A 207472-nucleotide genomic window follows, 5' to 3' on the forward strand; every position below is an offset into this window, starting at 1 on the left:
AGTGTCCTCCTCCCCACAGTCACATCATGTCTCTGTACAGAGGAGCTTACACTCTAATGTCCCCCCCCCCCACAGTCACATCAGTCTCTGTACAGAGGAGCTTACACCTAAATGTCCCCGCCCCCACAGTCACATCAGTCTCTGTACAGAGGAGCTTACACTCTAATGTCCCCTCCCCCCCACAGTCACATCAGTCTCTGTACAGAGGAGCTTACACTCTAATGTCCCCTCCCCCCCACAGTCACATCAGTCTCTGTACAGAGGAGCTTACACTCTAATGTCCCCTCCCCCCACAGTCACATCAGTCTCTGTACAGAGGAGCTTACACTCTAATGTCCCCTCCCCCCACAGTCACATCAGTCTCTGTACAGAGGAGCTTACACTCTAATGTCCCCTCCCCCCACAGTCACATCAGTCTCTGTACAGAGGAGCTTACACTCTAATGTCCCCTCCCACCCACAGTCACATCAGTCTCTGTACAGAGGAGCTTACACTCTAATGTCCCCTCCCCCACAGTCACATCAGTCTCTGTACAGAGGAGCTTACACTCTAATGCCCCTTCCCCCACAGTCACATCAGTCTCTGTACAGAGGAGCTTACACTCTAATGTCCCCTCCCCCCACAGTCACATCAGTCTCTGTACAGAGGAGCTTACACTCTAATGTCTCCTCCCCCCACAGTCACATCAGTCTCTGTACAGAGGGAGCTTACACTCTAATGTCTCCTCCCCCCACAGTCACATCAGTCTCTGTACAGAGCAGCTTACACTTTAATGCCCCTACCCCCACAGTCACATCAGTCTCTGTACAGAGCAGCTTACACTTTAATGCCCCCTACCCCTAGGGTTGCCACCCATACCAGGAATGACCCGGACAGTACAGGTTTGGCATCTTCCATCCATCTGATGGAGCCTCCGCCTCTTCCTGCTTCACCACAGCTGGGGCACGCGGGAGAACAAGAGGTGACCAGGGAGCCCGACCCCTTGTCAGCACAGTGGGATGCAGGAACCCAAAGGTATGATCACAGTGGCAGCCGCCCACCTCTCTGTCAGCCCCCCGCCTCTCTGTCAGCCCCTCTACTCTCTGTCAGCCCCCCTCTCCTCTCTGTCAACCCCCTCTCCTCTCTGTTAGCCCCTCTCCTCTCTGTCAGCCCCCCTCTCCTCTCTGTTAGCCCCTCTCCTCTCTGTCAACCCCCTCTCCTCTCTGTCAACCCCCTCTCCTCTCTGTTAGCCCCTCTCCTCTCTGTCAGCCCCCCTCTCCTCTCTGTTAGCCCCTCTCCTATCTGTCAGCCCCCCTCTCCTCTCTGTCAACCCCCCTCTCCTCTCTGTTAGCCCCTCTCCTCTCTGTCAGCCCCCCTCTCCTCTCTGTCAGCCCCCCTCTCCTCTCTGTTAGCCCCTCTCCTCTCTGTCAGCCCCCCTCTCCTCTCGGTCAGCTCCCCCTCCCTCTCTGTCTGTCAGCCCCCCTCTCCTATCTGTCAGCCCCCTCTCCTCTCTGTCAGCCCCCCTCTCCCCTCTGTTTCCTCTCTTCCCCGGGCCCCCCTGTTTCCTCTCTTCCCCGGCCCCCCTGTTTTCTCTCTTCCTCGGCCTGCTGTTTCCTCTCTTCCCTGGCCCCCCTATTTCCTCTCTTCCCCGCCCCGCTGTTTCCTCTCTACCAGCCCCGCTGTTTCCTCTCTACCAGCCCCGCTGTTTCCTCTCTACCAGCCCCCCTGTTTCCTCTCTTCCCCGGCCCCCCTGTTTCCTCTCTTCCCCGGCCCCGCTGTTTCCCCTCTTCCCCGGCCCCTGTTTCCTCTCTTCCCCGGCCCCGCTGTTTCCTCTCTTCCCCGGCCCCCTGTTTCCTCTCTTTTCCCCGGCCCCCTGTTTCCTCTCTTCCCCGGCCCCCTGTTTCCTCTCTTCCCCGGCCCCCTGTTTCCTCTCTTCCCCCGGCCCCCCTGTTTCCTCTCTTCCCCGGCCCCGCTGTTTCCTCTCTTCCCCGGCCCCCCTTTTCCTCTCTTCCTCGGCCCCCCTGTTTCCTCTCTTCATTATTTGTAATTTTTTTTTATTTATTTTTTTAAAAAGGGGCTGCTCAGTCTAAAACACCCCGGCCTATTTTTTTGTGCCAGTCTGGGCCTCCTCCCCCTGCCGCCGATGTTCCGCATACAGGATAGGATGATATCAGCTGGAGAAATGTAGCAGTTTCGTGTTTTTGTTGTTTTAATATCTTCTACTGCAGTAAATGTCAGAGCTACAAAATATATAACAAGGAAATGTTTAAAATAATTTTCCTGGTCACACCTGTCATTTCCTGTGGTGATGATGTAAGTGGAGATGTGACCATTTCTGCTGACCCGTCCACTGCGCTGTCAGGAATGAACTCCCCCCCCATAGCTGAGCCTCACCGCTGCGTCCCTCATGTGATGACATGGGCGGGGCGGAGATTGGAGCCGCGTTGTGTCCACTATGATGATATTCGAAGGAAAACTGTGACAGTGAAATATTTCATATAACTGTCCCTTCCCCCATTGTGTCACACAAGGGGTGACAAGTAATGATGTCCTACAAGAGGTGGAGAAATCACTCCTTATGGTGTGTCTATGTAGCATCATCCTTTCTCTTGCCCCAACTAACCGCGGGGGGAAGAGGAAACAGTGGGGCCCGGAGAGAGAAAACAGCGGGGGCCTGGAGAGAGGAAACAGTGGGGCCCGGAGAGAGGAAACAGCGGGGCCCGGAGAGAGGAAACAGCAGGGCCCGGAGAGAGGAAACAGCGGGGCCTGGAGAGAGGAAACAGCGGGGCCGGGAGAGAACAAACAGCTGGGCCCGAAGAGAGGAAACAGTGGGGCCCGGAGAGAGGAAACAGCGGGGCCCGAAGAGAGGAAACAGCGGGGCCTGGAGAGAGGAAACAGTGGGGCCCGGAGAGAGGAAACAGCGGGGCCCGGAGAGAGGAAACAGCAGGGCCCGAAGAGAGGAAACAGCGTGGCCAGGAGAGAGGAAACAGCGGGGCCCGGAGAGAGGAAACAGCGGGGCCGGGGAAGAGAGGAAACAGCGGGGTTGAGAGAGAGGAAACAACGGGGCTAGGAGAGAGGAAACAGGGGGCTGGGAGAGAGGAAACAGCAGGGCTGGGGAGAGAAGAAACAGCGGGGCCGGAGAGAGGAAACAGCGGGACCGGGAGAGAGGAAACAGCGGGGCCGGGGAAGAGAGGAAACAGTGGGGCCGGGGAGAGAAGGAAACAGCGGGGCCGGGAGAGAGGAAACAGCGGGACCGGGAGAGAGGAAACAGCGGGGCCGGGGAAGAGAGGAAACAGTGGGGCCGGGGAGAGAGGAAACAGCGGGGCCGGGGAAGAAAGGAAACAGCGGGGCTAGGAGAGAGGAAACAGCGGGGCTGCGAGAGAGGAAACAGCAGGGCCGGGAGAGAGGAAACAGTGGGGCCCGGAGAGAGGAAACAGCGGGGCCCCGGAGAGAGGAAACCAGCAGGGCCCGGAGAGAGAGGAAACAGCGGGGCCTGGAGAGAGGAAACAGCGGGGCCGGGAGAGAGGAAACAGCGGGGCCGGGGAAGAGAGGAAAAAGTGGGGCCGGGAGAGAGGAAACAGCGGGGCCGGGAAGAGAGGAAACAGTGGGGCCGGGAGAGAGGAAACAGCGGGGCCGGGGGAAGAAAGGAAACAGCGGGGCTAGGAGAGAGGAAACAGCGGGCTGCGAGAGAGGAAACAGCGGGGCCGGGAGAGAGGAAACAGGGGGGCCGGGGAAGAAAGGAAACAGCGGGGCTAGGAGAGAGGAAACAGCGGGGCTGCGAGAGAGGAAACAGCGGGGTCGGGAGAGAGGAAACAGCGGGGCCGGGAAGAGAGGAAACAGTGGGGCCGGGAGAGAGGAAACAGCGGGGCCGGGGAAGAAAGGAAACAGCGGGGCTAGGAGAGAGGAAACAGCGGGCTGCGAGAGAGGAAACAGCGGGGCCGGGAGAGAGGAAACAGGGGGCTGGGAGAGAGGAAACAGCGGGGTGGGAGAGAAAACAGCGGGGCGGGGAGAGAGAAACAGCGGGACCGGGAGAGAGGAAACAGCGGGGCCGGGGAAGAGAGGAAACAGCGGGGCCGGAGAGAGGAAACAGCGGGGCCGGGGAAGAAAGGAAACAGCGGGGCTAGGAGAGAGGAAACAGCGGGGCTGCGAGAGAGGAAACAGCGGGGCCGAGGAGAGAGGGAAACAGGGGGCTGGAGAGAGGAAACAGCGGGGCCGGGAGAGAGGAAACAGGGGGCTGGGAGAGAGGAAACAGTGGGGCCGGGAGAGAGGAAACAGCGGGGCCGGGAGAGAGGAAACAGCCGGGCCGGGAGAGAGGAAACAGCGGGGTCGGGGAAGAGAGGAAACAGTGGGGCCGGGAGAGAGGAAACAGCGGGGCTGGGGAAGAGAAGAAACAGCAGGGCTAGGAGAGAGGAAACAGCGGGGCCGCGAGAGAGGAAACAGGGGGGCCGCGAGAGAGGAAACAGTGGGGCCGCGAGAGAGGAAACAGCGGGGCTGGGAGAGAGGAAACAGCGGGGCCTGGAGAGAGGAAACAGCGGGGCCAGGGAGTGAGGAAACAGCGGGGTCGGGAGAGAGGAAACAGCAGGGGCCTGGGAAGAGAGGGAAACGGGGGGCCGGGAGAGAGGAAACAGCGGGGCCAGGAGAGAGGAAACAGCGGGGCTAGGAGAGAGGAAACAGGGGGGCCGGGGAGTGGGAAACAGCGGGGCTAGGAGAGAGGAAACAGGGGGCCGGGAGAGAGGAAACAAGCGGGGTCGGGAGAGAGAAAACAGCGGGGCCTGGAGAGAGGAAACAGCGGGGCCAGGGAGTGAGGAAACAGCGGGGTCGGGAGAGAGGAAACAGCGGGGCTGGGAGAGAGAAACAGCGGGGCCAGGGAGTGAGGAAACAGCGGGGCCTGGAGAGAGGAAACAGCGGGCCCGGAGAGAGGAAACAGCAGGGCCCGGAGAGAGGAAACAGCGGGGCCTGGAGAGAGGAAACAGCGGGGCCGGGAGAGAACAAACAGCTGGGCCCGAAGAGAGGAAACAGCGTGGCCAGGAGAGAGGAAACAGCGGGGCCCGGAGAGAGGAAACAGCGGGGCCGGGAGAGAGGAAACAGCGGGGCCGGGGAAGAGAGAGGAAACAGCGGGGTTGAGAGAGAGGAAACAACGGGGCTAGGAGAGAGGAAACAGGGGGCTGGGAGAGAGGAAACAGCAGGGCTGGGAGAGAAGAAACAGCGGGGCCGGGAGAGAGGAAACAGCGGGACCAGGAGAGAGGAAACAGCGGGGCCGGGAAGAGAGGAAACAGTGGGGCCGGGAGAGAGGAAACAGCGGGGCCGGGGAAGAAAGGAAACAGCGGCGCTAGGAGAGAGGAAACAGCGGGGGCTGCGAGAGAGGAAACAGCGGGGCCGGGAGAGGGAACAGTGGGGCCCGGAGAGAGGAAACAGCGGGGCCCGGAGAGAGGAAACAGCAGGGCCCGGAGAGAGGAAACAGCGGGGCCTGGGAAGAGGAAACAGCGGGAGCCGGGAGAGAGGAAACAGCGGGGCCGGGGAAGAGAGGAAAAAGTGGGGCCGGGAGAGAGGAAACAGCGGGGCCGGGAAGAGAGGAAACAGTGGGGCCGGGAGAGAGGAAACAGCGGGGCCGGGGAAGAAAGGAAACAGCGGGGCTAGGAGAGAGGAAACAGCGGGGCTGCGAGAGAGGAAACAGCGGGGCCGGGAGAGAGGAAACAGGGGGCCGGGGAAGAAAGGAAACAGCGGGGCTAGGAGAGAGGAAACAGCGGGGCTGCGAGAGAGGAAACAGCGGGGCCGGAGAGAGGAAACAGCGGGGCCGGGGAAGAGAGGAAACAGTGGGGCCAGGAGAGAGGAAACAGCGGGCCGGGGAAGAAAGGAAACAGCGGGGCTAGGAGAGAGGAAACAGCGGGGCTGCGAGAGAGGAAACAGCGGGGCCGGGAGAGAGGAAACAGGGGCTGGGAGAGAGGAAACAGCAGGGCTGGGAGAGAAGAAACAGCGGGGGCGGGGAGAGAGGAAACAGCGGGACCGGGAGAGAGGAAACAGCGGGGCCGGGGAAGAGAGGAAACAGCGGGGCCGGGAGAGAGGAAACAGCGGGGCCAGGGAAGAAAGGAAACAGCGGGGCTAGGAGAGAGGAAACAGCGGGCTGCGAGAGAGGAAACAGCGGGGCCGGGAGAGAGGAAACAGGGGGCTGGGAGAGAGGAAACAGTGGGGCCGGGAGAGAGGAAACAGCCGAGCCGGGAGAGAGGAAACAGCGGGCCGGGGAAGAGAGGAAACAGTGGGGCTGGGAGAGAGGAAACAGCGGGGCCGGGAGAGAAAACAGCCGGGCCGGGGAGAGAGGAAACAGCGGGGTCGGGGAAGAGAGGAAACAGTGGGGGCCGCGAGAGAGGAAACAGTGGGGCCGCGAGAGAGGAAACAGCGGGCTGGGAGAGAGGGAAACAGCGGGGCCTGGAGAGAGGAAACAGCGGGGCCAGGAAGTGAGGAAACAGCGGGGTCGGGAGAGAGGAAACAGCAGGGGCCTGGGAAGAGAGGAAACGGGGGGCCGGGGAGAGAGGAAACAGCGGGGCCGGGAGAGAGGAAACAGCGGGGCTAGGAGAGAGGAAATAGGGGGGCCGGGAGAGTGGAAACAGCGGGGCTAGGAGAGAGGAAACAGGGGGCCGGGAGAGAGGAAACAGCGGGGTCGGGAGAGAGAAAACAGCGGGGCCTGGAGAGAGGAAACAGCGGGGCCAGGAGTGAGGAAACAGCGGGGTCGGGAGAGAGGAAACAGCGGGGCTGGGAGAGAGGAAACAGCGGGGCTGGGAGAGAGGGAACAGCGGGGCTGGGAGAGAGGGAAACAGCGGGGCCGGGAGAGAGAAAACAGCGGGGCCTGGAGAGAGGAAACAGCGGGGCCAGGGAGTGAGGAAACAGCGGGGTCGGGAGAGAGGAAAAAGCGGGGGCTGGAGAGAGGAAACAGCGGGGCTGGGAGAGAGGAAACAGCGGGGCTGAGAGAGAGGAAACAGCGGGGATGGAGAGAGGAAACAGCGGGGCCGGGAGAGAGGAAACAGCGGGGTCTGGAGAGGAAACGGCGGGGCCGGGAGAGAGGAAACAGCGGGGCCTGGGAAGAGAGGAAACGGGGGGCCGGAAGAGAGGAAACAGCGGGGCCGTGAGAGAGGAAACAGCGGGGGCTAGGAGAGAGGAAACAGGGGGGCCGGGAGAGAGGAAACAGCGGGGCCAGGAGAGAGGAAACAGCGGTGCTGGGAGAGAGGAAACAGCGGGGCCGGGGGAAGAGAGGAAACGGGGGCCGGGAGAGAGGAAACAGCGGGGCTGTGAGAGAGGAAACAGCGGGGCTAGGAGAGAGGAAACAGGGGGGCCGGGAGAGAGGAAACAGCGGGGCCAGGAGAGAGGAAACAGCGGGGCTAGGAGAGAGGAAACAGGGGGGCCGGGAGAGAAGAAACAGCGGGGCCGGTAGAGAGGAAATAGCGCGGTCGGGAGAGAGGAAACAGCGGGGCAGGGAAGAGAGGAAACAGGGGGGCTAGGAGAGAGGAAACAGCCAACCTAACCTCTGGGGGTCCCTAATATTCTTTGGGGGGGGGGGGCTGCAATATGAACAAATCAGAGGCTACTTTTGCCTTAGGCTTAGGACACGCAGGCTTAAAATAGAATTATGGGAATCAAATTTTTTCTTTTCAAAATCATACTTACTGAGAACCAAATGATCAAACACTGCTGATTGCTCAGTTCTCGGGCTCTCTGTTTGGCCCCACCCCCTCCCCCACGCTCACTGGAGCACTGGGCTGCTCAGGCTCTCAGCAGCTCACTGGGAGGCCGAGCCGGGTGCCAGTCCAGGCATGTGGTTTGGATCTTGACCATATGGTCGTGATTTTTTCCCGAGCCTGGACCGGCTCCGTGTCGTCAGTTGAAGTGCACAGAATGAACTCGATCACCTACATCTACATTCACATTTCATGTCTGAGAATAACATTGCTCTGGGGTAGATTTTGCCGCCTCATCGCTTTGAATTACACAAGTTCTAAAGCTAATTAATGTAAATGCAGATGAGGCACCAAGCGAGTTTAATTACAACCTTAATCAGCCACAGAACCCGTGTAATTACTATGTTGTTCGGGGTTTGGAGGGATGATGTGGCCACCCTACACTCTGGTCACCAATCTCCAGATACAGTAAGTCTTGTAGCGCGTCCCGTTGCATCCAATGTATGAATTTGTATCATCAGACCAGTTTGTGGTTTCCTGCGCCATCGTTGTGTCACTTAGTTCTGTGAAAGCGGCAAACATTTTCTTAACCAACTACAACGTGGCTTGGCCAACTTCTTGTGTAAACTTGTGGATTCCACCTTCACACATTCGGTTCCTCATTCTGTTGAGTTAGGCAGAAAACGTTATATACTAGAAATCAGACAGCGATATGCCAATTATCGGTCAGGCAGTTTGTGAAAATCCTGATTGGAGGGGGTGGTGAAGGGTAACGCAGGACTGCTGGGCTCACTGACCAGGCTGGAGGTCCAGGAGAACGTTAGAGAAGAGCCAGGCAGCAGAACCGAGAGGAAAAAAACACGACTCTTCTCTCTCTATTTTTGGATCTGCCCTTCTCCCCCCACCAAAGTGACGTTGGATCTGCCCCTTCTCACCCCAAAGTGATGTTGATCTGCCCTTCTCACCCCCAAAGTAACATTGGATCTGCCCTTCTCCCCCCCAAAGTAACATTGGATCTGCCCTTCCCCCCCCCAAAGTGACATTGGATCTGCCCCTTCTCCCCCCACCAAAGTGACGTTGGATCTGCCTTCTCCCCCCCCAAAGTGACGTTGGCTCTGCCCTTCTCCCCCCCCCCCAAAGTGACATTGGATCTGCCCTTCTCCCCCCCCCCAAAGTGACATTGGATCTGCCTTCTCTGCCCACAAAGTGACATTGGATTGCCCTTCTCTCCCCCAAAGTAACATTGGATTTGCCCCTTCTCCCCCCCCAAAGTGACATTGGCTCTGCCCCTTCTCCCCCCCCCCAAAGTGACATTGGATCTGCCCCTTCTCCCCCCCCAAAGTGACATTGGATTTGCCCTTCTCTCCCCCAAAGTTGACGCTGGATCTGCCCTTTTCCCCCCCAAAGCTGATGTTGGATCTGCCCTTCTCACCCCCAAGTGATGTTGGATCTGCCCCTTCTCACCCCCAAAGTAACGTTGGATATGCCCTTCTCACCCCCAAAGTAACATTGGATCTGCCCTTCTCCCCCAAAGTAACATTGGATCTGCCATTCTCCCCCCCAAAGTGACGTTGGATCTGCCCTTCTCACCCCCAAAAGTAACATGGGATCTGCCCTTCTCCCCCCCCCAAAGTGACATTGGATCTGCCCTGCTCTCCCCCAAAGTGACATTAGATCTGCCCTTCTCTCCCCCAAAGTGACATTGGATCTGCCCTTCTCCCCCCAAAGTGACATTGGAATCTGCCCTTCTCATCCCCAAAGTGATGTTGGATCTGTCCTTCTCACCCCCAAAGTGACGTTGGATCTGCCCTTCTCCCCCCTAAAGTAACATTGGATCTGCCCTTCTCACCCCCAAAGTGACGTTGGATCTGCCCTTCTCACCGAGCAAAAGTGATGTTGGATCCGCCCTTTTCTCCCCCCAAAGTAACATTGGATCTGCCCTTCTCCCCCCCAAAGTGACATTGGATCTGCCCTTCTCATCCCCAAAGTGATGTTGGATCTGTCCTTCTCACCCCAAAGTGACGTTGGATCTGCCTTCTCCCCCCTAAAGTAACATTGGATCTGCCCTTCTCACCCCCAAAGTGACGTTGGATCTGCCCTTCTCCCCCCAAAGTAACATTGGATCTGCCCTTCTCCCCCCCAAACTGACGTTGGATCTGCCCTTCTCACCCCAAAAGTGATGTTGGATCTGCCCTTCTCACCCCCAAAGGGATGTTGGATCTGCCCTTCTCACCCCCAAAGTGACGTTGGATCTGCCCTTCTCACCCCCAAAGTGACGTTGGATCTGCCCTTCTCCCCCCCAAAGTGACGTTGGATCTGCCCCTCTCACCACCAGAGTGACGTTCGATCTGCCCTTCTCACCCCCCAAAAGTGACGTTGGATCTGCCCTTCTCCCCCCCAAAGTGACGTTGGATCTGCCCTTCTCCCCCCCAAAAGTGACGTTGGATCTGCCCTTCTCACCCCAAAGTGACGTTGGATCTGCCCTTCTCACCCTCAGAGTGACGTTGGATCTGCCCTTCTCACCCCCCAAAAGTGACGTTGGATCTGCCCTTCTCCCCCCCCAAAGTGACGTTGGATCTGCCCTTCTCACCCCCCAAAAGTGACGTTGGATCTGCCCTTCTCAACCCCCAAAATGATGTTGGATCTGCCCTTCTCAGCCCAAAGTGACGTTGGATCTGCCCTTCTCACCCCCAAAGTGACGTTGGATCTGCCCTTCTCCCCCCCAAAGTGACGCTTGGATCTGCCCTTTCACCCCCAGAGTGACGTTGGATCTGCCCTTCTCACCCCCCGAAAGTGACGTTGGATCTGCCCTTCTCACCCCAAAGTGACGTTGGACCTGCCCTTCTCCCCCCCAAAGTGACGTTGGATCTGCCCCTTCTCACCCCCAAAGTGACGTTGGATCTGCCCTTCTCACCCCCAGAGTGACGTTTGGATCTGCCCTTCTCACCCCCCAAAGTGACGTTGGATATGCCCTTCTCCCCACCAAAGTGATGTTGAATCTGCCCTTCTCACCCCCAAAGTGACGTTGGATCTGCCCTTCTCCCCCACAAAGTGATGTTGGATCTGCCCTTCTCACCCCCAGAGTGACGTTGGATCTGCCCTTCTCACCCCCCCAAAGTGACGTTGGATCTGCCCTTCTCCCCCCCCAAAGTGACGTTGGATCTGCCCTTCTCCCCCCCAAAGTGGACGTTGGATCTGCCCTTCTCCCCCCAAAGTGACGTTGGATCTGCCCTTCTCCCCCCCCAAAGCTGACGTTGGATCTGCCCTTCTCCCCCCCAAAGTGACGTTGGATCTGCCCTTCTCCCCCCTAAGTGACATTGGATCTGCCCTTCTCCCCCCCCAAAGCGACATTGGATCTGCCCTTCTCCCCCCCAAAGTGATGTTGGATCTGCCCTTCTCTCCCCCCAAAGTGACGTTGGATCTGCCCTTCTCCCCCCCAAAGTGACGTTGGATCTGCCCTTCTCCCCCCCCCAAAGTGACGTTGGATCTGCCCTTCTCCCCCCCCAAAGTGACATTGGACCTGCCCTTCTCTCCCCCCAAGTGACGTTGGATCTGCCCTTCTCCCCCCCAAAGTGACATTGGACCTGCCCTTCTCTCCCCCCAAAGTGACGTTGGATCTGCCCTTCTCTCCCCCCAAAGTGACGTTGGATCTGCCCTTCTCTCCCCCCAAAGTGACGTTGGATCTGCCCTTCTCCCCCCCAAAGTGACGTTGGATCTGCCCTTCTGCCCCCCCAAAGTGACGTTGGACCTGCCCTTCTCTCCCCCCAAAGTGATGTTGGATCCGCCCTTCTCACCCCCAAAGTGACATTGGACCTGCCCTTCTCTCCCCCCAAAGTGACATTGGACCTGCCCTTCTCTCCCCCCAAAGTGACGTTGGATCTGCCCTTCTCCCCCCCAAAGTGACATTGGACCTGCCCTTCTCTCCCCCAAAGTGACGTTGGACCTGCCCTTCTCTCCCCCCAAAGTGACGTTGGATCTGCCCTTCTCCCCCCCCAAAGTGACGTTGGATCTGCCCTTCTCCCCCCCCCCAAAGTGACGTTGGACCTGCCCTTCTCTCCCCCCAAAGTGACATTGGATCTGCCCTTCTCTCCCCGCTGAACTTTGCAAACAAAAAAAAAATGAAAATTTGTCTAATTTTATACACAAGTTATTTTTGAGAATGTCAGTGGGTCGGATTCTCCTCATTCGGGTGTCATGTGACTTTCTGGATCCTCCTCCATGTTGATGTTTTCGGGACTTTCCAGCATCTCTTTATATTGGCGCCTGAAGAAGCCCATCTGAGAGGAGCACATAAGGGGAACATTAGAGAGAACCAGTCATTTTTTTTACATACTTTTAAAGTACACAGAATATACATGTTCTAGGACAGTCCAATCCCCATCGGCTGATATCAGGGCTGCTAGTCTGATTCCAGATAGAGAGGTGACCCACATAACTAGACTGGACTGCACTAAAGTAGAGATACTGTAACAAAGGGCAAATTTCATGGTATCCCAAAACAACCAATCAAAATTGTGTCTCCACTTAACCTACATTACTAATATTTCCCTGCAATAGTTTGTGTCTCCGCCCCTCCCACAATGAGAATTCCTGAAATAGTTTGTGTCTCTGCCCCTCCCACAATGGGGAGATTTCCTGCAGTAGTTTGTGTCTCTGCCCCTCCCACAATGGGGAGATTTCCTGTAATAGTTTGTGTCTCTGCCCCTCCCACAATGGGGAGATTTCCTGCAGTAGTTTGTGTCTCTGCCCCTCCCACAATGGGGAGATTTCCTGCAGTAGTTTGTGTCTCTGCCCCTCCCACAATGGGGAGATTTCCTGCAGTAGTTTGTGTCTCTGCCCCTCCCACAATGGGGAGATTTCCTGCAGTAGTTTGTGTCTCTGCCCCTCCCACAATGGGGAGATTTCCTGCAGTAGTTTGTGTCTCTGCTCCTCCCACAATGAGGAGATTTCCCTGCAGTAGTTTCTGTCTCTGCCCCTCCCACAATGGGGTGAGTTCCCTGCAGTAGATTGTGTCTCTGCCCCTCCCACAATGGGGTGAGTTCCCTGCAGTAGATTGTGTCTCTGCCCCTCCCACAATGGGGTGAGTTCCCTGCAGTAGATTGTGTCTCTGCCCCTCCCACAATGGGGTGAGTTCCCTGCAGTAGATTGTGTCTCTGGGTGTGTACTATGGGGGTTGGGTGGCGCTGGTCTCAGGTTGTTTTTTTATTTTTGTTTTGCTTAGTTGCAATGACTGTGAGTCACCAGCCGGACACGTTGTGGTTTTCAGTCCTTCCTCTTATGGTTTGTCCCTGGGGACGGAGCCGCTCTCCTTCCTCTTATGGTTCGTCCCTGGGGACGGAGCCGCGCTCCTTCCTCTTATGGTTTGTCCCTGGGGACGGAGCCGCGCTCCTTCCTCTTATGGTTTGTCCCTGGGGACGGAGCCGCGCTCCTTCCTCTTATGGTTTGTCCCTGGGGACGGAGCCGCGCTCCTTCCTCTTATGGTTCGTCCCTGGGGACGGAGCCGCGCTCCTTCCTCTTATGGTTCGTCCCTGGGGACGGAGCCGCGCTCCTTCCTCTTATGGTTTGTCCCTGGGGACGGAGCCGCTCTCCTTTCTCTTATGGTTCGTCCCTGGGGACGGAGCCGCTCTCCTTTCTCTTATGGTTGGTCCCTGGGGACGGAGCCGCGCTCCTTCCTCTTATGGTTCGTCCCTGGGGACGGAGCCGCTCTCCTTCCTCTTATGGTTTGTCCCTGGGGACGGAGCCGCGCTCCTTCCTCTTATGGTTGGTCCCTGGGGACGGAGCCGCTCTCCTTCCTCTTATGGTTTGTCCCTGGGGACGGAGCCGCTCTCCTTCCTCTTATGGTTCGTCCCTGGGGACGGAGCCGCGCTCCTTCCTCTTATGGTTGGTCCCTGGGGACGGAGCCGCGCTCCTTCCTCTTATGGTTCGTCCCTGGGGACGGAGCCGCTCTCCTTCCTCTTATGGTTCATCCCTGGGGACAGAGCCGCGCTCCTTCCTCTTATGGTTCGTCCCTGGGGACGGAGCCGCGCTCCTTCCTCTTATGGTTCGTCCCTGGGGACGGAGCCGCTCTCCTTCCTCTTATGGTTCGTCCCTGGGGACGGAGCCGCGCTCCTTCCTCTTATGGTTGGTCCCTGGGGACGGAGCCGCTCTCCTTCCTCTTATGGTTCGTCCCTGGGGACGGAGCCGCGCTCCTTCCTCTTATGGTTCGTCCCTGGGGACGGAGCCGCACTCCTTCCTCTTATGGTTCGTCCCTGGGGACGGAGCCGCGCTCCTTCCTCTTATGGTTCGTCCCTGGGGACGGAGCCGCTCTCCTTCCTCTTATGGTTTGTCCCTGGGGACGGAGCCGCGCTCCTTCCTCTTATGGTTGGTCCCTGGGGACGGAGCCGCTCTCCTTCCTCTTATGGTTTGTCCCTGGGGACGGAGCCGCTCTCCTTCCTCTTATGGTTCGTCCCTGGGGACGGAGCCGCGCTCCTTCCTCTTATGGTTGGTCCCTGGGGACGGAGCCGCGCTCCTTCCTCTTATGGTTCGTCCCTGGGGACGGAGCCGCTCTCCTTCCTCTTATGGTTCATCCCTGGGGACAGAGCCGCGCTCCTTCCTCTTATGGTTCGTCCCTGGGGACGGAGCCGCGCTCCTTCCTCTTATGGTTCGTCCCTGGGGACGGAGCCGCGCTCCTTCCTCTTATGGTTCGTCCCTGGGGACGGAGCCGCGCTCCTTCCTCTTATGGTTCGTCCCTGGGGACGGAGCCGCACTCCTTCCTCTTATGGTTCGTCCCTGGGGACGGAGCCGCTCTCCTTCCTCTTATGGTTCGTCCCTGGGGACGGAGCCGCGCTCCTTCCTCTTATGGTTTGTCCCTGGGGACGGAGCCGCGCTCCTTCCTCTTATGGTTTGTCCCTGGGGACGGAGCCACGCTCCTTCCTCTTATGGTTCGTCCCTGGGGACGGAGCCGCTCTCCTTCCTCTTATGGTTGGTCCCTGGGGACGGAGCCGCGCTCCTTCCTCTTATGGTTCGTCCCTGGGGACGGAGCCGCTCTCCTTCCTCTTATGGTTCGTCCCTGGGGACGGAGCCGCGCTCCTTCCTCTTATGGTTTGTCCCTGGGGACGGAGCCGCGCTCCTTCCTCTTATGGTTGGTCCCTGGGGACGGAGCCGCTCTCCTTCCTCTTATGGTTGGTCCCTGGGGACGGAGCCGCTCTCCTTCCTCTTATGGTTCGTCCCTGGGGACGGAGCCGCTCTCCTTCCTCTTATGGTTCGTCCCTGGGGACGGAGCCGCTCTCCTTCCTCTTATGGTTCGACCCTGGGGACGGAGCCGCGCTCCTTCCTCTTATGGTTCGTCCCTGGGGACGGAGCCGCTCTCCTTCCTCTTATGGTTCGTCCCTGAGGACAGAGCCGCGCTCCTTCCTCTTATGGTTCGTCCCTGGGGACGGAGCCGCACTCCTTCCTCTTATGGTTCGTCCCTGGGGACGGAGCCGCTCTCCTTCCTCTTATGGTTGGTCCCTGGGGACGGAGTCGCGCTCCTTCCTCTTATGGTTCGTCCCTGGGGACGGAGCCGCTCTCCTTCGTCTTATGGTTCGTCCCTGGGGACGGAGCCGCACTCCTTCCTCTTATGGTTCGTCCCTGGGGACGGAGCCGCGCTCCTTCCTCTTATGGTTCGTCCCTGGGGACGGAGCCGCGCTCCTTCCTCTTATGGTTCGTCCCTGGGGACGGAGCCGCTCTCCTTCCTCTTATGGTTCGTCCCTGGGGACGGAGCCGCGCTCCTTCCTCTTATGGTTCGTCCCTGGGGACGGAGCCGCTCTCCTTCGTCTTATGGTTCGTCCCTGGGGACGGAGCCGCGCTCCTTCCTCTTATGGTTCGTCCCTGGGGACAGAGCCGCGCTCCTTCCTCTTATGGTTCGTCCCTGGGGACGGAGCCGCACTCCTTCCTCTTATGGTTCGTCCCTGGGGACGGAGCCGCTCTCCTTCCTCTTATGGTTGGTCCCTGGGGACGGAGCCGCGCTCCTTCCTCTTATGGTTCGTCCCTGGGGACGGAGCCGCTCTCCTTCGTCTTATGGTTCGTCCCTGGGGACGGAGCCACGCTCCTTCCTCTTATGGTTTGTCCCTGGGGACAGAGCCGCGCTCCTTCCTCTTATGGTTCGTCCCTGGGGACGGAGCCGCGCTCCTTCCTCTTATGGTTCGTCCCTGGGGACGGAGCCGCTCTCCTTCCTCTTATGGTTCGTCCCTGGGGACAGAGCCGCGCTCCTTCCTCTTATGGTTCGTCCCTGGGGACGGAGCCACACTCCTTCCTCTTATGGTTCGACCCTGGGGACGGAGCCGCTCTCCTTCCTCTTATGGTTGGTCCCTGGGACGGAGCCGCGCTCCTTCCTCTTATGGTTCGTCCCTGGGGACGGAGCCGCGCTCCTTCCCCTTATGGTTCGTCCCTGGGGACGGAGCCGCTCTCCTTCCTCTTATGGTTCGTCCCTGGGGACGGAGCCGCGCTCCTTCCTCTTATGGTTCGTCCCTGGGGACGGAGCCGCTCTCCTTCCTCTTATGGTTCGTCCCTGGGGACAGAGCCGCGCTCCTTCCTCTTATGGTTCGTCCCTGGGGACGGAGCCACACTCCTTCCTCTTATGGTTCGTCCCTGGGGACGGAGCCGCTCTCCTTCCTCTTATGGTTGGTCCCTGGGGACGGAGCCGCGCTCCTTCCTCTTATGGTTCGTCCCTGGGGACGGAGCCGCTCTCCTTCGTCTTATGGTTGGTCCCTGGGGACGGAGCCGCGCTCCTTCCTCTTATGGTTCGTCCCTGGGGACGGAGCCGCGCTCCTTCCTCTTATGGTTCGTCCCTGGGGACGGAGCCGCGCTCCTTCCTCTTATGGTTTGTCCCTGGGGATGGAGCCGCTCTCCTTTCTCTCATGGTTCGTCCCTGGGGACGGAGCCGCTCTCCTTTCTCTTATGGTTGGTCCCTGGGGACGGAGCCGCGCTCCTTCCTCTTATGGTTCGTCCCTGGGGACGGAGCCGCTCTCCTTCCTCTTATGGTTTGTCCCTGGGGACGGAGCCGCGCTCCTTCCTCTTATGGTTGGTCCCTGGGGACGGAGCCGCTCTCCTTCCTCTTATGGTTTGTCCCTGGGGACGGAGCCGCTCTCCTTCCTCTTATGGTTCGTCCCTGGGGACGGAGCCGCGCTCCTTCCTCTTATGGTTGGTCCCTGGGGATGGAGCCGCGCTCCTTCCTCTTATGGTTCATCCCTGGGGACGGAGCCGCTCTCCTTCCTCTTATGGTTCATCCCTGGGGACAGAGCCGCGCTCCTTCCTCTTATGGTTCGTCCCTGGGGACGGAGCCGCGCTCCTTCCTCTTATGGTTCGTCCCTGGGGACGGAGCCGCTCTCCTTCCTCTTATGGTTCGTCCCTGGGGACGGAGCCGCGCTCCTTCCTCTTATGGTTGGTCCCTGGGGACGGAGCCGCTCTCCTTCCTCTTATGGTTCGTCCCTGGGGACGGAGCCGCGCTCCTTCCTCTTATGGTTCGTCCCTGGGGACGGAGCCGCACTCCTTCCTCTTATGGTTCGTCCCTGGGGACGGAGCCGCTCTCCTTCCTCTTATGGTTCGTCCCTGGGGACGGAGCCGCTCTCCTTCCTCTTATGGTTGGTCCCTGGGGACGGAGCCGCGCTCCTTCCTCTTATGGTTCGTCCCTGGGGACGGAGCCGCGCTCCTTCCTCTTATGGTTCGTCCCTGGGGACGGAGCCGCTCTCCTTCCTCTTATGGTTCGTCCCTGGGGACGGAGCCGCGCTCCTTCCTCTTATGGTTCGTCCCTGGGGACGGAGCCGCTCTCCATCCTCTTATGGTTCGTCCCTGGGGACGGAGCCGCGCTCCTTCCTCTTATGGTTCGTCCCTGGGGACGGAGCCGCGCTCCTTCCTCTTATGGTTCGTCCCTGGGGACGGAGCCGCACTCCTTCCTCTTATGGTTCGTCCCTGGGGACGGAGCCGCTCTCCTTCCTCTTATGGTTCGTCCCTGGGGACGGAGCCGCGCTCCTTCCTCTTATGGTTTGTCCCTGGGGACGGAGCCGCGCTCCTTCCTCTTATGGTTTGTCCCTGGGGACGGAGCCGCGCTCCTTCCTCTTATGGTTCGTCCCTGGGGACGGAGCCGCTCTCCTTCCTCTTATGGTTGGTCCCTGGGGACGGAGCCGCGCACCTTCCTCTTATGGTTTGTCCCTGGGGACGGAGCCGCTCTCCTTCCTCTTATGGTTCGTCCCTGGGGACGGAGCCGCGCTCCTTCCTCTTATGGTTGGTCCCTGGGGACGGAGCCGCGCTCCTTCCTCTTATGGTTCGTCCCTGGGGACGGAGCCGCTCTCCTTCCTCTTATGGTTCATCCCTGGGGACGGAGCCGCGCTCCTTCCTCTTATGGTTCGTCCCTGGGGACGGAGCCGCGCTCCTTCCTCTTATGGTTCGTCCCTGGGGACGGAGCCGCACTCCTTCCTCTTATGGTTCGTCCCTGGGGACGGAGCCGCGCTCCTTCCCCTTATGGTTCGTCCCTGGGGACGGAGCCGCTCTCCTTCCTCTTATGGTTCGTCCCTGGGGACGGAGCCGCGCTCCTTCCTCTTATGGTTCGTCCCTGGGGACGGAGCCGCTCTCCTTCCTCTTATGGTTCGTCCCTGGGGACGGAGCCGCGCTCCTTCCTCTTATGGTTCGTCCCTGGGGACGGAGCCGCTCTCCTTCGTCTTATGGTTCGTCCCTGGGGACGGAGCCGCGCTCCTTCCTCTTATGGTTCGTCCCTGGGGACAGAGCCGCGCTCCTTCCTCTTATGGTTCGTCCCTGGGGACGGAGCCGCACTCCTTCCTCTTATGGTTCGTCCCTGGGGACGGAGCCGCTCTCCTTCCTCTTATGGTTGGTCCCTGGGGACGGAGCCGCGCTCCTTCCTCTTATGGTTCGTCCCTGGGGACGGAGCCGCTCTCCTTCGTCTTATGGTTCGTCCCTGGGGACGGAGCCGCGCTCCTTCCTCTTATGGTTTGTCCCTGGGGACAGAGCCGCGCTCCTTCCTCTTATGGTTCGTCCCTGGGGACGGAGCCGCGCTCCTTCCTCTTATGGTTCGTCCCTGGGGACGGAGCCGCGCTCCTTCCTCTTATGGTTCGTCCCTGGGGACGGAGCCGCTCTCCTTCCTCTTATGGTTCGTCCCTGGGGACAGAGCCGCGCTCCTTCCTCTTATGGTTCGTCCCTGGGGACGGAGCCGCTCTCCTTCCTCTTATGGTTTGTCCCTGGGGACGGAGCCGCGCTCCTTCCTCTTATGGTGGTCCCTGGGGACGGAGCCGCTCTCCTTCCTCTTATGGTTTGTCCCTGGGGACGGAGCCGCTCTCCTTCCTCTTATGGTTTGTCCCTGGGGACGGAGCCGCGCTCCTTCCTCTTATGGTGGTCCCTGGGGACGGAGCCGCTCTCCTTCCTCTTATGGTTTGTCCCTGGGGACGGAGCCGCTCTCCTTCCTCTTATGGTTCGTCCCTGGGGACGGAGCCGCGCTCCTTCCTCTTATGGTTGGTCCCTGGGGACGGAGCCGCGCTCCTTCCTCTTATGGTTCGTCCCTGGGGACGGAGCCGCTCTCCTTCCTCTTATGGTTCATCCCTGGGGACAGAGCCGCTCTCCTTCCTCTTATGGTTCATCCCTGGGGACAGAGCCGCGCTCCTTCCTCTTATGGTTCGTCCCTGGGGACGGAGCCGCTCTCCTTCCTCTTATGGTTCGTCCCTGGGGACGGAGCCGCGCTCCTTCCTCTTATGGTTGGTCCCTGGGGACGGAGCCGCTCTCCTTCCTCTTATGGTTCGTCCCTGGGGACGGAGCCGCGCTCCTTCCTCTTATGGTTCGTCCCTGGGGACGGAGCCGCACTCCTTCCTCTTATGGTTCGTCCCTGGGGACGGAGCCGCTCTCCTTCCTCTTATGGTTGGTCCCTGGGGACGGAGCCGCGCTCCTTCCTCTTATGGTTCGTCCCTGGGGACGGAGCCCCGCTCCTTCCTCTTATGGTTCGTCCCTGGGGACGGAGCCGCTCTCCTTCCTCTTATGGTTCATCCCTGGGGACGGAGCCGCGCTCCTTCCTCTTATGGTTCGTCCCTGGGGACGGAGCCGCTCTCCTTCCTCTTATGGTTCGTCCCTGGGGACGGAGCCGCGCTCCTTCCTCTTATGGTTCGTCCCTGGGGACGGAGCCGCGCTCCTTCCTCTTATGGTTCATCCCTGGGGACGGAGCCGCACTCCTTCCTCTTATGGTTCGTCCCTGGGGACGGAGCCGCTCTCCTTCCTCTTATGGTTCGTCCCTGGGGACGGAGCCGCGCTCCTTCCTCTTATGGTTCGTCCCTGGGGACGGAGCCGCTCTCCTTCCTCTTATGGTTTGTCCCTGGGGACGGAGCCGCGCTCCTTCCTCTTATGGTTTGTCCCTGGGGACGGAGCCACGCTCCTTCCTCTTATGGTTCGTCCCTGGGGACGGAGCCGCTCTCCTTCCTCTTATGGTTGGTCCCTGGGGACGGAGCCGCGCTCCTTCCTCTTATGGTTCGTCCCTGGGGACGGAGCCGCTCTCCTTCCTCTTATGGTTCGTCCCTGGGGACGGAGCCGCGCTCCTTCCTCTTATGGTTTGTCCCTGGGGACGGAGCCGCGCTCCTTCCTCTTATGGTTGGTCCCTGGGGACGGAGCCGCTCTCCTTCCTCTTATGGTTGGTCCCTGGGGACGGAGCCGCGCACCTTCCTCTTATGGTTTGTCCCTGGGGACGGAGCCGCTCTCCTTCCTCTTATGGTTCGTCCCTGGGGACGGAGCCGCTCTCCTTCCTCTTATGGTTGGTCCCTGGGGACGGAGCCGCGCACCTTCCTCTTATGGTTTGTCCCTGGGGACGGAGCCGCTCTCCTTCCTCTTATGGTTCGTCCCTGGGGACGGAGCCGCGCTCCTTCCTCTTATGGTTGGTCCCTGGGGACGGAGCCGCGCTCCTTCCTCTTATGGTTCGTCCCTGGGGACGGAGCCGCTCTCCTTCCTCTTATGGTTCATCCCTGGGGACGGAGCCGCGCTCCTTCCTCTTATGGTTCGTCCCTGGGGACGGAGCCGCGCTCCTTCCTCTTATGGTTCGTCCCTGGGGACGGAGCCGCACTCCTTCCTCTTATGGTTCGTCCCTGGGGACGGAGCCGCGCTCCTTCCTCTTATGGTTCGTCCCTGGGGACAGAGCCGCGCTCCTTCCTCTTATGGTTCGTCCCTGGGGACGGAGCCGCACTCCTTCCTCTTATGGTTCGTCCCTGGGGACGGAGCCGCTCTCCTTCCTCTTATGGTTGGTCCCTGGGGACGGAGCCGCGCTCCTTCCTCTTATGGTTTGTCCCTGGGGACGGAGCCGCTCTCCTTCCTCTTATGGTTCGTCCCTGGGGACGGAGCCGCTCTCCTTCCTCTTATGGTTCGTCCCTGGGGACGGAGCGGCGCTCCTTCCTCTTATGGTTGGTCCCTGGGGACGGAGCCGCTCTCCTTCCTCTTATGGTTCGTCCCTGGGGACGGAGCCGCTCTCCTTCCTCTTATGGTTCGTCCCTGGGGACAGAGCCGCGCTCCTTCCTCTTATGGTTCGTCCCTGGGGACGGAGCCACACTCCTTCCTCTTATGGTTCGTCCCTGGGGACGGAGCCGCTCTCCTTCCTCTTATGGTTGGTCCCTGGGGACGGAGCCGCGCTCCTTCCTCTTATGGTTCGTCCCTGGGGACGGAGCCACGCTCCTTCCTCTTATGGTTTGTCCCTGGGGACAGAGCCGCGCTCCTTCCTCTTATGGTTCGTCCCTGGGGACGGAGCCGCGCTCCTTCCCCTCATGGTTCGTCCCTGGGGACGGAGCCGCTCTCCTTCCTCTTATGGTTCGTCCCTGGGGACGGAGCCGCGCTCCTTCCTCTTATGGTTCGTCCCTGGGGACGGAGCCGCTCTCCTTCCTCTTATGGTTCGTCCCTGGGGACAGAGCCGCGCTCCTTCCTCTTATGGTTCGTCCCTGGGGACGGAGCCACACTCCTTCCTCTTATGGTTCGTCCCTGGGGACGGAGCCGCTCTCCTTCCTCTTATGGTTGGTCCCTGGGGACGGAGCCGCGCTCCTTCCTCTTATGGTTCGTCCCTGGGGACGGAGCCGCTCTCCTTCGTCTTATGGTTGGTCCCTGGGGACGGAGCCGCGCTCCTTCCTCTTATGGTTCGTCCCTGGGGACGGAGCCGCTCTCCTTCCTCTTATGGTTTGTCCCTGGGGACGGAGCCGCGCTCCTTCCTCTTATGGTGGTCCCTGGGGACGGAGCCGCTCTCCTTCCTCTTATGGTTTGTCCCTGGGGACGGAGCCGCTCTCCTTCCTCTTATGGTTTGTCCCTGGGGACGGAGCCGCGCTCCTTCCTCTTATGGTGGTCCCTGGGGACGGAGCCGCTCTCCTTCCTCTTATGGTTTGTCCCTGGGGACGGAGCCGCTCTCCTTCCTCTTATGGTTCGTCCCTGGGGACGGAGCCGCGCTCCTTCCTCTTATGGTTGGTCCCTGGGGACGGAGCCGCGCTCCTTCCTCTTATGGTTCGTCCCTGGGGACGGAGCCGCTCTCCTTCCTCTTATGGTTCATCCCTGGGGACAGAGCCGCTCTCCTTCCTCTTATGGTTCATCCCTGGGGACGGAGCCGCTCTCCTTCCTCTTATGGTTCGTCCCTGGGGACGGAGCCGCGCTCCTTCCTCTTATGGTTGGTCCCTGGGGACGGAGCCGCTCTCCTTCCTCTTATGGTTCGTCCCTGGGGACGGAGCCGCGCTCCTTCCTCTTATGGTTCATCCCTGGGGACGGAGCCGCACTCCTTCCTCTTATGGTTCGTCCCTGGGGACGGAGCCGCTCTCCTTCCTCTTATGGTTCGTCCCTGGGGACGGAGCCACGCTCCTTCCTCTTATGGTTCGTCCCTGGGGACGGAGCCGCTCTCCTTCCTCTTATGGTTCGTCCCTGGGGACGGAGCCGCGCTCCTTCCTCTTATGGTTCGTCCCTGGGGACGGAGCCGCGCTCCTTCCTCTTATGGTTCATCCCTGGGGACGGAGCCGCACTCCTTCCTCTTATGGTTCGTCCCTGGGGACGGAGCCGCTCTCCTTCCTCTTATGGTTCGTCCCTGGGGACGGAGCCGCGCTCCTTCCTCTTATGGTTTGTCCCTGGGGACGGAGCCGCGCTCCTTCCTCTTATGGTTTGTCCCTGGGGACGGAGCCACGCTCCTTCCTCTTATGGTTCGTCCCTGGGGACGGAGCCGCTCTCCTTCCTCTTATGGTTGGTCCCTGGGGACGGAGCCGCGCTCCTTCCTCTTATGGTTCGTCCCTGGGGACGGAGCCGCTCTCCTTCCTCTTATGGTTCGTCCCTGGGGACGGAGCCGCGCTCCTTCCTCTTATGGTTTTTCCCTGGGGACGGAGCCGCGCTCCTTCCTCTTATGGTTGGTCCCTGGGGACGGAGCCGCTCTCCTTCCTCTTATGGTTGGTCCCTGGGGACGGAGCCGCGCACCTTCCTCTTATGGTTTGTCCCTGGGGACGGAGCCGCTCTCCTTCCTCTTATGGTTCGTCCCTGGGGACGGAGCCGCGCTCCTTCCTCTTATGGTTGGTCCCTGGGGACGGAGCCGCGCTCCTTCCTCTTATGGTTCGTCCCTGGGGACGGAGCCGCTCTCCTTCCTCTTATGGTTCATCCCTGGGGACGGAGCCGCGCTCCTTCCTCTTATGGTTCGTCCCTGGGGACGGAGCCGCGCTCCTTCCTCTTATGGTTTGTCCCTGGGGACGGAGCCGCTCTCCTTCCTCTTATGGTTCGTCCCTGGGGACGGAGCCGCTCTCCTTCCTCTTATGGTTCGTCCCTGGGGACGGAGCCGCTCTCCTTCGTCTTATGGTTCGTCCCTGGGGACGGAGCCGCGCTCCTTCCTCTTATGGTTCGTCCCTGGGGACGGAGCCGCGCTCCTTCCTCTTATGGTTCGTCCCTGGGGACGGAGCCGCGCTCCTTCCCCTTATGGTTCGTCCCTGGGGACGGAGCCGCTCTCCTTCCTCTTATGGTTCGTCCCTGGGGACGGAGCCGCGCTCCTTCCTCTTATGGTTCGTCCCTGGGGACGGAGCCGCTCTCCTTCCTCTTATGGTTCGTCCCTGGGGACAGAGCCGCGCTCCTTCCTCTTATGGTTCGTCCCTGGGGACGGAGCCACACTCCTTCCTCTTATGGTTCGTCCCTGGGGACGGAGCCGCTCTCCTTCCTCTTATGGTTGGTCCCTGGGGACGGAGCCGCGCTCCTTCCTCTTATGGTTCGTCCCTGGGGACGGAGCCGCTCTCCTTCGTCTTATGGTTGGTCCCTGGGGACGGAGCCGCGCTCCTTCCTCTTATGGTTCGTCCCTGGGGACGGAGCCGCTCTCCTTCCTCTTATGGTTTGTCCCTGGGAACGGACCCGCGCTCCTTCCTCTTATGGTGGTCCCTGGGGACGGAGCCGCTCTCCTTCCTCTTATGGTTTGTCCCTGGGGACGGAGCCGCTCTCCTTCCTCTTATGGTTCGTCCCTGGGGACGGAGCCGCGCTCCTTCCTCTTATGGTTGGTCCCTGGGGACGGAGCCGCGCTCCTTCCTCTTATGGTTCGTCCCTGGGGACGGAGCCGCTCTCCTTCCTCTTATGGTTCATCCCTGGGGACAGAGCCGCGCTCCTTCCTCTTATGGTTCGTCCCTGGGGACGGAGCCGCGCTCCTTCCTCTTATGGTTCGTCCCTGGGGACGGAGCCGCTCTCCTTCCTCTTATGGTTCGTCCCTGGGGACGGAGCGGCGCTCCTTCCTCTTATGGTTGGTCCCTGGGGACGGAGCCGCTCTCCTTCCTCTTATGGTTCGTCCCTGGGGACGGAGCCGCGCTCCTTCCTCTTATGGTTCGTCCCTGGGGACGGAGCCGCACTCCTTCCTCTTATGGTTCGTCCCTGGGGACGGAGCCGCTCTCCTTCCTCTTATGGTTGGTCCCTGGGGACGGAGCCGCGCTCCTTCCTCTTATGGTTCGTCCCTGGGGACGGAGCCGCGCTCCTTCCTCTTATGGTTCGTCCCTGGGGACGGAGCCGCTCTCCTTCCTCTTATGGTTCGTCCCTGGGGACGGAGCCGCGCTCCTTCCTCTTATGGTTCGTCCCTGGGGACGGAGCCGCTCTCCTTCCTCTTATGGTTCGTCCCTGGGGACGGAGCCGCGCTCCTTCCTCTTATGGTTCGTCCCTGGGAACGGAGCCGCGCTCCTTCCTCTTATGGTTCGTCCCTGGGGACGGAGCCGCACTCCTTCCTCTTATGGTTCGTCCCTGGGGACGGAGCCGCTCTCCTTCCTCTTATGGTTCGTCCCTGGGGACGGAGCCGCGCTCCTTCCTCTTATGGTTTGTCCCTGGGGACGGAGCCGCGCTCCTTCCTCTTATGGTTTGTCCCTGGGGACGGAGCCACGCTCCTTCCTCTTATGGTTCGTCCCTGGGGACGGAGCCGCTCTCCTTCCTCTTATGGTTGGTCCCTGGGGACGGAGCCGCGCTCCTTCCTCTTATGGTTCGTCCCTGGGGACGGAGCCGCTCTCCTTCCTCTTATGGTTCGTCCCTGGGGACGGAGCCGCGCTCCTTCCTCTTATGGTTTGTCCCTGGGGACGGAGCCGCGCTCCTTCCTCTTATGGTTGGTCCCTGGGGACGGAGCCGCTCTCCTTCCTCTTATGGTTGGTCCCTGGGGACGGAGCCGCGCACCTTCCTCTTATGGTTTGTCCCTGGGGACGGAGCCGCTCTCCTTCCTCTTATGGTTCGTCCCTGGGGACGGAGCCGCGCTCCTTCCTCTTATGGTTGGTCCCTGGGGACGGAGCCGCGCTCCTTCCTCTTATGGTTCGTCCCTGGGGACGGAGCCGCTCTCCTTCCTCTTATGGTTTGTCCCTGGGGACGGAGCCGCGCTCCTTCCTCTTATGGTTCGTCCCTGGGGACGGAGCCGCGCTCCTTCCTCTTATGGTTTGTCCCTGGGGACGGAGCCGCTCTCCTTCCTCTTATGGTTCGTCCCTGGGGACGGAGCCGCTCTCCTTCCTCTTATGGTTCGTCCCTGGGGACGGAGCCGCTCTCCTTCCTCTTATGGTTCGACCCTGGGGACGGAGCCGCGCTCCTTCCTCTTATGGTTCGTCCCTGGGGACGGAGCCGCTCTCCTTTCTCTTATGGTTCGTCCCTGGGGACAGAGCCGCGCTCCTTCCTCTTATGGTTCGTCCCTGGGGACGGAGCCGCACTCCTTCCTCTTATGGTTCGTCCCTGGGGACGGAGCCGCTCTCCTTCCTCTTATGGTTGGTCCCTGGGGACGGAGCCGCGCTCCTTCCTCTTATGGTTCGTCCCTGGGGACGGAGCCGCTCTCCTTCGTCTTATGGTTCGTCCCTGGGGACGGAGCCGCGCTCCTTCCTCTTATGGTTCGTCCCTGGGGACGGAGCCGCGCTCCTTCCTCTTATGGTTCGTCCCTGGGGACGGAGCCGCGCTCCTTCCTTTTATGGTTCGTCCCTGGGGACGGAGCCGCTCTCCTTCCTCTTATGGTTCGTCCCTGGGGACGGAGCCGCGCTCCTTCCTCTTATGGTTCGTCCCTGGGGACGGAGCCGCTCTCCTTCCTCTTATGGTTCGTCCCTGGGGACGGAGCCGCGCTCCTTCCTCTTATGGTTCGTCCCTGGGGACAGAGCCGCGCTCCTTCCTCTTATGGTTCGTCCCTGGGGACGGAGCCGCACTCCTTCCTCTTATGGTTCGTCCCTGGGGACGGAGCCGCTCTCCTTCCTCTTATGGTTGGTCCCTGGGGACGGAGCTGCGCTCCTTCCTCTTATGGTTCGTCCCTGGGGACGGAGCCGCTCTCCTTCGTCTTATGGTTCGTCCCTGGGGACGGAGCCGCGCTCCTTCCTCTTATGGTTCGTCCCTGGGGACGGAGCCGCGCTCCTTCCTCTTATGGTTCGTCCCTGGGGACGGAGCCGCGCTCCTTCCCCTTATGGTTCGTCCCTGGGGACGGAGCCGCTCTCCTTCCTCTTATGGTTCGTCCCTGGGGACGGAGCCGCGCTCCTTCCTCTTATGGTTCGTCCCTGGGGACGGAGCCGCTCTCCTTCCTCTTATGGTTCGTCCCTGGGGACGGAGCCGCGCTCCTTCCTCTTATGGTTCGTCCCTGGGGACGGAGCCGCGCTCCTTCCTCTTATGGTTCGTCCCTGGGGACGGAGCCGCACTCCTTCCTCTTATGGTTCGTCCCTGGGGACGGAGCCGCTCTCCTTCCTCTTATGGTTGGTCCCTGGGGACGGAGCCGCGCTCATTCCTTTTATGGTTCATCCCTGGGGACGGAGCCGCTCTCCTTCGTCTTATGGTTCGTCCCTGGGGACGGAGCCGCGCTCCTTCCTCTTATGGTTCGTCCCTGGGGATGGAGCCGCGCTCCTTCGTCTTATGGTTTGTCCCTGGGGACAGAGCCGCGCTCCTTCCTCTTATGGTTCGTCCCTGGGGACGGAGCCGCTCTCCTTCCTCTTATGGTTCGTCCCTGGGGACGGAGCCGTGCTCCTTCCTCTTATGGTTCGTCCCTGGGGACGGAGCCGCTCTCCTTCCTCTTATGGTTCGTCCCTGGGGACGGAGCCGCGCTCCTTCCTCTTATGGTTCGTCCCTGGGGACGGAGCCGCGCTCCTTCCTCTTATGGTTCGTCCCTGGGGATGGAGCCGCTCTCCTTCCTCTATCTATAGTGCTGACTCCTCCGTCATCTAATCCCTTCATGGTAACGATGGAGACATTCTGCTTTTTTCCAGACTGGATTCCACTGCCGTGTTTTCCTCCTATCAAAGCCCAACTCCAGTGAAGGCTTCAGGATGGAGTGAGGAAAGCTAGGACCCCTGTCAGGTCTTTATTACTATATGTGACTCCATTGGGGAGATTTCCTCTGACTTCCTGTCCCAGTGACAGCCGGACAAGAAATTAGTAGAGTGCATTGGGAAGACACAGAGGGTCTCGGTCTTCTCTGCTTTACTCTAATGTTAAAGCTTTGGCAGGAGATCCCTTTATTGATCCTGGAGGTGGAGCCCTGACCTCCTATATGAGCCTCCTGGTCTCCTTCTTAGGCTGGCTTTGTCCCCCTAGTGACCTTCATGGAGCACTGCAGTCTTATCCTGATGGTTCCTCTTAACCACTTGCCGCCCGCCCTATAACAAATAGACGGCGGCAAAGTGGTTGCATAATCCTGACCGGACGTCATATGTCGTGATCAGGATTATGAGCCGCTGCGCGCCCCCGGGGGCGCGCATCGCGGCGATCGTTGTTGCGGGGTGTCAGTCTGACACCCGGCAACTACGATCTCGGTAAAGAGTCTCCAACGGAGACTCTTTACCACGTGATCAGCAGTGTCCAATCACGGCTGATCACAGTGTAAATAGGAAAAGCCGGCGATCGGCTTTTCCTCACTCGCGTCTGTCAGACGCGAGTAGAGGAGAGCCGATCAGCTGCTCCTCTGACAGGGGGGGTCTGTGCTGATCAATTATCAGCACAGCCCCCCTGAGGATGCCCACACTGGACCACCAGGGACACCACTAGACCACCAGGGATGCCCAGGACAAGGTATGCCACCCTAGACCACCAGGGATGCCAGTCAGTGCCACAATGGATGCCAATCAGTGCCCATAATGGATGCCAATCAGTGCCCACAATGGGCATCACTGATTGGCATGCATTATTGATTGGCACTGATTGGCATCCATTAGTACAATATATTATAATACAATGCCGCCTATCAGTTCCCATCTGTGCCGCCTATCAGTGCCCATCCATGCCGCCTATCAGTGCCCATCCATGCCCACCTGTGCCACCTACCCATGCCCACCTGTGCCGACTAACCCATGCCCACCTGTGCCACCTATCCATGCCCATCCATGCCAATCCGTGCCAGCTATCAGTGCCAATTTGTGCCACCTATCAGTGCCCATCCGTGTCGCCCATCAGTGCCACCCATCAGTGCCGCCTATCAGTGCCCATCCGTGTCGCCCATCAGTGCCACCCATCAGTGCCGCCTATCAGTGCCCATCCGTGTCGCCCATCAGTGCCGCCTATCAGTGCCACATATCGGTGTCCATCAATGCCACCTCATCAGTGCCACTTCATTGGTGCCACCTCATCGGTGCCCATCAGTGAAGGAGAAAACGTACTTATTTGCAAAGTTTTAAAACTGAAACAAAAAAAAACATTTTTTTTTTCAAAATTTTCGGTATTTTTTTATTTGTTTAGCAAAAAATAAAAACCGGAGAGGTGATCAAATACCACCAAAAGAAAGCTCTATTTGTGGGAAAAAAATGATAAAAATTTCATTTGGGTACAGTGTAGCATGACCGCGCAATTGTCATTCAAAGTGCGACAGCGCTGAAAGCTCAAAATTGGTCTGGGCAGGAAGGTGTTTAAGTGCCCCCGGTATTGAAGTGGTTAAACGTCCAAAGATAATCAGGATTGCTCGCCCCCCCCCACGCCACGTTCCCCTTTACCTCCAGCCCTGCAGGAACTCTGGAGGTCAACCTCTAATGGCAGAACTGCTGGAACTCCTTCCTACACAAGACAAGGGACAGACTAGGGGGACCTCCAACACTTATGCCGCGTACATGCGATCGGAATTCTCGTCGGAAAAAGTTCTGATGATTTTCTCGACGGAATTCCAATGGAATTCAGCTCAAGCTGTCAAGAGGAACATGGTTCCTCTATGGTTTCCTGGGTCACTGGGGGGGATATCCAATTGGATGCTGGTGCCCTATGTGACTTTGGTGGCCATCTTGGGTCAGGCTGAATCTATTTAAGACCCTGGCTCCCATGCGCGGCGTGTGTGGTCAGTGTGGGGACAGGTCACCTGTCTGTCAGGAACAGTAATTAGCAGTATAAATCGGATCCAGACAAGTACGGAAAGAGCAGTAACACGCCATCCTTCCTAGGAGCCTCGCTGTTTAGGGCGGGGGGGGCAGGCCAAGGCCGCATTCCGCCCCTCAAGACAAATGCTGTTGGTGCCCCCGGGACCTACAGCTTTACTCTTCGCTGCAACAATTTGTGAGTGCCACCAGTCGGTTTGTCTCCCCGCCGGGTAGTTGTACTTTGTTGAACTTTAATACCGTGTGATCAGTGGCGCCGCACCATGCTGCACCGCTCCACAAGTCAAGGAATCATTTGACATAATACTATAATCTTCTGACGTCGGTACAATTCTATAACCCTCCCCCGGTATTCTCACCCAATGTAAGAATCCTTCATGTTCCTACGATCCTTCGTAACAGTTATCCAGGTGCCGTTCTGCCGACCGCCAAGTACAAGGATATCCCTCCAGACCAATCACAAGCACCTACTGCCCTAGGGGTGCGCCCTCTCTCTGTGGAGGAGAAGGTATTAAAGGGGTATTACAGCTTTAGTTTGGGGTCTATTACCACTTGTAAGCAAGGTGATCGGGGCTGCACTGCGTTACCTTGCTTGCTGCACCCGCCCAAAGCTACCGCTCTTACCATGACAGCTCAGATTCTGCCGGCTAGACTTTGAGGTGAAGCAAGGTCCCAGGTACAGGAAAGCCATAGGGATGTCCCTGTGCGTCAGAGGGGGGCAGGGTGACCAGGCGACGTCACCGTGTGGCCCCGCCCTCTACCTCCAACCACAACTGGTTCCCCGTCCGGCTGAACCCTCACAACTCGATTGGACTCCAATCCTGCAGTCCCAACCCTGAGCTGCTTCTCCTGCTCCTGGATAGGCCTCAGGCAGCCTAGCAGCCAGGTGTCCCCGGGATAGGCCTCAGGCTTCCGGCCTAGCAGCCAGGTGTCCCCGGGATAGGCCTCAGGCTTCCGGCCTAGCAGCCAGTTGTCCCCGGGATAGGCCTCAGGCAGCCTAGCAGCCAGGTGTCCCCGGGATAGGCCTCAGGCTTCCGGCCTAGCAGCCAGTTGTCCCCGGGATAGGCCTCAGGCTTCCGGCCTAGCAGCCAGGTGTCCCCCGGGATAGGCCTCAGGCAGCCTAGCAGCCAGGTGTCCCCGGGATAGGCCTCAGGCTTCCGGCCTAGCAGCCAGGTGTCCCCCGGGATAGGCCTCAGGCTTCCGGCCTAGCAGCCAGGTGTCCCCCGGGATAGGCCTCAGGCTTCCGGCCTAGCAGCCAGGTGTCCCCGGGATAGGCCTCAGGCTTCCGGCCTAGCAGCCAGGTGTCCCCGGGATAGGCCTCAGGCTTCCGGCCTAGCAGCCAGGTGTCCCCGGGATAGGCCTCAGGCTTCTGGCCTAGCAGCCAGGTGTCCCCGGGATAGGCCTCAGGCAGCCTAGCAGCCAGGTGTCCCCGGGATAGGCCTCAGGCTTCCGGCCTAGCAGCCAGGTGTCCCCGGGATAGGCCTCAGGCTTCCGGCCTAGCAGCCAGGTGTCCCCGGGATAGGCCTCAGGCTTCCGGCCTAGCAGCCAGGTGTCCCCGGGATAAGCCTCAGGCTTCCGGCCTAGCAGCCAGGTGTCCCCAGGAAAGGCCTGAGGCTTCCGGCCTAGCAGCCAGGTGTCCCCGGGATTGACCTCAGGCTTCTGGCCTAGCAGCCAGGTGTCCCTGGGATAGACCTCAGGCTTCCGGCCTAGCAGCCAGGTGTCCCCGGGATAAGCCTCAGGCTTCCGGCCTAGCAGCCAGGTGTCCCCGGGATAGGCCTCAGGCTTCCGGCCTAGCAGCCAGGTGTCCCCGGGATAGGCCTCAGGCTTCCGGCCTAACAGCCAGGTGTCCCTGGGATAAGCCTCAGGCTTCCGGCCTAACAGCCAGGTGTCCCCGGGATAGGCCTCAGGCTTCCGGCCTAGCAGCCAGGTGTCCCGGGGATAAGCCTTAGGCTTCCGGCCTAGCAGCCAGGTGTCTCCGGGATTGGCCTCAGGCCAAGGGACTAAAGAAAACCCCACCCATTGGCTGAGAAACCCCATCCATTCATAATCTGTCCTTGCTCTACCCTTGTCTATCTGATGTCACCAGCTACAACGCCACCTAGCGCCAATTAGGGTGAAATCAGTGGGTCTCCTACCAATTAGCCAGGACAATTACTACCTGGCAAACTAAATTGGTTAGCAACTGTTCCTAAACACCAGGGTGCTACGGAGGTAAAATTTATTTTTTAACCCCTCCCCGACCCGCAGTGATACTGGCTCCCCTGGGCGAACCGTCATAGCTGCAGTTCGGTTTGCCTTTTAACTACTAGGGGGTGCGCGCGATGCCGGAGCCGATGCGCGTGCCTGGCAGTCACGATGACCACAAGGCAACCGCCATAGCTCCATGCCGAGACAAAACGGAGATCTGTCAATGTAAACAGACAGATCTGCGCGCTGTCAGGGGTGGGGAGAGTGATCTGCTGTTCATACTAAGTACTAAGTATGAACAACGATCGCTCTCCTCACCCAGGCAGTCCCCCCACAGTTAGAATCACTCCCTAGGACACACTTAACCCCTTGATCACCCCCTAATTTTAACCCCCTCCCTGGCCAGTGACATTTATACAGTAATCAGTGCATTTTTATAGCACTGATCGCTGTATTAATGACAATGGTCCCAAAATAATGTCAAAAGTGTCCGATGTGTCCGCCATAATGTTGCATAAAATGTTGGTAAAAATCGCAGATCGCTGCCATTAGTAGTAAAAAAAATAATAATAATTCCTTATTTTATAGATGCTATAACATTTGCGCAAACCAATCAATATACGCTTATTGCGATTTTTATTACCAAAAATATGTAGAAGAATACGTATCGGTCTAAACTGAGGAAAAAATTCTCTTTTTTAAAAAAATTGGGGATATTTATTATAGCAAAAAGAACAAAATATTAAATTTTTTTCAAAAATTTGAAATGCCGGAGTTCTGCCAAAAACTGTCCCCCCCATCGGATGGTGTCCCGCCCCGTACTGCGCAGGCGGAGCGCTTGCGCAGTACAGAGGACAAGGAGACTCCGAAAGTCTCAGAAGAAGAAGGTTGAAGGTCCAGGTTGAAGCCCCACCATCCAAGTGGACATACTTGGTAGCACTTAGTAACAGGGCCCCTCGTGGGCTTGCTTGGCTCGCCGTGCTTCGCTGGGCAATTTTTTATCATAACTCTATGTCCACTTGGATGGTGCCCCCCATCGGATAGTGTCCGCCCCGTATTGCGCAGGCGCAGCGCTTGCGCAGTACAGAGGACAAGGAGACTCCGAAAGTCTCAGAAGAAGAAGGTTGAAGGTCCAGGTTGAAGCCCCACCATCCAAGTGGACATACTTGGTAGCACTTAGTAACAGGGCCCCTCGTGGGCTTGCTTGGCTCGCCGTGCTTCGCTGGGCAATTTTTTATCATAAATCTATGTCCACTTGGATGGTGGGGCTTGAACCTGGACTCAGTGTGCAGGCGCGGTTCTTCTTCTGAGACTTTCGGCATCTCCTACGCACTACAGGGCGGACACTATCCGACGGGGGGGCAGTATTCGGCACAACACCAGTACACTACAGTCCTGAATGCGATTTTTCTGCCAGTAAACTCAACTGCCTCTAAACACCTATAAACGGCTGAGTGTACATCAGACAACATAGAGGAGGGTTCGGGGGGCTGCTGGGAAAAAAACGCCCAACTGCTCCTAAACTTCAGGCCTAATCTTGTGACGGTTTGTCGCCACACAACCCCACCCCCGTTCCTCCAAATACAAAGTCAGAAGTCATCAGATGGCCAGACCTCGATGTCCGGAGATCCTCTCTCCTCACACACAGGGCGGGGGCCGGACCAGCTCACCACAGGAAGAAGTTGGGAAGACCAATTTTCGGATTGGAAAGGTTTATTGGTGAATGGATTCCACCGTCACACATTCGGTTCCTCACTTTTATTTCGTCAGGCAGAAAATGTTATATATACAAGAAATCAAACAGCGATGTGCCAATGATTGGACAGGCAGTTAGTGGAAATCATGATTGGAGGGGGTGGTGAAGGGTAACGCCGAGGACCGATGGGCTCGCTGACCAGGCTGGAGATCCAGGAGAACCTTAGAGAAGAACCAGGCAGCAGAACCGAGAGGAAAGGATGGGCAACGCCAAGACTCGCTCTTCCATCGCCATCTTCAGTATAAGCTCAGAACTTACTGTACACGCTGTATGTTGGGTCAAACTCGAAACCCAACGACTCGAAACAAAGTCTATATTTTTTACTGGGTGGAGTGTGGAGGTCTGTGGAGCATTTTTAATGCTGTACCCAATTAGGGGGATTTCCTCTCAGTTCCCGTCTGGTGAGGAGAAATCTCCCCACCATTTGCCTGAACTTGTACTGGAGACTGCGCATCAAAACACAGATAACAGAAGACGCTTTATTTTCTGGATGTCTTTGAGGAAGGTCCATATAATGGTTGTCCTTGACAAATAAGTCTTGGATACGCAGCCTCCGACTCGGATGAGGGAAAATCTGCTTGTTTGAATATCACTAAGCAGCTGACAACTATCTGTGGACTTAAATAAAAAGATATACTTTACAGGGGGGGGGGGGGGGGGTGTTTAATTTATGAGAAACACTTCCATTTTTCTTCTTTGGTATAAGCTCCAGCTTTTCTGCCAATAGCTTCTACAAAGTGGACTTGATATGTGCGCTGTGCTCTGTAGAAGGGCAAAGTGACATTAGATCTGCCCCTCTGTCCCTGCAAAGTGACGTTGGATCTGCTCCTCTGTCCCTGCAAAGTGATGTTGGATCTGCTCCTCTGTCCCTGCAAAGTGATGTTGGATCTGCCCCTCTGTCCCTGCAAAGTGACGTTGGATCTGCTCCTCTGTCCCTGCAAAGTGACGTTGGATCTGCCCCTCTGTCCCTGCAAAGTGACGTTGGATCTGCCCCTCTGTCCTTGCGAAGTGACGTTGGATCTGCCCCTCTGTCCCTGCAAAGTGACGTTGGATCTGCCCCTCTGTCCCTGCAAAGTGACGTTGGATCTGCCCCTCTGTCCTTGCAAAGTGACGTTGGATCTGCCCCTCTGTCTCTGCAAAGTGACGTTGGATCTGCCCCTCTGTCCCTGCAAAGTGACGTTGGATCTGCTCCTCTGTCCCTGCAAAGTGACGTTGGATCTGCCCCTCTGTCCCTGCAAAGTGACGTTGGATCTGCCCCTCTGTCCTTGCGAAGTGACGTTGGATCTGCCCCTCTGTCCCTGCAAAGTGACGTTGGATCTGCCCCTCTGTCCCTGCAAAGTGACGTTGGATCTGCCCCTCTGTCCTTGCAAAGTGACGTTGGATCTGCCCCTCTGTCTCTGCAAAGTGACGTTGGATCTGCCCCTCTGTCCCTGCAAAGTGACGTTGGATCTGCCCCTGAAAAGTGACATTGGATCTGCCCCTGAAAAGTGACGTTGGATCTTCCCCTCTGTCCCTGCAAAGTGATGTTGGATCTGCCCCTCTGTTCCTGCAAAATGACGTTGGATCTGCCCCTCTGTCCCTGCAAAGTGATGTTGGATCTGCCCCTCTGTCCCTGCAAAGTGACGTTGGATCTGCCCCTCTGTCCCTGCAAAGTGACGTTGGATCTGCCCCTCTGTCCCTGCAAAGTGATGTTGGATCTGCCCCTCTGTCCCTGCAAAGTGACGTTGGATCTGCCCCTCTCTCCCTGCAAAGTGACGTCGGATCTGCCCCTCTCTCCCTGCAAAGTGACGTCGGATCTGCCCCTCTCTCCCTGCAAAGTGACGTTGGATCTGCCCCTCTCTCCCTGCAAAGTGACTTTGGATCTGCCCCTCTGTCCCTGCAAAGTGATGTTGGATCTGCCCCTCTGTCCCTGCAAAGTGAAGTTGGATCTGCCCCTCTCTCCCTGCAAAGTGACGTCGGATCTGCCCCTCTCTCCCTGCAAAATGACGTTGGATCTGCCCCTCTCTCCCTGCAAAGTGACGTTGGATCTGCCCCTCTCTCCCTGCAAAGTGACGTTGGATCTGCCCCTCTGTCCCTGCAAAGTGATGTTGGATCTGCCCCTCTCTCCCTGCAAAGTGACGTCGGATCTGCCCCTCTCTCCCTGCAAAGTGACGTTGGATCTGCCCCTCTCTCCCTGCAAAGTGACGTTGGATCTGCCCCTCTGTCCCTGCAAAGTGATGTTGGATCTGCCCCTCTGTCCCTGAAAAATGACGTTGGATCTGCCCCTCTGTCCCTGCAAAAGTGACGTTGGATCTGCCCCTCTGTCCCTGCAAAGTGAAGTTGGATCTGCCCCTCTGTCCCTGCAAAGTGAAGTTGGATCTGCCCCTCTGTCCCTGCAAAGTGATGTTGGATCTGCCCTTTAGACTTGTGCAATTTGTTTAGTTCCAAATTAGTTTTTTAACTAATTTCCGAAATTTCCGAATTTCGAAATTTCCGATTTTCGGATTTCCGAATTTCCGAATTTCCAATTTTCGGAAATTCGAAAATCAGAAAAAAAAATAAAGAAAATCTGTTTAATTCTAAATAATAAGGCCCCTTTCACATGGGCCGCTGTTCTGCCGCTGTTAAAAGCACGTTTTGTTATTTTGAAATTCAGAGAATCCTGGCACAGCGTTCACTTGCAGTTGTAGATTGTGATTAGCTGCGTTTAGCTGCGTTTACATGCGGCTGCGTTTGGAAGATTCTTGCCATTTCTGATGTGCTTCCTATTGTTTTTCTTTCCTTAATGCCGCTGCCACCTGCAGGAGAAATAGTACACTGCGACTACCTGCAGTTATGTGCAGATAGCTGCAGTAAATCCTTCCTGGACGCAGTCAACTTTATTTTTTCTATCTGCACAAAACCGCATGTAACAAAACCGTCGCTAAACGCAGTGTGTGAATGGGGCCATAGGAAAGCATTGTGTGCATTTAGCTGCGGTAGATAACGTCAGGCCTGTGTGAATGGGGCCTAACTTACTATTAAATGATAGGTATTGGAATTCCCTTTCAAATTTGTCTGTTAGTGAATGTAACGAGTACGAATTTATCCGAAGTTACGAATTAAATTATCTGAAATAACGAATGCCGCATCTAACCAAATGGAACGAAACAATCTAATAACAATAATAAAACCTTTTTTATTATTATTAATTATTTATTATTAATTATTAATTTGTTCCATTCCATTTGTTTAGATGAGGCATTTGTTATTTCCAATAATTCGTAACTTCGGATAAATTCATACTCGTTAATTTAATAGTTAAGTTATTAATTAAACTGATTTTCTTTCTTTTTTTTTTTAAAGATTTTCAAATTTTTGGACTTTCAAATCTTTGAATTCCCGAATTCAGAAAATCCGAAAAAATTGGGAGTTCCATAAATCCAAAAATTGGGAGTTACGGAAATCCAAAAATTGGTACTTCCATAAATCCGAAAAATTGGGAGTTACGAAAATCCGACATTCCGAAATTCGGAAATTTCAAAATTAAAAAATTCGGAAATTTGTAAATCTGAAAATTCGAAATTCGGAAATCCGGAAATCCGAAAATTCGAAATTCAAAATTCGGAATTCCGAAAAATCAAAATGTGAAAATTCCCGAAATTTCAGAACTTTCGAATTTCCGAAAAAATAAAAAATAAACGAATGAAACGAAAATGAACAAATTTTTTGTCAGTGCACGTGTCTACTGCCCTTCTCACCCCCAAAGTGACATTGAATCTGCCACTCTGTCCCCGCAAAGTCATGTTGGAACTGCCCTTCTCACCCCCCTGAATATTGAAAAAAATGAAAATTTGTCTAATTTTATACACAAGTTATTTTTCAAAAAATGTCAGTGGGTCGGATTCTCCTCATTCGGGTGTCATGTGACTTTCTGGATCCTCCTCCATGTTGATGTTTTCGGGACTTTCCAGCATCTCTTTATATTGGCGCCTGAAGAAGCCCATCTGAGAGGAGCACATAAGGGGAACATTAGAGAGAACCAGTCATTTTTTTTACATACTTTTAAAGTACACAACATATACATGTTCTAGGACAGTCCAATCCCCATCGGCTGATATCAGGGCTGCTAGTCTGATTCCAGATAGAGAGGTGACCCACATAACTAAACTGGACTGCACTAAAGTAGAGATACTGTAACAAAGGGCAAATTTCATGGTATCCGAAAACTACAAATTAAAGATTTATCTCCACTTAACCTACATTACTAATATTTCCCAGTAGAATATTGTGTCTCTGCCCCTCCGACAATGATGAGATTTCCCTCCAGTATTTTGTGTCTCTGCCCCTCCCACAATGGGGAGATTTCCCTCCAGTAGTTTGTGTCTCTGCCCCTCCCACAATGATGAGATTTCCCTCCAGTATTTTGTGTCTCTGCCCCTCCCACAATGATGAGATTTCCCTCCAGTATTTTGTGTCTCTGCCCCTCCCACGATGGGGAGATTTCCCTCCAGTAGTTTGTGTCTCTGCCCCTCCCACAATGATGAGATTTCCCTCCAGTATTTTGTGTCTCTGCCCCTCCCACAATGATGAGATTTCCCTCCAGTATTTTGTGTCTCTGCCCCTCCCACAATGATGAGATTTCCCTCCAGTATTTTGTGTCTCTGCCCCTCCCACAATGATGAGATTTCCCTCCAGTATTTTGTGTCTCTGCCCCTCCCACAATGATGAGATTTCCCTCCAGTATTTTGTGTCTCTGCCCCTCCCACAATGATGAGATTTCCCTCCAGTATTTTGTGTCTCTGCCCCTCCCACAATGATGAGATTTCCCTCCAGTATTTTGTGTCTCTGCCCCTCCCACGATGGGGAGATTTCCCTCCAGTAGTTTGTGTCTCTGCCCCTCCCACAATGATGAGATTTCCCTCCAGTATTTTGTGTCTCTGCCCCTCCCACAATGATGAGATTTCCCTCCAGTATTTTGTGTCTCTGCCCCTCCCACAATGATGAGATTTCCCTCCAGTATTTTGTGTCTCTGCCCCTCCCACAATGATGAGATTTCCCTCCAGTATTTTGTGTCTCTGCCCCTCCCACAATGATGAGATTTCCCTCCAGTATTTTGTGTCTCTGCCCCTCCCACAATGATGAGATTTCCCTCCAGTATTTTGTGTCTCTGCCCCTCCCACAATGGGGAGATTTCCCTCCAGTATTTTGTGTCTCTGCCTCTCCCACAATGAGGAGATTTCCCCCAGTAGTTTGTGTCTCTGCCCCTCCCACAATGATGAGATTTCCCTCCAGTAGTTTGTGTCTCTGCCCCTCCCACAATGATGAGATTTCCTGCAGTAGTTTGTGTCACTGCCCCTCCCACAATGGGGAGATTTCCCTCCAGTATTTTGTGTCTCTGCCCCTCCCACAATGATGAGATTTCCCTCCAGTATTTTGTGTCTCTGCCCCTCCCACAATGATGAGATTTCCCTCCAGTATTTTGTGTCTCTGCCCCTCCCACAATGATGAGATTTCCCTCCAGTATTTTGTGTCTCTGCCCCTCCCACAATGGGGAGATTTCCCTCCAATATTTTGTGTCTCTGCCCCTCCCACAATGGGGAGATTTCCCTCCAGTATTTTGTGTCTCTGCCCCTCCCACAATGGGGAGACTCCAGTAGTTTGTGTCTCTGCCCCTCCCACAATGGGGAGATTTCCCTCCAGTATTTTGTGTCTCTGCCTCTCCCACAATGATGAGATTTCCCTCCAGTAGTTTGTGTCTCTGCCCCTCCCACAATGATGAGATTTCCCTCCAGTATTTTGTGTCTCTGCCCCTCCCACAATGGGGAGATTTCCCTCCAGTATTTTGTGTCTCTGCCTCTCCCACAATGAGGAGATTTCCCCCAGTAGTTTGTGTCTCTGCCCCTCCCACAATGAGGAGATTTCCTGCAGTAGTTTGTGTCACTGCCCCTCCCACAATGGGGAGATTTCCCTCCAGTATTTTGTGTCTCTGCCCCTCCCACAATGATGAGATTTCCCTCCAGTATTTTGTGTCTCTGCCCCTCCCACAATGATGAGATTTCCCTCCAGTATTTTGTGTCTCTGCCCCTCCCACAATGGGGAGATTTCCCTCCAATATTTTGTGTCTCTCCCCTCCCACAATGGGGAGATTTCCCTCCAGTATTTTGTGTCTCTGCCCCTCCCACAATGGGGAGACTCCAGTAGTTTGTGTCTCTGCCCCTCCCACAATGGGGAGATTTCCCTCCAGTATTTTGTGTCTCTGCCTCTCCCACAATGATAAGATTTCCCTCCAGTATTTTGTGTCTCCGCCCCTCCCACAATGATGAGATTTCCCTCCAGTAGTTTGTGTCTCTGCCCCTCCCACAATGATGAGATTTCCCTCCAGTATTTTGTGTCTCTGCCCCTCCCACAATGATGAGATTTCCCTCCAGTATTTTGTGTCTCTGCCCCTCCCACAATGAGGAGATTTCCTGCAGTAGTTTGTGTCACTGCCCCTCCCACAATGATGAGATTTCCCTCCAGTATTTTGTGTCTCTGCCACTCCCACAATGATGAGATTTCCCTCCAGTATTTTGTGTCTCTGCCCCTCCCACAATGGGGAGATTTCCCTCCAGTAGTTTGTGTCTCTGCCCCTCCCACAATGGGGAGATTTCCCTCCAGTATTTTGTGTCTCTGCCCCTCCCACAATGAGGAGATTTCCCTGCAGTAGTTTGTGTCTTTGCCCTTCCCACAATGATGAGATTTCCCTCCAGTATTTTGTGTCTCCGCCCCTCCCACAATGATGAGATTTCCCTCCAGTATTTTGTGTCTCTGCCCCTCCCACAATGATGAGATTTCCCTCCAGTATTTTGTGTCTCTGCCCCTCCCACAATGGGGAGATTTCCCTCCAGTAGTTTGTGTCTCTGCCCCTCCCACAATGGGGAGATTTCCCTCCGGTAGTTTGTGTCTCTGCCCCTCCCACAATGGGGAGATTTCCCTCCAGTATTTTGTGCTTCTGCCCCTCCCACAATGAGGAGATTTCCCTGCAGTAGTTTGTGTCTTTGCCCCTCCCACAATGATGAGATTTCCCTCCAGTATTTTGTGTCTCTGCCCCTCCCACAATGATGAGATTTCCCTCCAGTATTTTGTGTCTCTGCCCCTCCCACAATGATGAGATTTCCCTCCAGTATTTTGTGTCTCTGCCCCTCCCACAATGGGGAGATTTCCCTCCAGTATTTTTTGTCTCTGCCCCTCCCACAATGAGGAGATTTCCCCCCAGTATTTTGTGTCTCTGCCCCTCCAAAAATGATGAGATTTCCCTCCAGTAGTTTGTGTCTCTGCCCCTCCCACAATGATGAGATTTCCCTCCAGTATTTTGTGTCTCTGCCCCTCCCACAATGAGGAGATTTCCTGCAGTAGTTTGTGTCACTGCCCCTCCCACAATGATGAGATTTCCCTCCAGTATTTTGTGTCTCTGCCCCTCCCACAATGATGAGATTTCCCTCCAGTATTTTGTGTCTCTGCCCCTCCCACAATGGGGAGATTTCCCTCCAGTAGTTTGTGTCTCTGCCCCTCCCACAATGGGGAGATTTCCCTCCAGTATTTTGTGTCTCTGCCCCTCCCACAATGAGGAGATTTCCCTGCAGTAGTTTGTGTCTCTGCCCCTCCCACAATGAGGAGATTTCCCTGCAGTAGTTTGTGTCTTTGCCCTTCCCACAATGATGAGATTTCCCTCCAGTATTTTGTGTCTCCGCCCCTCCCACAATGATGAGATTTCCCTCCAGTATTTTGTGTCTCTGCCCCTCCCACAATGATGAGATTTCCCTCCAGTATTTTGTGTCTCTGCCCCTCCCACAATGGGGAGATTTCCCTCCAGTAGTTTGTGTCTCTGCCCCTCCCACAATGGGGAGATTTCCCTCCGGTAGTTTGTGTCTCTGCCCCTCCCACAATGGGGAGATTTCCCTCCAGTATTTTGTGCTTCTGCCCCTCCCACAATGAGGAGATTTCCCTGCAGTAGTTTGTGTCTTTGCCCCTCCCACAATGATGAGATTTCCCTCCAGTATTTTGTGTCTCTGCCCCTCCCACAATGATGAGATTTCCCTCCAGTATTTTGTGTCTCTGCCCCTCCCACAATGATGAGATTTCCCTCCAGTATTTTGTGTCTCTGCCCCTCCAACAATGGGGAGATTTCCCTCCAGTAGTTTGTGTCTCTGCTTCTCCCACAATGATGAGATTTCCCTCCAGTATTTTGTGTCTCTGCCCCTCCCACAATGGGGAGATTTCCCTCCAGTATTTTGTGTCTCTGCCCCTCCCACAATGATGAGATTTCCCTCCAGTATTTTGTGTCTCTGCCCCTCCCACAATGGGGAGATTTCCCTCCAGTAGTTTGTGTCTCTGCCCCTCCCACAATGGGGAGATTTCCCTCCAGTAGTTTGTGTCTCTGCCCCTCCCACAATGGGGAGATTTCCCTCCAGTATTTTGTGTCTCTGCCCCTCCCACAATGATGAGATTTCCCTCCAGTATTTTGTGTCTCTGCCCCTCCCACAATGATGAGATTTCCCTCCAGTATTTTGTGTCTCTGCTCCTCCCACAATGATGAGATTTCCCTCCAGTAGTTTGTGTCTCTGCCCCTCCCACAATGGGGAGATTTCCCTCCAGTATTTTGTGTCTCTGCCCCTCCCACAATGGGGAGATTTCCCTCCAGTATTTTGTGTCTCTGCCCCTCCGACAATGATGAGATTTCCCTCCAGTATTTTGTGTCTCTGCCCCTCCCACAATGATGAGATTTCCCTCCAGTATTTTGTGTCTCTGCCCCTCCCACAATGATGAGATTTCCCTCCAGTATTTTGTGTCTCTGCCCCTCCCACAATGATGAGATTTCCCTCCAGTATTTTGTGTCTCTGCCCCTCCCACAATGATGAGATTTCCCTCCAGTATTTTGTGTCTCTGCCCCTCCCACAATGATGAGATTTCCCTCCAGTATTTTGTGTCTCTGCCCCTCCCACAATGGGGAGATTTCCCTCCAGTATTTTGTGTCTCTGCCCCTCCCACAATGAGGAGATTTCCCTCCAGTATTTTGTGTCTCTGCCCCTCCAAAAATGATGAGATTTCCCTCCAGTATTTTGTGTCTCTGCCCCTCCCACAATGGGGAGATTTCCCTCCAGTAGTTTGTGTCTCTGCTTCTCCCACAATGATGAGATTTCCCTCCAGTATTTTGTGTCTCTGCCCCTCCCACAATGGGGAGATTTCCCTCCAGTATTTTGTGTCTCTGCCCCTCCCACAATGATGAGATTTCCCTCCAGTATTTTGTGTCTCTGCCCCTCCCACAATGGGGAGATTTCCCTCCAGTAGTTTGTGTCTCTGCCCCTCCCACAATGGGGAGATTTCCCTCCAGTATTTTGTGTCTCTGCCCCTCCCACAATGATGAGATTTCCCTCCAGTAGTTTGTGTCTCTGCTTCTCCCACAATGATGAGATTTCCCTCCAGTATTTTGTGTCTCTGCCCCTCCCACAATGGGGAGATTTCCCTCCAGTATTTTGTGTCTCTGCCCCTCCCACAATGATGAGATTTCCCTCCAGTATTTTGTGTCTCTGCCCCTCCCACAATGGGGAGATTTCCCTCCAGTATTTTGTGTCTCTGCCCCTCCCACAATGGGGAGATTTCCCTCCAGTATTTTGTGTCTCTGCCCCTCCGACAATGATGAGATTTCCCTCCAGTATTTTGTGTCTCTGCCCCTCCCACAATGATGAGATTTCCCTCCAGTATTTTGTGTCTCTGCCCCTCCCACAATGATGAGATTTCCCTCCAGTATTTTGTGTCTCTGCCCCTCCCACAATGATGAGATTTCCCTCCAGTATTTTGTGTCTCTGCCCCTCCCACAATGATGAGATTTCCCTCCAGTATTTTGTGTCTCTGCCCCTCCCACAATGGGGAGATTTCCCTCCAGTAGTTTGTGTCTCTGCCCCTCCCACAATGATGAGATTTCCCTCCAGTATTTTGTGTCTCTGCCCCTCCCACAATGATGAGATTTCCCTCCAGTATTTTGTGTCTCTGCCCCTCCCACAATGGGGAGATTTCCCTCCAGTATTTTGTGTCTCTGCCTCTCCCACAATGAGGAGATTTCCCCCAGTAGTTTGTGTCTCTGCCCCTCCCACAATGAGGAGATTTCCTGCAGTAGTTTGTGTCACTTCCCCTCCCACAATGGGGAGATTTCCCTCCAGTATTTTGTGTCTCTGCCCCTCCCACAATGATGAGATTTCCCTCCAGTATTTTGTGTCTCTGCCCCTCCCACAATGATGAGATTTCCCTCCAGTATTTTGTGTCTCTGCCCCTCCCACAATGGGGAGATTTCCCTCCAGTATTTTGTGTCTCTGCCCCTCCCACAATGGGGAGATTTCCCTCCAGTATTTTGTGTCTCTGCCCCTCCCACAATGGGGAGATTTCCGTCCAGTAGTTTGTGTCTCTGCCCCTCCCACAATGGGGAGATTTCCCTCCAGTATTTTGTGTCTCTGCCCCTCCCACAATGATGAGATTTCCCTCCAGTATTTTGTGTCTCTGCCCCTCCCACAATGATGAGATTTCCCTCCAGTAGTTTGTGTCTCTGCCCCTCCCACAATGATGAGATTTCCCTCCAGTATTTTGTGTCTCTGCCCCTCCCACAATGATGAGATTTCCCTCCAGTATTTTGTGTCTCTGCCCCTCCCACAATGATGAGATTTCCCTCCAGTATTTTGTGTCTCTGCCCCTCCCACAATGATGAGATTTCCCTCCAGTATTTTGTGTCTCTGCCCCTCCCACAATGATGAGATTTCCCTCCAGTATTTTGTGTCTCTGCCCCTCCCACAATGATGAGATTTCCCTCCAGTATTTTGTGTCTCTGCCCCTCCCACAATGGGGAGATTTCCCTCCAGTATTTTGTGTCTCTGCCCCTCCCACAATGATGAGATTTCCCTCCAGTATTTTGTGTCTCTGCCCCTCCCACAATGAGGAGATTTCCCTGCAGTATTTTGTGTCTCTGCCCCTCCCACAATGGGGAGATTTCCCTCCAGTATTTTGTGTCTCCGCCCCTCCCACAATGAGGAGATTTCCCTGCAGTATTTTGTGTCTCCGCCCCTCCCACAATGGGGAGATTTCCCTCCAGTATTTTGTGTCTCTGCCTCTCCCACAATGAGGAGATTTCCCTGCAGTAGTTTGTGTCTTTGCCCCTCCCACAATGATGAGATTTCCCTCCAGTAGTTTGTGTCTCTGCCCCTCCCACAATGATGAGATTTCCCTCCAGTATTTTGTGTCTCTGCCCCTCCCACAATGATGAGATTTCCCTCCAGTATTTTGTGTCTCTGCCCCTCCCACAATGATGAGATTTCCCTCCAGTATTTTGTGTCTCTGCCCCTCCCACAATGGGGAGATTTCCCTCCAGTAGTTTGTGTCTCTGCCCCTCCCACAATGGGGAGATTTCCCTCCAGTATTTTGTGTCTCTGCCCCTCCCACAATGGGGAGATTTCCCTCCAGTAGTTTGTGTCTCTGCCCCTCCCACAATGGGGAGATTTCCCTCCAGTATTTTGTGTCTCTGCCCCTCCCACAAGGATGAGAACTCCCCGAGGTAGTTGTGTCTCTAATGCCGCATACACACAATCGAATTGTCCGGCGTACTTAGTCCGACATACAATCCGACGGATAATCCGGCGGACTTTCTACCGAACGGACTTGGACACACAGAAAGTCCGGCGTTGGCTAGCGCGATGACGTACAGCCAGTAGCCAATAGCTTCCTTTTTCGTACTTGCTTCTGAGCATGCGTCATTCTTAGTCCGCCGGACTAGCATACTGACGAACGTATTGTCCGCTGAAACCCAAGTCTGGCGGAAAGATTGGAGTGCAAAAATACTTTCTTAGTCCACCGGACTTCACGCTGGAAAAGTCCGCTGAAGCCCACAAATGATCGAATTGTCCGCTGAAATGCGTTTCGGCGGACTAAGTACGCCGGACAATCTGATCGTGTGTACGCGGCATAACCCTCCCACAATGGGGAGATTTCCCTGCGGTAGGTTGTGTCTCTGCCCCTCCCACAATGATGACATTTCCTGCAGTAGTTTGTATCTCTGCCCCTCCCACAATGGGGAGTCGTTTGTTTGAGGCTTTGCCCTGGAGGTATGGAGACCCCATACCACACCTAGCAGGTGTTCAAGTATTGTGCTGGAGCATCAGGACTTTAGCCAACCCACACCACATTCCCATTTACCTTCAGCCCCACAGGGATCGCCCTCTACTGGTAGCACTGCTGGAACTCCTTCATACACAATAACAAGTCATGGAGCAGACAAGGGATAGGGGGGGCCCCAAGCATTTGAGGTCTTTCCCAGGAGGTATGGAGACCCCATACCACACCTAGCAGGTGTTTAAGTATTCTGCTGGGGCATCAGGACTTTGGGCAACATCTTGTTTTCTTTTACCTCCAGCCCCACAGGAACTCCAGGGATCAACCTCTACTGGAAGCACTCCTAGAACTCCATCATACACAATAACAAGTCATGGGGCAGACTAGGAATAGGGGACCTCCAACACTTATGATTTGAGGCTTTGCCCAGGGGGTATGGAGATCCCTGACTAGCACATGTTCAAGTGTTCTGCAGAGGCATCAGGAGGCACCGGTATTTTGGCCAACCTACACCATGTTTCCCTTAACCTCCAGCCCCACAGGAACTCGGGAGATCTACCTCTACTGGCAGCACTGCTGGAACTCCTTGAAATTAAATAACAAGACATGGGGCAGAGTAGAGATAAGGGGCGCTCCAAGTATTTGAGGCCTTGACTAGGAAGTATGGAGACTCCTGACTAGCAGGTGTTCATGTGTTGCGCTGGGGCATCGGGAGGCAGCAGGACCTTGGCCAGCCAACATCACACTCCCTTTTACATCAAGCCCCACAAGAACTCCAGGGCTCAACCTCTACTCACAGCATTGTTGGAACTCCTTCATAGAGAATAAGAAGTCATGGTGTAGACTGGGGATAAAGGGGACCCCTAAAAAAAAAAAAAACAGTACCATTCTACTCCAACCATCATCTATGGTTACCATCTCTCAATTAATCTCTAACATTGGAACTTAAAGGTCCAGGGAAGCACTGAGCAGAACAGTTGGACAACCTGTAGTATATGGATCTGGATGGTGGTCTGAGAGACAATGCTTCATAATTGTTAGAAAAGACAAAGCAGGAGGAAGTAGACATATGGGCAGGCTATGGGTGAAGATACACAGATGGCATTGAGTTGAGGTAGTGTCAGGGCTGGACTCATGTATCCTTATTAAAACCTATGGTCTGCAACCGCTTTACCACCTCGTTGCCACTCTCGTAGGTTCTGTGGGCATTGGAAAGTGTATGGTCCGGAGGAACGCTCTTGGGTCTCATCCTCGGACGTACATGCCCCTGTCCTCCTCCATGATTTCCATAGACATTTTCCCCTCAAGCCTGGTGGTCCTCCAAGGGGGAGGGGTTGTTGAGGAAGGGGTACTGTCAGCCCTTCCTTCTCCGAGCTGGGCCGCTCAGCTGTTCTCTAATTGCCAGCTCCTATTTCTCCACAGTGGCTCACCTGTTGATGATACTTAAGCCGTCCCAAAAGATCTCTGCCTTCGCCTTGGTCAACATCACAGAGACTTTCTCCTGGGCGCCTGTTAAAGACTTGCTTGGCTGACATTCCTTCTGGCTCCAGATCCTGCTTGCCCTTTCTACTACGCTGATTCCTGGCTTCCTGACTTCCTGGCTTGTCTGACTATCCGTTACGGTTACCGAACTTTGCCTATGTTTTGACTACGTTTGTTCTATTTACTTTTATAACTAAACAAGTGTGATTTAACTGTACGTCTGTCTCGGTCTGATTCATGGTTTCTGACAGTAAGCGAATGCCATGAATTCAGAAGATGCAGTCAATCCACTTGTTGGTAATATTGACCTTCAACCTGGTGCCATGCCCCCTCGTGGCCGGGTTTACCCTTTGTCGGTCTTGGAGGATAAGGCCATGGAGGAGTATGTTGCAGATGCACTTTCTCGAGGTTTCATCCGCAAATCCTCATCTATTGCTGGTGCTGGTTTCTTCTTTGTGAAGAAGAAGAGTGGTGAACTGAAACCTTGTATAGATTATAGGGGTCTCAATCGTTTCACGATTAAGAATGCTTATCTGATTGTGTTGATTATGGAGTTATTTGGCTGTCTCAAGGGAGCAACGTTTTTTACGAAGCTTGATTTGAGAGGGGCATACAATCTCGTGAGGGTTAAGGAGGGCGATGAGTGGAAAACTGCGTTTAATACCAGAACAGGCCATTAGGTGTACCTTGTGATGCCATTTGGCCTTTGTAACGCTCTGGCAGTCTTTCAGGAATTTATTAACGGTGTCCTCTGAGATTTGTTGCAGTTATGTGTGGTGGTTTATCTCGATGATATCCTCATATTTTCCAAGTCCCTGGAGAGCCACCACACAGATGTCTGTTGTGTGCTTCAGAAACTAAGAGAGAATCTCTATTGTAAACTGGAGAAGTGCGAGTTCCATCGTGAACAGGTTACATTCCTGGGCTATGTCATTTCCACTGCTGGTTTTTTGATGGACCCAAAGAAACTTTCGGCAGTTCTACAGTGGCCTTGACCCGTGGGTTTACGTCTTCTGCAGCGTTTTCTTGGCTTTGCCAACTATTATCGGAAGTTTATTCGTAACTTCTCGTCTCTGGTCAAGCCCCTGACTGATATGACCAGAAAGGACGGTAACCCACAGAGTTGGTCTCCGGAGTCCATTAAGGCCTTTGAGACTTTCAAGGCTGCCTTTGTTTCTGCTCCTGTGTTGGCACATCCTGATCCTACGTTGCCTTTTATCCTAGAAGTTGATGCTTCTGAGACTGGAGTTGGCACCCTTCTGTCTCAACGTCCTAACTCTGAGAGCGCTATGCATCCGTGTGGTTACTTTTCCAAGAAATTGTCACCTGCTGAGTGCAATTACGAGATTGGTGACAGAGAGATGTTGGCGATCATTTTAGCCCTGAAAGAATGGAGACATCTCCTTGAAGGTACCACTGTGCCCGTTCTTATTCTTACTGACCATAAGAATCTCACATTCTTGTCTGAGGCTAAGCGACTCTCTCCCAGAAGGGCGCGATGGGCTATTTTCTTGTCAAGTTTCAATTACATTTTCTCATTCTTACCCGATACTATGAATGTAAGGGCTGACGCTTTGTCCTGCCAATTTTCGTCCACTTCCAAGATGGAGTCGGTTTCGGTTCCTGTGATTCCTCCTGATCGTATCTTGGCTATGGTTCGCACCAGTCTCACTTCTCCTTTGGGTGACAAAATTCTTGCTGCTCAGGTCCATGCTCCTCCTGATAAACCTTGTGACTGCTGCTTTGTCCCAGAGAGTCTCCGTACTGCAGTGCTTCAGATTTACCATTCTCTCAAGGCAGCTGGCCATCCTGAGAAGAATCAACTCTTTTGGGCCATTTCACAACAATTCTGGTGGCCTAGTCTACGTGCTGATGTTACTGCCTTCTTAACTCCCTGTCCCGTGTGTGCTCAGGGTAAGACTCCACGAAACCTTTCAGTAGGCCTCCTACAACCCATACCCAATGGAGAGAGGCCCCAGATCCACCTGTGTATGGATTTCATTGTGGAGTTACCCAACTGTCAGGGCAACACAGTTATCCTTATGGTGGTTGACTGGTTCTCGAAAATGTCTCATTGTATTCCACTTAAGAAGTTGCCCACCTCTAAGGAACTGGCTTCCATTTTTGCTCAGGAGATCTTTCGCTTACATGGGCTACCCAAGGTGATTGTCTGGGACAGGAGTAGCCAGTTTGTCTCCCGGTTCTGGCGAGCATTTTGCACACAGTTGGGAATTCCGCTTTCTCCTCTGCGTATCACCCGCAGTCTAATGGGGCCACAGAACGAGCCAATCAGTCCTTGGAGCAATTCCTACGTTGCTATATTTCTGACCATCATAACAACTGGTCTGACCTCTTACCTTGGGCGGAGTTTGCTCACAACAGTGCCTTGAATTCTGCCTCCCGATTGTCTCCATTTATGGTGAATTATGGTTTCCAACCTTCCGTGTTGTCTGACTCGTTTGTTCCGCAGAGTATTCCTGCGTTAGAGGAGCATCTCCGTGGTCTTCGTTCCACTTGGGTACAAGTCCAGGAGGCTTTGCGTCATGCTAATGATAGGTACAGACTCCATGCTGACCGCAGACGCCTGCCTGCACCTTCCTACCAGGTTGGGGACGGGGTCTGGCTGTCATCTCACAACCTCCGGCTTCGTGTTCCCTCACTGAAGTTTGCCCCTCATTTTATTGGACCTTTCCGTATTATCCGCAGGATTAACCCAGTGGCTTACCCGTTAGACCTTCCTTCTAATATGCGTATCTCAAATGTATTTCATGTCTCCTTATTAAAACCTATGGTCTGCAACCGCTTTACCCCCTCGTTGCCACTCTCGTAGGTTCAGTGGGCGTATACCTTACCTGGTGCATTGGAAGGGATACGGTCCGGAGGAACGCTCTTGGGTCTCATCCTCGGACGTACATGCCCCTGTCCTCCTCCATGATTTCCATAGATATTTTCCCCTCAAGCCTGGTGGCCCTCTAAGGGGGAGGGGTTGTTGAGGAAGGGGTACTGTCAGCCCTTCCTTTTCTGAGCTGGCCGCTCAGCTGTCGGCTAATTTCCAGCTCCTATCTTTCCACAGTGACTCACCTGTTGATTATATCCTGCTCGTCAGTCCTGCTTACTTAACCTGTCCAGCCCAGATGATCTCTGCCTTCGCCTTGGTCAACATCACAGAGACTTTTTTCTCCTGTGCTCCTGTTGAAAACTTGCTTGGCCGACATTCCTTCTGGCTCCAGATCCTGCTTGCTGTTCCACTACGCTGATTCCTGGCTTCCTGACTTTCTGGCTTGTCTGACTATCTGTTTTGGTTACCAAACTTTGGCTATGTTTTGACTACGTTTGTTCTATTTACTTTTATTATTAAACAAGTGTGATTTAACTGTACTTCTGTCTCTGACTTATTCAGGGTTTCTGACAGGTAGGAGACATCTGAGAATTAGAGGCAGGAGAAGTATAGGTAGGCGGCTATGGGAGGACACACACAGATGACAATGGGGAAGGCAGGAGACATCTGGGAATAGGAGGCAGTAGAAGTATACTGTAGGTAGACTATGGAACGAGATACACAAATGGCCTAGGGAAGGTAGGAGACATCTGGGAATTGGAGGCAGGAGAAATATAGGTAGGCTATGGGAGGACTTACAAGGATGGCACTGGGGAAGGTAGATAACATCTGGGAATTAAAGGCAGAAAAAGTATAGGTAGATTATGGGAAGACATACACAGATGGCACTGGGGAAGGCAGGAGACATCTGGGAATTGGAGGCAGGAAAAGTCTAGGTAAGCCATTGGAAGACATACACAGATGGCACTGGGGAAGGTAGGAGACATCTGGGAATTGGAGGCAGGAAAAGTCTAGGTAAGCCGCGGGAGGACATACACAGATGGCACTGGGGAAGACAGGAGACATCTGGGAATTGAAGTCAGGAGAAGTATACAGTAGGTAGGCCAAGGGTGGACATACACAGGTGGCACTGAGGAAGGTAGGAGACATCTGGGGATTGAAGGAAGGAGAAGTATACAGTAGGTAGGCCAAGGGTGGACATACACGGGTGGCACTGAGGAAGGTAGGAGACATCTGGGGATTGAAGGAAGAAGAAGTATAGGTGGACCATGGGAGGACACAAATGGTGCTGGGAAAAGTAGGAGACATCTAGGAATTAGAGGTTGAAGAAGGAAGGAGAGGGAAAAGCTAATGAGAACATCCAGAAGGAGGCCATGGTGGATCACCCAGAGGGAGACCATGGTGGAACACCCAGAGGGAGACCATGGTGGAACACCCAGAGGGAGGCCCTGGTGAAACACCCAGAGGGAGGCCATGGTGGATCACCCAGAGGGAGGCCATGGTGGAACACCCAGAGGGAGGCCCTGGTGAAACACCTAGAGGGAGGCCATGGTGGAACACCCAGAGGGAGGCCGTGGTGGATCACCCAGAGGGAGGCCATGGTGGAACACCCAGAGGGAGGCCATGGTGGAACACCCAGAGGGAGGCCGTGGTGGAACACCCAGAGGGAGGCCATGGTGGAACACCCAGAGGGAGGCCGTGGTGGAACACCCAGAGGGAGGCCGTGGTGGAACACCCAGAGGGAGGCCATCGTGGAACACCCAGAGGGAGGCCATGGTGGAACACCCAGAGGGAAGCCGTGGTGGAACACCCAGAGGGAGGCCGTGGTGGAACACCCAGAGGGAGGCCATCGTGGAACACCCAGAGGGAGGCCATCGTGGAACACCCAGAGGGAGGCCATCGTGGAACACCCAGAGGGAGGCCATCGTGGAACACCCAGAGGGAGGCCATCGTGGAACACCCAGAGGGAGGCCGTGGTGGAACACCCAGAGGGAGGCCGTGGTGGAACACCCAGAGGGAGGCCACGGTGGAACACCCAGAGGGAGGCCACGGTGGAACACCCAGAGGGAGGCCACGGTGGAACACCCAGAGGGAGGCCACGGTGGAACACCCAGAGGGAGGCCACGGTGGATCACCCAGAGGGAGGCCACGGTGGATCACCCAGAGGGAGGCCACGGTGGATCACCCAGAGGGAGGCCACGGTGGATCACCCAGAGGGAGGCCACGGTGGATCACCCAGAGGGAGGCCACGTGGATCACCCAGAGGGAGGCCATGGTGAAACACCCAGAGGGAGGCCATGGTGGAACACCCAGAGGTAGGCCATGGTGGATCACCCAGAGGGAGGCCATGGTGGAACACCCAGAGGGAGGCCACGGTGAAACACCCAGAGGGAGGCCATGGTGGATCACCCAGAGGGAGGCCATGGTGGATCACCCAGAGGGAGGCCATGGTGGATCACCCAGAGGGAGGCCATGGTGGATCACCCAGAGGGAGGCCATGGTGGAACACCCAGAGGGAGGCTGCGGCCCTTGGCAGTCAGTGTATGGAATGATCATTTAGGCAAAAACAAAATTAATATTTCCCCACCTATCACCACCCTCCCCTGAACACTTACCATGTATAGTGCGGCTATTATCAGGGCCAGAAGAACCAAACCCCCCACACTGCTCCCGACTATTATAGGAAGGTAATTATACTCCTCCAGAACCTCCAGAACTGTCTGAGCCTGCAAGAGATGAGAGAACAGTAATAATACAGAGCACAGGTGTCAGGAAACAAGAGGAGTCTGGGACATCGGGGGGGGGGGGGGGCTGTATTCCAGGTATTCAGAGTGAGAAATTACTCCAAAAAACAAAAATTGTGTCAAAAAGTGATTTGGAGTAATGCCCATAGTATACTTCAGCTATCAGAACCCTCGTGTACAAGAGCACTGCTCTGCAAAAAATGCCTCCGGAATAGATGGATGGATGGATGGATGGATGGATTGGTGGGTGAAGGCGCACTAGTTTATATAAGGATAGATTGATGGATGGATGAATTGGGGGGGGGGGGGGGGGTACTGTTTTTTACATGGGTGGATGGATCTATGGATGGATGGATGTGTAGATGGATGGATGGGTAGATGAATGGATGGAGAAGTACTGGTCCATACATGGATGGGTGGATGGATGGATGGGTAGAGGAATGGATGGAGAAGTACTGGTCCATACATGGATGGATGGATGGATGGATGGGTAGAGGAATGGATGGAGAAGTAATGGTCCATACATGGATGGATGGATGGGTAGATGAATGGATGGAGAAGTACTGGTCCATACATGGATGGATGGATGGATGGATGGATGGATGGGTAGAGGAATGGATGGAGAAGTACTGGTCCATACATGGATGGATGGATGGGTAGATGAATGGATGGAGAAGTACTGGTCCATACATGGATGGATGGATGGATGGGTAGATGAATGGATGGAGAAGTACTGGTCCATACATGGATGGATGGATGGGTAGATGAATGGATGGAGAAGTACTGGTCCATACATGGATGGGTGGATGGATGGATGGGTAGAGGAATGGATGGAGAAGTACTGGTCCATACATGGATGGATGGATGGATGGATGGGTAGAGGAATGGATGGAGAAGTAATGGTCCATACATGGATGGATGGATGGGTAGATGAATGGATGGAGAAGTACTGGTCCATACATGGATGGATGGATGGATGGATGGATGGATGGGTAGAGGAATGGATGGAGAAGTACTGGTCCATACATGGATGGATGGATGGGTAGATGAATGGATGGAGAAGTACTGGTCCATACATGGATGGATGGATGGATGGATGGGTAGATGAATGGATGGAGAAGTACTGGTCCATACATGGATGGATGGATGGGTAGATGAATGGATGGAGAAGTACTGGTCCATACATGGATGGATGGATGGGTAGATGAATGGATGGAGAAGTACTGGTCCATACATGGATGGATGGATGGGTAGATGAATGGATGGAGAAGTACTGGTCCATACATGGATGGATGGATGGATGGGTAGATGAATGGATGGAGAAGTACTGGTCCATACATGGATGGATGGATGGATGGATGGGTAGAGGAATGGATGGAGAAGTACTGGTCCATACATGGATGGATGGATAGGTAGATGAATGGATGGAGAAGTACTGGTCCATACATGGATGGATGGATGGGTAGAGGAATGGATGGAGAAGTACTGGTCCATACATGGATGGATGGATGGGTAGAGGAATGGATGGAGAAGTACTGGTCCATACATGGATGGATGGATGGGTAGAGGAATGGATGGAGAAGTACTGGTCCATACATGGATGGATGGATGGATGGGTAGATGAATGGATGGGGAAGTACTGGTCCATACATGGATGGATGGGTAGATGAATGGATGGGGAAGTACTGGTCCATACATGGATGGATGGATGGATGGATGGGTAGATGAATGGATGGAGAAGTACTGGTCCATACATGGATGGATGGATGGGTAGAGGAATGGATGGAGAAGCACTGGTCCATACATGGATGGATGGATGGGTAGAGGAATGGATGGAGAAGTACTGGTCCATACATGGATGGATGGATGGGTAGAGGAATGGATGGAGAAGCACTGGTCCATACATGGATGGATGGATGGGTAGAGGAATGGATGGAGAAGTACTGGTCCATACATGGATGGATGGATGGGTAGATGAATGGATGGAGAAGTACTGGTCCATACATGGATGGATGGATGGATGGATGGGTAGATGAATGGATGGGGAAGTACTGGTCCATACATGGATGGATGGGTAGATGAATGGATGGGGAAGTACTGGTCCATACATGGATGGATGGATGGATGGATGGGTAGATGAATGGATGGAGAAGTACTGGTCCATACATGGAAGGATGGATGGATGGATGGGTAGATGAATGGATGGGGAAGTACTGGTCCATACATGGATGGATGGATGGTACCTGGGCTCGGGTGTAGTGTTGGCTCTGATGGTAGGTCCGGGGATCGTATACGATCTCTGCCCAGCTCTGTAGGGAGATTTTCTTCTGTTGCGTCTGAAAGATGAAGAGACAATGATGACAGCGGGGGGGCGATAAATACAGAACTGGGGGGATTACTGTAAAGGAGTCAAAAGGTTCCCCTCACCCCCTGCGGGGAGAGTATCTAGTTGTGTGTGGAGAGTGTACCAACCTCAGTGTACCTACCTGTGATTAGAGGTAATACAGTATATACTTGTGTATAGAGAGTGTACCTACCTGAGTGCAGAGAGAGTATCTACTTATGTGTAAAGAGTGTACCTACCTGAGTGTATCTACTTGTGATTAGAAAGAGTATCCACTTGTGTGAAGACACTGTACCTACATGTATCTGAATTTAGAGAAAATAACTACTTTCACATAGAGAGTGTACCTACCTGAGTGTAGAGAGAGAGTATCTACCACAACATTCACCTGTCTGTAAGAGTATCTGTCTATCTTTATAGAGTGTACCTACCTGTGTGTGTGGAGTGTACCTACCTGTGTGTGTGGAGTGTACCTACCTGTGTGTGTGGAGTGTACCTACCTGTGTGGTCCAGTCTTTGGTCACAGTTCCATTGATGGTGAAGATCAGTGAGCTCTGAGCCTCCAGATGGCGGATCTGACACTCCGCTCTGACACACCAACCAACCGAGCAGTTCTGAGGAGAGAGACGGAGTTCCCCCATAAGAGAGATGGAGCGAGGAGTGTCTTTACCTCTCACTCCTCCCTGCTCACTCTCCTCCTCTCCTCACTCTCCTCCTCTCCTCACTCTCCTCCTCTCCTCACTCTCCTCCTATACTCTATATGACAAGCTGGCCCTCTAAGGACTGAGGAAGATGAGTCCCTACCATGACTGTAGAGGGTAGTGGGGACCATTCCTGGCAGATTTTCCCAGACAAGGTTCATCTATAACCCCCTCCCCCCCATGACACTCTGCACTGGGGCACCTTCCCTCCTCATTCCCTTTTCGTTCCCTCCTCATTCCCTCCTCATTCCCTTTTCATTCCCTCCTCATTCCCTCCTCATTCCCTCCTCATTCCCTTTTCATTCCCTCCTCATTCCCTCCTCATTCCCTTTTCATTCCCTCCTCATTCCCTCCTCATTCCCTCCTCATTCCCTTTTCATTCCCTCCTCATTCCCTTTTCATTCCCTCCTCATTCCCTCCTCATTCCCTTTTCATTCCCTCCTCATTCCCTCCTCATTTCCTCCTCATTCCCTTTTCATTCCCTCCTCATTCCCTCCTCATTCCGTAGATTTGTTGAAAAGTTGCTCTGTTTTCTGTCTTAGAATCTGGATCCCTCAATGGTTCAGACTTTATCTTAGAGCACCTTCTAGAGGTTTCTTTGGATAGGACAACGTTATGCCGCGTACACACGATCAGAAATTCGGCCAGCGACAGTAGAAAATAGAAAATAGAGCGACAGTTTTGAAAAAAAAACGCATTATTTTTTACTTTTTGTTATAATAAATATCCCCCAAAATTATATATAAAAAAACATTTTTTTTCCTCAGTTTAGGCCGATACGTATTCTTCTACATATTTTTGGTAAAAAAAAAATCGCAATAAGCGATTATTGATTGGTTTGCGCAAAAAAGTTATAGTGTTTACAAAATAGGGGATAGTTTTATGGCATTTTTATTAATAGTTTTTTTTTTTTTTTACTAGTAATGGCGGCGATCAGCGATTTTTATTGTGACTGCGACATTGTGGCGGACACATCGGACATTTTTGACACATTTTTGGGACCATTGTCATTTATACAGCAATCAGTTCTATACAAATGCAGTGATTCCTGTGTAAATGACACTGGCAGTGAAGGGGTTAACCAGTGGGTGGCAGTGTAGGGGTTAAGTGTTCCTAGGGGTGTGTTACTAACTGTGGGGGGGTTGGGCTTTCATTTAGTGAACACTGATCTCTGCTCCAATCACGTGGAGCAGAGATCAGCGTCACTAGTTGCTAGGCAGAATGGAGAAATGCGGTTTACAACGGCATTTCTTCATTCGGCCGCTCCGTGAGACGATCGCGGGTATGCCCGCGGCGATCGAGTCCGCGGGTCCCGCGACCGGACTCACGGGGGTCCCGACCAGCGCGGGAGCACGCCGCCGCCGGCGCGCTCCCGATGGCAGGGCGGCAAATTTAAAGGGACGTACAGGTACGCCCATTTGCCTGCCCGTGCCATTCTGCCGACCTACATCGGCGTGCGCCGGTCGGCAACTGGATAAAGCTCAAGGGGGGTTGGTGTCGGTGTCCCTTGTTAATTTGACATGTTATTTTTGAAATGCACCTGTCTACTCACAAAAAACAAACGGTCCCATTTGAAGGAAAACACATAGGAGAGTATTTTCAGAAATTAAAATCTCCATTTATTCTGGCTGATAACAAAATTAAAGAGGAAGGCAACGCTGGAGAAACCGCTGGAATTAGAGAAAGCCTTTGTACCCCCGGGGCATGCATCAGCTATTTGTCTTGTAGTCGGGATTTGGACCTTATCAAAGAAAAAAAAAAACAAGGAGATTGAACAAAGACTGAAGAACATGATTGATGTACTCGGGAGAATCGAAATCCTAAAGAGATTCCTGTTTTTTGTTTTTTTTTTAAATGTTATCTAAAGTTTTAATTTTAATACAGTTTAAAAGCCAAATTTGGAAGATGCACTCAGTGTGTCAACATGAGCTATCTACCATCGGGGGATTTCAATGTACGCGTTTTGTGGGTGCAACCCCCTTCCTCCCAACTCTAGTAGGTTGGGCGGCACAGTGGTGTAGTCGGTGGCACAGTGGTGTAGTCGGTGGCACAGTGGTGTAGTCGGTGGCACAGTGGTGTAGTTGGTGGCACAGTGGTGTAGTCGGTGGCACAGTGGTGTACTCGGTGGCACAGTGGTGTAGTCGGTGGCACAGTGGTGTAGTTGGTGGCACAGTGGTGTAGTCGGTGGCACAGTGGTGTAGTGGGTGGCACAGTGGTGTAGTCGGTGGCACAGTGGTGTAGTTGGTGGCACAGTGGTGTAGTCGGTGGCACAGTGGTGTAGTGGGTGGCACAGTGGTGTAGTCGGTGGCACAGTGGTGTAGTCGGTGGCACAGTGGTGTAGTCGGTGGCACAGTGGTGTAGTCGGTGGCACAGTGGTGTAGTCGGTGGCACAGTGGTGTAGTGGGTGGCACAGTGGTGTAGTGAGCGGCACAGTGGTGTAGTGGGAGGCACAGTGGTGTAGTGGGCGGCACAGTGGTGTAGTGAGCGGCACAGTGGTGTAGTCGGTGGCACAGTGGTGTAGTCGGTGGCACAGTGGTGTAGTTGGTGGCACAGTGGTGTAGTGGGTGGCACAGTGGTGTAGTGGGCGGCACAGTGGTGTAGTGGGCGGCACAGTGGTGTAGTTGGTGGCACAGTGGTGTAGTGGGTGGCACAGTGGTGTAGTTGGTGGCACAGTGGTGTAGTGGGTGGCACAGTGGTGTAGTCGGTGGCACAGTGGTGTAGTGATTGGCACTCTCACCTAGCAGTAAAAAGGGTCGCTGGTTCGAATCTCAACCACAACACTACCTGCCTGGAGTTTGCATGTTCTCCCTGTGCCTGCACGGGTTTCCTCTGGGTAATCCAGTTTCCTCCCACACTCCAAAGACATGCAGGTAGGTTAATGGGCTTCTGTCCAACACTGGCCCTAGTATATAAATGGGGACCTTGGCTTGTGGCCCCCTTGAGGGTAGGCACAGATGTGAGTGTGCAATGTACAGAGATAGGGGCAATTGTAGACACTCAGGTTGAACTGGATGGACTGGTGTCTTTATTCAACCTAACTATGTAACTATGTAGGTGAGAGGAAGGGGTTGCACCCCCAAAACACGTCCATTGATCCCCCATAGCACATGTTGACAGGAGGTTTGGGATCAGAAAGGAAATCCCCATTTTGACTCACAATTTGTGGGCATCTTCTAAATTTGGCTTTTACAGGGGTGACTTCACCCCGTCTGATGAAGGGAAGATCAACTGGTCTGATGAAGGCAAGAGTAAAAGACTTTCTACTCAACAATGTGTGGCTTCTTCTTCCAGTGCCCGATAACACTTTGTGTATTAAGTTGGTGTTTACAGTGACAATGGGTGTTATTTAAATAATGTGAAAACCACTTGGCACTACAAGTGCACTAGGAGAACCTAGGAGACAGATAAAAGCAACACAAGCAGTAAATCCAAATCTAGATTTTATCAGTTTTTTATCATTTTTTTTGTTTTATTTAAAAAATATTTACAAATTAGCTGGCATAGCAATGGCTCCCCCACCTGTAAAATATTCCACATATTTTTCACGGGCGCTTTGGAGGAGGGGGGGGGGGGCAAGCCAGGACAGACAGCTTCCAGGGACGTCAGTGTTGGTTCCTGAAGTCCGGCCTCAGGCCCAACTGAGGCTATATAATTTGGAGGATATTTTAGGTTTTTGGATCTAAAAGGTTGTGCAGGATGCAGCAGCATAAAACAATGTGGTTCAGTTTGTACTCCGCCAGGTTGATTGCGTTAAAAATAGGCGTAACCGGCTGGCCATTATCCCAAAGGTATTCTCCCCGCGACTCTTCGGGCTCTGGCCAGCCGGTAATTAAAAACCCTCTTCTCCGTGGGTGAGGCTCCTCTTGGGGAATAGCCTCATCATGTGATCACCCAGACCAAATGCTTCATCAGCAATAAAAACAAAAACGTAAGTCCTTCGACGTTCTCTTCCGTAGGTGGCAATCCCAAGCCACCGCTCTGGAGACATCTGTAGAACTCGGTCTGGGGCAAAGACTGCACCACCCGACATCCGTCCATTCTTCCCCCACGTCCACATAGAGGAACTCATACGTCGACGACACCACCGCCATCAACACGATACTATGAAACCCCTTATAGTTAAAATAGTATGACCCTGAATGGGGGTGGTGGGACGATGTGGACGTTGCTTCCCATCTATTGCCCCCTCCGCAGTTGGGAAAGTCCCAACTGTCGAGAAAGTGGGAGGCCGCAGTCTGCCATTCCTGTGGCGTTGAAGGAAACTGAGGAGTCAAAACAGAAATTTTCTTTTTTGTAATTTTGCACATTAACATTGCAAGCAGATTAGTCACAAACATTCTTGACCAACATCAGTATAACATTTATTTTAATGCGTATGTAAAGACAAAAAAATAAGGTCCACTTATCAAATTCCTCACCCCCTCTGATGGCCCATTGTCCAAATTTTAGGGGGGGGGGGGGGGGTCATAAATGAGTTTGTGAGCCCAAAAAAAGCCTCTGACACTCTGTATGAATTTAGAGACAAGAATAACATTTTTACACATTATAGGGGGTGTTTCGGGTAAAGCACTACAATAGAGCTGACAAAATACATTTTTAAGTGACTAGGCTAGAGGTGTATGGGCCCAGAAGAGCATGCTGGAGAGGTTAGTGAAGGCAAATATGCATGTAGGCCAAAAAAAGGAGCATTAAAGGGTTTAAGCATGCATGAGGACAAAGGACATTCACAGCATATTACAATCATGGTAATTAGGGAATGATGAAAGAAATACAATATATTAGCAAAGGTTAAATACATAAATTGTGATGTTAAAGGATAAAACTTACCCTAATATAGTTCTTCTGCAGGACCTGAATAATAGCAGAACAGGTCTCTGGTATCATGATCCCCAGAGCCTGGGGGAAGGTGCCTGTAGAGAACTTGAGGTCCTGTAGACTTCTCCCTGTAGCCAAGTACCACAAGGTGGCGACTAGCCTCTGCTCCGGAGTCATGGCTTGCCGCATGCAGGTGTCCTGCTTCGTAAGGGGTGAGCAAAGCCAACAAACGGTCCGTCATCCGGAGATAATTCCTGAAATCATCATGGTTATTTTTCTGGATCTCACGTAGCAAAGGCATGTGAGAGAATTGGTCAAGCTGGAGTAACCAATTCTTGGTCCATGAACTCCTCCCCACCCTATTCATGGACTGGGCTTGGGACAAAGTAAGAACCTCAACACCAAGCCCCCGCACAGCACAAACTCTACGACGAGTATGTACCAAAACGCTCAGCTGGTCAGAACGAACTAACCGAACGCAATGAAGAACAGCAAAATCTGAAAATCAGAAACGATGGACAAGAACGCACTGAAAAAAACAGATACGACCCCACAAGCACAAAATGATCAGCAGTAAAACGTTCGGAAATAAGCACGAGTCCGAAAAGCGCGAATCATCTCTCACCAAACTTCTACCAACATGAGATTAGCAGAAGGAGCCCAAAGGGTGGCGACCTGGGTATTGAACTTCCTTTTTCTAGTCCCGTTGTACGTCACCGCGTTCTTGATGGTTGGAATTTGGTGTGACCGTGTGTAGGCAAGACAGCTTGAGCAAAATCCCATCGGAATTCCGTTGGAAAAACCATCAGAACTTTTTTCCGACCAAAATTCCAATCGTGTGTACGTGGCATTGAAGTTTCGATATCTTACAGAACAATTCAGCTTATCGTATATATTCTGATGACTGAATGTCTGAAGATCCTGGCATGGTCATTACCACTGTCTGAATAGGGGTGATAAATCAGCTTCCACAACGTTGCCATTGGATATTTTATATCCTTATGGATCTGATTTAGCAATACCAACCAGATACATACTTCTTGTCACATTTTAGAGGACATCTCCCAGCGCAAGGTAAATCTTACTGGTGGTAGGACAATACAGTCAACTCTTACTAAGGTCATGTAGATAAAGAATGGGGGTGTTATGGTGTCTGTCGAATGTATAAAGAAGATTCGACGGAGCTAGTATATAGCATACTTTGTGTGACTTTAGAACCCTATTAAAGTCTATGGGACTCCAACGTTCAAAATCTAAAGTGATAATTTTAAAGGCTAATTTGCAAGTTACTGTCCTAAAAAGTGTTTGGGGACCCGGGTCCTGCCCCAGGGGAGTGTTTGGGGACCCGGGTCCTGCCCCAGGGGACATGTATCAATGCAAAAAAAAGTTTCAAAAACGGCCGTTTTTTCGGGAGCAATGATTTTAATAATGATTAAAGTGAAACAATAAAAGTGTAATATTCCTTTAAATTTCGTAGGGGGGGGGGGGGGTTGTCTATAGTATGCCTGTGAAGGGGCGCAAGTTTCTGGTGCTTAGAACTGTCCCTGCACAAAGTGTCATTTATGCAGGAAAAAAAGTCCTTTAAAATCACTCGCAGCTATTATGAATTGTCGGCTCCGTAATACAGAGAACACTCATTGAAAGTCATTGATAAAAAAAAAATAAAATAAAAAAGCATGGGGGTCCCCCAAATTCAATTACCAGGCCCTTCAGGTCTGGTATGGATATTAAGGGGAACCCCGCGTCAAATTAAAAAAAAAATTGACGTGGGGGTCCCCCTAAAAATCCATACCAGATCCTTTATCCGAGCACGCAACCTGGGAGGCCGCAGGAAAAGAGGGGGGGGGGACGAGAGAGCGGCCTCCCCTCCCTCCTGAACTGTACCAGGCCACATGCCCTCAACATTGGGAGGATGTTTTGGGGGTCTGTGACCCCTGAAAGCACCTTGTCCCCATGTTGATGAGGAGAAGGGCCTCATCCTCACAACCCTGGCCGGTGGTTGTGAGGGTCTGCGGGGCGGGGGGCTTATCAGAATCTGGAAGCCCCCTTTAACAAGGGGACCCCCAGATCCCAGTCCCCCCCTGTTTGAAATGGTAAGGGGGTACCATTTCACAAAGAAAGTGTCAAAAATAGTTAAATAAGACTAAGAGATATGCGTTGGGTTATCTACTCTTCAGTACAGGTTACAATGGTATAATGTAGAGGATGATGCCTACCAGAAGTGGACTTGTGCTCAGGAGCTCCTGGTAGTTCTCTGTTGGCATCATCAGAGCCTCTGTGACACATTCGGTGATCTGTGGCTGGACAGGAAAGGAATGATTTATAGCCAAGGGGCTGATGATCAGTTAGAGGAACTAGGGAGCTGTTCATTTTATCATTATTAGGAACATTAATGACAGCACAGAGGTCCAACAGTTACCTGAGAGCTGGTGATATTTGTATTTTCCCAGACAGACAACTTGCCCAATCTCACCGGGAACAGAAATTTGACAGAGAGAGGAAGATGGCGCTCCCCCAGATTCATGACCTGCAGAAGACAACCGTTATTACCTCCTGCTTCTCCCAAATCATCCTTCTGCCATAGAAGACTGGAGATGTCTTAGGCCAATGGATCCCAGCTAAGTGATAGAAGTTCAGGAATAGCACATATCAGTATGGTTGGATTCTTGTGAAGGCACATCTCAGCATGACATTCAGGATACTGAGTAGGACTTCAGACAGAAGCCTCCAACATTCTTACCTTATAGACGTGTTGTATTGAAGTGTCATGGCTGGTGAAGTTCTGGTATTTGCTGGATTCTTCAAGGCTGGGAATAGATGAGGAGACATCATCTGTAGCATACAATGTAGACTTCAGACCCCAGAGCCCTGCTGCTTTATCATAACATAACAAAAAAAAATCCAGCAGGCATGAGGGAGCTACTTATAACAGACATAAAAGGTGTACAGACCCGGCAACTCAGCTTAGAATGATGGAAACTACACATAATGGGCACAGAAGATGGGCAGGTCTGGGAACTCAGCACAGGGATGGTGGGAACCCCCCATAATGGGTACAGCAGGCGTACAGACCTGGGAACTCAGCACAGGGATGGTGGGAACCCCTCATAATAGGCACAGTGGTTGTACAGACCTGGAAACCCAGCACAAGGATGATGGGAACCCTTCATAATGGGCACAGCGGCCAGGGAACTCAGCACAGGCATGATGGGAACCTGCCATTCTGCTCTTTGACAGTGATATGTGAGGTTGCTGGTTCCTTAGCTCCTGTGCTTCCAGAGACCAGGGGCTAAAGTTGCTTCTCTGCCCCAGGAGGGACCCTAATGAAGGGCGAGGCTCTCTGGGGACCCAGATGTAAGGGAGGCAGCTCTCTGGGGACCCTGATGTAAGGGTAGGCTCTCAGGATGACTACCATAATGCCTGCCAAGCGTATGACTTTCTTTACTTCGCTACTATGGGGTTTAGCCCCAGATCTTTTGTAGACCCAGCAACGTCCCTGGTGGGGATAAGGGGCATCCTGTCCAGTGATAAAAAGTGCTCTCTGTGTCAGGGTGTAGGACATTTGGCAAAGGATTGTAACATCATAAGGTGCAATCTGTGCAATGCGGTGGGACAGCCTTACAGTCAGTGTCCTGAGGTAATGCACCATAAGTCTGAGCTCATGAGAGAGTTCTTCCGCCTGGACATGGAGGATGCACAGAGCTCAGTACCTAAAGTGCCTGTGAGTCCATCTAAGTCTGTGCCAATACCCAATATGTCTGTGTCTTCCCAGTCTGTGGTTTATGTGGGAACCCTCATTATGGGCACAGCAGGTGTACAGACCCAGGAACTCAGCATGGGGATGGTGGAAACACCTCATATTGGGCACACCAGGTGTTCAGACTCAAAAACTCAGCACAGGGATGGTGGGAACCCCTCATAATGGACACACCATGTGTACAGACCCAGGAACTCAGACCAGGAATAGTGGGGACCCCTCATGGGTACAGCAGGTGTACAGACCCAGGGATGGTGGGAACCCCTCATAATGGACACACCATGTTTACAGACCCGGGAACTCAGACCAGGGATAGTGGGGACTCCTCATTATGGGTACAGCAGGTGTACAGACCCGGGGATGATGGGAACTCCTCATAATGGACACACCATGTGTACAGACCCGGGAACTCAGACCAGGGATAGTGGGGACCCCTCATTATGGGTACAGCAGGTGTACAGACCCGGGGATGGTGGGGACACCTCATAATGGACACACCATGTGTACAGACCCGGGAACTCAGACCAGGGATAGTGGGGACCCCTTATGGGTACTGCAGGTGTACAGACCCGGGGATGGCGGGGACACCTCATAATGGACACACCATGTGTACAGACCCGGGAACTCAGACCAGGGATAGTGGGGACCCCTCATTATGGGTACAGCAGGTGTACAGACCTGGGGATGGTGGGAACCCCTCATTATGGGTACAGCAGGTGTACAGACCCGGGAACTCAGACCAGGGATAGTGGGAACCCCTCATGGGTACAGCAGGTGTACAGACCCGGGGATGGTGGAAACCCCTCATAATGGACACACCATGTTTACAAACCCGGGAACTCAGACCAGGGATAGTGGGGACCCCTCATTATGGGTACAGCAGGTGTACAGACCCGGGGATGGTGGGAACACCTCATAGTGGACACACCATGTTTACAGACCCGGGAACTCAGACCAGGGATAGTGGGGACCCCTCATTATGGGTACAGCAGGTGTACAGACCCGGGGATGGTGGGAACTCCTCATAATGGACACACCATGTGTACAGACCCGGGAACTCAGACCAGGGATAGTGGGGACCCCTCATTATGGGTACAGCAGGTGTACAGACCCGGGGATAGTGGGGACACCTTATAATAGACACTTAAGGTGCACAGACCCAGGAACTTAGTGTGCAGAGAGATCTCATTAATTGAGTCCCTGAGAGACACAAGAACCTGTCAGATGGGTTAAGTCTCCAGCATCCACCAAACACTGAAATATCACTTCTGGGTGAATTTTTCCATTTAACTTTCCTTTTGAATTGCCTGATTCCATTTTATGGTTGCTCTCCTGGGTTCCACTGGCTCACCTGTTGATGGTCACATAGATGGCATAAAGAACTCTTAGCTGAGAAGAGGCTTTTGTGACATCATTGGAAGATTTTCTGTTATCGCTGTGAAGAGACCATAAATCACAGTTAATCACAGACTAGGAAATACCCGATTTATAATGGGGCAAAATAAGCAATTGTCTCAGTCCCGCCACTAACAGGGTGTCCACTATACAAAATATATATTTATTAAAAGAAAAGTTAAACATTTGCATTGACAGGTTCAGAGTTTAGTTGCGTTGGGTAAATTGTTGAGTCAGCCATTGCCGTCTATGGAAATGAATGAGTACATAGAGGCATGGCTGTGTTTTGTTTGTAATTTGTCTTCCCTAATCATCCATTTGGAGTTTGTCTGGTTTGTGTGTACATGTACAGTATTTCCTTCAGACATATAACTCATTTGTTCTTTCTATGTATGTACAGTATAACCTGTCAGTTGACATGGAGTAAATGGACTTTGATGTGTAATTCTGGTGATTCGCCACATATTTTAATTCCTGTGTTATGAGGGCCCCACCAAACCTGAAGTGCCCTGGGCCCCTCGGGGTCCAACTCTGCCCCTGATTCTACTATAGGTGTGAGTGTCCAAGGTGCCAGGATGAAGTAAGGTGGAATGGTGGTTACCTCACCGCACTGGCCGTCAACATCAACATGTCTCCAAGATCAGCAGTTGGTGAAACATGAAAGCTCACCATGAAGAGCACCTGAAAGAGATCGAGAGACCAAGATTTGAGGGACTTCTAGAGACAATGTGTTCTATGGGAAAGGGGCAAAGATGGAGGTTAATGGAAAAGGCATGCAATATTTCAGCGTAAAGCACTAAAATATGGAGGTCCATCTAGCTCAGCATTGGGTCTCATGCATTCTAACTCTCTCTAGCAGTCTCCTTGAAGCCCAGTATTGGGTTTCATGTACTCTTAGCCCTTGTACACACGGTCGGACATTCCGACAACAAAATCCATCGGATTTTGTCCGACAAATTTTGTCCGAAACTTGTGTTGCATACACACGGTTGAAAAAAGTTGTCGAAGAAGAATTTACGGACACAAATAACATTTGTACACATTATAGGGGGTATTTCGGGGAAAGCACTACAATGGAGCTGACAAAATGCATTGTTAAGGGACTAGGCTATAGGTGTACAGTGGTGTGAAAAAGTGTTTGCCCCCTTCCTCATTTCCTGCTCCTTTGCATGTTTGTCACACTTAAGTGTTTCGGAACATCAAACCAATTTAAATAATAGTCAAGGACAACACAAGTAAACACAAAATGCAATTTGTAAATGAAGGTGTTTATTATTAAAGGAGAAAAAAAATCCAAACCATCATGGCCCTGTGTGAAAAAGTGATTGCCCCCCTTGTTAAAACATACTATAACTGTGGTTGTCCACACCTGAGTTCAATTTCTCTAGCCACACCCAGGCCTGATTATTGCCACACCTGTTCACAATCAAGGCATCACTTAAATAGGAGCTGCTTGACACAGTAAGGTCCACCAGAAGATCCTTAAAAGCTACACATCATGCCGAGACCCAAAGAAATTCAGGAACAATTGAGAAAGAAAGTAATTGAGATCTATCAGTCTGGAAAGGGTTATAAAGCCATTTCCAAAGCTTTGGGAATCCAGCGAACCACAGTGAGAGCCATTATCCACAAATGGCGAAGACATGGAACAGTGGTGAACCTTCCCAGGAGTGGCCGGCCGCCCAAAATGACCCCAAGAGCGCAGCGACGACTCATCCAAGAGGTCACAAAAGACCCCACAACAACGTCCAAGGAACTGCAGGCCTCACTTGCCTCAGTTAAGGTCAGCGTTCATGCCTCCACCATCAGGAAAAGACTGGGCAAAAATGGCCTGCATGGCAGAGTTCCAAGGAGAAAACCACTGCTGAGCAAAAAGAACATCAAAGCTCGTCTCAATTTCTCCACAACTCATCTTGATGATCCCCAAGACTTTTGGGACAACATTCTGTGGACCGATGAGACAAAAGTGGAACTCTTTGGAAGGTGTGTGTCCAAGTATATCTGGCGTAGAAGGAACACTGCATTTCAGAAAAAGAACATTATACCAACAGTAAAATATGGTGGTGGTAGTGTGATGGTCTGGGGCTGTTTTGCTGCTTCAGGACCTGGAAGACTTGCCGTGATAAAAGGAACTATGAATTCTGCTGTCTACCAAGAGATCCTGAAGGAGAATGTCCGACCATCTGTTCGTGTACTCAAGCTGAAACCAACTTGGGTTCTGCAGCAGGACAATGATCCTAAACACACCAGCAAGTCCACCACCGAATGGCTGAAGAAAAACAAAATGAAGACTTTGGAGTGGCCTAGCCAAAGTCCTGACCTGAATCCTATTGAAATGTTGTGGTATGACCTTAAAAAGGCCGTTCATGCTCGAAAACCCTCTAATATAACTGAATTAGGACAATTCTGCAAAGATGAGTGGGCCAAAATTCCTCCAGGACGCTGTAAAAGCCTCATTGCACGTTATCGCAAACGCTTGGTTGCAGTTGTTGCTGCTAAGGGTGGCCCAACCAGTTATTAGGTTTAGGGGGCAATCACTTTTTCACACAGGGCCATGATGGTTTGGATTTTTTTTTCACCTTCAATAGTAAACACCTTCATTTACAAATTGCATTTTGTGTTTACTTGTGTTGTCCTTGACTATTGTTTAAATTGGTTTGATGTTCCGAAACACTTAAGTGTGACAAACATGCAAAGGAACAGGAAATGAGGAAGGGGGCAAACACTTTTTCACACCACTGTATATGGGCCCAGGATAGCATGCTGTGGGGAGGTTAGTGAAGGCAAATATGCATGTAGGCCAAAAAAGGAGCATTAAAACCTTCACAAAAACATTAAATACATAGAATGTGATGTTAAGAAGAGAAAACTTACCCTAATATAGTCCTTCTGCTGGACATGAATGATGGCAGAACAGGTCTCTGGGATAATGATCCCCAGAGCCTGGGGGGAGATGTCTGTAGAGAACTTGAGGTCCTGTAGACTTCTCCCCGTAGCGTAGTACCGCAAGGTGGCGATTAGCCTCTGCTCGGGAGTGATGGATTGCTGCATGCAGGTGTCCTGCTTCATAATATAAGGGGTGAGAAAGCCAACAGACAGGGTCTGTCATTGGGAGACATTTCCTGAAATCATCAGGATTATTCTCCTGGATCTCACGCAGCAAAGGCATATGAGAGAATTGGTCACGCTGGAGTAACCAATTCTTGGTCCATGAACTCCTCCTCGCTCTGTTCGTGGACTGGGCTTGGGTCAAAGTAAGAACCCCCACCAAGCCCCTGCACACCACAAACTGTACGACGAGTACGTACCCGCAACATGGCTTCAAAACGGTATGCTGGTCAGAATGAACTGAATAGAATGCACTGAAGAACAGCAAGGCCTGTGAAGAGAGAGCTGAAAATCAGCAACGAGCGGACAAGAACGCACTGAAAACCAGATACGAACCCACAAGCACAAACTGAACAGCAGTTCAAAGGATCTGAAAAGCAAGAGTCTGAAAAGCGCGGATCGTCTTTAACCAAACTTCTACTAACACAAGATTAGCAGAAGGAGCCCAAAGGGTGGCGCACTGGGTATTGAACTTCCTTTTTCTAGTCCCGTTGTACGTGTTGTACGTCACCGCATTCTTGACGGTCGGACTTTGGTGTGATCGTGTGTAGGCAAGACAGTTTCAGTGGAATTCCGTCGGAACTCTGCCGGAAAAACCTTCAGAGTTTATTCAGACGGGGAAACCTGTCATGTGTACATGCCATTACTCTCTCTAGCAGTCTCTGTCTCCTCCTAGCCTGGTGTTGGGTCTCATGCACTCTTACTATCTCTAGTAGTCTTGGTCTCCTCCTAGCCTGCCGTAGGATCTCATGCACTCTCACTATCTCTAGCAATGTCTGTCTCCTCCTAGCCCAGTGTTTCGTCTCATGCTCTCTTACTATCTCTAGCAGCCTCTATCTCCTCCTAGCCCAGTGTTGGGTCTCCTGCTCTCTTACTATCTCTAGCAGCCTCTATCTCCTCCTAGCCCAGTGTTGGGTCTCCTGCTCTCTTACTATCTCTAGCAGTCTCTGTTTCCTCCTAGCCCAGTGTTGGGTCTCATGCTCTCTTACTATCTCTAGCAGTGTCTGTCTCCTCCTAGCCCAGTGTTGGGTCTCATGCACTCTCACTATCTCTAGCAGTCTCTATCTCCTCCTAGCCCAGTGTTGGGTCTCATGCTCTCTTACAATCTCTAGCAGTCTTGGTCTCCTCCTAGCCCAGTGTTGGGTCTCCTGCTCTCTTACTATCTCTAGCAGTGTCTGTCTCCTCCTAGCCCAGTGTTGGGTCTCATGCTCTCTCACTATCTCTAGCAGTCTCTGTTTCCTCCTAGCCCAGTGTTGGGTCTCATGCACTCTTACAATCTCTAGCAGTCTCGGTCTCCTCCTAGCCCAATATTGGGTCTTACGCACTCTTACTCTCTCTAGTAGGGCTCTAGTAATCTCTCTCAGTCTACTCTTAGCCTGGTGTTGGGTCTCATGCACTTTCACACTCTTTATAGCAGTCTCTTGTAGTCTCTACCAGTCTCCTCTTAAGTGGTAATGGGTCTTATGCACTCCTCTCTCAAGCAGTCTCAGTCTCCTCAAAGCCTGGCACTGAGTTTACTGTTTTCTTCCTCTCTCTAGCAGTCTCATCCACCTCCCAGCCCAACATTGGGTCTTACACTCTATGGCAGTCTCTAGTAGTCCCTAGCTGGCTCTTCTGAAATGATGTTGAGTCTCATGCACTTTTACTCTCTCTAGGAGACTTGTGTAGTCCCCAACAGTCTCCACTTAGCCTGGTGTTGGGTCCCATGCACAGTTACACTCTTTGGCATCCTCTAGTAGTCCCTAGCTGTCTCCTCTTTACATGTTGTTGGACCTCATGCAGCAGTCCGCACTTACCATAGTGTTGGCCCTCAGGAGAGGCCTGTTGACTGCACAATTCAACACTCTCTGGCCCTCTGTAGTTGAGCATGACACCCCCACCTTCCTGTTGCTCTATAAGACATACACAGCAAAAATGAGATTCCGCCTGAACACAGAGACCCCCCTTCCTGTAGGACAGAGCACCCCTTTACCTCAATCAGAGACACCTTTTGATATGATAGACTGGAGGGGAAGGGGATAAGAATACGAGCGTTAAAGGAATCATCTCCCTCATTCTTCACGGAAACCGTTACACTGATGTTTAAATCTGCTCCAACCACCAGCTCGGTGACGCTGTCAGGGAGACATAAGAACGATCTTCAAATGCTCATTTGAGATGTGATTTTTTGTTGTTGTGCGTGTTGTCAAATTGGGCACAAAAATAAGCCGTAATAAACCAGAAAAAAAGCCAATGGTCACACTGGAAAGATAAATGTACAACTCAAAAAAAGAATAAAGTGACCTATCACTAGGTTGATCTTGAGCCCTAATCCTGAGCATGAAATTAACCTCTAGCCCTAAGTGTTAGCCTCAGAATGAACCTTACCCCAAACCCGACTAACCCCTAAAACTAGTCCTATACATTGACTTACATTCTTAGTGTTGCGTTCACCCTCCGAAAGGGCCTATGGTTTGCCCCGGGTTCCTTCCCAAGTTCAGAGCAGCAGCAGCCAGGCACAAGGCAACGGTCACTCTCAAGTCTCAATAAACCGTCTAGGGGTTGATTTCCTTTTACATTTATTGCTGAATGACTGAGATAGGAACATGGGGAGCTGTGGGATACTCCAGAACCCTGAGCAGTAGAAAAAAGGACACGTTTCAATGTCCATGGGCAGGCAAACTTTGGCCTCAATGCACAAGGGGTTGAAGTAGCAGCAGTAGACACTAGGATCCTGCATACGGGTCTGTACTTACAGGATACGTGGATGCCTCCTTCGAAATATCCAAAGACTTTCCTTGGAGAACCTTCCAAACTGGATCATCAGAAGAAAATCCCTTGTATAGCTGCAGCAAGTCTCAGCAAGTAGGGCCCCTCAGTTCAGAAGAAGCTGAGACCATAGTGGACACAGGCAGATTTTCAGCTGGGCTGTCAGGAAGGCAGGGATTTCCTTCTTCCGGACAAGAACAAGGCTGCCCGAGGCCCCAGACAATTTATGCACTCCTCAGCCACCTACTGGGCATCCTCCCCCCAGGGATTGGCTGAGACAGGAATAAATATTCAGACTGCTGACTTGCATCCTCCCAACCCACTATATTCTGTAATCCTCCAGAAGACAGGCCCGCAGAGCCCAGAACTGCCCAAAGCAATCACAAACTGCTCGACTGATTACAGTGGAGCCAAACAGAACTAAATGTATCTAACTTTCCTAGGGTGCTACATAAGCGCAAATGTTAACCTAAACATAAACCTAAACTAAAGCTTAGCCCTACTCTGAAACATAACCTAACGATACCCTAGTCCTAACACTTAAGGTAAGTCTACCCCTTCATCTTGACATTCTAGGGCAGTGATGGCAAACCTTGGCACTCCTGATGTTTTGAAACTACATTTCCCATGATGCTCCACTACACTGCAGAGTGCATGAGCATCATGGGAAATGTAGTTCCAAAACATCTGGGGTGCCAAGGTTCGCCATCACTGTTCTAGGGTTTATAAAAATATTACCATCCCTAAAAAAACAAAGATGTTGCTAATAGCTCAGTTTATGAATGTGACATTTTTATGGAACTTTCTAGAGCCACTTGTAATATTGTCAGTGTTATCTTACTTTGAGAAGGTGATGTTGACTTTCAGGTCGTCCTCACACACTCCATCCCCACCGCAATTCTTCTGAAATAGAAGCTGATAAAGTGACATTGTCAGTCAATTGATTCAGAGTTAAGACCCTAATCAGCCCCAGCTCACGTGTGCCCTCCGTACCTCTTCCGAGATTCTGCGTTTCGAGTCCTCACTCAATACAGGGGATCCAATAACTGAGAAGTTAAGAAAGACTCGAAGAGGAGACAGAGAGTCCTCCACACACTCCTGAGACACAGAGACAGGAGAAATGAGCGATCTCTAAAACACTACAAACCCATGTCATACTGGCTGGGACCTGGTACTGGACTCATGACCATGTAAGAGAAAAAGGGGGGGTGGACATTGAGTAGTGGTAGAGTTGGATCAGGGTGAGGGTTATTCTTAGCAGTAGGATCGGATTGGATTATGCTGAGGGTTAGCGATAGAGGTAGGGTCGGATCAGGGTGAGGGTTACTCTTAGGAGTGGGGTTGGATTAAGGTGAGGGTTAGTATTAGTGGTAGGGTCTGATGAGGGTGAGGGCTACTCTTAGGAGTGGGATTGGATTATGGTGAGGGTTAGTATTAGTGGTAGGGTCTGATGAGGGTGAGGGCTACTCTTAGGAGTGGGGTTGGATTAAGGTGAGGGTTAGTATTAGTGGTAGGGTCTGATGAGGGTGAGGGCTACTCTTAGGAGTGGGGTTGGATTAAGGTGAGGGTTAGTATTAGTGGTAGGGTCTGATGAGGGTGAGGGCTACTCTTAGGAGTGGGATTGGATTATGGTGAGGGTTAGTATTAGTGGTAGGGTCTGATGAGGGTGAGGGCTACTCTTAGGAGTGGGATTGGATTATGGTGAGGGTTAGTATTAGTGGTAGGGTCTGATGAGGGTGAGGGCCACTCTTAACAGGAGGATCGGATTAGGGTGAAGGTTAGCATTAGAGGTAGGGTCAGGTCAGGGTGAGGGCTACTCTTAAGTGTATGATTAGATTAGTGTGAGGGTTAGTTTTAGCAGTAGGATTGGATTAGGGTGAAGATTAGTTTTAGCGGTAGGGTCAGATCAGTGTGAGGGTTACTCTTAACTGTATGATTACATTAGGGTGAGGGTTACTCTTAGCCCTTGTACACACGGTCGGAGAATCCGTCGGAATGTGTCCTATCGGACTGTGTTGTCGGATAATCCGACCGCGTGTGGTATGCATCGGACTGATTCAGTTGGAATATCCGTCGGACCCAATTTTCCAACACGTTGGAAATATTTCCCGACCAACTGGGCCGATCGGACCTAATCCGATCATGTGTAGAGAATTTTGATCGGACCAAGTGCCACGCATGCTCAGATCAAATTCCTACGTCAAAGCTATTGGCTACTAGCCTGAATGTAGTCCCATCGTAACGAAATAACATCATCACGTTCTGAATGATCGGATTTTTCGACAACTTGTGTGTATGCAACAGTTTCGGACAAGATCCGACGGATTTGGTTGTCGAAATCTCCGACCGTGTGTACGCGGCATTAGACATAGGTTTGGATCAGGGTTACTCGTAGGACTGGAACGAGGTGATGGTTACTTTTAAAAAGCAAGGTTGTATTAGGGTGAGGATTACTCTTAGATGTAGGACTGGAACAAGGTGAGGGTTACTCCTAAAAGCAGGGTTGGATCAAGGTGAGGGCTACTCTAAGCCCTTGTACACATGGTCGGAGATTCCGACAACCAAATCTGTCGGATTTTGTCCGAAACTGTTGCATACACACGGTCGGACAAAGTTGTCGGAAAATCCGACGTGATGACGTTATTTCGTTACGACGGGACTACGTTCAGGCTAGTAGCCAATAGCTTTGGTGTAGGAATTTGATCTGAGCATGCGTGGCACTTTGTCCGATTGGAATTCTCTACACATGATCGGAGTATGTCCGATCAGAGCATTTTGTCTGAAAATTTTACCAACAAGTTGGAAAGCTTGGTCCATCGGATACTCAGACGCTAACAGTCCAATGGAGACCACACACAGTCGGAAGATCCGACAAATCGGTCTGATCGGACACATTCCGTCGGAATCTCCGACAGTGTGTACAAGGGCTTACAGGTAGGGTTGGATCAGGGTAAGGCTTATTTCTGTTGTCAGGTGGGATTCAGGTGAGAATTATGCCCCGTACACACGGTCGGATTCTCCAACATAAAATTTCAATGGATAGGGTGAAAGTTACTCTTACTGGCAGGGCTGAATCACAGTGAGGGTTTCTTTTTGTGGAAGGGTTTACTCAGGGAGTCAGGGTGAAGGTTTTTCTTAGCAGTAGGGTGGAATCAGGGTGAGGTTTGCTGTTAGTGGCCAGATTGGATTATCATGAGGGTTACACTTAGCAGTAAAATTGAATGATGGTGAGGTTTATTTTTAGTGGGGGGGGGGGGGAGATTATCGTGAGGGTTACTCTTAGTGGTAGGGTGGAATGAGGGTAAGGGTTACTATTAGTGGTAAGGTGGAATGAGTGTAAGGGTTACTCTTAGTGGTAGGGTGGAATGAGGGTAAAGGTTACTCTTAGTGGTAGGGGGGAATGAGGGTAAGGGTTACTCTTAGTGGCGGCATTGGATTATGGTGAGGGTTCACTTTTAGTGGTGGGGTAGGATTGTGGTGAGGGTTACTCTTAGTGGTAGGGTGGAATGAGGGTGAGGGTTACTCTTAGTGGTGGGGTTGGATTATGGTGAGGGTTATTCTTAGTGGTAGGGTGGAATGAGGGTGAGGGTGATTCTTAGTGGTAGGGTGGAATGAGGGTAAGGGTTATTCTTAGTGGTAGGGTGGAATGAGGGTGAGGGTTACCCTTAGTGGTAGGGTGGAATGAGGGTGAGGGTGATTCTTAGTGGTAGGGTGGAATGAGGGTAAGGGTTATTCTTAGTGGTAGGGTGGAATGAGGGTGAGGGTTATTCTTAGTGGTAGGGTGGAATGAGGGTAAGGGTTATTCTTAGTGGTAGGGTGGAATGAGGGTGAGGGTTATTCTTAGTGGTAGGGTGGAATGAGGGCGAGGGTTATTCTTAGTGGTAGGGTTGAATGAGGGCGAGGGTTATTCTTAGTGGTAGGGTGGAATGAGGGTGAGGGTTATTCTTAGTGGTAGGGTGGAATGAGGGTGAGGGTTATTCTTAGTGGTAGGGTGGAATGAGGGTGAAGGTTATTCTTAGTGGTAGGGTGGAATGAGGGTGAGGGTTATTCTTAGTGGTAGGGTGGAATGAGGGTGAGGGTGATTCTTAGTGGTAGGGTGGAATGAGGGTGAGGGTGATTCTTAGTGGTAGGGTGGAATGAGGGTGAGGGTTATTCTTAGTGGTAGGGTGGAATGAGGGTGAGGGTTATTCTTAGTGGTAGGGTGGAATGAGGGTGAGGGTTATTCTTAGTGGTAGGGTGGAATGAGGGTGAGGGTTATTCTTAGTGGTAGGGTGGAATGAGGGTGAGGGTGATTCTTAGTGGTAGGGTGGAATGAGGGTGAGGGTTATTCTTAGTGGTAGGGTGGAATGAGGGTGAGGGTGATTCTTAGTGGTAGGGTGGAATGAGGGTGATTCTTAGTGGTAGGGTGGAATGAGGGTGATTCTTAGTGGTAGGGTGGAATGAGGGTGAGGGTTATTCTTAGTGGTAGGGTGGAATGAGGGTAAGGGTTATTCTTAGTGGTAGGGTGGAATGAGGGTGAGGGTGATTCTTAGTGGTAGGGTGGAATGAGGGTGAGGGTTATTCTTAGTGGTAGGGTGGAATGAGGGTGAGGGTGATTCTTAGTGGTAGGGTGGAATGAGGGTGATTCTTAGTGGTAGGGTGGAATGAGGGTGATTCTTAGTGGTAGGGTGGAATGAGGGTGATTCTTAGTGGTAGGGTGGAATGAGGGTGATTCTTAGTGGTAGGGTGGAATGAGGGTGATTCTTAGTGGTAGGGTGAAATGAGGGTGAAGGTGATTCTTAGTGGTAGGGTGGAATGAGGGTGAGGGTTATTCTTAGTGGTAGGGTGGAATGAGGGTGAGGGTGATTCTTAGTGGTAGGGTGGAATGAGGGTGATTCTTAGTAGTAGGGTGGAATAAGGGTGAGGGTGATTATTAGTGGTAGGGTGGAATGAGGGTGATTCTTAGTGGTAGGGTGAAATGAGGGTGAAGGTGATTCTTAGTGGTAGGGTGGAATGAGGGTGAAGGTGATTCTTAGTGGTAGGGTGGAATGAGGGTGAGGGTGATTCTTAGTGGTAGGGTGGAATGAGGGTGATTCTTAGTGGTAGGGTGGAATGAGGGTGAGGGTGATTCTTAGTGGTAGGGTGAAATGAGGGTGAAGGTGATTCTTAGTGGTAGGGTGGAATGAGGGTGAGGGTGATTCTTAGTGGTAGGGTGGAATGAGGGTGATTCTTAGTGGTAGGGTGGAATGAGGGTTATTCTTAGTGGTAGGGTGGAATGAGGGTGAAGGTGATTCTTAGTGGTAGGGTGGAATGAGGGTGAGGGTTACTCTTTGTGGTAGGGTGGAATGAGGGTGAGGGTTATTCTTAGTGGTAGGGTGGAATGAGGGTGATTCTTAGTGGTAGGGTGGAATGAGGGTTATTCTTAGTGGTAGGGTGGAATGAGGGTGATTCTTAGTGGTAGGGTGGAATGAGGGTGATTCTTAGTGGTAGGGTGGAATGAGGGTGAGGGTTACTCTTTGTGGTAGGGTGGAATGAGGGTAAGGGTTATTCTTAGTGGTAGGGTGGAATGAGGGTGAGGGTTATTCTTAGTGGTAGGGTGGAATGAGGGTAAGGGTTATTCTTAGTGGTAGGGTGGAATGAGAGTGAGGGTGATTCTTAGTGGTAGGGTGGAATGAGGGTGAGGGTTATTCTTAGTGGTAGGGTGGAATGAGGGTGAGGGTGATTCTTAGTGGTAGGGTGGAATGAGGGTGAGGGTGATTCTTAGTGGTAGGGTGGAATGAGGGTGATTCTTAGTGGTAGGGTGGAATGAGGGTGAGGGTTATTCTTAGTGGTAGGGTGGAATGAGGGTAAGGGTTATTCTTAGTGGTAGGGTGGAATGAGGGTGAGGGTGATTCTTAGTGGTAGGGTGGAATGAGGGTGAGGGTTATTCTTAGTGGTAGGGTGGAATGAGGGTGAGGGTGATTCTTAGTGGTAGGGTGGAATGAGGGTGATTCTTAGTGGTAGGGTGGAATGAGGGTGATTCTTAGTGGTAGGGTGGAATGAGGGTGATTCTTAGTGGTAGGGTGGAATGAGGGTGATTCTTAGTGGTAGGGTGGAATGAGGGTGATTCTTAGTGGTAGGGTGAAATGAGGGTGAAGGTGATTCTTAGTGGTAGGGTGGAATGAGGGTGAGGGTTATTCTTAGTGGTAGGGTGGAATGAGGGTGATTCTTAGTAGTAGGGTGGAATAAGGGTGAGGGTGATTATTAGTGGTAGGGTGGAATGAGGGTGATTCTTAGTGGTAGGGTGAAATGAGGGTGAAGGTGATTCTTAGTGGTAGGGTGGAATGAGGGTGAGGGTTACTCTTTGTGGTAGGGTGGAATGAGGGTGAGGGTTATTCTTAGTGGTAGGGTGGAATGAGGGTGATTCTTAGTGGTAGGGTGGAATGAGGGTTATTCTTAGTGGTAGGGTGGAATGAGGGTGATTCTTAGTGGTAGGGTGGAATGAGGGTGATTCTTAGTGGTAGGGTGGAATGAGGGTGAGGGTTACTCTTTGTGGTAGGGTGGAATGAGGGTAAGGGTTATTCTTAGTGGTAGGGTGGAATGAGGGTGAGGGTTATTCTTAGTGGTAGGGTGGAATGAGGGTAAGGGTTATTCTTAGTGGTAGGGTGGAATGAGAGTGAGGGTGATTCTTAGTGGTAGGGTGGAATGGGGGTGATGGTTATTCTTAGTGGTAGGGTGGAATGAGGGTGAGGGTGATTCTTAGTGGTAGGGTGGAATGAGGGTGATTCTTAGTGGTAGGGTGGAATGAGGGTGATTCTTAGTGGTAGGGTGGAATGAGGGTGATTCTTAGTGGTAGGGTGGAATGAGGGTGATTCTTAGTGGTAGGGTGGAATGAGGGTGATTCTTAGTGGTAGGGTGAAATGAGGGTGAAGGTGATTCTTAGTGGTAGGGTGGAATGAGGGTGAGGGTTATTCTTAGTGGTAGGGTGGAATGAGGGTGAGGGTGATTCTTAGTGGTAGGGTGGAATGAGGGTGATTCTTAGTAGTAGGGTGGAATAAGGGTGAGGGTGATTATTAGTGGTAGGGTGGAATGAGGGTGATTCTTAGTGGTAGGGTGAAATGAGGGTGAAGGTGATTCTTAGTGGTAGGGTGGAATGAGGGTGAAGGTGATTCTTAGTGGTAGGGTGGAATGAGGGTGAGGGTGATTCTTAGTGGTAGGGTGGAATGAGGGTGATTCTTAGTGGTAGGGTAGAATGAGGGTGAGGGTGATTCTTAGTGGTAGGGTGAAATGAGGGTGAAGGTGATTCTTAGTGGTAGGGTGGAATGAGGGTGATTCTTAGTGGTAGGGTGGAATGAGGGTGATTCTTAGTGGTAGGGTGGAATGAGGGTGATTCTTAGTGGTAGGGTGGAATGAGGGTTATTCTTAGTGGTAGGGTGGAATGAGGGTGAAGGTGATTCTTAGTGGTAGGGTGGAATGAGGGTGAGGGTTACTCTTTGTGGTAGGGTGGAATGAGGGTGAGGGTTATTCTTAGTGGTAGGGTGGAATGAGGGTTATTCTTAGTGGTAGGGTGGAATGAGGGTGATTCTTAGTGGTAGGGTGGAATGAGGGTGAGGGTTACTCTTTGTGGTAGGGTGGAATGAGGGTGAGGGTGATTCTTAGTGGTAGGGTGGAATGAGGGTGAGGGTGATTCTTAGTGGTAGGGTGGAATGAGGGTGAGGGTTACCCTTAGTGGTAGGGTGGAATGAGGGTGATTCTTAGTGGTAGGGTGGAATGAGGGTGATTCTTAGTGGTAGGGTGGAATGAGGGTGAGGGTGATTCTTAGTGGTAGGGTGGAATAAGGGTGAGGGTTACCCTTAGTGGTAGGGTGGAATGAGGGTGAGGGTTACCCTTAGTGGTAGGGTGGAATGAGGGTGAGGGTGATTCTTAGTGGTAGGGTGGAATGAGGGTGAGGGTTATTCTTAGCGGTAGGGTGAAATGAGGGTGAGGGTTACCCTTAGTGGTAGGGTGGAATGAGGGTGAGGGTTACCCTTAGTGGTAGGGTGGAATGAGGGTGAGAGTGATTCTTAGTGGTAGGGTGGAATGAGGGTGAGGGTTACCCTTAGTGGTAGGGTGGAATGAGGGTGAGGGTTACCCTTAGTGGTAGGGTGGAATGAGGGTGAGGGTGATTCTTAGTGGTAGGGTGGAATGAGGGTGAGGGTTATTCTTAGCGGTAGGGTGGAATGAGGGTGAGGGTTACCCTTAGTGGTAGGGTGGAATGAGGGTGAGGGTTACCCTTAGTGGTAGGGTGGAATGAGGGTGAGGGTGATTCTTAGTGGTAGGGTGGAATGAGGGTGAGGGTTATTCTTAGGAGCAGGATAGAATTAGGGTGGGGGTTATTATTTGTGGTAGGTTTGGATCTGCATTAATGTTATATACTACTACCATATCCATTGCATTCATCCACTAATCAGATGGTGGATATTATAAGTGGAAGGGCGTGCTTTATTTTACATACAGATTATAATGTTCTCGTGTTATTGATGGCGGTGGAGAGACATAAATGTTGTATTTTCTCTACATATAATGATGGGATTTTTTTTTGTATATTCCAAAGGGTAACACAACATGCAGTCAATTAGTGGAAATATATGGGATGTGGGTCAGTTAGGTTGGTATTACATGATAACTAACAGGAATGATTACGGTGTGGTGGGCACAGCTTGGCGTCTCGGCCATCTCTAAGGACCCGTTCATTGTTCTGGAACGAGGTTGGTGGGAAAAGACGGCTCGGGTCAAAATGAACGCCGCGTCCAGCATGAGCGTGTAGTTCACCTGTGCCGAGATTCCACCTGGGGCGAAAAGAGACAGTCAGTGATTGGATTGTAATGGATTCATTGGAATTTGTAACGTCAGATATGAATATCTTTTTTTTCCCCTTTTTCACAAGGCCTGGACCACACCATAAGGTACGTATAGACATTCAGATATAGGTGAAGACTGCTGGGCTCTACGTCTGGCTTCTTATAACTGGGAGTTCCAGTTGGGGGGGAGGGAGGTCCCCATTCTGTTCCTACCCTCCTTGGGGTTGCCCCAATACTTCTGCTTTGGTCTCCATAATATACCACCCCTCTTATCGGGCACAGCAGCTGTTCAGAGCCAGGAACTTAACACCGAAATCTCATCTATAGAGTCCCCAGTAGATAGAAGAGACTGTCAGGCAGCATAGCTTCAAAATATCAAGTTTAGATGACCCCTCTAATATTTATACTAATGGATGTTGGGATGTTGGGATGTTGGGATGTTGGGATGTTGGGATGTTGGGGTCTGATCCACGGAAGCCTACCACAGTTTCCATAATTTACTTAAGTATATGAAAGGAATTTGTTAATGTGTAATGGGGCAGTTGAGTCGAAAGGCCCAAAAATCGGGTGGACCCTCAGACCCTCACCTACATGCCGGGCACTCCTCAACTCCCGGGTGAAACACACTGCGACATTCACCGCCTGCTCGCTCCTATTTAATACTGAACATTCGTAGGAGGAAAGTGGAATTTCTCGGGGGTGGAATCTCATGGACACCGACAGAGAGACAACCGGATGAGATCTGAATGTTAAAAAAAAAAAAGAAACGTAGAGCCAGAGATCTGAACTTGCAATCTGAGGTGGTAGAGTCAGATTATGAAGACATTTGTCTCGTATGATGAAACTTTTATATCAGATACAATAATTGGCTTCTTCTCACCTCAGTACAAAGACTTGGCCTTCACTCCCCACAGTCAGATCTGGAAGTCCATCCCCCGTCAGATCCAGATTCCCTCTCAGAGACCGCCCAAAAAACTTCATTCTGCTGCTTAATAGACTTCCAGTAATTCTCTGCAGGACAAGAATGGGATACGAGCGAGGTCAGGCCATGTGTGGATGAAGCCTAATTCCCAAATACGATATCTTCCCTTAAAGAGGAAGTAAACCCTGATGAGTGTTACTTCCTCTTTCATTCCCTGCAAAGGTAAAGCATAATGGACTACTATGCATCGCATCGCATCGCATCGCATCGCATCGCATAGTAGTCCATTATGTGTCACTTACCTGACACAGGAGCCAGCGATGTCCCCGCTGTCCCCTGTAGTCCGGCGCATCCATCTTTCTCGGTGGGTCTCGCTGCTCCGCCCGCTGTCATTCGGCGAAGCCACGATGATGTCACTCCCACGCCATGAGCGGCATATTCGCCATTGACGGTGCCGCGCTCAGTGCGCCTGTCTTTCGGCAAATATCTCCTAAACCGTGTAGGTTTAGGAGATATTTCTTGGACCTACAGGTAAGCCTTAATCTAGGCTTACCTGTAGGTCAAAGTATGTTGTAAGGGTTTACAACCACTTTAAGTTGGCCATATGCAAAAAGATTTTCAGTCAGTTTTAACCACTTGAGACCCGCGCTATAGCCAAATGACGGCTACAGCGCGGATCTCCTTTTCCGGGACTACGTCTATTGACGTCGCCCCGTGCACGAGTGGCCTGCGCGCCCCCTGAGGGGCGCACGAGGCGCACTCTGTGATCGGCGAGTCTACGAGACTCGCCTGATCACCGATCTGTGCAAGGGGTCGATCCCGACCCTTTATCACGTGATCAGCTGTCAGCCAATGACAGCTGATCATGTGATATAACGGAGCCGGTAATCGGCTATTATTCCTCCTCGCTCTGTAAGCGCGAGGAGAAAAAAAAAAGCCGATCACCGGCGGCTGTGATCGGGACATCAGTCCCGATCACGGCCAGCCCTGCTAGTGCCCACCTGCCCCCTGCCAGTGCCACATTAATAAAAAGTAAGTGCCCCCGTCAATGCCACCCAGCAGTGCCCACAGTGCCACCCAGCAGTGCCCACAGTGCCACCCAGCAGTGCCCACAATCTGCCTTAACAAAGGTGCTGCACCCCAGTGCCACATATCCGTGCCCATCAGTGTCATCTACCAGTGCCCAGCAGTGCCGCCCATCAGTGCCCAGCAGTGCCACCTATCAGAGCCAACTATCAGTGCCACCTATCAGTGCCCATCAGTCCCATCTATCAGTGGTACCTATCAGTGCCCATCTGTGCCACCCATCCGTGACACCCATCTATGCCATCTTATCTGTGCCCATCTTTGCCCATCAGTGCCGCCTTATCTGTGCCCATTGGTGCCGCCTTATCTGTGCCTATTAGTGCCGCCTTAACTATGCCTATCAGTGCCCACCAGTGCAGCCTATCAGTGCCCACCAATGCAGCCTATCAGTGACCACCAATGCAGCCCATCAGTGCCCACCAGTGCAGCCTATCAGTGCCACCTCATCAGCGCACTTCAATGAAGGAGAAAAATGACCCGTTTGCAAAATTTTATAACAAACTATTAAACATGATTTTTTTTTATTTTTTGCATCTTTTTTTGTTTGTTTAGCAAAAAATAAAACTCCGAGCTGTAACTAAATACCACCAAAAGAAAGTTCTATTTTTGGGAAAAAATGATAAAAATGTCATTTGGGTACAGTGTTGTATGCCCGCGCAATTGTCATTCAAAGTGCATCAGCGCTGAAAGCTGAAAATTGGTCTGGGCAGGAGGGGGGTTTAAGTGCCCAGTAAGCAAGTGGTTAATCAGTCCAGAGCCACTGGGAGTGGCAAATACGAGGAGCATATGCTATATGCCGCGCCCCCATGATTCAATTAATATTTGTCAGTATAAGAAAAAGAGAAATGGAAGGCGCGCGCACCTAGTGCATTACCAAAGATAATTTAATAATAAGACATTTTTTATATAAAAGTGGGTTATCACAAAATGCAGCCGACAAAAGGCCATAAAAACAGTGCACGGACATGCACAGAACACGGAGTACAGCCAACGCGTTTCGGCGGGCGCGCCCCCTTCCTCAGAGCTAGGCTTAGTGTTGGCTGTACCCCGTGTTCTGTGCATGTCTATGCACTGTTTTTATGGCCTTTTGTCGGCTGCATTTTGTGAAAATCCACTTTTATATAAAAATGTCTTCTTATTAAATTATCTCTGGTAACGCACTAGGTGTGCGCTCCTTCCGTTTCTGTTTTTTTCTTGTAGTTCCTTTCAGATTACCCCGTCTGAGGAAGGCAGCATCCACCCAGTATTGGATACCATATATACCTTTCACACCACCATTTTATCTGACATCTGTTACTCCACACCTTGGAAGACCTATTAGCGCTGGAAGTGACTGTTTTTTTTTGTATCGGTCAGTATGTATCATTTTTTTATATTAATCATTTATAATCATGTGGCAAAACGTCTGTATTGTATGTATAGATATACATTTTTATGACTTGTACCAGTTATTATAATTGTATTGGATATACTTATATATAACATGCATGCATTGGATATATACTTACTTACTCATGATTAGCGTTTGTATGTTCATTTACAGGTACTGATACTTGAAAAATTTGAATATCGTGCAAAAGTTAATTTATTTCACTAATGCAACTTAAAAGGTGAAACTAATATATGAGATGGACTCATTACTAGTGATGGACGAACTTCCGACGGGACGTTTCGCGAACGCGGACCGCGAACGAGGCCGACCGTTCGCGAAACCGAACGTTCGCCGCGGGCCCCATTGACTTCAATGGGAGGCGAACTTCGCCAACCTTTAGGTCAAATTTGCAGCCACAAGATAATTATTAGCTGGGCAAACATAGTCCCACCACATGGCCAATGACATAACACATGTATGAGGTGAATTTGGGATCGATAACTACAAGCATTCTTTTTTTATATGGGAAATTGTTCTGACAATTCAGGACTGTGGAGCGCATGAAGGCAATGGAGGAGAGGGAAGGTCAGGGTAGGCAAAGAAGAGGGTGCAGGAGATGATCACCAGCAGCGTGACATACAGCAATGACACCTGCACCGTGATAGAGTAATCTGACACCAGCACCGTGATAGAGAGCACTGACATCAGCACCGTGACATAAAGCACTAACACCAGCACCATGATATACAGCAATGACACCTGCACCGTGATAGAGGCATCTGACAACAGCACCGTGATAGAGAGCACTGACATCAGCACCGTGACATACAGCATTGACAGCAACACCGTGATAGAGAGCACTGACATCAGAAGCGTGACATACAGCACTGACATCAGCACTGTGATATACAGCACTGACAGCAGCACCGTGATAGAGAGTACTGACATCAGAAGCGTGACATACAGCACTGACATCAGCACCGTGACATACAGCATTGACAGCAACACCGTGATAGAGAGCACTGACATCAGAAGCGTGACATTAAGCACTGACATCAGCACCGTGATATACAGCACTGACAGCAGCACCGTAAGCAGCCCCAGGAGTAAGTCAGCACAGCACAGGGATGGTGTGATCCCCTCATAATAAGAACCCCCAGGAGTAAGTCAGCACAGCACTTTTGTGGACCAAGCAGGTTGTGTGTTAATAATTAGCAGACTGTACGTCAGTCCCTATACCAATGAAGGACTGCTGCAGTATAGGGCAGCGGTCAGCAGTAGTGCACCTCAACCCTATGTATTGTGGACCGATAACAGTCCTTATAGAATAGCAGACTGTACCTCACTCAACCCTATGTACTGTAGCACCCTAGACCAAGTTACCAGTCCTTATAAGAACTTTTGTGGACCAAGTAGGTTGTGTGTGACTGATTAGCAGACTGTACGTCAGTCCCTATACCAATGAAGGACTGCTGCAGTGGAGGGCAGTGGTCAGCAGTGGTGCACCTCAACCCTATCTATTGTGGACCGATAGCGGTCCTTACAGAACGGCAGACTGTACCGCACTCAACCCTATGTACTGTAGCACCCTACACAGACCAAGTTACCAGTCCTGATAAAGAACTTTGTGGAACAAGTGAGTTGTGAATGATTAGCAGACTGCAGCAGAAGGGCAGCAGTCAAGTATAATATTCTTTCTATATTTGGAAGAAAGAATATTATACGTGTACAAGCCTATTACCATACCACTGATACCAGTCCTGAAAAGAACCTTTGTGGAACTAATAGTAACAGCAAGTCTTTAAACTGACCCTCACTGCCTGACACACTGCTTCCTTCCTGTCTCTATATAAACTGGCAAAAAAGAGGAGACTGGAACAATTACTGGTTACTGGAATAGCTCTTTTGTGGACCTGATAGTAACAGCTAATGATGATGATGATGATGATGACGACTAAACTGACTGTCCCTACAGCACACAGCGTCCTCTCCCTTTCTCTAAACTGACAAAAGACACTCAGGCTGCTGCAACAATCAGTAGCACAGCAAACCTATATACACCTAACACCTATACCAGTCCTGAAAAGAACTTTTGTGTACCAAATAGCTAGCGATTTATCTGTCCCTACTCCACACAGCAACCTTTCCCTATAGTGACAGAAGAAAGAATGTAAAATGGCCGCTGGATCGGGTGTATTTATAGGTTAGGGGGAATGTCCAAGTGTCCATGTGCTGTCATGTCTCAATTGGCTGTCTTGTACCCCATGATGGATGTGTCATCATAGGTCAAAGTTCTTTTACACATTAAACACGTAAGTCCGCCGGGGCGAACTACGCCAATAGTCGAGCGAACGAGCGGACCGCGAACGGCCAAAATCCGCCGCGAAACGACCGCCGTGCGAACCGTTCGGCCATCACTACTCATTACATGCAAAGCAAGATAGCCCAAGCCCTGATTTGTCATCATTGTAATGATTACGGCTTACAGCTCATGAAAACCCCAAATCCACAATCTTAGAAAATTTGAATATTGTGAAAAGGTGCGATATTCTAGGCTTAAAGTGTTCCACTCTAATCAGATATTTGCACCTGCAAAGGGTTCCCGGGCCTTGAAATGGTCTCTCAGTCGGGATCAGTAGGAATCCCAATCATGGGAAAGACTGCTGACTTGACAGTTGTGCAGAAAACCATCATTGACACCCTCCATAACGAGGGAAAGCCTCAAAAGGTAATTGCAAAGGAAGTCGGATGTTCCCAAATTGCTGCATCAAAGCACATTAATAGAAAGTTATGTGGATGGGAAAAGGGTGGAAGAAAAAGGTGCACAAGCAGCAGAGATGAGCAAAAGAAATAAAACCGCGCTGAGACCCCAAAAAAAGGTTTTTTTTTCCTACTTATCAAGCAAGAAAAAATATTTTCAAATGAATAACCAAGAAATTAATTTTAAAAATAAATACAAATAGAAAAAATTTCAAATGAATGTTCAAAGGATGTAAGGCTGCTGCTCCACTGTGGGATACACACACATGGACATAGATAAAAAATAGAAAAAAGGAGCTGCGCCAAATAATACAAATCAATAAACCAAACACTATAGGAAAAAGTCCATGGAAAGTTTATGCAATTCAGGAAAGGAAAGCGATCGCACCACAGTGATTCCACACTTCCTTATCACTATTGTGCCCAGCCACCGACAAAAACGGTCGAAAACGTCACGTATGACGAAACGCGTAAAGGGAGGGCACGCTGTGACGTCACCACGTGTTACGAGAGGAGGACGGGCTCTCGTTTTGCCGGCCCGGCTTGTTTTTATATGCGAAAATCTTTGGTTTTTATGTAAGTGCATTTCTATTATAATTAAAAGAGCATTGAAGTTTTTTACACTGTGGGAGGCTTCTTTTCTTTTTATGAACGTGCAATTTGGGTATTGATGAGAATGCGGAGCGGCATGTGATTCTTCAGTATATGGATCGTTCGTTCCTGACTCTGAGTGACAAGGTGTTTTGGTGAAGGCGAGGAGCTGTCAGTGGCTTGGGATTCTAAACGCTCCTTGTGCTTTTACCGTCTGGTAAGCGCACTTTTTTGCCGGTGGCTGGGCACAATAGTGATAAGGAAGTGTGGAATCACTGTGGTGCGATTTGCTTTCCTTTCCTGAATTGCATAAACTTTCCATGGACTTTTTCCTATAGTGTTTGGTTTATTGATTTGTATTATTTGGCGCAGCTCCTTTTTTCTATTTTTTAGCAGAGATGAGCGCAGCCTGGACAGGATTGTCAGGAAATTTGCCATTCGGGAAGTGTTGGGGACTTTCACAAGGAGTGGACTGAGGCCTGGAGTCACAAGAGCCACACCACAGACGGATCCTGGACATGGGCTTCTAATGTCGTATTCCTCTTGTCAAGCCACTCCTCAACAACAAACAACGTCAGAAGCGTCTTACCTGGGCTAAAGAAAAACAGACCGGGTCTGTTGCCCAGTGGTCCAAAGTCATCTTTTCCGATGATCTCATTTGGAAACCAAGAACCGGGAGTATGGAGGAAGAATGGAGCGGCGCACACCGCAAGGCGCTTGAAGTCCAGTGTGAGGTTTCCACAGTCTGTGGTGATTTGGGGAGCCGTGTCATCTGCTGGTGTTGGTCCTCTGTGCTTCATTAAGTCAATGCAGCAGTCTACCAGGAGATTTTGGAGCACTTTGTGCTTCCTTCCGCAGACAAGCTCTATGGCAGTGATGGAGAACCTTGGCACCCCTGATGTTTTTGAACTACATTTCCCATGATGCTCCTGCACTCTGCATTGTAGTTGAGCATCATGGGGAATGTAGTTCTAAAACATCTGGAGTGCCAAGGTTCGCCATCAACGCTCTATGGGGATGTTGACTTCAGTTTCCAGCAGGACTTGGCACCTGCCCACACTGCAAAACCTGGTTCAATGACCGTGGGATTACTGTGCTTGATTGGCCAGCAAACTCGCCCGACCTGAACCCCAGAGAGAATCTATGTGGCGTTGCCAGGAGAAAGATGAGAGGCATGAGACCGAACAATGTAGAAGAGCTGAAGGCCGCTATTGAAGCATCCTGGTCTTCCATAACACCTCAGCAGTGCCGCAGGCTGAAGCTTCCATGCCACGGCGCATTGAGGGGCCCAAACCCAGTACTGAGTACATATGCATGCTTCTACTTTTCAGAGGTCCGATATTCTTCTATGTACAATCCTTGTTTTATTGGTTGCATGTAATATTCAAATTTTTTGAGATTGTGGATTTGGGGTTTTCCTGAGCTGTAAGCCATATTCATCACAGTTATGACAAATCACGGCTTGAACTATCTTGCTTTGCATGCAATGAGTCCATCTCATATATTAGTTTCACCTTTTAAGTTGCATTAGTGAAATAAATGAACGTATGCACGATATTCTAACTTTTCGAGTATCACCTGTATACAATAAACTGAATTCTTTATACCTCCATGCTTCATTCAAAGTCCCAATCCCCTTCCCCCTCTGTTTTCTGACATATAGATAGGGATGGAGGCAATTGACCTTACCAGGTCACCCCATTATAAAGTCCCAACTGTTCTCCTTTTTCTTATTTCACCATCAGTTCATGGCCAAGACTTGGAGACTCATAAAAGAGGAAGATGATCTCTTCCTGTGTCATTTCGCACAATTATAAGATTAAAATGTGTCATTTTATGGACATAATTGTGAGGAGGAAGAAGTCATAAATTTAGACTTTGTAAAAATTGTAATTATGGAATTAGGAGATTAAAAATCATTGTTTTTCACTATTTATAGACATAATAAAGGGGAGACAGCATTTTGTTTTTTTTTATAGGTCCTTGTTACAATGAAAATTGATGGTTTAGCATCAAGCAATTATTGGGCCGTCTGGAGAAAAGATTGCCAACATTCATAATGACAAGGAACAAAAAGTCTTTAGAAACTGACAAAATCCAATTCTCCAAATTGCTGTCCCGGATTATCCTCCCTTTCCTGTCATATGGAGAAATGAAATGACTTGCAGCAGCTTTACGAATGTGGCAAACCGACGCCATCAATGGGCGTACAATCGGGGGAACTGTCAATTCAGGACTTCCACTGGTTAAATTATAAGGAAGACATTAAGTGATCACAATGGTCACCTCTGAGTCTGAATTATGGGTTTAGAAAGGCAGAATGGTGGCCTGTGTGTTGTCCCTTGTGGTTTTTCCAATGGTTTTGCGTTCTCCATCTCAGGTTTACCATTCTAGTAAGATCAAATAAAATGAAGAGACGAGCGCGAGAGAATCATTTTCTGTGTTGTATAAATCCAATGATTACATTTATATCCTTTTCTGTATTTGTCATGGAGAAGTAAGAACCATCCTGTTGGGACAGTTTGATTTCTAGCTATTTGTCCTGGAGAAATAAGATTCCTCTTGTGATGTGTAGTTTGATATCCAGTTATTTGTTATGAAGGTGTAAGGTTCTTCTTGTGGTGGAGCCATTTGACATCCAGCTATTTGTCATGGAGATGTAAGGTTCTTCTTGTGGTGGGGCCGTTTCATATCCAGTTATTTATCATGGGGACGCAAGGTTCTTCGTGTGATGGGCATTTTGATATCCAGTTATTTGTCATTGAGATGTGAGGTTCTTCTTGTGGTGGGACCGTTTGATATTTGTCATTGACAATATAACAAATATCGTTTTTTTTATTTGTCATGGAGACGTAAGGTTCTTCTTGTGGTGGGGCCATTTGATATCCAGTTATTTATTATGGAGACGTAAGGTTCTTTATGTGGTGGGGCAGTTTGGCATCCAGTTAGTTATTTGTCATGGAGAGGTAAGGTTTTCCTTATGATGGGAAGTTTGATATCTACAGTATTTATTTTTCATGGAGATGTAAGGTTCTTCTTGTGGTGGGGCTATTTCATATCCAGTTATTTGTCATGAAGACATAAGGTCCTATTATGATGGGGCAGTTTGATATCCAGTTATTTGTCATGAAGACATAAGGTCCTATTATGATGGGGCAGTTTGATATCCAGTTATTTGTCATGAAGACATAAGGTCCTATTATGATGGGGCAGTTTGATATCCAGTTATTTGTCATGAAGACATAAGATTCCTATTATGATGGGGCAGTTTGATATCCAGTTATTTGTCATGGAGACATAAGGTTCCTATTATGATGGGACAGTTTGATATCCAGTTATTTGTCATTGAGATGTAAGGGTTCTTCTTGTGGTGGAGGCGTTTCATATCCAGTTATTTGCCATGGGGACGCAACGTTCTTCTTATGATGGAAAGTTTTGATATCCAATTATTTGTTAGGGAGATGTAAGGTTCTTCTTGTGGTGGGACCGTTTGATATTTGTCATGGACAATATAACAAATATCATTTTGTTATTTGTCATGGAGATGTAAGGTTCTTCTTGTGGTGGGGCAGTTTGGTATCCAGTTAGTTATTTGTCATGGAGATGTAAGGTTCTTCTTGTGGTGGGGCAGTTTGGTATCCAGTTAGTTATTTGTCATGGAGATGTAAGGTTCTTCTTGTGGTGGGGCCGTTTCATATCCAGTTATTTGTCATGAAGACATAAGGTTCCTATTATTATGGGGCAGTTTGATATCCAGTTATTTGTCCTCAAGACATGAGGTTCCTCTTACGATGGGGCAGTTTGATATCAAGTTATTTGTCATATAGATCTAAGGTTGTTCTTGTGATGGGGTCATTTGATATCTTGATATTTGTCATAGAGTCATATTGTTCTTGTGATGGGCAGTTTGATATTTAGGTATCTGTCATAGAGACGTAAAGTTTTTTTCTGTGATAGGGCTGTTTAATGTCTACTTGTTTAATTGTCATGAAGTGAGAAGGCACAAAGTGGCACGAGTACTGAACGTCCAACCTGAAAATAAACACCTCTGTGGCAAACTGTGTAAAATGTCATGGTCGTGGTACACTCTTGTAGATAGGCAGCGAGGCAGTGTTGTGGTCAGGAAACAGACCACGGTCACACTGGAAAGGAAAGCAGACAGAAACGAGCTTTGGTCGGGAACTAGCTTGGTCAGCAATGGGTAGGCAGAGAAGAAGGTCCAAAGCAAGTTGGGCAAGCAATTGGTAATCAGAAGATAGGAAGATTCAAGGCAAACCAGGTTAGCAACAGGTATGCAAACAACAGGATCAGGTTACTAAGATCACTAAGGTCACTCACGCAAATAGCTGAAGACCATCTAGCAATTCCTTGATTTAGCTCTGGTCTTTAAAAAGGCCTCCTGGCAATAATGCTGAAAATGCCTGGTTATGACTCAAGGTCTTTGGTTATGTTATCTGGTGATGCTATCCTGACATTTGTCATAAAGAGGGAAAGTCTTCTTGTGATTGGGGCAGTTTAATGTCTAGTTGTTTGTTATGAAGAGGTAAGGACAACAGATCTTACCTGTGTATATGAAGGTCTGAAGCCCCCTGGTTGTCCCAGGAAGATGTAGACAGCCCCCTGATAGTTGTCCTCACACGGGGCACCAACAGCCAGATCCGGCAGCTGGTCCCCAGAGAGATCTGGCAGAACTGAGATGGCAGAACCAAAATGGCCCACGGGCTGGCCGGTGTCACCCTGCAGGGTCTCCGGACACATGATGGTAATGGGAGCGTCCTCAGAGTTCACTTCCTGGAAACCAAACACAGCTCAATGGCAACTCTAACGACACAACAGAAAATTCCAATGACAACACATAATTTCATTGCCTACAAATTATGTGACAGCTCAGAATATCTTGATACCACAGTGACAACTAGCAAATGCAATTTCTACTGTGATTTCTACTTTGGAAGATCCTCACCTGAGTGGGGAGGGGACACAGGTAAACCCGCCCACCTGGACCCTCTAGAGAATAATATGTTGGGGCTCCAACCAAAAGAATATGTGATAGGTTCAGGCGGGCCACACTCAGCACTGACCCAAAGTACGAGCCGATCTGTAAGGAAAAACATGAGACTGATTCTAAGTCTGTTATCCACCTGGAATAAACAAGCGGCACATGTACATCACTTTCCACCAGTGGTGGCCTGGCCATACGGGGCGCAGGGGCACCACCTCCCTGATCCATGTACCCGACCCCTAATCTACATGCAGGGCGCCAGACACATGGATTCCAAAAGTTTTTTTTTTTTTTGAAGCACGTGATTAGAGAGCCAGAGGCTTAAATTGGCTTAAAAAAAGGGTGGGCTCAGGGCGCAGAGCACTGTGCCCCGAGCCCACCCAGGTGTGTGACAATAGCGAAATAAGATTTGCCGTCATCTTCCTGATTCTCCTCCCAGCCTATCGGGAAGCAAGTCCTGAGACCCGATTGGCCAGGGAGTCTTAGGACACCCAATCATGTCTCAGGACTTCCTGTTTGGAGTCTGTCTGGGGGGGTGGGGAGCGCTTTTTTGTGCAATCACCGCCTTGTCTTCCCGTCTATCCCCCCCGGGGGGGATGGGTGGATGGTGTTAGTTTGCCGTCACTGCTTTCCACCTTTGTTAAACAAAAAAAAAAAAACGTTATCTTCACAGCCCAACTAACCGGCAATAGGGTGGCAAACAATTTTAAAGATGACCCCAATGCGGGGCCAGTGAATAGAATTTTTGGGACACGGACAGCGCCTTCCCAACCCAAAACCGCCAAAAAGTTTTGGCTTAAAGCGGGACTCCGCCGGGACTCCGCGTTTTTTTTTTTTTTTTAAAAGCCAGCAGCTACCAATACTGCAGCTGCTGGCTTTTAAAATAGTGACACTTACCTGTCCAGCGCGCCCGCGATGTCGGCACCCGAAGCCGATCTCTAGATCGTCTCTCGGGTGCTGCCGCCGCCATCTTGGGTATGGGAATCAGGAAATGGAACCTTTCGGCTTCATTTCCCGGTTCCCTACTGCGCATGCGCGAGCCGCGCTGCGCAATGAGGACGGTCCCCGCTGCCTCTGGGAGCTGTGTATTTCCCAGCAGGCAGCGGGGCACTTGCTGAAGGGGGCGGGCGCTTGCGGAAAGGGGCGTAACGTACGCCCCTTTCCGCAGAGAGCTAGCCCGGAAGTGGGTGCAGTTACCTGGATTATCCAGGTAACTGCACCCCCCTCCCCCCTGAAAGGTGCCAATTGTGGCGCCGGAGGGGGGGGGGAATCCGATGAGTGGAAGGTCCATTTTAGGGTGGACCTCCGCTTTAAGATACACTTTTGGTTTTGTTTCCTTGCCTGTCAGCCATCCACACATCTGCCCCTCCATCCTACTGCCCATCCATTCAACCACCCCCCCCCCCCCCCCATTCAACTGATGGAAGTCAAATCTAGAGATGTGCATGATGGAAAAATGTATTTCTTTTCAGATTTGTTCGTTGTTAATAGTTTTCTTTCCTCGTATTCAGTACTTTAGAACGATTTGTTTTCGGAATTAATTTCATATATTAGTTATTTTCAAAACAATTCGAAATTAAAGTTTCAAAAAGATGTCTATATGAAACTTATATATTATTATATTCTATTATTTTATTTTATTGTATTCTACACTATTATTTTATTTTATTTTGTATTCTATTATTTTATTTTCTATTATTTTCTATTCTGATCTATTATTTTATTTTATTCTACACTATTATTTTATTTTATTTTCTATGCTATTATTTTATTTTCTATTATTTTCTATTCTGATCTATTATTTTATTTTATTCTACTCTATTATTTTATTTTATTTTCTATGCTATTATTTTATTTTCTATTATTTTCTATTCTGATCTATTATTTTATTTTATTCTACACTATTATTTTATTTTATTTTCTATGCTATTATTTTATTTTCTATTATTTTCTATTCTGATCTATTATTTTATTTTATTCTACACTATTATTTTATTTTATTTTCTATGCTATTATTTTATTTTCTATTATTTTCTATTCTGATCTATTATTTTATTTTATTCTACACTATTATTTTATTTTATTTTCTATGCTATTATTTTATTTTCTATTATTTTCCATTCTAATCTATTATCTTATTTTCTATTTTATTCTCTTTTTTTCGATTCTATTATTTTTTGTTTTATTCTATTCTGATCTGGTGTGTTCTATTTCTTTTTTTTTTCTCATCTATTCTTTTTTATTCTTTTCTGTATAGCAGCTTAATTAGAAATACTCATCTTACTTCACCTTTATACCTTTCCTGTATTTATTGAAATATATTTCCAGATTAGATTTCAAATTCATTTTCAAAATTCAATTCTTATATTTGTTATTTTCAAATCGATTCGAAATTCGAATTGGAAAATAGAATTTTTGAAATGTTGAATTTCAGACGATGGATATATTTGTTCTATTTTATTCTTTTCTATTTTTTTAATCCTACTATATTATGTTCTATTAAATGCTATTCTTTTTTTTATTCTATTTGCAATTCTATTCTATTCTAATATTTTATTTTCTATTTAATTATTTTTTTTCTATTCTATTCTTTTTTATTCTTTTCTATAAAACAACCTAAGTGGGAATCATCATCTTATTTCACTTTTATACCTTACTGTATTTATTACTTCCATATATTTATATTTTATATGTTTCCATTTCAAATTCAAATTCATTTTTGAATTCTGATAATTAATTTAGTTATAATTTATTTCGGATTCATTGAAATCCGTTGTGATTTGGAAAGATACATCCCAATCTCCGAATAATGAAAATTTAGACTGAATTTCGAATTTGTAATAAAATGAATCGCACATGTCTAGTCAAGGCATCCTCTTTACTTTGTTCCTCTGCTAAGTATGAGGTAGGTGTCCTGAGCATAGACAAGAGCTCGGGGGATACTACTTCCTCCTCCTGCACCTCCAATGATGTTCTCACCAGGCCTGAGGCCTTCCCTCAGCATCATAGGAGGTAGGTGTCCTGAGCATAGACAAGAGCTCGGGTGATACTACTTCCTCCTCCTGCACCTCCAATGATGTTCTCACCAGGCCTGAGGCCTTCCCTCAGCATCATAGGAGGTAGGTGTCCTGAGCATAGACAAGAGCTCGGGTGATACTACTTCCTCCTCCTGCACCTCCAATGATGTTCTCACCAGGCCTGAGGCCTTCCCTCAGCATCATAGGAGGTAGGTGTCCTGAGCATAGACAAGAGCTCGGGTGATACTACTTCCTCCTCCTGCACCTCCAATGATGTTCTCACCAGGCCTGAGGCCTTCCCTCAGCATCATAGGAGGTAGGTGTCCTGAGCATAGACAAGAGCTCGGGGGATACTACTTCCTCCTCCTGCACCTCCAATGATGTTCTCACCAGGCCTGAGGCCTTCCCTCAGCATCATAGGAGGTAGGTGTCCTGAGCATAGACAAGGGCTCGGGTGATACTACTTCCTCCTCCTGCACCTCCAATGATGTTCTCACCAGGCCTGAGGCCTTCCCTCAGCATCATAGGAGGTAGGTGTCCTGAGCATAGACAAGAGCTCGGGTGATACTACTTCCTCCTCCTGCACCTCCAATGATGTTCTCACCAGGCCTGAGGCCTTCCCTCAGCATCATAGGAGGTAGGTGTCCTGAGCATAGACAAGAGCTCGGGTGATACTACTTCCTCCTCCTGCACCTCCAATGATGTTCTCACCAGGCCTGAGGCCTTCCCTCAGCATCATAGGAGGTAGGTGTCCTGAGCATAGACAAGAGCTCGGGGGATACTACTTCCTCCTCCTGCACCTCCAATGATGTTCTCACCAGGCCTGAGGCCTTCCCTCAGCATCATAGGAGGTAGGTGTCCTGAGCATAGACAAGAGCTCGGGTGATACTACTTCCTCCTCCTGCACCTCCAATGATCTTCTCACCAGGCCTGAGGCCTTCCCTCAGCATCATAGGAGGTAGGTGTCCTGAGCATAGACAAGAGCTCGGGTGATACTACTTCCTCCTCCTGCACCTCAAATGATCTTCTCACCAGGCCTGAGGCCTTCCCTCAGCATCATAGGAGGTAGGTGCCCTGAGCATAGATAAGAGCTCAGGTGATACTACTTCCTCCTCCTGCACCTCCAATGATGTTCTCACCAGGCCTGAGGCCTTCCCTCAGCATCATAGGAGGTAGGTGTCCTGAGCATAGACAAGAGCTCGGGTGATACTACTTCCTCCTCCTGCACCTCCAATGATGTTCTCACCAGGCCTGAGGCCTTCCCTCAGCATCATAGGAGGTAGGTGTCCTGAGCATAGACAAGAGCTCGGGTGATACTACTTCCTCCTCCTGCACCTCAAGTGATGTTCTCACCAGGCCTGAGGCCTTCCCTCAGCATCATAGGAGGTAGGTGTCCTGAGCATAGACAAGAGCTCGGGTGATACTACTTCCTCCTCCTGCACCTCAAATGATGTTCTCACCAGGCCTGAGGCCTTCCCTCAGCATCATAGGAGGTAGGTGTCCTGAGCATAGACAAGAGCTCGGGTGATACTACTTCCTCCTCCTGCACCTCAAATGATCTTCTCACCAGGCCTGAGGCCTTCCCTCAGCATCATAGGAGGTAGGTGCCCTGAGCATAGACAAGGGCTCTGGTGATACTACTTCCTCCTCCTGCACCTCAAATGATGTTCTCACCAGGCCTGAGGCCTTCCCTCAGCATCATAGGAGGTAGGTGCCCCGAGCATAGACAAGGGCTCTGGTGATACTACTTCCTCCTCCTGCACCTCAAATGATGTTCTCACCAGGCCTGAGGCCTTCCCTCAGCATCATAGGAGGTAGGTGTCCTGAGCATAGACAAGAGCTCGGGTGATACTACTTCCTCCTCCTGCACCTCAAATGATGTTCTCACCAGGCCTGAGGCCTTCCCTCAGCATCATAGGAGGTAGGTGTCCTGAGCATAGACAAGGGCTCGGGTGATACTACTTCCTCCTCCTGCACCTCCAATGAGGTTCTCACCAGGCCTGAGGCCTTCCCTCAGCATCATAGGAGGTAGGTGTCCTGAGCATAGACAAGAGCTTGGGTGATACTACTTCCTCCTCCTGCACCTCAAATGATGTTCTCACCAGGCCTGAGGCCTTCCCTCAGCATCATAGGAGGTCCACTTGACTCCTAGCAAGGCCGCCTCCTTCACAAGCTCCTCCGCTTTATTGTTTACTACTGGAACCTCCTGTAACTTTTTTGGTGAGCTTTTGCATTAACAATGAGGTTCAGCACTTTTTCTTGTCCATAAATCTCTCAGCACTAAGCTATATCACAGAGCTTCCCCCCGGGGCTTCACCTAACCCCCCCTTGTGAGCCACAGAGGCATTTACTTGGTCACATCCGTTCATCCACCCATCAATCCATCCATTCATGGACCACACATTCTGTATTCCCACCCTGCAGAGAGGCACCAGAAGACAGTTAAGCGTCAGAATGAAGTTTCTTCACAATTCTCTTATCAGACTATGACTTGGGTGTCGCAATGCCTAGAAGGAAGCTTCTGATCTCTTGAGGTGTCACCACAACTGCTGTTAAATGATTTCCTCTACACTGGAGGTTTCAAGGTGATGAAATATGTGACCTTACCCCTAGTTCTGTCCCCACGCCTTGCCTCCCCGTACTATTTACCATTTCCCCGTAGATCGCAGCCTTCTGCTTCCACTCAGAGGTTTTTGGGTCGCGTTTGTAGATTAGGACTTTGCCGGTATATTTGTATCTTGGGGCTCCGGTGGCAATCAGGTCCTTTTCCAGATGTAGCACAGAGTAACCTGGAAAGAATCAGTCCAAAACATCTTAGACAAATATTGGTTTACATTATTTGGAGTCGTGAAAAGCTCTATGGTGAAGGACATTATCCTTCTGTCTGGAGGACAGACTGTTTTACCATCAGTAGATGGTTTCTTTACCATAAGAGCATAAGGGATACCCTACTAGATGTTGTAGCTATGAAAAATCCAGTGACACAACTACAATAACTTGTAACCTTCATCCAAAAAAAGCTAGGGTAGATTATGTAGGTGGTCTACTTTCTCCACTGCAGGTGGGGCTCAACTGAAGCATCATTGCAGGGGGAGGGGAAATTATTTCCTCTATGGTTTTCCGGGTCACAGGGGGCAGCTGATTGGATGCTGGCACCCTATGTGACTCTTGGTGGCCATCTTGGCCATCTTTCTTATTTAAAGAGGAAGTAAACCCTGATGAGTTTACTTCCTCTTTCATTCCCTGCAAAGGCAAAGCATAATGGACTACTATGCATCGCATCGCATCGCATCGCATAGTAGCCCATTATGTGTCACTTACCTGACACAGGAGCCAGCGAAGTCACCGCTGTCCCCTGTAGTCCGCCGCATCCATCTTGTGGGTGGGGTCGCACAGCTCCGCCGCTGTCATTCAGCGAAGCCGCGATGACGTCACTCCCGCGCATGCGCACGGGAGTCGACAAATGCGGCAGCTCCATTCTTGGAAATGCCGCGCTCAGTGCGCCTGCGCGCCGCTGTCTACGGCGCATGCGCCGTAGACAGCGGTGCCCGTTTTCGGGCAAATATCTCCTAAACCATATAGGTTTAGGAGATATTGCTTGGACCTACAGGTAAGCTTTAATCTAGGCTTACCTGTAGGTCAAAGTGGTTTGTAAGGGTTTACAATCACTTTAAGAACCTTGCTCCTGGGTTTGGCACGCATTTTGCAAGTGGCCAGAGCAGGAAAAGCTCACCCTTCTGGCAGGGAAAGTGCTTAGCCTCAGAGAGAGGTTCCAGATGAGATGGGGCAGTGCAGGGGCACACCATCCTTTCTGGAAGCCTCCCCCAGGGCCGCTGATAGGCCAGTACAACTGGCCCTGCTGTACCGGGCCTGACCAGCAGGGGGGCCCGGGCAACCTGAACTGCAAAGTTAATTTTTATGTATATAAAAAAAAAAGATTCTCCTCCACAGATCATCGTATGCCATCAGCGAACTGCAATACTTACCCTGCCAATACCCTGCCAATACTCTGCAATAAATACCCTGCCAATACTCTGCAATACGTACCCTGCCAATACTCTGCAATACATACCCCGCCAATACTCTGCAATACTTATCCTGCCAATACCCTGCCAATACTCTGCAATACTTACCCCGCCAATACTCTGCAATACATACCCCGCCAATAATCTGCAATACATACCCTGCCAATAATATGCAATAAATACCCCGCCAATACTCTGCAATACATACCCTGCCAATACCCTGCCAATACTCTGCAATACATACCCCGCCAATAATCTGCAATACATACCCTGCCAATAATATGCAATACATACCCCGCCAATACTCTGCAATACATACCCTGCCAATAATATGCAATACATACCCCGCCAATACTCTGCAATACATACCCTGCCAATACTCTGCAATACCCTGCCAATACTTATTATGTATTACATATAGATATTAAAGAGGTCTGTTCTCATCTGAATATTTCTTTTGGATAATCAAACCTATAACTGGCTGGAGAAAAACAAATATCACTTGTAGACAAACCTACACTTTGTTTCAAGGCGGGGTCTGGGGAGGGGCAATGGGTGGAGCCAGGGGTGGGGCTGAAGGAGGGACCAGGGGCGGGGCCAGGGTGGAGCTGAAGGGGGCCCCGTCAGGTAGGCTGTACGGGGCCCCATGATTTCTATCAGCGGCCCTGGCCTCCCCACTTGGATACTGACCGCCCAGGCCACATTTCACCCCTTGAGACAGAAGCTGTCGGCGCACCTGAGGCCTACTTCTACTGACACATCGCTGTTTCATGCTGCGAGTGCTCCTGATTGGGTTGCCTTCCCCCCAGGCCTGTTCTGTATTAGGCTACAATATATTTCTGTTTCTGCGCACTTGGATTCAAAGTGTTTTTCTGCTGCCGCCCCATGCTGCACCCACCCTCAAGCATACGGTATGCCCTACCAGATGTTGCAACTATGATGAGCTATGATGAATCCAGTGAAACAACTACAATAACTTGTAACCCTCACCCAGAAAAACTAGGGGTCCTCACAGCCCAAAATGGCCTTACCAGAGTTTGTGTAGGTCTGCCATGTTTTTGTCCAGGGATTTGTCCTTAAGGCAGGTGTAGATTGGCTACAAGCACTGCCTATATCAGCTTATATTATTGTAGCCACAGGAACACCCTCCCACCCTACTCCCCACCTATAGTGACTCCATCATCATCTTCTCACTGCATGCATGTGTGTTGATTTCTTTTGCCAAGAGCAGAATGGCCACCTATACCTGTCCAAAATTACATCTGAGGGGTCAAGGAGGATTTTTGTCCACAGCTGCTCGGGATAATGGGTTTTACTACTTCTGGGGCAAATGCTGGAGCTTGGATCTCCTGAAGTTGAAAGACATGGGATAAGAAGATGGCTAATGGAGCCATTTGCCTTGACTGGAGAATTTATTGAAATTGAGAGCACAGATACAGCATCCTAAGACCTTTTGTAGTGCTATTAATTTTACTAAATCCTCCAATCACTGGAAACAGCATCATGGACCATGGGTGGACAGTGGCTGGTTTTTCTCATGGTATGTTCTGGATGGACATGGGTCTTATTGAGCCCGATCATATAAATAAAAATATGTCTTTACTAAAAACAGAGTTGTGACGGAAGCGTCCAGCACCCAGCCTGGGTACCTCCGTCAGTATACAGCTTCTGCCAGTCTGGAACCAGGAACCAGGTATTAAAGCTGAATATTGCACCCAAGATACTAGGCGATGCTAGCTTAGTTGCAAACTGGAACTGGCTCTTTATTGTAAATTCACACAGAATATATACCATGCAGGATCAGGTAGAGCCTAATCACATTTCCCCAACAATACAAACTGTAAACAGTAATATATATATATATATATATATATATATATATATATATATATATATAAGAAAAACCCAACATAAAGGTCAATCTAATTAAATAGTAAGCTAATCAACATAAACATATAACATCCCACAATGGTTCGATTACAAGGTAAAGTGCTCACAATATTTATCACATCTCCAAGAGATAAGCAGACAAACAGAAACAATAGGTGACTCAATTAACTATGGGAATGCACACTTAGGAGGCACATACTTAACAATAAGCACATCAAAACTTAATAAACAAATGATATCAGGAGACCCCAGTATCAGGTTTATTTGAGCTGATCATATTACCACCTACTCTGAGTCTCATAGTCTAAAGCAGTCATTGCTGGTTTGGGCACAAGGGCCCTAAATCTGTGTGTTTCGGTGGAGACATGGACCCGAATCCACAGCAATACCACTCCAAGGGTCCCCCAGTCATACACCCCCCCCAAGAATAGAGCCCCCTCAGAAGCCAGGGTCCATAGTTAGTAAACAACAGGCTACCCTACAGTTATCCTCCAAAACCCCCTGCCCTGGCTGGGTCTGTCACAAGAGTAATTTCCCTTATGGTTCAGCCCATAGCACTGTAACATTCTCTTCCAGAAATCTTTTATATCTTGATGGTCTCCTAAGTTTCTTTACTACCATATCAACATGGTACATGACCAGAGCATTACAGGAACATATGCCCTTCGATCAATAGAAAGAAAGATAAAAACTCACCTAGGTAGGAGTCCACCATGTCTGTCTGGTCCTTTGTGGCATTTATCCAGGTGCCATTTTGATGACCATCTTTAAAGATGTATACCCCACCAGACCAGCCGTATGCTCCAACTGCCCCAAGTATTACTCCATCCTAAGGATAGACAAAATAATCAATACAGAGAAACCCTAGAGTTGGTCTCTAGCCCTAGTCTGCAGATGATGGAACATGTGAGATACTCTGCTGAGGAAGAGGGACTGAGAAAAATATGAATTTGGTAGCTGGGTTCACCGGGAAATGTTTGTGAAAGGGTCACACATCGTATCTACCTCTAGTAGAGAAGGAAGATTCCCCTATACAGGAACCCATGTCTGAGCCTCTACACAAAGAGCAGCAGGATGGCTGCAATGGGGCTTACTAAAACCCTGGCTGGTAAAATATGTAACTAATGAGTATGTCTAGTAATCCCTTGTATCATCCTCCTTGTTCAGGGTTTACCGGAGTTAGATCTACACTGAATCCTTCCTGAGAAAATTCCCTCTGGATAGAAGTTGCATTCTTGGACTGTGTGCCTGCGGAGGAGAGAAGAAGAAATGTTGTCACTTCCGCTTGTAGTCAGGAGCAGTCGTGTCTCATCTTCTGTGAGAGGCACAGGGAAGGTTAAAGATGAGGTACAGGGGAGCTGAGAGGTTGTCAGAGACACAGGTGAGGTGAGAAAAAGGGGAGTCAGGTGAGGAGAAGTTGAGGTGAAGCACAGGTGAGGAACAGGTGAGGTGAAGCACAGGTGAGGTGAAGCACAGGTAAGGAACAGGTGAGGTGAAGCACAGGTGAGGAGGAGGTGAGGTGAAGCACAGGCGAGGAGGAGGTGAGGTGAAGCACAGGCGAGGAGGGGGTGAGGTGAAGCACAGGTGAAGAACAGATGAGGTGAAGCACAGGTGAGGAACAGGTGAGGTGAGACACAGGCGAGGAGGGGGTGAGGTGAAGCACAGGTGAGGAACAGGTGAGGTGAAGCACAGGTGAGGTGATACACAGGCAAGGAGGGGGTGAGGTGAAGCACGGGTGTGGAGGGGGTGAGGTGAGGAGGAGGTGAGGTGAGACACAGGTGAGGAGGGGGTGAGGTGAGACACAGGTGAGGAGGGGGTGAGGTGAAGCACAGGTGAGGAGGAGTTGAGGTGAAGCACAGGTGAGGTGATACACAGGCAAGGAGGGGGTGAGGTGAAGCACGGGTGAGGAGGGGGTGAGGTGAGGAGGAGGTGAGGTGAAGCACAGGTGAGGAGGGGGTGAGGTGAGACACAGGTGAGGAGGGGGTGAGGTGAAGCACAGGTGAGGAGGAGTTGAGGTGAGACACAGGTGAGGAGGGAGTGAGGTGAAGCACAGGTGAGGTGAGACACAGGTGAGGAGGGGGTGAGGTGAAGCACAGGTGAGGAGGGGGTGAGGTGAGACACAGGTGAGGAGGGGGTGAGGTGAAGCACAGGTGAGGAGGAGTTGAGGTGAGACACAGGCGAGGAGGGAGTGAGGTGAAGCACAGGTGAGGTGAGACACAGGTGAGGAGGAGGTGAGGTGAGACACAGGCGAGGAGGGAGTGAGGTGAAGCACAGGTGAGGTGAGACACAGGTGAGGAGGGGGTGAGGTGAAGCACAGGTGAGGAGGGGGTGAGGTGAGACACAGGTGAGGAGGGGGTGAGGTGAAGCACAGGTGAGGAGGAGTTGAGGTGAGACACAGGCGAGGAGGGAGTGAGGTGAAGCACAGGTGAGGTGAGACACAGGTGAGGAGGAGGTGAGGTGAGACACAGGCGAGGAGGGAGTGAGGTGAAGCACAGGTGAGGTGAGACACAGGTGAGGAGGAGGTGAGGGGAGACACAGGTGAGAAGGAAGTGAGGTGAGACACAGGTGAGGAGGGGGTGAGGTGAGACACAGGTGAGGAGGGGGTGAGGTGAGGAGTGGGTGAGGTGAGGAGTGGGTAAGGTGAGGAGGGGGTGAGGTGAGGAGTGGGTGAGGTGAGGAGTGGGTAAGGTGAGGAGGGGGTGAGGTGAGGAGTGGGTGAGGTGAGGAGTGGGTAAGGTGAGGAGGGGGTGAGGTGAGGAGTGGGTGAGGAAAGGAGGGGGTGAGGTGAGGAGTGGGTGAGGGGAGGAGTGGGTAAGGTGAGGAGGGGGTGAGGTGAGGAGTGGGTGCGGTGAGGAGGAGGTGAGGTGAGGAGGGGGTGAGGAGGAGGTGAGGTGAGGAGGAGGTGAGGTGAGGAGGGGGTGAGGTGAGACACATTTCTGGTTGGAACTGATGGTGCGATAGTAGGATGAGGAGGACGTTATAGTGGAGATAGGCGTAGACACAGGTGAGGAGGAGGTGAGGTGAGGAGGAGGTGAGGTGAGACACAGGTGAGGAGGAGGTGAGGTGAGACACAGGTGAGGAGGAGGGGAGGTGAGGAGGAGGTGAGGTGAGGAGGAGGTGAGGTGAGGAGGAGGTGAGGTGAGGAGGTGAGGTGAGACACAGGTGAGGAGGAGGTGAGGTGAGGAGGAGGTGAGGTGAGACACAGGTGAGGAGGAGGGGAGGTGAGGAGGAGGTGAGGTGAGGAGGAGGTGAGGTGAGACACAGGTGAGGAGGAGGGGAGGTGAGGAGGAGGTGAGGTGAGACACAGGTGAGGAGGGGTGAGATGAGACACAGGTGAGGAGGAGGTGAGGTGAGACACAGGTGAGGAGGAGGTGAGGTGAGGAGGAGGTGAGGTGAGACACAGGTGAGGAGGAGGTGAGGTGAGACACAGGTGAGGAGGAGGTGAGGTGAGGAGGAGGTGAGGTGAGACACAGGTGAGGAGGGGGTGAGGTCAGACACAGGTGAGGAGGAGGTGAGGAGGAGGTGAGGAGGAGGTGAGACACAGGTGAGGAGGGGGTGAGGTGAGACACAGGTGAGGAGGGGGTGAGGTGAGACACAGGTGAGGAGGAGGTGAGATGAGGAGGAGGTGAGGTGAGACACAGGTGAGGAGGAGGTGAGGTGAGGAGGAGGTGAGGTGAGACACAGGTGAGGAGGAGGTGAGGTGAGGAGGAGGTGAGGTGAGACACAGGTGAGGAGGAAGTTATAGTGGAGATAGGCGGAGACACGGGGGAATGGCGGCTGGTAGGACTCGGCACCTTCGATGGAGAAGATGGTGTCCTGCAGAGATGATTGGATGTGACTCAGAGTTGAAAAGTTGGAGACGGGAAAGATGTAATCCGGTGATGAAGAAATCATCTTCAGCTCGGTGTATGGTTTGCCGGTACGGAAGTTTTCGCCCACCTGCAGAGGAATCCACAGAAGACTATTAGGAAGTATGTCCAGAAGAGAATGTACATGGAAGAGGTTGGGTGACTCCAGAGCCGACTCGCGGGCGCTCACTTCCATGGGCACATAGATGAAGGCATTACCCAACATCTACACTTTAATGAAGACCATCAGCAGTGAGTGGCCACCCCTCCATCATGCGGGGGTCACTCCATCCATCACCATAAATATTGGTGGGATCGGTGATGATTGGGAGTGAGTGGAATGTCTAATGCCGCGTACACACCATCAGACTATCCAGCGGAGAGTCCGTCGGACAATCTGCCCGTGTGTGGGCTCCGGCAGACTTTTTCTTTCCAAAAGTCCAGTGGACTTAGAAAGAAGTTTTCACTCAAAATTGTCCGCCGGACTATGGCGGGAGTCCGCACATGGAGGAAAGTCCGTTCATTTTGAACGTGGCTCCAGGTAGCTGGGACTAGTGAAGGAGGTCAATGTCGCGGCCTCCATCGGCCAGATTGACACCTCTCTGGCCCCGTCACCTGGTATGGACTTAAAGGGGAAGCCCTACACCGAAAAAACGGCGTGGGGGTCCCCCCAAAGTCCATATCAGACTCTTATCTGAGCACGCAGCCCGGCCGGTCAGGAAAGGGGGTGGGGATGGCCGAGCGCCCCCCCCCCCCTCCTGAGCCATACCAGGCCACATGCCCTCAACATGGGGAGTGCTTTGGGGAAGGGGGGTCATGCGGCCCCCCCACCCCAAAGCACCTTGTCCCCATGTTGATGAGGACAAGGGCCTCTTCCCAACAACCCTGGCCATTGGTTGTTGGGGTCTGCGAGCGGGGGGCTTATCGGAATCCGGGAGCCCCCTTTAATAAGGGGCCCCCAGATACCGGCCCCCCACCCTATGTGAATGAGTATTGGGGTACAATGTACCCCTACCCATTCACCTGGTGAAAAAAAGTGTAAAGGAAAAATCACAACACATGTTTTTAAAATAATTTATTGCACATCTCCGGTGGTCTTCCGTCTTGGGGGGGTCTTCTCGCCGGACTCCTCCGTGATCTTCTGCTAGCTCTTTTACTAGTGGAGGAGCCCGGCTTTCTTCTTCGTCGCCGCTGCCGTCCGGGGGTCTTCTTCCGACTTCGGGGGTCTTGTCCCCCTCTTTGGGGGTCTTGTCCCCTTCTTCAGGTCTTCTTACCGGGCCTCCGCTTTCTTCTTCCAACTCTTTTACTAGCGGTGGCCCGGTCTTCTGTCGCCGCCTTCTCTTCTTCCTTGAGATGTTGACTTGACGCTCTCTCTGGTCGCAATGACAGGGACGCGTTGTGCGGCGACTTATATAAGGGCAATGGGCGGGCTCACCGGGTGATGTCACATGGTGAACCCGCCCCCTTATCATGTCATAGTCCCAGTATCCTCCGTGACTGTGACATCATAAGGGGGTGGGGGGTCACCATGTGACATCACCCGGTGACCCCGCCCACTGTCCCTATATAAGTCTCCGCACAACGCGTCCCTGTCATTGAGGCCAGAGAGAGCGTTGAGTCAACATCTCAAGGAAGAAGAGAAGGCGGCAGCGGCGATAGAAGACCGGCCCACCGCTAGTAAAAGAGCTGGAAGAAGAAAACGGAGGCCCCGGCAAGAAGACCCGAAGAGGGGGGCAAGACCACCGAAAAGGGGGATAAGAAGACCCGAAGAGGGGGGCAAGACCCCCGAAGAGGGGGACAAGAAGACCCGAAGAGGGGGGCAAGACCACCGAAAAGGGGGACAAGAAGACCCGAAGAGGGGGGCAAGACCCCCGAAGAGGGGGACAAGAAGACCCGAAGAGGGGGACAAGACCCCCGAAGAGGGGGACAAGACCCCCGAAGTCGGAAGAAGACCCCTGGACGGCAGCAGTGACGAAGAAGAAAGCCGGGCTCCTCCGCTAGTAAAAGAGCTAGCAGAAGATCGCGGAGGAGTCCGGCGAGAAGCCCCCCCAAGACGGAGGACCACCGGAGCTGTGTTATGTTTTTGTCTTTACACTTTTTTTCACCAGGTGAATGGGTAGGGGTACAATGTACCCCATACTCATTCACATAGAGTGGGGGGGCGGTATTTGGGGGCCCCCTTATTAAAGGGGGCTCCCGGATTCCGATAAGCCCTCCCCGGCCGCAGACCCTGACAACCAACGGCCAGGGTTGTCGGGAAGAGGCCCTTGTCCTCATCAACATGGGGACAAGGTGCTTTGGGGCACCCCCATGTTGAGGGCACGCGGCCTGGTACAGCTCAGGAGCCGCATTCAAAATGAACAGACTTTTCTCCGTGTGTGGGCAAGTCCATTCATTTCAAAAGTCCGGCGGACTCCCGCCATAGTCCGGCGGTTTGTCTGCCGGAAAAGTCCGGTCGTGTGTGGGCAGGTCCTCTCGTTCGGAAAGTCAGGTGGACCTCCTCTGCAAAGTCCGGTGGTTTGTCCGCCGGATAGTCCGATCGTGCGTAAGCGGCATTAGTCTGCCGGATAGTCCGATCGTGCGTAGGCGGCATTAGTCTGCTGGATCGTGCGTACGCGGCATTAGTCTGCCGGATAGTCCGATCGTGCGTAAGCGGCATTAGTCTGCTGGATAGTCCAATCGTGCGTAGGCGGCATTAGTCTGCTGGATCGTGCGTAGGTGGCATTAGTCTGCTGGATCGTGCGTAGGCGGCATTAGTCCGCCGGATAGTCCGATCATGCGTAGGCGGCATTAGTCTGCTGGATCGTGCGTAAGCGGCATTAGTCTGCTGGATAGTCCAATCGTGCGTAGGCGGCATTAGTCTGCTGGATCGTGCGTAGGTGGCATTAGTCTGCTGGATCGTGCGTAGGCGGCATTAGTCCGCCGGATAGTCCGATCGTGCGTAGGCGGCATTAGTCTGCTGGATCGTGCGTAAGCGGCATTAGTCTGCTGGATAGTCCAACCGTGCGTAAGTGGCATTAGTCTGCCGGATAGTCCGATCGTGCGTAGGCGGCATTAGTCTGCTGGATCGTGCGTAAGCGGCATTAGTCTGCTGGATAGTCCGATCGTGCGTAAGCGGCATTAGTCTGTACAGAGACATCTATATACAAGAACATCATGATGGATAGTTACCCCGATGGAAATCCGTTTAATACCGAGATCGTTGGCCCTGGAAATGGACTTGTCTAAATCTCCGTGGTCGGAGGACTCTCCATCTGTGATGACGATGAGAACCTGCTGGGACTTATTCCGGAACCTTCGCTGAGGGACAAAAAGATTCTCTCTAGAGAAAAACAGATTGTGAGAAGCAGCTGAGCGCCAACATTCCGAGAATTAGGACAAACTTTGCTGTCCGCCAACACCCAACAAGCGTTCCTGAGGTCCCCTCGCGGGTCTCCTGAGGTCCCCTCGCGGGTGTCCTGAGGTCCCCTCGCGGGTGTCCTGAGGTCCCCTCGCGGGTGTCCTGAGGTCCCCTCGCGGGTGTCCTGAGGTCCCCTCGCGGGTCTCCTGAGGTCCCCTCGCGAGTGTCCTGAGATCCCCTCGCGGGTCTCCTGAGGTCCCCTCGCGGGTCTCCTGAGCTCCCCTCGTGGGTCTCCTGAGGTCCCCTCGCCGGTGTCCTGAGGTCCCCTCGCGGGTCTCCTGAGCTCCCCTCGCGGGTGTCCTGAGCTCCCCTCGCGGGTCTCCTGAGGTCCCCTCGCGGGTCTCCTGAGCTCCCCTCGCGGGTCTCCTGAGGTCCCCTCGCGGGTCTCCTGAGGTCCCCTCGCGGGTCTCCTGAGCTCCCCTCGCGGGTCTCCTGAGCTCCCCTCGCGGGTGTCCTGAGGTCCCCTCGCGGGTCTCCTGAGGTCCCCTCGCGGGTCTCCTGAGCTCCCCTCGCGGGTGTCCTGAGGTCCCCTCGCGGGTCTCCTGAGCTCCCCTCGCGGGTCTCCTGAGGTCCCCTCGCGGGTCTCCTGAGGTCCCCTCGCGGGTCTCCTGAGCTCCCCTCGCGGGTCTCCTGAGCTCCCCTCGCGGGTCTCCTGAGCTCCCCTCGCGGGTCTCCTGAGCTCCCCTCGCGGGTCTCCTGAGGTCCCCTCGCGGGTCTCCTGAGCTCCCCTCGCGGGTCTCCTGAGCTCCCCTCGCATGTCTCCTGAGCTCCCCTCGCGGGTGTCCTGAGGTCCCCTCGCGGGTGTCCCTGAGGTCCCCTCGCGGGTCTCCTGAGGTCCCCTCGCGGGTCTCCTGAGCTCCCCTCGCGGGTGTCCTGAGGTCCCCTCGCGGGTGTCCTGAGGTCCCCTCGCGGGTCTCCTGAGGTCCCCTCGCCGGTCTCCTGAGGTCCCCTCGCGGGTCTCCTGAGCTCCCCTCGCGGGTGTCCTGAGGTCCCCTCGCCGGTCTCCTGAGGTCCCCTCGCGGGTCTCCTGAGCTCCCCTCGCGGGTCTCCTGAGCTCCCCTCGCGGGTGTCCTGAGGTCCCCTCGCGGGTCTCCTGAGGTCCCATCGCGGGTCTCCTGAGCTCCCCTCGCGGGTGTCCTGAGGTCCCCTCGCGGGTCTCCTGAGCTCCCCTCGCGGGTCTCCTGAGGTCCCCTCGCGGGTCTCCTGAGGTCCCCTCGCGGGTCTCCTGAGCTCCCCTCGCGGGTCTCCTGAGCTCCCCTCGCGGGTGTCCTGAGGTCCCCTCGCGGGTCTCCTGAGCTCCCCTCGCGGGTCTCCTGAGGTCCCCTCGCGGGTCTCCTGAGCTCCCCTCGCGGGTCTCCTGAGCTCCCCTCGCATGTCTCCTGAGCTCCCCTCGCGGGTGTCCTGAGGTCCCCTCGCGGGTGTCCTGAGGTCCCCTCGCGGGTCTCCTGAGGTCCCCTCGCGGGTCTCCTGAGCTCCCCTCGCGGGTGTCCTGAGGTCCCCTCGCCGGTCTCCTGAGGTCCCCTCGCGGGTCTCCTGAGCTCCCCTCGCGGGTGTCCTGAGGTCCCCTCGCCGGTCTCCTGAGGTCCCCTCGCGGGTCTCCTGAGCTCCCCTCGCGGGTCTCCTGAGCTCCCCTCGCGGGTCTCCTGAGCTCCCCTCGCGGGTGTCCTGAGGTCCCCTCGCGGGTGTCCTGAGGTCCCCTCGCGGGTCTCCTGAGGTCCCATCGCGGGTCTCCTGAGCTCCCCTCGCGGGTGTCCTGAGGTCCCCTCGCGGGTCTCCTGAGGTCCCCTCGCGGGTGTCCTGAGGTCCCCTCGCGGGTCTCCTGAGGTCCCCTCGCGGGTCTCCTGAGCTCCCCTCACGGGTGTCCTGAGGTCCCCTCGCGGGTCTCCTGAGCTCCCCTCGCGGGTCTCCTGAGGTCCCCTCGCGGGTCTCCTGAGGTCCCCTCGCGGGTCTCCTGAGGTCCCCTCGCGGGTCTCCTGAGCTCCCCTCGTGGGTCTCCTGAGCTCCCCTCGCGGGTGTCCTGAGCTCCCCTCGCGGGTCTCCTGAGGTCCCCTCGCGGGTCTCCTGAGCTCCCCTCGCGGGTCTCCTGAGCTCCCCTCGCATGTCTCCTGAGCTCCCCTCGCGGGTGTCCTGAGGTCCCCTCGCGGGTGTCCTGAGGTCCCCTCGCGGGTCTCCTGAGGTCCCCTCGCGGGTCTCCTGAGCTCCCCTCGCGGGTGTCCTGAGGTCCCCTCGCGGGTCTCCTGAGGTCCCCTCGCGGGTCTCCTGAGCTCCCCTCGCGGGTGTCCTGAGGTCCCCTCGCGGGTCTCCTGAGCTCCCCTCGCGGGTGTCCTGAGGTCCCCTCGCCAGTCTCCTGAGGTCCCCTCGCGGGTCTCCTGAGCTCCCCTCGCGGGTCTCCTGAGCTCCCCTCGCGGGTGTCCTGAGGTCCCCTCGCGGGTGTCCTGAGGTCCCCTCGCGGGTCTCCTGAGGTCCCATCGCGGGTCTCCTGAGCTCCCCTCGCGGGTGTCCTGAGGTCCCCTCGCGGGTCTCCTGAGGTCCCCTCGCCGGTCTCCTGAGGTCCCCTCGCGGGTGTCCTGAGGTCCCCTCGCGGGTCTCCTGAGCTCCCCTCGTGGGTCTCCTGAGGTCCCCTCGCCGGTGTCCTGAGGTCCCCTCGCGGGTCTCCTGAGCTCCCCTCGCAGGTGTCCTGAGCTCCCCTCGCGGGTCTCCTGAGGTCCCCTCGTGGGTCTCCTGAGCTCCCCTCGTGGGTCTCCTGAGGTCCCCTCGCGGGTCTCCTGAGGTCCCCTCGCGGGTCTCCTGAGGTCCCCTCGCGGGTCTCCTGAGCTCCCCTCGCGGGTCTCCTGAGCTCCCCTCGCGGGTGTCCTGAGGTCCCCTCGCGGGTCTCCTGAGCTCCCCTCGCGGGTGTCCTGAGGTCCCCTCGTGGGTCTCCTGAGCTCCCCTCGCGGGTCTCCTGAGGTCCCCTCGCGGGTCTCCTGAGCTCCCCTCGCGGGTCTCCTGAGCTCCCCTCGCGGGTCTCCTGAGCTCCCCTCGCGGGTGTCCTGAGCTCCCCTCGCGGGTGTCCTGAGGTCCCCTCGCGGGTCTCCTGAGCTCCCCTCGCGGGTCTCCTGAGGTCCCCTCGCGGGTCTCCTGAGCTCCCCTCGCGGGTCTCCTGAGCTCCCCTCGCATGTCTCCTGAGCTCCCCTCGCGGGTGTCCTGAGGTCCCCTCGCGGGTGTCCTGAGGTCCCCTCGCGGGTCTCCTGAGGTCCCCTCGCGGGTCTCCTGAGCTCCCCTCGCGGGTGTCCTGAGGTCCCCTCGCGGGTCTCCTGAGGTCCCCTCGCCGGTCTCCTGAGCTCCCCTCGCGGGTCTCCTGAGCTCCCCTCGCGGGTGTCCTGAGGTCCCCTCGCCGGTCTCCTGAGGTCCCCTCGCGGGTCTCCTGAGCTCCCCTCGCGGGTCTCCTGAGCTCCCCTCGCGGGTGTCCTGAGGTCCCCTCGCGGGTGTCCTGAGGTCCCCTCGCGGGTCTCCTGAGGTCCCATCGCGGGTCTCCTGAGCTCCCCTCGCGGGTGTCCTGAGGTCCCCTCGCGGGTCTCCTGAGGTCCCCTCGCGGGTCTCCTGAGCTCCCCTCGCGGGTGTCCTGAGGTCCCCTCGCGGGTCTCCTGAGGTCCCCTCGCCGGTCTCCTGAGGTCCCCTCGCGGGTCTCCTGAGCTCCCCTCGCGGGTGTCCTGAGGTCCCCTCGCCGGTCTCCTGAGGTCCCCTCGCGGGTCTCCTGAGCTCCCCTCGCGGGTCTCCTGAGCTCCCCTCGCGGGTGTCCTGAGGTCCCCTCGCGGGTGTCCTGAGGTCCCCTCGCGGGTCTCCTGAGGTCCCATCGCGGGTCTCCTGAGCTCCCCTCGCGGGTGTCCTGAGGTCCCCTCGCGGGTCTCCTGAGGTCCCCTCGCCGGTCTCCTGAGGTCCCCTCGCGGGTGTCCTGAGGTCCCCTCGCGGGTCTCCTGAGGAATTGATGTTCTCCAGCAACAAGTCTTGCAAGTACAGAAAAAAGTCCTCACAATCCTGCCAGAAATCCAGTGTCCTTCTAACATCCTGGGCACTGAACTGGCAGCAGGGTTGCCAACCTCCGTAAGTGAAATTTACTGACACCACACATAAAACTTCCCTGGCTGGGCCAATTTTTTTACTGACAGTCCAACAAGATACCCAAAAGGACCCTTTTCACGGTATTTATATCAATATTTAGGCTACAAACATGTAGGTAGTGCGATCAGCACTGTGCTTCAGGCAAAATCCATATTTCTCCATTTACATGACAGTCAGGGTAATATAACCTAGCACAGAGTCCCCCCTTATATCAGAGTCTGCAGGATTTCCCTTTACAGTGCACTCTGATGTAATAGGGAATTCTGCAGACCCTGATGTAAGGGAGAATGCTGCAGACTCTATTGTAAAGGGAAACTATGATGTAAGGAAGTCTCCACAGCCCTTCTTCCTTGCACAAGAGTCCCCAGAGTTCCCCCTTACATCAGACTCCACAGAATCCCCCCCTTACATCAGACTCCACAGAGTTCCCCCTTACATCAGACTCCACAGAATCCCCCCCTTACATCAGACTCCACAGAGTTCCCCCTTACATCAGACTCCACAGAATCCCCCCCTTACATCAGACTCCACAGAGTTCCCCCTTACATCAGACTCCACAGAATCCCCCCCCTTACATCAGACTCCACAGAATCCCCCCTTACATCAGACTCCACAGAATCCCCCCCTTACATCAGACTCCACAGAGTTCCCCCTTACATCAGACTCCACAGAATCCCCCCCTTACATCAGACTCCACAGAATCCCCCCTTACATCAGACTCCACAGAGTTCCCCTTTACATTAGACTCCGCAGAGTTCCCCCTTACATCAGACTCCACAGAGTTCCCCTTTACATCAGAATCCACAGACTTCCTCCTTACATCAGAATCCACAGACTTCCCCCTTACATCAGACTCCACAGAGTTCCCCCTTACATCAGACTCCACAGAGTTCCCCTTTACATCAGACTCCACAGAGTTCACCCTTACATCAGACTCCGCAGAGTTCCCCCTTACATCAGAGTCCATAGAGTTATCCCTTACATCAGACTCCACAGAGTTCCCCTTTACATCAGACTCCACAGAGTTCCCCCTTACATCAGACTCAACAGAGTTCCCCTTTACATCAGACTCCACAGAGTTCCCCTTTACATCAGACTCCACAGAGTTCCCCCTTACATCAAACTCAACAGAGTTCCCCATTACATCAGAGTCCACAGAGTTTCCCCTTACATCAGACTCAACAGAGTTCCCCTTTACATCAGACTCCACAGAGTTCCCCCTTACATCAGACTCCACAGAGTTCCCCCTTACATCAGACTCCACAGAGTTCCCCCTTACATCAGACTCAACGGAGTTCCCCTTTACATCAGACTCCACAGAGTTCCCCTTTACATCAGACTCCACAGGTTCCCACTTACCTATTTTTTTAGGGGACGCCGTTATCCGATAACAGACATTTACAGACAGCTTGTAAACTGCCCAATATTTACAGACTGTCAGTAAATTTACAGAGGGTTGGCAACTCTGACTGACACGTCATCAGCTTTCTTCTCCTTGTGTAATAGAGATGAGGAGAGTAGGAAGAGAGCTGCCTAGGGTGACAACTCTGCCCCTTTATAGACTCTGTCAGGTGTGGTCACCCTGGGAAAGGTTGTTTGGTCTCGGATAGATTCCATATGCTACCAATTTTGTTTCGTTTCGGAATTCGTTTCGTTTTCGTTAAATTTAGTTTTGTTTATTAATTTTCCAACAAATTCCAATTTTTTTCGCAATGATTCGAATTCGGATCCGTCGAGAAATGTTGGGCCACTTAGAATTCTGTGTGAATAATGGCTGTGTGTAAGGAGTGGGCCGGGAAGCTGGTCGCCGAGTCCTTAACCACCCGCCATATAGCAAAATGACGCCGGCAAAGTGGTTGTGTTATCCTGACCGGGCGTCACATGACGTGGTCAGGATAACAAGCCACTGCGCCACCCCGGGGGGCGCGGATAGTGGAGATCGTTGTTGCGGCGTGTTAGTTTGACACACCACAACTCCGATCTAGGTAAAGAGTCTCTGACAGAGACTCTTTACCACGTGATCAGCCGTGTCCTATCACAGCTGATCCCGATGTAAACAGGAAGAGCCGTTTATCGGCTTTTCCTCACTCGCCTCTGACAGACGCGCGTAGAGGAGAGCCGACCGGCTGCTCTCCAGACATGGGGGGGGGTCTGTGCTGATCAGTGCAGCCCCCCTCTCGGATGCCCACCTAGGACCACCAGGATGCCGCTAGGACCACCAGGGATTGCCACCACACTGGACCCCCAGGCATGCCACCCTAGACCACCAGGGAAATGCCCATCGGTGCCCAGGAAGCTGCCAATCAGTGCCAATGTAAAATGCTTGCCAGTGCCAGAGCCACCAGTGATGCCTATCAGTGAAATCTATCAGTGCCAGGCCCTTCAGGTCTAGTATGGATTCTAAGGGGAACCCCATGCCAAAATTAAAAAAAAAAACGGTGTAGGGTCCTCCCCAATCCATGCCAGGCCCTTCAGGTCTAGTATGGATTCTAAGGGGAACCCCATGCCAAGATTTAAAAGAAAATGGTGTAGGGTCCTTCCCAATCCATACCAGGCCCTTCATCAAAATTTAAAAGAAAACGGTGTAGGGTCCTTCCCAATCCATACCAGGCCCTTCACCAAAATTTTAAAGAAAACGGTGTAGGGTCCTCCCCAATCCATACCAGGCCCTTCAGGTCTAGTATGGATTCTAAGGGGAACCCCATGCCAAAATTTAAAAGAAAACTGCGTAGGGTCCTTCCCAATCCATACCGGGCCCTTCACCAAAATTTAAAAGAAAACGGCGTAGGGTCCTCCCCAATCCATACCAGGCCCTTCACCAAAATTTAAAAGAAAACGGTGTAGGATCCTCCCCAATCCATACCAGGCCCTTCACCAAAATTTAAAAGAAAACGGTGTAGGGTCCTCCCCAATCCATACCAGGCCCTTCAGGTCTAGTGAGGATTCTAAGGGGAACCCCATGCCAAGATTTAAAAGAAAACAGTGTAGGGTCCTCCCCAATCCATACCAGGCCCTTCAGGTCTAGTATGGATTCTAAGGGGAACCCCATGCCAAGATTTAAAAGAAAATGGCGTAGGGTCCTCCCCAATCCATACCAGGCCCTTCAGGTCTAGTATGGATTCTAAGGGGAACCCCATGCCAAGATTTAAAAGAAAACGGTGTAGGGTCCTCCCCAATCCATACCAGGCCCTTCACCAAAATTTAAAAGAAAACGGTGTAGGGTCCTCCCCAATCCATACCAGGCCCTTCAGGTCTAGTGAGGATTCTAAGGGGAACCCCATGCCAAGATTTAAAAGAAAACAGTGTAGGGTCCTCCCCAATCCATACCAGGCCCTTCAGGTCTAGTATGGATTCTAAGGGGAACCCCATGCCAAGATTTAAAAGAAAATGGCGTAGGGTCCTCCCCAATCCATACCAGGCCCTTCAGGTCTAGTATGGATTCTAAGGGGAACCCCATGCCAAGATTTAAAAGAAAATGGCGTAGGGTCCTTCCCAATCCATACCAGGCCCTTCACCAGAATTTAAAAGAAAACGGCGTAGGGTCCTTCCCAATCCATACCAGGCCCTTCAGGTCTAGTGAGGATTCTAAGGGGAACCCCATGCCAAGATTTAAAAGAAAACGGTGTAGGGTCCTCCCCAATCCATACCAGGCCCTTCAGGTCTAGTATGGATTCTAAGGGGAACCCCATGCCAAGATTTAAAAGAAAATGGCGTAGGGTCCTCCCCAATCCATACCAGGCCCTTCAGGTCTAGTATGGATTCTAAGGGGAACCCCATGCCAAGATTTAAAAGAAAACAGTGTAGGGTCCTCCCCAATCCATACCAGGCCCTTCAGGTCTAGTATGGATTCTAAGGGGAACCCCATGCCAAGATTTAAAAGAAAATGGCGTAGGGTCCTTCCCAATCCATACCAGGCCCTTCACCAAAATTTAAAAGAAAACGGCGTAGGGTCCTCCCCAATCCATACCAGGCCCTTCAGGTCTAGTATGGATTGTAAGGGGAACCCCATGCCAAAATTTAAAAGGAAACGGCGTAGGGTTCTCCCCAATCCATACCAGGCCCTTCAGGTCTAGTATGGATCCTAAGGGGAACCCCATGCCAAAATTTAAAGAAAAAACGCCATGGGGTTTCCCCTAAAATCCATACTAGACCCTTATCTGAGCATGCAGCTGGTAGGCTCCTGAATCATACCAAGCCACATACCCTCAACATGGGGAGGGCGGTGCTTTGGGGCAGGGGAGGCTCTGGGGCAGAGTCACCTGATATCAGCGGGTGACCCCGTCCCGTCTGAGGTCCCCGGCCGAGGCATGCTCGAAACAAATTTCAACAAAATTTGTTACTATTTCATTTGGCAAATTTGGATACATCCGAATCTCCAAATAACCCAGATTTTGTTTGAATATGTATTCGAAACCGAAACGAATTGCATATGTCTGAAAGGAAGAGTGTTACTGGTAGGACCTCCAAAAGGGGGAAAAAATAGAGCAAATGCAGCCCCTTTATCTAAGGACTGGGGCAATCTACAAGACATTACATTTCTATTCTTGGGTTTAGATATTCTATTCTATAAATATTTTCGAATGCGGTTGAAATAATTTCGAATCATGTCGAATTCATTCGTTATATTTCTTTCGTATTCGTTGTAATTTGTTATTTTTTTATTTGGACATTCGGATGCATCCGAATGTCCGAAAGATGCAAAATTCGGCCGAATTTCGATTCGTTACGAAACGAATTGCACAAGCCTAATCATTACAGATGTCATTAAAGTCATCCCTGGTGGTCCTGCCCTCATGGTCCTTGTGTAGGTACCTCTTGCTTTGGTAAGACAACAATGTGTCTCCGTCTCCCAAATCTTATGTGTTGTCACCCTGTGACATGGGCTTCCCATGGAGACCACACGTGGGTGTTCCATCACACATTACACAGATATTATACACTGATATCACCATAAGGAACCCCGTCCTGAGAAATGTCACACAGCCTTCGATGGATGTGGCCAGGAAGCGGATGCACACATAGGAGGCAGGAGACCAGCAGTAGATTGAAGATAAAATTCAATATTGCTCAGCTATCTCAAAATGAAATGTTTCTGGTACTCACATAGCTTTGAGGATCCCTTTTGCGGTATAGGTCATTTTTTCTCCCTTATATGAAATGCTTTTGAGAAGACTGAAGCTCAACTCGGTGGAAAATCGTGTGAAGTTGAAAAGTGTTCGGATATCCATGCCGTACAGCATGAGAGCGAACTGGCAGGAGAGAGAAGACAGCTCGTTACACAATGACATGGTTAGGTTGGAAAATAAAAGACAGAAGTCCATCTAGTTCAACCAACAGAGAAAAACAAACCAAATGAAAAGCCCCATAAACACAATCCCATGCCCACAGCTGATCCAGAGGAAGGAAAAAAAAAAGACAAATGGATGGATGAATTGCCCATCTATCCACCATTGTCCAACCAGAAACTTGGTGGGCAGGCTGGCATTTTCCTGCTGAGGGGCACCACATACAAAGGAGCATCCACCTAAAATGAAATATCTAAGCCTGGCCCAGACAAAGAATCTTTAAGTATCTGGATGGTGGGAAGCCTTTCTTTCTTTCCTTGGGTTCTTACCTCTGTGTTTCTGTAGGGTAGCACCCAGGTGGTGTTGGGTTCTTACCTCTGTGTTTCTGTAGGGTAGCACCCAGGTGGTGTTGGGTTCTTACCTCTGTGTCTGTAGGATAGCACCCAGGAGGTTCTGGGTTCTTACCTCTGTGTCTGTAGGATAGCACGCAGGAGGTGTTGGGTTCTTACCTCTGTGTCTGTAGGGTAGCACCCAGGAGGTGTTGGGTTCTTACCTCTATGTCTGTAGGATAGCACCCAGGAGGTGTTGGGTTCTTACCTCTGTGTCTGTAGGGTAGCACCCATACTGTGTTGGGTTCTTACGTCTGTGTCTGTAGGGTAGCACCCAGGTGGTGTTGGGTTCTTACCTCTATGTCTGTAGGGTAGCACCCAGGAGGTGTTGGGTTCTTACCTCTGTGTCTGTAGGATAGCACCCAGGAGGTGTTGGGTTCTTACCTCTGTGTCTGTAGGGTAGCACCCATACTGTGTTGGGTTCTTACGTCTGTGTCTGTAGGGTAGCACCCAGGTGGTGTTGGGTTCTTACCTCTGTGTCTGTAAGATAGCATCCAGGAGTTTCTGGGTTCTTACCTCTGTGTCTGTAGGATAGCACCCAGGAGGTGTTGGGTTCTTACCTCTGTGTCTGTAGGATAGCACCCAGGAGGTTCTGGGTTGTTACCTCTGTGTCTGTAGGATAGCACCCAGGAGGTTCTGGGTTCTTACCTCTGTGTCTGTAGGATAGCACCCAGGAGGTTCTGGGTTTTTACCTCTGTGTCTGTAGGATAGCACCCAGGAGGTTCTGGGTTCTTACCTCTGTGTCTGTAGGATAGCACCCAGGAGGTTCTGGGTTGTTACCTCTGTGTCTGTAGGATAGCACCCAGGAGGTTCTGGGTTCTTACCTCTGTGTCTGTAGGATAGCACCCAGGAGGTTCTGGGTTCTTACCTCTGTGTCTGTAGGATAGCACCCAGGAGGTTCTGGGTTTTTACCTCTGTGTCTGTAGGATAGCACCCAGGAGGTGTTGGGTTCTTACCTCTGTGTCTGTAGGGTAGCACCCATACTGTGTTGGGTTCTTACGTCTGTGTCTGTAGGGTAGCACCCAGGTGGTGTTGGGTTCTTACCTCTGTGTCTGTAGGGTAGCACCCATACTGTGTTGTGTTCTTACGTCTGTGTCTGTAGGGTAGCACCCAGGGGGTGTTGGGTTCTTACCTCTGTGTCTGTAAGATAGCATCCAGGAGGTTCTGGGTTCTTACCTCTATGTCTGTAGGATAGCACCCAGGAGGTTCTGGGTTCTTACCTCTGTGTCTGTAGGATAGCACCCAGGAGGTGTTGGGTTCTTACCTCTGTGTCTGTAGGGTAGCACCCAGGAGGCATTGGGTTGTTACCTCTGTGTCTGTAGGATAGCATCCAGGAGGTTCTGGGTTCTTACCTCTGTGTCTGTAGGATAGCACCCAGGAGGTGATGGGTTCTTACCTCTATGTATGTAGGATAGCACCCAGGAGGTTCTGGGTTCTTACCTCTGTGTCTGTAGGATAGCACCCAGGAGGTGTTGGGTTCTTACCTCTATGTATGTAGGATAGCACCCAGGAGGTTCTGGGTTCTTACCTCTGTGTCTGTAGGGTAGCACCCAGGAGGTGTTGGGTTCTTACCTCTGTGTCTGTAGGGTAGCACCCAGGAGGCATTGGGTTGTTACCTCTGTGTCTGTAGGATAGCACCCAGGTGGTGTTGGGTTCTTACCTCTGTGTCTGTAGGGTAGCACCCAGGAGGTGTTGGGTTCTTACTTCTCTGTCTGTAGGATAACACACAGGCTGTGTTGGGTTCTTACCTCTGTGTCTGTAGGATAACACACAGGTTGTGTTGGGTTCTTACCTCTGTGTCTGTATGATAGCACCCAGGAGGTTCTGGGTTCTTACCTCTGTGTCTGTAGGATAGCACCCAGGAGGTTGTGGGTTCTTACCTCTGTGTCTGTAGGATAGCACCCAGGAGGTGTTGGGTTCTTACCTCTGTGTCTGTAGGATAGCACCCAGGAGGTTCTGGGTTCTTACCTCTATGTCTGTAGGATAGCACCCAGGAGGTTCTGGGTTCTCACCTCTGTGTCTGTAGGATAGCACCCAGGAGGTTCTGGGTTCTTACCTCTGTGTCTGTAGGATAGCACCCAGGAGGTGTTGGGTTCTTACCTCTGTGTCTGTAGGATAGCACCCAGGAGGTTCTGGGTTCTTACCTCTGTGTCTGTAGGATAGCACCCAGGAGGTTCTGGGTTCTTACCTCTGTGTCTGTAGGATAGCACCCAGGAGGTGTTGGGTTCTTACCTCTCTGTCTGTAGGATAACACACAGGCTGTGTTGGGTTGTTACCTCTGTGTCTGTAGGGTAGCACCCAGGAGGTGTTGGGTTGTTACCTCTGTGTCTGTAGGGTAGCACCCAGGAGGTGTTGGGTTCTTACCTCTCTGTCTGTAGGATAACACACAGGCTGTGTTGGGTTGTTACCTCTGTGTCTGTAGGATAGCACCCAGGAGGTGTTGGGTTCTTTCCTCTGTGTCTGTAGGATAGCACCCAGGAGGTTCTGGGTTCTTACCTCTGTGTCTGTAGGATAGCACCCAGGAGGTTCTGGGTTCTTACCTCTGTGTCTGTAGGATAGCACCCAGGAGGTGTTGGGTTCTTACCTCTCTGTCTGTAGGATAACACACAGGCTGTGTTGGGTTGTTACCTCTGTGTCTGTAGGATAGCACCCAGGAGGTGTTGGGTTCTTACCTCTGTGTCTGTAGGATAGCACCCAGGAGGTGTTGGGTTGTTACCTCTGTGTCTGTAGGATAGCACCCAGGAGGTTCTGGGTTCTTACCTCTGTGTCTGTAGGATAGCACCCAGGAGGTTCTGGGTTCTTACCTCTGTGTCTGTAGGATAGCACCCAGGAGGTTCTGGGTTCTTACCTCTGTGTCTGTAGGATAGCACCCAGGAGGTGTTGGGTTCTTACCTCTGTGTCTGTAGGGTAGCACCCAGGAGGTGTTGGGTTGTTACCTCTGTGTCTGTAGGGTAGCACCCAGGAGGTGTTGGGTTGTTACCTCTGTGTCTGTAGGATAGCATTCAGAAGGTATCGAGTTCTTACCTCTGTGTCTGTCTCGTTGAAGCCGGAAATGACATGTGATACAAATTCCACCATTTTTTTGAAGTTCATCTCACCGACACTGCTAGAGCTATCGATGAGGAAGACAATGTCCAGGCAGAAGCTGCATTCTGTAGAAAGAGATAACCTATTGTTATTACAGAGGAAGAGACAGTGTAGGACAATTGAGAATGTGTCTGTAGGTTCCCGTGTGATAGTCACCACTTGAATCTCACCAAGCTCTGCAGTCATAGAAACAGCCAGACAGAGAGAAGAACCTGCTGGGCTGCTTTACATTGGTGATCAGTGGGAAGAATGTTCCTTACATTGGTGATCAGTGAGAAGAATGTTCCTTACATTGGTGATCAGTGGGAAGAATGTTCCTTACATTGGTGATCAGTGGGAAGAATGTTCCTTACATTGGTGATCAGTGGGAAGGAGGAGGAGGACACACCCAAAGAGCTCTCTGTGAGAACCACCCATTTTTCAAGCCTGGGCCTTGCCTGCTAGCTTGGCCCAGGAATAATGCCTGATCCTGGGGGAGGCCCTGAGATGGATCCCCCTGATGACACGGGGCCCAGTGAGGAGGAGGTGGAGGATCTGTCTGTGGGTCCGGGCCCTGGTATGGATGCCAGTGTCTTCAGCCTTAAGGTTGTTAATCGCTTTAGGGCGATTGGGAGAGCGGAGGAGAAGCTGAAGGTTTTGAGAGCGGAGCTTAAGAACTTCAAAGCCAAATACTTCCAGGCCTGGAGTAAGAATCGCACCGCCATGAAGCCTGAGCTACAGGAATTAGAGGAAAAAGTAAAGCAGCAAACTTTATTGTTGGGAAAACTAAAAGAAAAAAGTGGAGCATTTAAAGAAAAGTTTGAAAACGAGAGAAGGTTTGTCAGCCAGTCCTCAGCATGTTCAGTGGATCAGCCTCAGCATATGGATGACCCGGGTCCATCTGCCTCTGCTCCTCTCCCCCCATGTAAGGCCTTGGAGTCGCCAGCGGCAACCAGCCAGGGGGTTGAGAGTGAGAATGGCACCCTGACCTTCATCCAGAGGATGGAATCCCCCCTGAGAGGAGACAAGTTTGTAATGTCTGATAATCCATCAGAGGTCCCGGAGGATGTTCAGAAAAATCAGCCAGGGAATGGGGATGGACCTGCACCAAATCCCCTGAACATGGATGTTGCTGCACCTGCATGTGCTGAGACCTGTAGTTCCACTACCACATTTGCTGCATGTGTTTCACACACTGTGTCTGACACCTGCAATGTGATTGCCTCACCTGAGCCTCTCTGTGTTCCAGCAGAGCTGATTGATGCTGGTGGGGGAGGGGATCAGAATACTGCACCATGTGCAGTGGAAGCCATGGATGTGTCAGTCCAGCCTGCACTGTCCTCTGCAGAAAGTCCTGTCCTGATGGAAGAGAACAGGCCAGATGAAGATTCCACCAGCACAGCAGTGGGAACTGACACTGCTGGGAAGACTGCAGGACATGTGAATATACCAGCAAGTATTGACAATGACAGTCATGATAAAACAATGAATGTGGTGGGTGGTGGTGGTGTTGATGGTGGAGGGGTTAATACTGCTGGGAAAAACAAAAATGACATTTCTCTCTCTGCTCAGAGGAAAGACTCATCGATTGTACAGACCAAATCTGTACAATCGATATCTGCTAAAGATGTCTCAGACAGTTCAAAACACACAAATATCTCTTCTGCTGGGAGGAATATGGGGAGTTATGCATCTGTTGTGGGGAGTCGCACCAAGGAGGGTGGGGGGAATACTGTAAATATTGGTGGTCACAATATAGGGGGGTTTGGTGGTGGGTATAGGAGGAGGAATGTGGTTCAGTTCAAGTGGGAGGGGGAGGGGACCCCACCAGTGAGGGGGAGGGTGGCAGAGTTGATTTTGGAAATGGGGTTTAAAGCTGTGGATATTTTTGCTTTGATTTGCCCAGTGGGGAGTTATGAGTTTGATTTATCTTTTGTTAAACCTGAGGGGTTGGATTTATTTTGGGAGCGACATAGGAGGTGCCAGGGCCTTTCGCAGTGGAGTGGTTTGGTGCCAAAGGTGATTTCCAGGCAGCCTCTGATAAAATCGGTGACCATCCTGGTGCGTAACGAATCCATACCAGAGGCTGATTTGATAGTATGGCTACGCCGATATGGTGAGGTCCTCACTCCACTGCGGAAGGTCCTGGATGAACATGGGATATGGACAGGGGCCTGGACGGTGTCACTAAAACTGGGGGTGCTGGGCAATGTAGTCCAACATCTGCCCTGTTCAGCTTTCCTGGGAAGAGATCGGCTGACTATATTTTACCAGGGACAGCCCAAAGTCTGCAATAAATGTGGTGAAAAGGGCCATTTTGCCTCTACCTGCACGCGTAAAAAGTGTTCGCTATGCCAGGGTCTGGACCATTTGGCAAAGGATTGTACCCAAATTCGGTGCAATCTGTGCCAACAGCTTGGCCATCCTTACAGTAAGTGTCCAGAGGCTTTACATAACCTGCCAGGATTGGAGGCTGAGCTGCAGAGGTTGGATAAGGAGGATGAGGCCGCTGGAACTGTTGTTGTCCCTCCTGTGTCTGTTCCATCTGTTTCAGGTTCTGTTTCCCCTGGTAATGTGGTCCCTGAGTCTGTCCCTCCTGTGTCAGTTCCATCTGTTTCAGGTTCTGTTTCCCCTGGTAATGTTGTCCCTGAGTCTGTCCCTCCTGTGTCAGTTCCATCTGTTGCTTCAGATTCTGTCCCCTCTAGTGATGTGGTCCCTAAGTCTGTCCCCCATGTGGTGGTCCCTATTCCTGCTGTACGTAGGTCCTCCAGACTAGCGGAAGCTGCTGGGGGGGCAGGTTTAGCGGATCTTCCTTCTCAGCCTCCAGTCCCCGTCCCTCGGCAGCGCAAACGTGGTCAGGGGAATGTGGGGGTGCTGGATGGGGGTGGGGCTGATGGAAGGGTGTCCATATCCCATGTCTCACCCTCTGTTGAGGGGGATTCAGATGATGAGGGGTGGGAGACGTTTAGGAGGAAGAAAAAGAAGAAGAGGAAGACAAATAAGGTGGTCATTTCTTCCTCAGAGTCGGACCCAGGAGGGGTTCCTCCTGGTAACCCTTTTTCAGTTTTGTCAGGTGATGGGATGTCTGATTTATCTTTTTCTTTATCATCCATGGATGAGGGGGAGTCACATAGTTTGAAGAGAGCTGTTTCTGGTGATGAGAGTGTGGCAAAGGTTAAGAAACGACTACCCCAATCATCCTGATGGCAGTTCCCACTCCGATAAAGGTGGCGACCATTAATGTCGCCAGCATGAAATCTGCAAGAGCTCGTGATATTGCCTTATTTTTGCTCAGCGAGTTTGATGCCGAGATTTTATTTTTGCAAGAGACCTGGCTCAATACTTTGGCCGATGTCCATCTAGCAAAAAGGGAGTGGAGATGCGGTCCCTCCTTTTGGTCTCTTGCGGCTGAGCCCTGCAGCGGAGTTGCGGTCCTTTTTAAAACCGATATGGTAACGTGCCGGCGGGTAATTGAGGTAGAGATTGGGAGATGCATGGTCTTGGACGTCTCTGTTAGGGGGCAGGACTTGCGTCTGATTAATATCTATGGACCGCAGTCAAGATGGGGCAGGAAATGCCTCCTCACAGAGATCAAGCCCTTCCTTTTTACGTCCCAGCAGGTTGTCTTTGGAGGTGATTTTAACACCATAATTAGGCCTGAAGACAGGAGAGGCTCCATAGACAGGCTGGCGTACGATAGCGTTTTTCTTAGAGATATGGTGAGACAAGCAGGCCTGGTAGATGTGCATATTAAGCACTGCCCTGGCAGCACGGGATTCACATTTCAGAGAGGGAATAGTCAGAGTAGGATAGATAGGTTCTTTTTAAAGGAGAACTCTGCTTTCTCGGCTCCTGAGTTGAGGGCGGTGGAGTTCTCTGACCACTGTATGCTGTCTGTGACTCTGAATGCCTCGGACACTCCACCCAGGGGAAGGGGTACCTGGAAACTGAATTCGGCTCTCCTGGAAGACGTAGAGGTAAGACAATCCTTTGAGGATTTTTTTCAGGCACAGGTTTCTATTCTGGACTTTTGCAGCAGTAAGTCAGAGTGGTGGGAGCTTGTGAAACAAAGGGCGATTGGACTTTTCAAGGCCATAAGTAAGAAGAAGCAGTTTGGTATGTACATTGCCTACCAGCATTTGCGGAGGAAGCTTGATCGTCTTGTCTCGTATAGAGGAGATCCAGGGGAGATCTCTGAGGTGAAGTTTCTTCTTAGAAAGTGTCAATACGACCGGCATGCCTCCTTGGTTCTGGAGAGGGATTATGGAAAATATCACTCACCTGATCCTTACCAGAACTGTAAGCAAGGTATAGCAGTTAAGACGGTCATAGGCCTGAGGGATAGTACGGGTTCCCTGGTGAAGTCCAGATCAGGGATCCTGGAGATCTTCAGATCATATTATGCAGACCTTCTGGGAAGAAAGGACCTTTGTCGGGACAAGATGGAAAGCTTTCTGGATTCTACTCCAGGATTGGGAAATGGTACATTGCCTTTGATGGATTTGACAGAACCAATTTCAGTGGATGAGGTAGTCCATGCTATAGAGAAGCTGGCTACCAAAAAATCGCCTGGGCCAGATGGGTTGACAGCTGAATTTTACAAGTGTTTTAAGTCCATTCTGGCTCCCTTTTTAGCGGAGGTTTATAACAGCTGTCTAGAAGAGGGTTCGCTCCCTCCCTCCATGAGGCAATCCGCTGTGATTCTTCTGTCAAAAGGTAAAGACCCCTCAATGATTGAGAACTGGTGCCCCATCAGTCTTCTCAATGTTGATAGAAAGATCTTGGCGAAGATTCTTTTTTGGCGCTTGTCGTCAGTGGCAGGCGATTTGTTGTCCAGTCATCAGCACTGCTCGGTCCAAGGTAGAAGTACCTTTTCAGCGGTTTTAGCTGTCCGGGAGGCTTTGGAGCGATGCAGGGCTGCTGGATGGAGAAAGTACTTGCTGGCATTGGATCAGGCAAAGGCTTTTGATAGAGTCAATCACAAGTACCTGTATTTGCTACTTGGTAGATACGGCCTGCAGGGGAGGTTTATAGATTGGCTGAAGACATTATATAAAGGGGCTGAGAGCTTCCCACTGGTTAATGGTTGGGTTGGACGGCCTTTTGAGGTTGGCTCTGGTGTGCGCCAGGGATGTCCTCTGAGCCCCTTGTTATATGTATTCGCAATCGACCCCTTCATAAGAAGGCTAGAGAGTGGATCTTTGTGCGGGGTGCCTTTGGGCATTGCTGGTGTGCCACCTTTGAAGGTCATGGCCTATGCCGATGATGTGTCTGTTATTGTCTCTGGAACGGAGGCGGCGCAGGAGGTGGTCTCTATGATAGAGCAGTACACAGAGGCTTCTGGTTCTAAAGTCAACCATGAAAAGAGTGAAGTTTTCTGGATGGGTGAGGAAGGTGAAAGCTTCGAACTTCCGGATGCCTTCCCAGAGCCCCAGCAGGAAATTAAAGTGTTGGGCATCAAATTTGGTCCTGGTGACTATGGTCATCGAAATTGGGAAAGCAGGTTGGTGTGTGCCAATGCCAAAGTAGCAAGTTGGAAGAAATGGAAGCTTTCATTGAGGGAGAGGGTTGACTTGATCAAAACGTACCTGGTCCCAATTTTTTTTATATGTCAGCTTCGTCTGTATCTTGCCAGTATCTCTCTATGCAAGGGTGTACAGCTGCTTTTTCCAACTGTTATGGGGAAGTAGGCTGAACCTGATCAAACGCAATGTAACTTACCTGTCTAGGCGGGAGGGTGGCCTAGGAATGGTCAACCCAATAGTTTTCTTTTCTCTGCTGTTTTTAAAGTACAATCTTGGTAACATGCTAGCAGAGAACCCGCCGGGATGGGTGGGTATTTTTCAATCTTTTTTTAGGCCTTTTCTGCGATGCTGGGAAGATGGCGGGCCAGTGAAAAGTCTGAGAGTCCGACATGGCAAGCTCCCGGCTTATGTTGCCCCGTGTCTGAAAATACTTCGGCAGTGGCAGGTGACAGTGGAGGATATCAAGTCCCTCCCCAGGAAGCTTCTGGAGAAGAGGATTTTGGGCTCTGCTTTCAGTGTGTCACTGGCCTTAAGGGATTGCCCAGGCTCTGTAATGAGGGAGGGGTTGCGTTTAATCAATTTAGAAAGAATCCCCTTGAAGTTTAGGGATCAAGCCTGGCTCGCCTTCCATGGAAGGCTCTATGTGAGAGGGAACTTGAAGCATCGCCCTGTGGATGATCGGGATTGTCCTAGAGCGGAGTGTGTTGGTAAAGTGGAGTCTATGGACCACTTTTTGCTCCAATGTTACTTTAACACCGAGGTGTATAAAAAGGTGGGGAGGGCTCTAGGCATCCCCTTTTTCTATCGCATGAGTTATGCGGAGTGGGTGTATGGGGCATTCCCGACTCACTGGGATTTTGATTTGGATACACTGTTTTTAGTTAGTATAGTTGTCCGTTACTTCACATGGAATGCACGGTGCCAGATTACCCTGCGGAAGAAAGTCCTCTCTGTTGAGGTGGTGGTGCACGATATTCTGGGTGAGGTTGGGAAAATTCGGGGTCTTGAGAAGGGCAGGGAGCCTCGGGCAGTCTGGATAAGGGCGTGGAGGAATATCAGACCTGCCTTTGGTGAACTGCCCATCTCTAGGTGAGGAGCTCTTTTCTTTTTCTGGTTCTTTCACTCCCTTAGCTTTTGTTGGTTAGTATCTTCTTTTTGAAGAAGGGCTGCATGCATAATAGGTGCGGGATTGTTTCTTAACCTCACAAGTTTGATGTCTGGTGTAATGGTGTGAGTCGTAATAGGATTTATGTTATTGCTGGAAAGTATTTTTTGGGTTTGAGAGCAGATTTGCTATATTTATTTTAATTTATGTAAATATGTATATATTTATGTATATTTATATATTGTGATTTTATGATTATTGATTGCAAGACTTTTAATAAAGAAAAATTGGGAAGAATGTTCCTTACATTGGTGATCAGTGAGAAGAATGTCCCTTACATTGGTGATCAGTGGGAAGAATGTTCCTTACATTGGTGATCAGTGAGAAGAATGTCCCTTACATTGGTGATCAGTGAGAAGAATGTTCCTTACATTGGTGATCAGTGAGAAGAATGTTCCTTACATTGGTGATCAGTGAGAAGAATGTTCCTTACATTGGTGATCAGTGAGAAGAATGTTCCTTACATTGGTGATCAGTGAGAAGAATGTTCCTTACATTGGTGATCAGTGAGAAGAATGTTCCTTACATTGGTGATCAGTGAGAAGAATGTTCCTTACATTGGTGATCAGTGAGAAGAATGTTCCTTACATTGGTGATCAGTGAGAAGAATGTTCCTTACATTGGTGATCAGTGAGAAGAATGTTCCTTACATTGGTGATCAGTGAGAAGAATGTTCCTTACATTGGTGATCAGTGAGAAGAATGTTCCTTACATTGGTGATCAGTGAGAAGAATGTTCCTTACATTGGTGATCAGTGGGAAGAATGTTCCTTACATTGGTGATCAGTGGGAAGAATGTTCCTTACATTGGTGATCAGTGAGAAGAATGTTCCTTACATTGGTGATCAGTGAGAAGAATGTTCCTTACATTGGTGATCAGTGAGAAGAATGTTCCTTACATTGGTGATCAGTGGGAAGAATGTTCCTTACATTGGTGATCAGTGGGAAGAATGTTCCTTACATTGGTGATCAGTGAGAAGAATGTTCCTTACATTGGTGATCAGTGAGAAGAATGTTCCTTACATTGGTGATCGGTGAGAAGAATGTTCCTTACATTGGTGATCAGTGGGAAGAATGTTCCTTACATTGGTGATCAGTGGGAAGAATGTTCCTTACATTGGTGATCAGTGAGAAGAATGTTCCTTACATTGGTGATCAGTGAGAAGAATGTTCCTTACATTGGTGATCAGTGGGAAGAATGTTCCTTACATTGGTGATCAGTGAGAAGAATGTTCCTTACATTGGTGATCAGTGAGAAGAATGTTCCTTACATTGGTGATCAGTGGGAAGAATGTTCCTTACATTGGTGATCAGTGGGAAGAATGTTCCTTACATTGGTGATCAGTGGGAAGAATGTTCCTTACATTGGTGATCAGTGGGAAGAATGTTCCTTACATTGGTGATCAGTGAGAAGAATGTTCCTTACATTGGTGATCAGTGAGAAGAATGTTCCTTACATTGGTGATCAGTGGGAAGAATGTTCCTTACATTGGTGATCAGTGGGAAGAATGTTCCTTACATTGGTGATCAGTGAGAAGAATGTTCCTTACATTGGTGATCAGTGGGAAGAATGTTCCTTACATTGGTGATCAGTGAGAAGAATGTTCCTTACATTGGTGATCAGTGGGAAGAATGTTCCTTACATTGGTGATCAGTGGGAAGAATGTTCCTTATATTGGTGATCGGTGAGAAGAATGTTCCTTACATTGGTGATCAGTGAGAAGAATGTTCCTTACATTGGTGGTCAGTGAGAAGAATGTTCCTTACATTGGTGATCAGTGAGAAGAATGTTCCTTACATTGGTGATCAGTGAGAAGAATGTTCCTTACATTGGTGATCAGTGAGAAGAATGTTCCTTACATTGGTGATCAGTGGGAAGAATGTTCCTTACATTGGTGATCAGTGGGAAGAATGATCCTTACATTGGTGATCAGTGAGAAGAATGTTCCTTACATTGGTGATCAGTGGGAAGAATGTTCCTTACATTGGTGATCAGTGGGAAGAATGTCCCTTACATTGGTGATCAGTGGGAAGAATGATCCTTACATTGGTGATCAGTGAGAAGAATGTTCCTTACATTGGTGATCAGTGGGAAGAATGTTCCTTACATTGGTGATCAGTGGGAAGAATGTCCCTTACATTGGTGATCAGTGAGAAGAATGTTCCTTACATTGGTGATCAGTGGGAAGAATGTCCCTTACATTGGTGATCAGTGGGAAGAATGTTCCTTACATTGGTGATCAGTGAGAAGAATGTTCCTTACATTGGTGATCAGTGGGTAGAATGTTCCTTACATTGGTGGTCGGTGGGTAGAATGTTCCTTACATTGGTGGTCGGTGGGAAGAATGTCCCTTACATTGGTGATCAGTGGGAAGAATGTCCCTTACATTGGTGATCAGTGGGTAGAATGTTCCTTACATTGGTGATCAGTGGGAAGAATGTCCCTTACATTGGTGATCAGTGGGAAGAATGTTCCTTACATTGGTGATCAGTGAGAAGAATGTTCCTTACATTGGTGATCAGTGGGTAGAATGTTCCTTACATTGGTGATCAGTGGGTAGAATGTTCCTTACATTGGTGGTCGGTGGGAAGAATGTTCCTTACATTGGTGATCAGTGAGAAGAATGTTCCTTACATTGGTGATCAGTGGGTAGAATGTTCCTTACATTGGTGATCAGTGGGTAGAATGTTCCTTACATTGGTGGTCGGTGGGTTGCTCCTGTGCCGTTCTCTGACTATTTTGGGACATCTCGTGCAGTAACAATGAATAGGATCTGGAAATAGTGTTTGGGTTGAGGGACATGGGCAGCTTCTATCTGCAGTTTCTCACACAGCCAGTCTTACCTGGCAGAGACATGGGCACGGTGTAGTTTCTTCTCAGGTTCCTGTCCAGCAGGTGGCAGCGTCCATTGACGTAGATGTTGTGTCCACAAGTTCTCTGCAGGGTGGGCCCACATACCTGGAAGATGGAATGGACAATAAACCGTTACAATGTATCGAGGTGACCTGGGTGGATGTGTTTTTGCCAGCAAAGTTGGAGTTGCCCTTTAATACTCTTCATTTCTATAAAATTTGGACATTTTATATTTAGAGTTTATTTCTATGAAGACAGATTCACTTCCTCTTTCTGGGGTCTCTTCCTGTTACATAAGAGCCGTGGGTGCAATGAAAGTAATCCTGTGTGCTGTGGGGTACAACACATGACTCCGATGTGGAGACAGCGTGGCGCCCCGAGAACTCAGAGCTCTAAGTTGTTGTTTTCGAAGTATTCCACTTTTACTGAATTTTGCAATCATGTTAAACAAAGACAAAAAAGGAAACAACAATATTTAGAGTGTAAGCTCCCACGTGCGAGGCTCTCCTGTCCCTCTTCTGCCGCTGTGCAATCTACGGCCTCTATATAACTCCTCTATTATAATAATTATATTATTATCATTATTAATCCATGAAAAAAAAAAGAAGAGAAAGTCTGGACATCCTTTCTGGTAAGAAGATCGGACATCACAAGTCATCATCAATGTATCTGTGATACAAAGAAAGACATTTGTAGGGATCAGAGTAGGGTTGGGCTTGATGTTCGAGTCGAACATCAGCTGTTAGTTTGTTTTGCTGAGAAAGCCCCCCATAATGCACTGTGAGATCGCAGTGTGTTTTGACGGCTGCTGATTTGCCAAAGCATGCACCTGACCTGCGTGGTTTGGCCAATCACAGCGCGATGTGCTGTGAGAGCTATGATTGGCCAAAGGCAGGGTGCCTTTGGTCAATCATGGCTCAGGGGCTAAGTCCATGCTCCACACTATATAAGGCTGCTTACACATCAGCCCTGTGTAGTGAATGAATGGAGATTAGGCAGGTGGTGTAGTATATATATAATACATTGCAAAGTATATAGTGCAGTCAGTGTAGTATATATAATACAGCTCAGAGTATATAGTGCAGTCAGTGTAGTGTATAGAATACAGTTCAGAGTATATAGTGCAGTCAGTGTAGTGTATATAATACAGCTCAGAGTATATGGTGCAGTCAGTGTAGTATATATAATACAGCTCAGAGTATATAGTGCAGTCAGTGTAGGATATATAATACAGTTCAGAGTATATAGTGCAGTCAGTGTAGGATATATAATACAGTTCAGAGTATATAGTGCAGTCAGTGTAGTATATATAATACAGTTCAGAGTATATAGGGCAGTCAGTGTAGTATATATAATACAGTTCAGAGTATATAGTGCAGTCAGTGTAGTATATATAATACAGTTCAGAGTATATAGTGCAGTCAGTGCAGTATATATATCACAGTTCAGAGTATATAGTGCAGTATATATAATACAATTCAGAGTATATAGTGCAGTCAGTGCAGTATATATATCACAGTTCAGAGTATATAGTGCAGTATATATAATACAGTTCAGAGTATATAGTGCAGTCAGTGTAGTGTATATAATACAGTTCAGAGTATATAGTGCAGTCAGTGTAGTGTATATAATACAGCTCAGAGTATATAGTGCAGTCAGTGTAGTGTATATAATACAGTTCAGAGTATATAGTGCAGTCAGTGTAGGATATATAATACAGTTCAGAGTATATAGTGCAGTCAGTGCAGTATATATATCACAGTTCAGAGTATATAGTGCAGTATATATAATACAGTTCAGAGTATATAGTGCAGTCAGTGTAGTATATATAATACAGCTCAGAGTATATGGTGCAGTCAGTGTAGGATATATAATACAGCTCAGAGTATATAGTGCAGTCAGTGTAGGATATATAATACAGTTCAGAGTATATAGTGCAGTCAGTGTAGGATATATAATACAGTTCAGAGTATATAGTGCAGTCAGTGTAGGATATATAATACAGTTCAGAGTATATAGTGCAGTCAGTGTAGTGTATATAATACAGTTCAGAGTATATAGTGCAGTCAGTGTAGTGTATATAATACAGTTCAGAGTATATAGTGCAGTCAGTGTAGTGTATATAATACAGCTCAGAGTATATGGTGCAGTCAGTGTAGTATATATAATACAGCTCAGAGTATATGGTGCAGTCAGTGTAGGATATATAATACAGTTCAGAGTATATAGTGCAGTCAGTGTAGTATATATAATACAGTTCAGAGTATATAGTGCAGTCAGTGTAGTGTATATAATACAGCTCAGAGTATATGGTGCAGTCAGTGTAGTATATATAATACAGCTCAGAGTATATGGTGCAGTCAGTGTAGGATATATAATACAGCTCAGAGTATATAGTGCAGTCAGTGTAGGATATATAATACAGTTCAGAGTATATAGTGCAGTCAGTGTAGGATATATAATACAGTTCAGAGTATATAGTGCAGTCAGTGTAGGATATATAATACAGTTCAGAGTATATAGTGCAGTATATATAATACAGTTCAGAGTATATAGTGCAGTCAGTGTAGGATATATAATACAGTTCAGAGTATATAGTGCAGTCAGTGTAGGATATATAATACAGTTCAGAGTATATAGTGCAGTATATATAATACAGTTCAGAGTATATAGTGCAGTCAGTGTAGGATATATAATACAGTTCAGAGTATATAGTGCAGTCAGTGTAGTGTATATAATACAGCTCAGAGTATATGGTGCAGTCAGTGTAGGATATATAATACAGTTCAGAGTATATAGTGCAGTCAGTGTAGGATATATAATACAGTTCAGAGTATATAGTGCAGTCAGTGTAGGATATATAATACAGTTCAGAGTATATAGTGCAGTATATATAATACAGTTCAGAGTATATAGTGCAGTCAGTGTAGGATATATAATACAGTTCAGAGTATATAGTGCAGTCAGTGCAGTATATATATCACAGTTCAGAGTATATAGTGCAGTATATATAATACAGTTCAGAGTATATAGTGCAGTCAGTGTAGTGTATATAATACAGCTCAGAGTATATAGTGCAGTCAGTGTAGTGTATATAATACAGCTCAGAGTATATAGTGCAGTAAGTGTAGTATATATAATACAATTCAGAGTATATAGTGCAGTATATATATCACAGTTCAGAGTATATAGTGCAGTATATATAATACAGCTCAGAGTATATAGTGCAGTCAGTGTAGTGTATATAATACAGTTCAGAGTATATAGTGCAGTCAGTGTAGTGTATATAATACAGTTCAGAGTATATAGTGCAGTCAGTGTAGGATATATAATACAGTTCAGAGTATATAGTGCAGTCAGTGCAGTATATATATCACAGTTCAGAGTATATAGTGCAGTATATATAATACAGCTCAGAGTATATAGTGCAGTCAGTGTAGTATATATAATACAGTTCAGGGTATATAGTGCAGTCAGTGTAGTGTATATAATACAGTTCAGAGTATATAGTGCAGTCAGTGTAGTGTATATAATACAGTTCAGAGTATATAGTGCAGTCAGTGTAGTATATATAATATTATTAGTATATAATATAGTTAGTATATGAGGCCCCCAGATCCCGACCCCCCCCCCTTCCATGTGAATGGATATTGAGTACATTTTACCCCTACCCATTCACCAAAAAAAGTAAAAACCACAGCAGACAGTTTTTGACAATTCCTTTATTAAAAAAGACATTGTCCCACCATGTCCATCCATCTTCAATCAAGCCGCCCATCGGACCGGAAAAATAGAAAAAATTAAAAAAGCTCTCCCTCCATGGGGAGGCCTCTGGGCAACTGCCGTCTCTTGGCTTTGACAGCTGTTATATAGGCAAGGGCTTTGCCAGCCGGTGATGTAACCAAAGGACCCCACCCCCTTCTGAGGCCATGTGATGTCAGAGGGGACAGAGTCATCCGGTTATGTCAGCAGGTGGCACCACCCTTGCCTATATAAGAGCTTTTTAAGAAGAAAAGACAGCAGTCGCCAGGAGGCCTCCTGTGGAGGCGGAGCTTTATTCTATTTTTCGGGTCCGCCGGGTGGCGTGATTGACAATGGATGTACATCATGGGACACTTCTGATTTAATAAAGGAATTGTCAAAAACTGTATTGTGGTTTTCACTTTTCAACACTTTTTCTGGTGAATGGGTAGGGGTACCCAATACAATGTACCCAATACCCATTCACATAGGGGGGGGGCGGGATCTGGGGCCCCCTTGGTAAAGGGGCTTCCGAATTCAGATAAGCTCCCTGCCGGCAGACCCCGACAACCACTGGCCAGGGTTGTTGGGAAGAGGATCTTATTCCCATCAACATAGATGAACAGAAGTCTGGGATTTAGTGGCAGATTCTCCAGCAAGCACAGAAAACAAATGTTGGGGTTACAAATGTTGGGTAAGGCCAGCTGACATTCCATGAGCCCAGTGATCCATGGATCAAAATGTTTGACTTCTTTCTGGCGAGAAGTCCACAACTTCATATCCAAGATATCTACTGTCACATTAGAATTCTCACCTTCACAATTTCTCTGGCACCATACCACTATACCCAGACGCTCCTACTTCAAATCTCTCGCTATGCACATGCTGAATGCCGCTAAGCGATGCGTTCCAACCTTATGGGGCAAAACCCACGCCCCATCAATCAAAGATTGGTTTCAGAAAATCGACACAATTGCCAAAATGGAAGAACTCATAGCCATCTCTCACGACAACATCTCCAAACACACCATTACCTGGTCCTGCTGGTCGCAATTCAGAACTACCCCTGATTATACCCAAGCCCTGAACTCCAAACCCTAGTGGGAAGGGAACATTCCGTAAGCGCATTCTCTACAGCCCTGGGACAACCAAGGCTGGATAGACGGCGAACTAGGGACAGACAGGAGGCATAGGCCCCCCCCCGTGCCGATCTATCCAGCCAATGCCCCCTGATACCCCTCGTCCTCCCTCTCACCCCCCATACCTACCCTTCCTCACCCACCCATCTTCTCTCTCTCCCCCTATGGCTTCTTCTCCCCAATCATCAGGTCTCATTTCCACCTACATATAACTAATACACCCAAATCAGGTTGTCAGCGGGTCTGACAAGCCGGAAAACATCCCCAAACACCTTCTATATCTACCTCGGAAAACCTATGACACCACAAACAATATCCACCCATTTTCATACAGAGATTTTCCCACACAACTGTTATCATCTCAAAAAACTAGCTCTTCCTCAAAAAACAGCTCTCTCCAAAAGCCAATTCCTCCGAGCCTACGAATGACATAAACTACTGACATTCACCATACAAGGTATGCTACCTGGCTTTTCCTCCTTAGGGCCGGTTCACACAGCGGGCGATGCGAGGCGACACGACTCGCCTCGCTCCCGCAAGTCGCCCCCGTTCTGTACAATGGAACCGTTCTGAGAGGAGCGACTCGAGTCGCTCCGACTCAGAAAAAAGGTTCCTGTACTACTTCTGGGCGACTTCGGGGGGCGACTTGCATTGACTTCTATACAGAAGTCATCTGCAAGTCGCCGCTGAGGTCGCCGCAGGTCGCGGCGAGGCAAGTCGGAGACGCCTCGCCGCGCCTGCAGTGTGAACCGGCCCTTAAGAACACCATATCTTCTCCTCTACATACTTCTTGTTGCTACGGCAAGACTAAACGTTTAAGACAATATGTTGGTTTTGATTTCCTGCATCTTCTCGTGCCAACAGGCCCATGCAAAGCCTGTTTTTTTCTTGTTCTCGTTTATACACACATTCGATTCTGTATGTATACCGTTTTATTGTTGTCTTCAATAAAAATATTATGGAAAAAAAAAAAAAAATGTTTGACTTCTGTCAAGGTCCCCCACCAGCTGGAAGTCCACTATTGCTCCTCAACCTTTAGGACCTTAGATTGAAGTTTGAACTCATGGAATTCGGCTGGGGTGTAGTAGATTCATTGAAACTATGGCAGTTGCATCACCCCATCTCTCTAGAGGAATAAAGTCCAGTTTTACTAATAAAACTGCAGGAGCCGAGCAACATTCTGTAGCAAATGAAAGAGGAAGTTAAAGGACCCGTCTACCACAAGTAATACCAGGCAGATAATGAAGAACCACAATGGGAATAATTGGAGCTCATTCACGGGTTGGATATTTCGCAACCAGAGAATACCACGCAGCTGCACAAGGGTCATCCTTTAACTTAGGGGCCCATTTATGCTAGATGTGGGTCAGGTGGGTTATGGGACCCCACCAGCTGTCACATAGACCTGGACAGATTCTATTTGGCTCTCAGCCAATAGACATTTTTTATTTGACTAATAGTTGAATTTGGGTCTCTTGGTCTTTCACCGGGTCACTTTAATGACCCTATCCACAACTGCACACATGGAGATCGCTTTCCATAACCTAGGATTGCCAGGTTTGGCCAATCCTTCCCCGACTTCTAAAGAACTAAAAAAAAAGAAGGCTTTAAAATCCAAGTCTAAGCTTATAACTGCCCACTGAGGCTGTCCTCCCTTACAGCCTCAATCCATCCTTGCCCTTGGCATTTGTAAAAATGTCCTGGAAATTCACTTCTTCCGACCTCCCTAGTCCCTATCGACTCTTGCATCTGCCGTGTGTCTGCCCATGGACCTCAGGGGTGCCCCAAAGATTCTGGGCCGCTTGTAGGCAGGTGCCGTTTACTTTTTCCACTGCCGGTGGCACCAAACTACAGCAGCATTGCAGAGGGGAAAGAAGTCAAGAGGAACTTGGTTCCTCTACGGTTTCCTGGGTCTCTGGATGCTGGTGCATGGCAGCCATCTTGGGCTTGGCGCACATTTCACAAGTGGGCAATGTAGGGACCGGTCACCCATCTGGTAGGGAAAGGATAGGGACATTCCATCCTTCCTGGAAGCCTACCTGTTTGGGCTTGGGACTGACAGCCTCCCCCCCGCCAGAATACTCCAATCAACACACTCCGCCATTGGTTGAGAGTGCTGATCAGGAGTCAAATGGCTGCTGGTTTTCCAGCATGCAAGTCCGACAGAAACCGGCTTCTGTCCGACAGGGTGGCATAATGCCAGACGTTTTATTTTTTTTAACCAGCTGATGTCTCCCATCATTCAGCCAATGTGTACAGGGCTTTAGACCAGAGCTGACACAATTATAATGTGTACCAGGTTTTAGAGAAGGGAGCAGAAGTCATCAGTAGCTAAACGTGCATGTACGTTTTTTAGGTGTGCTTTGTCTCAATAATCTACCCACGGGGGCCCCCACCCACATACGGGGTCCCCACCCACACACCCAAAGACCCAGTGGGCAGCTATAACTATAGTTACACTACTTGGTTCTTATTTTTTTTGGTCTACTCCAGGCCACCTGTGGATTGCAGTGGCAACTGGAGCTCTTCTCCACTCTCCAACCCCCCTGGGATGTGGGCCTTTGGCATCATCATTAACAATACACCTATGACCGCTCGGGCAGGGAATAAAAGCCGCTTTGGAGGACCAGTCGTACAATATGGAGAAAGACTGCAGGAGTAGGAAATAAGGGAACATCCTATTGGTGAGCATGTATCATATCCATCCTTGTTTTGCAGTTTGATGAGCTGGTGGCTATATGTGGTCTGAAATTTGGATTCTCTGCGATCGATCTGCAGTATTTGGAGCGTTACCCCCTGACCCCCCGTGGTTTGTGATTACATGCTATCTATTATCATGGCTTATCTATTGTCACAGAGATTTCCTTGGGCTTTGTATGCAAATCCACACCGCGCCAAAATGTGCACTTCCAGCGTCAAGATGCGCACAAACCACAAAACAACTCCTTCGTGCCTAAAAGCACCTTTGTATCAATCGCTTTGGTACAAGGAAATTCAAGTACTTCAGTAGCACCGGATAGAATCAGAAAAGATGCTACTTCAAGCTGGAGTCTCGACGTGTCTGCCCTCACGAGCACAGGCACTTCGTTTTATTTATCGGCCACAAAAGGAATGACAAACGGGAAGTCATGGCCCCAACAGCCAATAGCTTCCTCCATGCAAAATGACCACACAGGAAATGACCGCACAGGAAATGATCGCACAGGAAATGACCACACAGGAAATGACCGCACAGGAAATGATGCACAGGAAATGACCACACAGGAAATAACCGCACAGGAAATGGAAGGGCATCCACAGGAGTGGGGGTGGTGGAGAGTGCACATGTCCTACCCACTGGAGGCATGTAAACTACCCCCCGCCCAGCCACATGCATGCACATCCACCATCTTGTTCAGCATGGAACCCACTCAATACTGCTCAGAGTAACCAGTATCTAGTAAGATTATTCTACTTGTTTTTACAGGCTTGAGAAGATTGGCAGGGACATTGCTACGGCTGTTGTCAATATACGGTACGAGAATACCAGCAAGGCAGATTCAATTCCCTCTTATTAAAGCAGATATGTATCCAAAAAGGCATAGCGTAGCCACACAGAGATCTAATATGTTTCTCTCGTTATGCGGGCTTCGCTTCTCTAATGAGCATAGACATTTGAAGGCCGGTATCATTGCGCTTGATACTTACCAGCCGGCAAAGGCCCATACACACAGAGAACACGTCTCCAAGCCCATGAGAAGGTTTTCATACTGACGGTTTTACCGCTGGTCCCGATTCAACCCAAGTGCCCTCTGCTAGAGCCAGTGGCGTAACTAGAACCTTCAGGGCCCCGATGCAAGAAACCATGAAGGGCCCCCCTGAACCCCAGCCAGGGCCCTTCCCTCCTTGTCCGGCGGTGGAACTCCAGGGTGTGGTCACAGGTATGACCTTTGTGAGCCCTGTAGTTCCACCACTGGCATCAGTAGTTTTTTTTTATTATTTTTTTTTTAATTTTTAGGTGCCCCATTGGGGGACCGTCCCTAGGCAGGATGGGGTCCCCGTCCCCAGAAGAGATGAGGTTCTTTTCTCCAGGGCAGATGAAGTTACTGCCCCCAGGTGAGAAGGGGTCCCTGTCCCCAGGGGAGGTGGGGGTCCCTGTCCCCACGTGAGAAGGGGTCCCTGTCCCCAGGGGGAGATGGAGGGGGTAAGTAATGGGGTGTGGGGGATGGGGTCCTCTCACTCACCATGACCAAGCTGCAGGCCGCGCACTCATCCATGTTGGCCTGGGCTCCATCCAGTGTGCTGGACGGGTGATCAGCATATCTCCCAGAAAGACCTTTCATCATCTGTGTATGATGGGGGAGAAGGGGGGCTGGCAGACAAGCCTGCAGTGTCCTCCGGGGGGCTCTCATAGGGCTGCACTGCATCTGTGTGCTTAAAGTTTGTTTACCCGGCAGAAGTATGCAGTGCAGTGTGGGCCGGACTCAGGGGGGGGCGGGACTCTGGCCGGGGAGAACAGACATCGGACTGAGCGGCAATGCATGGAGCAGGAGAGGGGTACTCTGAGGAGCCGGCCGAGGACACAAGTCATGCGGGGAATGCACAACTAAAGAGCAGTCAGTGCGATAGTCCAGCATGGAGCTCTGCTAGTCACCCTCCACCTCCAGCCACCCGTGTGCATGGTGCACTGGTACCCCTAGCTGCCTATGCTGCTGCCGGCCATATGTAGAGGGGGCTGCATGGGCCCCCTGTAGCACAGGGCCCAGTTGCGGTCGCGACTGCTGCACCCCCTATAGTTACGCCCCTGGCTAGAGCGCTCCTTGGTTAAATCAGACACGGGGAGACAGGTGACAATCTATAAAACACACATCCTAGAATAAAATGTCCACATGAGTCCATATAACAAACATTTCCACCACACTCATTACTTTCTGGTAAGAAGATTGGATTCACTTGGGCGTGGTGTGCTTTTTCACACACACTGAAGCTGGCGAAGGGTCTTTCATATTCCCTAATCTCTTCATTGACAGAACTGTTATATGATTAACGACAATTTGAAGTGCTGCATTTTGGACTTTTTCTAGTTACACTACTGATAATGAGTACAGAGGGGACTCACAATTAATTGAGGTGGATTATCCCAGGCAGCTACAGCCAGTCCGAGGGACATGTTCATCTTGGCTTCCATTCCTGTAATACAAAGAGAGGTGACTCCATATGTATACCGTGACAGAAGCACCCGGGGAACGGGCTTTTGGAGAGGACTGCAGGCTAGCCTCTTGCCTACTGGCTATGGGACTATGAGCCCTGGATTTTGAGGGAACGATAATCTTTGTGAGGTGTATGCCCGGGGGACCCCTTGGAGTAATGTTACTTTGGATTCAAGTCCATGTCCCCCCAAGACACACAGACTCCGGGGCTCTAGGACCGGGGTCCCTGTACAGGGCCGAGCTGCCTCATTACCAATGGAGACTGCTTCACATTGTGAGACTCAAAGCAGATGGTGATGTCAATATACATATGTGCACTGAGTGTTCATAGATCGATTGATATAAGTGAAGGAGAAGAGTTGGAAGTTTACATGAGGCGGTGACCTGGTAAGGTCAATTGCCTCCATCCCTATCTTTATGTCAAAAAAGAGTGGAAAGGGGATCGGGACTTTGAATAAAGCAGGTAGGTATAAAGAATTCAGTTTATTATGTCAGTTAACATGCAAGCAAATCATTTCAAAGTACTACTTACATTTTTTGAAATCTGTCTCCCCTGGACGACTTTCTTGATGGGCAGCAGGTCACTCACACCACCTCACATCCCGGTGGAGATGCCCCTCGATCTACAGTGCCACACTTTTATTATATAGTCAACCTTGTAAGTATGGTAGAGAATGGGTTTTTATACTTGATTTTATTTTATTTTATATGATTTCTCTTTTTTTCCTTGGGTAAGATCAGACCATACAGCAACTCCTTTATTATGTTATATTGAACTCACGCATTCTCCTGACGAGTGGATCAATCCACGAAATGCATAGAGCTATAATATGCCATGTCCCTATGATTCAACTGATATCTGTCAGTGTGTATCATTTTTGATATTAAACGTTTAGAACCATGCGGCAACCAGTGTACATTGTATGTATAGATGTACATTTTTATGAATTCTACCAGTTATTATAATTGTATTGGATATACACTTACTCATGATTAGGGATGAGCCGAACACCCCCCGGTTCGGTTCGCACCAGAACTTTCAAACGGACCCCAAATTCGAACGAACTTTAGAACCCCATTGAAGTCTATGGGACTCGAACGTTCGAAATTAAAAGTGCTAATTTTAACGGCTAATATGCAAGATACTGTCCTAAAAAGGGTTTGGGGACCTGGCTCCTGCCCCAGGGGACATGGGTCAATGCCTAAAATGTTTTTAAAAATGGCCGTTTTGGCGGGAGCACTGATTTTAATGACGATTAAAGTGAAAAAAAAAAGTGTGAAATATTCCTTTAAATATGGTGCCTGGGGGGTGTCTGTAGTATGCCTGTGAAGTGCCACGTGTTTCCCGTGTTTAGAACAGTCCCTGCACAAAATGACATTTAACGGAAATAACACCATTTAAAACTGCTTGCGGTTTTAATGTTATATCCGGTTCCTGCAATATGGTTGAAAATCATTGAGAAAAATGGCATGGGTAGCCCTCCCTGCCCATTACCAGCCCCTTTGGGTCTTGTACGCATATTAAGGGGAACCCTGTACCCATATTAAAAAAAGGAAATGCGTGTGGCCCCCAGGCCCTATATACTCAGAACAACAGTATACAGGCGGTGCAAACAAGACAGGGACTGTGTAGGTTTGTTGTGTTAAGTTGAATCTGTTTGTCATTTTCAACTGGTACATTTTTAAAGTGTAGCTCCAGTCAAAAAAACTATTTTTAAGCTTTTTGGAAAACATAGGGAAGGGTTATCACCCCTGTATAATTTGTTTTGTCGTCCATCTTTTTTCATCTCACTTGCTGTTGTCTCCTTCCGTTTGCAAGTAGGAGATGTTTGTAAGTTGGATGTTTGAAAGTAGGGGCCTGCCCTATATGCTCTGCAGAAATGGCGGAACAAGGTGTTGGTTTTGCCACAACATTGTAAGCCCTCAAAGTGACTCTTGGTGGGCGCTGGAGCGCCCTGCTGTGAACGATTATATCAAGAATTGTAACTACATGCCATTGTTGAACAGTGGTAGAAAAATTGACCTTTGGTGGTTGTGGTGCTGGTGCCACAACACTATAAGTCCTCACCGTTACTCTGGGTGGGCACAGGAACGGGCCCTCCTGTGAAATATTATATCAAGAATTGTAATTACACGCCCCTGTTAAACAGGGGCAGAAAAATGTGGCCTTAGGCACTGGTGCTGGTGCCACCACACTGAAACCTCTCCCATATACTCTAGTTTTATTGCAGGAATTCGCCCTGCTGCAAAGCATTGCATCAAAAATTGTACTTAAACGCCTCTGTTAAACAGGGGCAGAAAAATTGGGCTGATGGCATCAACCAGAACCAGAAATGTTCTTCCAACATAACAGCGGAGGAGGAAGAGGATAGACAATCAACATAACAGGACAGTCACTCAGCATCAGCATAGGCAGTCTTGAAGGGATGTGATATTTCAAAAAAAATTATTCGGTTACATCAGCTTCAGGTGCTTGGTAGCTGTGGGTGATCCAAGACTGATTCATCTTGATGAAGGTCAGTCGATCAACTGAGTCGGTGGACAGGCGCACCCTGTGATCGGTAACGAAGCCACCAGCAGCACTGAAGGTGCGTTCCGAAAGAACGCTGGATGCAGGACAGGCCAGTGGCTCAATTGCATACTGTGCAAGCTCTGGCCAGTGATCCATCCTCAAGACCCAGTAAGCCAGAGGATTTTCAGTGGGAAAGGTGTCCAAGTCTGACCTTGCCCCTAGGTATTCCTGCACCATGTAAATCAGACGCAGGCGATGGTTGCTGGAAACGATCATACCTTGGGGCTGCGGAATAAAAAATTGTCTGAAAGCATCGGTCAGATGGCCACCTTCTCCACCGCTCCTTCTGACCAATGCCTCAGCAACACGTTGTCCAGGACCAGGAGTTTGTAACCTCCCAGTCTCTGGGAACGCGTTGCACAGACCTTTCTGCAAGGCCTCCCAGAGATGTCTCATCCTCTGCTCCCTCTGCGATGGCAAGATAAGGTCGGCAACCTTACCCTTGTACCGTGGATCAAGGAGAGTGGCCAGCCAGTAATGGTCCCTCTCCTTGATCCGAAGAATACGAGGATCCTTCCGCAGGCTTTGCAGGATCAGGGAGGCCATGCAGCGTAGGTTAGCTGAGGCATTCGGTCCGGAGTCCTCTGGGTCACTAAGGACAACATGATCCGCAGCTACCTCCTCCCAGCCACGTACAAGTCCACGTGTTTCTTGGGACTGTAAATCATCCCTACAAGACTGCTGCTGCTGCTGCTGCTGATGCTGAGTGCCAGCCTCCACCTCCATGCTGACACAATCATCCTCCTCCTCCTCTTCCTCCTCCTCATCCTCTTCCTGTGTGATGGGTGGCACAGCAGGAACACTGTCTGGATAAAGGGGGCCTTGAGAGGCAAGGAAGTCCTCCTCTTCCTGCCTCTGTTCTGCCTCAAGTGCCCTGTCCATTATTCCACGCAGCGTATGCTCCAAGAGGTGGACAAGAGGTACAGTGTCACTGATGCATGCACTGTCACTGCTCACCATCCTTGTGGCCTCCTCAAACGGTGACAGGACAGTGCATGCATCCCTGATCATGCCCCACTGGCGTGGTGAGAAAAAAACGAGCTCCCCTGACCCTGTCCTGGTGCCGTAGTCGCACAGGTACTCATTGATGGCCCTCTGCTGCGTGTGCAGCCGCTGCAGCATGGCCAACGTTGAGTTCCACCTGGTGGGCATGTCACATATAAGGCGGTTCTAGGGCAGGTTCAACTCCTTTTGGAGCTCAGCCAGCCGAGCACAGGCATTAAATGATCAGCGGAAATGCACACAGACTTTCCTGGCCTGCTTCAGGACATCCTGTAAGCCGGGGTACCTGCCCAAGAACCGCTGCACCGCCAGGTTAAGGACGTGAGCTACACAGGGTACATGGGTCAGTTGTCCCTGTCGGAGGGCGGAGAGGAGGTTGGTGCCATTGTCACAAACCACCATTCCTGGCTTAAGCTGGCGTGGCGTCAACCACCTCTCGGCCTGCCCCTGCAGAGCTGACAAAACATCCGCCCCAGTGTGGCTCCTGTCCCCCAAACAAACCAGCGCAAGCACGGCATGGCATTGTTTTGCCTGCGTACTTGCGTAGCCCCTGGAACGCCTACGGAGCACCGCTGGTTCTGAGGACAGAGCACTGGAAGAAGCCATGGAGGAAGAAGAAGAGGAGGGGGTGGAGGAGAGAGGTGTGTCACAACCAATAGTAGCATTTTGGAGGCGTGGTGGCGGAACAACCTCCAATACTACTGCACCTTGTCCTGCATCCTTCCCAGCAGCCAGAAGAGTGACCCAATGGGCCGTGAAAGACAGGTAACGTCCCTGTCCATGCCTGCTGGACCATGAGTCAGCGGTAATATGCACCTTACCGCTGACCGCTCTGTCCAGCGAGGCAAGGACATTGCCTTCCACATGCCGGTAGAGAGCCGGAATCGCCTTCCGTGAGAAAAAGTGGCGTTTGGGGACCTGCCACTGAGAAACCGCACATTGTACAAACTCACGGAAGGGGGCCGAGTCTACCAACTGAAAAGGCAGCAGTTGAAGTGCTAGCAATTTAGCCAAGCTAGCATTCAACCGCTGGGCATGTGGATGGCTGGGAGTGAACTTCTTTCGCCGGTCCAGCAGCTGGGGCAGGGACATTTGCCTGCTATAATCGGACATGGGTGTACCGCTAGCAGAGTGCCCGGAAGCACTTGGCTGTGACACACCTAATTCTACACCTTCATTCCTCTCAGAGCAGGTTTCAGAGAGGACTGAAGGTCTAGTGGGGTTGGAGATGCCAGCTGAAGAGTAGCAAGGAGAGGCCTGCTTTGTTCTTTGGTGTGGGTCTTTGAGGTACGCTTGCCAACGAGCTGCATGGCAGGTCAACATATGTCTGGTCAAGCATGTGGTGTCCAAGCGGCTGATGTTTTGGCCACGAGAGATACGCTTGAGACATATGTTGCAAATAGCAGCGGTGCGATCTGATGCACTCGTCTCAAAAAAGGCCCACACCAAAGAACTTTTAGAATAACGCGCAGAGGCAGCACCCTGCACAGGCGGAGCTCTGCGGTGTGATTCAGTCGGTGTGCTGCCCCTAAGCTGGCCCCCGGAGGGCATCCTGCCTCGTTGGACATGTGCCTCCTCCTCCTCCTCCTCCTCCTCTCTCCTTCCAGGCACCCACGTGGAGTCAGTGCCCTCATCATCCCCTCCCTCTTCATCGGTGGAGCAAACCTGGCAGTATGCTGCAGCTTGTGGAACATGACTGCCAGATTGCTGTCCTTCTTGAGCATCCCCTCTCTCTGCATTCACGCTACTGCCTTCCTCTAGCTGAGTGTCATCATCAGAGCCTACAAAACACTGGGCATCCTCCTGGAGCATGTACCCAACACTGTGCTCAAAGAGTTCAGGGGACTCCTCAGGAGGACGTGGTGGGTCTAGGGAAGGAGTCACTGATGATGACATTGAGAGGAGGGAAGACGATGCGTTGGCAGCTGCTTTGCTAGTACCCTGAGACTGGGTGAGAGAGGATGAGGAGGATGAAGAGGGCTTGGTCATCCACTCTACCAAGTCGTTGGCATGTTGCGTTCAACATGTCCAGCTGCCGAAAAGAAGGACAAGCATGTCCCATGGCCACGTGCTGATTACGATGCACCGCGTCCACGACCAGCACTGTTGTCTCTAGACACAGAGCCTGCTTGCCCTCTTTTATCGGCTCGCGCCTGTCTGCCTCTCCTTGCTGGCCTTCCAGACATGGTAATGGCCTGAAGGGAGTTGGGTAAAAAAGCAGTTGGGTAGTGTATATTGTGCTGGAGGCACACACAACAATCACTAACTCCTGCAGATGCCTTTATTATAGAACACCAGAGATAAAGGGGTATATACAGATGTATACTGTGCTGTGCTGGAGGCACACACAACTTCCAATAACTCCTGCAGATGGCAAGTGGGCTCAAATAGAGAAGAGCTATGTAGGTGGATATAGCGGTATGTACTGGGTACAGAGCACGCAGACAGCACGCACTATCTCCTGAGTGACACTACTGACTGCAAGCTCTATTATTAAAGATAGATCACTAGCTATATAGGTGAGGTGAATATAGCGGTGTATACTGCGGTCAGGGCACGCAGACAACAACCAGAGAACACCAGAGATAAAGGGGTATATACAGATGTATACTGTGCTGTGCTGGAAGCACACACAACTTCCAATAACTCCTGCAGATGACAATTGGGCCCAAATAGAGAACAGCTATGTAGGTGGATTATAGCGGTATATACTGGGTACAGAGCACGCAGACAGCACGCATCTCCTAACACTACTGACTGCAAGCTCTATTATAAAAGATAGATCACTAGCTATATAGGTGAGGTGAATATAGCGGTGTATACTGCGGTCAGGGCACACAGACAACAACCACTACACAACAGCAAGATCGAAAATCGGCCGAAAACGATCGGTGTGTACTGTGTTGAAGGTACACAGAACACCCACTGCTTCAGACGCCAACACACTACACAAGGCCGCCGCGCTGGCGGCCTTATATAGTGTGGGGCGTGCACTACACAGCCTGAGCTATGATTGGCCACAGGCATCCTGCCTGTGGCCAATCATGGCTCTCCTCGCTGCTGGCGCTGCGATTGGCCAAGCATGCGGGGTCACAGTGCATGCTTGGCCAATCATGAGCCAGCAATGCACTGCGCCATCGCAGTGCATTGTGGGCCGTGAGCGCCACACGAATTTGGCGCGAAAGGACCAAAATGTTCGGACTTCGCCAAACGGACGAACAGCCAATGTTCGAGTCGAACGTATGTTCGACTCGAACACGAAGCTCATCCCTACTCATGATTATGTGTTTGTATGTTAATTTATATAATAAACTAAATTCTTTATACCGACGCGCTTCGTTCAAAGTCCCTATCCCCTTTCCCCTCTTTTTTGACACATAGATTGAGATGGATGTCAACTGTGGGTAAGAGGTAGAAAAACTGCACATCAGAAGGAGGACAACTGCCCTTCAGAAGGTGGACAACTGCCCATCAGAAGGTGGACAACTGCCCATCAGAAGGTGGACAACTGCCCATCAGAAGGTGGACAACTGCCCATCAGAAGGTGGACAACTGCCCATCAGAAGGTGGACAACTGCCCTTCAGAAGGTGGACAACTGCCCATCAGAAGGTGGACAACTGCCCATCAGACGGTGGACAACTGCCCTTCAGAAGGTGGACAACTGCCCATCAGACGGTGGACAACTGCCCTTCAGAAGGTGGACAACTGCCCTTCAGAAGGTGGACAATTGCCCATCAGACGGTGGACAACTGCCCTTCAGACGGTGGACAACTGCCCATCAGAAGGTGGGCAACTGCCCATCAGAAGGTGGGCAACTGCCCATCAGACGGTGGACAACTGCCCATCAGATGGTGGACAACTGCCCTTCAGAAGGTGGACAACTGCCCTTCAGAAGGTGGATAACTGCCCTTCAGAAAGTGGACAACTGCCCTTCAGAAAGTGGACAACTGCCCATCAGACGGTGGACAACTGCCCATCAGACGGTGGACAACTGCCCATCAGACGGTGGACAACTGCCCATCAGACGGTGGACAACTGCCCATCAGAAGGTGGACAACTGCCCATCAGAAGGTGGACAACTGCCCATCAGAAGGTGGACAACTGCCCATCAGAAGGTGGACAACTGCCCATCAGAAGGTGGACAACTGCCCATCAGACGGTGGACAACTGCCCTTCAGACGGTGGACAACTGCCCATCAGAAGGTGGGCAACTGCCCATCAGAAGGTGGGCAACTGCCCATCAGAAGGTGGGCAACTGCCCATCAGACGGTGGACAACTGCCCATCAGACGGTGGACAACTGCCCTTCAGAAGGTGGACAACTGCCCTTCAGAAGGTGGACAACTGCCCTTCAGAAGGTGGAAAACTGCCCTTCAGAAGGTGGACAACTGCCCTTCAGAAAGTGGACAACTGCCCATCAGACGGTGGACAACTGCCCATCAGACGGTGGACAACTGCCCATCAGACGGTGGACAACTGCCCATCAGACGGTGGACAACTGCCCATCAGACTGTGGACAACTGCCCTTCAGAAGGTGGACAACTGCATTTCAGAAGGTGGACAACTGCCCTTCAGAAGGTGGACAACTGCCCTTCAGAAGGAGGACAACTGCCCTTCAGAAGGTGGACAACTGCCCTTCAGAAGGTGGACAACTGCCCATCAGAAGGAGGACAACTGCCCTTCAGAAGGTGGACAACTGCCCTTCAGAAGGTGGACAACTGCCCTTCAGAAGGTGGACAACTGCCCTTCAGAAGGTGGACAACTGCCCTTCAGAAGGTGGACAACTGCCCTTCAGAAGGTGGACAACTGCCCTTCAGAAGGTGGACAACTGCCCATCAGAAGGTGGACAACTGCCCATCAGAAGGGGGGCAGCTACACATCAAATTGAGGACAACTGAAGCTTAGAAGCAGGACAACTGCTGGTCAGAAGAAGGTCCACCACACATCGGGGGGTAAACTGACCATCAGAAGGTAGAAAATTGGACATCAGGAGGAGGACATCTGCAGGCCAGAAGAAAGACGTCTGCCTTCTGGTCGGAAAGGAGGACAACTGCTGGTCAGAGGAATGACACCTGAAGGTCCCAAGCAGGGCAACAAAACATCAGGAGGACAGGAGGTCGGCTCTAGATAAACAGGATTATAAATGGGGCAGCTGCGTGTCAGAGGGAGGCCAACTGCACATCAAGGAGGAAAATTTACAGGTCAAAGGAGGTCAAAACCATGGCAGAAGAAGGTCAACTGGGGGTCAGAGGATGATTAGCTACAGGTCAGAAGGACAGCTGCAGGTCAGCAGAAGGTCAGATCGAGGTCAAATGCACAACAGAAGCCGCACTACTGTAGGTCAGAGGGAGCCCACCTACAGGTCCAACAGACAACAACTATTCTTCCAAAGGATGATGGCAGGTCAGAAGGACATAACTACAGGTCCAATGAATCCCCTTCCACCCCATACCAAACAAATGACTCCCAGTGACACTAAATGTATTGATTTTATGGATCTTTATAAATAGGTCTCCTAATATGGATCTTCTACAGAGAAATCTGAATACAATGTTACCAGAGATGGGGAAGCACCGGGTAGTATTGGGGTTGCAGCGATACAACTGTCCTGTCCCTTGGTGGAGCGGAGCGCTGACTATCACCCTGAAAAGACACAACAGACGGATATCACTTTCCTCATGTGTAATGGGAGTTCTTCTCCAGTATCCCCAGAGTGCCCCTTTATATACCCCCACCTTACATTTACCATCAAATCTCTGAATGCATATTTGGTTGTCTGAGAGAAAGGAAACACCAATTGTGGGAAACTTAAAGAGGACCCGTCACTCACCATCCATCTAGCTGCACCACCTGATGGCCAAAGCTCTGGTCCTTGTTCTCAAAGATAATTGGATGCTCCATATCAACAAAAAAGGTCCCGGCATACGAGAAGGCTGTTCAATAAGAAACAAACAAATACAATCGTTTCAATCCAGATTGTCAGGCCAGGGCATGAATGTGCAAACTGCATGAGAGCCAGCATGTAGGTCCTAAGGGGGGAGCCAATGATAAAGAGAACAGCACATGCATGAGGAAGAGCAGACTGATCATGGATCATGGATTTGGATCTTTTGTCTGCCAAACAGAAGGTGTTGGTTGGACCTAATCACTAGACCTCGGCAGTTCTGGATGATGTCATTGTTCCTGGGTGATGTCATTGTGTCTGGGTGATGTCATTGTGTCTGGGTGATGTCATTGTTCCTGGGGGAGGTCAGTGTGTCTGGGGGAGGTCGGTGTGTCTGGGTGATGTCATTGTTCCTGGGGGAGGTCAGTGTGTCTGGGTGATGTCATTGTTCCTGGGGGAGGTCGGTGTGTCTGGGTGATGTCATTGTTCCTGGGGGAGGTCAGTGTGTCTGGGTGATGTCATTGTTCTTGGGGGAGGTCGGTATGTCTGGGTTATGTCATTGTTCCTGGGGGAGGTCAGTATGTCTGGGTGATGTCATTGTTCCTGGGGGAGGTCAGTGTGTCTGGGTGATGTCATTGTTCCTGGGGGAGGTCAGTGTGTCTGGGTGATGTCATTGTTCCTGGGGGAGGTCAGTGTGTCTGGGGGAGGTCAGTGTGTCTGGGGGAGGTCAGTATGTCTGGGTGATGTCATTGTTCCTGGGGGAGGTCGGTGTGTCTGGGTGATGTCATTGTTCCTGGGGGAGGTCAGTGTGTCTGGGTGATGTCATTGTTCCTGGGGGAGGTCGGTGTGTCTGGGTGATGTCATTGTTCCTGGGGGAGGTCAGTGTGTCTGGGGGAGGTCATTGTTCTTGGGGGATATCAGTGTGTCTGGGTGATGTCATTGTTCCTGGGGGAGGTCAGTGTGTCTGGGTGATGTCATTGTTCCTGGGGGAGGTCAGTGTGTCTGGGGGAGGTCATTGTTCTTGGGGGATATCAGTGTGTCTGGGTGATGTCATTGTTCCTGGGGGAGGTCAGTGTGTCTGGGTGATGTCATTGTTCCTGGGGGAGGTCAGTGTGTCTGGGTGATGTCATTGTTCTTGGGGGAGGTCGGTATGTCTGGGTTATGTCATTGTTCCTGGGGGAGGTCAGTATGTCTGGGTGATGTCATTGTTCCTGGGGGAGGTCAGTGTGTCTGGGTGATGTCATTGTTCCTGGGGGAGGTCAGTGTGTCTGGGTGATGTCATTGTTCCTGGGGGAGGTCAGTGTGTCTGGGGGAGGTCAGTGTGTCTGGGGGAGGTCAGTATGTCTGGGTGATGTCATTGTTCCTGGGGGAGGTCAGTGTGTCTGGGTGATGTCATTGTTCCTGAGGGAGGTCAGTGTGTCTGGGGGAGGTCGGTGTGTCTGGGGGAGGTCGGTGTGTCTGGGTGATGTCATTGTTCCTGGGGGAGGTCAGTGTGTCTGGGTGATGTCATTGTTCCTGGGGGAGGTCAGTGTGTCTGGGTGATGTCATTGTTCCTGGGGAAGGTCAGTATGTCTGGGTGATGTCATTGTTCCTGGGGGAGGTCGGTGTGTCTGGGGGATGTCATTGTTCTTGGTGGATATCAGTGTGTCTGGGTGATGTCATTGTTCCTGGGGGAGGTCAGTGTGTCTGGGGGAGGTCAGTATGTCTGGGTGATGTCATTGTTCCTGGGTGAGGTCTGTGTGTCTGGGTGATGTCATTGTTCCTGGGGGAGGTCAGTATGTCTGGGTGATGTCATTGTTCCTGGGGGAGGTCAGTATGTCTGGGTGATGTCATTGTTCCTGGGGGAGGTCGGTGTGTCTGGGTGATGTCATTGTTCCTGGGGGAGGTCAGTGTGTCTGGGTGATGTCATTGTTCCTGGGGGATATCAGTGTGTCTGGGTGATGTCATTGTTCCTGGGGGATATCAGTGTGTCTGGGTGATGTCATTGTTCCTGGGGGAGGTCAGTATGTCTGGGTGATGTCATTGTTCCTGGGGGAGGTCAGTATGTCTGGGTGATGTCATTGTTCCTGGGGGAGGTCAGTGTGTCTGGGTGATGTCATTGTTCCTGGGGGATATCAGTGTGTCTGGGTGATGTCATTGTTCCTGGGGGAGGTCAGTATGTCTGGGTGATGTCATTGTTCCTGGGGGAGGTCAGTATGTCTGGGTGATGTCATTGTTCCTGGGGGAGGTCAGTGTGTCTGGGTGACATTGCTTGGGAGGTCAGTGAGTCTAGTTGACCTCGTTTTTTTTTTTTTTTGGAGGTCAGTGGGTCTTGATTACATCATTTTTCTTTGGGGAAGTTGGTGTGTCTGGCTGATGTCATTAATTTCTTGGGGATATCGGTGTGTCTGAATGACATCATTGTTCTTGGGGGATATTGGTTTAATTGGCTGATGCCCTTATTTTTGGAGAATATTGGTGTGCTTGGTTGACATTATTGTTCTTGGGAGATATCGGTGTGTCTGGGTGATGTCATTGTTCCTGGGGGAGGTCAGTGTGTCTGGGTGATGTCATTGTTCCTGGGGGAGGTCAGTGTGTCTGGGTGATGTCATTGTTCCTGGGGGAGGTCAGTGTGTCTGGGGGAGGTCAGTGTGTCTGGGTGATGTCATTGTTCCTGGGGGAGGTCAGTGTGTCTGGGGGAGGTCAGTGTGTCTGGGTGATGTCATTGTTCCTGGGGGAGGTCGGTGTGTCTGGGGGAGGTCAGTGTGTCTGGGTGATGTCATTGTTCCTGGGGGAGGTCAGTGTGTCTGGGTGATGTCATTGTTCCTGGGGGAGGTCAGTGTGTCTGGGTGATGTCATTGTTCCTGGGGGAGGTCAGTGTGTCTGGGGGATGTCATTGTTCTTGGTGGATATCGGTGTGTCTGGGTGACATTACTTGGGAGGTCAGTGAGTCTAGTTGACCTCGTTTTTTTTTTTTTTGGAGGTCAGTGGGTCTTGATGACATCATTTTTCTTTGGGGAAGTTGGTGTGTCTGGCTGATGTCATTAATTTCTTGGGGATATCGGTGTGTCTGAATGACATCATTGTTCTTGGGGGATATTGGTTTAATTGGCTGTTGCCCTTATTTTTGGAGAATATTGGTGTGCTTGGTTGACATTATTGTTCTTGGGAGATATCGGTGTGTCTGGTTGATGTCAATGTTCCTGAGGGGATGTTGGTGTATCGTTGGGGTATCTGGATGACATCATCGTTCTTGGGGGAGGTCAGTGGGTCTAGATGACATCCTTGTTCTTTGAGGGGGGGGGGCTGTATGTCTGGCTGATGTCATTATACTTGGGGGATATCGGTGTATTTGGATGACATCATTGTTCTTGAGGGATATCGATGTGTTTGGGTGAGGGGTGTATCTGGGGAATGGCATTGTTCCTGGAAGACGTCATTGTTCCTGGAAGACATCAGTGTATCCCGATGATGTCATTGTTCCTGGAGAACATCTGGGTGATGTAATTGTTCCTGAGGGGGAGCATTGGTGTGTCTGGGTTGATGTCCAGGTGGAGAAGGGGGGCTAAGATAAGGTTTAGGGGGTTAGGGCTAGGGGATCATGGGTAGTGCCTGGGGGATGGGTGATATGGGCATGTCTGGGTGATGCTACCCTGTCTAGATGATCCATGTGCCTCTGGGGGATGGGTGGTGTCAATATGGGCATAAGATTTGCCCCTATTTCAGTATTTAGCTTAAAGTTGTGATGTCAGGCAGGATAAAGAGAACCTATTTCTAAATGACTTCCATAGTGCTGATTTATAAGGATATACACGCCTCCTGCATGTATCCTCACCTTTCAAATATCTAGATATAGATATATATAGAGTGGAGAAGGTTGGACACTCATTCGATTGTTTCCAGTTTTGGGTGCAATCGGAAGGGTTGGACCCCCCCCCCCCCCCGGTTATTTGTGTGCGGTTGGTCCTGGAGATGCAGTGTGAACAGGTCTCCACTTGGGAATTGGGTTGGAGAGTTAGAGAGTTAGGGGGTGGAGTTAGGGGGACAGAATTAGGGTTGGAGGCTTAGGGTTACGGGGTTATGATTAGGGAGTTAGGATTAGGGTAGGGGGGTTTGAGTTAGGATAGGATCAAGGTAGGGTGGTTAGAGTTAGGGGGTTAGAGTTAGGGGGTTAGAGATAGGGGAATAGGATTAGGGTTGGAGGGTTAGGGTTAGAGGAACAAGATTAGAGTGAGCGGGGTCAGGATTAGGGGTATAGGATTAGGGTTGGGGGTTAGGGAGTTCGAGAGGACTGGGGTTGTTGGGGGGTATAATTAGAGGGATAGAATTCATGGGAGGGGGTTTATTGTTAGGGGAATAGGATTAAGGTTGGGGGGTTAGAATTAAAGGGATTGATTTAGGGTTAGAGGTTAGAGTTAATGGGATAGGTTTAGGGTTGGGGCTAGGGATAGGGGGGGAAGGTTTAGGTTGGGGGGGAGTATTGGGGTTGGGGGTTAAGAGTATAGGGTTAGGGTTGGATGTTAGGTTTGGGATGATAGGATTAGTGTTGGAGGGGGGGTAGAAGTATGCTTGGGGGTTAGGTTTGGGGGGATAGGATTATGGTTGGGGGTTAGTTTTGGGGTGAAAGGATTAGGGGTTAGGGGGATAGTATTAAGGTTAGGGGAATAGAATTGGGGTTGATGGTTAGGGTTGGGGGTTAAAGGGATGGGATTAAGGTTGGGGGTTAGGGGGTAGTATTAGGGTTGGGGGATATAACTAGGGTTGGGGTTAGGGGGGTAGTATTAGGGTTGGGGGTTAGGGGGTAATATTAGGATTAGGGATGGGGTTAGGAGGATAGATTTAGGATTGAGGGCTAGGTTTGGGGGGATAGGATTAGGGTTAGGGGTTTAGTGTTAAGGGGATAGGATTAGGGTTGGGGGTTAAGTAATAGGGTTGGAAGATTAGGATTGGGGCATCAAGGGATAGTAATAGGGTTGTGGGGTTAGGGGGATAGAATTAGTATTGGGTTTAGGGGGTAGAATTAGGATTGAGGGCTAGGTTTGGGGTCATAGGATTGGAATTGGGGGTTTAGTATTAAGAGGATAGGATTAGGGTTGGGGATTAGGTTTGGGGTGATAGGATTAGGGTTGGGGTTAGGAGGATAGAATTGGGTTGGGGTTAGAGGGATAGAATTAGGGTTGAGGGCCAGATTTGGGTGATTGGAGGTTTAGTAATAGGGTTGGAGGATTAGGGTTGGGGGGTTAGAATTAGGGTTGAGGGCTAGGTTTAGGGTGATAGGATTGGGGTTGGGGTTTAGTATTGGGGGATAGGATTAGGTTTGAGGGATAGGTTTGTGGTGATAGGATTAGGGTTGGGGGTTTAGTAATAGGGTTGGAGGATTATTGTTGGGGGGTAGAATTAGGGTTGGGGCTAGTTTTGGGGTCATAGGATTAGGGTTGGGGTGTAGTATTAGGAGGATAGGAATAGGGTTGGGGATTAGGTTTGGGTGTTAGGATTAGGGTTGGGGGTTTAGCAATAGGGTTGGAGGATTAGGGTTGGAGGGGTAGAATTAGGGTTGGGGTTAGGGGGGGGTAGAATTAGGGTTGAGGGCTAGGTTTGGGGTGATAGGATTATGGCTGGTGGTTTAGTATTAGGAGGATAGGATTAGGGTTGGGGATTAAGTTTGAGATGATAGGATTAGGGTTGGGGGTTTAGTAATAGAGTTGGGGAATTAGGGTTGGGAGGTAGAATTGGGGTTGAGGGCTAGGTTTAAGGGGATAGGAATAGGGTTGGGGGGTAGAATTAGGGTTGAGGGCTAGGTTTGTGGTGATAGGATTAGGGTTGGGGGGTTTGGTAATAGGGTTGGGGGTTTAGAATTAGGGTTGGGGTTAGGTTTGGGGCGATAGTATTAGGGTTGGGGGGTTAGAATTAGGGTTGGGGTTAGGGGAATAGAATTAGGGTTGAGGGTTAGGTTTGGAGCGATAGTATTAGGGTTGGGGGATTAGGGTTGGGGTGTTAGAATTAGGGTTGGGGGGGTTAGAATTAGGGTTGGGGTTAGGGGGATAGAATTAGGGTTGAGGGCTAGGTTTGGGGTGATAGTATTAGGGTTGGGGGGTTTGGTAATAGGGTTGGGGGTTTAGAATTAGGGTTGGGGTTAGGTTTTGGGCGATAGTATTAGGGTTGGGGGATTAAGGTTGGGGGGTTAGAATTAGGGTTGGGGTTAGGGGGATAGAATTAGGGTTGGGGTTAGGTTTGGAGCGATAGTATTAGGGTTGGGATTAGGGTTGGGGTGTTAGAATTAGGGTTGGGGTTAGGAGGATAGAATTAGGGTTGAGGGTTAGGTTTGGGGCAATAGTATTAGGGTTGGGGGGGTTTGGAATTAGGGTTGGGGATAGGGTGTTAGAATTAGGGTTGAGGGTTAGGTTTGAAGGGGTGGTATTAGGGTTGGAGGATTGAGGTTGGGGGGGGGGGGTTAGGATAAGAGGTCATAGATAGGTTTAGTTTTGGGTGACCTGACACTTCACAATAAATGATATAAAACTCATCTGATTAATTCTCCTGCTAACCCTCCCGTGGTTCCCCGTCAGCAGCACACACAATATGTCCGTACTCACCCAGAACGCAGATGACCCATCGCAGGAGAACTGACATCGCCCAACCACCGTCTGTACCAGGGTCTAGCAGTATGAGGATTACTGTACTGATAGCACAGAGACTGCAGGAAACTAAACCGTTCCAGAGAAGGAAATCAGCAGAAAGTCAACTTCCCCCCCCCCCACCCCCCACCTACCCTCCTCTCCATCCACTGACTGCATACTGCACAGGGCGCTCAGGTACTACACTCGGGGGGATGCTGACTGTGCAGAGCCTTGTATACAGGGAGCCCATATACTACACAAGGTTATACTGAGCTGTGTCTATAATCAGACTGTGCTCTGTAGTAGGGCTGTGGTTGGGTTCTGTGGTTGGTGGTTTCCTCTCGTTGAGGTGCTCAGAGTATTGTGGTTTGGTGTCTGAGCGTCAGCTCTGCGCCCGAGAAAGGCAGCGTGGGAAGCGGCGCTCACACTTTGATCTGTAGACACCTCACGTTCTGCGTTCACACCTGGGGGAAAGGAGAACGGAATCGACCCCCTCCATATAACACAAGACGAGGACTTCTCATGATATTTTATTTTGCTTTTCTTTTCGGTTTCAATACATTTTAGAATTATAATAATAATTATAAGGTAAAAAAAAAAAAAAGAAGAAAGTTACATAAACTCCAAGAGCACGTCTGCAGAAAGCCGGACCGCGTGTTCCCGGGCCCTCCCATAATGAGAATCGGGGGCTCTTCGGAGGCATGGGGGACTCTTTCTGGAGGTCGGGGGGTTGTGAGACGGTCAGCCATCTCTGTAGTGTAGTTTAGATTTGTAGCTCACGGGTTGGGTGGCTGGGGGGTGCATGCGCGCACGGTATTCCGCACCTTCAGAGCACGTTCGCCAGTGACGTCACTGGCTGCATGCATGCTGAATATCATCCTAAACTGTGCAAGTTTTAGGAGATATTCACAGTACCTACAGGTAAGTGTTACTATAGGCTTTCCTGTAGGTACAAATGGTAGAACCGGGTTTAATACCACTTTAAATCTTGCCATTAACGAGCCAACGAATTGTGTTTGATGGTCATTCAAATTTGCTGCTTGTATGGAATCCCAGACATATTATTGGGTTTCATTACAATATGGACGAGTATTCCCAAACGAAAAACCACCATTCATGGTGGTTTTTCGTTTGGGAATACTCGTCCATATTGTAATGAAACCCGATTAATATGGACGAGTATTCCCAAACGAAAAACCACCATGGTGGTTTTTCGTTTGGGAATACTCGTCCACATTAATCGGGTATTCCCAAACGAAGACGAGTATTCCCAAACGAAAAACCACCATTCATGGTTGGAATGGGGTTAGTTCAAGAAAGTTTCCATCCCGCTCCTTCCAGTTTTCTCATGACTAGTTGATATCCATCTTTGGATTTGACCCCCACTAATCATTAAAAAATCCAATGAATGCTCCTTAAATGGAATGTATGGCCATCTTTGGTTAGTAAGTAAAAGCAGATGGTGGGGGGTCTAGAAATAAATGGCAGTAACCAGGGGTGGGAACTTAGAATAAGATTGCCAATTGTCCCTGCTGAGAGTGGTCTGTCCATGGGAAATGAGATTCGCCTCCCCCCCCCCCCCCAGAGCTACCGGGTAGTGTCAAATTTGAGCCTCGACATTCCCCCTCTCTTATTCAGTTTAACAAATGGCGGCATGGTTTTGTGGGTAAAAATCTGGTAACCTTAGCTTAGAGGAAATTAGAGAAGAAAGAGGAGGAAGAGGCCAAGCAGGGGACATCATCGCGGGGGGAGGGTGGACAAGGATAAGGATCAGGTAGGGGACCAGGAGATGGATCCATGACAACTGGTATCCTCATGTGGACTACATTTTAGGGTGGTTCCCAGAGGACTAGACAAAGTCTCCATAGAAGTGTTCCATCCACGGGATCCTCATTTGTTCCTGTTTTGCCATCTAATGAAGATGAATGGTCAGGGGGGGACACAAGTCCATTGGGTTCAAAATAAAATAGTCAAGTATACTGAAAGCCTTCATCCATATGTAGCCAAGGTCAGCTATTCTGCTTATGAGTTAGAGACATTTTCTGTGTGGTTAATGTGGGGTTGGCTCCCTCTAGTGTTGGCTGGACTCTATGTGTGAATTTCCTCTCTTCCTGTGTGAGGACATAGAGCAAAGCATCATGGGACGTGTAGTTCAGAATGCTGAAGTGACACTGCCAGCGGGACTGATCTGAACTACAAGGAACAGAATGCTGAGTGCACACAACAGACTGCTGGGGGAGGATATAAAGGGCGCCGGTGGTCTAGATCGCTCTCTCTGGATGCCGTTTTGACCCCGCCAGCAGGAGGTCTGTGTGACAAGGGAGTTTGCTGATGATTTGTGGCCTACACCGCGGGGAGCCGGACATCGTTTGTTCAGTGCAGACAATGGACCGTGTCCAGGATCAGGAGATCTTTTTCTCTGTATATCATGGGTACATCTGATTTGTGACTTCATAAAAAAAGACGCGAAATACCAAACTCTCCCCAATGCCCAGCCTCCCATCCTTTACCTCAGATTTAGAAGTTGCCCACCTTCGATCCTCCAGTTCTCCATCCCCTGCCTCTAATTTTCAATACCACACCTCTGATTCTCCATTCCCTGTCTCCAATTCCCAATACCCTACCAGCTTGCCAGTTCCACCTCTGATCCTCATATTCCGAATCCCCTGCCTCCAACCTTTCCGTTTTCAACTTCTGATCCTTCAGTCCCCCATCCTCTGCCTCCAGTTTCCAATACCTTGCTTCTGATCCTCAAATTCCCCACCCCCTGCCTCTCATTCCCAGCCCCCTGCCTCTTATCCTCCAAGTTCCCACCTCCAGAACCACATCTCTTATCAGTTCTCTACTTCTGATCCCCCAGTCCCCCATCCCCTGCCGCCAGTTTCCAATACTCTGCCTCTAAACCTCCAATTTATAGGCAGGTGCAGTCTGTAGTCTCTGTTGCAGGTGAAGCTTGACCGCAACAGCAATTCAAAGTTGAGAGGTTCCTCTATGATTTCCTCAGTCACTTGGGGACAGCTATCTGATTGGATACTGGGCCCCATGTGATTCTGGCAGCCATCTTGGGTCAAACAGATGCTATTTAGGACTCTGACTCCCGGGCTTGGGAGTCTTCAACCTGATTTGGACCGGCCAGGCTGCATTCTGCTCCTTTTGGCAGATGCTGTTGGCATCTTGGGGTCTCCAGACCAATGTCCCATCGCTGTATAGATAGTAAGGGGCTCAGGTGTGCCTTCCTGCCACTCCTGCTTGTACTTGCTGAACTTTTTTTACAATACATTGCTTTTGGCAAATTGGGACCACACCACGCTGCACCTAGTCTACAAATTCCCCATTCCTTGCCTCTGACTCTCAAATCTCTGCCTCTGATGCTTCAGTTCCCTGCCTCTGATTCCCCATTCCCTGCCTGTAATTTCCAATTCCCTGACTCTGATCCTCCAGTTTCCCACCTCCAATTGCCCATCCCTTGCCCCTGTCGCTTCTGTTCCCTACCTCCAATCAATGGATTCCTCATTCCCCAATCTTACACCTCCGATCCCTCATCCCCCAGCCTCCGATTCTGCAGTCTCCTACTTCTTATCCCCCAGCCTCCAATTCTCCAATCTTTCTCCTCTGATCCTCCAACCCCCAGCCTCAGATTCTGCAGTCTCCCACCTCTTATCCCTAAACCCCCAGCCTCCAATTCCCCAATCTTTTGCCTCTGATCCCCCAAACCCCAGCCTCCGATTCTGCAGTCTCCCACCTCTTATCCCTCAACCCCCAGCCTCCAATTCCGCAATCTTTCACCTCTGATCCCGTAACCCCCAGCCTCTGATTCCCCCAATCTTTCACCTCTGATCCCCCAACCCCCAGCCTCAGATTCTGCAGTCTCCCACCTCTTATCCCTAAACCCCCAGCCTCCAATTCCCCAATCTTTTGCCTCTGATCCCCCAAACCCCAGCCTCCGATTCTGCAGTCTCCCACCTCTTATCCCTCAACCCCCAGCCTCCAATTCCGCAATCTTTCACCTCTGATCCCCTAACCCCCAGCCTCTGATTCCCCCAATCTTTCACCTCTGATCCCCCAACCCCCAGCCTCAGATTCTGCAGTCTCCCACCTCTTATCCCTAAACCTCCAACCTCCAATTCCCCAATCTTTTGCCTCTGATCCCCCAACCCCCAGCCTCCGATTCTGCAGTCTCCCACCTCTTATCCCTCAACCCCCAGCCTCCAATTCCGCAATCTTTCACCTCTGATCCCCTAACCCCCAGCCTCTGATTCCCCCAATCTTTCACCTCTGATCCCCTAACCCCCAGCCTCTGATTCTGCAGTCTCCAACCTCTGATCTCCCAATCTCCAGCTCCCATTTCTGCAATCTCCCACCTCTATAACCCCCAAACCCCCGACCCTCCCCCCCACCTCCAAACCCTCACCCCTTACCCCCAATTTCATGGTCCTCCTATCCCTCAATCCCTGAAGCACCTGCCTCCAATTCCCCACCCCTAACGCCCCCAGTTTCAGAGTCTCCTGATCCTTAAATGTCCCACCCCCAATCCCTCATCATCTCTTACTCCCAATTTCATGGTCCCCCTATTCTTCAATCCCTGGAGCCCCTGCCTCCAGTCCCCATCCCCTACCCTTGATTCACGGTTCCCCAATCCCTTGAACCCCCCCCCACCTCCAATCCCCCATCCCTTACCCCTGATTTCACAGTCCTTCAATCCCCTAACCCCATTCCAATCCCCCATCCCTTACCCCTGATTTCACAGTCCTTCAATCCCCTAACCCCATTCCAATCCCCCATCCCTTACCCCTGATTTCATGGTCACTGCGACAGACCAAACCAAGATAGGGGCTTCTGGATAAGACTAGGAGCAAGCCTCTTACTTTCTGACTATGGCCCAGGGAGAGAGCAGATCATTCTCTAAAGTCACCCTGTGTCTATTAGGGGCACAGGGTGACTGAGAAGAGGATGAACAGCTACTTAATGGACACTGAGAATGTGGTTTGGAGTACTTCAAATGGGGAAGTAATATTTATCCGCAATATCTCCCAGGAAATATATAAAGACTATTCCTGGTTTGTTTGATTCTGAACTCTACATGTTAATTGAAAGAGCTGATCACATTGGCCTCTGGAACTGTGTAAGAGCCGGACAGTCTACTACTGAGGTCTCCTGCTATTGTCTGAAGGGGTTCTGTGTTTATACTTATGCTAATGTGCATTGTACCTTCTGAGCTTGAAGCCGGCAAGTCTGACCTGCAATGAGACATCTGAGACATCCAGGTGGTTAATTAACGTAATGTTTATAGTATATCAGTTGTTGTAATTATGTTTCTGGTTATAGTTTGTATTGTTGAGGTAATATGATCAGGAGGGGGAATGTCCTTCTATGGGGTATATATGCTGTTTAAGTTTGTCAAATAAACATTCTATGCTCCAGTTTTGTAACTGAGCTAGTCTCGCCCCCGGTTCTTGGGTGCAATAGGTGGCTGTACTATCTGATATCTGAAGTTCCAGACAGGAGGAAGGAGTGTACTGACAAAAGCACTCAAGCGGAGTGCGGGAAGAGGTTCCGTGACAGTCGCCGATCCCTAAATCCCCAAAACCCCCACCTCCAATCCCTTACCCCATATTTCATGGTCTCCCGATTCCTCAATCCCCCGAACCCTTGCCTCGAAAGCTCCATCCCATACCCCTGAATTCACAATCCCCCAATCATTCAATTCTCCAACCCCACCTACTCCAATCCCCCTATCCCTTACCCCTGATTCATGGTCCCACAATCCCTTAGTCTCCTGATCCCCCTGCCATCAATCCCCCAATCCCTTACCCCTGATTTCATGGTCTCCCCATCCTTCAATTCCCCCCCACCTCCAATCCCCAATCCCTTACACCCAATTCACGGTCCTGCAATCCCTCAGTCTCCTGATCCCCCTGCCATTAAACCCCCTATCCCTTACCCCTGATTTCGTGGTCCCCGGATTCCTTACCCCCCCCACCTCCAATCCGTTACCCCAGATTTCCTTGTTCCCTGATCCCTCTAAACCAACAGACCTGTATAAAAGTTGAAGTAAACATCCATACTGTATATACCCAAAGATTCCATTTAATGGTGACAACGCTTTGTGACAAAAAGCTGAAAGTTTCTGGCAGCATTTTCCTGCTGTCAGCCATGTGGCCTGAAGGGGGAGCCTGTGTATGGTGTGAGCGCATGGCTCAGCACGGACAATATACCACATGTACTTCCTGTATATATAGGAGGGGGAGGGGTTAGCAGAAGGAAGCTGGAAGCAGCTTGCAGATTAGAAATAAACTTTTCTCAGACACAAAGAGGAAACATAATATCCTGAAAATTCTATAACACACAATAATACATAACAGGAAATAATATTCTATAACACACAATAATATGAAAAGAGATGCAGAGCTAAGAGCTAAAGAGTCACGTATCTATAATAAGAGCAGCTGCTGTATACTCCCAAACTGGTACCCCAAATATCATAAAGGGGTACATTTTTATAAAGAATTTGCATAAAAATCATTTGCTTGGTGAAAGTGAAAGTACATTCGTTCTGTGCAAATGGATAAAAAAAAATGAATGTAAGCAGGCCATACCCTGCACTGTTCAAATGTAAATCATTGATTTTCAATAAATATTGCATTTGACCACTAGATGGAGCTAAGTATTATAGGAAATTCTTGTGATACCATGCTCCCTCTAGAGGCCAAATGCAGTATTTTCAGTGCGCCCTCAATGGCCTGAATTGCCTGGAGTAATTCCAGATGATAGGATGAAGTCGTTGTTCCTCGACAGTTGTCCATCCGTCTCCTTCAGTTTTTCAGTTGAATTTTGTTGACCTGGGTGGTGGCGACCAGTGCCACGTTCGTGTCCTGTTGTTGCTCCACTTATCACAGCTATTGGCTTTCCCTGCCATCAATCATTTTATTCCTGAGCATTATATCAGAGAACACAACGCCGGAATCCTTTTAGACGTGCATGCTCAAGCAAAAGCATCAGCAGAATGTACAGATAGAGTCTTCACCATCTAGTGGATTTCCCATTCCTGACCCATCCCTTCAGTCTCTCGATCCTGTGATTTCTCTGTCCCGCTCCCTCGTTCTCCCACTCCCTTGATCCCCCTTTCCCGCTCCCATGTTCTCCCACTCCCCTGATCCCCCTTTCCCGCTCCCTCGTTCTCCCACTCCCCTGATCCCCCTTTCCCGCTCCCTTGTTCTCCCACTCCCCTGATCCCCCTTTCCCGCTCGCTCGTTCCCCCACTCCCCTGATCCCCCTTTCCCGCTCCCTCCTTCTCCCACTCCCCTGATCCCCCTTACCCGCTCCCATGTTCTCCCACTCCCCTGATCCCCCTTTCCAGCTCCCTCCTTCTCCCACTCCCCTGATCCCCCTTACCTGCTCCCATGTTCTCCCACTCCCCTGATCCCCCTTTCCCGCTCCCTCCTTCTCCCACTCCCCTGATCCCCCTTTCCCGCTCCCTCCTTCTCCCACTCCCCTGATCCCCCTTACCCGCTCCCTCGTTCTCCCACTCCCTTGATCCCCCTTTCCTGCTCCCTCGTGCTCCCATGTTCTCCCACTCCCCTGATCCCCCTTTCCTGCTCCCTCGTTCTCCCACTCCCCTGATCCCCCTTTCCTGCTCCCTCGTTCTCCCACTCCCCTGATCCCCCTTTCCCGCTCCCTCGTTCTCCCACTCCCCTGATCCCCCTTTCCCGCTCCCTCGTTCTCCCACTCCCCTGATCCCCCTTTCCCGCTCCCTCGTTCTCCCACTCCCCTGATCCCCCTTTCCCGCTCCCTCGTTCTCCCACTCCCCTGATCCCCCTTTCCCGCTCCCTCGTTCTCCCACTCCCCTGATCCTCCTTTCCCGCTCCCCCATTCTCCCACTCCCCTGATCTCCCTTTCCCGCGCCCTCGTTCTCCCACTCCCCTGATCCCCCTTTCCCGCTCCCCCGTTCTCCTACTCCCCTGATCCCCCTTTCCCGCTCCCCCATTCTCCCACTCCCCTCATCCCCTGATCCCCCTTTCCCGCTCCCCCATTCTCCCACTCCCCTGATCCCCCTTTCCCGCTCCCTCGTTTTCCCACTCCCCTGATCCCCCTTTCCCGCTCCCCCGTTCTCCTACTCCCCTGATCCCCCTTTCCCGCTCCCTCGTTTTCCCACTCCCCTGATTCCCCTTTCCCGCTCCCCCATTCTCCCACTCCCCTGATCCCCCTTTCCAGCTCCATCGTTCTCCCACTCCCCTGATCCCCCTTTCCCGCTCCCTCGTTCTCCCACTCCCCTGATCCCCCTTTCCCGCTCCCTCGTTCTCCCACTCCCCTGTTCCCCTTTCCCGCTCCCTCGTTCTCCCACTCCCCTGATCCCCCTTTCCCGCTCCCTCGTTCTCCCACTCCCCTGATCCTCCTTTCCCGCTCCCTCGTTCTCCCACTCCCCTGATCCCCCTTTCCCGCTCCCTCGTTCTCCCACTCGACTGATCCCCCTTTCCCGCGCCCTCGTTCTCCCACTCCCCTGATCCCCCTTTCCCGCTCCCCCGTTCTCCTACTCCCCTGATCCCCCTTTCCCGCTCCCCCATTCTCCCACTCCCCTCATCCCCTGATCCCCCTTTCCCGCTCCCCCATTCTCCCACTCCCCTGATCCCCCTTTCCTGCTCCCTCGTTTTCCCACTCCCCTGATTCCCCTTTCCCGCTCCCCCGTTCTCCTACTCCCCTGATCCCCCTTTCCCGCTCCCTCGTTTTCCCACTCCCCTGATCCCCCTTTCCCGCGCCCTCGTTCTCCCACTCCCCTGATCCCCCTTTCCCGCTCCCTCATTCTCCCACTCCCCTGATCCCCCTTTCCTGCTCCCTCGTTCTCCTACTCCCCTGATCCCCCTTTCCCGCTCCCTCGTTTTCCCACTCCCCTGATCCCCCTTTCCCGCGCCCTCGTTCTCCCACTCCCCTGATCCCCCTTTCCCGCTCCCTCGTTCTCCCACTCCCCTGATCCCCCTTTCCCGCTCCCTCGTTCTCCCACTCCCCTGATCCCCCTTTCCCGCTCCCTCGTTTTCCCACTCCCCTGATCCCCCTTTCCCGCTCCCTCGTTCTCCCACTCCCCTGATCCCCCTTTCCCGCTCCCTCGTTCTCCCACTCCCCTGATCCCCCTTTCCCGCTCCCTCGTTCTCCCACTCCCCTGATCCTCCTTTCCCGCTCCCTCGTTCTCCCACTCCCCTGATCCCCCTTTCCCGCTCCCTCGTTCTCCCACTCGACTGATCCCCCTTTCCCGCTCCCTCGTTCTCCCACTCCCCTGATCCCCCTTTCCCGCTCCCTCGTTCTCCCACTCCCCTGATCCCCCTTTCCCGCTCCCTCGTTCTCCCACTCCCCTGATCCCCCTTTCCCGCTCCCTCGTTCTCCCACTCCCCTGATCCTCCTTTCCCGCTCCCTCGTTCTCCCACTCCCCTGATCCCCCTTTCCCGCTCCCATGTTCTCCCACTCCCCTGATCCCCCTTTCCCGCTCCCTCGTTCTCCCACTCCCCTGATCCCCCTTTTCCGCTCCCTCGTTCTCCCACTCCCCTGATCCCCCTTTCCCGCTCCCTCGTTCTCCCACTCCCCTGATCCTCCTTTCCCGCTCCCCCATTCTCCCACTCCCCTGATCTCCCTTTCCCGCGCCCTCGTTCTCCCACTCCCCTGATCCCCCTTTCCCGCTCCCCCGTTCTCCTACTCCCCTGATCCCCCTTTCCCGCTCCCCCATTCTCCCACTCCCCTCATCCCCCTTTCCCGCTCCCCCATTCTCCCACTCCCCTGATCCCCCTTTCCCGCTCCCTCGTTTTCCCACTCCCCTGATCCCCCTTTCCCGCTCCCCCGTTCTCCTACTCCCCTGATCCCCCTTTCCCGCTCCCTCGTTTTCCCACTCCCCTGATCCCCCTTTCCCGCGCCCTCGTTCTCCCACTCCCCTGATCCCCCTTTCCCGCTCCCTCGTTCTCCCACTCCCCTGATCCCCCTTTCCCGCTCCCTCGTTCTCCCACTCCCCTGATCCCCCTTTCCCGCTCCCTCGTTCTCCCACTCCCCTGATCCCCCTTTCCCGCTCCCTCGTTCTCCAACTCCCCTGATCCCCCTTTCCCGCTCCCTCGTTCTCCCACTCGACTGATCCCCCTTTCCCGCGCCCTCGTTCTCCCTCTCCCCTGATCCCCCTTTCCCGCTCCCCCGTTCTCCTACTCCCCTGATCCCCCTTTCCCGCTCCCCCATTCTCCCACTCCCCTCATCCCCTGATCCCCCTTTCCCGCTCCCCCATTCTCCCACTCCCCTGATCCCCCTTTCCTGCTCCCTCGTTTTCCCACTCCCCTGATTCCCCTTTCCCGCTCCCCCGTTCTCCTACTCCCCTGATCCCCCTTTCCCGCTCCCTCGTTTTCCCACTCCCCTGATCCCCCTTTCCCGCGCCCTCGTTCTCCCACTCCCCTGATCCCCCTTTCCCGCTCCCTCGTTCTCCCACTCCCCTGATCCCCCTTTCCCGCTCCCTCGTTCTCCCACTCCCCTGATCCCCCTTTCCCGCTCCCTCGTTCTCCCACTCCCCTGATCCCCCTTTCCCGCTCCCTCGTTCTCCCACTCCCCTGATCCCCCTTTCCCGCTCCCTCGTTCTCCCACTCCCCTGATCCCCCTTTCCCGCTCCCATGTTCTCCCACTCCCCTGATCCCCCTTTCCCGCTCCCTCGTTCTCCCACTCCCCTGATCCCCCTTACCCGCTCCCTCGTTCTCCCACTCCCCTGATCCCCCTTTTCCGCTCCCTCATTCTCCCACTCCCCTGATCCCCCTTTCCCGCTCCCTCGTTCTCCCACTCCCCTGATCCCCCTTTCCCGCTCCCTCGTTCTCCCACTCCCCTGATCCCCCTTTCCCGCTCCCTCGTTCTCCCACTCCCCTGATCCCCCTTTCCCGCTCCCTCGTTCTCCCACTCCCCTGATCCCCCTTTCCCGCTCCCTCGTTCTCCCACTCCCCTGATATCCTTATCCTTCTCCCTTCTTGATTCCCCGTCCCATTTTCATGATTTCATGGTCTCCTGATCCCTCAATCCCCCAACCCCCCCCACCTCCAACCCCCCTTTACTTTACCACCAATTCATGGTTCCCCAATCCCTCAGTCTCCTGTCCCCCCCCCCCCCCACCTGCAATCCCTTACCCCTGATTTCATGGCCCCCCGATCCCTGTAGCCCAGCAGGCCTGTAAAAAGTTGACTCAAACATCACTCAAAGTCTCCATTTACACCCTATAGATTCCATTTAATGAAACAACAAGAAAAAACAGCTGAACATTTCTGGCAGCATTTTCCCCGCTGTCAGCCGCGCGGCCTGAAGGGGGAGCCTCTGTATGGTGTGAGCGCATGGCTCAGCACGGACAATATACCACATGTACATCCTGTATATATATTATCAACTTGCAGAATAAAAATAAACTTTTCTCAGACACAAAGAGGAAACATAATATCCTGAAAATTCTATAACACACAATAATATTACATAACATGAAATAATACTCTATGACGGGAAATAATATCACATGAAATATGAAAGACTCATATGGCTATATTTCCCCGACCCTTCATCCCCCGACCTCTATGTCCCATTTCCCCACTCGCTTCATCCCCCGACCTCTATGTCCCATTTCCCCACTCCCTTCATCCCCCGACCTCTATGTCCCATTTCCCCACTCCCTTCATCCCCCGACCTCTATGTCCCATTTCCCCACTCCCTTCATCCCCCGACCTCTATGTCCCATTTCCCCACTCCCTTCATCCCCCGACCTCTATGTCCCATTTCCCCACTCCCTTCATCCCCCGACCTCTATGTCCCATTTCCCCACTCGCTTCATCCCCCGACCTCTATGTCCCATTTCCCCACTCGCTTCATCCCCCGACCTCTATGTCCCATTTCCCAGATCCCTTGACCTCCCGACCTCTATGTCCCATTTCCCCGATCCCTTGACCTCCCGACCTCTATGTCCGATATCCCCGATCCCTTGACCTCCCGACCTCTATGTCCGATATCCCCGATCCCTTGACCTCCCGACCTCTATGTCCGATATCCCCGATCCCTTGACCTCCCGACCTCTATGTCCGATATCCCCGATCCCTTGACCTCCCGACCTCTATGTCCGATATCCCCGATCCCTTAACCTCCCGACCTCTATGTCCGATATCCCCGATCCCTTGACCTCCCGACCTCTATGTCCGATATCCCCGATCCCTTGACCTCCCGACCTCTATGTCCGATATCCCCGATCCCTTAACCTCCCGACCTCTATGTCCGATATCCCCGATCCCTTAACCTCCCGACCTCTATGTCCGATATCCCCGATCCCTTGACCTCCCGACCTCTATGTCCGATATCCCCGATCCCTTAACCTCCCGACCTCTATGTCCGATATCCCCGATCCCTTAACCTCCCGACCTCTATGTCCGATATCCCCGATCCCTTGACCTCCCGACCTCTATGTCCGATATCCCCGATCCCTTAACCTCCCGACCTCTATGTCCGATATCCCCGATCCCTTGACCTCCCGACCTCCTATGTCCGATATCCCCGATCCCTTGACCTCCCGACCTCCTATGTATGATATCCCCGATCCCTTGACCTCCCGACCTCTATGTCCGATATCCCCGATCCCTTGACCTCCCGACCTCTATGCCCAATATCCCCGATCCCTTGACCTCCCGACCTCTATGTGCGATATCCCCGATCCCTTAACCTTCCGACCTCTATGTCCGATATCCCCGATCCCTTAACCTCCCGACCTCTATGTCCGATATCCCCGATCCCTTAACCTCCCGACCTCTATGTCCGATATCCCCGATCCCTTGACCTCCCGACCTCTATGTGCGATATCCCAGATCCCTTGACCTCCCGACCTCTATGTCCGATATCCCCGATCCCTTGACCTCCCGACCTCTATGTCCGATATCCCCGATCCCTTGACCTCCCGACCTCTATGTCCGATATCCCCGATCCCTTGACCTCCTGACCTCTATGTCCGATATCCCAGATCCCTTGACCTCCCGACCTCTATGTCCGATATCCCCGATCCCTTGACCTCCCGACCTCTATGTCCGATATCCCCGATCCCTTAACCTCCTGACCTCTATGTGCGATATCCCCGATCCCTTAACCTCCCGACCTCTATGTCCGATATCCCCGTTCCCTTGACCTCCCGACCTCCTAAGTCCGATATCCCAGATCCCTTGACCTCCCGACCTCTATGTCCGATATCCCCGATCCCTTGACCTCCCGACCTCTATGTGCGATATCCCCGATCCCTTAACCTCCCGACCTCTATGTCCGATATCCCCGATCCCTTAACCTCCCGACCTCTATGTCCGATATCCCCATTCCCTTGACCTCCCGACCTCCTATGTCCGATATCCCCGATCCCTTGACCTCCCGACCTCTATGTCCCATTTTTCCGCTCTCTTAATCCCCTTCTTTTCTCTGACACAAAGAGGACACACAATAACCTGAACACAATAATATTATGGAGTGCACAGCGGCCATCACTGCCATCCAATTCACATTTGGGGACGGATATAAAATTTCTGTGCTGAGCATTTCTAGATATCAGTTCAGATATGCCATTCGCTGATTTGTACCTGGGGGGGGGGGGGGGGCGGAACCTTCCGTCATGGTGCTCCCACCACCCAATGAGTATAAAGTCTTCTCTCTGTATGGGGGTGTGGCTTTGTTCTGTATTTCCAGGACTGGAGACCTGTATTGTATTGGATACCTTTTGTCTTCACCCATACATGTCTGTGTCGGCTTTCTTCATTGGACGGTGTGATAAATGGGCAGGCGATGAGGGAGGGACACGTTGAAACAGACACTCCCCCCACCAGAAGGTGCTGACCAATCAGCAGACAAAGCAAAGGATCAGTTGGCTCATTAACAAGCCGCAAAGCATACAAAGCATTACAGTGAAACCCCGCCCACAGCGCAGTCTGCCCCAGCGCTCTTCTCAGTTTGTCTCTTCGAAGTTTTGGGGTTCCAGAGGCGCCTCATCATTTCCTGCCTGCCCTCCCGTTGGATTCTGCAACATGTTCTTATACTGACGCTTGAAGAAGCCGAGCTGGAGGGACAGAAAACAATATGGCGGTAAAGATCAAATCATCATTAGCCAAATAAAACAACATTGGGGGCGGCGTTCTACAATCGTCACATTTCCATCTATGATGTCATAATGATGGAGCACTCACAGCCACCAATCACAACCCATCTCTTATTAATCTGACCACAGTAAAGGGAAATCAGGTTTACATTGGCTTCTGCATATCTGCTACCCTACCCATGAGGGGGGGGGGGGGGGGGGGCAGTGATGTAATTTTCACAAGCTCCACCTACACTTAATAGTGATTGGCTACTCTGATGCAATACCATACAATGCAACGCCAGTCAAAACCTTATTAAGTTTTGGATAGAATATGGAAGAGTTGGATCCCCATTGGCCCACTTCTCATGCAGCATCATCTTTAGGGTCGGTGTTAGCTTTAACAACAGGGTCAGTGTTAAGGTTAGATTTAGGGTTAGTGTCAGGGTCAATGTTAGGATTAGCAGTAGGGAATCTAGGCCCTGGATCCATGTTTAGGGCCTAGATGCCCCATTACCAACAATTCCTGCTTCATACTATGAGACTTATAACATATGTTAATATCATCAGCTCAGGGCACCTGTCTGGGGTCTCCTACTATCATGTGTTTAGTGTAAGTAGGTGTCTCCCATAGTGTGCCCCCGAAGTGTCCTTTTGACCTCTTGCAGAGGTGATTGATATTGTGACCACTGTACCTTGTTATCCAACCATTGTGGGATGTTTCTGCTTATAATAATGTGTATTGTACTTTGTATTTAGGGTGGTGTGCTGGGTGCCGAATAGTCTGGGTGGGCACTGAGTCATCTAGGTGGCAAGTTGTTTAAGTACCTTAGTGTTTACTGTTTATGTTGGCTGTCCCTTCGTTATGTTAAATATATTCCTGTACACAGTGGCCTTTGCATACGATAATATGATCAGCATCACCTGATTGCGTAGTATATAAATACAACTCCGACACCGTCCATCGCCCACATACAACTCCGACACCATCCATCCCCCACATACAACCCCTGACACCGTCCATCGCCCACATACAACTCCGACACCGTCCATCCCCCACATACAACTCCCACACCGTCCATCGCCCACATACAACTCCGACACCATCCATCCCCCACATACAACTCCGACACCGTCCATCCCCCACATACAACTCCGATACCGTCCATCGCCCACATACAACTCCGATACCGTCCATCGCCCACATACAACTCCGACACCGTCCATCGCCCACATACAACTCCGATACCGTCCATCGCCCACATACAACTCCGATACCGTCCATCGCCCACATACAACTCCGACACCGTCCATCCCCCACATACAACTCCGACACCGTCCATCGCCCACATACAACTCCGATACCGTCCATCGCCCACATACAACTCCGACACCATCCATCATCCACATACAACTCCGACACCATCCATCGTCCACATACAACTCCGACACCGTCCATCGCCCGCATACAACTCCGACACCGTCCATCGCCCACATACAACTCCGACACCATCCATCGTCCACATACAACTCCGACACCATCCATCGTCCACATACAACTCCGACACCGTCCATCGCCCGCATACAACTCCGACACCGTCCATCGCCCACATACAACTCCGACACCGTCCATCACCCACATACAACTCCGACACCGTCCATCCCCCACATACAACTCCGACATCGTCCATCGCCCACATACAACTCCGACACCGTCCATCACCCACATACAACTCCGACACCGTCCATCACCCACATACAACTCCGACACCGTCCATCGCCCACATACAACTCCGACACCGTCCATCACCCACATACAACTCCGACACCGTCCATCGCCCACATACAACCCCTGACACCGTCCATCGCCCACATACAACTCCGATACCGTCCATCGCCCACATACAACTCCGATACCGTCCATCGCCCACATACAACTCCGACACCATCCATCGTCCACATACAACTCCGACACCGTCCATCCCCCACATACAACTCTGACACCGTCCATCACCCACATACAACTCCGATACCGTCCATCGCCCACATACAACTCCGACACCGTCCGTCGTCCACATACAACTCCGACACCGTCCATCGCCCACATACAACTCTGACACCGTTCATCACCCACATACAACTCCGACACCGTCCACTGCCCACATACAACTCCGACACCATCCATCGCCCACATACAACTCCGACACCGTCCATCGCCCACATACAACTCCGACACCGTCCATCGCCCACATACAACTCCGACACCGTCCATCGCCCACATACAACTCCGACACCATCCATCGCCCACATACAACTCCGACACCGTCCATCGCCCACATACAACTCCGACACCGTCCATCGCCCACATACAACTCCGACACCATCCATCGCCCACATACAACTCCGACACCGTCCATCGCCCACATACAACTCCGACACCGTCCATCGCCCACATACAACTCCGACACCATCCATCGCCCACATACAACTCCGACACCATCCATCGCCCACATACAACTCTGACACCGTCCATCACCCACATACAACTCCGACACCGTCCATCACCCACATACAACTCCGACACCGTCCATCGCCCACATACAACCCCTGACACCGTCCATCGCCCACATACAACTCCGATACCGTCCATCGCCCACATACAACTCCGATACCGTCCATCGCCCACATACAACTCCGACACCATCCATCGTCCACATACAACTCCGACACCGTCCATCCCCCACATACAACTCCGACACCGTCCATCACCCACATACAACTCCGATACCGTCCATCGCCCACATACAACTCCGACACCGTCCGTCGTCCACATACAACTCCGACACCGTCCATCGCCCACATACAACTCTGACACCGTTCATCGCCCACATACAACTCCGACACCGTCCACTGCCCACATACAACTCCGACACCATCCACCGCCCACATACAACCCCCGACACCATCCATCGCCCACATACAACTCCGACACCGTCCATCGCCCACATACAACTCCGACACCGTCCATCGCCCACATACAACTCCGACACCGTCCATCGCCCACATACAACCCCCGACACCGTCCATCGCCCACATACAACTCCGACACCGTCCATCGCCCACATACAACTCCGACACCGTCCATCGCCCACATACAACTCTGACACCGTCCATCACCCACATACAACTCCGACACCGTCCATCGTCCACATACAACTCCGACACCGTCCATCCCCCACATACAATTCCGACACCGTCCATCCCCCACATACAACTCCGACACCGTCCATCGCCCACATACAACTCTGACACCATCCATCCCCCACATACAACTCCGACACCATCCATCCCCCACATACAACTCCGACACCGTCCATCGTCCACATACAACTCCGACACCGTCCATCGCCCACATACAACTCCGACACCGTCCGTCATCCACATACAACTCCGACACCATCCATCCCCCACATACAACTCCGACATCGTCCATCCCCCACATACAACTCCGACACCGTCCATCGCCCACATACAACTCCGACACCGTCCATCGCCCACATACAACTCCGACACCGTCCATCGCCCACATACAACCCCCGACACCGTCCATCGCCCACATACAACTCCGACACCGTCCATCGCCCACATACAACTCCGACACCGACCATCGCCCACATACAACTCCGATACCATCCATCGCCCACATACAACTCCGACACCGTCCATCGCCCACATACAACTCCGACACCGACCATCGCCCACATACAACTCCGATACCGTCCATCGCCCACATACAACTCCGACACCGTCCATCGCCCACATACAACTCCGACACCGTCCATCGCCCACATACAACCCCCGACACCGTCCATCGCCCACATACAACTCCGACACCGTCCATCGCCCACATACAACTCCGACACCATCCATCGCCCACATACAACTCCGACACCGTCCATCGCCCACATACAACTCCGATACCGTCCATCACAGTCCTGCTGGGCAGATCTTCTTCTGATTGTCCTATGTGTGCTCCCCGTGTACAACTACTTACCTTGTACAATCCAGCCGTTATCAGGGCCAGCAGGACCAGCCCCCCCACACTGCTCCCGATTATAATGGGGACATAATTGTACTTGGGGGGAATTTCCAGCACCGTCTGAGCCTGCGGGAGATAACAGAGATTACAGACACAGTTTTGAGCATGCCGAGGAGAAAATGGTGATCATCTAAAGAGAAGCAGTCATGATTGGGTGGAGGGATAAGTGGATGGGTAGTTGGATGGATGGATGGTACCTGGGTTTGGGTGAAGTTTTGGCTCTGATGGTAGGTCCGGGTATTGTATACAATCTTTGCCCAGCTCTGTAGGAAGATTTTCTTCTGCTCCGTCTGCAATAGAAGGAAAAAGGTGTATATACCTGTGCATACTGTGTACTTACCTGTGTGAGTGAGTGTATTTGCCTTTGTGAATGGATTGTACCTAGCTGTATTCATAGCATGTCTATCTCAGTGTACCTACCTGTCTGTAGCGGTGACACTTTGGGCAAAGTGTCATTCATGTACAAATTTCGTTTTTGCCTCAGGACAGTAATGGGGTTCTGAGGGTTAATTGTGTAAGTTAGCTTTGACATCAGTTTGGCTGGGTTGTGTTAGAGTTCTGCCTGGTCTTGTGTACAGTGAGGTGCACATGACAGGCTCAGAACCAGGCCTGGTTGGACTTTTTGGGTATCAGCTTCCCCGGAGCCAATCAGTGGGTGCGCCGGGCCCCGCTGAGGAGTCTGGGGAAGGGTACTTAAGATGTTGAGGTCACGTGTTTCGGGTGGTTCATTCGTGAGGCCCTAGAGGTCTGTTCCTGATTCTGGACTGGGGTAGCCCCGCGAGGGGTCCCGGTCATGGAGCGTTCAACGCTCCACAACATGCTTTGGTTGGGAAACCCCAATAGACCCGCCTGGTCTGGGGTGGGGATCCGTCTGTTCCCGAGTCTCGGAACCGGCTGGTCCGAGGCGCAGTAACTGAGGGAGGATTCAAGGTGTCCGGGTGTGCTCTCGGCTTGGAGGGGCACCGCAGCTCGTGAAAGTGACCGGAGGAGGACTCTTCGGAGGAGGGCCGACAAGTGGCATCCTGAGAAGTACCTGGTTACTGAGTTGTGAAGGGCACTGACGAATCCACACTTTTTTCCAGTACTGTCAAGGAGACAGAGAACGTTCCGGGTACTGAGGAAAAAGGTTCCTGTTCACTTTCAGTTACAACTTGTTCAAGGTCAGAGATTTCACAAGTTCTGAGTCAAGGCGCTGATTGCCATAATCTCTGGCTAGAGATCTGTTCAGCCCTGAAGTGCCCAGCTGTGAGTGGCTACTCTCTGGGTGGAACTAGAGACTTTCTTGTATTTGCAGTTCAAGTTGCCTGAGTTCTTCACCCCCCCGACCTCTGTTCCCATACGAGACTGTGTTATTGGATGTTACCCCTGCAAATAAAAACCTTTCAAAAGGACTTTATTGGTGTCAGCGTCCAAAGTTGTTGGGTATCAACCCTGGGAACCCCTAGACCTGGAAGAACCAGCCAAGCGGAGGTAACCGGTAATCCCAAAAGTCAAGGCCGCCCTGCCAAGGGTTATGGCCGCTACATGTCTATAGAGATTTCCTGATCGAGCGTAAACATGAGTGTGTGGACAGTGGACCTACCAGTGCCTGGAAAGTGTAGCTACCTGTGTGTGGAAAGTGTACTTACCTGTGTGTGGAAAGTGTACCTACCTGTGAGTGGAAAGTATACCTATCGGTGCCTGGAAAGTGTGCCTACCTGTGTGTGGAAAGTGTACCTACCTGTGTGTGGAAAGTGTACCTATCAGTGCCTGGAAAGTGTACCTACCTGTGTGGTCCAGTCTTTAGTCACAGTTCCATTGATAGTGAAGATCAGTGAACTCTGAGCCTCCAGATGGCGGATCTGACACTCCGCTCTGACACACCAACCAACCGAGCAGTTCTGAGGATAGAACCCGGGAAACCCCATGTCATTATACAGAGAAACCCAGGCACCCCATGTCATTATATATAGAGAGATCCCGGGCACCCTATGTCATTATATATAGAGAGACCCTGGGCACCCTATGTCATTATATATAGAGAGACCCCGGGCACCCTATGTCATTATATATAGAGAGACCCCGGGCACCCTATGTCATTATATATAGAGAGACCCCGGGCACCCTATGTCATTATATATAGAGAGACCCCGGGCACCCTATGTCATTATATATAGAGAGACCCCGGGCACCCTATTATATATAGCGACCCCGGGCAACCAATGCCATTATATATAGAGAGACCCTGGGCACCCTATGTCATTATATATAGAAAGACCCCAGGCACCCTATGTCATTATATATAGAAAGACCCCAGGCACCCTATGTCATTATATATAGAGAGACCCCGGGCACCATATGTCATTATATATAGAGAGACCCCGGGCACCCTATTATATATAGCGACCCCGGGCAACCAATGCCATTATATATAGAGAGACCCTGGGCACCCTATGTCATTATATATAGAAAGACCCCAGGCACCCTATGTCATTATATATAGAGAGACCCCAGGCACCCCATGTCATTATATATAGAGAGATCCCGGGCACCCTATGTCATTATATATAGAGAGACCCCGGGCACTATATGTCATTATATATAGAGAGACCCCAGGCACCCTATGTCATTATATATAGAGAGACCCCGGGCACCATATGTCATTATATATAGAGAGACCCCGGGCACCCTATTATATATAGTGAACCCGGGCAACCAATGCCATTATATATAGAGAGACCCCAGGCACCCTATGTCATTATATATAGAGAGACTCCGGGCACTATATGTCATTATATATAGAGAGACCCCGGGTACCCTATGTCATTATATATAGAGAGACCCCGGGCAACCTATGCCATTATACATAGAGAGACTCCGGGCACCCTATGCCATTATATATAGAGAGACCCCAGGCACCCTATGTCATTATATATAGAGACCCCGGGCACCCTACTATATATAGCGACCCCAGGCAACCAATGCACTTATATATAGAGAGACCCCCGGCACCCTATGTCATTATATATAGAGAGAGACCCCGGGCACCCTATGTCATTATATATAGAGAGACCCCGGGCACCGTATGTCATTATATATAGAGAGACCCCGGGCACTCTATGTCATTATATAGAGAGAGACCCCGGGCACCCTATGTCATTATATATAGAGAGACCCCTGACACCGTATGTCAGTAACATGGATGTATGTATATTGAGAAGTATTGGACATTGATAAAGTGGACGGTAGACAGAAGTCACGCCCTCATGTTGGAGGTTCCGGTCACTCTTCAGTCATGTGGATTGGTTGATCAGATCAGATCATGGACACTTACAAAGACTGGACTCTTGTTTATGAGTTCCCCGGCGTTCTCGGCTCCTTCTGTTGCTTCCTTCATGGTACAGTTGGTGACCTCTGGCTGGGGTGAAAGATGTGAGAGGTGAGATGGTAAAAGTTGAAGATCTGAGATTTCATCCTATTACATTGAGTGTTCTCAGATCTCAGAGAAGGGACATCAGTCCATGGAGAAGGCTCTGTGCAGCTACATTCATCCTGAGCTCCGTGCAGCTACATTCATCCTGAGCTCCGTGCCCCATTCATCCTGAGCTCTGAGCCCCATTCATCCTGAGCTGCATTCCCCATTCATCCTGAGCTCCGTGCCCCATTCATCCTGAGCTGCACATTCCCCATTCATCCTGAGCTCCGAGCCCCATTCATCCCGAGCTCCGAGCCCCATTCATCCCGAGCTCCGAGCCCCATTCATCCTGAGCTCCGAGCCCCATTCATCCTGAGCTCCGAGCCCCATTCATCCTGAGCTCCGAGCCCCATTCATCCTGAGCTCCGAGCCCCATTCATCCTGAGCTCCGTGCCCCATTCATCCTGAGCTCCGTGCCCCATTCATCCTGAGCTCCGTGCCCCATTCATCCTGAGCTCCGTGCCCCATTCATCCTGAGCTCTGAGCCCCATTCATCCTGAGCTCCGTGCCCCATTCATCCTGAGCTCCGTGCCCCATTCATCCTGAGCTCTGAGCCCCATTCATCCTGAGCTCCGTGCCCCATTCATCCTGAGCTCCGTGCCCCATTCATCCTGAGCTCCGTGCCCCATTCATCCTGAGCTCTGAGCCCCATTCATCCTGAGCTCCGTGCCCCATTCATCCTGAGCTCCGTGCCCCATTCATCCTGAGCTCCGTGCCCCATTCATCCTGAGCTCCGAGCCCCATTCATCCCGAGCTCCGAGCCCCATTCATCCCGAGCTCCGTGTCCCATTCATCCCGAGCTCTGTGCCCCATTCATCCCGAGCTCCGTGCCCCATTCATCCCGAATTCCGTGCCCCATTCATCCCGAGCTCCGTGTCCCATTCATCCCGAGCTCCGTGTCCCATTCATCCCGAGCTCCGAGCCCCATTCATCCCGAGCTCCGAGCCCCATTCATCCCGAGCTCCGAGCCCCATTCATCCCGAGCTCCGAGCCCCATTCATCCCGAGCTCTGTGCCCCATTCATCCCGAGCTCCGTGCCCCATTCATCCTGAGCTCCGTGCCCCATTCATCCTGAGCTCCGTGCCCCATTCATCCTGAGCTCCGTGCCCCATTCATCCCGAGCTCCGTGCCCCATTCATCCTGAGCTCCGTGCCCCATTCATCCTGAGCTCCGTGCCCCATTCATCCCGAGCTCCGTGCCCCATTCATCCCGAGCTCCGTGCCCCATTCATCCCGAGCCCCTATGCCCCATTCATCCCGAGCTCTCCATTATATCATCTCTGTGGTTTGTGTTCTAAAACTTCTGAAGAAAATGAGTGGAACAAAACTTGTCAGAAATGATCTTTGAAGATAAAAAATTAAAATGAGATATTTACTGGAGGCTGGTCTGTGCCCAGCCAGGCTTCAGGGCAGATTCAGTATGAAGGGCACCAGGTCAGAGCCACATGGGGCGTGTTACCTCAGAACTGCTGATGCTAATCTTCTCCCAGACGGAGGCCTCCCCCAGCCGCGTTGGGAGGAGGAAGATGGCGGTGAGGGGAAGGCTGCGCTGACCCAGATTATTGACCTGTGAGAGACACAATGGGATAACACACATCAGGATCCCAATTTATTTTATACTATGGAGAAGGTAACAAGAGAAATGGAAAACACAAAGGTGGGCAGCAACACCACATGGTGGGGGTAGAAACATCTTATGGGAGGGCCCACAAAGGTGGGCAGGAACTCTTTATACGTAGTTAGTAAGGTTGAATAAAGACACCAGTCCATCCAGTTCAACCTGAGTGAGTGTCTACAATTGTCCCTATCCCTGTACATTACACACTCACATTGGTCTCTACCCTCAAGGATCCCACAATCCAAGGTCCCCATTCATATACTAGGGACAATTTTGGACAGAAGCCAATTAACCTACCTGCGTGTCTTTGGCGTGTGGGAGGAAACCGGAGTACCTGGAGGAAACCCACGCAGGCACAGGGAGAACATGCAAACTCCAGGCAGGTAGTGTCGTGGTTGGGATTTGAACCAGTGACCCTTTTTACTGCTAGGTGAGAGTGCTAACCACCACACCACTTTGCCGCCCTTTATGGTGGGGGCAGACAAAGGTGGGCAGGAACAACGTATGGTGGGAACACACACACGTGGGCAGGAACACTGCATGGTGGGAGCAGACAAAAGGGGGCAGAAACACCTCATGTGGGGGCACACAAAGATGGGCAGAAACACCTCATGGTGGGGGGGCACAAAGGTGGGCAGGAACACCTCATGGTGGGGGGGCACAAAGGTGGGCAAGAACACCTCATGTTGGGGGGGACACAAAGGTGGACAGGAACACCTCATGGTGGAAGTAAAGGTGAGCAGGAACATCTTATGGGGGGGCTCACAAAGGAAGGCAGGAATTCTTCATGGTGGGGGCAGACAAAGGTGGGCAGGAACACCTCATAGTGGGGGCAGACAAAATGGGGCAGGAAGACTTCATGGTGGGGGCACACAAAGGTGGGCAGGAACACCTCATGGTGGGGGGCACAAAGGTGGGCAGGAAGACCTCATGGTGGGGGGGCACAAAGGAGGGCAGGAATACTTCATAGTGGGGGCACACAAAGGTGGACAGGAACACCTCATGATGGGGGGGGCACAAAGGTGGGCAGGAATACTTCATAGTGGGGGCACACAAAGGTGGACAGGAACACCTCATGATGGGGGGGGGGCACAAAGGAGGGCAGGAATACTTCATAGTGGGGGCACACAAAGGTGGACAGGAACACCTCATGATGGGGGGGGGCACTAAGGTGGGCAGGAATACTTCATAGTGGGGGCACACAAAGGTGGACAGGAACACCTCATGGTGGAAGCAGACAAAGGTGAGCAGGAACATCTTATGGGGGGGCTCACAAAGGTGGGCAGGAATTCTTCATGGTGGAGACAGACAAAGGTGGGTAGGAACACTGCATGGTGGGGGCAGACAAAGGTGGGCAGAAACACCTCATAGTGGGGGCACACAAAGGTGGGCAGGAACATCTCATGATGGGGGGAACAAAGGTGGACAGGAACACCTCATGGTGGGGGGACACAAAGGTGGACAGGAACACCTCATGGTGGGGGGGAAACAAAGGTGGGCGGGAACACCTCATGGTGGGGGGGAACAAAGGTGGACAGGAACACCTCATGATGGGGGCACAGAAGGGTGGGTGGGGAAACCATGTAGTGGTGGAAACATAGATGGGAGGAGGGACACTCCATGGGGTGGGAACACATAGAGGGGAGTAGGGACATACAGAGGGAAGGAGATACTCTATAGGAAGAGGGAACACACAGAAGGGAGTGGGCACACTATGGAGACGGGAAGAGAAACACCACATTGGGATGGGAACACAAAGAAATTAGCAATCACACTCCATTGGGCAGACACACATAGAAGGAAATAGGGACACTCTACTGGGGGGGAACATATAGAGGGGTGCAGAGACCACCCCCTGGGTGGGGCCACATAGGGGGAGGAGTTACACTCCATGGGAGTGGAAGCACATGGAAGGGAGTGGGCACACTATGGGGATAGCAACATGTAGAGGGGTTGAGAAACACCCCATTGGGGTGGGAACACATAGAGAGGGGTAATGGCACCACATAGGGATGGGAACACATAAAAGGGAGTGGAAAAACTCATTGGGTGGAAGGAATCTGCAGAGCAAGTATAGTCGCCCTCTGAGTGTAAGAAGGTATAGAGAGAAGTGAGGAGGCTCCACAGATGGAGGGAACACACAGAGGGGATGTGGACACTCCAGGTACAGGGGGAGGACACATGAGGACAGGGGCAATCCATGGTAGCAGGAACACATTGAAGGGAGAGAGAAAAATCCCATGGGTGGAGGGAATGTGTAGAGCAGGCAGGTCACCACAAGGGTGGGAACACACAGAGGTTGGTAGGAGCCCCCAAAACTCCCATGTGGAAGGGAACAAAATTTGGGAATTATTCAGGGAGGTGAATTCAAGACAACCAGAGGCTGACCCCGCCCCCCATTATCTACCTATAGCTAAATATTAATTATGGGTGGACTGATCCTTTGTATAAAAAAAAAAAAAGGAGGTACTGTAAATTCTATAGGTGTATAACAATCCTGAAGTGTATAAATCTCTAAAGAAGTAAAGAAAATGGCACTCATCTGCACACAAGTTCAGCACACTGTGAATGCAATAGAAATAAGAAATGGCTTCAGCTTTGTTCTCCATCCATAGGAGAGGCCCACTAACGCGTTTCATCCACGTGAGGCTTTATCAGCATTTACACTCCAACATCACTTGGAACTCCATTGCTAAATTGATTGGATCTTACCCTGTAGATGTGCCGTATGGTGGAGTCCTCAGATGTGAAATTATGGTACTTGCTGGACTCTTCAAGGCTGAAACACAAACAACGAATCAATGAGGAGTTAATGAGGGTCCATCACAAGCTGTGGTGGTGGGAGGATGGTAGATCTAGGAGATATATCCACACAGCTACAGCCTGTCAGTAAAGAATGCAGAAAACACAAAGAGTGTCCATAAAATATGTGTAGATAGAAAAGTGGTTCTTCTGGTCAGGCAGGGGCAGCTTTACCATAAGAGACTTGTAGGCCAAGACCAACACAACATCAAAAATGAACAAAATGTGATAAGTTTTGGCATCTCTTTTTCTGGCCTTATGATGAGATACTTGGCATATAAATTGAGAAATAGATTTGGGGTGGGGGTGGTTGTGAAGTTTGAGAGGAAACAGAAGGTTCTGTAACTCAAACAACCTCAGTCTATCTCAACATTCCCTAGTTTGATGGACTGAACACTCAGATATAATTCCTTAACTGTATATTAAAGCAACCTTCTTCTTCTAGAGTCAGAAGGTGTGAGGAGCCTGTATGAAGGGTGTCATACAAATGAGAGCTAGGAGAGGTGTGATCTCTAGATCCATCTCTGTATGAGGGGCCAGGTTGGATGCACTCACCCGGTGACTGTGACAAAGATGGCATACAACACGTCTATTTTAGCTGAGGACGTATTTCGATTGTTGGCAGAATCTTTGTTATCACTGCAGAGAAAATAACAAATTAACACAGAGACCTGAAAACCCAACACAGAGACCAGGAAACCCAACACAGAGACCTGAAAACCCAACACAGAGACCAGAAAACCCAACACAGAGACCTGAAAACCCAACACAGAGACCAGAAAACCCAACACAGAGACCTGAAAACCCAACACAGAGACCAGAAAACCCAACACAGAGACCAGAAAACCCAACACAGAGACCTGAAAACCCAACACAGAGACCTGAAAACCCAACACAGAGACCAGAAAACCCAACACAGAGACCTGAAAACCCAACACAGAGACCAAAAAACCCAACACAGAGACCTGAAAACCCAACACAGAGACCAGAAAACCCAACACAGAGACCTGAAAACCCAACACAGAGATCAGGAAACCCAACACAGAGAGATCAGGAAACCCAACACAGAGATCAGAAAACCCAACACACAGAGACCAGGAAACCCAACACAGAGAGACCAGAAAACCCGACACACAGAGACCAGAAAACCCGGCACACAGAGACCAGGAAACCCAACACACAGAGACCAGAAAACCCGGCACACAGAGACCAGGAAACCCGGCACACAGAGACTAGGAAACCCGGGACACAGAGACCAGGAAACCCGGCACAGAGACCAGGAAACCCGGCACAGAGACCAGGAAAGCGGCACACAGAGACCAAGAAACTTGGCACATAGACCAGGAAACCCAACACAGAGACCAGGAAACCCAACACAGAAAGCAGGAAATCTGGCACACAGAGACCAGGAAACCCAACACAGAGACCAGCAAACCCAGCACAGAGACCAGGAAACCCGGCACACAGAGACCAAGAAACCCGGCACACAGAGACCAGGAAACCCAGCACAGAGACCAGGAAACCCGGGACACAGAGACCAGCAAACCCGGCACAGAGACCAGCAAACCCGGCACAGAGACCAGGAAACCCGGCACACAGAGACCAGGAAACTTGGCACATAGACCAGGAAACCCAACACAGAAAGCAGGAAATCTGGCACACAGAGACCAGAAAAACCCAACACAGAAAGCAGGAAATCTGGCACACAGAGACCAGGAAACCCAACACAGAGACCAGAAAACCCAACACAGAGACCTGAAAACCCAACACAGAGACCAGAAAACCCAACACAGAGACCTGAAAACCCAACACAGAGACCAGAAAACCCAACACAGAGACCTGAAAACCCAACACAGAGACCAGAAAACCCAACACAGAGACCTGAAAACCCAACACAGAGACCAGAAAACCCAACACAGAGACCTGAAAACCCAACACAGAGATCAGGAAACCCAACACAGAGAGATCAGGAAACCCAACACAGAGACCAGAAAACCCAACACACAGAGACCAGGAAACCCAACACAGAGAGACCAGAAAACCCGACACACAGAGACCAGAAAACCCGGCACACAGAGACCAGGAAACCCAACACACAGAGACCAGAAAACCCAACACAGAGAGACCAGAAAACCCGACACACAGAGACCAGAAAACCCGACACACAGAGACCAGAAAACCCAACACAGAGAGACCAGAAAACCCAACACAGAGAGACCAGAAAACCAGACACACAGAGACCAGAAAACCAGACACACAGAGACCAGAAAACCCGGCACACAGAGACCAGGAAACCCGGCACAGAGACCAGGAAACCCGGCACAGAGACCAGGAAAGCGGCATACAGAGACCAAGAAACTTGGCACATAGACCAGGAAACCCAACACAGAGACCAGGAAACCCAACACAGAAAGCAGGAAATCTGGCACACAGAGACCAGGAAACCCAACACAGAGACCAGCAAACCCAGCACAGAGACCAGGAAACCCGGCACACAGAGACCAAGAAACCCGGCACACAGAGACCAGGAAACCCAGCACAGAGACCAGGAAACCCAGCACAGAGACCAGGAAACCCGGGACACAGAGACCAGCAAACCCGGCACAGAGACCAGGAAACCCGGCACACAGAGACCAGGAAACTTGGCACATAGACCAGGAAACCCAACACAGAAAGCAGGAAATCTGGCACACAGAGACCAGAAAAACCCAACACAGAAAGCAGGAAATCTGGCACACAGAGACCAGGAAACCCAACACAGAGATGAGGAAACCCAACACACAGAGACCAGGAAACCCGGCATACAGAGACCAGGAAACCCGGCTCACAGACCAGGAAATTTGGCACACAGAGACCAGGAAACCCAACACAGAGATGAGGAAACCCAACACACAGAGACCAGGAGACCCGGCACACAGAGACCAGGAAATTTGGCACACAGAGACAAGGAACCCCAACACTGAGACCAGAAAACCCGGCACACAGAGACCAGAAAACCCGGCACACAGAGACCAGGAAACCCAACACAGAGAGACCAGAAAACCCGACACACAGAGACCAGAAAACCCGACACACAGAGACCAGAAAACCCAACACAGAGAGACCAGAAAACCCAACACAGAGAGACCAGAAAACCAGACACACAGAGACCAGAAAACCAGACACACAGAGACCAGAAAACCCGGCACACAGAGACCAGGAAACCCGGCACAGAGACCAGGAAACCCGGCACAGAGACCAGGAAAGCGGCATACAGAGACCAAGAAACTTGGCACATAGACCAGGAAACCCAACACAGAGACCAGGAAACCCAACACAGAAAGCAGGAAATCTGGCACACAGAGACCAGGAAACCCAACACAGAGACCAGCAAACCCAGCACAGAGACCAGGAAACCCGGCACACAGAGACCAAGAAACCCGGCACACAGAGACCAGGAAACCCAGCACAGAGACCAGGAAACCCAGCACAGAGACCAGGAAACCCGGGACACAGAGACCAGCAAACCCGGCACAGAGACCAGGAAACCCGGCACACAGAGACCAGGAAACTTGGCACATAGACCAGGAAACCCAACACAGAAAGCAGGAAATCTGGCACACAGAGACCAGAAAAACCCAACACAGAAAGCAGGAAATCTGGCACACAGAGACCAGGAAACCCAACACAGAGATGAGGAAACCCAACACACAGAGACCAGGAAACCCGGCATACAGAGACCAGGAAACCCGGCTCACAGACCAGGAAATTTGGCACACAGAGACCAGGAAACCCAACACAGAGATGAGGAAACCCAACACACAGAGACCAGGAGACCCGGCACACAGAGACCAGGAAATTTGGCACACAGAGACAAGGAACCCCAACACTGAGACCAGAAAACCCAGCACACAAAGAGATAGACATGTCTGGGGTTAGATACCTGGTTATATTGGCTTCCATCAACAAAGAGTCTTTTAGGTCTGCTGTTGAGGAAACATGGAAGCCCACCGAGAAGACCACCTAGAAGAGAGATGTCAATGGCTCTTAGAAAAGGAAGGTTATCACTTTATCACAGCACAGTTCAGTGTAGTTGGATCCATGTGTTGGAAAAACCTCAAGAAAATCATAGAAAAACTCTCTATCTTTAATATCTAACACATGAGAGAAGAGACCCCTATAACATCTAACACATGAGAGAAGAGACCCCCTATAACATCTAACATATGAGAGAAGAGACCCCCTATAACATCTAACACAAGAGAGAAGAGACCCCCTATAACATCTAACACATGAGAGAAGAGACCCCCTATAACATCTAACACATGAGAGAAGAGACCCCTATAACATCTAACACATGAGAGAGGAGACCCCCTATAACATCTAACACACGAGAGAAGAGACCCCCTATAACATCTAACACATGAGAGAAGAGACCCCCTATAACATCTAACACAAGAGAGAAGAGACCCCCTATAACATCTAACACATGAGAGAACAGACCCCCTATAACATCTAACACATGAGAGAAGAGACCCCTATAACATCTAACACATGAGAGAGGAGACCCCCTATAACATCTAACACACGAGAGAAGAGACCCCCTATAACATCTAACACAAGAGAGAAGAGACCCCCTATAACATCTAACACATGAGAGAAGAGACCCCCTATAACATCTAACACACGAGAGGAGAGACCCCCTATAACATCTAACACATGAGAGAAGAGACCCCCTATAACATCTAACATATGAGAGAAGAGACCCCCTATAACATCTAACACATGAGAGAAGAGACCCCCTATAACATCTAACATATGAGAGAAGAGACCCCCTATAACATCTAACACACAAGAGAAGAGACCCCCTATAACATCTAACACATGAGAGAAGAGACCCCCTATAACATCTAACATATGAGAGAAGAGACCCCCTATAACATCTAACATATGAGAGAAGAGACCCCCTATAACATCTAACACACGAGAGAAGAGACCCCCTATAACATCTAACACATGAGAGAAGAGACCCCCTATAACATGTAACACAAGAGAGAAGAGACCCCCTATAACATCTAACACAAGAGAGAAGAGACCCCCTATAACATCTAACACATGAGAGAAGAGACCCCCTATAACATCTAACACAAGAGAGAAGAGACCCCCTATAACATCTAACATATGAGAGAAGAGACCCCCTATAACATCTAACACATGAGAAAGGAGACCCCCCTATAACATCTAACACATGAGAGAAGAGACCCCCTATAACATCTAACACATGAGAAAGGAGACCCCCCTATAACATCTAACACACGAGAGGAGAGACCCCCTATAACATCTAACATATGAGAGAAGAGACCCCCTATAACATGTAACACAAGAGAGAAGAGACCCCCTATAACATGTAACACAAGAGAGAAGAGACCCCCTATAACATGTAACACAAGAGAGAAGAGACCCCCTATAACATCTAACACACGAGAGGAGAGACCCCCTATAACATCTAACACAGGAGGGAAGAGACCCCCTATAACATCTAACACACGAGAGAAGAGACCCCCTATAACATCTAACACATGAGAGAAGAGACCCCCTATAACATCTAACACACGAGAGAAGAGACCCCCTATAACATGTAACACAAGAGAGAAGAGACCCCCTATAACATCTAACACACGAGAGAAGAGACCCCCTATAACATGTAACACAAGAGAGAAGAGACCCCCTATAACATCTAACACACGAGAGGAGACCCCCTATAACATCTAACATATGAGAGAAGAGACCCCCTATAACATCTAACACATGAGAGAAGAGACCCCCTATAACATCTAACACATGAGAGAAGAGACCCCCTATAACATCTAACACATGAGAGAAGAGACCCCCTATAACATCTAACACAAGAGAGGAGAGACCCCCTATAACATCTAACACAAGAGAGAAGAGACCCCCTATAACATCTAACACAAGAGAGAAGAGACCCCCTATAACATCTAACACATGAGAAAGGAGACCCCCCTATAACATCTAACACAAGAGAGAAGAGACCCCCTATAACATCTAACACACGAGAGAAGAGACCCCCTATAACATCTAACACACGAGAGGAGAGACCCCCTATAACATGTAACACAAGGGAGAAGAGACCCCCTATAACATCTAACACAAGAGAGAAGAGACCCCCTATAACATCTAACACAAGAGAGAAGAGACCCCCTATAACATCTAACACATGAGAGAAGAGACCCCCTATAACATGTAACACAGGAGGGAAGAGACCCCCTATAACATCTAACACACGAGAGAAGAGACCCCCTATAACATCTAACACACGAGAGAAGAGACCCCCTATAACATCTAACACACGAGAGAAGAGACCCCCTATAACATCTAACACATGAGAGAAGAGACCCCCTATAACATCTAACACAAGAGAGAAGAGACCCCCTATAACATCTAACACACGAGAGAAGAGACCCCCTATAACATCTAACACATGAGAGAAGAGACCCCCTATAACATCTAACACACGAGAGAAGAGACCCCCTATAACATCTAACACATGAGAGAAGAGACCCCCTATAACATCTAACACAAGAGAGAAGAGACCCCCTATAACATCTAACACATGAGAGAAGAGACCCCCTATAACATCTAACACAAGAGAGAAGAGACCCCCTATAACATCTAACACAAGAGAGAAGAGACCCCCTATAACATCTAACACAAGAGAGAAGAGACCCCCTATAACATCTAACACATGAGAGAAGAGACCCCCTATAACATGTAACACAAGAGAGAAGAGACCCCCTATAACATCTAACATATGAGAGAAGAGACCCCCTATAACATCTAACACATGAGAGAAGAGACCCCCTATAACATCTAACACAAGAGAGAAGAGACCCCCTATAACATCTAACACAAGAGAGAAGAGACCCCCTATAACATCTAACATATGAGAGAAGAGACCCCCTATAACATCTAACATATGAGAGAAGAGACCCCCTATAACATCTAACACACGAGAGAAGAGACCCCCTATAACATCTAACACATGAGAGAAGAGACCCCCTATAACATGTAACACAAGAGAGAAGAGACCCCCTATAACATCTAACACAAGAGAGAAGAGACCCCCTATAACATCTAACACATGAGAGAAGAGACCCCCTATAACATCTAACACAAGAGAGAAGAGACCCCCTATAACATCTAACATATGAGAGAAGAGACCCCCTATAACATCTAACACATGAGAAAGGAGACCCCCCTATAACATCTAACACACGAGAGGAGAGACCCCTTATAACATCTAACATATGAGAGAAGAGACCCCCTATAACATGTAACACAAGAGAGAAGAGACCCCCTATAACATGTAACACAAGAGAGAAGAGACCCCCTATAACATGTAACACAAGAGAGAAGAGACCCCCTATAACATCTAACACACGAGAGGAGAGACCCCCTATAACATCTAACACATGAGAGAAGAGACCCCCTATAACATCTAACACACGAGAGAAGAGACCCCCTATAACATCTAACACACGAGAGAAGAGACCCCCTATAACATCTAACACATGAGAGGAGAGACCCCCTATAACATGTAACACAAGAGAGAAGAGACCCCCTATAACATCTAACACACGAGAGAAGAGACCCCCTATAACATGTAACACAAGAGAGAAGAGACCCCCTATAACATCTAACACACGAGAGGAGACCCCCTATAACATCTAACATATGAGAGAAGAGACCCCCTATAACATCTAACATATGAGAGAAGAGACCCCCTATAACATCTAACATATGAGAGAAGAGACCCCCTATAACATCTAACACATGAGAGAAGAGACCCCCTATAACATCTAACACACGAGAGGAGAGACCCCCTATAACATCTAACACATGAGAGAAGAGACCCCCTATAACATCTAACACACGAGAGAAGAGACCCCCTATAACATCTAACACATGAGAGAGGAGACCCCCTATAACATCTAACACACGAGAGGAGAGACCCCCTATAACATCTAACACAGGAGAGAAGAGGCCCCTATAACATCTAACACATGAGAGAAGAGACCCCCTATAACATCTAACACACGAGAGAAGAGACCCCCTATAACATGTAACACATGAGAGAAGAGACCCCCTATAACATCTAACACACGAGAGAAGAGACCCCCTATAACATGTAACACATGAGAGAAGAGACCCCCTATAACATCTAACACACGAGAGGAGAGACCCCCTATAACATCTAACACACGAGAGAAGAGACCCCCTATAACATCTAACACACGAGAGAAGAGACCCCCTATAACATCTAACACATGAGAGAAGAGACCCCCTATAACATCTAACACACGAGAGGAGAGACCCCCTATAACATCTAACACACGAGAGAAGAGACCCCCTATAACATCTAACACATGAGAGAAGAGACCCCCTATAACATCTAACACATGAGAGAAGAGACCCCCTATAACATCTAACACATGAGAGAAGAGACCCCCTATAACATCTAACACATGAGAGAAGAGACCCCCTATAACATCTAACACATGAGAGGAGAGACCCCCTATAACATCTAACACATGAGAGAAGAGACCCCCTATAACATCTAACACACGAGAGAAGAGACCCCCTATAACATGTAACACAAGGGAGAAGAGACCCCCTATAACATCTAACACACGAGAGGAGAGACCCCCTATAACATGTAACACAGGAGGGAAGAGACCCCCCTATAACATCTAACACATGAGAGAAGAGACCCCCTATAACATCTAACACAAGAGAGAAGAGACCCCCTATAACATCTAACACACGAGAGAAGAGACCCCCTATAACATCTAACACACGAGAGGAGAGACCCCCTATAACATGTAACACAAGGGAGAAGAGACCCCCTATAACATCTAACACACGAGAGGAGAGACCCCCTATAACATGTAACACAAGGGAGAAGAGACCCCCTATAACATCTAACACACGAGAGGAGAGACCCCCTATAACATTTAACACATGAGAGAAGAGACCCCCTATAACATCTAACACACGAGAGAAGAGACCCCCTATAACATCTAACACATGAGAGAAGAGACCCCCTATAACATCTAACACAAGAGAGAAGAGACCCCCTATAACATCTGACGTATGAGAGAAGAGACCCCCTATAACATCTAACACAAGAGAGGAGAGACCCCCTATAACATCTAACACATGAGAGAAGAGACCCCCTATAACATCTAACACACGAGAGAAGAGACCCCCTATAACATCTAACATATGAGAGAAGAGACCCCCTATAACATCTAACACAGGAGAGAAGAGACCCCCTATAACATCTAACACACGAGAGGAGAGACCCCCTATAACATGTAACACATGAGAGAAGAGACCCCCTATAACATCTAACACAAGAGAGAAGAGACCCCCTATAACATCTAACACATGAGAGAAGAGACCCCCTATAACATCTAACACACGAGAGGAGACCCCCTATAACATCTAACACACGAGAGAAGAGACCCCCTATAACATGTAACACATGAGAGAAGAGACCCCCTATAACATCTAACACACGAGAGAAGAGACCCCCTATAACATGTAACACATGAGAGAAGAGACCCCCTATAACATCTAACACAAGAGAGAAGAGACCCCCTATAACATCTAACACATGAGAGAAGAGACCCCCTATAACATCTAACACAAGAGAGAAGAGACCCCCTATAACATCTAACACACGAGAGGAGAGACCCCCTATAACATGTAACACATGAGAGAAGAGACCCCCTATAACATCTAACACACGAGAGAAGAGACCCCCTATAACATGTAACACATGAGAGAAGAGACCCCCTATAACATCTAACACAAGAGAGAAGAGACCCCCTATAACATCTAACACATGAGAGAAGAGACCCCCTATAACATCTAACACATGAGAGAAGAGACCCCCTATAACATCTAACACATGAGAGAAGAGACCCCCTATAACATCTAACACACGAGAGGAGAGACCCCCTATAACATCTAACACAGGAGAGAAGAGACCCCCTATAACATCTAACACAAGAGAGAAGAGACCCCCTATAACATCTAACACATGAGAGAAGAGACCCCCTATAACATCTAACACAAGAGAGAAGAGACCCCCTATAACATTTAACACATGAGAGAAGAGACCCCCTATAACATCTAACACACGAGAGAAGAGACCCCCTATAACATCTAACACAAGAGAGGAGAGACCCCCTATAACATCTAACACACGAGAGAAGAGACCCCCTATAACATCTAACACACGAGAGAAGAGACCCCCTATAACATCTAACACAAGAGAGGAGAGACCCCCTATAACATCTAACACAAGAGAGAAGAGACCCCCTATAACATCTAACACACGAGAGAAGAGACCCCCTATAACATCTAACACACGAGAGAAGAGACCCCCTATAACATCTAACACAAGAGAGGAGAGACCCCCTATAACATCTAACACAAGAGAGAAGAGACCCCCTATAACATGTAACACAAGAGAGAAGAGACCCCCTATAACATCTAACACATGAGAGAAGAGACCCCCTATAACATCTAACACATGAGAGAAGAGACCCCCTATAACATCTAACACAAGAGAGAAGAGACCCCCTATAACATCTAACACATGAGAGAAGAGACCCCCTATAACATCTAACACACGAGAGAAGAGACCCCCTATAACATGTAACACAAGAGAGAAGAGACCCCCTATAACATCTAACACACGAGAGGAGACCCCCTATAACATCTAACACAAGAGAGAAGAGACCCCCTATAACATGTAACACAAGGGAGAAGAGACCCCCTATAACATCTAACACACGAGAGGAGAGACCCCCTATAACATCTAACACATGAGAGAAGAGACCCCCTATAACATCTAACACAAGAGAGAAGAGACCCCCTATAACATCTAACACAAGAGAGAAGAGACCCCCTATAACATCTAACACATGAGAGAAGAGACCCCCTATAACATTTAACACATGAGAGAAGAGACCCCCTATAACATCTAACACACGAGAGAAGAGACCCCCTATAACATCTAACACATGAGAGAAGAGACCCCCTATAACATCTAACACATGAGAGAAGAGACCCCCTATAACATCTAACACAAGAGAGAAGAGACCCCCTATAACATCTGACGTATGAGAGAAGAGACCCCCTATAACATCTAACACAAGAGAGGAGAGACCCCCTATAACATCTAACACATGAGAGAAGAGACCCCCTATAACATCTAACACATGAGAGAAGAGACCCCCTATAACATCTAACACATGAGAGAGGAGACCCCCTATACATCTAACACACGAGAGGAGAGACCCCCTATAACATCTAACACAGGAGAGAAGAGGCCCCTATAACATCTAACACAAGAGAGAGGAGACCCCCGATAACATCTAACACATGAGAGAAGAGACCCCCTATAACATCTAACACAGGAGAGAAGAGGCCCCTATAACATCTAACACAAGAGAGAGGAGACCCCCTATAACATCTAACACATGAGAGAAGGAGACCCCCTATAACATCTAACACATGAGAGAGGAGACCCCCTATAACATCTAACACACGAGAGAAGAGACCCCCTATAACATCTAACACAAGAGAGAAGAGACCCCCTATAACATCTAACATATGAGAGAAGAGACCCCCTATAACATCTAACACATGAGAGAAGAGACCCCCTATAACATCTAACATATGAGAGAAGAGACCCCCTATAACATCTAACACACAAGAGAAGAGACCCCCTATAACATCTAACACATGAGAGAAGAGACCCCCTATAACATCTAACATATGAGAGAAGAGACCCCCTATAACATCTAACATATGAGAGAAGAGACCCCCTATAACATCTAACACACGAGAGAAGAGACCCCCTATAACATCTAACACATGAGAGAAGAGACCCCCTATAACATGTAACACAAGAGAGAAGAGACCCCCTATAACATCTAACACAAGAGAGAAGAGACCCCCTATAACATCTAACACATGAGAGAAGAGACCCCCTATAACATCTAACACAAGAGAGAAGAGACCCCCTATAACATCTAACCATATGAGAGAAGAGACCCCCTATAACATCTAACACATGAGAAAGGAGACCCCCCTATAACATCTAACACATGAGAGAAGAGACCCCCTATAACATCTAACACATGAGAAAGGAGACCCCCTATAACATCTAACACACGAGAGGAGAGACCCCCTATAACATCTAACATATGAGAGAAGAGACCCCCTATAACATGTAACACAAGAGAGAAGAGACCCCCTATAACATGTAACACAAGAGAGAAGAGACCCCCTATAACATGTAACACAAGAGAGAAGAGACCCCCTATAACATCTAACACACGAGAGGAGAGACCCCCTATAACATCTAACACATGAGAGAAGAGACCCCCTATAACATCTAACACAAGAGAGAAGAGACCCCCTATAACATCTAACACACGAGAGGAGAGACCCCCTATAACATCTAACACAGGAGGGAAGAGACCCCCTATAACATCTAACACACGAGAGAAGAGACCCCCTATAACATCTAACACATGAGAGAAGAGACCCCCTATAACATCTAACACACGAGAGAAGAGACCCCCTATAACATGTAACACAAGAGAGAAGAGACCCCCTATAACATCTAACACACGAGAGAAGAGACCCCCTATAACATGTAACACAAGAGAGAAGAGACCCCCTATAACATCTAACACACGAGAGGAGACCCCCTATAACATCTAACACATGAGAGAGAGACCCCCTATAACATTTAACACATGAGAGAAGAGACCCCCTATAACATCTAACACACGAGAGAAGAGACCCCCTATAACATCTAACACATGAGAGAAGAGACCCCCTATAACATCTAACACAAGAGAGAAGAGACCCCCTATAACATCTGACGTATGAGAGAAGAGACCCCCTATAACATCTAACACAAGAGAGGAGAGACCCCCTATAACATCTAACACATGAGAGAAGAGACCCCCTATAACATCTAACACACGAGAGAAGAGACCCCCTATAACATCTAACATATGAGAGAAGAGACCCCCTATAACATCTAACACAGGAGAGAAGAGACCCCCTATAACATCTAACACACGAGAGGAGAGACCCCCTATAACATGTAACACATGAGAGAAGAGACCCCCTATAACATCTAACACAAGAGAGAAGAGACCCCCTATAACATCTAACACATGAGAGAAGAGACCCCCTATAACATCTAACACACGAGAGGAGACCCCCTATAACATCTAACACACGAGAGAAGAGACCCCCTATAACATGTAACACATGAGAGAAGAGACCCCCTATAACATCTAACACACGAGAGAGAAGAGACCCCCTATAACATGTAACACATGAGAGAAGAGACCCCCTATAACATCTAACACAAGAGAGAAGAGACCCCCTATAACATCTAACACATGAGAGAAGAGACCCCCTATAACATCTAACACAAGAGAGAAGAGACCCCCTATAACATCTAACACACGAGAGGAGAGACCCCCTATAACATGTAACACATGAGAGAAGAGACCCCTATAACATCTAACACACGAGAGAAGAGACCCCCTATAACATGTAACACATGAGAGAAGAGACCCCCTATAACATCTAACACAAGAGAGAAGAGACCCCCTATAACATCTAACACATGAGAGAAGAGACCCCCTATAACATCTAACACATGAGAGAAGAGACCCCCTATAACATCTAACACATGAGAGAAGAGACCCCCTATAACATCTAACACACGAGAGGAGAGACCCCCTATAACATCTAACACAGGAGAGAAGAGACCCCTATAACATCTAACACAAGAGAGAAGAGACCCCCTATAACATCTAACACATGAGAGAAGAGACCCCCTATAACATCTAACACAAGAGAGAAGAGACCCCCTATAACATTTAACACATGAGAGAAGAGACCCCCTATAACATCTAACACACGAGAGAGAGAGACCCCCTATAACATCTAACACAAGAGAGGAGAGACCCCCTATAACATCTAACACACGAGAGAAGAGACCCCCTATAACATCTAACACACGAGAGAAGAGACCCCCTATAACATCTAACACAAGAGAGGAGAGACCCCCTATAACATCTAACACAAGAGAGAAGAGACCCCCTATAACATCTAACACACGAGAGAAGAGACCCCCTATAACATCTAACACACGAGAGAAGAGACCCCCTATAACATCTAACACAAGAGAGGAGAGACCCCCTATAACATCTAACACAAGAGAGAAGAGACCCCCTATAACATGTAACACAAGAGAGAAGAGACCCCCTATAACATCTAACACATGAGAGAAGAGACCCCCTATAACATCTAACACATGAGAGAAGAGACCCCTATAACATCTAACACAAGAGAGAAGAGACCCCCTATAACATCTAACACATGAGAGAAGAGACCCCCTATAACATCTAACACACGAGAGAAGAGACCCCCTATAACATGTAACACAAGAGAGAAGAGACCCCCTATAACATCTAACACACGAGAGGAGACCCCCTATAACATCTAACACAAGAGAGAAGAGACCCCTATAACATGTAACACAAGGGAGAAGAGACCCCCTATAACATCTAACACACGAGAGGAGAGACCCCCTATAACATCTAACACATGAGAGAAGAGACCCCCTATAACATCTAACACAAGAGAGAAGAGACCCCCTATAACATCTAACACAAGAGAGAAGAGACCCCCTATAACATCTAACACATGAGAGAAGAGACCCCCTATAACATTTAACACATGAGAGAAGAGACCCCCTATAACATCTAACACACGAGAGAAGAGACCCCCTATAACATCTAACACATGAGAGAAGAGACCCCCTATAACATCTAACACATGAGAGAAGAGACCCCCTATAACATCTAACACAAGAGAGAAGAGACCCCCTATAACATCTGACGTATGAGAGAAGAGACCCCCTATAACATCTAACACAAGAGAGGAGAGACCCCCTATAACATCTAACACATGAGAGAAGAGACCCCCTATAACATCTAACACATGAGAGAAGAGACCCCCTATAACATCTAACACATGAGAGAGAGACCCCCTATAACATCTAACACACGAGAGGAGAGACCCCCTATAACATCTAACACAGGAGAGAAGAGGCCCCTATAACATCTAACACATGAGAGAAGAGACCCCCTATAACATCTAACACATGAGAGAAGAGACCCCCTATAACATCTAACACAGGAGAGAAGAGGCCCCTATAACATCTAACACAAGAGAGAAGAGACCCCCTATAACATCTAACACATGAGAGAGGAGACCCCCTATAACATCTAACACATGAGAGAGAGACCCCCTATAACATCTAACACACGAGAGAAGAGACCCCCTATAACATCTAACACAAGAGAGAAGAGACCCCCTATAACATCTAACATATGAGAGAAGAGACCCCCTATAACATCTAACACATGAGAGAAGAGACCCCCTATAACATCTAACATATGAGAGAAGAGACCCCCTATAACATCTAACACACAGAGAGAAGAGACCCCCTATAACATCTAACACATGAGAGAAGAGACCCCCTATAACATCTAACATATGAGAGAAGAGACCCCCTATAACATCTAACATATGAGAGAAGAGACCCCCTATAACATCTAACACACGAGAGAAGAGACCCCCTATAACATCTAACACATGAGAGAAGAGACCCCCTATAACATGTAACACAAGAGAGAAGAGACCCCCTATAACATCTAACACAAGAGAGAAGAGACCCCCTATAACATCTAACACATGAGAGAAGAGACCCCCTATAACATCTAACACAAGAGAGAAGAGACCCCCTATAACATCTAACATATGAGAGAAGAGACCCCCTATAACATCTAACACATGAGAAAGGAGACCCCCCTATAACATCTAACACATGAGAGAAGAGACCCCCTATAACATCTAACACATGAGAAAGGAGACCCCCTATAACATCTAACACACGAGAGGAGAGACCCCCTATAACATCTAACATATGAGAGAAGAGACCCCCTATAACATGTAACACAAGAGAGAAGAGACCCCCTATAACATGCTAACACAAGAGAGAAGAGACCCCCTATAACATGTAACACAAGAGAGAAGAGACCCCCTATAACATCTAACACACGAGAGGAGAGACCCCCTATAACATCTAACACATGAGAGAAGAGACCCCCTATAACATCTAACACAAGAGAGAAGAGACCCCCTATAACATCTAACACACGAGAGGAGAGACCCCCTATAACATCTAACACTGGAGGAAGAGACCCCCTATAACATCTAACACACGAGAGAAGAGACCCCCTATAACATCTAACACATGAGAGAAGAGACCCCCTATAACATCTAACACACGAGAGAAGAGACCCCCTATAACATGTAACACAAGAGAGAAGAGACCCCCTATAACATCTAACACACGAGAGAAGAGACCCCCTATAACATGTAACACAAGAGAGAAGAGACCCCCTATAACATCTAACACACGAGAGGAGACCCCCTATAACATCTAACACATGAGAGAAGAGACCCCCTATAACATCTAACATATGAGAGAAGAGACCCCCTATAACATCTAACACATGAGAGAAGAGACCCCCTATAACATCTAACACATGAGAGAAGAGACCCCCTATAACATCTAACATATGAGAGAAGAGACCCCCTATAACATCTAACATATGAGAGAAGAGACCCCCTATAACATCTAACACAAGAGAGAAGAGACCCCCTATAACATCTAACATATGAGAGAAGAGACCCCCTATAACATCTAACACATGAGAGAAGAGACCCCCTATAACATCTAACACATGAGAGAAGAGACCCCCTATAACATCTAACACAAGAGAGAAGAGACCCCCTATAACATCTAACACAAGAGAGAAGAGACCCCCTATAACATCTAACACACGAGAGAAGAGACCCCCTATAACATCTAACACACGAGAGAAGAGACCCCCTATAACATCTAACACACGAGAGGAGAGACCCCCTATAACATGTAACACAAGGGAGAAGAGACCCCCTATAACATCTAACACACGAGAGGAGAGACCCCCTATAACATCTAACACAAGAGAGAAGAGACCCCCTATAACATCTAACACAAGAGAGAAGAGACCCCCTATAACATCTAACACATGAGAGAAGAGACCCCCTATAACATGTAACACAGGAGGAAGAGACCCCCTATAACATCTAACACACGAGAGAAGAGACCCCCTATAACATCTAACACACGAGAGAAGAGACCCCCTATAACATCTAACACATGAGAGAAGAGACCCCCTATAACATCTAACACACGAGAGAAGAGACCCCCTATAACATCTAACACATGAGAGAAGAGACCCCCTATAACATCTAACACAAGAGAGAAGAGACCCCCTATAACATCTAACACATGAGAGAAGAGACCCCCTATAACATCTAACACAAGAGAGAAGAGACCCCCTATAACATCTAACACAAGAGAGAAGAGACCCCCTATAACATCTAACACATGAGAGAAGAGACCCCCTATAACATGTAACACAAGAGAGAAGAGACCCCCTATAACATCTAACACATGAGAGAAGAGACCCCCTATAACATCTAACACATGAGAGAAGAGACCCCCTATAACATCTAACACAAGAGAGAAGAGACCCCTATAACATCTAACACAAGAGAGAAGAGACCCCCTATAACATCTAACATATGAGAGAAGAGACCCCCTATAACATCTAACATATGAGAGAAGAGACCCCCTATAACATCTAACACACGAGAGAAGAGACCCCCTATAACATCTAACACATGAGAGAAGAGACCCCCTATAACATCTAACACAAGAGAGAAGAGACCCCCTATAACATCTAACACATGAGAGAAGAGACCCCCTATAACATCTAACACATGAGAGAAGAGACCCCCTATAACATCTAACACAAGAGAGAAGAGACCCCCTATAACATCTAACATATGAGAGAAGAGACCCCCTATAACATCTAACACATGAGAAAGGAGACCCCCTATAACATCTAACACACGAGAGGAGAGACCCCCTATAACATCTAACATATGAGAGAAGAGACCCCCTATAACATGTAACACAAGAGAGAAGAGACCCCTATAACATGTAACACAAGAGAGAAGAGACCCCCTATAACATGTAACACAAGAGAGAAGAGACCCCCTATAACATCTAACACACGAGAGGAGAGACCCCTATAACATCTAACACATGAGAGAAGAGACCCCCTATAACATCTAACACACGAGAGAAGAGACCCCCTATAACATCTAACACACGAGAGAAGAGACCCCCTATAACATCTAACACATGAGAGGAGAGACCCCCTATAACATGTAACACAAGAGAGAAGAGACCCCCTATAACATCTAACACACGAGAGAAGAGACCCCCTATAACATGTAACACAGAGAGAAGAGACCCCCTATAACATGTAACACACGAGAGGAGACCCCCTATAACATCTAACATATGAGAGAAGAGACCCCCTATAACATCTAACACATGAGAGAAGAGACCCCCTATAACATCTAACACATGAGAGAAGAGACCCCCTATAACATCTAACACATGAGAGAAGAGACCCCCTATAACATCTAACACACGAGAGAAGAGACCCCCTATAACATGTAACACACGAGGAGAAGAGACCCCCTATAACATCTAACACACGAGAGAAGAGACCCCCTATAACATCTAACACACGAGAGAAGAGACCCCCTATAACATGTAACACATGAGAGAAGAGACCCCCTATAACATCTAACACATGAGAGAAGAGACCCCCTATAACATCTAACACATGAGAGAAGAGACCCCCTATAACATCTAACACAAGAGAGAAGAGACCCCCTATAACATCTAACACATGAGAGAAGAGACCCCCTATAACATCTAACACACGAGAGAAGAGACCCCCTATAACATGTAACACAAGGAGAGAAGAGACCCCCTATAACATCTAACACACGAGAGGAGAGACCCCCTATAACATCTAACACATGAGAGAAGAGACCCCCTATAACATCTAACACACGAGAGGAGAGACCCCCTATAACATCTAACACAGGAGAGAAGAGACCCCCTATAACATGTAACACATGAGGGAAGAGACCCCCTATAACATCTAACACATGAGAGAAGAGACCCCCTATAACATCTAACACAAGAGAGAAGAGACCCCCTATAACATCTAACACACGGAGAGAAGAGACCCCCTATAACATCTAACACACGAGAGGAGAGACCCCCTATAACATCTAACACATGAGAGAAGAGACCCCCTATAACATCTAACACACGAGAGGAGAGACCCCCTATAACATTTAACACATGAGAGAAGAGACCCCCTATAACATCTAACACAAGAGAGAAGAGACCCCCTATAACATCTAACACATGAGAGAAGAGACCCCTATAACATCTAACACAAGAGAGAAGAGACCCCCTATAACATCTAACGTATGAGAGAAGAGACCCCCTATAACATCTAACACACGAGAGAAGAGACCCCCTATAACATGTAACACATGAGAGGAGAGACCCCCTATAACATCTAACACATGAGAGAAGAGACCCCCTATAACATCTAACACACGAGAGAAGAGACCCCCTATAACATCTAACACATGAGAGAAGAGACCCCCTATAACATCTAACACAGGAGAGAAGAGACCCCCTATAACATCTAACACAAGAGAGAAGAGACCCCCTATAACATCTAACACATGAGAGAAGAGACCCCCTATAACATCTAACACACGAGAGGAGAGACCCCCTATAACATGTAACACATGAGAGAAGAGACCCCCTATAACATCTAACACACGAGAGAAGAGACCCCCTATAACATCTAACACATGAGAGAAGAGACCCCCTATAACATCTAACACATGAGAGAAGAGACCCCCTATAACATCTAACACAAGAGAGAAGAGACCCCCTATAACATCTAACACACGAGAGGAGAGGACCCCCTATAACATCTAACACATGAGAGAAGAGACCCCCTATAACATCTAACACATGAGAGAAGAGACCCCCTATAACATCTAACACATGAGAGAAGAGACCCCCTATAACATCTAACACATGAGAGAAGAGACCCCCTATAACATCTAACACATGAGAGAAGAGACCCCCTATAACATCTAACACAGGAGAGAAGAGACCCCCTATAACATCTAACACAGAGAGAAGAGACCCCCTATAACATCTAACACACGAGAGGAGAGACCCCCTATAACATCTAACACATGAGAGAAGAGACCCCCTATAACATCTAACACAAGAGAGAAGAGACCCCCTATAACATCTAACACATGAGAGAAGAGACCCCCTATAACATCTAACACATGAGAGGAAGAGACCCCCTATAACATCTAACACATGAGAGAAGAGACCCCCTATAACATCTAACACAAGAGAGAAGAGACCCCCTATAACATCTAACACACGAGAGGAGAGACCCCCTATAACATCTAACACAGGAGAGAAGAGACCCCCTATAACATCTAACACAAGAGAGAAGAGACCCCCTATAACATCTAACACAGGAGAGAAGAGACCCCCTATAACATCTAACACACGAGAGGAGAGACCCCCTATAACATCTAACACACGAGAGAAGAGACCCCCTATAACATCTAACACATGAGAGAAGAGACCCCCTATAACATCTAACACAAGAGAGAAGAGACCCCCTATAACATCTAACACATGAGAAAGGAGACCCCCTATAACATCTAACACATGAGAGAAGAGACCCCCTATAACATCTAACACACGAGAGAGAGACCCCCTATAACATCTAACACACGAGAGAAGAGACCCCCTATAACATCTAACACATGAGAGAAGAGACCCCTATAACATCTAACACAAGAGAGAAGAGACCCCCATAACATCTAACACACGAGAGGAGAGACCCCCTATAACATTTAACACATGAGAGAAGAGACCCCCTATAACATCTAACACACGAGAGAAGAGACCCCCTATAACATCTAACACATGAGAGAAGAGACCCCTATAACATCTAACACATGAGAGAAGAGACCCCCTATAACATCTAACACACGAGAGAAGAGACCCCCTATAACATCTAACACAGGAGAGAAGAGACCCCCTATAACATCTAACACACGAGAGAAGAGACCCCCTATAACATCTAACACACTGAGAGGAGAGACCCCCTATAACATCTAACACATGAGAGAAGAGACCCCCTATAACATCTAACACACGAGAGAAGAGACCCCCTATAACATGTAACACATGAGAGAAGAGACCCCCTATAACATCTAACACAAGAGAGAAGAGACCCCCTATAACATCTAACACATGAGAGAAGAGACCCCCTATAACATCTAACACAAGAGAGAAGAGACCCCCTATAACATCTAACACACGAGAGAAGAGACCCCCTATAACATCTAACACACGAGAGAAGAGACCCCCTATAACATCTAACACACGAGAGGAGAGACCCCCTATAATATCTAACACATGAGAGAAGAGACCCCCTATAACATCTAACACACGAGAGAAGAGACCCCCTATAACATGTAACACATGAGAGAAGAGACCCCCTATAACATCTAACACAAGAGAGAAGAGACCCCCTATAACATCTAACACATGAGAGAAGAGACCCCCTATAACATCTAACACATGAGAGAAGAGACCCCCTATAACATCTAACACAAGAGAGAAGAGACCCCCTATAACATCTAACACAAGGAGAGAAGAGACCCCCTATAACATCTAACACAAGAGAGAAGAGACCCCCTATAACATCTAACACATGAGAGAAGAGACCCCTATAACATCTAACACAAGAGAGAAGAGACCCCTATAACATCTAACACAAGAGAGAAGAGACCCCCTATAACATCTAACACATGAGAGAAGAGACCCCCTATAACATCTAACACATGAGAAAGAGACCCCCTATAACATCTAACACAAGAGAGAAGAGACCCCCTATAACATGTAACACAAGAGAGAAGAGACCCCCTATAACATCTAACACATGAGAGAGAGACCCCCTATAACATCTAACACAAGAGAGAAGAGACCCCCTATAACATCTAACACATGAGAGAAGGAGACCCCCTATAACATCTAACACATGAGAGAAGAGACCCCCTATAACATCTAACACAAGAGAGAAGAGACCCCCTATAACATCTAACACAAGAGAGAAGAGACCCCCTATAACATCTAACACATGAGAGAAGAGACCCCCTATAACATCTAACACAAGAGAGAAGAGACCCCCTATAACATCTAACACATGAGAGAAGAGACCCCCCTATAACATCTAACACATGAGAGAAGAGACCCCCTATAACATCTAACACAAGAGAGGAGAGACCCCCTATAACATCTAACACAAGAGAGAAGAGACCCCCTATAACATCTAACACATGAGAAAGGAGACCCCCTATAACATCTAACACAAGAGAGAAGAGACCCCCTATAACATCTAACACAAGAGAGAAGAGACCCCCTATAACATCTAACACACGAGAGGAGAGACCCCCTATAACATCTAACACATGAGAGAAGAGACCCCCTATAACATCTAACACAAGAGAAAGAGACCCCCTATAACATCTAACACATGAGAGAAGAGACCCCCTATAACATCTAACACATGAGAGAAGAGACCCCCTATAACATCTAACACATGAGAGAAGAGACCCCCTATAACATCTAACACAAGAGAGAAGAGACCCCCTATAACATCTAACACACGAGAGGAGAGACCCCCTATAACATCTAACACAGGAGAGAAGAGACCCCCTATAACATCTAACACAAGAGAGAAGAGACCCCCTATAACATCTAACACATGAGAGAAGAGACCCCCTATAACATCTAACACAGGAGAGGAGAGACCCCCTATAACATCTAACACAAGAGAGAAGAGACCCCCTATAACATCTAACACAAGAGAGAAGAGACCCCCTATAACATCTAACACATGAGAGAAGAGACCCCCTATAACATCTAACACAAGAGAGAAGAGACCCCTATAACATCTAACACATGGAGAAGGAGACCCCTATAACATCTAACACATGAGAGAAGAGACCCCCTATAACATCTAACACACGAGAGGAGAGACCCCCTATAACATCTAACACACGAGAGAAGAGACCCCCTATAACATCTAACACATGAGAGAAGAGACCTCCCTATAACATCTAACACAAGAGAGAAGAGACCCCCATAACATCTAACACACGAGAGAAGAGACCCCCTATAACATTTAACACATGAGAGAAGAGACCCCCTATAACATCTAACACACAAGAGAAGAGACCCCCTATAACATCTAACACATGAGAGAAGAGACCCCCTATAACATCTAACACATGAGAGAAGAGACCCCTATAACATCTAACACACGAGAGAAGAGACCCCCTATAACATCTAACACAGGAGAGAGAGACCCCCTATAACATCTAACACACGAGAGAAGAGACCCCCTATAACATCTAACACACGAGAGGAGAGACCCCCTATAACATCTAACACATGAGAGAAGAGACCCCCTATAACATCTAACACAAGAGAGAAGAGACCCCCTATAACATGTAACACATGAGAGAAGAGACCCCCTATAACATCTAACACATGAGAAAGAGACCCCCTATTAACATCTAACACATGAGAGAAGAGACCCCCTATAACATCTAACACAAGAGAGAAGAGACCCCCTATAACATCTAACACACGAGAGAAGAGACCCCCTATAACATCTAACACACGAGAGAAGAGACCCCCTATAACATCTAACACAAGAGAGGAGAGACCCCCTATAACATCTAACACATGAGAGAAGAGACCCCCTATAACATCTAACACACGAGAGAAGAGACCCCCTATAACATGTAACACATGAGAGAAGAGACCCCCTATAACATCTAACACAAGAGAGAAGAGACCCCCTATAACATCTAACACATGAGAGAAGAGACCCCCTATAACATCTACACATGAGAGAGAGACCCCCTATAACATCTAACACAAGAGAGAAGAGACCCCCTATAACATCTAACACAGGAGAGAAGAGACCCCCTATAACATCTAACACAAGAGAGAAGAGACCCCCTATAACATCTAACACATGAGAGAAGAGACCCCCTATAACATCTAACACAAGAGAGAAGAGACCCCCTATAACATCTAACACAAGAGAGAAGGAGACCCCCTATAACATCTAACACATGAGAGAAGAGACCCCCTATAACATCTAACACATGAGAAAGGAGACCCCCTATAACATCTAACACACGAGAGAAGAGCCCCTATAACATGTAACACAAGAGAGAAGAGACCCCCTATAACATCTAACACATGAGAGAGGAGACCCCCTATAAATCTAACACAATGAGAGAAGAGACCCCCTATAACATCTAACACATGAGAAAGGAGACCCCCTATAACACTAACACATGATAGAAGAGACCCCCTATAACATCTAACACATGAGAAAGGAGACCCCCTATAACATCTAACACATGAGAGAAGAGACCCCCTATAACATCTAACACATGAGAGAAGAGACCCCCTATTACATCTAACACATGAGAGAAGAGACCCCTTATAACATCTAACACAAGAGAGAAGAGGACCCCTATTAACATCTAACACAAGAGAGAAGAGACCCCCTATAACATCTAACACATGAGAGAAGAGACCCCC

General features: G+C 50.4%; 2 protein-coding genes across 2 annotated transcripts in view; both read right to left on the reverse strand.

Annotated features, from left to right (window-relative positions):
- Positions 1–33277: 33277 nt before the first annotated feature.
- On the reverse strand, positions 33278–156676 carry LOC144000322 (integrin alpha-D-like). The gene is made up of 30 exons (XM_077494060.1): positions 156553–156676; positions 149927–150029; positions 149654–149739; positions 140432–140502; positions 130444–130558; positions 120869–120996; positions 117274–117419; positions 107844–107994; positions 104619–104763; positions 101999–102072; positions 101521–101653; positions 97559–97698; positions 91854–91988; positions 91454–91681; positions 81040–81170; positions 80747–80901; positions 79990–80147; positions 72355–72459; positions 72203–72276; positions 70586–70727; positions 70410–70505; positions 66107–66186; positions 65462–65545; positions 63094–63160; positions 62773–62880; positions 62570–62653; positions 55338–55451; positions 54737–54829; positions 52365–52475; positions 33278–37303 (listed from the first exon to the last, which is right to left on the reverse strand). Exons 1-30 carry the CDS (start codon positions 156587–156589, stop codon positions 37208–37210), a joined length of 3390 nt encoding a protein of 1129 aa, XP_077350186.1. The 5' UTR covers positions 156590–156676; the 3' UTR covers positions 33278–37207.
- Positions 156677–168412: 11736 nt separating this feature from the next.
- The window catches only part of LOC144000321 (integrin alpha-M-like), a gene marked incomplete at its 5' end in the record, with an annotated part of 147868 nt that continues 108808 nt past the window's right edge, over positions 168413–207472 (reverse strand). Inside the window, 9 exon segments of the mRNA XM_077494059.1 lie at positions 168413–170635; positions 174708–174818; positions 174950–175042; positions 176519–176632; positions 178066–178149; positions 179665–179772; positions 182536–182602; positions 183181–183264; positions 186548–186627. Coding sequence (XP_077350185.1) covers positions 170525–170635; positions 174708–174818; positions 174950–175042; positions 176519–176632; positions 178066–178149; positions 179665–179772; positions 182536–182602; positions 183181–183264; positions 186548–186627 — 852 coding nt within the window.

Source organism: Lithobates pipiens, unplaced genomic scaffold, assembly GCF_037356315.1.
Source record: "Lithobates pipiens isolate NorthernLeopardFrog02 unplaced genomic scaffold, aLitPip1_a1.2 Scaffold_22, whole genome shotgun sequence".
NCBI classification, from domain to species: domain Eukaryota; kingdom Metazoa; phylum Chordata; class Amphibia; order Anura; family Ranidae; genus Lithobates; species Lithobates pipiens.

Excerpts from the sequence above, each read along its gene's own strand:
- LOC144000322 (XM_077494060.1), bottom strand. The coding sequence starts at position 156,589 with ATGTCAGTTCTCCTGCGATGGGTCATCTGCGTTCTGG. Across the intron at positions 117,420-120,868 it reads TCAACGAGACAGACACAGAG|TTCGCTCTCATGCTGTACGG; the intron begins GTAAGAACTCGA and ends CTCTCCTGCCAG. Across the intron at positions 66,187-70,409 it reads TCCTGAGGGCCAACACTATG|GTGCTCTTCATGGTGAGCTT; the intron begins GTAAGTGCGGAC and ends GATCTCTTTCAG.